General features: G+C 43.3%; 8 protein-coding genes and 1 pseudogene across 30 annotated transcripts in view; 6 read left to right on the forward strand and 3 right to left on the reverse strand.

Annotated features, from left to right (window-relative positions):
- The window catches only part of LOC110526588 (glucose-6-phosphate isomerase), a 16,589-nt gene extending 2,853 nt beyond the window's left edge, over positions 1–13,736 (forward strand). The window contains exons 2-18 of the mRNA XM_021607687.3: positions 10–100; positions 290–358; positions 556–675; positions 889–972; positions 1,129–1,275; positions 1,750–1,821; positions 1,926–1,970; positions 2,086–2,139; positions 4,854–4,914; positions 5,076–5,119; positions 5,216–5,368; positions 5,726–5,855; positions 6,065–6,141; positions 11,661–11,789; positions 12,080–12,155; positions 12,274–12,340; positions 12,503–13,736. Coding sequence (XP_021463362.3) covers positions 10–100; positions 290–358; positions 556–675; positions 889–972; positions 1,129–1,275; positions 1,750–1,821; positions 1,926–1,970; positions 2,086–2,139; positions 4,854–4,914; positions 5,076–5,119; positions 5,216–5,368; positions 5,726–5,855; positions 6,065–6,141; positions 11,661–11,789; positions 12,080–12,155; positions 12,274–12,340; positions 12,503–12,626 — 1,543 coding nt within the window. The 3' untranslated portion in view covers positions 12,627–13,736. The remainder of the gene's footprint in view (positions 1–9; positions 101–289; positions 359–555; positions 676–888; positions 973–1,128; positions 1,276–1,749; positions 1,822–1,925; positions 1,971–2,085; positions 2,140–4,853; positions 4,915–5,075; positions 5,120–5,215; positions 5,369–5,725; positions 5,856–6,064; positions 6,142–11,660; positions 11,790–12,079; positions 12,156–12,273; positions 12,341–12,502) is intronic.
- Positions 13,737–23,995: 10,259 nt separating this feature from the next.
- On the reverse strand, positions 23,996–55,033 carry LOC110526587 (Wilms tumor protein 1-interacting protein homolog). The gene is made up of 8 exons (XM_021607685.3): positions 52,243–55,033; positions 39,731–39,832; positions 34,876–34,943; positions 32,948–33,010; positions 32,550–32,680; positions 32,078–32,129; positions 31,473–31,541; positions 23,996–27,716 (listed from the first exon to the last, which is right to left on the reverse strand). The coding sequence occupies exons 1-8, from the start codon at positions 53,756–53,758 to the stop codon at positions 27,564–27,566; spliced, it is 2,154 nt and encodes a 717-aa protein (XP_021463360.2). The 5' UTR covers positions 53,759–55,033; the 3' UTR covers positions 23,996–27,563.
- An 817-nt stretch (positions 55,034–55,850) lies between these two features.
- Positions 55,851–58,587, reverse strand: LOC110526589 (short-chain dehydrogenase/reductase family 42E member 1-like; annotated as a pseudogene). Its single transcript, XR_016496874.1, has 3 exons — positions 58,479–58,587; positions 58,023–58,088; positions 55,851–57,064 (listed from the first exon to the last, which is right to left on the reverse strand). The product of XR_016496874.1 is annotated as a short-chain dehydrogenase/reductase family 42E member 1-like (transcript).
- A 1,041-nt stretch (positions 58,588–59,628) lies between these two features.
- On the forward strand, positions 59,629–61,174 carry LOC110526592 (arylamine N-acetyltransferase, pineal gland isozyme NAT-10). The gene is made up of 2 exons (XM_021607689.3): positions 59,629–59,807; positions 60,080–61,174. Exon 2 carries the CDS (start codon positions 60,086–60,088, stop codon positions 60,956–60,958), a length of 873 nt encoding a protein of 290 aa, XP_021463364.1. The 5' UTR covers positions 59,629–59,807; positions 60,080–60,085; the 3' UTR covers positions 60,959–61,174.
- A 40-nt stretch (positions 61,175–61,214) lies between these two features.
- On the forward strand, positions 61,215–64,035 carry LOC110526593 (nuclear envelope phosphatase-regulatory subunit 1). Of its 2 annotated transcripts, none has more exons than XM_021607690.3 (6): positions 61,215–61,425; positions 62,069–62,140; positions 62,339–62,412; positions 62,555–62,664; positions 63,376–63,430; positions 63,595–64,035. In XM_021607690.3, exons 1-6 carry the CDS (start codon positions 61,389–61,391, stop codon positions 63,634–63,636), a joined length of 390 nt encoding a protein of 129 aa, XP_021463365.1. In that variant the 5' UTR covers positions 61,215–61,388; the 3' UTR covers positions 63,637–64,035. The 2 variants fall into 2 exon arrangements, with proteins under 2 accessions (XP_021463365.1, XP_021463366.1); XM_021607691.3 differs by having other exon boundaries at positions 61,306–61,413.
- Positions 64,036–64,317: 282 nt separating this feature from the next.
- On the forward strand, positions 64,318–73,136 carry heatr3 (HEAT repeat containing 3). Its single transcript, XM_021607688.3, has 15 exons — positions 64,318–64,629; positions 65,735–65,907; positions 66,249–66,336; positions 66,845–66,948; positions 67,158–67,267; positions 67,378–67,518; positions 69,141–69,430; positions 69,776–69,866; positions 70,092–70,246; positions 70,451–70,533; positions 71,138–71,274; positions 71,416–71,504; positions 71,662–71,805; positions 71,979–72,155; positions 72,270–73,136. The coding sequence occupies exons 1-15, from the start codon at positions 64,486–64,488 to the stop codon at positions 72,381–72,383; spliced, it is 2,040 nt and encodes a 679-aa protein (XP_021463363.2). The 5' UTR covers positions 64,318–64,485; the 3' UTR covers positions 72,384–73,136.
- A 4,998-nt stretch (positions 73,137–78,134) lies between these two features.
- Positions 78,135–103,327, forward strand: tent4b (terminal nucleotidyltransferase 4B). Its single transcript, XM_021607692.3, has 12 exons — positions 78,135–79,417; positions 89,378–89,501; positions 91,668–91,714; positions 95,763–95,883; positions 97,044–97,151; positions 97,442–97,570; positions 97,761–97,971; positions 98,235–98,361; positions 98,517–98,620; positions 98,859–99,010; positions 99,137–99,277; positions 99,485–103,327. Exons 1-12 carry the CDS (start codon positions 78,912–78,914, stop codon positions 99,644–99,646), a joined length of 1,932 nt encoding a protein of 643 aa, XP_021463367.1. The 5' UTR covers positions 78,135–78,911; the 3' UTR covers positions 99,647–103,327.
- Positions 103,328–103,493: 166 nt separating this feature from the next.
- Positions 103,494–187,753, forward strand: LOC110526596 (adenylate cyclase type 2). Of its 21 annotated transcripts, none has more exons than XR_016496875.1 (28): positions 103,494–104,162; positions 145,359–146,211; positions 155,099–155,296; positions 157,111–157,278; positions 157,580–157,729; positions 159,155–159,315; positions 162,728–162,839; positions 163,230–163,357; positions 165,286–165,444; positions 165,582–165,714; positions 165,823–166,011; positions 166,259–166,299; positions 167,076–167,135; positions 172,972–173,049; positions 173,356–173,425; positions 175,298–175,395; positions 175,550–175,634; positions 176,189–176,326; positions 177,999–178,103; positions 178,392–178,576; positions 178,840–178,954; positions 179,088–179,246; positions 180,933–181,079; positions 181,192–181,299; positions 182,599–182,894; positions 183,283–183,397; positions 185,963–186,087; positions 186,220–187,753. XR_016496875.1 is itself a non-coding variant. In XM_090238869.1 (28 exons), the coding sequence occupies exons 3-28, from the start codon at positions 146,047–146,049 to the stop codon at positions 186,364–186,366; spliced, it is 3,381 nt and encodes a 1,126-aa protein (XP_090094995.1). In that variant the 5' UTR covers positions 114,477–114,852; positions 114,969–115,493; positions 145,359–146,046; the 3' UTR covers positions 186,367–187,753. The 21 variants fall into 21 exon arrangements, 15 of the variants coding, with proteins under 15 accessions (XP_021463368.2, XP_021463369.2, XP_021463371.2 ...); XM_090238869.1 differs by lacking the exons at positions 103,494–104,162; positions 182,599–182,894 and adding exons at positions 114,477–114,852; positions 114,969–115,493 and having other exon boundaries at positions 179,088–179,288; XR_016496876.1 differs by lacking the exon at positions 167,076–167,135.
- Positions 187,754–187,946: 193 nt separating this feature from the next.
- On the reverse strand, positions 187,947–198,554 carry brd7 (bromodomain containing 7). The gene is made up of 17 exons (XM_021607698.3): positions 198,395–198,554; positions 196,511–196,698; positions 194,554–194,662; positions 194,346–194,403; positions 193,629–193,773; positions 193,335–193,445; positions 192,843–193,015; positions 191,633–191,759; positions 191,399–191,474; positions 191,113–191,220; positions 190,639–190,774; positions 190,199–190,301; positions 190,041–190,100; positions 189,307–189,409; positions 188,867–189,010; positions 188,372–188,512; positions 187,947–188,126 (listed from the first exon to the last, which is right to left on the reverse strand). The coding sequence occupies exons 1-17, from the start codon at positions 198,435–198,437 to the stop codon at positions 188,065–188,067; spliced, it is 1,887 nt and encodes a 628-aa protein (XP_021463373.1). The 5' UTR covers positions 198,438–198,554; the 3' UTR covers positions 187,947–188,064.
- Positions 198,555–284,711: the final 86,157 nt, after the last annotated feature.

Genomic DNA, 284,711 nt, shown 5'->3' on the forward strand with positions numbered 1-284,711 from the left:
TCTGAATAGCACAACGCTGAAGACAGATCATGGAGACATTCTGATTGATTACTCTAAGAATCTCATCACTGAGGATGTCATGAAGATGTTGGTCGAACTGGTAAATCGTTGCTTCTCTATCATTATGATTCAAATAACACAACAATTACAAATAGCCATACTGTATTTGGCATTTACCTACAGTCATTATAAAAACAGTCTTCTTCTGCTGTGCGTCCAGTACCCCGTCAACCTTTCTGACATGGAAGGCCCATTTGCCCACCAATAGATGTATATATGTTTACTCTAGGGCAAGTCGAGGGGGATTGAGGCCACCAGGGACAAGATGTTCCATGGAGACAAGATCAACTTCACTGAGGTGCGTATCTGAGCTTTAGCCTGAGCGTGGTTTATTATCAATGTTATTATCATTGTGATAATGAATGGCCAAATGTAACACACCTGACACCTCCTCAGAAATAGGCTTGAAACAAATCAATGGCACTACATACATTTGCTGTAATTCTTATATCAGTGTGTGTGTCCTTACTGTATCTTCTCCACCTGTTTGGTTAGGGTCGTGCTGTGCTCCACGTGGCTCTGAGGAACCGCTCCAACCATCCCATCATGGTTGACGGACATGATGTGATGCCTGAGGTCAACAAAGTCCTGGAGAAGATGAAGGGCTTCTGCCACGTGAGTGGGAGCTGACCCAAGGGTCTCAATTTCGTAATAATCCCCCAAATCGCTTAGTGAGACCGTTTGTATTTCCAATTTGAATAGTTACAGTATCGTTTATACATAGATTTGCTAGCTATCTCCCTGTGGCATTCAAGGCATAACAAATTAAATTTGACTGAACTGTGTAGGCACTTTATTCAATGGTCTACTCGTTTGTGTCTGGTGTAGAAAGTTCGCAGTGGCGAGTGGAAGGGCTGGACTGGAAAGTCCATCACAGACGTTGTCAACGTCGGCATTGGTGGATCGGACCTGGTAAGTAAAATTTTCAACGTATCATTTGTTAAAGTGTCAATATTTTATTTATATTTTTTATTTAACCTTTATTTAACTAGGCAATATGATGTTTCACTATTAGGTGTGAAAGCTACCTCTGCCATCACTGTGTATTTGTTGTGTCTTCTTTGCCAGGGTCCTCTAATGGTGACTGAGGCTCTGAAGAACTACTCCAAGGGAGGTCCCCGTGTGCATTTTGTCTCCAACATTGACGGCACACACATCGCCAAAACCCTTGCTGAGCTCAATGCTGAGACCACCCTGTTCATCGTGGCCTCCAAGGTGCCTGCTTTTAATTGTCTTTACCATACCAGTGCATTCACTGGTTTTATTGTTTTGTCTGAACACTTGAGAGAGAGATATTCTTCTTCAATATTGGTCAAAAAAAATGACAAGAAAGACATACAAAAAGACATTGACAAAGAGCAAAGAAACTGCATCTGATAATATGGAAACTCATAAAGTTCCACTCAGCTTTAGGAGCAACAGTTGTTTGATACAATGGACGTTTCCATTGAAACAAAGGTATCAGTTGGTGCTGCATGCCATGTTGTACCTTCTCTCCTATGCCTCTGTAGAGTGGTAGCCAAAATTATGTCTGAATGGCTTTCCTATTGTCACCCAGCCCTGAGAATTGATGAAGAGATTAGCATGAACTGTTAGTGGTTTAGTACAGTACACAGTAGCCTAAACACACATTAGAAATGCAATGTCTTTGGTGTTACTGTAGTGATCTAACTGTCTGTCCCTTTTCAGACTTTCACCACCCAAGAGACCATCACCAACGCAGAGTCTGCGAAGGAATGGTTCATTGAGCACGCTAAAGATGTGGGTAGCCTTTTTACCTTCATAAAAATACAGGGAAAGGAGTTGAATTCTATTACCGAAGATGAATGCAAAGTATGTTAAATTAAACCTTGTCTTCTTTACAGAAATCTGCTGTTGCCAAGCACTTTGTGGCGCTCTCCACTGCCGGCGTAAGTTCTTATTTTTGCAATACACCATCATAAATGCAGTGATATGCTCTGCATGTGTTTCTGTAAAATAAAATAACATTCTAATTCTGTTCTTTCTATCTCCTCTCTTCTGCAGCCTTTAGTGAAGGCCTTTGGCATTGATCCTGACAACATGTTTGGCTTCTGGGATGTGAGTGCATGTTATCGGATGATGCAGAATATGTCATGTGTGCAGTGCATTTGGGGTAGTACAGTGCTCTTCCTGCAATCACCGGCTTTTGACGGGGGACTTAGGCAACGACTATAAATAGCATAGACTTCTGACCTGTGAAGTAGGTGCCTGGGCTCACAGGCTGGCAGCTGTGGGGTAATCAGAAGCCGCACTCTCCAGCTCTGCCCTCAAAGAGTATTATATTATTGGTAGCGACCTTCTCCCTTGGAGAGGTTACTGTAAAGGCTGGGTCACATCAAAGGTCAGAAAGCTACATTTAGTTACATTGTTGGTATTTAAAGGGTAACGGCTCTAACATGCCGTGCCCTTTCACGTCTGAGTAAAGATAGCTGCTTGCTCTCAGAAGTAATATGTATAAAAGGCAGTGGTGTGTATTCATGGATACCAAGGGAAGCCAGGCTTCCCCAAAAATGGACCAAGAAAAAATATTTACTCTACTCTGTGTTTCATAAATTTCCTTCAATTTGCAAGAGGCTGAGAAAGCATCCGAGTGAACGAAACAGCGCCCCCTCTGTCTCAGCATGTGTAGCATATATCTGAAAAGCCTTGAATTGTGGCATCTCATTGTCCTGTTGTCCTCTGGTGGCTAGATAGCTAGGTAAAATCATCCCTTTCCTAAATTAGCCATCGATGGAAATAGGGATTTGGACTTGTGGTTTTACTTAATTTTCCGTTCTGGTCAGTGACTATAACAGCGATTCTGACCTAATCATAAATTCATACATTGTTCCCATGGCCTGAGAGGATGGAAGTTCAACATGTAGCTAGATGTAGTATGGTAATGTTAACTAGCTGGCCTGGCATATCGTTGCCCATGAAAGGAAGTTAGGCTAGCGAGCAAGTATGTTAGCTAGGTGGCCTAGGACAACAAAACTAAAAGTGTGTACTGTCATAGACCGTTTAGGCAACATAAAAGAGGAGGATGGCATTAGCGTTTCTCAACACGTAGGGTGAGTCAACATGTTTTTTATACTCACACACACACACCAGTGGCGATTCTAGACCATTTCAACTGGGGGGGGGCCAAGCTGGGGCCAGTTGTACTGTTAGAGGGGCCAATTACATTAGACGTTATTGTTGTCATATCGTTTTCTTCACTGCATTGCAGGCATAAGCAGGCAAAAGACCATGTTCATAATCATCATCGTTGCCACTGTCTAATAACGGATGTAAAAAAACAACGATAGCAAAAATTAGTTATGTAAAAATTATATCATACTCCACATTTAGGGGGGCCACAAGGGGGTCCAAAATTCACAGGGGCACTGCCCCCCCCCCCCCCCCCACACACACACACACAGACAGAGAGAGAGATAAATCATCACCATGGACAGCCACATCATATTTAACTTACGTTGAATGGACTAATCGTTTCTTGTATCTTTTAGTTGTCAATGTATTATACTAAGAATAGGTGATTCGATGATGTTGAAATGTTGAAGTTGAAATGGTGCTGGAATAGTGGAGGCAGCTCCTGTTTTCTTTGCGACTTGCAGTAACTCTGTGTTCTAAATCAATAGTTTAGTAGTTCGAAAATGTTTGAACTACCAGATTATAGAGCAAAAAACGCAATTATCACAACACATAGATTGTAATATGGCTTTTTTTCTGGATTGGCTTCCCCGGGGATTTTACCCACACACCACTACTGATTATAGGTGGTATTCACATTGAAAATAATTATGAGAAGTGAGAATATTTAGAAGTTGGGGTCTGCCTTTTCATATATAGGCCTACCCGGCTATTTGTGACTTATTACACACTGTTTATTATATTATTAACCAAATGAAGTGCTGTGTAATATGGGTGTCACTTTCGTTATAGCAATGAGACCAAGGCGCCGCGTGATGTGAATACATCTTCTATTTTAATGAAACGAAGAACACTTCAACAAACTTACAAAAACGCAAAGCTATATAGAATAAGTGCAGACACAGGCAACTAATACATAGACAATCACCCACACATTACCCAAGGATTATGGCTGCCTAAATATGGTTCCCAATAAGAGACAACGATAAACAGCCGCCTCTAATTGAGAACCAATCTAGGCAACCATAGACATACAAAACACCTAGACTAGTAAACAACCCCATAAACATACAAAAACCCTAGACAGGACAAAAACACAACAAACCACCCCTTGTCAAACCCTGACCTAACCAAAATAATAAAGAAAACAAAGATAACTAAGGTCAGGGCGTGACAATGGGGGATTCATTCTCTGCAGTGGGCTGAAATGTGTCACCACAGATAGATAAGGGTTAATGGTAAGGAATTTCAAGACAATGGTATGGAATTTTTAGAGGCTTGGGGCCTCTTTCTGGGGCAAGCTGTAGGGCCAAGTGAGAATGGGCACAGTTCCCCGTATCTGTGTCACATTCAATTACGTAAGCTTCAGAGTGCTCTGAGGTTTCTGAATCTTCTCAGGACACCACCAGACACCAATGAATATAAAATACATAGACCAGAATGCACAGCACTGAAATAGTAAAGTAATTTCACTAAGAGTCACGTTTCTGAGTTACATAACATTGGTGTTAGGGTCACTACATTTTGGGGGGGGGGAAATACATGTTGCATATTCAAAGATTTACTGTGAAAATGATTAAGCTCAAGAAATGTTTGTTGATATTGTGCACATTTCTAACCAGATTGTTGCTGTGTTTTAGTGGGTTGGTGGACGTTATTCCCTGTGGTCTTGTATTGGATTGTCCATTGCTCTGCACATCGGTATGTACATTATGTTGTAGGTTTATTCTCCCAGTTTAGATATTCAAATGCTCTGATCAGCTGCCTGTACTCTACCTGAGTAGAATAACCTTTGTAATCAGTTGGTAAAAGGAGATATTTGAAGTATAACTCAAAGTCTCTGTTATTTTCTTTCTTCCCAGGCTATGACAACTTTGAGAAGCTTCTAGAAGGGGCTCACTGGATGGTAAGTACAGCCAATTATTCTCACTGTCCAAAGACTTGGAAACTTTTCTATTGGTCAGATGAATACGTGTGAGTTGACCCCCTCTTGTTCCTGTAGGACAACCATTTCAAAACAGCCCCTGTGGAGAAGAACGCTCCCATGCTCCTGGCTCTGCTGGGTGTCTGGTACATCAACTTCTTCCAGGCCGAGACCCACGCCATGCTGCCTTATGACCAGTACATGCACCGATTCGCTGCCTACTTCCAGCAGGTCCGTCAGTCACTACCTGGGTTAAGAGCCTTTACCAGGGTTAAGAGTCATTTCCACAGTTAAGACATGACTGAGTGTAACATAAGTAAACAGCCAAAGCAAAACACAGTGAAGAATGTGTCAGTCTACTTTGGCAATTTACTATAAATACTATTAAAATGTATACACCCACTCCTTGTCCTGAAGGTAGGCTGTGGTCAGATATATTGTCAGATTTGTATTGATCAAATGAAAATGTGTTTTACTGTGCATACTAAGTCAAGGTTAAATAGCCTGATGATAATGTTGTTTTAGTATTAGTTTAAATTGGAACTGAAACGGAACACCGAAGATGTTCAATTCATGTGATGTCTATAGGGTGACATGGAGTCCAATGGAAAGTACATCACTATCCATGGCAAACGTGTCAACTACCATACTGGCCCCATCGTATGGGGAGAGCCTGGCACCAACGGACAGCACGCCTTCTACCAGCTCATTCACCAAGGTACTGCCTCCTTAAAGGAACTGTCCAGTTAAAATCTGACTTTTAAAAGTTCATATTCTCTTAACTCATACCCAAATAATGTTGCTGACTGGTCCATAAGCTCTTCAACATATTGATTAATGGTCAGCTGAAATGGATGAGTATGTATGTTATGGAAGAGTAATATGTTATTAGTCACAGATGCAGTGTTACTGCTGTGTCCTCCACAGGAACTCGCATGGTCCCCGCTGACTTCCTCATCCCTGCCCAGACACAGCACCCCATCAGGGAAAGTAAGCACCATAAGGTAGGCTACCCCTACAGGACACATCTTCCAGCACTACCAACCCACTGGGAACCAACTGGTTAAATCAACATTGTTTCAATGTAATTTGTCAATTTGTCAAGGTATTGTAATGTGTATTCTACGTGTAAAACATACTGGATCTAAAATATGTTGAATTTGTACCTTTTTAAAACAACGTCAGATCTTCTTCAAAACAATAGGCTGGGCAGCCCCTCCTACTGGAGAATGTATCTATCAACCCTTTGACCTCCCATCCAGGGTTTTAACCAAACCCAGCACTGCTTAGCTATGATATTTGTTACGGACAATTACCAATATGCTATTGTGAGAATGATTGTTGAGAGATCTCCTCTTAAAAACTAATTAGATTTACTGTTGCTGTCAAGTCATTCCAAAGGGAAGGTTTAAGAAAGCAAATAAACAACAAAAAAATTCACCTTTATTTAACAAGGTAGGCTAGTTGAGAACAAGTTCTCATTTACTGCAACCTGGCCAAGATAAAGCAAAGCAGTGCGACACAAACAACAACACAGAGTTACACATGGAATAAACAAGCATACAGTCAATAATACAATAGAGAAAGTCTATATACAGTGTGTGCAAATGATGTAGGATAAGAGGGGTGAGGCAATAAATAGGCTATTGTGGTGAATTAAACACGGGTGATAGATGAGTGTGCATGTAGCAAAGATGATTGTGCAAGTAGCGGTACTGGGGTGCAAAGGAGCAAAATAAATAAAATGAATAACAATATGGTGATGAGGTAGTTGGATGGGCTATTTACAGATTGGCTATGTACAGGTGCAGTGATCTGTGAGCTGCTCTGACAGCTGGTGCTTAAAGCTAGAGAGGGAGGTGTGAGTCTCCAGTGATTTTTGCAGTTCGTTCCAGTCATTGGCAGCAGAGAACTGGAAGGAAAGCCGGCTGAAGGAGGAATTGGCTTTGGTGACCAGTGAAATGTACCTGCGGGTGGGTGCTGCTATGGTGACCAGTGAGCTGAGATAAGGCTGGGCTTTACCTAGCAACAACTTATAGATGACCTGGAGCAAGGGGGTTTGGCGACGAGTATGAAGCGAGGGCCAGCCAACGAGAGCATACAGGTCACAGTGGTGGGTAGTATATGGGGCTTTGGTGACAAAACAGATGGCACTGTGATAGACTGCATCCAATTTACTGAGTAGAGTGTTGGAGGCTATTTTGTAAATGACATCGCCAAAGTCAAGGATCGGTAGCATAGTCAGTTTTACTAGGGTATGTTTTTGCAGCATGAGTGAAGGATGCTTTGTTGCGAAATAGGAAGCCAATTCTAGATTTAATTTTGGATTGGAGATGCTTAATGTGAGTCTGGAAGGAGAGTTTACAGTCTAACCAGACACCTAGGTATTTGTAGTTGTCCACATATTCTAAGTCAGAACCGTCCAGAGTAGTGATGCTGGACGGGTGGGTAGGTGTGGGCATCGATCGGTTGAAGAGCATGCATTTAGTTTTGCTTGCATTTAAGAGCAGTTGGAGGCCACAGAAGGAGAGTTGTATGTCATTGAAGCTCGTCTGGAGGTTAGTTAACACAGTGTCAAAAGAAGGCCCAGAAGTATACAGAATGGTGTTATCTGCATAGAGGTGGATCAGAGAATCACCAGCAGCAAGAGCGATATCATTGATGTATACAGAGAAAATAGTCGGCCGAGGATTGAACCCTGTGGCTCCCCCATAGAGACTGCCAGAGGTCCGGACAACAGGCCCTCCGATTTGAAACACAACTCTGTCAGAGAAGTAGTTGGTGAACCAGGCGAGGCAGTCATTTGAGAAATCAAGGCTGTTGAGTCTGCCGATAAGAATGTGGTGATTAACAGAGTCGAAAACCTTGGCCAGGTCAATGAAGACAGCTGCACAGTATTGTCTTTTATCGATGGTGGTTATGATATCGTTTAGGACCATGAGCGTGGCTGAGGTGCACCCATGACCAGCTCGGAAACCAGATTGCATAGCGGAGAAGTTATGGTGGGATTCGAAATGGTTGGTGATCTGTTTGCTAACTTAGCTTTCGAAGACCTCAGAAAGGCAGGGTATGATAGTTAGAGGTCTGTAGCAGTTTGGGTCTAGAGTGTCTCCCTTTGAAGAGGGGGATGACCGCGGCAGCATTTCAATCTTTGGGGATCTCAGACAATACGAAAGAGTTTGAACAAGCTAGTAATAGGGGTTGCAACAATTTCAGCTTTTAATTTTAGGAAGAGAGAGTCCAGATTGTCTAGCCCTGCTCATTTGTAGGGGTCCAGATTTTGTAGCTCTTTCAGAACATCACCTATCTGGATTTGGGTGAAGGAGAATTGGGGAGGCAAGTTGCAGTGAGGGGTGCAGGGCTGTTGACCGGGGTAGGGGTAGCCAGGGGTAGCCTTATTTAAGATGGTGAGGAAAGCACTTTTAAAGAATAACCAGGCATCCTCTACTGATGGAATGAGGTCAATATCCTTCCAGGATACCCGGGCCAGGTCGATTAGAAAGGCCTGCTCGCTGAAGTGTTTTAGGGAAAGTTTGACAGTGATGAGGGGTGGTCGCTTGACCGCAGAGCCATTATGGACGGAGGAAATGAGGCAGTGATCGCTGAGAATCTAGTTGAAGACAGCAGAGGTGTATTTGGAGGGCAGGTTGGTTAGGATGATACCGATGAGGGTACCCGTGTTTACAGATTTAGGGTTGTACCTGGTGGGTTCATTGATAATTTGTGTGAGATTGAGAGAATCAAAATTAGATTGTAGGATGACCGGGGTGTTAAGCATGTCCCAGTTTAGGTCACCTAATAGCACGATCTCTGAAGATAGATGGGGGGCAATCAATTCGCATATGGTGTCCAGGGCACAGCTGGGGGAAGAAGGTGGTCTATAGCAACGGTAAGAGACTTGTAGAGACCTGGATAGTAAGACAGAACTCTGCAGGCTATCCCTGCAGTAACTCCGCCCCCTTTGGCAGTACTATCTTGTCGGAAAATGTTATAGTTAGGGATGGAAATTTCAAGGTTTTTGGTGGTCTTCCTAAACCAGGATTCAGACACAGCTAGGACATCCGGGTTGGCAGAGTGTGCTAGGACAGTGAATAAAAAAAACTTAGGGAGGAGGCTTCTAATGTTAACATGCATGAAACCAAGACTTTTACGGTTACAGAAGTCAACAAATGAGAGCGCCTGGGCAATGGGAGTGGAGGTAGGCACTGCAGGGTCTGGATTAACCTCCACATTACCAGAGAAATAGAGGAGGAGTAGGATAAGGGTACGGCTAAGGCTAAAAGAACTGGTCGTCTAGTACGTTCAGAACAGAGAGTAAAAGGAGCAGATTTCTGGGCACGGTAGAATAGATTCATGGCATAATATACAGACAGACAAAGGTATGGTAGGATGTGAATACAGTGGGGATAAACCTGTGGATAAACCTTCATAGTGATGATGAAAGAGATATTGTCTCTAGACAAGCTAGCGGGCCGGGGCTAGCAAGCTAGCAGAAGGGCCTTTGAGGGACGTCGTGACGGAAGATAGTCTGTTGTGGCCCCCTCATGCTGTTACGTCGGCAGACGGATCAGCAGGGCTCCGTGTGGTAAAACCAGGCCAATTGGCAAAATAGGTTTAGTGGCCAAAGAATTTGTCCAATGGGCCTCTTAAAGCTAACAGTCCGATGTGCTCTAGACAGCTAGCAGGCCGCGGATAGCAGATGGGCATTCAGGGGACGTCGCGACGGAGGAGCCAGTTGAGAGACCCCCTCGGGCGAATCACGTCGGTAGTCCAGTCGTGATGGGTCGGTGGGGGTCCATGCCAATCGGCAAAATAGGTATTGAAGCCCAAGGAGTGGCTGATGGACTTCTTCGGCTAGCCGGGAATTGGGCCTAGCAAGGCAAGCTCCAGGCTAATTGGTTCTTGCTTCGGGACAGAGGCGTATGAAATGTGACCATACTTTACCACTCATATATCATCAATGATGCTATTTAGGACTATATAGCATTCTCAAAATATTAAACAGCTATTGTTTTAATTCAAATCCAGAATTCAACTAAAAATAGACCATACAATAGGCCTTGGATTTCAAGCAGTGGTTGATTTCAAATGTAATGATATTTAGTGATATTGAATTGTGTTTGGTTGTCAACGCTTCCAACATTTTGAAGGAGATGTACCTTCTGCTTGGATAGTTCCACCTGTGCCATTGACATAGTCTGGCTTGTCTACAAATGAATAATTGATATATTGGATTCACATCTCCATCTCAACCAAAAATCTAAGTTAAAGAATAGGACTAAATCAAATCAAACTTTATTTCAAAGCATTAAAAGTTTGAATTTATTTGATTTAGTCCAATTCATTAATTTAGATTTTTGGTTGAGATGGAGATGTAATCCAGCATATCAATTATTAATTTGTAGACAAACAAAAATTAAAGCCAGACTAAGTAGTGGCAAAGATGGAACTATCTGCAATGAAGATAAGTCTCCTTCAAATGTTGATATCAGGCTGCATTGACAACCAAACACAATTCAACATCACTTTTCACATACAATAAATACTGTAGCCTATTATTAACTTGTTGACAAGTTAACAAATGATATGTTGCATTCACGTCTCCAACTCAGCCAAAAAGTTAAAGAATGGGATTAAGACAGTGGCTCAGATGGAGCTATCCAGGCAGTAGATACATCTCCTTTTAAATATTGATATTTGGTTGCATTGTCAACCAAACAAAATTCAATACTACTTTTGTAATATACTAAATAGCTTAAAGTTAAGGCTTTCTTACAAACTAAGGTAACATTAAACCTTAAAATGAGTAACACATCCAAGGCCACATTATGAAGTTACTGTCACCATACATTTCTTCTTACTGTATGTAATCATATAAAACATGCATGTTGCTGTAATAATCTATATAGAATCTCAAACTGCATTGTTCTCTTGCACCATGTACATTTAAAATAGTCTCAACTTCCATCCAGGCCATTTGGTTCAGCTATTAGATGAAGCACAGTAATAACACATTCATCTGTTGTATAAATAAACAAAATATATGTCAGTGTATTCCTAATTAGACATTTCCTGTGCTTTTAAATGGATGAAAGCGCAATGACAGACATTTGGGTGACGACTAAACCAAAAATCAGATATTGTTTTTCCATTGGAATTTGGTTAAGCTTTTATGTAGATGGTTGAAAGCAGAGTGATAACACTTTGGAAATTCAACAAACCTCTGATTGTCTTTTTGAGTGGGTGAATATAGGTTGTAATCTAATTGATCAACATCTCAACCAAATATTACCCAATTATCCACATTGAAATGACGTGGTGTCAGTGGGAATAATCTGGGAGTAAATACCTTCCCATTCAGTGACTGAACTAATCATTCAGTTATTCAAGTGATGCCTACTTTTACTGTTTATCTGACAAAATAACCTATGCAGTGTTCATGCTGTGTGATACTAGGGATAATGCACAGGGATAATGTCATAATGGGATAATGCCTTACCTGTTGTATCCTCTGTGTCTGTAGATCCTGATGGCCAACTTCCTGGCCCAGACTGAGGCTCTGATGAAAGGAAAGACCACAGAGGAGGCTAAGAAGGAACTGGAGGCCGGCGGCCTGACAGGAGAGGCCTTGGAAACCATTCTGCCACACAAAGTTAGTGAGAGCAGATCCCTCATGGCGCAAGTCCACTGCAGCCCCAGTCCGGCCTAAAACTTTATATGGGCTTAAACCCTGTTGTTATACTGGGGAGATTGTGTGTCTATTGCTAGGGCAGACACTGTCGCTCTGATAGGGATGTGCGTCCTCCTAGTGGACAAAATAAGTTTTGCATCAGGATGGAAGAAGCTTCAAACAGGGTGCAACACTGTATAATTACAAGTATGCAACAACTGTCTTACAACAGGTTGTGTGATATAAAATGTTTCCTCTTGTTCTGCTGTAAGGTATTCCAAGGAAACAAGCCAACCAACTCTATTGTCTTCAAGAAGCTGAACCCATTCACACTGGGAGCACTTATTGGTAAGAGCTGAATATGGACCTGTGAACCAACAACCAATGATATTTGAAATATTGATCAAAATAATGTATTTACTTGTTATGCTCCCAGTAACAATGTATGGTGTTGTTTGTTTCACAGCCATGTATGAACACAAGATCTTTGTCCAGGGTGTTATGTGGGAGATCAACAGTTTTGACCAGTGGGGGTAAGTGTGACTATTTGAAACCAAGCTCCTCGATAATGTGTAGTCTATGACAGATTACACACAGAGCCTTTATCCTATGAAATTGTACACAAAAATGTTTCACTGACATTCTATTCCGTCCATTATTATCTATCTCTCTCTCTCTCTCTCTATCTATCTCAGAGTTGAGCTGGGTAAGGCTTTGTGTAAGAAGATCGAGCCTGAGCTGCATGGCTCCAACGAGGTCCACTCTCACGACTCCTCCACCAACGGGCTCATTAACTTTATCAAGAAGAACCACGCCTAACCTGCCCACCACCGTCATCCATCCTCCCTGTCCTGCCCCCCTGCTGATGGGGGTGTCTGGGCTGTAGTGAAGGTAGACTCACTGCAGCATCAGTCACCATGCAGAGGAGTAGAAGCACTTTCTATGTCTGTAATCATCTGTCTGCGTCCTGTCTGTTTGTTGTGACATCGGACTGTATTTTACATACTGTTGTATGTTTAAGCAATAAGGCCCGAGTCGGTGTGGTATATGGCCAATATACCACGGCTAAGGGCTCTTAGGCGATACGCAACGCGGAGTGCCTGGACACAGCTCTTAGTCGTGGTATATTAGCCATATACCACAAATCCCTGAGGTGCCTTATTGCTATTATAAACTGGTTGCCAACGTAATTAGAAGGGTAAAAATAAATGTTTTGTCATACCTGTGGTATACTGTCTGATGTATCAGCCAATCAGCATTCAGGGTTTGAACCACCCAGTTTATAGTTATGGGTTTACCACTGTAAAGGGGAACGCTACTGTAGAGTGAGCCTGTGGAGGGGAGTGTAAACTACATCCCAGACTATCCCACTCCACTTATGGGGAGTAAAGCTTTTATTTAACATCTTTACACCAATCTATTGGCTGTGTCCTTAGTTGATTCTAGCCTGCATTCTGTTCAGAAGTTTGCAGTTGCAGACAATCCTAGAGGATAATGATGCATTTATGTATGAATAATGGAACCCACTTTCAAACCACACTCTCAATAAATCCAATGAGTTTTACTCATAGGGGAATGAAAGTGTTCCTTTATGTCCAAACCATCACTAGATGGCATTAGAGGACCCCAGATTTGGCCCAGTATAAACCAAACCAGCCTCAGATCAAATCACTGCTGTGCTTATTCTCTGGAACACAGGGTCAGAGGTCAATCTATCTCCTATATTTTCCATCCCCACAAATCCCCAGACATCACAGACTGTTAACTAGCATCCATACTCAGAGAAAAACAAACAGCAGGCAGAAATACATCTGGAAAACATCATGTGATATGCAGGCCCCTCAATGTGAGACAGTTTAATCATCATTAAGCTCTATGATATGTGACTAAAACTCCATTAAACAAAATACTCTGTGAATTTCAAACAAACCATGTCTCATCCTAATTTCTGCTTGAACATTACAGATTACTTTGCTGTGCAATGCACAAATATGTCTCATCATAAATACAGCAAGTACATTACCATGATGTTGTATGCAAGAATACACTGAGTGTACAAACGATTAAGAACACCTTCCTAATATTGAGTTTCACCCCCTTTAGCCCTCAGAACAGCCTCAATTCATCGGACATGGACTCTACAAGGTGTCGAAAGTGTCCCACACGGATGCTGGCCCATGTTGACTCAATTGCTTCCCACAGTTGTGTCAAGTTGGCTGGATGTCCTTTGGGTGGGGGACCATTTTTGATACACACAGGAAACTTATGTGTGAAAAACCCAGCAGTTTTACAGGTCTTGACACACTCAAATCGGTGTGCCTGGCACCTACTACCATACCCCGTTCAAAGGCACTTAAATATTTTGTCTTGCCAATTCACCCTCTGAATGGCACACATACATAATCCATGTCTCAATAGTCTCAAGGCTTAAAAATCATTCTTTAACCTGTCTCCTCCCCTTCATCTACACACTGATGGAAGGTGTGGAAGGTGACATCAATAAGAGATCATAGCTTTCACCTGGATTCACCTGATCAGTCTTTTGTCATGGAAGAGCAGGTGTCCCTAATGTTTTGAATGCCCAGTGTATGTCTCATCATAAGACCAGCAAGTACATTACAGATGACTTTGCTCCGCACATGCTTTTTCCATAATACTGTATGCAAGAATATGTGATGTTTGTTTCAACCAACCTAGAAGTACTATATTTCTCTGTTCCAAACTGCTCCTGGTTATAATTTATTGAGTGCCAAAGAGCACAAAGAGAAAAACCAAGGGACCCAAGACACTGTGATGGGCTCAGCAATCCTGTTGCTTGGCAACAACTCTATACTTCAATCATAACTTAGCCTGAGTTATTTCAGGCTCAGTGGCACAGAATATAACAAGCGAGTTTTGATATCATTTTGGAGCTTGAGAGAGAGAGAAAATGTTTCTTGATTTATATGTGCACCTGCTTGTTCAGGGAGAAAGTATTTGAGTAAGTAGTCTGCCGAATAGCCTACCAACCCATTCTAGGACACATGCACTTTTCAAGTTACATTCAGGAATGCAGCTCAAACTGTTCCATTGAAACCATGAATTTTGAACATGAATACGACTGCCAGTTCAGAGCATGTTCCTGAGATGTTTCAAGAACAATGTCTACTGCATTCCCCCACATTCCCCCTGCATGCTTTATTGGTTGACCTGTCAGTCATTCTCACTGAGGCCTGTTTAAGAGTTGCCCCTCAACCTCCAACACCACGGTCGCCAAGGCAACGTCACCCCTCCAGTCTGTACACACATTCCCAAGTTCACAGAGGTGACAGAAAGTAGGACCTGGGAGTGGATCTGTGTTAACTGGCTATTAGCCAGCTGGGGTTTGTGTTTGTCTATACCTCATCATCATTTGAGAGATGATTTGAATTCCTGTTGTTAAGCTATGTGCTTAACAATGAGGACTAGCACAAACCTCCTGGAATATTTTGAAGTCAATACTGTATGTACGACACATTTCTGCATGTGTAACACGTACCATGAAAACGTAATGCTGAGGAGAAGTTCACCCTGCAGTTCGACAGTTATGTTTGCTAGTCACTTGAACTTTGCAGGAATGCCATTGATCAAATATGATCTCATGTCTCAACACACTTTCCATGGGATATTTATTTTCTAAGGCAAATATTACTCCTGAAATACTTGCAAAGCAAACTCACAGATTCCTCTCTTATAACCCAGATGTTGTCCCTCTCATTTTCTCAGTTGGTCTCCAGTCTAAATCTGCTATTGACAACCCTCACATGGCGGACCCTCGGCCTACAGCTGTAAAAAGGGTCCATTTAGTCAGGTCCTGTTCCATATTTCCCATGGCTACTAGAGTTATATAAAGGTTAGTCTAAGTGCGTGGGCAGGCATTGCTCCTCGTCATCATATTGCTGACTAGTATAAAATATAGGGGGACAGTGGAAACAGTGGAGCTGTGGGCCTGAGGCTCTGGGTGGTCCCTGGCATTGTGGATCCCAGTCTACCAGGGGTGGCAGTGATATTGTCAGTCACATCTCTGAGACATACTGTACATGCCAGGTTTTTATGACCCCCATGACAATCAACTTTTTGACTTGATTTCTGCCAAACTACCAGATAGACAGCTGTGGCTTGTTTAGTCTCACAGGCCCGTGGCCGCCTCTCTGTCATTTATTCAAGCCATGTGATTTTGAAGTGAAGAGTAAATCGACTTGAGCCTTCAGTTGGCGTTCTATCGCTCCAGCACGGTGACGTTGTTGATGGTCATAGAGGACAGTAATGAAAATTGATATTAACATGTCAGAGGTCACACCCTGATGTTTAACTAAGTATTTAACATCTAACACATTTCATTGGTTAACTTTTAGATATAACACCACAGACTAACGTGTCTGTAACCATAGAATCATGTTGGGTATGATCATTCTGTTGTGTGCATATTTCAGCCTGGGCTCCTGGTGGTGGAGGGAAGGCTTCCTTTGTATGGTGTAACAGATCTCACCTCACAGTGGGTCCCTGGGGCTCCAGCTATACCGCACACACAGAGCTCCCTGAGTAACAGGGCGGTACCCTCACACACACACATAAAGAGTGCTTTGTGCCCAAACTCCTGGAGCTGTCAACCAACACCAGAGTTCTTCCTCACGAAGACTGAACTGAACATAACTGTTCAGAAGCGCTCAGCTCGGCTGATCAGTTGGGGACAGACTGTTCTGCTGTTTATGCCTACACATATTCAGTACAGTACATATCCATACTGAATTATACCTGAGCATGTCTCAGTCATAACAGATTACAATGACATTGAGTGTGATTTATCTGGATGGGTTGAGGTGTATTTTAGGAGACTTGGTAAGAACCTCACACGTCCTCCTCCGTGTCTGACCCTGGATGAGCTCTATTGTAAGTACATATTTTACCAGTGAAATCTACCTGCCCACTCATTCACCAATACAGTCTGAAAGAGAGATGGCGTGAGGGGATAACAGTAGTTAAATGATCTACTTCCAGTTCCTGTAATCCTGGCCAATGCAATGCCTATCCATTATCCATTACACAGAACAACCAAACGGCAGAAGTAAATACATTTTGGTGAGTATACATTTTTTAAATTATATTAAGGTGGTCTCTGCCACTGAACCTGTCCTTGGAACCATCCCAACACTCTAGTCCAGTGGGTCAGTTTGTATGCTTTCTATCTCAACCCTGTGCTGACCTTCATTTTCTGTACTGGCCCTGATAAACATTTTCCCAATCCATGTTAGCTCTAGGCTCTGTTCTGTCACAACCAACCGCTCCTGAATTCCAGGCCTGCTGACTGACCAACCTCAGGCCTTCACAGCCTTTGTTCTGGACTTCAGAGGGGGAATACCTCAAAATCAAAAGCAGCACATTTCCTGTTCAACAATGATTCTGTTCACTACTTTAAAAGCAAAGTCAGGCAATTCAGTTTGTATGACAAATATAAACCGCTCTACACTCAGAATAGCATTAATTGTGTATGCTGATGGTATTCTCTGTACACTTGACAGAGAATCAAGGCATTGTTGCCATGGCGCCTTTATGGCAGCCTAGGCTGATTGCGCTGCTATTTTCATTGTAATTTATTGGATGGAATCGTCCAGTAACCAAAAAAGTGTTAAACAAATCTAAATGTATTTTATATTTGAGATTCTTCAAAGTAGCCACCCTTTGCCTTGATGACAGTTTTGCACACTCTTGGCATTCTCTCAACCACCTTCATGAGGTAGTCACCTGGAATGCATTTCAATTAACAGGTGTGCCTTGTTAAAAGTTCATTTGTGTAATTTATTTAATGTGTTTGAGACAATCAGTTGTGTTGTGACAAGGTAGGGGTGGTATGCAGAAGATCGCCTTATTTGGTCAAATAAGCAAAGAGAAACGACAGTCCATCCTTACTTTAAGACATGAAGGTCAGTCAATGCGGAAAATTAAGACATTTTTACAGTTCTTCAAGTGCAGTCGTAAAAACCAAGCGCCATGATGAAACTGGCTCTCATGAGGACCATCACAGGAAAGGAAGACCCAGAGTTACCTCTGCTGCAGAGGATAAATTCATTAGAATAACTGTGCACCTCAGATTGCAGTACAAATAAATGCTTCACAGAGTTCAAGTTTCAAGCCCCCTTAAAACCAACACAGTCTCTTTTAAGACAGTTTTCTGAGCTGATCACCTCTCTGTGTTCTACCCTCTTCAATGTTGTTATCCAAGTTGATTTCAACATTCCTTTGATTCAAGAAAATGTTCCTATAGCACTGACATCCTGACTTCCTTGGAGCCAACAACTCCACACAATCGTGGACATACCCCAGACCTCGTTATCACTGGAGAAGTCCCTGCCTCAGACCTGGATATACATGAGGTAGGTGTATCTGATGATAGAGATGTGACAATGTCTGTGAGTACTCCTGCACTTCAGCTCCGGCCAAGCACACTATTAAATTCAGAAACATCAAATCCCTTGACACGTCCGTCTTCCAGGAGTCTGGTTTCCCTGCCCTACAAGCTGATGTCATGAGTCCACCCCTGATGAGATGGTTAACCTATATAATAGCGCTCTAAGGAACAAGTTAAACAGCCTAGCCCCTGAAAAAACATGTAAAGTCTTCCATCATCAGTCATCTCCTCCCCCCTACAGACTCTGGCCATCCCACAGCAACTACCGAACAACACAACATATTTACTGAGTTCTTCAAGGCTAAAATCAACACCATCCAAAAGAACATTGTATCCTCCAACCCTAATCTCACTCTGGCTCCTACCCCACCACCCATATCTGGTCATCCTCTTAGTGACTTTGCCTTGACTTTGCCACCCTTTGCCTTGATGACAGCTTTGCACACTCTCAACCAGCTTCACCTGGAATGCTTTTCCAACAGTCTTGAAGGAGTTGCCACATATTCTGAGTACTTGTTGGCTGCTTTTCATTCATTATGTGGTCCAACTCATCCCAAACCATCTCAATTTGGTTGAGCTTGGGTGATTGTGGAGGCCAGGTCATCTGATGCAGCACTCCATCACTTTCCTTCTTGGTCAAATAGCCCTTACACAGCCTGGAGGTGTGTTGGGTCATTGTGCTGTTGAAAAATAAATGATAGTCCAACTAAGCGCAAACCAGATGAGATGGTGTATCACTGCAGAATGCTGTGGTAGCCATGCTGGATAAGTGTGCCTTGAATTCTAAATAAATCACTGACAGTGTCACCAGCAAAGCACCCCCACGCCATCACACCTCCTCCTCCATGCTTCATGGTGGGAACCACACATGCGGAGATCTTTCACAAAGACACGCCGGTTGGAACCAAAAATCTCAAATTTGGACTCATCAGACCAAAGGACAGATTTCCACTTGTCTAATGTCCGTTGTACATATGTCCTGGCCCAAGCAAGTCTTTTATTCTTATTGGTGTCCTTTAGTAGTAGTTTCTTTGCAGCAATTCGAACACGAAGGCCTGATTCACTCAGTCTCAAAAGCATAATGAAGGAAAGAAATTCCACAAATAAACTTTTAACAAGGTACACCTGTTAATTGAAATGCATTTCAGGTGACTACCTCATGAAGCTGGTTGAGAGAATGCCAAGAGTGTGCAAAGCTGTCATCAAGGCAAAGGGAAGAATTCTGGCCCTACATGATTCCATATGTGTTATTTACTAGTTTTGATGTCTTCACTATTATTCTGCAATGTAGAAAATAGTACAAATAAAGAGAAACCCTTGAATGAATAGTGGTGTCCAAACTTTTGACTGGTACAGTAAGTGCTGCTTTCAACACTGTAGATCATACCATTCTACTGCAGAGCCTCAGAAAGGCATCTGTGGGACTGCCCTAAACTGGTTCACCTCCTACTTCTCTAACCACAAGCAGTACTTCCCCCTTGGTGAGGAAAGATCAGGAGTCCACCATAACCTGCGGTGTCCAACAAGGGTCGGTGCTAGGACCCATTCTCTTCCTGCTCTCACTTGGCCAGATCTTCAGACAACACAGTGTCCAATTTCACTACGCAGACGACACACGTTTACATTAAAACACTGACACAACATCTGCTCTGTCAACCTTGTCCAACTGTCTGGAAGAGATTAAATACTGGATGCAGAATAACTTCCTCCAACTCAACAACAGTAAGACAGAGGTAATGCTGATAGGCACCCCACAGCAGATCACCAACTCCTGCAGCATCTTCCCTGCCGTATATGGCCACATCATTCACCTCTCCTCAGTCATCATCAACCTGGGTGTGAAATTCGACCCTGCTCTCTCCTTCAATGCCCACATTAGTCCACCTAAGACCCTATCTCACCACTTCTGATGCAGAAAAGCTTATCCATGCATTTGTTTTCTCCAGAATTGATTATGGGAATGCAGTATTTGGGGGCTTGCCTTTACACTCAATTCATACATTACAGCTCATTCAAAACAGTGCTGCATGGCTTCTGACACAAACAAAAAGTCTGCCCACATCACCCCATCCTTGCTGACCTCCATTGGCTGCCTGTCCCTCAAATAATTGACTTTAAAATTAAATTATCCTCCTGTTCTACAAAGCCCTAAATGGGGTATGTACTCTCCCCCTATGAACCTCCATACACCCTATGGTCAGGGCAAGCCAAAATGCTTCATGCGCCCAGGACCCGGCTCCGGACAATGGAAGACTGTGCCTTTTCCTCCCACGCACCATGCCTTTGGAACTCCCTTCCTGACAATCTCAGGGCTGATCAGACATCTGAGGCTTTTAAAGAAGGGCTTAAGACACATTTTCATTGGCTGGCCTACCCTTCTTCCTAGACTTTGATTGTTGCTTTTATGATTTGGCTATATACAGTGCATTGGGAAAGAAATTCCACATTTTTTTACATTACAGCTTTATTCTAAAATGTATTAAATTGTTTATTTCCCTCATCAATCTACACACAATAACCCATCCCTACGGTGAAGCAGGGTAGTGGCAGCATCATGTTGTGGGGATATTTGCAGGGACTGGGAGACTAGTCAGGATCAAGGAAAAGATGAACAGAGCAAAGTACAGAGAGATCCTTGATGGAAACTCAGGACCTCAGACTGAGCACTCAGGACCTCAGACTGAGGTGATGTTCATCTTCCAACAAGAAAACGATCTTAAGCACACAGCCAAGACAACGTAAGAGTGGCTTCGGGACAAGTCTCTGAATGTCCTTGGGTGACCCAGCCAGAGGCTGAACCCGATTTAACATCTCTGGAGAGACCTGAAAATACCTGTGCAGAGACGCTCCCCATACAACCTGACAGAGCTTGAGAGGAGCTGCAGAGAAGAATGGGAGAAACTATACAAATACAGGTGTGCCAAGCTTGTAGCGTAATACCCAAGGAGACTCAAGGCTGTAATCGCTGCCAAAGGTGCTTCAACAAAGTACTGAGTAAAGGGTCTGAATACTTATGTAAATGTCATATTTCAGTTTTTGTATGTTTTTTGCCAAAATTTCTAAAAAACTGTTTTTGCTTTGACATTATGGGGTATTGTGTGTAGATTGATGAGGAAAATAAACAATTTAATCAATTTTAGAATAAAGCTGTAAAGTAACAAAATGTGAAAAAAGTCAAGGGGCCTGAATACTTTCCGAATGCACTGTACATTGAGCTCTAAAAGTATTGGGACAGTGAAACGTTTTTGTTTTGGCTCTGTACTCTGTACTCCAGCACTTTGGGTTTGAAATTATAGTAATAATAATCCTTTATTACATTTGAAAAGCACTTTTCATTACAGAAGAAAAATCTCAAAGTACATAAAATAAAAGATAAAATAGAAATCTAAAATCGGGTGAACCGTTTAGAAATTACAGCACTTTTTGTACATTGTCCCCCCCATTTTAGGGGACCATATTCCTAGAACAAAATGACTCTTAAAAACTTGTTTGCTGTTTGTTTTGGTTGTGTTTCAGATTATTTTGTGCCCAATAGAAATTAATGGTAAATAATGTGTTGTGTCATTTTGGAGTCACTTTTATTGTAAATAAGAATATAATATGTTTCTAAACACTATTACATTAATGCGGATGCTACCATAATTACAGATAGTCCTGAATGAATCTGAATAATTATGAGTGAAGAAAGTTGAAGACACACAAATATCATACCACCAAGACATGCTAACCTCCCCCCATTACATTTTTGGAGGATGATATTTATGCCTCTGTAACTTTCATTTCATCATTATTCACGATTATCTGTAATTATGGTAGCATCCACATTAATATAGAAGTGTTTGGAAACATATTATATTCTTATTTACAATAAAAGTGACTCCAAAATGACAATACATTATTTACCATTAATTTCTATTGGGCACAAAATAATCTGAAACACAACCAAAACAAACAGGAAATGAATCCAACAAATTTGTTGTCACAAGGTTGATGTAGTCAATGTCTGCTAGGAATATGGGACCAAATACTAAACTTTTGACTTCTTCAATACACATACTGTATAAGTGAATTTGTCCCAATACATTTGGTCCCATTAAATAGGGGGACTATGTACAAAAGGACTGTAATTTCTAAACGGTTCACCTGGTATGGAAGAAAATACCTTTAAATTAAAGCTGACAGTCTGCACTTAAACCCCATAGTCATTGTATTATTTATATTTTATTTTATGCACTTTGAGATTTTTCATCTATAATGAAAAGTTCTTTACATATATAAAAGTAATATTCCTTCTCTATAAACATCTAAATCATGAGCATGACATGACCCAAATGAAGGAATACAAATCATCTCAGAGAATCTCATGCTGCAATCACAGCAAATAGTGAATATTTATTTTAATTTTAAAATATCTGATTATGTGATTATTTCTGACCTAATGTGATGCCAAAAGATCAATGATAAATTGTCAAGTGGGATGACACACACTTAACAACCTCAGAGACTGTCACAAAGAAAAATATATCAACCACCACTTCTTTGCAAGCCAAATCTCCATAGGCCCAATGTGTGACTGTGAGGTATTTGTAGTGTACTTGAGGTGGCTCCTCCAGGCGTGTGGTTATTGTGAGGTATTATAGAGTTGGGGGATTCACTTAATAGTTTAAGAGGAGCATTACAGTAACCATCCTACTTTATGCTCCAATTGGCACAAATGTAGTCCGTCTTAAATCCTCTCACTTGTACAATAGGAAACCGCGGGGGTGCCATCTTCTTGTTCATCTCGACAGTTTGCTAATTTGATTCAGTTTATAATCCCTGTAGTGTTATTTAAACCTGATTATAGACAGAAAACAAAGGGTAAATGTGCAGAAACAGACCCGGAGCAGATTGTCTGTGTGTGTGTTAGATGCTTCTATCTCATTTTAAGATTCAGAACTTGTTGAGTGAATTGATGGTCAACTCCAACTCATCTTAACTAAAATTTAGTAACCATAAGAAGCCCAGTAGTGAGGGTCTTGGGCTGTAAGTATCAAGCGTGTCAGAATGGGAGTGCTGATTTAGGATCAGTTGTGCCTTATAGATCACAATGGGCAAAAGGGAAAACGATGTCAGCAATTGCAGTCTGAGATGCTTGATACATATGGCCTCTGATTCCAGTAAAGTGCAGATGGACTGTTTACTTCCAGAGCCAACAACACCCCAGAGAATACCCTATCAGTGATGACTGTCAGGACCAGAGCTATCATACTGTACATACCACGGTGGGGGCTGCCCTCTGCTCTACTCTCTGAGGGATCCTCCATCACACGACTTGCTGGAGAGACTTGCGTGCGAGTATGTAATTACACACCACAATTACAGTAGCTCTGATCTGACGATGATATCTTTCTAGAACAAACATCTGAGTACACAGAGGTAACTGGAAGGCATGAACAGCAGCATGGGACTTTCATCCAGAGCTGGGATTTTTCATCTTTGTAAGCATCCATCTTCTCCACAGGGAGACAAGGCAAGGCCATGGGAAAGTCAGTTGTCCATATCACTATCAAGTTCAGGCTAAATCCTTCCCACATCCTTCCCAAGTTTACCACATTTCGTTGTTGATTTATGTCCAATGGCAGCACTACATTACAGCATGCAATAAAATGGTAATAACATGGTAATAGTATGGTAACAAGGTATTTGTGTTGTAGTTCAACAAAATGCCATCATTTGGATAGAAATGATCATGACTTCACATACAACAAAAAAGACATCATCATTTGGTTTAAGTTAGCTACAAAACCACTTTATTTAAAAAGCAGATTATATAATCTACAGTTAAATGATACGTCCCGATTTTTAATACATTAAATAACTTTAGACTTTTTCATGTTTAGATAAATAAATCTAGTTTCCTTTTTTATGAACCATCTAGGTAATCAAACACTTATACAAAAGCGATACAAAAGTGATGTGACAGAGGTGTCATATGTGCTTATTGAAAACTACTGATAGGAGAGAGAGGTCTTCACTTTCAGAGTGATTTATGAGGATGAAAGAAAAACTAGCCTCTATGCACAGGTCTGGGGAAACTAGCTGTGTGCTATGCAATAGAAATGGAACTGAAGTAGTATTTTTTAAAAGAGGTGTATTAAGACAACATTAAAGGGGATCAACTCTTGTCAAGTCTAAACATTTTCTGCTTTAATGAAAAATGATTTGAGATTGATGAGTGGGTCTTATTGTACTATTCAAACTACAGTTCAGAAAATGCCATTGCCTCATTCTTCAAGTGTATTACACATTCCTTGACTAGGAGTCTCATCATACTATGCTGAGATTCAGTTTATCTACCATCAAAGGGAATTTCCCAGCAAAAACATGTACTCCAGGGATACTAGCCTTTTCACTTCTGTAAATGTACAACTGGGAGCAGAGCAAAAATTAAACAACAGTTTGCCAAACATACACTAATAATTACATTCCAAAGAATCTCATCGAGGGATACATCAGAAAGCACATGATGCCTGTGTCGGCCACGCCTCTCCGTAATCTCTACGTCAGCCTCCTTGTCTGTTAGATTCAGTAGTATGAGAGGACAGTTCCTCTGACTAGGCTACTGTGAGCAGGTACTGGGTAGGCCTGAGTCAGAGCCTTAACCCATCCTTTCTGTTGGAGAGAGATTGAGAGAGCATGGGTCGTTTTGTGGAGCTGGATGGCCGTTGTCCTGCTCACTCAACAAGGTACATGCACCATGGCACTGCCACTGGTGCACACACACACACACACACACACACACACACACACACACTGAGTATACCAAACATTAAGAACACCTTCCTAATATTGAGTTACACCACGTTTGCACTCAGAACAGCCTCAATTCATCGGACATGGACTCTACAAGGTGTCGAAGGTGTTCCATAGGGATGCTGGCCCATGTTGACTCCAACAGTTCCCACGGTTGTGTGAAGTTGGCTGGATGTCCTTTGGCTGGTGGACCATTCTTGATACACACGGGAAAAACCCAGCACCGTTACAGTCTTTGACACAAACCGGTGCGCCTGACACCTACACCATAACCCGTTCAAAGGCACTTCAATATTTTGTCTTGCCCATTCACCCTCTGAATGACACACATACACAATACATGTCTCAATTGTCTCAAGGCTTAAAAATCAGGTTGAACCTGTCTTCAACTACACTGATTGAAGTGGATTTAACAAGTGACATCACCTGGATTCATCTGGTCAGTCTATGCCATGGAAAGAGCAGTTCTTAATGTTTAGTACACTCAGTGTCTATAGACCAACAGACTAACACACACACACACACACACAGATGCACACAACGGCACAACCAGCGAGGGAAAACACGGGGGATGGATTCCCCAGAGACATGGGTTGGACCAGCAACTCCCACAACCAACCAGACAATCAGATCAACCAGTAGGTATGACACTGTTACGTGTGCATGAGGAGGATATGTGGGGACTCTCGATGGTCAGACACTCACTTACTCAGTGCTGCCATATGGGTCAAATAACCAGTGTGTGGAACTGTACATGTTAACAGGTCTGTGGATCGCATGACCAAGCAGAGTGACAACACAGAGGCCTCTAGGACATGTGTCCTTGAGGAGAAATTAAACAACGGACCAACACCCTTCAGAGGACCGTTAAGACGGTGACAGCTCGCTTGGCCTCCGATTCCATTTGATAATAATAACGCAGCAAAAAAATACACTACACTTCTAGAATCTTGTCTGCAAAATATATAGGCATGTATAAAAGACAATCTACGTTCTTCTAACTTTTTATCTTGTTATATAATCGTTGAGACACTGCTTGTGAATCTCTCGAGGTCACGTCTTCTAAGACTGCTAAGTGGAATGAGTGCCAGCCCAGGCTAGTGCTGTGGCTACTGGCTACTGACAGCGCATTTGGTGCCACAAACATCCGCTATGCCAAGTAGTACTGGCGCAAAGAGATGGTACAGGAGACTATGTCACAGAGTCACATGAAGGGATGGTACAGGAGACTGTGTCACAGAGTCACATGAAGGGATGGTACAGGAGACTGTGTCACAGAGTCACATGAAGGGATGGTACAGGAGACTGTCACAGAGTCACATGAAGGGATGTTACAGGAGACTGTCACAGAGTCACATGAAGGGATGTTACAGGAGACTGTGTCACAGAGTCACATGAAGGGATGTTACAGGAGACTGTGTCACAGAGTCACATGAAGGGATGGTACAGGAGACTGTGTCACAGAGTCACATGAAGGGATGTTACAGGAGACTGTGTCACAGAGTCACATGAAGGGATGGTACAGGAGGGTGTGTCACAGAGTCACATGAAGGGATGGTACAGGAGGGTGTGTCACAGAGTCACATGAAGGGATGGTACAGGAGACTGTGTCACAGAGTCACATGAAGGGATGGTACAGGAGACTGTGTCACAGAGTCACATGAAGGGATGGTACAGGAGACTGTGTCACAGAGTCACATGAAGGGATGGTACAGGAGACTGTGTCACAGAGTCACATGAAGGAGCGCGGTTGTTGCTGGTAGACTCGGTACCCTTGCATAGCCAAAAGGAGCCGTAGCTAGCTGGATTGTGCCATTGTCACTGTCACCATGCGGTAAGGTTTCTCAGTGGAAGGCCACTCTGAAGGCACAGCATGTCCAACCCTCTAACCCTGCCAGACAGTGCTGGAATGTTATGTAGCAGCCTGCTTCATGGCCTCCCAGCCTCCTGGCAGAGACGCTGTCCAGCTCTCTCTCTGACAGAGGAGCAGTAAATGCATCATGGCATAGGGCTTCAGCTCGAAGGAATGAAGAAAACAGAAAGGCAGTAAAAAAGAGAGCGATGGAGAGAGGGATAGAGAGAGAGTGGCCCCCTCCCTCCATCCAGGCCAGTCCCCACTGTGATGAATGTGCAGGGGTCATTGTGCTGACGTCAGCCAGGGTATCTGGGTGGGCTGGGGCCTCAGCCTGCTTCACTGTTCACAGACCGAAAGGAGGGAGAAAAAAAACTGATGAGAGAGAGAGAGAGAGAGAGAGAGAGAGAGAGAGAGAGAGAGAGAGAGAGAGAGAGAGAGAGGTGGAATATCTCCCAGCCCGGTCTTGTGACTTGTCCATGGCCCTGTATCAATCTCCTCTCCCCAGGGCACGGCCGGCAAGTAGAGAGCGAAGTCTCCCAGGGTCTCTCTGTTCTGTTCTGTCATGCAAGAAGAGGTTCTGAAGTTCCCGGGATTCCGTGGGCGGGGGATTCCTTCTTCTTTCTGCTATGTTGTCTCAGGTCACCTGGGAGGCGGGTCAGCGGTGGGTTGGGGTTGGTTCCTCTCACAGCTCAGTGACGTGTAGTGGGTAGCTGGGGGGCGGGTGGGCGGGCACCGGGACCTTTAGCCTGCGGATGTGGCAGCCGTGACAGAGCAGGTGGCAATCCAGGGGGTAACAGCGGTGACCCTCCTCGTCATTTAGCTGGAGGCCACAGTCCTACAACACCGAGGGAGAGAGATAGACTCAGTGAACTGCAGTAGCTGGACATTTGTGAAGGAAAATATTATATACACCCATCTAGGGTTGGGCGATATGACGATATATATCGTGTGACGATAGAAAAATGTCTATCGCTTCATATTATGCTCGTTTATTTCGTTGTGTCGCAAATCACACTCTTTACGGCAATATCTTTTGTCAATTGGACAACACTGTGTTCTTCCACACGGAAATTTGTAACACAAACAAACATGGAGGAGAGTGAACGTGACACAGAGCACAGAGACACAGAGCTCGTACCTAAAAGAGGGGCTACTACGGTCACGTGGACGTGGTTTGGGTATGAAAAGTCTGACACAGACCAGCAAACCGTCCTCTGCAAAAATATGCCGCAGGCCGGTCCCGACAACAGGCTCAAACACCACTAACCTCTTTTACCACCTACGCAAGAATCATGTGAAACAGTATGGAGAGAGTCTACAGATGAGACCCAAACAAGTACAGTCGAGTGCTCAAAACAACCCCCCCCCGACTCAGGCGTTGCAAGAGGCTTTTGCCCGCGGCACAGCATATGGCAAAGAATCACGAAGAGGGAAAGAGATAACAGCTGCCATTACAACTTACATCTGCAAAGACATGGCCCAAATTTACACGGTCGAGAAACAGGAGTTTCGTGTGCTAACACTCGACCCAAGGTACCAAATACATATTGATATGTAACATGTATTAATGCCAAAATAACATGCAAAACAGGCAAGCCCCCCCAATATATACAGTGCATTGCGAAAGTATTCGGCCCCCTTGAACTTTGTGACCTTTTGCCACATTTCAGGCTTCAAACATAAAGATATAAAACTGTATTTTTTTGTGAAGAATCAACAACAAGTGGGACACAATCATGAAGTGGAACGACATTTATTGGATATTTCAAACTTTTTTAACAAATCAAAAACTGAAAAATTGGGGGTGCAAAATGATTCAGACCCTTTACTTTCAGTGCAGCAAACTCTCTCCAGAAGTTCAGTGAGGATCTCTGAATGATCCAATGTTGATAAATACAATCCACCTGTGCGTAATCAAGTCTCCGTATAAATGCACCCGCACTGTGAAAGTCTCAGAGGTCCGTTAAAAGCGCAGAGAGCATCATGAAGAACAAGGAACACACCAGGCAGGTCCGAGATACTGTTGTGAAGAAGTTAAAAGCCGGATTTGGATACAAAAAGATTTCCCAAGCTTTAAACATCCCAAGGAGCACTGTGCAAGCGATAATATTGAAATGGAAGGAGTATCAGACCACTGCAAATCTACCAAGACCTGGCCGTCCCTTTAAACTTTCAGCTCATACAAGGAGAAGACTGATCAGAGATGCAGCCAAGAGGCCCATGATCACTCTGGATGAACTGCAGAGATCTACAGCTGAGGTGGGAGACTCTGTCCATAGGACAACAATCAGTCGTATATTGCACAAATCTGGCCTTTATGGAAGAGTGGCAAGAAGAAAGCCATTTCTTAAAGATATCCATAAAAAGTGTTGTTTAAAGTTTGCCACAAGCCACCTGGGAGACACACCAAACATGTGGAAGAAGGTGCTCTGGTCAAATGAAACCAAAAGTTAACTTTTTGGCAACAATGCAAGACGTTATGTTTGGCGTAAAAGCAACACAGCTCATCACCCTGAACACACCATCCCCACTGTCAAACATGGTGGTGGCAGCATCATGGTTTGGGCCTGCTTTTCTTCAGCAGGGACAGGGAAGATGGTTAAAATTAATGGGAAGATGGATGGAGCCAAATACAGGACCATTCTGGAAGAAAACCTGATGGAGTCTGCAAAAGACCTGAGACTGGGACGGAGATTTGTCTTCCAACAAGACAATGATCCAAAACATAAAGCAAAATCTACAATGGAATGGTTCAAAAATAAACATATCCAGGTGTTAGAATGGCCAAGTCAAAGTCCAGACCTGAATCCAATCGAGAATCTGTGGAAAGAACTGAAAACTGCTGTTCACAAATGCTCTCCATCCAACCTCACTGAGCTCGAGCTGTTTTGCAAGGAGGAATGGGAAAAAATGTCAGTCTCTCGATGTGCAAAACTGATAGAGACATACCCCAAGCGACTTACAGCTGTAATCGCAGCAAAAGGTGGCGCTACAAAGTATTAACTTAAGGGGGCTGAATAATTTTGCACCCCCAATTTTTCAGTTTTTGATTTATTAAAAAAGTTTGAAATATCCAATAAATGTCGTTCCACTTCATGATTGTGTCCCACTTGTTGTTGATTCTTCACAAAAAAATACAGTTTTATATCTTTATGTTTGAAGCCTGAAATGTGGCAAAAGGTCGCAAAGTTCAAGGGGGCCGAATACTTTCGCAAGGCACTGTATATACATTTTAGGCCTATTTTTATTTGGTTTGCAACTATAGTTGAAGTGTATTCTATTGACCTTTTAAGATTTTATACATTCATATTTTAGTGGAAACTTTGCACAAAGGTTCTAAATAAAAGGAGAAATAATCAAACATGAGTAAGTACCTTTTATTTGTTGAGTATAATTCAAAATGTAATAAGAAATAGGCCTTTACATGTGGTCATTTAATATAAGCTATTTATTTATTACAGAAAATGTGCTATATCATGATGTGTATCGTTATCGGGATATGAAATGACCTATATTGGCCATATTGCCCAGCCCTACACCCATCCAATGCCTTTGAGCAGGTGCTGGATATCAAAACGATCCATATTTCAAATATTTACTGTACCTTTTATACGTCTCGACTGATATGAGAGGCCGCTGATGAAGTTAGAGCGTTGGGCCAGTAACTGAAAGGTTGCTAGATCGAATCCCCGAGCTGACAAGGTAAAAATCTGTCGTTCTGCCCCTGAACAAGGCAGTTAACCCACTGTTCCTAGGCCGTCATCGTAAATAAGAATTTGTTCTTAACCGACTTGCCTGGTTAAATTTAAACAAAAATAATTACATACGGGGCTCTTAACCATTTTTAAAAAATATGTGATGAATTTTCCATCCCCTGCCGACCTGGACTTTAGACCCGGACTTTAGACCCCTGTAATGACTGTCAACCCCACAGAGGCTGCTGAATGATTACCTATTGTCTACATAATACCTTTATCACTCACCTAGACGGGATACGAGCTATTCCCTGAAACGTGTGATAATGAAATGAGTCAACCAGCTTTTGCCATTAAACATGGAATTCTTGATCAAACTCACACACACTTTATTTGAGCCCTGGTTACAATGACTCACACTTGACACAGCTATCATTAAACTGCTGTGTTAATGAATGCACTGTCAGGAATTCAATTTGGCTGACTTCACTAATTACTTTGATTACACTGAGGTTTGTAGGTCACGTGGGATGATTTCCTGTACATGTGTCTGAGTGAGTAAGTGGTCTGAGCGGTCTCTCAGAGTGCTGAGATTCCAGGGTAGTCCAACAACGACCCCTGGTCTGATGTCCAGCTGAGTCCAGCGCTATCAGCCCTACCCTCTCCTCTCCCACAGGTCAACTCTGGAATGTGCCTGGACAATGAGTCATCACATTGGGTTGCCCCTCACTCAGGATCAGCTTGTGTGTGTAGTGCACATACTCACAGAAACATACACCCACACTGCCGTAGCATTTACACTAAAATGGATTAATGATCATAGCCAATGTGCTGGTTACGTTCAACACATAAATAAGACAAGAAACACAAACAGTGTGGTAATGACATTGTCTCACCTCACAGTGATAGCACTCCACATGGTAGTCCTTGTCCATGGACACCACCCGGATGGTCTCCTCAGAGCCCTGTCAGGAAACACACACAGTCAGTCAGACCCTCCCGTCTCCACTGGCACCAACAACCAGAGCTGTATATTAAGAGAGTTGGGTCAAAACGGACGCCATTGGTTTTAGAAGGGACACCATGTTAGTGCCTTTATTCTCAAAATGTAGGAGTTGTAACAATACGAGAGCGTCTCCGACAATTCCCTATGAAATGACCCGCTGTAAACAAGCAAAACAGAGCAGCGAATTTAACGTTTTTATTGATTAGCATTCGGGATAAAGTGTATCCATGTAGGTACTGTGTTGTGGTGTCAACTAATTGCTCATCTGCCTTCACTGGAAATCTTTATAGATTTTGAAAACTATCAGAAATAAACAGCACAGCGCGGAAGCGTCAATTATCACTTAGCAACGGCTATGGAGGAGAAAATGTCAATCTCGGGAAGGTTCAGACAGAAACCGCATTGGCCCAACCCTCGACAGTATATATTATATATGACTCTGACAACTAGTGACAGGAGCTAAGAGGATACAAGCAGTCATTGGCACATCATTACCTGAGCAGGGAGGATGGGCTGGTTGCATGAGGCACATTTAGGGGCAAAGACCCTGTGGGGGAAACAGAGTAGAAGCCAAGTCTTGGTACATGCTGTATAATTTATATCAGTTTCAGCACAAACCAGGATTTAAAAAGTACTGTGGAATGAAGAAACTCTTGCATGCTGACTTCATCACATGTTGGCATTATCTATGAGAGACACGTTGGCATTATCTATGAGAGACACATGTTGGCATTATCTATGAGAGACACATGTTAGCATTATCTATGAGAGACACATGTTGGCATTATCTATGAGAGACACATGTTGGCATTATCTATGAGAGACACATGTTGGCATTATCTATGAGAGACACATGTTGGCATTATCTATGAGAGACACATGTTGGCATTATCTATGAGAGACACATGTTGGCATTATCTATGAGAGACACATGTTGGCATTATCTATGAGAGACACATGTCCTTACGTGTGGTAGTCTTTAACACAGTAGATGTTGTTCTCCACGTCCACAGTGAAAGGCACTCCGTCCAGACCCTCTGTGCAGACCACACAGCGGAAGCAGCCAGGGTGGTAGGACTTGCCTAGTGCCTGCAGGATCTACACACACACACGCACACACACACACACACACACACACAGATAACAGTAAGGCTAGAGATTGAGGCCTCAGTAGGAGTCAATCACACCAGCCCGTTGGCATTCAGATACAGAAACAAAACTAAACTAGGAGGTATGATGCCACATGTCAAGCAGAGATACAGTACTGCTAAAGAGAAATCCCAGAGAGGGACAGGCATACTGTTCTGCTGATTGTCTCCTATCACTATCTAGCAGGCCCTCCTACAGTATTAGGTTATTTCTTACCATTTCCATGATGAGGTGACCACATACAAAGCACTTCTCTGCCGTCTGCTGAAAGCCAGAGTACTGTGGGAGATTTAAAAAAAAATACTTATCACGGGGTTTGTTTTGATTCTAACATGTAGAAATGGAAACTGTTACATGGTGAATGTTAACTGTGTATGGTTGAGACTTGGGAGTGCAGCATTACAAAATAGAGGATGGCTAAATGTGACACCTTTAAGTGTTTGAGACAGGGTTGGGGTTAATTCCACAAACTAAATTCAAATTTCCTTCTCCCTGTAAATTCCATTTAATTCAGATTTAATTGTATGTCAGTCTTTGAATTCAGAGATAATTCAATTCCTCTCAATTCCAATGTTAAGTTAATTCCAATAATTAAATTCCCAATTCAATATTTTCCTGAACAATTCCACAAATATTCGATTCCATTTCAATTCAAACAGTCCAAATAGTCTAATTCCAAGTCAATTCCAATTGAATTAGAATTGTTTTCAATGTAAATTCTCCACTTCTTAAATGATTTCAAGAATGTAATTGGAATTTCAAATTCAATTGGAATTGACCCCAACCCTGGTTTGAGAACCCCTAACAATATGACCTAAATGTAAATGTAGGGACCCAGAGTACAGCCTAAATGACACCATCTATAGGGGGTGCTGCTGGTCTCTTTATATTGATGTGAAAGGAGTTGGTCCTTTTTCCTTTGTCTCCTCTCTTGGTTGAGATGTATATGAGAGACCAGCGGCATTGCTGTAACGATACCTGTCCTAAACCAAACCCATCAGAGCACTCTACTAACAGAAGGGGTACAGCACACATCCAGTCCTCAGCTCTCTACTATTGGTGGTCTCCAAAAGTCTGCACCACAGTCACACAAACACAAGGAGATGTACCCGAACTCGAGGTAAGACATGTGTAACTTGAACATAAGATATCACATTGAAGACAATGAGGGATTTAAATGTGAGTTATACATGCATTACCCATCGTTATGTTTGTCCCATAGTGACCATCTGCAAAGCACATGACCCTGAGGTCATGGCCTGATGAGAGGAGGGGGAGGGTAATGGTGGGACAGGGGCAGCAGGTGGAGATGCGGTGGTGAGGGGTGCATGGGGAGGGTGACTCCAGATTTCCACTTTAACCCACCAAGACAGACCATCGGGGCAGAGCTGGTGGTCAATACTCTGAGGAAGCTAGGGACTTTATCACATCCACCATCTGATCCCTTTAGGATATATTCTTTACATCTATAGTATGAGGAAACCCAATACCAGTCTTAGCACTCATCCTCTGAACCAATTGAACGTCTGTTTTAGGGGCCAATGGGCAATGTCTATGTGTAATGGAGTGATTCATTTACATTAAGTAAGTAAATGGCAACCTAACAACCTAATTCAGTAGTAATAAACAATAAGTCTGTATCTTTTTGGAAGACAAAAACGACTGCTATAAAACACCTGGTTCCCATTGATTATAGATTGACGGACATCTATAAGAGATCAATACATACTAATAACTTGTGTCTGTTTCCCATTGTGTCCAACCTGGGCAGATGGATACATCATACAGGAGGCCGTCTGAGACCTGCAGCTGCCCACAGCCACTCCGCCTCCCTCTATAATTCTAAGTGCTGGGGAGTAATGGGATGAGAGCAGTGGGGTAATTGTGCTCCTTGGGGAAATTTGGGGGAAATTAGTGGGAATTGGAGGGGTGGTGCTTAACTTTAATTGTAGCAGTGAAAGTCTGTTTCCTCTGGAGGGTTTTAGAATATGCAAACGCTCCTCTCCCAAGCCTGTCATCGAGGGGTGAGTGTGTATGAAGGACATGGAGAACTCAACCTCTGAACATATGCATAATGAACATAACATAAACATAAATGCATGTGCATAAGGAGGAATGCGGGGACAACATATGTTGTAACTCACCAGGAAGTCCTCTTCACAGTAGACCTTGCCATTGACGTTGTAGAAAGCTTTCCCTCTCAGCCTCCTCCCTGAAGAAGAGAAGTAAGTGTGTGAGCTGGGGTATAGAAGTGTTCCTGTATCAGACCCTGTCAAAGTGAAGACTGTAAAAATGTTGCTATGTGATTTTACCCAACCCGTAGGCTATAAGAAAGTTAATACATCAAGGAAATAGTGTTTCCAGCCTTTTGAGCAATGCTGAAATGCTCCAGGGGTTCTCCTGATTATATTTTAAATACATTTTACAAAACTGTATTGTTGAGAATAAACAGAAATGGGAGTTGACTTTTTGCCTCCTACTCCCCTGACTCCTCTCTGTTCCATTAAAGCCACAACGATAACAGATGTCAACAGGAAACACCAGTGACTAAAGCAGATGATAGTAGCATAATGTAGGTTTGCTCGTTTGAGGTCCACACTACTGTTTCAATACTCTGGTCATCCATTGATCCCCATGGGACTCCTTATACTTAGAACCAGCAAGCAATCAATAGAGCCCCACCATCCAGACCAGGCCCAAATTGCTTTACAAACTCCCCCTCCTCCTCACCCTCACCCCTGCCATTGTGTACAGCTCACACACACTCACCACCACAGCCCAAATATAGGAGCCTGAGCAAAGGATTTCCCCATGTCTGGTATAGGCAGGATCATACTAACAGTCAGTCCCTCCCCAAAGTCACCATTTTGGGGCTCCATGAACACAGTAGCAGTAAATTCCACAGGATAAAAGGGAATTTCTCCTCACTGCTCACTCCCACTGGCCCTGGCCTTTGCGCCCCCTGCGATGCTTCTCTTAATGCATGCCCATTCAAATGCACTAAATGGCAGCAGCAGTCTCTTCTCTTTCTGGCAGCGCAGTGACTTCAGCCTGGCAGACAGAGCGCATGGAGCTCATAAATCTGCAGGATTAGTCAGATTTAATTGCCGTCCTGAGCTGCCATTGATTTTATGCGTGTCCCGGCTTGGGAAAGACATGTCCCCCTTTTTACACCCAAATGAATGCAATCACTTTATTTCACACACAGTGTCACATTGCTGGGAGATAGCAATACATTTAACACCCACATAAATGGCTATAGCAGCCGAAGAATGCTGGTCACACAATAGGTGAGACTTAAGACTGAAAGCGAGGAACTATTAGCATTTAGAGTTGGAGGCTGGAGGCTGGACAAGAGAGAAAAAACATATTTCCTGTTGACTACAGAGGAGGAGCTCTTTTAATTCAGAGTGACTAAACTTATAAAAACCATTACATTCAAATCAACAACACACCAGTGAGCCAGAGCTGGGGCATGTTGCTGTGTGTCTGTCTGGTGACCTTTGCTCTGGCGAGTGCATCTGGAAGGTGAAACACAAAGCCCTCGGCGCTCGCTGACTGTGGTGCTCTGCTAAGGGAGCGGGCCGCCTGAGCAAACGGGCACATTCTTTCTGCCTGAGGTCACTAGTTGGTCCCATTCAACTCCCCTCCACCACCCTCCCTCCCTCGTTCCCTCATAGAGAGGGGGAGGGCTCCCTGCCTCCCTCTCTCTCCCTCTAGCCTTTGTCACAGGAGAGGAAAGTGCTGGGCTGGCTGTAGTGGGCTGGGGCTCAGGGCTCCTCTCCTCTTCTCCTCAGCTCACAGCCCCTGAGCACGGTGGGACATGTGGCATTTTCCATGGAGTTCAGGACCAAATGGCTCCCTGATTGGGATTTTACACTCAAGATACTGTACTTAGTTTTTACAGCTCCAACATTGGTTTCCCATGACTCAGTGCTGCGTTTCACAGACATGCACATAAAGGGCCGTGAATCTTGAAATAATTGGAGCCATTCTCTCAGCTAGATATTTAACCCATCAGAAATAATTTTAGAGAACTACAACAAACTGCAGTGAACTGGTCAAATAAAATAATTCTCTGAGTTAAAATAAAATCCTTAAGGAGTCATACTCCAGCAATCAAAGTCTAGTGATCATGTGGTCAGTGTGGTAGATTGTGGACCAGTCATGGATGCCTGGTGGCGGTACTGTAGCACTGCTGACTGCCACTCCTGGTGCCAACCAGCCCGGCATCTGGACATGTAATTTTACCTGTGTCATTTATAAAATCCCTATGCTACTATGTTGACTTTTAATGACCTGGCTGTTGGCCATAGCCAACTTTTTTTTTTTTTTTTTAAACTATAGTTGCCAAGACATGAGATCACAATAAATACTGAATGAATATCTCCTTATGTAAATAATCTGAATAATGCCCTAGATTACCATATTTTAAATGTTCAGTATCCCCATATTCTTCCTGTAGGAGGGAAACATCAAGCATGTTGCACCCTCTCAGTTTCTATCCCTCTCCTCTCCTCTCCTCTCCTCTCCTCTCCTCTCCTCTCCTCTCCTCTCCTCTCCTCTCTCAGAACAAGTGGGCCTTTATCACCTGCAGGCAGGCAGCGTGGATCTGAGGGGGAGGAGGCAGAGAGGGAGAGGCGGAGGGAGGGCCTGCCCACTACTGTGGTAAGTAAAAGAAGGATGCTGGAGGTAGTGACTCACTCAGATTGCTCGGGACTTCAGACAGGAATGTTTCGATCCCGGCAACGTGAGCATGTGCTGACCTGCTGCTGTTTCCAAATTGTTTTTAAGTAAGTCTCTCTTTAAAGAGAACAGCCAAGTTAAGACACCAACAGAGCCACAAGAACATCTCTCAAATAGAAAACCCAGAAGCTACGGAATCTCCCAGTCTCTCTAATATCATTAAGAGCTAGGATAAAACCATGACCCACTCAGTCTCTCTTAGAAACTCCCCCACAACTAAATCACAGCGAAAGTCATGATCAAGTAGTCGAACCATTGCCAAAGGCAGCACGGGTTACACTACCAAGCTGTTGTACATCATTTAAAACCTTGGCCAGATCCCACAATTTACACTCAGATGAGGGAGTAGCATAGAAATAGAATGACTAGATTATATTTATATGGGGAGTAGCCAGGCTAACTCTACTTAGTGCAGCCATCTACCATACCTCAGACAGATCCCCATAGCAGACAGCAGAACATTGAGATGTGTGCCCTGTGCCAGCCAGCCAGTGTGTGCCCTGTGCAGCTGGTGAGTGACTGAGGAAACCACAATGCATCATAAACGGGTTTCAGAAATACAAGGCCCTTGGCTGTTTTCTCCTGGCTGGTGTGAGAGGCACAAGCAGGATGTGTTACAGTAACACAGATGTAACTAGTTAATCACTAGCGTACCCCATTATAGGCATGGATACATGTGAGCTAGCAGACAAAAGGTATGTGGAAGGAGGAAGTGGGTGGTGATCCAGTCAGGAGCTGGGCATCAACACCAGTACAGGAAATAAACAGGAGACTGGTCACAGAGGTATGTCTTATGACTGTATAGTTGAGACTAGTAAATAATGAGGAGTGTGTGTGGGTATGTTTGGGCAGGTGGGGGGTGTTTGTGTGTGTGCGTGCGTGATGTGTGAGCGTATAATTACTCGCGTACACATTTTTCTGTGTGTGTGTGTGCGCGTTTATCGGTGTGTGTGTGTGTGTTTATGTGTGTGTTGTTTGCTCAGAGCCCATGCCAGGCCGACCCCCTCTGATAAGCAGGCCTGGTACACTTTGTGACTGTCTGATTGAGGTCCTCATGGGAAGGCCGGCTGAAGTGGAGGGGGGTAGTTTGCATTCCTGGCCATTTCATGAAAAAAGGGTGCAACCATAGGAGCAAGCCAAGAGGAGGGCTCAATTATGCATGGTTAAACAAAGCCCAAGGCTACCAGCCAGTAATGTCTCAGAGAACTGAACTCTCTCTGCTATGGAGCTCCTGACTCTTACAGAGTAATGTTTGTGGACTTTTAGTCAAAAAGTAAAACAAAAACAGTTTGTCAACAAATAAGTTGATACATCATTAGGTGTGTTTAGAGATCTGCAGGCACTTCAAAACTAAACTTCTCACAGGGGTTGAAAACACTCTAAAAATCAAACATTCCCATTCATAAGAGACCCAATAATACATCACAGGGTTTACGTTAGGAATAAACCACCGCAAGAGTCAAGATGGGCCTGTTGTCATCTATATACAGAGACCACTAGAATAAGAAGGGGAAGACTTGCTTCACTTCTGGATAGATTTCACCAAACGTATTTCATTCTGAATAACAGAGAAGTATAGATGATCTTTTTCTGTACTGTTTAAACCATCATAGATGGGCAATAATGTCTGACCAATAGAAACAGACTACAGTATATCTCTCTGGTCTGACTCAAGTACACTTTTCAAAGCAGGTCAAAAGGAATCTGTAGAGAAACCTCGGGATTAGAGACACTGCCCCTCATTCTTCAACCACACAATACACCTGATAGTATATGTATTCAATTACATGTCAATTATAAGCATTTCTTCCAAAGCTAAGGGATCAGCATCCATGTACATCAGCGCATGAATGAAAGCAACCTTGCTCCAAACTCTCTCTGACTTCACCCTCGTCTCCACTTGAAACAAGAGAGGACAATTGGAGTCAGGTGACAGGGCAGCACTACACACACAAATATACACACGCGCAAGCACACGCACGTACACACACATACACACAACATGCATAAACACATTTTTTCAGGTTGACTGCAGATGAATCATCCGTCTCTACAACCCGTCTCTACAGTTCCCATATATAATCTGTGTTCCTGTCAAATAGAGAATAGAGCATTCTGCTGATAACTCCCAAAGACACTCTGGCAACCAACATCAATGTTGTGCTAAGAAATGAAAATACAGGACATCTGTGATGCCAGCCAATGATGCAGCTGCTGAGTAGGAGTAGAGGACAGAGGGATATATACACCTACCACAGGAGTAACAGGTGAAGCAGTTGGTATGGTACAGATTCCCCATGGCCTGACAGGCTTGGCTGGCTCCATACACACCCTTTCCACACTTGATACAGATACCTGGAGGAGGGAAGAGACACAGGTTAACATCTAGACATAATCATCATTATTTTACATTGACATTGTAGTCATTAGGCAGAGCGACTTACAGGATGACCACACCTCTTGCATCGCAAAATACATTTAGAAATCTATGTTATTCAATTATTGCACCCAAACTGCTCGCGCATGCCAACGAGCGTCTGCGTTGCCAAGGGCTAAAATAGAAATTGGTTCTATTTCTAACGCAGATCGTGCTGAAAGTCCTGCCTCTCCCATCTCCTCATTGGTTTATAGAAGCAGGTACCCACGTGCCATCTCCTCATTGGTTATACCCACGTGGGTGACAAAGACGAACGAGGTCAGTGGCGGTAATGCACCTAATTTATGAAAGTTGCCAATCGCAATATAAAGTCAAGAGAAGAACATGCCTGGAAGGAGGAGAGATGACTAGAAATGATTCGGTTGACCGTTTTATGTGTGGATTAATTGCCGGAGTAGAGGACCTTGTGCATTTCAGGTAAAATAACAACTCAATGTTTATATCCCAGGACAAATTATCTAGCAACCTCAAGCTAACCAAATAGGACAAATTAGCTAGCAAGTGCAAGCTAACTAGCTAAATTGACATAAATGTTTAATGCTTTTTGACCTGTCCCCAAATTAATATAATTGGTTCAGAGTTTGTTTTGATATTTTAACCTGCGTGTCGTGATTGCGTTTGGTGTGGGGGGACAAAATACATCTATGCACGATAGCGCACGTGCGCTGCCGGTTTGGGTTCTGTGTTACAGGAAAAATTAGGGTTAAGTGCCTTGCTGAAGGACACATTGACAGATGTTTCACCTAGTCGGCACGGGGATTCGAACCAGCAACTTTTCGGTTACTGGCCTAACATTCTTAACCGCTAGGCTACCTGCCAACCATTATGATCAACATATTCATCATGAATCCTACTTTCATACAGCAGTAAAGTACACGTCATTGTAACTGCTTTAGCTAGTAACTTCCATGTTCCATCAATGATCTATAAAGGGTGTATATACAGTACTTGGACCAAACTAATGTGTCTCTGTGAGGTTCATTGATCTATGTTGTATCTAAATTAAAAATAGATTAACCAGAGGTGTTAGGAGTTGGCAGGAAGCATTCTCTTAATGTGGCACAACAACAAAGTGACTCAGCAAAAGTTAGTGGGCTATGTCCCAACGGACGACCACTGACCTGGAAACACTAGACAATTTAGTGGAAAAAAAGGTGAATTAACCACAGGTGTGGACTACAAACTTTCCTCTATGTGGTTCTTTTTAGGTTAATAGTAAACCCTTACTAAGGAAGGAGATAAGGAAGCCACCCAGCCGGTGACAACTATTTGGACATAGCATTGGACTAATGATTCCCTTGCTTTCCTCTCACGCACAAGATGGCCTCCGCAGTGGTCACATTCAACAACGAGTGCAGAGTCAAAGCCTGAGTAGGGTGAGTCCAGGGTCACTACGCCTACAGGACACAACATCCCTACAGGGGACTGATCCCCCCCCCCCCAACTTCCTCCCATGATGACAGTAATGAAGAAAGTGAGTGTCATCATCTAGTCCTCTCTAACAATTTATTCTGACAGTATTTCAAGGCAATGATACTTTCTAGAGCCAGGCCAATTTAAAATATGTGCTGGACTTATACTGCTATAGATGCAGGATGTCTCTTTGACAGGTCTTAACCCCTTAGACTCATAAATGGCCTATATGGATAAGGCTAAATGTAAATGTTTCTTACAGAACAAATATGGAAAGCATATGCGCAACCATGGTAGCAATTAAAAGGGAACATTTAGGAGATTATGGTAAAATTATTATACTAAAGATGAGGACATGCCAGCTGACAAGACTGAATCCAAACATCACACTGTTGACAATGTAAATTACATTAGTTTTATCAGGGGCGTAACTTTCACTGGGGACAGGTGGGACATGTCCCCCCCATTCTAAAATTTAACCCCCCCAGTTGTATTATTGGAATGTGATATAAAACGAGGCAACTGTGTGACGTTAGCTAATGTTTCATCCCCTCTCGACTGAGGTGAATGAAAAAGCTATGCTAGTGAGTAGCTACTACAGCCAGGCCAGCTCTAGCCTCTAGTTATCTGTCAGATAGTAATAATAGCCACCTCACATCACTATCTAACAGCAGTTGTATGTATAGAAATGTTTTGTAGCCTTTGTTTTGTGATGTTGTAAAATTGAATTACATTTGCTATTATTTTTGCCTCAATCAAACTATACCTCAATCAAATGATGAAACCATCGGCCAAGCAATTGAAGATTGATATTCTGACGTCTTTTCAGTGCAATGTGAGTTCTATTAGTCAGTTATCAATGTAACGTAATCTGTCAGTTTCTCAAGCTAATTCTCAATTTTTCACACTGACACAGTAATAAACAGCTCTAAAGTTACAGGCTTCACTGTCATGGTGCACAGTAGAGGCCTGCGTGGGACCGATCGTTATCATCTCACTTCAACTCGCACTCGCTGGCTTTCTGTCCGGCTCCAACCCGCTACAGCAAGAACTGGTCCCAAACCCAACCGCAGTCCCGCAATGTTATTTTAGGCGTATGTGACACAAATCACTTGCCAGGAATGGTCCCAGCAATTTTGTGCCCTATAGCCTATATCAGACTGAGAAATATGGGTGATAAATATGTAGCCCTATTCTAGGCAATGTAGCAAACTATAGCCTAATCATAGACCTATTTAGGAAGTACATTTCCTTGCAAAAATAACTGCTCAGTGCTTCTCCGCCCATGTACACATAGGCCTACTCTATTTAATTGAGACCACACAGGCACCTGATCTCGCTGGTTTGGCTACTGAACTAGAAGCAGCAAGAATGATGACAGTCACACTTGCTACATTTTGAATAGTCCTGTTGTATATCGCCTACCTTTTAGGAGGACGATTTGCAGGCAGAGACAAATGAATGAGTAATCCTTTACAATGATGATTACATTTTTTGATTATCAATATTTATTTACATATTTAAGTTTTAAGGACCATATCAAAATAATCTGTGGGACAACAAAAATATTTTTTTAAATGAAGGACTATGGTACCCTAAGGCTATCCAAAGGTTAGGCCCACATGTTTCCTGTCAACAAGAGTCACCCAGCTGGACCAAAGTCAAATATTGGTATTTCCTATTCCAACTTAAACTCATGACACTGTTCCTGCACTCAGAAAAGATAAGAGGAAAAATTAGGGCTATTCTCTCTGATAAGGTTAAAGAGCCAAAGTATGAATCATCTTAATCACAATAGCTTGGCCAAAATAAATATCTAGAATAGCCATTGGCAAGAAAATAAAATATTACTGTCCAGCGTTGGTAGATCCCATATGACCTCTATATTCCCTTTGACGAGACACCCAGAAGACTGGAAAGTGTAGTTACGTAACCATCTAAAAGTCAACATGAAAAAGATGCCTGTGGTGTCGAAATGTTGTCTGTTTTGTGCGTCTCAAACTACTGTGGGAGTTGAAGACTTTTTTATTTGTATCTGTCCAGCACCTGAACAAGTTAGATTTACTAAAAGTGATCAAGATATCAGATTGGATTGGAGTGTTCCATGGTGTTTCTGAAGACTACGGATCTTGAACTGCAAGCACTCTGACAATGTCAACGTGCACACAGTATTCTGGATAATTGCTCATATCCTGGTCTTATTTTTCTTATATTTATTAATCTCTTGTTTGTTCTTTTCTTTTTTTCTTGGGATTATTTGTGTATCAGTATTGTACACTGCACTGCTGGAGCTAGGAACACAAGTATTTCGCTGCACCTGCTTCAACATCTGCTCATCTATGTACGCGAAAAATAAACTTTTGATTTATTCAGGATAAGCTTTACATGCACCGTTGATTTACCACCCATGAGTGTCTATGTATCCATAAATAAACAGAATATTGCTAATTTACCCAAGGACGGTGAAAATATTTTTTGAAATGGGGAGCGGAAAGAAAAGTTTGTACACCTAATTTATATATATATATATATATATATATATATATATATATATATATATATATATATATATATATATATTTTTTTTTTCTGCTTATAATTTCCGACATTAGGAAGGATATTTGTTTGTCAACTTTGTTAGTCTATAATTATATACAGACAGCTTCTCTTCCGTCATTCCTTGTTGCTCTAGAACACTAAATAAAGCCTTGCTCACCAGAATGTCATTCATCAATAGAATGAAAGCATTATCAATAATGTAGTTGACATTGGTAGCGTTCTCTTTAATTTCTGCTTCTCTCACGCAGCGAAGACATTTAGGGACTGGGGAGATTTTCCGTTCAAAATTGACATCAGTTTGTTGACCGGTTTTAACTTGTTAGGGCTAGGGTCCTTTTTCTAGATTTTCAGATTCCTATCTTGGCATGTTGAACAAGTGGATTACTCAAATCGATGGCGCCAACTAAACAGACCTTTTGGGATATGAAGAAGGATTTTATCTAACAAAATGACACTACATGTTATAGCTAGAACCCTTTGGATGACAAATCAGAGGAAGATTTTCAAAAAGTAAGGGAATTTTTAATTATTTGTGAATTAATGAAACCTGTGCCGGTGGAAAAATATTTTGATGTGGGGCGCCGTCCTCAAACAATCGCATGGCATGCTTTCACTGTAAAGCCTACTGTAAATCGGACAGTGCAGTTAGATTAACAAGAACTTAAGCTTTCAACCGATATATGACACTTGTATGTACATAAATGTTTAATATCCATCATTTTTATAATTATTTATTTGAATTGCGTGCCCTCCGGTTTCGGGATGCTAGCGGGACGCCTAGCCCAAAGAGTTTTTTTAAGGAAATGAAAATCTGTGAAAACAATCCAACATGTTTCTGACAGTAATTCAGTTTGCCTTGGAAGCATATTTTATGACTGAAAGTGAAATACTGTCAGCTTTTTATGTCGCAGAAAAGAAATGCACGTTTAGGCTGCACAACAGGTCCCAAAGCGCGCAGTCGCATTTTCTCAAGATGAAAGAAAGATATCATATTTCTCCACTCCTATTCCCAAGACAAAATTAACATTTGGTCTATCATTTTACTGCAAGAAACAATTAATTATGCATGAGTTAATGTTATAATAGCCTACATGTGAGGCCTACAGTCAGAGTCCAGACTTCAGTTACTATTCCAACTATTACTTTTCCCATCTGAACTTCAAAGTTGATACTATGTGAAACTGAGTCTGCGCAGACCGTTTAACAACAGTAAATGGGATAAGATGTAAACATGCCACAGTATCCCGTCTAAGATCAGCATATCCCAGGCATCTTATCTGGGTTTTTTAAAACCAGGATAGGAGCTTATTTGGGTTATTGTAAACTCAAAAACAGGGATATTGGTGTGCATGTAGGGCTGCAGGTAGCCTAGCGGTTAGAGCATTGGGCCAGTAGCCTTCAGCAAGGATCTTAACCGTACTACTATGTGTATGTGACAATAAAACATATATAGCGTATTTATGTGTAAATATGGTCATTGATTATAATCTGCCTTGCTTCAGCTGACAGCAGTTAGACTCTCTTGATTACGCCAAGGCTGCTGGTCGATCTGTACTACCTCCAAACTCCAAGCCCAGCATACTACTCTAGTCTGGTCTGGTCTGCTAATGTTCCTGGTCTGCCAATCTCACTGCTAATGGTCTTTAAATACTCCCCCACTGTTCCAGAACTTCCAGGAATATTTCTGAACATGTTTTAGTTTTTTTCCATAATTGGGGCATTGGCATCGAAGAATTCCATGAACAGTGTGGACAAACTGTTGGCTGCCATACAATTTAAACACATGAATCTGCACTGATAATGGCAGGTCCTGAAAATGTAATGCACCTCTATTATACCATCTGTACCACACTTGTACCTCTTCTGCTCCGCTTTGAAAAGATGGCTGTTCCTAGGAGATACAGGCTGGAGAAATGTGAAGCTAGCAGTGACAAGTCTTCACAAGGTTTACAAGGCAAAGGCTATCTGTGGTCTCTGATCTTGGAGTGTCTGAACTTTGAGTGCAAGGCCCAAGTGCTCCCAGGGAGTAGAGCTGAAGTGTGTTATATTAGGGTGGGGAAGGTAGGGGGGAGTCTGCACTCCAGGGTGGTTGATTTTTGGAGGGAATGTGGACTCCAACCACTTGACGATATCTCTGCTAAGCAGGTCATTATCACAACACCCCCACACACACACACAGTTTATTGTGCATTCTCCAGACCAAGGTCTCCTCCGGCTATCTCAGTCCCATTCTGCTGCATTCCAGACGCATGCACTTGCCTGAAGCCTCCTCTGTCTACAACGGTATCTGACTACGAGACAGATAGCGGTGCTGAGATGTTTGCAGGGAAATATGCTGACAATGAGGTGGGGTAGAGCAACATTCTTATAGGCTTTGTTGAGCTGATATCTTCTGAATACTCATAGGAGCAACTGCCCCAATCCTGTCCTCTCTCTGTGCCTTTGTTTATTTTCCACTATACTTTATTTCCACTGTAGTTTAAGGCTTTGCTTATTTCCACTGTACAATCCTGCTGGAGCTTCAGTCAGAATTGTAAACAAAACAATGGACCATGTCAATGTGCACACTCCCAGGTACATGTCCATGTGCACACCGCCAGGTACATGTCCATGTGCACATCGCCAGGTACATGTCCATGTGCACACCGCCAGGTACATGTCCATGTGCACACCGCCAGGTACATGTCCATGTGCACACCGCCAGGTACATGTCCATGTGCACACCGCCAGGTACATGTCCATGTGCACACCGCCAGGTACATGTCCAGGTGCACACCTCCAGGTACATGTCCATGTGCACACCTCCAGGTACATGTCCATGTGCAGACCGCCAGGTACATGTCCATTTAATCTCCCAAGGTGGAAGCCTTGCCGTGAGGAAGGAAAGCTTGACAGGAAAAACTGAACAGAATAGGGAACTTGCTTCTAAGGAAAAGTTCATGACATTTTGAGCAAAGTTGACTTGAGATGATTTCCCATAAATGTTGCTGTAAAGCGTAAAAGGCCCTCTCAAACGGATGTGGACAGTGTTTAACATGAATGAAGGGACTAGGGAGGGAGAGGGTGAGAGAGGGAGAGGGACTAAGCACGAAAAGTCTAATTTGTTCTTAATTGAAATCATTATGTCCAGTGTGATCTGGACAGGACAACACCACTGGACACATCTGGAGAAGAAAGAACATCGCCCTTCATCGTTAGTAGCACACTCAGTGATGTTGCCCATAACTCAGAGAGTTCCACACCTTTGGGGACCAGGGGTGTAGTGCTGCCGGAGCATGAAGGAGTGACGCTCCCTCAGTTTTTTCAATTTGAGAATACACGCAGCTGGTGTAACTATTTCTGGAAAATTAATTCTGATAAATTTGAAATAAATTATATTTAATTACCACTAAAATTCTATGAAAAACGATAGAATGACAAACCAAATAAATATGTATAGCAGCCTAGAGGTAGGTAAATGGTGGTTTGTTCCCTTTCTTCTCTCTGGTGGTGAGAATGATGAAGAACTATAAGCTGTGTGTGTGCACTGTGGAAGCCCGTCGGAGGATGGACCACAATGGCCAATGAAAACGTTGAAAAACAACATTTCCCTGTGTGTGTCTGCCTTGATGTTCATAAAACTCCACGGACCCCCTTTGCACAGTGGAACCCAGAACGAAATGTGACAACTTGGTTAGAGCAACATCGGTCTGCCAAGGACACCCAAACCAGTGGCCACCGCAAAGCCTGAGAGTCTGACCTTCCATGGAAGTTGCTGTAGCCCTGCTTGGGATACTTAGCCTACATTGGCTATTAGTTGAGACGCAGGGCTCGTTCTAGCTTGGTATGTTAGGATGGGCAATTGGAACTGTGAATTGGGCCAAGTTTGAGGTAATAATGCATTTAGGTTATAGTTTATTGTGATGCATGAATACATCACACTAAAAGCTTAATTTTATGGTGGTTTAAAAAATTCTACATAGTAATGATTTATGTTCACTACTTGGTCAATTGATATGAATATGTTCAATCTATGCAAATAAATTACATTAATTGATAGTTCACCTCTCTGTTTTATTTTATTCTGTTATAGCGTATATTGTATTGTGTTCAAGCAAATCAAATCAACGTTTATAATAGAGCCTGTAAGCTACACAATACAATGAAATGCCTACTCGCAATAAAGCTCTCCTCGCAAGCAGTGCAATGATGTTAAGCTAAATATTTATTTTTTACATTAGGCTATAACCAAATAGCTACACCACGTAGTATTGTTCCTGAACTGGCCAAATGGAGGAGCTATCCTTCAGCACCACAAGTTGGTTTAACTACTTTAAGATCATTGTGTGCTCCTGGCGTTTTCCTTTCAACACTACGAAGAGCACTCCAATTGCTTAAAATGAAATCTCATCAAGATCCGTTGCCTACACCGAATAGTCATTACTTATTACTATTATTACAAATAGAACACTATCACTTCACACAACAAGTAAAAAATAATCCACATGTGCCAACTCAACAGTGCGCGCCACTAGGCAGGATATACCCTTTGATTGAAACAAAATACAAGGCTAATAGTTTGTTAACACAATCTACTCTAATTGGCTCATAAAACAGTAGGCTAATAGTTTGTTAACACAATCTACTCTAATTGGCTCATAAAACAGTAGGCTAATAGTTTGTTAACACAATATACTCTAATTGGCTCATAAAACAGTAGGCTAATAGTTTGTTAACACAATCTACTCTAATTGGCTCATAAAACAGTAGGCTAATAGTTTGTTAACACAATCTACTCTAATTGGCTCATAAAACAGTAGGCTAATAGTTTGTTAACACATTCTACTCTAATTGGCTCATAAAACAGTAGGCTAATAGTTTGTTAACACAATCTACTCTAATTGGCTCATAAAACAGTAGGCTAGTTTGTTACCACAATCGACTCTAATTGGCTCATAAAACAGTAGGCTAATAGTTTGTTACCACAATCTACTCTACTTGGCTCAAAAAACAGTAGGCTAATTCAATAAGTTCTAATACCATATTCCCATGAAACTGATTGAGATGCAGTTCGGACGTTTCAGCTGTAAAATGTGAAGAATAATCATTCACGATGGACAGAGATGATGGCCTATTTGAAATGAGGTAGCCTATGCCTAACTTTGTGTTTGAGGGTATTAAAAATAGAACATTTTATTTTGCACAATATGGTTAGGCAAAGGCAGATGTTGCAATTGGAGAATGCATTTTATGCATATTCTATAATGATAGGCCATTAAATTGGCTACATCTGTGGGTACAAACTTTGATTGAGTAAATAATGTAATTTACATGATTTTTTTGCGCTCCCTCACCTAAAAGAATAGCAGTACACCACTGTTGGGGACATATGAAATACACTATTAGGCTACATAAGCAAGAATGGAATTAATAAGAAATAGTTACATTCAATTTGTTTGTGTACTTGAAATCATTATGTTGATGTACAGCTGCCTGCAATGTTTGTCCAAAACCTTGATGTTTGAGAAATGGCATGAAACTGGAAATGAGGCTGTCTGAAAATCTCTCACAATATTTAAGTGATTATGCTGTGTTCTGTTGTTGTTCAGGCAGGCTAGGGACAGTGTTTTTGTTCTCTCTACTCATGGTCTATTGTTGGAAGGGTAATGGCAGCACTCTAAACACTTCCCATATTCACGATAGGGAGCTAAAATACTCATACTTCACTAATGAGAGTGAATTTGTGATTAAGCTAATGCATCATGAACATGCATCATTAATGTGAGCTATGTTCACGTATCAACTGACACAAGAGTTACCAATGACCCTAAAACATTTAGCTGCCTATGTGTTTTGTGTATTCATAAGCGTATTTGTCAAAAGAGCAACTGTATCTGCTCCATTTAGCTCCAAGCCATACATTGTAGCTCAGACTTCCCTCCAGAGCGGCTGCAGCGAGAGTTGAGAGTTGGGGTGACTGACACCACCACCAACACAGTAAAAGTTGACCAAACCCTTTCTGAGTCAACCATGTAGCATTACTATACCGTCATTATTATTCTGAGCAGGTGATCAGACTTGACCCCCGACCGCCATGTCTGGCCAGCGAGCCAAGATCGTGTGCCAAGTGTCTGGTGCTGCCCGACTCCCCACTGGCTGGTTAATGAAGGGCTTCGCGGGTGGGGGGGGTCTGGGCGGGGGGCGAGCTGGGGGCGGGGCCGCTCTGCTCTGGAAGCCTCAATGCTGGTCTGTCCCGGGCCAGCTGTTGATTCACAGCTCCTTCGCCACCACAACAAACAGAGGCCACACAGGGGCTTGCAGCGAGGCAGAGCACAGAGCAGAGCAACGCAGTGTGACAGCACAGACCTCAAAGCCCCGGCGATCAATTTCTCCACTGTCGCCACGGAAACAGAGCTGTGTGTGTGTGTGTGTGTGTGTGTGTGTGTGTGTCTCTCTCTCTCTCTCTCTCTCTCTCTCTGCCCAGCGTACTGTGAGGGGCTTCTGTCTGCTACATTCTACAGCTCTCACCTGCTCCTCTGTGAAAAATGAACAGCCGTCTCAACGTCACTCTGAGCCAGCCAGCGCACTGGAGGAAAACAAAATCAAACCCCTGTTCTGTTCTCAGACCCGCAGCCATTTGTCCATCAGCACATTCAATAGGTGAATAGATTCTCCCTTCTTTTCCTGTGGGAGGAGAGAGTTTACCCCTTCAAAAACAATGATTTCAAGTCTCAGGGAGGGAATATGTTGCAAAAAAGTTCCAGCTCAGAGCACTCATGGAGAAAAAAATGCATCTTGAGGAAAACACAGAGAGAAACGGCAGAGAGAGAAGTCTTTCAGAGAATGCCCGCTGCATTGGCCGTATGGCTGGGCGTTTTCACCAAGCAGCAAGACCACTGAATCACTGAAGGGTATCTACTCCGCTCCCTGGGACAGAACAGAAGGTTCCATTCAGTCCTACTCAGCGCTGTGTAAACGTTAGCTCTGCCAAAACAGAAATGTGTATTTTCCTGCAAAAGCCACTCTTATCTGCCACAGAGGGAGTCGTTGTTGGCATTATAGAATACATGTTAGTTGTTAAGGTTGCAACCAGCCACTAGATGAGATGACAACAAAGCTCAGTGAAGCTAGGCTGAAGTCGTGTTCAACGCCCCCTTTTAACTACAGCATAATGATTAATAGACAAAATGTACAAGCTCCACAACTACAATGGAATTGTAAATAATGGAATTACTTAGCACTACAAAATAGCTGCTTTGTAGTAACATGAGTAACAACAATTAATAACACCTGACTTGTTACACATTCGAAAATCCCTCAGTTATGTCAATATGTAATGTAGTTAGGCTGTTATTACTATGTTCTTACACTATTGTTATTACACTTGCTGTGCAAGGTATGGAGATGATGATCAGGACTGTGATTTTATAATGAAAAGGATCCCCAGTAGCTCTCGGGACAACATTCCCCCAACCCACCTCACAAAACACCCAAGGACTTGAGGCAAAGGGCTACCTCAGGCGTCACCAGCCAGTTCTGACTGATCCGTGGCAGGGCTGCTGTGACCAGGCCACAACACTGTTTGACCAATCAGTGGTCAGCTGGCTCCATGGACAAAATGGGCCTAATCACTCAGTTAATGCTCCAGTTAGCCTTATGCCGCCTCAGCCTCCCACGATACCAAACACACCAAATATTATGACAACACAAAATGTAATGTGAAGGTAATATTCTTAAACTTGAAAAATGTATGTTAGTTTTTGCACTACTCTCAGTAAAACCCATGCTTCAAATAAACTCAAATTATCCCCAGTGTAAACACATTATCACAGGGAAAATATTTATTAGGTAAATCAACTAGAACAGGTGATGAGATGTTTTTGTCTAGCAATAAAATGAGAGGCGTTATGATTGAAAATGTTTCCAAATCTCCATGGCCTGACCTGCGTTGTGCCAATGAACATGTGCTCAGCTATAATGAGGTTAGTGACCCAGCTGAAGATGAAGTAACCCAGTGAAGCCCATCAATTGACTTATCTTCCACATGTGTATGGGACCACAGGGCACCAGAGTTCAAGTTCATAACCATGAGGGTTATTATCAGACCACCAAACACATGGAACGTGGAGGATGTTGTCTGGCCCTTTTACATTTTTACCTGACTAATTCATTTGACTTTGTGTAAGAATAGCCTAATTCTTATTGAGACATGTTTAGGAAGCTGTCATAAGTTTACAAGTTGTCTAAAAAAAGATATGCCAAGATCAAAATATTGTTTCATTTCATTTTTTTTTCTACTTTAAAGCTTTATTCTCACTTCATTGCACTCTCATATTGTTCCTTATAATCAAGTGTTCATAGGAGGAGTTACACTTACCAAAGTATTCTTTTTTCATGTGCATTTCTAACTCCTTCTCCAGCTCCAAGGTGAGTGCTTCCAGACTCCTTTCTGCTTGGCTTGGGCCACTTTCCTGGCATGGGGTCACCTGGTAAGGTAGTTTAAACCTCTGCCCTGAGGCTGGAGTTTTCGTATGGAGCCCATAAGAAGATGATGGTGATCCAGCGGTCACCTCTGTGTTCATCCCTGCCTGGGTTGACTGTTGTGGTGCATGCTGTGGCAGGGCCTCTGGCATCCCAGAGAGCGCTTGGAGATGGATACGACTATGAACACCGTTGGTATCGCCACAATCTTGTGTTAGTATGTCCTCCTGCAAACCAGTCCCCAGCATTGAGGACCTGGGTGAAGGCAGTTGGAGATCTGGGTAGGTGCTCATAGATCCCCTGGAGCTCCGGGAACTTCTGGAACTGTGACTGGAGATACTGGACCGGGGACTAACGACGCAGTTAGCTATTGTCCCGGGTCTTGCACACCCTTCCTGGCTGCAGATGCTTGACCGGGGACTGGCCACCGGCATGCCATGCAAAACTGCACCCTCCAGATCATGGTTCCCCACAGGCATGTAACGCGAATCTGAATAGCTAGAGCGTGGACTGGTGGTACAAGAATACTGGCTCGCTGTGCTGGACCTGGGGCTGATGTGCCTTTGGTCGTAGCCCATACTGATGCCGCTGGTGCGGTTACTGCTGGGCTTACTGCAGCAGTCATAGCTGTTCAGACTGGTCCTTGGGCTGGAATGTTTACTTGTGTCGCTGGCTGTACTTGCATAGCTAGACCGGGGGCTGTGGGCACTGCTCCCTTCGCAGTGTACCAGACTGGACCTGGGACTCGTATACTTGTCTTGCCCGGGTACCACCAGACTTGTGCGCGGGCTACTGATGCTCGACCTCGGGCTTGCATGTTTGCTTTGCTCCTGGGAGGAGAGGGAGGATACGAAACTGGACCGCGGGCTGGTTGCATTGTATCTGCCGTCGTGGTTGGTGGTAATACAAATACTGTTGCATCTGTTGCCAGGTGAGGGTACTGGCTTGTTCAAAACCACTCCATCGTAGGCGCTACCAGTGCTGTACCTATGCCCCTGCACCTCCAAGGAGTACCTCCTGTGCCGCTCTGACGCGCCGCTATAACACGGCAAAGCAATTTCGGATTTGGTGCAATAGCTGTCTTCATTAGGATAAACTGTGTCTCTTTGAGGGGTGCAATAATCCACAGGAACGGCTCTGTTGCCATTCACGGGGCGCACGGGAGCCGCAGTGTACACTTTATTCCCAGACATGTAATTCTCAACGCTGTGTATCTGTTGGTGAGGCGCAGAGCTGCCATTCATTGTCTTACTTTTCTGTTCGGGTATCGTTGGAGACGAAAAATCCAAATCGGGGTTGATAACCATGTCTCCCCTTGAACTGTACATTCTATCCTTGTATGCTTCATATAAGGAAAGGTCCTCCATTAATTTACTCGCCCGGAGTCCCAAATCTTCCTCATAGTGATCCATGGTTTGCTCCGGAGGCGACGAACAAGTTCAGAGAAAACGCGCACTAGTCCACAAACCGACTACCGAGTGAGAGATAGCAGTAATTGCATTTCACTTGGAAATCATAACAAAACGCAGGCTCAATCCAGGCATCCTCGCCTGTTTGCTGAACGGCCAGTGTGCTTGGAAATCTCGGAGCAGTGCATGATCTTTTTCTTCGAAAATATAAACCCTTACAACAAACTTTCAACGTTACGTTTGTCAACTTCAGTTTTTGTTAAGTTGAAAGGTCTTTACAGTCAATGGCGCGCTGCGCGGAGGAATTTTCCCTTGTCAGTTTTTCTCCAGTTTTCCAAAAGAGTCTCAAATGTAAATTTGAGGTTGAGAAAATATTGCAATACACCACTAACAGCCACATCTTACACATTAAAAGACACAGAGTGCGCCAAAACACGTTTTAAACACAATTTAGCGCAAGGGACTCGTTTGTGGAGAAGGAATGCGAGGAAGTGGACGGGGTGCACTCCGCCTCTCTGGAATGTGGTTAATGCTGGAGCGAAACAATGATTGCGACCAACTCAGCAAGGGGGTGCCTGAGTTTGAAAAAGAGTAGTCCCTAGAGAGTACGGCTGTATTCATCTCCGCCTTAAAAAAAATTGCACAAAGGACCAGTCTCACCTGGCCCAATTTCATTTGCCCTTTTCGGTTTCGGGACAGAAACAGCTTCACTGAATTTAGAATGGATTGTTTCTAGAGGATGCTGAACACAATGTATTACAGTTTAGATGCCGAATGCAGGGAAGGCTTCTCTTCTATCTGTCTGTTGATAGGGCTTTTGCCACCAAGATCATGCAGCTCTCACTTGTCGCATGACTCGCATCTAGGATTTTAATTCTTGACAGAAAACTATTGCATTGTCTCAAAAACATTGATGTTTTATAACATACAAAAACGTTTATATAATATGTGATGATTAAGCTAAGACTTGTCACAAATGTATAATGAAGTTAGCTTATTACTTTGTGCAACTCATTAGCAACACAAATCACAGGCTGGTCAGTCATGTAATTTTATTCTATAATATGAGAACATTATCCAACTTTAAAAAAATATATATCCCTTATAGAAAATGTTATTATAAATACCACCAAATTATTGATTCCCATTAGGATTTGGTCTCAAACCAACCAGAAAGGTTAGGAATTCAGCAGCACGTCTGATAAAAGATATCACACATTGACATCATGAAACATTTCAAAGTTACACAGTATAAAATAAACATAAAATCTTATCTGTTAAACATTACAATATATTGTTCGTCATATTTCTTATTACCATCTTCAATTGAGATGTAAAAACAAAACCAATGTAAATGTCGGGTCCCACTTTAAATGAAGTACAACTTATAAAGGGTTTTATATAGCATACATAAAGGCTTCATAAGCACTACATAAATGCGTCATAAATCATCTATAAGCGTATGTCATCAGGGCGGTTAGAGAGTTGAGCCAGTAACTGAAAGGTTTCTTGGAGCAGACAAGGTAAAAATCGTTCTGCCCCTGAACAAAACAGTTAACCCATTGTTCCTTGATAGGCAGTCATTGTCAATAATAATTTGTTCTTAACTGACCTGCCTAGTTAAATAAAGCTTAAATAAAAAAAGACTGATTAAATGGTGTATAAACATAATTCACCCTACAGTGGGAATTATGTCACCCTTTATGACATATGCTTATAGACGATTTTTGAAGCATTTATGTAGTGCTTATGAAGTCTTTACGTATGCTTTAAAAAGCCTTTATAAGTTGTACTTAATTTAAAGTGGGACCAAATTTTGTTTGTACCAACAGACATCTGCACCAAGAGATGTCTCTTATACATAATCAAGTTTAGAGAATCCTTATGTAAATACTGCATTTGACTAGTGGACTATGGTCAGGTACTTCCATGGACAGGCACAAATTAAAACAAACATTCCATTCTGGCTTTAAAAACCCTGCCAAAAACAAAATGCATTGTGTCCAATAATTGTCAATATAAGACAAAAGTTAGCTATACTATATCTAACTAAGTACATCTATTGTTGGAATTTACACAAAACACATTCATGGACATTTATTAAGGGAATGTGGTCTTTATTTTGAACAGGTCTAATTCTGGTTAATAATATTACTTTTATTTTATTACAAACTGTACATTGTAATTAATAAAATGAGAACCAAACAATCCATCACCTCTAGTATATAACAAGTTTCAACATTTAAATGTGCCATTGAGATTTATCACTTTATTACTGCCTGCTGATTAACTGCCAACCACTGGGAGGTATGAGAGGGCCAGAGCTACTAATAGAAGAACATCTAGCATCAGTCGCTGGAGAGTGAACCCCTAGGTTTACTCTTGAACCACTGCACAACCTCCTCCAGGTTATACTCCTAGGGCTCATAACCCAGCTTGGCCTTGGGCTTTATCATGCGGCACGACGGTCTTATACACCTCTGTGCGTGTGAGCAGAGGCTGGAAGTTATAGATTGGGCCGAAGAGATGGTGAATCATCTCAGTGAGGAATGCAACAAAGTAAATGAGAGAGAGGGCTAGACGTAATTTCGGGAAAGAGTAACTCAAATCCTCTACCAGAGGTCTGAAGAACTCAAAGTTGTTGACAGGTCTTCCATCTGAGATGAAGTATGCCTGTCCAGCAGAGCGGTGCTGGTGCTCTGACATCAGAGCCTCTGCAGCCAGTTCGTGTGGAGACACCAAGATGTCTACATGGACAAACTCTACTAAACTTCTTGGATCTCCATATACAAAACGGAATATCCCCTTCTCTATGTACCCAACGATCCTGGGCAGGTGCCTCTGCTCGCCAGGCCCGTATATACCGGCTGGATGCAGAGCACAGGCCCTCAACACACCTGTCCCGTCCTTCAGCACACCTGTCCCGTCCTTCAGCTCTGTACCACTGGCTTTCATCACGGCCATCTCAGCTACCGACTTGGTTCTGGAGTAGTGGTTAGGGTGGAGATGGAGAGGTAGGTAGGGGAGGCTTTCGCCTGGAGACTCCAGCCTCTACACAGGCCCTGAGGACATGCTCTGTGCCCTGGACATTCACCTCTTCAATCAGCTTCCTGATCAGCTGGTCCCTGACAGACATGACGTAGGAGCTGTGAAAAACACAGTCCATGCCAGTGACCGCCATTCTCCACCTGAGCATATTCACGAATCTCTCCCTTCAGGAACACAATGCCCTCTGGAACCTCTAGGCTGGGTGGGCTCATATCAAACAGAATGACTTCAGCTTCCTTTTTATGTAGTGAGCAGGAAAGGCTGTAAGAAATGAATAATAGAGTGGTCCTGTTTTTTTAATTTTTATTTCACCTTTATTTAACAAGGTAGGCTAGTTGAGAACAAGTTCTCATTTACAACTGCGACCTGGCCAAGATAAAGCAAAGCAGTGTGACACAAACAACTACACAGAGATACACATGGAATAAACAAGCGTACAGTCAATAACACAATAGAAAAAAAGAAAGTCTATATACAGTGTGTGCAAATGGCATGAGGAGGTAAGGCAATAAATAAGCCACAGTAGCAAAGTAAATACAATTTAGCAAATTAACACTGGAGTGAGATGTGCAGATGAAGATGTGCAAGTAGAAATACTGGTGTGCAAATGCTAATCTGGAATATTGGATATAGGAAAGCCTTACACATGTAGTGAGGGATATTCTAGGAATGTTCAGTTGAACACTAAAAAATGAAATAGGAAAGTCATTAGCCTACTTATGAACAGTGCTTGATTTGCACTGAAATAGGTGCAGGTACTCATTTTGGGTGCCAATACTGTTTATATTTAGGTGCAGGAGCTCCACAATACTTTTTTAGCAAATATTCTATAAGAGGAACAGGAGCTTAAGCAGTAGAACATTTGAGGTGCCGGTACTCAGCTCCGGTGAGCTCCTGTCCAAGTTAAGCACTGCTTATGATGCTACCATTAGTAAGTCACAACAATTTGTTGTAATCAGGGATTGATGGGGTGATCAATCAATTGATGGGGTGATAAGGTTCTGCCACTTTGGTATGTAACACAGAATAAATAGCCTACAGTGAATAACAGCATTAGAATAACTGGTATGATAACTCCCCCTAGTGGGGTTTAGGACTATCGTTACATAATTATTTTTAAATTTAATTGGTAATGTACAAGTTCTCTTCTGTATTGATAAGATGAAGACTATGTACAGACAACAAATAATGTAAAATATTTATATTTTGATGGGCTTACCGGAAACCAAAGTATCCACTGCCACCGGTCATCAAAAACGTGCATATTCGCGCCTTCACCATTTCACTGAAAAGAAAACTTGAAGTTCAATATGCTTGAAATAACACCACACAGTACCATCAGCGAGAGCATTAATTAAAGTATTGAATTTGTAAAAGAGACACGTGCCGAAATGTATAACAACCAACAACCTGCAACCTCATCACGTCTACTGTAGCCATACTTGTAAGATTGTGGCCTATTACTTAATAATGCTACGTTGACGTTTGGCTACATTTGGGTCATGAACGCAACATTTGATGCAAACTAGTTTAGCTACATAAGAGTACGACAATGACAGTTGTGTAAACCTGTACTGTATCAATCAGGTCGCTGCCATATTCTACTAGTATACAGGCTGTTATCCAGGCTTTTGAACAGCAAACACTTTAATTTAAATTGAAAATAGGATTTTACCTTGACGTTTTAACTTAGCAACCTTATCGTTTGTCCAGCATCAATGCTTGAATGAATTAATCGGTGTGACAGGCTGTTACTATTTTACAAACAACTTCCTTGGGCGGAGCTAGTGAAATTCTTGAAGGGAACTGCGAGCGGTTTCATGACTTGTCAGTGGATGGGCTACTCGAACTTCCTACTTTACACTTTTGACGTAGTAGGTAACTCCTCCTCTTTATTGACAGGGTAGAGAATGTTTTTAAAAAAATGTATTTGACCTTTATTTAACTAGGCAAGTCAGTTAAGAACAAATTATTATTCACAATGAAAATTGGATGCAGTCTATCACAGTGCCATCTGTTCTGCCACCAAAGCCCCATATACTACCCACCACTGCGACCTGTATGCTCTCGTTGACTGGCCCTCGCTTTATATTCGTCGCCAAACCCAATGGCTCCGGGTCATCTATAAGTCTTTACTTGGTAAAGCCCGCCTTATCTCAGCTCCCTGGTCACCATAGCAGCACCCACCCATAGCACGCATCCAGCAGGTAAATTTCACTGGTCACTCCCAAAGCCAACTCCTCATTTGGCCACCTTTCCTTCCAGTTCTCTGCTGCCAATGACTTGAACGAATTGCAAAAATCACTGAAGCTGGAGACTTACTCACTAACTTTAAGCATCAGCTGTCAGAGCAGCTTACAGATCATTGCACCTGTACATAGCCCACCCAAATACCACATCCCCATATTGTTATATTTATTTTTTGCTCCTTTGTACCCCAGTATCTCTACTTGCACATTCATCTTCTGCACATCTATCACTCCAGTGTTTAATTGCTCAATTGTAATTATTTCGCTACTATGGCCTATTTATTGCCTTACCTCCCTAATCTTACCTAATTTGCACACACTGTATGTAGACTTTTCTAATGTGTTATTGACTGTATGTTTGTTTATTCCATGTGTAACTCTGTGTTGTTGTTTGTGTCGCACTGCTTTGCTTTATCTTGGCCAGGTTGCAGTTGTAAATGAGAACTTGTTCTCAACTGGCCTACCTGGTTAAATAAAGGTGAAATAAAAATGTAATTATTTCTGAAATGTACAACACTTCCCATACACATCACAAGGCTACAGTGTTTTACAAGTGAGGTCCCTTATGCAAGGCTCACTCGTGAACTTTAGTTTTGCTTTCCAGTACATGAGCAAAGTCTAGGGTGCTCTGTTTTTTTGTCATGCAAGAGCCATTCTTATCTCTTTTAATGCTCAACTGCTTTGCCCTACTTGCCCCGAAGAACTCTGAACAGCAAGCAATACTTTGAGAAGCTACTTTTTCACTGCCTTTGAAAGTAAGTAATCATCAAATGGAAAGGAAATATAGCTACCCGTGCCTCCATGTAGTATCCTTGTGTATCACAAGTTTTTGTCTATTCTTTAATATTGTATCTTTCAATTCAAGGATAATGCCTATATGGTGGTGTTTCAATTGCAAAGAGGATCTTACTCTATGTGAAAAACAAATTGTGAATGAGACATTAGCGGATGTCAGTTTCTGTATATGTAGTCGTGAATCCTCCAAAAGCAGATCCTCATGCAGTGTCTTTGTTTTGTTAACTCTTAGGACAAAATGAATCTGGAAGAGTACTTCAAGAGGATCGGGTTCAACGGCCCATTTTCTAAACCAGACCTTGAAACACTGAACCAAGTCCACAAACACCATGTGATGTCAATACCATTTGAAAACCTCAGCATTCACTGTGGTGAGAAGATCACTATGGACCATGAGTTGATTTTCAATAAGATTGTGAGGAGCAATCGGGGGGGTTGGTGTTGTGAGAATAACCTCCTCTTTGCTTGGGTACTAAAAGAGATGGGTTATAATCCAGTAACACTGGGTTCAAGAGTCTACAACAACACCATAAACCAGTTCGGGCCAACAGACTCTCACCTCATCAACAAGGTGGTCATTGATGGGACTGCTTACATTGCAGACGTGAGCTTTGGGGTATCCTCCCAAATATGGCACCCTCTTGAGCTCGTCTCCGGGAAGGACCAGCCACAATCCCCTGGTGTCTTCCGTCTCATACAAGATGGAGACCTGTGGACCTTGGAGAAGACTGGTCGAAAGCCTCTCGTTCTCAATGAGGCCTTTGCCAACTCACCTCTGGTAGACAAGAGCCCAACCAAGAAGATCTACGGCTTCACCCTGGTTCCCCGTGGGTTTGATCATTTCCTAGAGACTTCCCACTGCCTTCAGACAGATCCAAAGTCTCTATTCACCAACAAGTCCATCTGCTCACTGCAGACGGCTACAGGATTCAGAGCTCTAATTGGCTGGACCTTCAGTGAGGTCACCTACAACAACCAGGATGGTTTTGATGTTTTGGATATGAAAGACATATCTGATGATGATGTGGATAAAGTGCTGAAGGAAATGTTTAATGTGTTGTTGGCAAACAAGTTGGTTCCCATAAACAACAAAGCTGGCTACACTATTTAAGAACTTGATTGCCTGTAACATGTAATATTTAATGTGGTGTAATTGTAATGTAGCCTTGGCAAATCTAGGTTCTGCTACATTGACCAAAGATTCCTCACAACGAGATCAGTGAGATATACAAAACACATTTCGTATTTTCTCTCAATATAAAAAATTAATTTCACCAGAGCTGATTGTGCGGTCTTTGAATACTCAATAAACATTATTTTAAACAAATATATATTCAATGGTTATTTGGTCTCTGCGACCTACTTTTAGATCATATCTGAAGAGTGGATGAGTAGGTGCTAGGGGTTGCGCCGTAACAGTTACTTGTTTAAACCAATCACCGTACATTTTCCGAAATCGTCCAATCCACGTTAAGGTTTTCGCCTGTTCCCAATTGCCCAGGAGAACTAGCTAGCACGTCCACCAGCCGGAGAGAAGAGCAATGAATTCCTTGGAACAGGCCGAAGGTAGTCAACATGGCAAGCAAATTCCATTTTTTTTCTCACAAATCATGATGCATAAGTGAAGTTTCACTTTGAAGTAAAACACACGGTGACAAACGTTCCTTTGCAATTCACTTGAGTCGCTTGTTAGCTTGATTAGCCAGCCGCGGTGACCTAGCTAGCTAGCTAGGCTAACCTTTTCTCTTAAAGGACATTTAATGGGTAAATTCGTCAAAATACCAAACTCAAGCTAATTACATTTTTGCTGATTTCCCTACTCGGGGGTTCAACATTAACTTGTACAAAAAAAATCCACACAAAGGCTTGTTAGCTACACTAATTAGCCGGCTAGCTAGCTATGCTGTAAATAGTTAGCACACTGGTAGTTGTTAGCCCCAGAAGACCACCGCTGCACGCTCACCAGAACTGTTAACCAATGCAAACGTATACACACACTTTAGACCATTTGATTGATTCTATTCATAACCTGGATATCTCAGAAGGTCGTTAACTATAGGCTTGTTTTGCCAGTCCAAACTAAACATAATTCAGTCGTTTATTTACTTTTAGATTACTCCCATCGGTTCCAAACCAATCAAGCACAGCACAAAAAAAGCATATTGTATGTTCCTTCTGTGTGGTTTTGATCAAGAACATCAAAAACTGCTTGTTTTTGCAGACCTGAAAGCTTTTGAGAGAAGATTGACAGAATACGTCTCCTGTTTGCAACCTGCAACCGGGAGGTGGCGAAGTAAGTATTTGTAGTTCCAACTCTGTCTAACCATAATCAATGACTACATTGCTACTGTCAAACCATAATCATTAACATTTCAAGAGTAAATGGCCTCCCAGCCTGAGTATTTTGAATTTGATTGTAAAGGATTCAGGCCTACATTATTCTGCCACTTGTTTTCAGGGGATATACATCAATATCTCACATTTGTTTCAGTGATTCTAATAGTGGTCTCAGTTTGTACGGCGACTGGAGCCTGGAACTGGTTGATAGACCCTGACACACAGAAGGTCAGTGTGTTTGTGATGTCAGCTTGATTGTGTATGTGACAAAGTAGGATACCTTTCACACAGATCAGTGTGTCTGTGATTTTAGTTTGGTTGCGTGTGTTTGCCTGTCTAATCTCTCTGTACCTCTGGCTGTCTTTCTCAGGTGTCTTTCTTCTCATCGTTGTGGAACCATCCGTTCTTCACCATCAGCTGCATCACTTTGATCGCTCTGTTCTTTGCTGGAATACACAAACGAGTCGTTGCACCATCAATGTATCCTTCCTCTTGTTTAAAGTTCCACACTTAATTTACTCAGTGGGACTATGAAGAAGGCCACCAGGTCCAAAGCTGTCATTTACAATCCAAACAGTGTCACTACTTCCTTAAAGGAGAATTTTCAGTATAGTGATGCAGGTCTTTAGATATTGTACACTTGCAATTGTGTCATTCCAAACTTGAGCCGCCGCAACGTGATATTCCATTTTGTGCAACTCGAGATGTTTCTTCTACCAGTAATGCCTGTGTACTCCCTCGGCCTGCACAGCTGCGTGGGGGAAACAGCGCTACTTGACTAAAATGGATTGTAACGTTGCGGATAAAGTTTGAAATTACACAATTTCATGTGTACAACATCTAAAGACCTACATCATTGTACTGAAAATCATCCATTAAGGAAGTAGTGATACTGTTTGGATGGTAAATGACAGCTATGTACCTGGTGGCCATAATAATCCTATACATCGCTATACTGAGAGTGTGTTTGTTTCCAAAAGGATGTTTTAAAAAATATATTTTGTTCATGTCTGCCCTGATACTGCACAACAAGCAATGAGAAATCGCTATTGTGGTTTGTTTTTCTCAAAAACAAGCCAAATCACAAGAAAAGTGTCTGGACCCTTCTATAACATTCCATTTACATTTTTTTTTTAAATGGAGGTTTACTTCAGTAATAGGACAATTCTCCTTTAACTCACTCTCTTCAAGTATTGCAGCTCGCTGTCGGACAGTTTTAGCTGAATACAACATGTCCTGCGATGATGTAAGTTGCATAAGTCATCTTCTTTGAGGTTAACTTAATTCATTATCAATTCAATCCAGCTGTCACATTTTTGGCCATCCCTTACATAATTTAAAAGTATGATTTTGAATTATTGCCTGTACATCTGCATTGTATTGACTTTGATGTTTTTGTCCCTTTTACAGACGGGGAAACTAATTCTCAAACCACGGCCACACATCCAATAACCACAAACTCTTGGGGGGGTGGGAAATAAAATGTTCTTAATGACTATGTTGGTTGCCAGTAAACGACAGACTGACACAAGGACCAGAATCCTGTTTGGAGGATCTGAAACAACGTAAGAAGGAAGGAGATAGGGGAAATACTGAGGGGTGTTTATGTTGATGTGCTCCATTATGTATTAATGAAGGATTGTGAGGGGAGAGGACATCAACTGCCTTTTTAACAGCATCTCAGTCAGTGTTACGGTCGCCCTTAAAGCTGCTTCTGGACTCACACACCCTTTGACATAACTCATTCGCCATGAGTTCAGATGTTCATTTCTAATGATGACATGCATTTTGTTTTAGAGATCTTTCTATTTTTAAACTAATTGTTATATACCTAATAAATACTTGTATGAAGATGTTTCCTGTGATTTACTGTAGTATATGGTTGCAACCTGTAGACAGCTATGCCTTTGCTCCAGATTGTGAATGTCTATACAACTTGTTTGAAAGTAAATCTCAATGTGTGATTTGGTCTTTACAGTTTTTATTGTATTCATACGTTTAAGCATTGGTAACACTATTCACTGAAAATTCGTTTGTGGTTTTCCAGCCATGTTAGACCCATAGTTATTTCAAAGAAGGGAGTATAATTATTAATCTATGAAGCGGAAAACGGGGCCCTGGTCTCGTCTTTGCGACATAAATACGACACCCCTTATGCATTGCGAGAGTAAGGACCATTTTACGGCACCCCGACGAATCTCCACCGATGTTCCACATGGCTTAAAATGATGCGAAACGTGAGAGTGTGACAGCCTACTACATGATAGATTAAGTGAGAAACGATATTGATCGAAATAAACTATGGGTAAAAGTAAGACTAACAAATTTAGACGTCCACAGTTCAACGCAGAGGGACTGTCTGTAACTGCTGTAAAGGAAGTGGAAGAGGACCACGATGAAGTCTGTGATGGAGTCGACTCTCCAGCTGGGGAGTTACTGGAGAAAGTAAGAGCACCAAGATCTGACCACAGTACTTTTATTTCGGTCTAATGGATTTTGCACTCTATTTTAGAAAAGCTTGCTGCTTTTCATAAGCATGTCAATGTTTCCAAATGACAAATTAAATGTCTTCCTAAGGACCTTCCCGCAAATGCAAAAAAAAAACCAGGCAAACACGTGGTATTACATTTTTATAATCATGCTCAAATGTGCCCCCCCCCAAAAATGCATTAATATTTCACAGAACTCTACTGAACAAAAATATAAACACAACATGTAAAGTGTTGGTCCCATGTTTCATGAGCTGATACAAACGATCCCAGAAGTTTTGCATATGCACAAAAGTGTATTTCTCATTGTGTGCACAAATTGTTTAAACCCATGTTAGTGAGCATTTCTCATTTGCCAAAATAACTCATAATCCATCCACAAGTGTGGCATATCAAGAAGATTAAACAGGTGCACCTTGTGCTGGGGACAATAAAAGGCCACTCTAAAATGTGCAGTTTTGTCACAGCACAATGCCACAGATATATAAAGTTTTGAGGAAGCGTGCAAGTGGCATGCTGCCTGCAAGAATGTCCACCAGAACTGTTGCCAGAGCATTGAATGTTAATTTCTCTACCGTAAGCCGCCTCCAACATCGTTTTTAGAGATTTTGGCAGAACATTAAACCGGCCTCAACCGCAGACGACCTGAAACCACACCAGCCCAGGACCTCCACATCCAGCTTCTAAACCTGCGGGATCGTCTGAGACCAGCCACTCGGACAGCAGATGAAACTGAGGAGTATTTCTGTCTCAAATAAAACCCTTTTGTGGAGAAAAACTCATTTTCCCAGGCCAACCCATGGCTGCTCCCCTGCCCAGTCATGTGAAATCCATAGATTAGGCCGGGCCTAATGAATTTATTTCAGTTGACTGATTTTCTTATATGAACTGTAACTCAGTAAACTTGTTGCATTTTATATTTTTGTTCAGTATGTTGTAAAATCTAGTTCAGTGCCACTTAACAGTGTTTCCCACATATACAACTGGAAGGTAAAAGAACACAGAGATGGTATGGAAAAGTGAATATCCAAATAACCCCTATTTATACTGAATGTGTTTAGTTGCAGAGTCCCAGTGCAGATGTGCGTGAGTTTGCTTGTGCCAGCATATCACGCCTCGTGCAGCAGAGCCAGACCATCCCAGGCTTCCTCCAGCGGGATGCGGTGAGACGTCTCGGGCCCTTACTGCTGGACCGCAGCCTGGCCGTCAGGGAGACTGCCACAGGGGCACTCAGGTGAGCCCTCAGCCTCCCATAGGGAGGTTCTCTACCCAGTACTAGCCACTTAACAGAACCACTTTGAGATGTGAGAGGGATGGTGTGGAGTCTGGACTGAGAATCAAGCCTATCAGATATTGCTAGATTGTTCAGAGAGTGTGGTAAACGTTAGATGTGAATGTAGATGGTTGTTGAAGCCATTATGTGCTGTACGACAGAAGTTGGTTAGTGAAGGATGCTTTGGCTTGCTAAACAGACATTGAGAGAGTCCTCTTGAAATACCACACCCTTAATTAACTGTTAGTACTGATGTGATAATTATCGTTCAACGACTGAGTGATGTGTTCTTCTCACATCAGGAACCTGAGTGCCTGTGGGGGTCATGAGGTGTGTGAGGACATGGTGAAACAGGACGTCATGACTCCTCTGACTGCTCTGCTTCGAGAGGTGAGGCCGTGCCTCATTAATCATTCCCATGATTGACACCTTAAAGTTGATGTATTTATGGGTGTGGCCCTGCTGCGCAAAGGTTATGTTTTTTCACATTTTGAACAACATGTTTCATGGTGTGCATGTGTGAAAAGTGAAGCACCTACATACCTCCATTCCTTGATGGTTAGTTGCATCAATGCATAGCTATTTTATAGGGCTGTATGTTTTCCAGACCTGGGTTCAAATACTACTTCAAATATCTGAATGACTTTGACATACATTCAAAGTAAGTATTAAGATGGCTGGACCTATATTTTATTTGAAAAGACACATATTTGAATATGCACTTGGAAACAGTATTTGAAATAAATATTTGAAAATACTCAAATAAAGGAACTTGTTCTGGGCTGTGTATTTGAAAATACTCACTGAAAAAAGTATATTGGATACTCAAATACACATGTATTTGAACCTAGGTCTGGTGTTTTCATAGTGTCTGAACCCCAGTACTGTTTCTCCACAGTGCTGTGCTGTGTTTGAGACCAATGATGCCCTCTCGTTAAAAGGGCAGAAAAACACAGTGGAAGATGTAGCCAATGAAGCAGTTAACTTGCTGTGGAATCTCTGGTAAGAAAAAAGCAGTAAATGTCACAGTAGTAGTAACACAAATGTCAGCTGGTCGGTCAACCTACTTTCATAGTTCCACCTTGTGATCTGGACATGCATCAGGAAGCCTTCCCATAACCCAAAACTCAATTCAATTCTGTTAGCTTGCCAATGTTTCTATGGTTCTTTCACACCATACTCTCCTGTTGTATCATCACCCTGTCTGTCAGTGAGAGCAGTAGCCAGGCACTCTCTGTGTTCAACAAAGCAGGCATTCTGGATGTTATCCTACAGTGTCTGGAGCGACACACTCACAACATCAAGCTGGCTTTGTCTGCAGGTTAGTCTCATCAAACCAATTTTCACACAACTTTAATGAGCATTTTCACCATTTAGATATTTGACTTGATTATGTATTTTGTAGTAAGTCCCTGCTCCCTCTGTCTTTAGCCCACTGTTTGCACACAGTGACTGAGGACAACGCAGAGTTGCTGTGTAGTATGAACAATGCTGTATTGGGGACTCTAGAGAGTGTGCTGCTATCCTCACAGGCGGACATGGCTCACACACTGCTCAGAACACTGGCTGCAGGTATGGCTACAACATCTTTGTTGTCACATTATTAGAGGTCGACCGATTATTATTTTTCAACGCCAATACCGATTAATCAGCCGATTTTAAAATAAAAACGTTTTTATTTTTTAAAATTATATTTTTATTATATTTATGTATTTGTAATAATGACAATTACAACAATACTGAATTAACACTTATTTTAATTTAATATGATACAATAAAATATCAATAAAATCAATTTAGTCTCAAATAAATAATGAAACATGTTCAATTTGGTTTAAATAATGCAAAAACAAAGTGTTGGAGAAGAAAGTAAAAGTGCAATATGTGCCATGTAAAAAAGATAACGTTTATGTTCCTTGCTCAGAACATATAAAAGCTGGTGGTTCCTTTTAACATGAGTCTTCAATATTCCCAGGTAATATGTTTTAGGTTGTAGTTATTATAGGACTATTTCTCTCTATACCATTTGTATTTCATTAACCTTTGACTATTGGATGTTCTAATAGGTACTTTAGTATTGCCAGCCTAATCTCGGGAGTTGATAGGCTTGAAGTCATAAACAGCGCAATGCTTGAAGCACAGCGAAGAGCTGCTGGCAAAACGCACGAAAGTGCTGTTTGAATGAATGCTTACGAGCCTGCTGCTGCCTACCACTGCTCAGTCAGACTGCTCTATCAAATATCAAATCATAGATTTAATTATAATATAATAACACACAGAAATACAAGTTTTAGGTCATTAATATGGTAAAATCCGGAAACTATCATTTCGAAAACAAAACATTTATTCTTTCAGTGAAATACGGAACCATTCCGTATTTTATCTAACGGGTGGCATCCCTAAGTCTAAATATTGCTGTTACATTGCACAAACTTCAATGTTATGTCATAATTATGTATAATACTGGCAAATTAATTACGGTCTTTGTTAAGAAGAAATGGTCTTCACACAGTTCCCAACGAGCCAGGCAGCCCAAACTGCTGCATATCTCCTGACTCTGCTTGCACAGAACGCAAGAGAAGTGACACAATTTCCCTAGTTAAAATAATTTCATGTTAGCAGGCAATATTAACTAAATATGCATGTTTAAAAATATATACTTGTGTATTGATTTTAACAAAGGCATTGATGTTTATGGTTAAGTACACATTGGTGCAACGACAGAGTTTTTTCACGAATGCGCTTGTTAAATTACCCGATTGGCGAAGTAGGCTGTGGTTCAATGATAAATTAACAGGCACCGCATCGATTATATGCACCACAGGACAAGCTAGATAAACTAGTAATATCATCAACCACGTGTAGTTAACTAGTGATTATGTTAAGATTGATTGTTTTTTATAAGATAAGTTTAATGCTAGCCTAGCACCTTACCTTGGCTCCTTGCTGCACTCGCATAACAGGTAGTCAGCCTGCCACGCAGTCTCCTCGTGGAGTGCAATGTAATCGGCCATAATCGCTGTCCAAAAATGCCGATTAGCGATTGTTATGAAAACTTGATCTCGGCCCTAATTAATCGGCCATTCCGATTAATCGGTCAACCTCTAGTTTGGAAGAGGTTTGTTAATAGCCTAACTAAATAACTAGTCTGATTCCAGTGCTCATTGTGTGCTTTGTGCTCCGTCCATTGACAGGGTCAGTGTGGAACCTGAAGAGCAGCCTGCCCACGGCCCGCCAGGCCCAGACCCTCAACGCCCTGATGGCCACCCTGTCCCAGTGCTTGGAGCTGGATGCTGGCACGCTGATACCCCAGCTCCGCCAGGCTGAGGTGGCCCGCAGTGCCACTGCCTCAGAGGCAGGGAACATGGAGGACCACCAGGCAGCTGCAGGGAATATGGCTGTAGAGGAGATGGAGGAGGGGGTTGGACCGAGGACAAATGGAAAGGCAAACAAGATAGATAAAGACTTCTCTGACCTCCTGCCTGTAAGTCCTGTCCTTTTTCACTCAAAAGAGTTTGATGGGTTTGTTTCTGAGTTATGGTTATAGAGATCCAAAGTGACAGGGTTGAGTAAAGAGTATTGCATTTTCAGTTTTTAATATTCAGTGTACGTACCTGACTCCTCATTGTTGAATGCTATGAAACAGTTGAATATTGATAAAGTAGCACAGAGTATTGCAGTTGGTATTCAGAGCTGTAGTGGCCCTCTCCTCAGGGAGATACCGCTTTGTTCAGCAGACAGGAAAAGAGGGACACACAGCAGGGTTTACTCAGGGACGTAAGAGGTGGCTGTGTCCCTGCTGCAGTGTCAATAGTCTGCTTTTCTTTAGAGGGGCAAGGAGGAGCTGAGGGAGGCGACGGCCTTGCTGACAGCCCAGCAGACGTCCTTGGAGATCATCGTCAACATGTGCTGCTCTGATGGTGAGTGCTGTGGGCAGCAGTGTTTGGGCAGCAGAGCAGTACTGACCTGGGGAGCTTTGTTTTCATTACTGTTTGACACAGCTGTCTGGTGCATGTTCATAGATAAGAGGACAGCATTTTTACTGTTGTCTGATGCTCAAATGCATATTTAGGATTTAAAATGAGCTTTTGTTGCTTTTGAGGTGTACTTCGGCTGTTGTGGCTCATGGTGTGTTTATTTTGTAGACCCGTCAGACGATGAGTGGGAGGAGGCGTCGAGCAGCGACGAGAGTGAGATGTGTCCTGACGGCCTCTCTGAAGGGAACACCAGCCTCCTGTCCCCACTGTGTCTGTCTGCTGAGGTCCACGCGGCTCTGATCAACCACAACATCCCAGAGAAGGTGTGGGGGATTTCTTTCCTCACCTAGCATAATTGTTTTACTTCATTTCTCATGTTTGTCTTTTTTGATGTTCCCTCTGTTTTCACATGCAAAATATAAAATAAGTAATGTCATGGTACTAGACTAATGTGTGTTCCTACTATCTCTGTTATAGCCACTACACTGTATGAAGGTGATAACCATCCATGTCTCTATATGTTCAAGGTTCTCAAGAAGACCCAGTTCCCCAGCAGCGAGGCGATGGACGTATGTCGTCATAATCCCACCTGGAAAATGTTGATGAAAAAGTAATTATCTGTCAAGCATGGTGTCATTTTCTTTGCCTTTAATGAATGAGACACTAGATATTCTGTGATATAGTAGATCACAAGATCATTTGAGAGGTTTGTCATGATCCTAGTAACCCTGAACCGATATGCATTAGTGTACACTAATTTGATTGAGGTACTCTATTTTTCTTGCTTCATTTTTTATTTTATTTCACCTTTATTTAACCAGGTAGGCTAGTTGAGAACACCTTTATTTAACCAGGTAGGCTAGTTGAGAACACCTTTATTTAACCAGGTAGGCTAGTTGAGAACACCTTTATTTAACTAGGTAGGCTAGTTGAGAACACCTTTATTTAACCAGGTAGGCTAGTTGAGAACAAGTTCTCATTTACAACTGCGACCTGGCCAAGATAAAGCAAAGCAGTTTGACACAAACAACAACAGAGTTACACATGGAGTAAAACAAACATACAGTAGAAAAATAAGTCTATATACAATGTGAGCAAATGAGGTGAGATAAGGGATGTAAAAGCTATAATATAATGGCATTACTGGGTGTACACTTTGTTTACCACATCGCTACCTGCCTTTAGGAGTTGAATAAAATCAATTTCCCCCCCAGGATGCATCGGGTGCAGTACAGGGCCCTGACGTGCCTTCACAACATGCTGTCTACTATGGACGCTGAGTCCCTAGGGGGAGCAGCCGCTCTTCAGGCTGTCGCACAACACCTGTCCACGCTGGTCTTCAGTCCTCCAGGTTAGATCTACATGTCGTACCATCTCTTCATTATTTGTATTAAATCCTACATTTCCTAGATAGGTTGATTCACTTTTACAACAATGAAAGGAGAGTAATTGTCTCTTTCATAATTTATTTTTGGTTAATTTGCTTACTCAGAGATCCCTAAGGAGGAGGAATTCCTTGAGGCAGTTACCAGTGCCATGCGATCCCTCTTACAGATCATAGCCTATATGAAAATCCCACAGGTAAGACAGCTGACTCAAGCAGAGTAGAGTTTCCCTCTGAAGTACATTTTACCTAGCCATACTGTCACCTATCTGTTAGTTTATACAATACCATAGCACTATCCCGATGTGTCTCTTGGATGACTCATTGTTTATGTTTGTGTGTGTGTGTTGCCAGTGTATGACACCCCAGCAGCTGATGAGCCTGAGCGAGGCGGCGACCTGCTGTGACGTGGTCAGTGTGAGAGTGAACGCTCTGGCCATCCTAGGCATCACAGGAAGCACACTGGCTAAAGAGAAGAGGACAGCTGAAACTCTGCAGGTAAATTATTATTTTCATGCCTAGTTTTTGATTCGTATGAAATGTATTTTAGATTATGATTTCTTCTGAATTAACTATTTTTGTTCCTCTTTTCTTTCTTTTTTAAAATGTTTTATTAACCCATATTGGCTTTGTGACCATGATGTAAAAACACTGCAATATATTTTGTATAGATGATTGGCAATGCCTTACTCCAAGTTGCTACAAAGGATGCCGACCTTGTGGTTTGTGGAGAGGCCCTGGATGCTCTGTTTGATGTTTTTGCGGATGGAGACGAGGCAGAGAGAGCAGCTAAAAACATCAACTTACTGGCGGCTCTGAAGGCACTTCAACCTGTCTTCAAGGCTAAGGTAATAGAGCTGCAGCCCATCACTAGGAACAGTTTGTATGTATTCTTTATGCAAATCACTGTTGTCATCTGTTTAATTGCTGTTTCCTGTCCTCTATATGTACTCTGTCTACAGATTCGTAAAGAGGGGAAGGGAAAGTACAGCCCTGAGCAGCTGTGTGTGCTGGACAACATCAAAGTCAACCTAAGAAGGTTTATTGGCTACCTGGAGACTGTGGTAAAAAAATGACAGCGGCCTGACTACGACACCATCTGACTGACTGGCTGACATAAGATGAAATGACTCATAATTTACAATACAATGGACCCAGAGTTGCCCATAGAGCCTTTGGACAGAACAGAGGGAATGGGGTTGAGGGGAATTCCCTAATAGACCCTCATTAAAGGGACAGTTCATTCCAAAATCATTGTTTTTGAGTGAACTATTCCTTTAACATCTATATAACTGATTTTGATGTTGGGTATCTTTTTGTTTTAATGTTCTGACTGAAATGCTTAACTATTTTCCTTGGTAGGTGAGTGTTTACATAATTATTTGTCCAAATTTTTTTTTAACGTGCGTTATTTTGAATTACTGTTGCAGTACATAGTGACGCATTGTTTTACTTTATGTATAAAAGTACATTTCAATGTGCTGTATTTTAAAGGTATTGACAGAACATTGTATGGTTTATTTTACACATCTTTATCAACCAACTCTCACGTCACACACTCATAGTGTAGCCCTCCGTGTTAGGAATGACCAGTTGTAGTATTCATGTGCTTCTCACCCAAGAATCCGCTATCTGACCCCATTTAATGACTCTGTCATGTTGTGCTGTCATGGAAAATGAGATGGACAGGCCTAGTGTTTCCTGACCTTTGGTTTGCTATGGCTCTACTGCCTGCAGGCATTTACCATTGTATGACAAGGCCATCTGTTTACCCCCCAGTGTCTACTGACCATGTGAGATGTCATGAATAAAGCAGAACACACCATCCATTTACAAGGTGATTTATTTAACATGATTTGGGTTGCTGAAAGTACATTGATTACCTTGTTCTGATACTGGGGAGGATATAATACATTTTATTTGATGTGTTTTTCACGACACGCAAAGTCACTTTATATACAATAGAATCAGCAGGATAAAATGCAACAAAATCACAAAAATAATGTAAAAGTACCGTTACACTAAACATAAGGACAGACTAACCATGGAGAACACTAAACATGATGACAGATTAACCATGGAGAACACTAAACATAAGGACAGACTAACCATGGAGAACACTAAACATGATGACAGATTAACCATGGAGAACACTAAACATGATGACAGATTAACCATGGAGAACACTAAACATAAGGACAGACTAACCATGGAGAACACTAAACATGATGACAGATTAACCATGGAGAACACTAAACATAAAGACAGACTAACCATGGAGAACACTAAACATGATGACAGATTAACCATGGAGAACACTAAACATAAGGACAGACTAACCATGGAGAACACTAAACATGATGACAGATTAACCATGGAGAACACTAAACATAAAGACAGACTAACCATGGAGAACACTAAACATGATGACAGATTAACCATGGAGAACACTAAACATAAGGACAGACTAACCATGGAGAACACTAAACATGATGACAGATTAACCATGGAGAACACTAAACATGATGACAGATTAACCATGGAGAACACTAAACATAAGGACAGACTAACCATGGAGAACACTAAACATAAGGACAGACTAACCATGGAGAACACTAAACATAAAGACAGATTAACCATGGAGAACACTAAACATAAGGACAGACTAACCATGGAGAACACTAAACATGATGACAGATTAACCATGGAGAACACTAAACATGATGACAGATTAACCATGGAGAACACTAAACATGATGACAGATTAACCATGGAGAACACTAAACATAAGGACAGACTAACCATGGAGAACACTAAACATAAAGACAGATTAACCATGGAGAACACTAAACATGATGACAGATTAACCATGGAGAACACTAAACATAAGGACAGACTAACCATGGAGAACACTAAACATGATGACAGATTAACCATGGAGAACACTAAACATGATGACAGACTAACCATGGAGAACACTAAACATGATGACAGATTAACCATGGAGAACACTAAACATGATGACAGATTAACCATGGAGAACACTAAACATGATGACAGACTAACCATGGAGAACACTAAACATGATGACAGATTAACCATGGAGAACACTAAACATGATGACAGATTAACCATGGAGAACACTAAACATGATGACAGATTAACCATGGACAACACTAAACATAAGGACAGACTAACCATGGAGAACACTAAACATAAGGACAGACTAACCATGGAGAACACTAAACATAAGGACAGACTAACCATGGAGAACACTAAACATGATGACAGATTAACCATGGACAACACTAAACATAAGGACAGACTAACCATGGAGAACACTAAACATAAGGACAGACTAACCATGGAGAACACTAAACATAAGGACAGACTAACCATGGAGAACACTAAACATAAAGACAGATTAACCATGGAGAACACTAAACATAAGGACAGACTAACCATGGAGAACACTAAACATGATGACAGATTAACCATGGAGAACACTAAACATAAGGACAGACTAACCATGGAGAACACTAAACATGATGACAGATTAACCATGGAGAACACTAAACATGATGACAGATTAACCATGGAGAACACTAAACATGATGACAGACTAACCATGGAGAACACTAAACATGATGACAGATTAACCATGGAGAACACTAAACATGATGACAGATTAACCATGGAGAACACTAAACATGATGACAGACTAACCATGGAGAACACTAAACATAAGGACAGACTAACCATGGAGAACACTAAACATAAAGACAGATTAACCATGGAGAACACTAAACATAAGGACAGACTAACCATGGAGAACACTAAACATGATGACAGATTAACCATGGAGAACACTAAACATGATGACAGACTAACCATGGAGAACACTAAACATGATGACAGATTAACCATGGAGAACACTAAACATGATGACAGATTAACCATGGAGAACACTAAACATGATGACAGATTAACCATGGACAACACTAAACATAAAGACAGACTAACCATGGAGAACACTAAACATGATGACAGATTAACCACGGAGAACACCTAACATAAGGACAGACTAACCATGGAGAACACTAAACATGATGACAGATTAACCATGGAGAACACTAAACATAAGGACAGACTAACGATGGAGAACACTAAACATGATGACAGATTAACCACGGAGAACACTAAACATAAGGACAGACTAACCATGGAGAACACTAAACATGATGACAGATTAACCATGGAGAACACTAAACATAAGGACAGATTAACCACGGAGAACACTAAACATAAGGACAGACTAACCATGGAGAACACTAAACATGATGACAGATTAACCATGGAGAACACTAAACATAAGGACAGACTAACGATGGAGAACACTGAACATGGCAGACTAGCCATGGAGAACACTGAACATGATGACTGACTAGCCATGGAGAACACTAAACATGATGACAGACTAGCCATGGAGAACACTGAACATGATGACTGACTAGCCATGGAGAACACTAAACATGATGACAGACTAGCCATGGAGAACACTAAACATGATGACAGATTAACCATGGAGAACACTAAACATAAGGACAGACTAACGATGGAGAACACTGAACATGGCAGATTAACCATGGAGAACACTGAACATGATGACTGACTAGCCATGGAGAACACTAAACATGATGACAGATTAACCATGGAGAACACTAAACATGATGACAGATTAACCATGGAGAACACTAAACATGATGACAGATTAACCATGGAGAACACTGAACATGATGACTGACTAGCCATGGAGAACACTAAACATGATGACAGATTAACCATGGAGAACACTAAACATGATGACAGATTAACCATGGAGAACACTAAACATAAAGACAGATTAACCATGGAGAACACTAAACATGATGACAGATTAACCATGGAGAACACTAAACATGATGACAGATTAACCATGGAGAACACTAAACATGACAGACCAATCAAGGAAGTGAGCTAGAAAATATAAAAACTAAAACAACAGCGACTACGGGTAAGCCTGTGTGAAGAGGTCTGTATAGTGTGGACTTGAATATGTGTATGCATTGTGAATTGCTGACATGGAGTGGAGAGAGTTCCAGAGTTGGGGACCTGCACTGCTAAAATCCTCGTCTTCAATGGAGCGGAGCCTGGTGTGAGGGATTGTGAGCAGGCCGAGGAACGCAGTGAACAGGTAGGGGTGCAGGAGGTCAGTAAGTTATGTGGGTGCCAGTAGGTCAGTAAGTTATGTGGGTGCCAGTCCAGTGTGTGTGTTATTGATCTGGGAGCTGGTGGAGTTTGAGTATGGGGGTGATGTGGTCCCAAGGTCTGGTGTGTGTGTATGAGGACTTGTGCAGCGGAATTTTTTGATATGTTGAAGTCTGTCCAGTGTTTTGGCGGGGAGACTAGAGAATGGTGTTGCAGTAGTCCAGGCTTGATAAAACAAAGGCATGAATGAGGTTTTCAGCATTGGGGTCAGTGAGAGTAGGTCTGAGTTGTGAGATGTTTTTGAGGTGGAAGAAGGCTGACTTGATGTTTCGGATGTGGGGTTCAACGACAGAGTGGGGTCAAATGTAACACCAAGGTTCCTGACTGTGGAGTTGGAGTGGATGGTGCAGCTGTAGATTTTCATGTTGAGTTGACCCAGCTTATTGATGAGGGATATTGGGCCCATGATCTCTGTTTTGTCATCGTTTAGTAGAAAAAATGTATTGCTCATCCAAGTTTTCAGTTCACGGACACAGGCAATGACAGAGTGGGGTGGCAGAGTGGAGTTGGGTTTTGTGTGGATGTACACTATTGTTCAAAAGTTTGGGGTCACTAAGAAATGTCCTTGTTTTGAAAGAAAAGTAAAAAATTTGTCCATTAAAATAACATAAAATTGATTAGATATACAGTGTAGACACTTAATGTTGTAAATTACTTTTGTTTCTGGAAACGGCTGATTTTTTTTATGGGATATCTACATAGGCGTACAGAGGACCATTATCAGCAACCATCACTCCTGTGTTCCAATGGCATTTAGTGTTAGCTAATTCAAGTTTATCATTTTAAAAGGCTAATTGATCATTAGAAAACCCTTTTGCAATTATGTTAGCACAGCTGAAAACTGTTGTCCTGATTAAAGAAGCAATTAAACTGGCCTTCTTTAGACTATTTAAGTATCTGGAGCATCAGCATTTGTGAGTTTGATTACAGGTTCAAAATGGCCAGAAACAAAGTACTTTCCTCTGAAACTCGTCAGTCTGTTCTTGTTCTGAGAAATGAAGGATATTCCATGTGAGAAATTGCCAAAAAACTTTAGATCTAGTACAACGCTGTGTACTACTCCCTTCACAGAACAGTGCAAACTGGCTCTAACCAGAATAGAAAAAGGAGTGGGAGGCCCCAGTGCACAACTGAGCAAGAGGACAAGTACATTAGTGTCTAGTTTGAGAAACAGACGCCTCACAAGTCCTCAACTGGCAGCTTCATTAAATAGTGCCTGCTAAACACCAGTCTCAAATTTAAACAGTGAAGAGGTGACTCCGGGATGCTGGCCTTCTAGGCAGAGTGGCAAAGAAAAAGCCATATCTCAGACTGGCCAATACAAATAAAATATTAAGATGGGCAAAATAACACAGACACTGGACAGAGGAACTATGCCTAGATGGCCAGCATCCCGGAGTCGCCTCTTCACTGTTGACGTTGAGACTGTTTTTTTGCGGGTACTATTTAATGAAGCTGCCAGTTGAGGACTTGTGATTCGTCTGTTTCTCAAATGCATGCATTTACAATCTTGACCACCAGGAGGCAGAACAGGCCTTAACTAAGGCAGTGGTCATAGGGCCAAGGGAGCAAGTTGTGGTTTTGGATTTAGAAAATAGTTCAGCAATGGTGGTTTCATTGAAGGGAGAAGACACAGCTGTTGGTATATATCCTCCACTTTGATATGCTGCTTTCATACTTTGAAATAATGGAAATATAATTTATCAGCCTGATGGATAGAATATCCTGTCATGACATGAAGTAACCATTTAAGTTCGGGCTGTCTTGGCATTTTTTTAATTGTATTACAAACCTCCCACCGATTTATTTCAGTGTGTGTCCCTCATGTTCTCATGTGAAAATAATTAATCTGTCGCCCATTGTTACGCAACAGGTAACATGTTCTCTTGCTCTTGCGTAAGAACGACACTTTCTCCGCCCTTTTCGAATCACCATTTCACTCTGCGCGAATCTGCGGCTGCGCAGTGTCCGCCATTGAGGACCCACAATCAGAAGGAAAGGGTCAGAAATCGCTTCGATAGGCAATGGTTGCACGTTTCCTTAATTCTTGAATCCAAACTTTGACAACATTCTTTCATTAAACACGACGCCTACTGTCTAATAATAATAGTATCTAATAGTCGTTTTAATTCATGGATAGCAGATTTAGATATTTTATAGCAATTTGAAGTAACCTTCATATCTAACGTTAGTCAGCTGTAAAGCTTAAGAGTGAGGTTAGCTAGCTAGCTACCTGGCTAGCTTTAGCTACACGAACTGAGCCTTGCTCTGGGGCAGTGTGCCTGCACTGTCGTTTGATGGATCCAAGAATCGCTTGGTTTCAGCCAGAACAACGTGGGCCAGCCAACAGCCTGTGGATGCAGATTTGGGAAACAACACAAGGTTTGGGGAATCTGTACTTCAATAACAACTGTAACACGGGTAGTTTGTCTAGCACGTCAAGCCTCAGTCAGAAATCGAACATCAACGGGACATTGGGTAACGTAATATCGAGCAAGAACGGAGCTGTCACTAACAGCGAACCCAGGTACAAGGGAATGTCCAACTCAACGAAAGACAGAGATGTAGTCGAACAACGAGACTTTATTCCGTTGGAAGCTAATAACAACCACAACAACCGTTCATCGCTGGGGAGGGGCAGCGGAGGGGTGCAAGTGGGCTCTGGGGTCTCAGGACACCCCAACAAAAGGAAAAGAGACAACAAGGCTAGCACCTATGGATTCAACAGTAGCCTCGAGACCGGAGGCTGTGGTTACACGGGAACACCATGGAAAGTCAAGAACTACTCTGAAGGAATCTTGGGGTAAGAAACAAAATGACATTCATCAAAACTAGCTCGTTGCTCTTATAACGTTACAAGTTAATCATAAATCACGCGTTATTTAGCTAACGTTATATATCTCTGCCACACTAACGTTAGTTGGTTAGAAAACTAGCCAGCCAGCTAAGTTGGCTGGTGAAGTGAGCGCACATATTCATATGGTTAGACATCATAGCCATATTTAGGCGTGCCGATTTGACCGTCACGAGTCATTATCTGTTATGTTAGGGGACGTTCCTAACCAGCTACGGTCAGTCGAAAGTAATGGGACAGTCAACGTTAACTAGCTAGTTAGTTAGCTACATCCAGCAATTTGTTTTATGACCTTGGTAGCTAGCTACCTCGTGGTTGCCAACATCTGCATGTGGTCACTACACTGACGAGCTAAGCAAAAAAAATCTAATCCGAATGACATTTAGCTAAAAGCACGAGTACTGAGCAGTAACCATTGTCAAGTCAATGCAGAACTATTTTCTTGATAGTTGACATGTGACTGACTGACTCAGGCTAAGCCTACCTAACTAATGCCGGTATTTCTCGTCTGTTTCACTGTTGCCTATTTGCAGCAATTAAAACCGAAATTCTTACTTCTCTGGTGGATATAATAGTCAGAAGCATCTATTCTAATTCCAAAATGTACTAAAAGATGTAAATGGGATACTTTTGGTCATAGTCAGTATTTTCCAAAATTGAGATTTGCGAGATTGAAGAAACCCATCATTCTTTAGACAGCAGATCTACCCATTAGCATGCATCGCCTCCGACTTATTTTATGTGAGACAACACTACTACATCGTAGCCAATGTTATGTTGAAGGAACAATACTTGTTCTTTATTAAACAGCGTGTTTTTTTTCTTCCAAATCACACATCCTCAGAGCTAACTTTGGCATCATAAACACAATTTATTCCTTTAGCCAAAGTCATAATAGGGTGGCTGTTTAGGGATATCTTAGCTATTGTGAGTGAATAGGAACCAACAATGATAACTGTCAGAGTACATATAGCAAACATAACAGGCCCACATCAAACCACAAACCCAAGTTGCAATTCGGAAATGGTATCTATTTCTTAATGACTTCGGCTTGTGGCCGTGTAGCTACAGGGCAAGTATACCCTCCCAGCCGTAAAGGTCCAGACCTCTTAGTAGAGTCTCTTAGTATAGTATTTTTATGTAACCCATATTTCACTAGGTGAGTCAGTTAAGAACAAATTCTTATTTACAATGACGGCCTACCCCGGTCAAACCCTAACCTGGAGGACACTGGGCCAATTTTGCACCGCCCTATGGGACTCCGAATCATGGCCGGTTGTGATTCAGCCTAGAATCGAACCAGGGTCTGTAGTGATGCCTCTAGCACTGAGATGCAGTGCCTTAGACCTCTGCGCCACTCGGGAGCCCTGAGCACACTGTCTTTAATATAGGTTGGCTATACTAGCTTACTGATTATGATCAATATGTCAGGTTGGTACAAAGCAGTTAGAGGTTAGGTTACTGTAACCATTTTCTCTGTAATGACAGAGGGTATTTCCCCAGACGTGATGCTGAAATGAAATGTGCTTTACAACCATCCAAATGCCTTCCTTATCTTATCACTGTTGTTTTGCCTGATTCCCCCCTCTGTTTATTCGTCCAGGTATAAAGGACCAGGTCTGCCTTGAAAAAAACATATTGACCAATTAGTTTATATAATCTTAGTGTGACAGAAATTTAATGAGACAGCTATTTCAGAAAGGCAGTTCTTACTAGTTTAAACTAGAGAAAAGTCCTGAGGTGGGTGGGGTATTGTTTTAAAGGCTGAGGTGTGGAGGCGTTTTTTCCCCCCTCTTCTACGTGCCTGACAAGCGTAGGCTAGCAACATGCAAGAGCCCAGAGCAAAGTCTTAGCTAAGCTGATCCTCATTTATAGTAATATAAAGTACACTGTTTGCATAAGGACATTCCTTGGTGATTACTCTAATACCCCAACCTTTACTATACAGCCTGGATCACAGTCACAACCAGGCTCTGTCTCCCACACTTCTGGTTCTTATTCTGCTCACAGTGCTTAGTTACTGAGTTGCATAATGAACATATATTTCACAATATATACATGTAATGCCTAAATATCTGCCAATTGATAGTGTCTCTTTCAGAAAGTGTTTTTCAGGCTTGTAATCTCTGGTTGTGGAAACGTTTCATTAGCTTTCTTCCCCAAGTCCCTGACTGGAGAGGGCAAAATTTGAAAGTGATTCACATCAAGGTGCATTTTCCTGTGCAATACCTGAGGGATTGCCTATTCAGGCTCGCATTAGTCAAGGGGTTGATTTTGCATTAGTTTGACTGACCACTGTGGCATACACAATATGATGGGGAGGGGAAAGAAAAGGGTGGGGGAAGATGAACAATTTTCCTTGGACGAGTAAGGCACTGTTGTTGGTTGCGAGGGTGGGGATAGGGTGGATAGGGGTGGAGGTGTGTGAATGCGTGCAGAGTTGTTGGACTGCATGATTGAGCCCAGAAGGTCCAGCCGCTCTGTATAAGGGGTGCTGTGTTTACATGCAGCACACGCTGAGCATGTCCTGGCTTCGCTCTCCCAAAACAAACCCGCCCCTCCAGGAGAGAAACCTGAGCTCTTTCTCTGATGTCACAGAGCCCTCCATCCAATGAGCTCTGGAGCAGCAATGGCGTTCTGCCACCTCTGATTCACTGAAACAAAAGCTGTTGTGAAAGACCCAGAAATGTTATTGGTGTGTGAGTGGAGTGGACTGCCTAAAATAGTATTTGTATGGCTGCACTGTGCTGTCACACACAACTAGCTGTGGAAAAACCTGGGTTGTGTTCACTAGGCACAAAACAGAAGAAAACTTCTCAAAAATGGATTGAAACAGTGAGAGACTGTCTGAACTTGTCCAATAAGAAATGTTTGTTTCATTACCTTTTGCTACAGTGTGCCCTACGTGTGTGCTATTTAACACAACCCAGGCCTTGGTCCTATGTGTTGAGGACAGGGGTCACACAGTGCCAGATTAGTTTTGTACAATGTTTACCCCATGGGCCATCTAAATGTGCTGTTAATTGCTCGGTGACTATCAGTATCGGCACATTATTGTTTTTATAACCATCTCTGAGATTTATGATCTAAGTCCCACAGCTCCAGCTTCCAGATATCACCTCTTGTTACCCCAACACAGCACCACTCATAGAGCTATGGCTCGGTCTGTGCTGGCTGTTAGAGATATCAATGGAGTTTGGGCAAATGTCCGTCCTCCATCTTTTCTCCTCCGTGACCCGGAAACCGGTAAGCAGTCGTTGAGTTTGTCATTTCGTTAGTAGGCAAACGGAAGATGGTCCTCCTCGATAGCCTCCTTTAGGCGAGGAAACAAACACAAGTGTATCCTACCTGAGTCCTTCACGGAAGAGTTTTGAAATCTGCCACACCCCCTTTGAATCAGCTTGCACATGTCTTGCAAATCTAATTGAGAAAAGGCATTTGCCCCCCCCCCCCACCCTCTTTCTAGCATACAGCCAGGTGGTGAGGCGAGGACTTGCAGCTGGTCCTTTGGACTGTGGGTAATATACCCTTTCCTCTACCAGCACGTGTGGGGATCCCTCTATCTCGGCGATCCCATGTGCTCAAAGAGGAATGTTTTTTGATTGATATGTTCTCCCCATCTGGTCGATTTGAAAGCCGTTGAGTTAATGTAGTCTGAACAGCATATCAAATTTCAATCAAATTAATTTTTTTATATATAGCCCTTTGTACATCAGCTGATATCTCAAAGTGCTGTACAGACACCCAGCCTAAAACCCCAAACAGCAAGCAATGCAGGTGAAGAAGCACGGTGGCTAGGAAAAACTCCCTAGAAAGGCCAAAACCTAGGAAGAAACCTAGAGAGGAACCAGGCTATGTGGGGTGGCCAGTCCTCTTCTGGCTGTGCCGGGTGGAGATTATAACAAAACATGGTCAAGATGTTCAAATGTTCATAAATGACCAGCATGGTCGAATAATAATAAGGCAGAATAGTTGAAACTGGAGCAGCAGCACAGTCAGGTGGACTGGGGACAGCAAGGAGTCATCATGTCAGGTATTCCTGGGGCATGGTCCTAGGGCTCAGGTCCTCCGAGAGAGAGAAAGAAAGAGAGAATTAGAGAGAGCATATGTGGGATGGCCAGTCCTCTTCTGGCTGTGCCGGGTGGAGATTATAACAGAACATGGCCAAGATGTTCAAATGTTCATAAATGATCAGCATGGTTGAATAATAATAAGGCAGAACAGTTGAAACTGGAGCAGCAGCACAGCCAGGTGGACTGGGGACAGGGGACAGCATAGGGGGTAGCAAGTTGTTTCTTGTTTTGTTACAGCCCAGACAAATTCAATACTGAAAGACAATCATATTTATTTTGTGAATGTCGTACTGTTTGACAATAAGTTTAAATTATTGGAGACTGCTGTGTGTTTTTGGTGGCCGTTTCTGTTCAAATTATGGTAATTGTTAAAGTATTGGATGTTTGAAATCTCTTTTCACGGTCAGTATTTAAACAATTGCATTTTCATAAGCCTGTATAAATGCCTTTCAACCAGGCAGGTTAAGAGAAACCTATCAAGGTACAGGTGTCACTTCATGCCATGTGACTAATGATGAAAAGCACACCTTGTGCTCTCTTCTCCACTCCAGTCTTGATGAACTCAATATGCAACCTGTGTACCACAGATCTCTATGCTTGTCTGATAGGTGAGCTCAGAGATGGAGTGGAACTTGTCATGGAGATCAGAGGACATGACATGCAGTACGTTTACACCAAACACACAAGTTTGAGTAGACGAGACTCTTGTTGCTAATGTTTAGATTAGTGCTAATGGCTCAAATCTGTTAGCATTGTGTCTGCAGATTGTATTTGGGGTAGCCCAAGATCTAGCAGCCCAATTAATAAAGATCAGATTGTTCTTTTGATGTCTGTGTCTCTCCATGGGTCTCTGTACTTCTGAATATAGGCCTAGATGTTATGGTGGATCGAGCCTTAGGGCTTTAATTGAAGAGGATGGTGTAATATAAGAGTAGTCTAGTGTTTATGGCTGGACTTCCAGCACGCCAGATGTTTTGGAGCCTGTGGAGCCGGGAGCGTTTTTTGCAGCACTAAACACATGGTTTCAACCGCAGCTAGTGTGTGCCGGATAACTCCACTGAGGCCAAGCAGGTCACTAACGATCAGGGACAACTGGGGTCCTCGTAGCCCTCGCTTGTCTTTAACCCAAATCCTCTGGTTATGGTAGCCAGTCTGAGCCACCGTAGTGCTGCTGGAGGATAAGTCAGGCATTGATGAAAGCTTAATGAATTGGACACCTTATGTTCATTGTGTGGTTTGGGTTGATATCCTTTCCTGTGTGTGACTGTGTGTATTGCTGGCCCTGTCACTCATAGGCTAGCCTACTCATGTTTTTGTGTGAGAGGCATATTTACACATGTAGCACTACCAACAGAGGTACTGCCTAATACGCAGTGAATGAGGAAAGTTTTTGCAGGTTCACGTCAAGAGAATGCCTGCTGGATGACATGTCTCTCACTGTTTCTGGCAGCGCTATGAAACATGGGCATGGTACAGTACCCTGTTATTTCTGTCCCTGGTCCTTCTGCAGTATTTATAGCTGGTTGTTCTAATGCTGTTCGGTGGAGGCCGTTCTAAACCGGGGGGGGCTGGCCTTGCACATTCGAAAAGTCATCTGCCAGCGAACCCTCTCCTTCTCAAAGGTACTTTGGCAGCCAGTTTGATTTCCCTCTGTCTTTTACTGCCTGTGTCTGAACTGAGATGTCACGGACATGCCATGCCCTCTGACTCTCACACACCTTTATACTGTTAGTCCATCTGAGCAGCTGGTCAATAAGCAGTACCAGTCTGCCACTGCAACTGTAAACTTTCAGATGAGATCCTGATGTTATGCTTCTCCCCCTCTTTCATATGAAGACATATTCCTTCCACCACACCTACTCTGCTGCCTCAGAAACCTACTGGCACTTGCTGCTCAGTTGTACACTACAGTATCTATATCTTGGAAAAGATGTTGCCTGTTTCAGTTGCAAAGCCATTCCTCCAAACCCAGGGCTCCCAAATGCGTTTGCCTAGTCCTTCTCTTTGCTTGTCACATGCTCCAGAGGCACTGGGCTGCTCCCCCTGGTCTAAGCCGGTTCCCTGGGTGACGAGGCGATGTGGCTTAACCCTGAAACGAAACCCATTCTCTCTCACACGGACAGCCAGTCAAACACTGCTGCTGTGAAATGAAACTTAGCAGCACCACTAGTCTGAGCTGGATTAGAGAGCCTATGCTTAGGCTGACTCTCTGAAATGAAACTGACTCTTGCACAGTTTTTTGCTTGTTATAAGCATAATGTAGGAGGCTGGCAGTGTGAAAACTACATTTGCTAGGAGACTGGCAGGCACACACACTACATTTCTATTGCCATTGACTCCAAATTGGTGGGAGATTTGTTTGATCTCCCCCGATAACAGTGTATATCAGTCATTGTGTGGTACGTGTGACAGAAGTTTGACTATGGACTTTCTGTGGGAGTGTATGTATGTGAGAGTGTGTGTGTGTTCGCATCATATCAATATGTGACGTGTGTCAGTCAGTTGAATTGAATGTGTCCAAGTTAATGGCTATATGTGAATTCAATATGAATGGCTTGCTGATGGCTGTATCTCCTGACCCAGTGCCAGACTGCTTCCCTCCTGTGCCGTATGTCTGAGGACGGCCCCCTCCCGTGCCGTATGTCTGAGGACGGCCCCCTCCCGTGCCGTATGTCTGAGGACGGCCCCCTCCCGTGCCGTATGTCTGAGGACGGCCCCCTCCCGTGCCGTATGTCTGAGGACGGCCCCCTCCCCTGCCGTATGTCTGAGGACGGCCCCCTCCCCTGTCCTCTTGTTACTGGTGGCTCTAGATGGAGTGACTTAAGGCATCAGCATGCTTCAGTTCAGCTGGCGGCAAACCGAACGAATGTGCTTACATCTTCTCTTTAAAAAAAAAAGCAACCGGCAATAGTACTGTTTGGCCATGTTGAGACACTAGCCAGTATACACTTCCTCAAAATAGTCAGAATTAAATCTGTCATTAATTTAGACGCTTTTGTATCGATTCTCCCCCCCCATCACTAGTTCTCACTAGTCATACCTTGCTATGTTGACTCTAGGTGTGTTCACGGTGCAGTCTTTGTTGCAGTGACTGACTGGGCGTGATGAATGCTGTCAGCCAGGTTGCCTCTGCAGAGCGTATCTGTGGGCCTGTTGCTGCCTGTGTGTGTTAAGTGTTGAAGTTACTTAACTCCTGTTCCCATGTCAGTCTGACCAACACCAGAAATGAAGAGATTCAATAGAACGAGAAGGAAGGAATCCCCTGCATAGTGCTCCGCTTCAGTCACCTCAGAATACACTGTAATGTGAGGCCCTGTCCTGTCCAGAAAAACAGCTCATGGTACCTCAGGACAGGGAACCTCATGGTGAGTGTCTTCACACACGATTACCGGTCCTGCCCTGAGGAGTTAGCTTGGCCTACTAAAAATGGGAGAGGCTGGTGCTTGGGTGAGGAAAGGTGTAGAAGTTAGATTAGTTTAGCAGCCTATTGTTTATATTACAAGCTGTGTGATACACCCCTCTGTGTGAATATAAAGGGATCATTGTTTGAGGATGAACACCTGCAGTGATGTAGCTGGAAAGGCCTGGTATCATCACATCAGGGAGGAGTACTTCTACCCAGGGACTGATGGCATTGAACTGGCATGACTGTCTGGCTGGCTGGACTGCTGTGTAGATTGGGCCAACAGACAGGCTGGTGATTGGGGCTGCTGTCGACTGGGGTCTAACCGGGTCAGGGCCCTTCAATAGGACTCCTGGCTGCTACACCAGGAATGTTTGTCTGGGTGTCGATGAGGATTAGGTGAAACACAGACTACTGTAAGCGCCAGGGAAGACTGTTATCTAAAACGCAGCGCTCCACAGAGCGCTACCCAAATGACAAGCAGGCTGATTCCTCTACAGTAGCTACTAGTGTTTCTCACAGCTGAGCCCTCTCGGGTACACAAGCTCAGAAGTAGCTACCATTTCTTTCCCACTCTCTTTGATTTTCCTGCCAAAGGAAGCTGTGCTGCAGGCCTGTCATTGGCTGGGTGCTGTGTTGTGTTTACATGGCCCTGTGGGTAACTGGGATTGTGTGTGTAAAGGGGCAGCCAGGGCAGAGTGACCTGCTCCACTGCCAGTCCACGACAGCCCCAGCCCAGCCCTCTGGTGTCCTGGCCTCTAGTACACCCCCTCCAGTATGTGGTGTTCACTCACATTACAGCAGCTCACACAACAGGACTGCTGCCTCTGCTCTACTCACAATCATAATGCTGGATGTGCAGCTTGCTATTCAACTCAAGCTGTTAGTTTCCTTTGTAAGATTAGGAAAGAGAATAAGTATTTTATCCTCCGATGACTGAGTTTCCCTACGGCCTTACTGTGTTGGTTGGTCACTGAGTGTTAGACCTCGTGTCCACGTGTTGTCTGCTCCAATCCCCTTTGACTGGCTTGATTCTCTCCATTCTGTTTTTGCTCCGCTTCCTGTCCCCACACTAAGCACTGGCCAGAACATACAAGAGCTAATCAGTAGAGTTTGGAACAACAAGGACGTGTGTTGGTTGGGTCAAAGTTTGAGGTGGCAGCTGGTTTAGGCCGCACCGTGTGTGTGTGTGTGGGCGGCAATCAGTACCGCGTGTGAATGTTTGTGTGACCCAGTCTTTAGTGTTATTGATATAGGCTCTGGTCTAGGCCCTGTGGGTAGGTGTGTTGGTCAATCTGCAGCTTTAATAATAGACAGACAGCAGGGTGAATTGCAGGCAGAAATAACCCCAGTCAGTCAATTACTGGCCCAGTCACGGTCTTGTCTCTGTGCCATTGTGTAATGTATCTGACAGTTGGCACAGTCCCTGGTCTCCCTAAACGAGCCATGGCATTCATACCCACCAAGTTTACCTGACTGACTTATTGGGGGGGAAGGGAAACAGCCCTGTTGATCGTTTAGTAAAGTCGATTTGTTGATTTAAGCACCCATTTTTAACTCAAGGACAGCAACACTTGTACTTATCAGCATTGTCCTCCCAAACTATTTAATCAGGCAAGGGACATTACATTTATGCCAACTGCTTTGGGTTCCATAGCCCTAACAGTGGGAATATGCCCTATGATTTGTACCAAAGGTGTAGATGTATTGCATTATTGTGGCCTTGATCTTTTCTCACACACGTCAGCCTGTCTGTCATCATCCTGTAGTTAATGCATTTCTTCCAGTCTTCAGTAGATGCTACTTGATTACAGTTTGTTGGCACACAGGTGTTGGCAGTTAGCCTTTTAACATAACACGCCTCCAGTAAAGAAGCCAGTTAATGTAATAATGATGCTTTGCAATTAACTCCTCACGAACGCCTAGTGTGTTTGAGGAAATGTCATTTCGATTTTCACTTTCATTAGATTGTAGGGCAGGATAATTGTCTCTGTTTTCACCATTTCCATTACATGGTAGGGCAGGATAATTGTCTCTGTTTTCACCATTTCCATTACATGGTAGGGCGGGGTAATTGTCTCTGTTTTCACCATTTCCATTACATGGTAGGGCGGGGTAATTGTCTCTGGTGGCTGTTCAGTGAGCTACCTGTGAACGTTGTTAACAAATTGCATTGACTGGCATAATAAAATATGTATTGTAGACCCCATCAATTGTATTGTAGACTTGTTATTTAGATTTTTCTCTTATAATATATTCTGCCTTCAATCAATATATTCTGCCTTCAATCTTTGTCAGTGTATTTTGATCTGTTTCAGACTCTATCCTACTATCCCCATGACCATGCTACTTTCTCCCTTTATTATTTTTCTCGCTCAGTCTTTGTCTCCCTCCCTAACCCTGATCATGCTGTTTTCATTCTGTGTTCTGCAGGCTCCATGAGGAGATCAATGACTTCTACAAGCACATGTCTCCTCGGGAAGAGGAGGAGAGGATGAGGATGGAGGTGGTGGACAGGATCGAGAGGGTCATCAAAGACCTGTGGCCCACTGCTGACGTAAGAGATCACTCGCATCGCTACAGTTCCAGTCCTAAGCCCATACAGGTTTAGCCAGGTCCCAGATCTGTTTGACCATTATTGGTGTACAGCGAACTCCTCTGGTTGTTGAAACTTTAACATAGTTGAAAAGCTCTGGGCCCAGGCTAATACGGGTCGTCGTTCAAATAAATATTGTAACCATGTAGAGTTCATGCTTACATAAAAGCCAACACCAACTACTAGAAGTGACAGGCAGAGCAAAGGTTTGGAATGGAAGTGGTTTCTAGCTACACAGACAGGTCTCACCCACACGGCAAGCTGCTTGAGATTCTCACAATCTCCTGTTCCCTCATTTTACAAATTCCCTTCATTGCTAGAGACAGCATGAGAACTTGCTGCTCTATGTAGAATTGCTGTCTTTACATCTTTCTCTGGCTGGCTCTATAGCTGTCTGAAAGGAGTCGTGACTCTGTAGGAGAGTTATTTTCTCTCCCTATAGGCTGAGCTGTAATGAAGAGGAAAGACAGGCCGTATATGGTGGGGCGTGTGACCAGCAACCATTTGTGAAAGTGCCTGGTCGGTCCGCTCTTATCTCCCTGCTGTGTTATATTTTGGCCTGTAATCTACAGGGCTTCAGGTGTCCTTATTCCTGCTGACTTGGAGCCTGATGATAGAGCTGTGTGTGTCTGCTCTCAGCTGTACAAGCTGTACCAGGGATGGACAACTGCCGTCTTGTAGGCCCGCGGATCACTTTTTTTTGTTTATGAACTCCGTCTGGGTCTCAATTTACTGTTGAGTTGGAATAGTAGAATACACAAGGTGCAATTTCTAAATGAGGTTGTACATCAGCAGTTCTCTTATGTCAGTCACTGACAGTAACTCGATTAGCCCATGTCAGCTAAAATGTCTAGTGGCCAGCTATCTTGTAGTAATCATGGTCGAATTACCAACCGGGGGGCCCCTATGGATTTTGTTAGTCCCTCTTACTCAGACATATAAAGACGTTTCATTTCTTCACCCTATGGCAAAATATGTAGAATTTACAGGGAAGTCGCTGTGAAACTGCACATTTTTCTCTGTCCCACGGCAAATTGTGTAGTATCACAGGAATTGATCAAAAAAAATGTAAAACAGTTGCACATCCCTGAGCTAAACAGAAAAGTCCACTGCTGTTCCTGGTACTGCTCCTACCTCTTACTCTATCCACTGAGGCAGGAGAGCAGTTTATATCCTGTCCACAACAAGAACAGGACTAAGACTCCCAGCAATCCCCTGACCTTTTACACACACACTCAATACGAGACCTGTCTGTGACTGGGTAAACTGAACTACTGTGAACCCACCAGATAGCTGAATAATTAGTCTAGGAGGCGGCCACCATGTCTTTCTCTCCCTCTCTAACTGCACCCCGTCTCTCAATAATTTAAGTGATGACCACTAGCTCTTTATACAGTAGAGAGCCGAGCCATGAGTTAAGTTTACCTTTTGGACACAGTGGCAATCCATCACCTCTCTCATTTCCACCCACATCACAATCACATGCCCTGCCTCTAGTAAGCAGATTGGAGCCCAGGCTTTAACCCCCTTGGTCGGTTCAGGCAGGAGCTCAGCCCAGGAGGGAATAATGGCTGGTTTAAGGCTTAAGCAAAGGCTATTTTTGAGCCCTCAGAACCAATGTGAAATACTGTTATGTGATGTGACATTGGTTAATGCCCACAAAGCTCAGATAAAGCGGGATATTTGTCTGGAATCTGGACGCATTAAATAAAATGCTTATTTAATTTATTTTTTGTCCAAACCGTTGGGGTTTAAAGCATTTTATCATTGTTCTCATAACTACAGTAATGGTTTGTTCAGATCCCATTTTTTGCCCCCAAGAACATTGCATGGTTGTCAGATAATGACTGGTTGTCAGTGCACTGACTTGCATAAAAGGTGAAATAAGTTGATGCATGTTAGACTCTCTCCCCACTTAGCATAAATATTATATTTGTATTGCTTTAGTTGACACCTGTCTCCAAGTATCAGACTGTTGTCACGTGACATGACAGAAGTCAAAACAAATCATTTGTCTTTATTTTCTAACAAATGACCTGCCATTGTATCAGTTCAAAGCTAGTGCATAGCTTGGCTTATCTGATTGATAAGTGAAATCAATGAATAACACATTTGACTTTGTTACAGGTTCAAGTGTTTGGGAGTTTCAGCACGGGCCTCTATCTGCCAACCAGGTAAGCTGTTTGATCCAGGTAATGGAGTACATAATGGCCTTCCTATCATAATCTCTCTTATAGTGTGTTGGTGATATGCGTGTTGACTCATAACCTGCAGACCCTGCGGATATAACCGCGGGGCGGTCGGGTTTAAATATTGTGTGGATGAAGGGTGGGTGGATGGCGGGTTGAATAAAAAGAAAACAACACCTTTAAAAAATCTGGGTTAGGGCCAGTTGCGGGCCTCAGATTCACTTTTTCACATACTTGGGCGGTTGTGGATGGGTTATTAGCAATAGCGGGCGGGTGAACAAGCAGCTGACCCGCGCACCATTAGTAAGTGTAAACGGACCCTTAACCCAATGAGTCCCACCTTATCGCTGGTGTGTTTTGGACTTCTAACCACTTTTAAACAGTGTTTGTTTGAGCTACGGACTTCTGGGTTGAACCATTTGATTTAGTCTGTTCTACCAAAATGTCTTGAGTTACAGTTTGAGCTACAAACTATTTAAAAGCCATCTGTTTTTCTCTGATGCTCATAAGTGTCGTTAGAAGGTAAGGGGTTCTTCTGCATAGAAGATCATGGGAAATCCCAGGACATAGTTTCTATAATACTGTAATAAACTCAGTTGCCGTCACAAACTCCACACAGTTGTCACTGACTAGTTAGATATTCATTTCCCAGTAAAAAAACTATTTCTGTACTTACTGCATTCATATCATTTTTTAAAATCGGGTTTTTACTTTGGCAGACTTAAAAAAAAAAAAATTTAAACTCAGATGCAACTGTTTTGTCATTGTTTTATCCTCACAATAAAACACTTAATTGTGAGGCTAAATACAGTGCCTTCGGGAAAGTATTGAGACCACTTGACTTATTCCACATTTTGTTAGGTCGCAGCCTTATTCTAAAATTGATTCAATTGTTTTTTTTTTTCCTCAATCGACACACTATCCCATAATGACAAGGCAGAAACAGGTTTTTTACATTTTTTTACATCAGGTTCTTGGTCACCTCCCCGACTAAGGCCCTTCTCCCCCGATTGCTCAGTTTGGCCGGGCAGCCAGCTCTAGGAAGAGTCTTGGTGGTTCCAAACTTCTTCCGTTTAAGAATGATGGAGGCCGCTGTGTTCTTGGGGACCTTCAATGCTGCAGAAATGTTTTGGTACCCTTCCCCAGATCTGTGCCTAGACACAATCCTGTCTCGGAGCTCTACGTACTATTCATTCAACCTCGTTGTTTGGTTTTTGCTCTGACATGCACTGTCAACTGTGGGACCATATATATATATATACAGTGCCTTGCGAAAGTATTCGGCCCCCTTGAACTTTGCGACCTTTTGCCACATTTCAGGCTTCAAACATAAAGATATAAAACTGTATTTTTTTGTGAAGAATCAACAAGTGGGACACAATCATGAAGTGGAACGACATTTATTGGATATTTCAAACTTTTTTAACAAATCAAAAACTGAAAAATTGGGCGTGCAAAATTATTCAGCCCCCTTAAGTTAATACTTTGTAGCGCCACCTTTTGCTGCGATTACAGCTGTAAGTCGCTTGGGGTATGTCTCTATCGGTTTTGCACATCGAGAGATTTTTTCCCATTCCTCCTTGCAAAACAGCTCGAGCTCAGTGAGGTTGGATGGAGAGCATTTGTGAACAGCAGTTTTCAGTTCTTTCCACAGATTCTCGATTGGATTCAGGTCTGGACTTTGACTTGGCCATTCTAACACCTGGATATGTCTATTTTTGAACCATTCCATTGTAGATTTTGCTTTGTTTTGGATCATTGTCTTGTTGGAAGACAAATCTCCGTCCCAGTCTCAGGTCTTTTGCAGACTCCATCAGGTTTTCTTCCAGAATGGTCCTGTATTTGGCTCCATCCATCTTCCCATCAATTTTAACCATCTTCCCTGTCCCTGCTGAAGAAAAGCAGGCCCAAACCATGATGCTGCCACCACCATGTTTGACAGTGGGGATGGTGTGTTCAGGGTGATGAGCTGTGTTGCTTTTACGCCAAACATAACGTTTTGCATTGTTGCCAAAAAGTTCAATTTTGGTTTCATCTGACCAGAGCACCTTCTTCCACATGTTTGGTGTGTCTCCCAGGTGGCTTGTGGCAAACTTTAAACAACACTTTTTATGGATATCTTTAAGAAATGGCTTTCTTCTTGCCACTCTTCCATAAAGGCCAGATTTGTGCAATGTACGACTGATTGTTGTCCTATGGACAGAGTCTCCCACCTCAGCTGTAGATCTCTGCAGTTCATCCAGAGTTATCATGGGCCTCTTGGCTGGGCCTCTTGGCTGCATCTCTGAGCAGTCTTCTCCTTGTATGAGCTGAAAGTTTAGAGGGACGGCCAGGTCTTGGTAGATTTGCAGTGGTCTGATACTCCTTCCATTTCATTATTATCGCTTGCACAGTGCTCCTTGGGATGTTTAAAGCTTGGGAAATCTTTTTGTATCCAAATCCGGCTTTAAACTTCTTCACAACAGTATCTCGGACCTGCCTGGTGTGTTCCTTGTTCTTCATGATGCTCTCTGCGCTTTTAACGGACCTCTGAGACTTATCACAGTGCAGGTGCATTTATACGGAGACTTGATTACACACAGGTGGATTGTATTTATCATCATTAGTCATTTAGGTCAACATTGGATCATTCAGAGATCCTCACTGAACTTCTGGAGAGAGTTTGCTGCACTGAAAGTAAAGGGGCTGAGTAATTTTGCACGCCCAATTTTTCAGTTTTTGATTTGTTAAAAAAGTTTGAAATATCCAATAAACGTCGTTCCACTTCATGATTGTGTCCACTTGTTGTTGATTCTTCACACAAAAATAGTTTTATATCTTTATGTTTGAAGCCTGAAATGTGGCAAAAGGTCGCAAAGTTCAAGGGGGCCGAATACTTTCGCAAGGCACTGTATATATAGACAGGTGTGCCTTTCCAAATCATGTCCAATCAATTGAATTTACCACAGGTGGACTCTGAGTTGTAGAAACATCTCAAATATGAATAATGGAAACAGGATGCACCTGAATTCAATTCCAAGTCTCATAGCCTTTCGAAAGGCATTGTATAAGGGCTGGACATGCGGATAAATGAAAAGCAGATATTTGCTGGGTTCTCGGGTCTGATGGGGTTAAACTACAAAAACTACCCACTGGGCAAAAACGGGTTTAATCAACATTGTTTCACATAACTTTAAAAAAAAAACATTTAATTTGATTTTGAAAAAGCAATCAACGTAAAGGAATTTATTTTTTAACCTAAATCCAATGACAGGTGATTGTTTTTGTTCATTTCACTTATTTAATTTATGCTAGGTGACAACTCAACCACATGTAAATCCAAACCAGATGTTTAACTGACATCTGTTCCAAGTGGGTAAGCTCTTAGGCCTTTCCTACACACTAATCAGTATTTGGTATTCAGACATGCCTTATTCAGTTGCGTAACGTCAATATGACACATTTTGCATCATATGATGCTGTGTTTTGCATCATTTAAGGCAAAATGCATCATACTGGCTGTATTTTTGTATTTTTAAAGTTATACATCTTAAACTTGATTGCTGACATGCTAAACATTTTGGGACTATAACCGCAATGGACTAATGAAACAAATACCAAAATATCGTTTTTGGGTGGAGTTTTCTTTTAAGTTCAAGGTACGAATACATACGTATTGAGAGAAGTGCATAAAAAGGGATTAATTTTACACACATTTAACTGTGTTCAGAATCCACCCCTTTGAGTGGTTATATGGAGAAAGATGTGGCTGGCCATTGTGTAATTATTTGCCTTTGTTTTTTGGGATTAAGGCTGTGGTCATTTTAGCGCTGCTGATCCAAAGCCTTTTTAACCTGGTTTCTTGACGAGCCAGACTGCTCTCCGCTCTGACATCACACACACACACACACACACACACACACACACACACACACTGTAACTGGGGACTCTGGATTAGTGACAATAAGCCGTGTGTGAAAGTGAACTGGAGAGTCCTCTCTTCAGATCCGAATGTGATGTTGCTCTGACCTCTACTACTTACTCCACTTCCTAGTGACATCGATCTGGTGGTGTTTGGGAACTGGGAAAACCTGCCCCTTTGGACCCTGGAAGAGGCCCTGCGGAAGAAAAACGTGACTGACGAGAACTCCATCAAAGTGCTGGACAAGGCCACGGTATGTTTGTATGTATTATGGCAGCAGCTACTCTTTCTGGAGTCCATGCAAAATTAAGGCAGTTATACTTTTTTTATTTTTTTATATTACAATACATTTACAACAGATTTCACAACATTAAGTGTGTGCCCTCAGGCCCCTACTCTACCACATATCTACAACACAAAATCCTTGTGTAAGTGTGTGTATAGTGTGTACGTTGTCGTGTGTTTGTGTGCATGTGTCTGTGCCTTTTGTTTGTGTTGCTTCAGTCCCCGCTCTTCCATAAGGTGTATTTTTATGTTTTTTTTTAAGTGTAATTTTACTGCTTGCATAAGTTACTTGATGTGGAATAGAGTACTGTGTAGTTATGACTCTATGTAGTACTGTGTGCCTCCCATAGTCTGTTCTGGACTTGGGGACTGTAAGGAGACCTCTTGTGGCATGTCTTGTGGGGCATGCTTGGGTATCCGAGCTGTGTGCCAGTAGTTTAGACAGACGGCTCCGTCCATTCAACATGTCAATACTTATCACCAAATACAAGCAGTGATGAAGTCAATCTCTCCTCCACTTTGAGCCAGGAGAGATTGACATGCATATTATTAATATTAGCTCTCTGTGTACATCCAAGGGCCAGCCGTCCTGCCCTGTTCTGAGCCAATTGCAATTTTCCTAAGTCCCTCTTTGTAGTACCTGACCACACGACTGAACAGTAGTCCAGGTGTGACCAAACTAGGACCTGTATGACCTGCCTTTTTGATAGTGTTGTTAAGAAGGCAGAGCATCGCTTTATGGACAGACTTCTCCCCATCCTAGCTACTGCTGTGTCAATATGTTTTGACCATGACAGTTTACAGTCCAGAGTTACTCCAAGCAAGTTGCTTATTACCATATTATTCATTACAAGATTTAGTTGAGGTATAGGGTTTAAAGAATGATTTGTCCCAAATACAATGCTTTTAGTTTTGGAAATATTTAGGACTAACTTATTCATTACCACCCATTATGAAACTAACTGCAGCTCTTTGTTAAGTGTTGCAGTCATTTCAGTTGCTGTGGTAGCTGACGTGTATAGTGTTGAGTCATCTGCATGTTGTGCATGCATACTAACTGTGCAGTGTGTCATTGCCTCCAGTGACTATGTGTAAATCCATCCTCATCACTGTGTTCCATTGTTCCAGGTACCCATCATCAAGCTGACAGACTTCCGCACAGAGGTGAAGGTGGACATCAGCTTCAATGTGAAGAACGGAGTTAAAGCTGCCCTTCTCATCAAAGACTACAAAAAGGTAAGTGAAGCAGGCATCTCTTTTTCAGGGTACATTGCTTTTACCTAATGCAGTCCGGTAAGACCTAGCTGATGAAACAGGCTTGACAGTTAGCATGCATAGATTGTTGTATATTTGTCAGGTTCTTTGGGTTCTGACGTAGGTGTTGATAGCTAATACACTTAACTATGTCTCCTCAGTCCCTCAATCCAGCCATACCCAATGTCCTAGTCTGAGACATTCCCCTCTAGAGGGCACTATAACCATAACCACAGATTTAACCATAACCACGTGTTTCTTTTATCCATAAGAAATACCCAGTGCTTCCAAAGTTGGTTCTGGTGCTGAAGCAGTTCCTGCTCCAGAGGGATCTGAATGAGGTTTTCACTGGAGGGATCGGCTCCTACAGCCTTTTCCTTATGGCTGTCAGCTTCCTGCAGGTGAGAGACTTCTGCTATTCTCTCAAGTAGCCCACACACACAGTGCAGGATAGATCGCATCTAACATTACTAATTTACTGTCTATAACAGACTTTTGACACATTTTAAGTCTTTCTCATTCAGTGAACTAAAATGATTTGGCTTGTTCCTCTATGCAATTGACCTCTTATCCTCTGCCCTTGTATTTCAGCTTCACTACAGAGAAGATGCCTGTAGCCCTAATGCCAACGTGGGCGTTCTCCTTATAGAGTTCTTTGAGCTCTATGGGCGCCACTTCAACTACCTGAAGACGGGCATCCGAATCAAAGATGGCGGCAGCTATGTGGCCAAAGACGAGGTTCAGAAGAGCACTGACCTCTACAGGCCCTCCATGCTCTTCATTGAGGACCCCCTAGCACCAGGTAACATGGCCTTCCATTCAGCATGGGTGCACTTGCACAGGTGATACCTCTTTTTAGCACTGTGACGCTCAAGAGCCGTAACATCCGTCAACTACTGATACCACTAAACCTAAGAATCATACACTTTAACGGGCATGAATAAGACGGCTAGAGGTCCCAGGTGCCCATACAAAGGCTAAAAAGTCAGCTCAATATCAGACAATGTCTGAAATCTGTCACTCTTCCCAAATAGATGATCTAAGCATGCATCTTGCCTCCTGCAGATAACGACGTTGGCCGCAGCTCATACGGTGTGTTGCAGGTGAAGCAGGCCTTTGACTATGCTTACATAGTGCTCAACCACGCCGTATCGCCCATCGCCAAGTACTACCCAAACAACGAGTCTGAGAGGTGAGGAGATGGTGAGCTAGGGCTCGCTTTAACCAACGACAGCTCTCACATTCCTTGGCTGCTATCTTTAAAAAATCTTATTTATTAAATACTCTTCTTTGAACTACTGCAAACAAGTTCTTCTAATCTGATATGTCCTATTTTCTTTCCTCCAGTATACTTGGCAGAATAATCCGGGTGACCCAGGAAGTGGCTGAATACAGGGACTGGATCACCAAGCTCTGGGGACCACAGTCTCAGAATGAACCTGCCCTGAATGGTATGTTTTCACAGTACTACTGTGAGTCTTGACACTGTCTCAGATCTATCGAGTTGATAGTGTGTTTGAGGGGATCAGTTTCAGTAAGACAAGGTGCAAAATTGGTCATCTTAATTACGTTTGAAGTTGTTTGGGATCCAAGGTGATTTGTAGATCAGTGAAGTCCGACTGCTATTTAGTCAATCTAAAACACACACACATTGTCTTACCACTGTTTGTCCATGTGCTGTTGTTGTAGGAAATGATGTCACACTGTTAGTGAAGCCTCAGCAGCTGGATGAGTGCAACAACAACCTGACGGAGGAGGTGACTGCATCTCACAGCAAGACCTCCTCCAACTCCTCATTAGTGTCATCCTCATCCTCCACGGTATCCAGTTCCAGCGACGTTGTGAGTTTTGTTACACTCAAATAAACCGTGTGCACACTAAAACCACAATACCTGAGGAAATCAACTCTTAACACGACATTTAATGTGATGCACCCATTGCTTGCTGACCTGATTGGTTGTCCCCAGGATTCTGACGGGACGCCCTGTAAGACAGTGAAGCAACAGCCTGGGCGGGGCTCCAGCGCCCACAGAGAATCCTCAGGTGGCGTGACCAATCACAGAACACAGAGGCACACCACCAGCACTCCTACTGACAAGGGGGGCAAGGTAGGGTCAGCTTGACGAAGCCTAAGTCAACCACTGAAAAACTCTGTTACTGTACCTACAAATGCCTTGAACTTTTATGACCTGAGCGTTACAACACACTGTCGGTACATAGATAACCATTTACATTTTACATTTCAATGGCACACACAGGCCTACCAGTGATCTGTTTACTGATCTAACTAGTTGTGTGTCTGTCTTGTTTCCCAGGCCAGGTTGATCCGCTCGTCCAGTAAAAACACCCACCACCTCCAGCAGAACTCGTCCTCATCCAACATCAAGAGCCACCCGAGCAGCAAGCCACACTACCAGGGCAACTTCAAGAAGAGGAAACCTCAGCAGCACTCAGAGGCCCAGGACCTCTGCAGATAGGGCTGTCTGGGTCTGCTCTGCAACAGACTGACAGACTGACTGCTGCCAGACTCCACACTGACTGAGGAGTAGTATTAAGGATCTTCCTTCTCTCAAGCGACACGCATCTTTTTATAGCTGAAAAATATCCCAAAAAAAGAAATAGGAAATGCTGGGGCTTAGTTCTTGAAAGAAATGCTAATTTTCTTCCTTGACATTAACCTGTTCTACAGTGGAGCTACACACCACATCCAGTACCTACAAATCTTGCCTTTTACCATAGCGCCATCTGGTGTTTTGGAGGAATAAGTGTCTGGAAAGTAATGTAGATTTGGACAAGCAATACCTGGAACTTGGCTGGCGAACGAACTTCAGCAAGAAAAGTTTAAAAAAAAGAATAAAATACACAAAAACAAAAATTTACAAAATGTTATATTGAAGAAAGAAGGGGGGGAAAAGTACACAGATTGAAAGACTAAACCCCAAAATGCAATCTGTAAGTGGAGACAATTTTTTTTGATGGGCGGTTATTTTTTGGTTGTAATCAGATTATACAAAGATTTGTACAAAAAAAGACAAACATGCAGAAATGTTTTGAGAAAAAATTATCACAAGAATGGTTTGACTTTTTACAGGATACTACGGATTCAAGGCAAATATATATGTGCACATTTGCCTGCTAATCTGAGTAGTGGCAGGTTAGGGTTTCATTGCCAACATAAATCATCAGCATTCTATTTCTACTTGGCTGCTCTCTCAATGTGTTGACAGGCTTCTTTCCAAATTATACCCATTTCTCAAATTAGTACACTACTTTCACTAAATAGGGAATAGGGTGCCATTTGGGATGCACTAACAGTGTTAGCAGTATGCCTTAGTCAGGTAACGTGCACACACAGCCCTATAGATTACTGGCTGGCTGGGGACACATCACTCATTCATACACACAGCCCTATACAACAACAGTGACGGTTTTTAGAGGTTCTCCCAGACTCATAGAATTACAGTTAGAGGACATAATGATTTTAGAAAGATTCTCCACTTGAAATATGTCTAAGATCCATAGGTGTGGGAGGTATTATTTTCCCTTTGGTAATTTACCCATTATGAAAATGTGTATTTGTTCATGTATTTTTCTATTAATGATATGAAAATATAGTACTATACATGTTATACGTATTAACAGGAGAGACCATATTCTTGTATCTTATATTTGGATAGTGGGATATTGGGGAAGTATAATTGGTCAGGTACAGTACCAATGTTGCTGTTTTGTGGCATTTTGTTTTAATATGTGGCTGGTCTACTTTAAAAGGGAGCCGAGTTTTTGGTCAGAATATAATGCAAACAAACACCTCTTTGTTAATGTGTCAACAACCCCTCGCTGAAATGTCTGGTATGTCAACATCTGATTGCAGTTCCACAACTAACCTGTAGATGGTGGCATTACTCGACTCTTCACAGCTGGCACCTTCATACTGCATTTAGACCTTTTCTTCAGTGTCAGTCAATGTAGTCAGACCCCTTGACTTTATCCACATTGTTACATTACAGCCTGATTCTAAAATTAATTAAATTGCCCCCCCCCCCCTCAATCTACACACAATACCCCAAAATGACAAAGCAAAAACTGAAATGACATTTACATAAGTAATCAGACCCTTTACTCAGTACTTTGTTGATGCACCTTTGGCTGTGATTTACAGCCTCGAGTCTGCTTGGGTATGACGCTACAAGCTTAGCACACCTGTATTTGGGTAATTTCTCCCATATTCTCTGCAGATCCTCTCAAGCTCTGTCAAGTTGGATGGGGAGAGTCTTGCACAGCTATTTTCAGGTCTGTGCAAAGTTTTTTTTGATTGGGTTCAAGTCTGGGCTCTGGCTGGGCCACTTAAGGACATTGAGACTTGTCCCGAAGCCACTTCTATGTTGTTTTGGCTGTGTGCTTAGGGACTTTGTCCTGTTGGTAGGAACCTTTGCCCCAGTCTGAGGTTCTGAGCGTTCTGGAGCAGGTTTTCATCAAGGATCTTTGTTCTTTGCTCTTCATCTTTCCCTCGATCCTGAGTAGTATCCCAGTCCCTGCCGCTGAAAAACATCCCCACAACATGATGCTGCCACCACCATGCTTCCCCGTAGGGAGGGTGCCAGGTTTCCTCCAGACGTGATGCTTGGTATTCAGGCCAAAGAGTTCAGTCTTGGTTTCATCAGACCAGAGAATCTTGTTTCTCATGGTCAGAGTACTTTAGGTGCCTTTTGACAGCCCGCTTGGAGATTGCCATGTGCCTTTTACTGAGTGGCTTCTGTCTGGCCACTACCATGAAGGCCTGATTTGGTGGAGTGCTGCGGAGATGGTTTTCCTTGTGGAAGGTTTTCCCATCTCCACACAGGAACTCTGGAGCTCTGTCAGAGAGACTTGGGTTCTTGGTCACCTCCCTGACCAAGGCCCTTCTCCCCTGCTTGCTCTGTTTGGTTGGAAGAGACTTCTTCCATATAATGGAGACCACTGTGTTCTTGGGGACATTCAAAATGTTTTTGTAACCTTCCCCAGATCTGTGCCTGGACACAATCCTGTCTTGGAGCTCGACGGACAATTCCTTCGACCTCATGGCTTGGTTTTCGCTCTGACTTCCACTGTCAAACGTTATATAGACAGGTGTGCCTTTCCAATCATTTTAATTTATCTCAGGTGGACTCCCAAGTTGTAGAAACATGAAGGGTGATCAATGGAAACAGGATGCACTGGAGCTCAATTTTGAGTCTCATAGCGAAGGGTCTGAATAATTATGTAAATAAGGTATGTTTTATTTTTTATAAATTTGCAAAAATGTCTAAACCTTTTTTGCTTTGATATTAAGGGGTATTTTGTGTTGATTTTCTTTTTAAACATCCATTTTAGAATAAGTCTGACTTTAGAAAATGTGGATAAAGTCATTTCCGAATGCACTGTCTGTGCACTAGATAACCTCTGTTTCCATAACCACAACAGGTTTGTTGTTGCCCTTGACAACTCATTGAGGGTTTGATGGGAATGGGGGATACCGAGTCAGTTGTACAACAATGCATTTAACCCAACCCTTCTGAATCAGAGAGGTGCGGGGCCTGCCATAATCGACATCCACGTCTTCGGCACCCGGGGAACAGTGGGTTAACTGCCTTGCTCAGGGGCAGATTGGCAGATGTTTACATTGTCAGCTCGGGGATTCAATCCACCAACCTTTCGGTTACTGGCCCAAAGCTCTAACCACTAGGCTACCTGCCTGATGATCAGTTGAATCAGGTGTGCTTGTCCAGGGTTACAATAAAAAGGGTTACTGTTGGGGCTACTGGAGAACCAGGGTTGTGAAACACAAGATGATCCACTGGCTGTAATTACATTTATACACATAGTAGGAATGTCTAATTTTAGCTACAATTACTATTTTAGCAAATATGTCAGACAACATATTTGGGCGTTTTTAGATGGTTAAAAATATTGTCTTGGAAAAGTACAGTTTGGACCTAAATGCAGTATATATCTGTGAATTTGATTTGACACTTAGGAAACAAGTCAGGGAACACCCAATGACTTATCTGTGCCGTCACAATCTGTAATCATATCTTCTCACTGCAAGTACTTCAACAAAACTGTATCGACTCATCCAAATTGTAGTTTCTACAGCTATTCAAACCCATGCAATAAAACCCACAGTACAATAATTGAAACTCCTGGACGTCCTAAGGTATATTGCTGCTCCCCTAACAGGAAGGAAGCGGTAACAGAAGGTAAGTAATACCTCCATTAGTAGGAAAATTTGCAAAACCACTGGGGGAACAGACAAATGTACTTAAACCAATAGATGTAAAGACAATCATGCAAGCAACACTAATCTGGGGAGTCACGTGGGCTGCGTTTATACAGGCAGCATAATTCTGATAGTTTGTGCACTAATCTAATCGTCATTGAAAAATATATTGATGTGATTTTTCAAAATACCAATGAGTGGAAAAATAAACTGGGCTGCGTGTATAAACACAGCACATGTCTTCCCTGACAGGTGTTGCTTGCTTTATCTAGTCAGTGGTTTAAGTATATTTTTTTATTTTATTGGAAAAGTGTTCACGCACCACAGAAGACAAAGTGCAATGCTGCTATGTAGACTGGCAGTAGATGTCCCTCACTACCACGATGAGCTGTATTTCACACAGTGAGACGCATTTGATTGATATTCCCCCAGTTGTTACATAATTGTGCAACTCATAAGCGCCTAACAATCAGTTGATCCATGAGAGGGGGAATGGCTGGGGCAAAACCGATATAACTATATTCTGTTCGCTCTTCATGTGGGTGTGAGTACACCGTAGCATCTTGATGAACATCTTTTCCGCATTCAAAAGCAAGCCCTCAAGAGCGCACGGTGACCCAGAGAACATTTCGCTCGCAGTGGAATTACAATTTAACTGCAGTGGACAAGAGAAGAATTTGTCCACTACGAAGTCGTCTCTAGAATACGTTCATTCTATATTTCGAGTCTACTGGTATACGTTTTCCTACAAACAGGTAAGACGCATTCTTAATTTGGGTTTGCCCAAGTGATAATAAGATGTAAACTACTGAGAGGAATGTTCTCTTTGTGGTAGGCTACCCCAGTGTAAAAAAGTCACATTTTCTGAGCATACATTTAGGTGGCGCATTTCAAATTATATTTTTCTATGTTGTCTATCCGTGTTACAATGTTGGTTTTAATGTGGCCTACAAATCCCACCACATATCGCAGTCTCACCTTCGCTTTACGTAAGTACTATATAGAGAGGTAGTACATTGTGGGAGGCAACCAGTCGTTCTAGTGCAGGGCTTCCCAATTCCGGCCCTAATGGGCCTGAACATTCTGGTTTTCATCCTCCAAATCAGGGACTCATTCAGACCTGAGACACCAGGTGAGTGCAATTAACAACCAGGTAGAAACAAACATCAGAAGTGTTTCGGCCCTCCAGGACCGGAATTGGGCAGCCGTGGTCTGAAGAGCAGAGACTAGTAAAATCGCATCCCTTTTGAAGACGGTTGAATCAACTTTCCCTTGTCATCTTTTTAAACATATTTGCGCAAGTACACATCTAACAATCTATTCAACCTAAAATAATTTTTGGATTTGCCAAATGGTAGCCTTAATTATTATGATAGACATATTTATCAAAATATAGGGGACCAGATCTGTAGTGTCTGACTACATGTCCATCTAAAAACGATCCCATTAATTAGGAAATAATAAAGGCTGTTTTTATAGATATGCAGCAGTATCTCTTTTAAGAATGGGGTTTCTAGGGTTTTCCCCCTAATATTTACCCTTTCAGCTCATCAGGTTTCCTTTGCTTCTCAGTGGCCTGCCCATGGGAGATAAGCAGGATAAATCTTCCCCTTATTCCCTACAAAAACAGGAAATCTGAAAGCCTCCAATGTGTTTCGTCACATAATAATACCATATTATGTTACAATTAGAAATAGTGAGTGGTGTGCCTTGATTTGCCCATATGGTGAGTGGTGTGCATTGATTTGCCCCTTATGGTGAGTGGTGTGCATTGATTTGCCCATATGGATTTGACTCATAAGATGTTTAAATTGTTGGAAGAATGAAAAAGAACATCTGAGGTTCTCCCTCTTAGTAGGCTACCAAGCAGTGTAATCATGAGGTTTATTTTTATGGAAAAGAGCCTAGCTTAAAAAATATTCAATTTACTGGGGGTGTAAGTAGGGCATTCCCTAACCCAAGTTTCTAGACCAAGTATTTATCTCAGACTAGCAGTAGAACATATTATATGCAATTCACCACACAAGGGAAATGATCCGGACTGAGGATGGTTCTGTTCTGGTTGTGCCAATGCCCCATTCTGACCTAAGTTGAAGGCACTACAGTCTGCAGTGGCCTGCTGTTACACCCAGCTGTGCGGCAAAGGATGAGACAAGATATTGCCGTCTTATTTGTCATGTTCACTGTAACTTGCAAACGCCTGTTTAAATCCACCTTCATGCATAGCCATGATTGTTTTCCCCCAATTGAATTACATGGAAAAAAGATAACATGTCAGCCCTGCTTATTGTTTACCAAATTTAATTAGTTTGTAGATGTAAACGGTGCATTCCGAATCAAAACTATCCGACCAAAGCATTGCCGAACAGGCACATGTCGGTAATTGCGTTGTACGGTGGGATAATAAAGCTGCTTGTAGACTACTAAGCCCAAGGTATTGAAGCAATTTCAATGACTCTTATGTCAAACAGCTCCGTCTGCGCTAGCAAAGAAGAACCATCTGCATATAGATGTCACCAGCGCATACATTGGGGTTTGTATATGCTATGTGTATCATTTGGCTGATTACATCACTAACCCATTGTCATTTTGACTCAGTGGAGAAATTTATGCACCTGCCAGCACTAAATACATACAGACAGACACATTGAGGCAGGGGCCTGCTGCTCATGGGTCAGTGTTTAGTGTCCTCGTAGTAGAGCAGTCAGATCAGTCTAAACAGTGAGAAGTGTTTTAACATTTTCCATTGATGATGTAATTATCTATTGTGTTCTCTCCGGAATGTGTTGTCTACTGCTCTGCGGTAGTTATGGAAAGGCTGGTACTTTGATAGATTTGACAGTTTGACGAGTTGGGAAGGAGCAGAGCAGGCCTCAGTACTACACTGAGGAACACGTCTACACTGGCTGGACAGATGCCAGGTTTTCCATCCTCATTGAGAGTTTTGTGTTGAATCTCTAATCATTGTTTTGCCTGAGTTGTTTTTCCTACATCGTGGGGTGTTTGTCCTGTATGGCTCTGTCTGACCCTGTTTGTTTGCGTGCCGGACCATATTGCAGACAAATATTCTGATTTGTCAGCAATTATTAACCTCCCTAAAATCCTTAACTTTTAGGGGCCTGATTTTAAAGGGGAATAAATATATTCAACAGTTTAGCCGTTGAATCCACTGGATCGGAGGAAGAAATATATTCAACTGGGTCATGGAACCTACAGTATGGATGAAGACACGATGAGGAACATGCTGTATGCAGCGCCATGTTGAATTCAACACCTTTCCATTGGTGGTAAAGACAGTACAGACAGTGAAGATATACAGGCAGTTACAACAGGAAGTGAAAGTGTCTGTTTGCAGGTTCTCTTGAGAACGGGGATCACCACAATCTGTCAGAGCCACCCCCGCGTAGTGGAACATGTACACACACTCTCCCCTACTAGCTCTCCTGTGTGGACGACTAGTGCCACTCCTCCACCTCCTGGAACCCCTGAGTGTTTCAAATGCTCCATTTGCTTTTAGTGCTCCCTCTGCTTCCGTACATCAGTGTTTCACAGAGAGTTTACTTTGTGTGTTTCAATTAATAAAATAATGAAAGTTCAGCCTCCGAGCAGATACTGGCATGATGATGATTTGGCCGGCCCCAGCCTGATCCTCTCTCTTATCGCTTTTGGGTGGGGTCCAGACATATCTACCTCTCCCTAGTGCTAAATACTTCCTTCCTGTATCTCCTGGGGAAGAATTTGTGCCCCCCTACCAACGCCCCCTAGCTGGAGCACTGTTTACACAAACAATCAGACCGAAACACACACAATTGATAAAGGTCTCTTGTCCTCCGTCTCAATATGCCCATCTCCTTCGATTGCCCCCCCCCCCTCTCTTGGTTGACATGAGGAGACTTCAGTGTGGCCAGTGTGCTAATCCCTGGGAACACACAATAAGGACTAATCTGACTCATTAACTCTGCAGGGCCTCCAGCCAAGGCCTTCTACTAATCCTGCTGCACCACAGCCCTCACCCCAACCACCCATCCATCATGATCATACTGTGCGCATGCAACACAGACTGGCAGAATGTTATGCACTCTCAGTGAGATATGAAAATGGACTAAAAACAATGGGTTTATTCGTTCAAAACAAAGTTTCTAGGTAAGTAATGACATTTATGTAGCAGACGTATTGTTGTTTTGGTAGAGGATTTATTCCTCTATGTTATGTCTGGTTGTAAAAAATGATTTAGGAGAGGGTTGGATGTAGGCTATGACTGTGCATTTAGCTTTCCATTGCTGTTGAATGCTTTAACGCAGAACGTGTTTGATCTATTTGCTGTGTGCCGCTTGGCAAGTCATGTTCACCATACCTGTTCCCTTCAACATAGCTGTGAGGTCAAAGGAGCATTGGGTGGACATGACCTTTTGGGTGAAGTCCCCCTGTTGTCACTCCCAGGATATCCGCCTCTTTTGTGTTCTGTAAGCATAGGAAGTTTACCCCCTGAAAAAGATGGGCATGAGGACGACATTATTGCGAGCAAAGTTCCTCCGAAGCAGCTAAGGGATAAAAGAGACCATTCTATATGATCATCTACATACTAACCTTAGGCTGTTCTTAACTCCTCTGTTATAAGAGGCCCAACTTGACAATTTACCTTCGTCACAGACATGCACTAATATAATGTGTTCTGTGGGAGGATTGACTTTGTTTCCATTAAATCAATCACATTACCTGTAGGTCACAACACGTCACTGTTGACCTGTTGAAGTTCTAGTTTCATTATGTACATCAAGTGTTATTTGTTTTATTTAAATTTGAAGGTATGCCCTTTTTATATACGAATGAGTCCAGCTAACAGTAATACTGTACATTATGAAAAATGTTGGTCATTTTACCAGACACTCTTATCCAGAGGAACTTACAGTAAGTAGTTAGTACATCCATTCTTTGTACTGGTCCCCTGTGGGAATCAAACCCACAACACTGGCTTTGCAAGCGCAATGCTCTACCAACTGAGCCACATTGCAAACATTTGTATCATTACTGGCATACTGTGAGCTGGCACACTGACTAGGATATAGCTCATTGCTCAGCCAGGAGTCAGGACACTACAGACAGTTGGCCGTCTGTCTGACTCAGCCTGTCTGTCTGACTCAGCCTGCCATTATCACCACTGTTGTTGCATCAGGACAGACTGAGCCTCTAGTCTGCTACTCTATAGTCTTACTACCTCTATTCCTCAGTCAGCTACTCTACAGTCAATGACACTCTTATTACAGCCCAGAACACCTGCAGTCAGACTGTGCTTTGTGTGCTGTACCACTACCTACCCAGCATGTGCATTAGTTGCTAGCCAGGCAGTCTTCACACCTCATTTAAATGATGATTATCAGACCACTGGATTTGATTCTTTTTTCAATTGAACCTTTATTTAACTAGGCAAGTGACTTAAGAGCAAATTCTTATTTACAATGACGGTCTACAGGGGAACAGTGGGTTAACTGCCTTGTTCAGGGGCAGAACAACAGATTTTTTTTACCTTGTCAGCTCGGGGATTCGATCTAGTAACCTTATCGGTTTCTGGCCCAATGCTCTAACCACCACCTCAAACATAGAGATGGGAAACTAGATGGAAGGATTGACCTCCTTCATCTATTCCCAGTATATGCCTTGGTTGTGCAGTACGGGGGTATGGTAGCTGAGTTTGGTTGTCATATGATTTTGGGCTGTGACTCCAGTAGTCAACTTGGATAATCGTTGAGTGCACTAATCACCACCACACCAAACCCAAATCAAACAGGCTAATTTCCCCCGTGTCACATAAAAAGTTGACAACATCTCTTGAGATGTGAACAAAAGAGACTTCAGTACAGACCCTAGGACACAGACGTGACCAGGTGGTCTGGCTAATTGCCTGGATCCATACGAGAAGTCTGTATATAAGGAGTTGCTGAGTGTTATGTATTGAAGGAATGCCAGGCACCGGCCTTAAGATCTCTGGCTCACTCTGAATGTCATTGCTGTGCTCTCACACGCTGATGGACAAGTCTGAGGGAGCTGTGACTCATTAGTTTACCTCAGGACAGACTTGTCATGTGGTCTTTTTAACTGTCAGAAATGGTTCAACTTTCATAGTCTGTCAATAATATCGAGTTAGATTTCCTCAAAAGGCCATCGGCTGTACACTGAACTAAAATATAAACGCAACATGTAAAGTGCTGGTCCCATGTTTCACGAGCTGACATAAAAGATCCCAGAAATTTTCCATATGCACAAAAGCTTATTTTTCATTTTGTGCAAACATTTGTTTACATCCCTGTTAGTGAGCATTTCTCCTTTGCTAGATAATCCACCTGATGAATCCACCGGTGTGGCATATCAAGAAGCTGATTAAACTGCATGATCATTACACAGGTGCACATTGTGCTGGGGACAATTAAAGGCCACTCTATTTTTGTCATGCAACACAATACCACAGATGTCTCAAGTTTTGAGAGAGCATGCAATTGGCATGCTGACTGCAGGAATGTCCACCAGAGATGTTTCCAGAGAATTTAATGTTAATTTGTCTACGATGGTGTATTTCCCTTTTGTGCGAAAAAACTCATTCTGATTAGCTGGGCCTATGCCCACCACTGGCTGTGCCCCTGCCCAGTCATGTGAAATCCATAGATTTGGGCCTAATTCATATTTTTCAATTGACTGATTTCCTTCTATGAACTGTAACTCAGCAAAATCTCTGAAATCATGTGCGTGTTGCGTTTGTAGTTTGTATACAGTGCCTTTGGAAAGTATTTAAACCCCTTGACCTTTTCCACATTTTAAGTTACAGCCTTATTCTAAAATTGATTAAATAAATAAAAATCCTTATCAATCTACACAGAATACCCCATAATGACAAAGTGAAAACAGGTTTTTAGACATTTTTGCAAATGTATTAAAAATAAAAACAGATACCTTATTTACATAAGTATTCAGACCCTTTGCTATGAGACTTGAAATCGAGCTCAGGTGCATCCTGTTTCCAATGATCATCCTTAAGATGTTTCTACAACTCGATTGGAGTCCACCTGCAGTAAAGTCTATTGATTGGACATTATTTGGAAAGGCACACACCTGTCTATATAAGGTCCCACAGTTGACAGAGCAAAAACCAAGCCACGAGGTCGAAGGAATTGTCCATAGAGATCCGAGACAGGATTGTGTAGAGGCACAGATCTGGGGAAGGGTACCAAACATTTTCTGTAGAATTGAAGTTCCCTAGGAACACAGTAGCCTCCATCATTCTTAAACGGAAGAAGTTTGGAACCACCAAGACTCTTCCTAGAGCTAGCTGCCCGGCCAAACTGAGCAATCGGGGGAGAAGGGCTTTAGTCGGGGAGGTGACCAAGAACCCGATGGTCCCTTTAACAGAGCTTTAGAGTTTCTCTGTGGAGATGGGAGAACCTTCCAGAAGGACAACCATTTCTGCAGCACTCTACCAATCAGGCCTTTATGGTAGTGGCAAGATGGAAGCCACTCCTCAGTAAAAGGCACATGACAGCCCGCTTAGAGTTTGCCAAAAGGCACCTAAATACTCTCTGACTATGAGAAACAAGATTCTCTGGTCTGATGAAACTAAGATTAAACTCTTTGTCCCAAATGCCAAGCGTCACGTCTGGAGGAAATCTGGCACCATCCCTACAGTGAAGAATGGTGGTGGCAGCATCATGCTGTGGGGATGTTATTCAGCAGCAGGGACTGGGAGAATAGTCAGGATCGAGGGAAAGATGATCGGAGCAAAGTACAGAGAGATCCTTGATGAATACCTGCTCCAGAGTGCTCAGGACCTCAGACTGGGGTGAAGGTTCACCTTCCAACAGGGCAATGACCCTAAGCACACAGCTAAGACAATGCAGGAGTGGCTTCAGGACAAGTCTCTGAATGTCCTTGAGTGGCCCAGCCAGAGCCCAGACTTGAACAAGATCAAACATCACTGGAGAGACTTGGAAATAGCTGTGCAGCATGCTTCCCATCCAACCTGAGAGATTGAGAGGATCTGCAGAGAAGAATGGGAGAAACTCTCCAAATACAGATGTGCTAAGCTTGTAGCGTCATACCCAAGAAGACTCAACGCTGTAATCGCTGCCAAAGGTGCTTCAACAAAGGACTGAATACTTAGTTATTTAAAAAAATATGTTTTTATTGAATATCCAAAACATACAATATATTTGCAGTGAAGCCGCTCAACAACTACATCATACCAGTCATCCAACAGACTGCCATTCAGAGTGACACACAGAAGCATCCAGGGTCAATACTCTGCTCGAGCACACGTTGACAGATCTCCCACCAGGCCAAAAAACGTCAACCCGAATACCCCCCCCCCCCCCCCCTCAATGCACCAACAACAAAGAGAATGAACTAAAGAGAACAAGAAAACACTAAATAACAATGCAAAAACTGTTATTTAAAAAATCAATACATTTAGAACAAAGGACAACTAAAATGATAACAGCAATGCCAACTGTATGTGTTTGGGTGCATGTCTGGCACTATTACATGTACAGTTGAAGTCTGTAGTTTACATACACCTTAGCCAAATACATTTAAACTCAGTTTTTCACAATTGCTGACATTTAATCAGAGTAAAAATCCCCTGTCTTACGTCAGTTAGGATCATCACTTTATTTTAAGAATGTGAAATGTCAGAATAATAGCAAAGAATGATTGAAATAAATCAGTTTTTATTTCTTTCATAACATTCCCAGTGGGTCAGAAGTTTACATACACTCAATTAGAATTTGGTAGCATTGCCTTTAAATTGTTTAACTTGGGTCAAACATTGTGGGTAGCCTTCTACAAGCTTCCCACAATAAGTTGGGTGCATTTTGGCCCATTCCTCCTGACAGAGCTGGTTTAACTGAGTCAGGTTTATAGGCCTCCTTCCTCGCACACGCTTTTTCACAAATTTTCTATAGGATTGAGGTCAGGGCTTTATGATGGCCACTCCAATAACTTGACTTTGTTGTCCTTAAGCTATTTCGCCACAACTTTGGAAGTATGCTTGGGGTCATTGTCCATTAGAAGACCCATTTGCGACCAAACTCTAACTTCCTGACTGATATGTTGCTTCAATATATCCACATCATTTTCCGCCCTCATGATGCCATCTATTTTGTGAAGTACACCAGTCCCTCCTAAAGCAATACACCCCCACAACATGCTGCTGCCACCCCCATGCTTCACGTTTGGGATGGTATTCTTCGGCTTGCAAGCCTCCCCATTTTTCCTTCAAACATAATGATGGTTCTTATGGCCAAACAGTTCTACTTTTGTTTCATCAGACCAGAGGACATTTCTCCAAAAAGTACGTTCTTTGTCCCCATGTAGGATATAGGACTCGTTTTACTGTGGATATAGATACTTTTGTATCTGTTTCCTCCAGCATCTTTACAAGGTCCTTTGCTGCTGTTCTGGGATTGATTTGCACTTTTCGCACCAAAGTACGTTCATCTCTAGGAGACAGAACACGTTTCCTTCCTGAGCGGTTTTACAGCTGCGTGGTCCCATGGTTTTTATACTTGCGTGCTATTGTTTGTACAGATGAACTTGGTACCTTCAGGTGTTTTGGAAATTGCTCCCAAGGATGAACCAGACTTGTGGAGGTCTACAATTTTTTTTTCTGAGGTCTTGGCTGATTTTCCTTTGATTTTCCCATGATGTCAAGCAAAGAGGCACTGAGTTTGAAGGTAGGCCTTGAAATACATCCACAGGTACACCTCCAATTGACAAATTATGTCAATTAGCCTGTCAGAAGTTCCTGAAGTCATGACATAATTTACTGGAATTTTCTAAGCTGTTTAATGGAGAAAAAAAAGTAATATAAACAACACACAGAGTGTAGTCCATACAATGTTCTGTTGCACCCTGCACCCTGATGACGTACTGCTCGGACGGAATACTTATGTAAATGTCATATTTCAGTTTTTTAGCAAAAATGTCTAAACCCGTTTTTGCTTTGTCATTATGGGGTTATTGTGTGTAGACTGATGAGGAGGTGGGGGGGGGGGGGCAATTTTAATACATTTTAGAATATGGCTGTAACGTAACAAAATGTGGAAAAAGTCAAGGAGTCTGAATACTTTCTGACGGCACTGTAAATTAGTTAAATTCCCCTAAAGCAGACCCACAGTTGGTGTGCTTTCTTTTCAACACTTTCAAACAAGTCGTGACCAGATTAGTTTGCATGTGCCAGTTTTTCTTTTCCAAAAGGCTTTATATTTAAATGTTTTACAAAAAGATCAAATCAAAGTTTATTTGTCGCGTACACAGATTTGCAGATGCAGCGAAATGCTTGTTTTTAGCCCCACATCTTTGCATGTAAAAGTGTGTAGCATTGAAATATGCAGTGTAGCAGCTGTTACATACAGATTTCATCCAGCTAGCATTACCCTGAGCCCCTCTCCCAGGCTGCAGTTCTGAGCACCGGCAGTCTCTTTTGAAGAGCAGCGGACACTCCCACTCAGGCCTATACGCCCCCAAGGCAGTTTCACTATTTGAATCCTATAGACTAAAAACCATATGTGCTTTTCAGAAAAAAAATTGATAGACTTGATGAATCGTTATAAGAAGTATGGCAAGGAGGTATGAAATTAAAAACTTGCATGCATAATTGTGTCGTCACACTTCTCTTTCAATCTTTCAATAATTAGACTTGATGTGGTATACACATTCCAAAAATGATAAATATTTGACTGTATCATAATTTTTGTAAAGTAACATAAATGGGTCTTTGTTGCAAGGGCTCATTTGTTTCTCCTGTTTAAAATGGATGGGTGTTATAGTGATGTGGTGCTTAGAGTACTCCATCCCATCAGTGGAGAAAGTGCTCTTCACGTTATTGTTCAGTTAATTGTTCCATTTCCAGGAAACCACTGGTAGCCCTTGTGAAACCACTCATCAGAATCCACTGTCATGCGGCTGGGCGATTAAAACATTCCAACGTGAACTCACACTCCCTAAATGTTGGGATGGATTAAATTCCACAGTCCGTGTGCAATTGGCTACAAATACTTCTACATATGCTCTAGAGATGACAACTCAATGCATGTGTGTAAGTAGTCTGAGTCACTGTGTGCGTGCTTCTGCCTAGCGTATGATTGTGGGTGTGTGTCTCTGTGTGTGGGGGTTATTCTCTTTTTCGATCCCATTATTTTTTTGCGTTCTTTATGCTTGCGGCTCAAGGACATTGTGTTATGCCTATGACAGCACCCTAACTGGATAAGTGCCATTTGACGATTCCAAGCTGTTCACAGCTCACCTAGCTACAGTATTTTAGCTGGGTATCCTTTTTATCAAAGACAATGCCATTTGGGGATTAGTCAGAGTTGGAACAAATAAGTATGAATAAGTGTAGTGACTTCATCGGCATTACTGTCCTATTGGAACAGAGGGTTAGAGGGTGCGGCCCTTGGTTTGGTGAGTGTTTATCTGAATACTTTGCTAACATGGAAGTACAATGCATTGCTAATGTAAAAGATGCTAACTCTCATTATTACAAGGTGATTCTAATGATGCAATATTATGTCTTACAGGTTGTGTCGTGGACCTGGACTGTAATGTATGATTTGTTCTTATTGTTCGGGTGTACTGTATGCTCTCTCTCGGATGGTTATTTCTTGCATGCCGCAGCGAGGTTTGCAGTAGCTGGAGGGATGGTTACAGACTAGAAACATGTTCAACAGACCCTCATTGTGCTTGGTTAGTTAGTGACTGATTTTTCATGATTGGGTCTCTGTTTGAAGAGAGGTTGTTGAGGACCTGTTTGGCTGAATAGTGAGGAACACAGTGACCCTAAACTGGAGGAGGCAGGAAGGGATGCAGGGTTTGGATGGACTTTGGCTGGTCTATTGTTTTGAGAAGACCGCACCACAGTGAGCGAATGGATGCTTTTGTGTTTTGCCCTGCGAGCAACTGGATCCTCTAGATGTGGCCGCCACCCCACATATCATCCTTTTATCATGCTGTCAGTCACACAAGGACCAGGACTGTCATCAATTGTATGTGATGCACTGGCCTCTACCTGTGGAGAGATGAGAAGAGCATTGATTTCAGATAAGGTCAGTGGTGAATTGGACATCTTAATTTAATACATTACTCATCAAGCCAACTAAGTATGTTCTGTCTTCCAGCTCAGGGATTCCCAAACTCGGTCCTGGGGCCCACCCTGGGTGCACTTTCTGTTTTTTTGCTCTAGCACTACATAGATGATTCAAATAATCAAAGCTTGATGATGAGTTGGTTATTTGAATCAGCTGTGTAGTGCTAGGGCAAAAACCAAAATGTGCACCTGGGGGGCCCCAGGACTGAATTTGGGGAAACCCTGTTCCAGCTGACAAAGCACAACCTTTAGCTATAAAAATGCCCTTGCTATTTTGAATCCCCTGGCCTATGGTCGATCCCCTTTTCAAGGTATGAGTGATCTAGGTTCCTTGACCTGGAGTCCCAAGCTTATTGTAAACCTCTGGAGTTCTAAGCTTATTATAAACCTCTGGAGTTCTAAGCTTATTATAAACCTCTGGAGTTCTAAGCTTATTATAAACCTCTGGAGTTCTAAGCTTATTGTAAACCTCTGGAGTTCTAAGCCTATTGCAACATAGTTGACCTTGGTGGACTGAACTGAAAATGACATCAAATCAAACTTTTATTTGTCACATGCGCCGAATACAAGTGTAGACTACCGTGAAATGCTTGCTTACAAGCAGTGCAGTTCAAGAAGAAGAAAATATTTACCAAGTAGGCTAAAATAAAAAGTAACACAATAATAATAACAATAACGAGGCTATATACAGGGGGCACCGGTACAGAGTCAGTGTGCAGGGGTACAGGCTAGTTGAGGTAATCTGTACATGTAGGTGGGGGCGAAGTGCCTATGCATAGGTAACAAACAAACAGCGAGTACAGCAGTGTTCGGGGGGTGGGTGTCAATGTAAATTTCCTCTGACACCGCCTATTATATAGGTCCTGGATGGCAGGTAGCTTGGCCCCAGTGATGTACTAGGCCGTTTGTACTACCCTCTGTAGCGCCTTACGGTCAGATGCCGAGCAGTTGTCATACCAGGCGGTGATGCAACCGGTCAGGATGCTCTCGATGGTGCCGCTATAGAACCTTTTTAGGATCTGGGGACCCATGCCAAATCTTTTCAGTCTCCTAAGAGGGAAAAGGTTTTGCTGTGCCCTCTTCACGACTGTCTTGGTATGTTTGGACCATGATAGTTCGTTGGTGATGTGGACACCAAGGAACTTGAAACTCTCAACCCGCTCCACTACAGCCCCGTTGATGTTAATGGGGGGCTGTTTGGCCCGCCTTTTCCTGTAGTCCACGTTCAGCTCCTATGGTCCTTGTTGGATACAAAACCATAGCCTGCTTCTAACAGAGTTATCCAGAAAACAGATTAATTTATATATTTTGTGCTCCGGTAATGACATCAATCATTGCTTTCAATGACAATTTGTCAAAGACTGAGGCTGACTGACGCTTCCCTTCTTGAAGATGTCCTTGCCCTGTTGTCAGGGAAATGAATCACGGTTGCCAAGGAAATGAGACTGTGTGTGGTTGACTACGGTGTTGACTAAGGTTCGCCTTGGCAAGACTATTTTGATGCGAAAGTAGACCCACATGCTTGGATGCAGTGTGCAAAAGCCATCAGGATTAATTTGGAGATCCATTTGTCCCATTGTTAGCTGATTTATGCATGTGAATTAGTGGCTTTATTGACACTTCCACTCTGTAATACACTTAACCATGTCTCTGTTTGCTTCTGAATGCAAGAATAAGTGGGGTTAATCAGTTCTCTGTGTGTGTGAGGAAAAAGAGTGGGAATGAGAGACCGAGAAAGGGGGAATTAAGTTTGCTCTACCTTGGTTGCCTTTGCTGTTGTCTGGTTTTCTATGTTCTTATATTAGAGGCATTTAAAGGCTGTCAGAACCACTGCCGGGTAATCCACAGGTGGTTGAGAGACGGGGGTGCGCGCATGTTATTACGACTCATACAGTACCAGCATAGCTCAGAATCTTTCCATGACATCACTCCTACTGTAGGCATGGTTTTCATTCCAAACAAGTCATTCTTGTGAGAGGTGATACAATTAGGAAAGAGGACTATAACAACTGTATCGAGAGTAATGTATGCTTCTGCTCTGGTGTGTAAATTAATGCCATGAGAAGGATAATACCTTCTTTCTAAAAAAGGAGAAACTGCTAAATGGCATAGAACCCTCAAATTAAAATCTGAACTTCGAAGCTTGTTCCACTGCTTCCCCCCCCCCCCCATTCTTCCCTTCTAATCAGGCACTGGGACACCAGGTGCATGCAATTAATTATCAGATAGAATAGAAAACCAGCAGGCTCCGGACCTCGTAGGGTAAGAGTTGTGTACTCCTGGCATAGAATAATGGCTCTTTGTGTGCAGTTTTCAAGTCAGTGTCCTGTTTTTAATTAGACACATCTGTGTAGTGAAAGAGTAAGTGAGCATGTGTGTTGTTTTCTAACACCAGCCGGTAAGTGAACCAGTGAAGGTTCTGGACAATGGAGCTGTGGAATCCAGTGAAAGGAGGAAATTCCTGTGGCGTTCAGGCTGAACGATCTTCCATCCTCTGAGACTTAGCTGCTTTTAAAGTCAGCTCGGTTGCTCATTGATATGCTGTTGCCTATTTCCTGGAAACATGTTTCATTGGTGTCCTAGCCTCTAGGGATTTAACAGCACCCAGTCAAGATCATACAACTGAAATGAGTCATTACCATGTTGATATGGTACACTACTAGAAGTAACACTTGGCGTGTACACTTCACACTTGTATGATTTTGGCTGAGAAACACTGAGTAAGGGCATGTGGCAATGACTCGTTTTGAGGCAGAGGAGTAGGCTGCCATCTCCATTCTCCAGCCCCACAACAGTCTCTAGTACACCAGACACCCAGCTATAGACATTAGCCTCTCCTTTAGCTCAACTCTCTACCACAGTAGGAAACTCTCCACCAGGAAGGGTGCTGGTTGCTTCAGACATTCCTGACTGTGTGGTTGTCCTTTTTGGTCACATTCCTTGGTGAATACAGGAGGAGATTTAAAAAAAAAAAACTGTAACCCTAGCTCTGCACATATGGGTTGCCCGGTGGCACAGACCAAGGGTGCGTTGAGAGCTGTGCGAGTCTCTGTGGCGACAGGACACATAAAGTAGTATACGGCTCAAGACCTGAGAGGAAATCTGGATATATTAGTGTAGATACGAAACTCCATCCTAGGATCAGGATGTTTAGTGATAATTCACTGGGGAGGCCTCAACGAAGGACACAGATACAGACAAAGAGGCTGTGCCCTAATCAACAATGATGACAGGACTCGTGCACATTGGGGATGGGGAGGAAAGGGGGATGCATTAGGCATTAGTCTTCTCCTGGCTCCATCCACATCCACTCCAGTGGTCCTCAGAGGAGGCATTGAGTGTAATGAGAGCTCCCTGTGGTCCCTGAGCTGCTCCTGCGTCACTCCTGCTGTCTGGTTGGTTGTTCTCCGCAGCACAGCTGTAATTGAGAGCTTAACAGTGTGTACTCTCTGCTACACTCAAGGTGCATACAGAGTTGCCCTCTCCAACGTCATCTTTTGGAGCTATTGTCATCAGCAGGGGATAACAATAACTGGGTGAGGCTTAACCGTTGCTCTGTGGCCCTGCTCTCTGTGGCCCTGCTCTCTGTGGCCCTGCTCTCTGTGGCCCTGCACTCTGTGGCCCTGCTCTCTGTGGCCCTGTCTGGAGGGTGTGTGTTGGAGTAGACTCTCTAGTCTGGTACTCAATGGCTGAGTCTGGAGGACTGGAGTTGAGCCAAGCAGCTGCTGCTAGCTTTGAGTGTTCTGGCTCTCTGGCAGACGGGGGTGACTGACGATCACTCCCTGCTGTCAAATCCCCACTACACACCCACGTCACTAAGTTTTTAAAGTCTCCCATGCTGCATACACACATAAGCTGCCATTTACACACACTCCTTTCAAACACACACACACACACACACACACATCAATGCACTGACATGTTTGGCATCAACTGGAAGTAAAGCTTCTAAGCACTGCCTCAGGCCTTCACGGAATGCTCAGAATTTTCCGATAGTGTTCTGATTTACAACACCGCATAGATTCCTCTATTTGTGCAAACAGGCAGTCTGCACCACCATTTAAGACTTGTTCACCTCTAAGTGGTTTCTACATCTTCAACATCTCTAAGTGGTTTCTACATCTTCAACATCTCTTAAGTGGTTTCAACATCTTAAAGAGGACACATTTTACGCCCTATGAGATCAACTTAAAGGCCACCGTGCCTGAATGACATTACTGTCTGTCTCCTTTCTGTAATAAGTCACCAGTGTCACTGCCTCGACTGCTACTGAGGTTACAAGTCAGAAATCACAATCTTTGCTCAATCCTACATCCTATCCTTTAGGTGCTGCTGTGCTTTCCTGTGACCCCTAACCCCCTGTCCCTTTAACAGACCTGGGTTCAGATTAATTATATGTATTAACCCTAGATGACTTACAGGGGGGTGCTGTTTTGAAGAAACAATGCAGCCATTTTGGTACTCCTCCATTGTTAAAAAAAATATTTGGGAAGCTATAGAAATGCATTTATTAATGTCTATAGACACCTTAAATACTTTTAAATTATATTAAGTGCCATGAACATGACAATAACAAAAACTACATATTCCTTAATATATGTTTTAGGGGTACTAATGTTATTGACCCCACTACAACAAAGAAATTCTTTAAAAATATGTAATTTATTGAATTGCTTTAGAATTCCATTAATTCCTATGGAGGACTGCTCCTTCTGGGGAGTGCCAATATGGTGGCCGGAGGCCTCAAAGCCTCTCATTGGCTATTACATATTATCCACAGTCCTGGATTTCTACACATCATTGGTTCAAATACTAAACTCAGCAAAAAAAGTAACGCCCTCTCACTGTCAACTGCGTTTATTTTCAGCAAACTTAACGTGTAAATATTTGTATGAACATAAGATTCAACAACTGAGACATAAACTGAACAAGTTCCACAGACATGACTAACATATATGGAATAATGTGTCTCTGAACAAGGGGGAGGGGTGGGGGGTAAAAAGTAACAGTCAGTATCTGGTGTGGCCACCAGCTGCATTAAGTACTACTGTGCATCTCCTCCTCATGGACTGCACCAGATTTGCCAGTTCTTGCTGTGAGATGTTACCCCACTCTTCCACCAAGACACCTGCAAGTTCCCGGACATTTCTGGGGGGGAAGGACCCTAGTCCTCACCCTCTGATCCAACAGGTCCCAGACGTGCTCAATGGGATTGCGAGCCGGGCTCTTCTCTGGCCATGGCAGAGCACTGACATTCCTGCCTTGCAGGAAATCACGCACAGAACGAGCAGTATGGCTGGTGGTATTGTTATGCTGGAGGGTCATGTCAGGATGAGCCTGCAGGAAGGGTACCATATGAGGGAGGAGGATGTCTTCCCTGTAACGCACAGCGTTGAGATTGCCTGCAATGACAACAAGCTCAGTCCGATAATGCTGTGACAAACCGCCCCAGACCATGACGGACCCTCCACCTCCAAATCGATCCCGCTCCAGAGTACAGGCCTTCGTGTAACGCTTATTCCATCGACATTAAACGCAAATCTGACCATCACCCCTGGTGAGACAAAACCGTGACTCATCAGTGAAGAGCACTTTTTGCCAGTCCTGTCTGGTCCAGCGACGGTGGGTTTGTGCCCATAGGCGATGTTGTTGTCAGTGATGTCTGGTGAGGACCTGCCTTACAACAGGCCTACAAGCCCTGAGTCCAGCCTCTCTCAGCCTATTGCGGACAGTCTGAGCCCTGATGGATATATTGTGCGTTCCTAGTGTAACTCGGGCAGTTGTTGTTGCCATGCTGTACCTGTCCCGAAGGTGTGATGTTCCGATCCTGTGCAGATGTTGTTACACGTGGTCATGCCACTGCGAGGACGATCAGCTGTCCGTCTTGTCTCCCTGTAGCGCTGTCTTAGGCGTCTCATAGTACGGGCATTGCAATTTCTTGCTCTGGCCACATCTGCAGTCCTCATGCCTCCTTGCAGCATGCCTAAGGCACGTTCACGCAGATGAGTAGGGACCCTGGGCATCTTTCTTTTGGTATTTTTCAGAGTCCGTAGAAAGGCCTCTTTAGTGTCCTAGGTTTTTAAAACTGTGACCTTAATTGCCTACCTTAATTGTAAGCTGTTAGTGTCTAAATGATCGTTCCACAGGTGAATGTTCATTAATTGTTTATGGTTCATTGAACAAGCATGGGAAACAATGTTTAAACCCTTTACAATGAAGATCTGTTAGTTGGATTTGTACAAATGAATTTTTCAGACAGGGTCCTGAAAAAGGGACGTTTCTTTTTTTGCTGAGTTTATTTAGGATATTTCAATTACTTCCAAAAACCTTTCGAAGTAAGTATTTGATTATGTTTTCTTAGAAAATATAAGTAGTTGAATATTGGCATGTATTTGAAAATACTGAAATACACAGACAAGTGTATTTTCAAGTACAAATATTTAAATTCATGCATTTAAACATGCATTATGCAGAAATCGCTCCGCCATTTATTGGTTGCTGAAATTCTAATAGCCTAATTTCAGTTTGACAAAACAATCAGTCGTTGTGTAGAGAATCATTGTACCATCTAAACCTCTGAAATATATTTTCCATAAACAATAATATAGTATTGTCAGCTGTTTGAAGCTGTTGAACAAACCCGAAAGTAAAAGATGCAAAAACAGAACTTAAGAACGGGAAGCATAGAAATAACACTGGTCTGTTTGGTCCTAGAGTCATTTCAAATAATGTATTTGAAAATGGTTTCAAATAGTAGGCTAAAAATTCTAAAATACACCAAAAATAAGTATTACAAATACTCAAATGCATATTTATTTGAACCCAGCTCTGCCTGGTGATAAAACATGTTTTATTCCTAGTGCTTTTCAAGCACCGAAAGACACTTGTACGATAAGCCCATCTCTCCTCACGACAAGGCACCATTTAACTGATGTGAACTGTCTGTATATGTTAAGCCCCAGAATGAGGACAGATGTGGCCATCAGACCTACCCGCAGGCAGCGTCTGCCTGACCCAGAGCCCTAAGACCCTCAGCTGCTGCTGCTCTGGAGGAATTACTGGAGGATTACATTTTTTGATTTGTGGTGAAGCTGTAATCCACTAGCCTGGCTAAACCAGACTGAAAACTACAGCGCCTGAGTGTAGCGGCGTCATAGACCTTAGGAATTGGAACACTATATTAATTTAATAGGATCTCTATGAGCGGCGTTCAGTCTATTTTAACCAGGCTAGTAGGCCTAATCCACATGCCATCTCTATTAGAGACTAAACCTCAGGACCGCCTGTGGAGAGACTGTGGGGTGGCGGGGCAATGAGAAGATGAACTGTGTGTGGAACCAGATTAAATGATGGGCCTTGTACACTAGTACTAGGAATTAAATAGTATGGTGGGATGGATGAAGTCAGTCTGTGACTCACAGGGGGAATTTTAATCCTCTGATCTTAAAGCTTTAGTCTAGTGCTACAGTAATGAACTGTTGCATCTGAACATTAGATTGATGGCAGCATTCGCAAAAAACTGGAAGTGCGAACCACTGCTTTTAATCATGGCAAGGCGACAGGAAACATTACTGAATACAAACAGTATAGCTATTCCCTCCGCAAAGCTTCAGTACAGAGACAAAGTAGAGTCACAATTCAACGGCTCAAACACGAGACGTATGTGGCAGGGTCTACAGTCAATCACGGATTACAAATAGAAAACCAGCCCTGTCGCGGACATCGACGTCTTGCTCCCAGGCAAATTAAACAACTTCTTTGCTCGCCTGGTACGGCAACTGCTCCGCCCACAACCGCAAGGCTCTCCAGAGGGTTGTGCGGTCTGCACAACGCAGACCGCACAACCCTTTGTGCGGTCGGCAAACTACCTGCCCTCCAGGACACCTACATCACCCGATGTCACAGGAAGGCCAAAAAGATCATCAAGGACAACACCCACCTGAGCCACTGCCTGTTCACCCCGCTATCATCCAGAAGGTGAGGTCAGTACAGGTGCATCCAAAGCTGGGACCGAGAGATTCTATCTCCAGGCCATCAGACCTGTTAAACAGCCATCACTAAGAACAGAGTGGCTGCTGCCAACATACAGACTCAAATCGCTGGCCACTTTAATGAATGTAATAAATTGATTTAATAAAAGATATCACTAGTCACTTTAAATAAGGTCTACATATCCTACATTACTCATTTCATATGTACAGTTGAAGTCGGAAGTTTACATACATCTTAGCCAAATATATTTCAACTTTTCACAATTCCTGACATTTAATCCTAGTAAAAAATTCCCTGTCTTTGGTCAGTTAGGATCAGCACTTTATTTTAAGAATGTGAAATGTCAGAATAATAGTAGAGTGATTTATTTCAGCTTTTATTTCTTTCATCACATTCCCAGAGGGTCAGAAGTTTACATACACTCAATTAGTATTTGGTAGCATTGCCTTTAAATTGTTTAACTTGGGTCAAACATTGTGGGTAGCCTTCCACAAGCTTTCCACAATAAATTGGGTGCACTTTGGCCCATTCCTCCTGACAGAGCTGGTGTAACTGAGTCAGGTTTGTAGGCCTCCTTGCTCACACACACTTTTTCATTTCTTTCCACACATTTTCTATGGGATTGAGGTCAGGGCTTTGGGATGGCCACTCCAATACCTTGACTTTGTTGTCCTTAAGCCATTTCACCACAACTTTGGAAGTATGCTTGGGGTCATTGTCCATTGGGAAGACCCATTTGTGACCATGCTTTAACTTCCTGACTGATGTCTTGAGATGTTACTTCAATATATCCACATAATTTTCCTACCTCATGATGCCATCTATTTTGTGAAGTGCACCAGTTCCTCCTGCTGCAAAACACCCCCACAACATGATGATGCCACCCCCAGTGCTTCACGGTTGGTATGGTGTTCTTCGGCTTGCAAGCCTCCCCCTTTTTCCTCCAATCATAATGATGGTAATTATGGCCAAACAGTTCTATTTTTGTTTTGTCAGACCACAGGACATTTCTCTAAAAAGTACGATCTTTGTCCCCATGTGCAGTTGCAAACCATAGTCTGGCTTTTTTATGGCGGTTTTGGAGCAGTGGCTTCTTCCTTGCTGAGCGGCTTTTCAGATTATGTCGATTATAGGACTCATTTTACTGTGGATATAGATACCTTTGTACCTGTTTCCTCCAGCATCTTCACAAGGTCCTCTGCTGCTGTTCTGGGATTGATTTGCACTTTTCGCACCAAAGTACGTTCATCTCAAACTATAGTTTGTTAACAAGAAATTTGTGGAGGGGTTGAAAAACAAGTTAATGACTCCAACCTAAGTGTATGTAAACTTCCGACTTCCGACACTTACTGCATCGTGCCTATGTCACACGGCCATCGATCATCCATATATTTATATGTACTTATTCTTATTCATCCCTTTACATTTGTGTGTATAAGGTAGTCGTTGTGAATTTGTTAGATTACTTGTTAGATATTACTGCATTGTCGGAACTAGAAGCACAAGCATTCCGCTACACTCACATTAACATCTGCTGACCAATAAAATTTGATTTGATTTGGTCAGTCTTTACTGATTTTGATAATGGTGAGGGTCAATGGATGCTTTGTGTTAACTGTGTGTGGGTGTGTTACAAAGTGTTGCAATAGTAATCAAGGGCTCTTCAATTATTGCGTAACAAACCCTTTGTTAATGTGATAAAGAAATCACATCTGTGAAAGACTGCTGGCCTTAATTTGATATTGATTACAAACAGTCTCACCACCCTGCTCTACAAACACTATATCTAGGAGTGAGGTTATATAAAGAAATATAAATGGCCGCGGGAAGATGTGAATTTTTCTCCCAGCGCTGCTGACTGCTCTTTTGGTTCACTCTTACAGAAATAATGAAGTCTCAGAGATTTATTTTTTTAAATACATGTTTTATTTAATTCTGATTTGTTGGGGTGCTGAGGCTACTTCCCACAGCTATGGCCGTTTTATTTCCGGCTGTGGGTTTTAGTAGAGCTGGGAAATGTGGACAAAAATCCATATCCAGATAATTCAGTAAATTTATCATAATGGTAAATTAAACAATACGTTTATAACATTAATGTGCATCAGTTTTTTTTATAGTAGTAGTTATTGCAACATTATTAGTAGTAGTAGTAGAAATTTCATCTATCAATTGTCCCATTAACAGTCACTCATGTTAGGAAACTTATTTAATTTTAAATCACATCAAATTTTATTTGTCACACACACATGGTTAGCAGATGTTAATGCAAGTGTAGCGAAATGCTTGTGCTTCTAGTTCCGACCATTCAGTAATGTCTAACAATTTCACAACAACTACCTAATACACACAAGTGTAAAGGAATGAATAAGAATATGTACATTAAAATATATATGGAGGAGCGATGGCCGAACGGCAGAGGCAAGATGCAGTAGATGGTATAGAGTACAGTATATACATTTGAGATGATTAGTGTAGGGTATGTAAACCATTATATAAAGTGGTATAGTTTAAAGTGACTAGTGATACATTTATTACATCCTATTTTTTTTTTTTTTTTAAAGAGGCCAGAGATTGAGTCAGTATGTTGGCAGCAGCCACTCAATGTTAGTGATGATAGCGGGGTGAACAGGCAGTGGCTCGGGTGGTTGTTGTCCTTGATGATCTTTTTGGCCTTCCTGTGACATCGGGAGGTGTAGGTGTCCTAGAGGGCAGGTAGTTTGCCCCCAGTGATGTGTTGTGCAGATCTCACTACCCTCTGGAGAGCCTTGCGGTTGTGGGTGAGCAGTTGCCGAATCAGGCGGTGATACAGCCCGACAGGATGCCCTCGATTGTGCATCTGTAAAAGTTTGAGTGTTTTTGGTGACAAGCCAAATTTCTTCAGCCTCCTGAGGTTGAAGAGGCGCTGCTGCTCCTTCTTTACCACGGTATCTGTGTGGGTGGACCATTTCAGTTTGTCTGTGATGTGTACGCGAAGGAACTTAAAACTTTTCACCTTCTCCACTACTGTCCCGTCGATGTGGACACCCTCTGCTGTTTCCTGAAGTCCACGATCATCTCCTTAGTTTTGTTGACGTTGAGTGTGAGGTTATTTTCCTGACACCACACTCCGAGGGCCCTCACCTCCTCCCTGTAGGCCGTCTCATCGTTGTTGGTAATCAAGCCTACCACTGTAGTGTCGTCTGCAAACTTGATGATTTGAGTTGGAGGCCTGCATGGCCACGCAGTCATGGGTGAACAGGGAGTACAGGAGAGGGCTGAGAATGCATCCTTGTGGGGCCCCAGTGTTGAGGATCAGCGGGGTGGAGATGTTGTTTCCTACCCTCACCATCTGGGGGTGGCGAGTCAGGAAGTCCAGGACCCAGTTGCACAGGGCGGGGTCCAGACTCTGGGTCTCAAGCTTAATGACGAGTTTGGAGGGTACTATGGTGTTGAATGCTGAGCTATTGTCAATGAACAGCATTCTTACATAGGTATGTCTCTTGTCCAGGTGGGATAGGGCAGTAGTGCAGTGTGATTGCGATTGTGTCGTCTGTGGACATATTGGGGCGGTAAGCAAATTGGAGTGGGTCTAGGGTGTCAGGTAGGGTGGAGGTGATATGATCCTTGACTAGTCTCTCAAAGCACTTCATGATGACTGAGGTGAGTGCTACATAGTCATTTATCTCAGTTACCTTAGCTTTCTTGGGAACTGGAACAATGGTGGCACTCACCCCCACTCACCCTCTTAAAACATGTGGAAACAGCAGACAGGGATAAGGATTGATTGAATATGTTTGTAAACACACCAGCCAGCTGGTCTGCGCATGCTCTGAGGACACGGCTAGGGATGCCGTCTGGGCTGGCAGCCTTGCGAGGGTTAACACGTTTAAATGCTTTACTCACGTTGGCTGCGGTGAAGCAGAGCTCGCAGGTTTTGGTAGCGGGCCATGTCGTTGGCACTGTATTAACTTCAAAGTGAGCAAAGAAGTTGTTTAGTTTGTCTGGGAGCAGGACATTGTGGTCCGCGACGGGGCTGGTTTTCTTTTTGTTGTCCGTGATTGACTGTAGACCCTGCCACATACCTCTCGTGTCTGAGCCATTGAATTGTGACTCTACTTTGTCTTTATACTGACGCTTAGCTTGTTTGATTGCCTTGCGGAGGGAATAGCTACACTGTTTTTTTTCGGTCATGTTACCGGTCGCCTTGCCCTGATTTAAAAGCAGTGGATCGCACTTTCAGTTTTGCACGAATGCTGCCATCAATCCACTGTTTCTGGTTGGGGAAGGTTTTAATAGTTGCTGTGGGTACAACATCACCGATGCACTTGCTAATAAACTTGCTCACCGACTCAGCGTATTCATCAATGTCCACGTGATCGAAGCAATCTTGAAGCATGGAATCAGATTAGTCGGACCAGTGTTGAATAGACCTGAGCATGGGCGTTTCCTGTTTTAGTTTCTCTCTATAGGCTGGGAGCAACAAAATGGAGTCGTGGTCAAATTTTCCGAAGGGAGGGCGGGGCAGGGCTTTGTATGCGTTGCGGAAGTTAGAGTAACAATGGTCCAGGATTTTTTCTGTCCGGGTAGCGCTTTCGATATGCTGATAAAATTTAGGGAGTCTTGTTTTCAGATTAGCCTTGTTAAAATCCCCAGCTACAATGAATGCAGCCTCAGGATATGTGGTTTTCAGTTTACATAGAGTCCAATGAAGTTCATTCAGGGCCATCGATGTGTCTGCTTGGGGGGGGATATATACGGCTGTGATTTATAGTCGAAGTGAATTCTCTTTGGCAGATAATGCGGTCGACATTTGATTGTAAGGAATTCTAGGTCAGGTGAGCAAAAGGACTTGAGTTCCTGTATGTTGTTATGATCACACCACGTCTCGTTAATCATAAGGCATACCCACCCGCCCTTCTTATTACCAGAGAGATGTTTGTTTCTGTTGGCGCGATGTGTGAAGAAACCAGGTGCCTGTACCGACTCTGATAGCGTGTCTCGAGTGAGCCATGTTTCTGTGAAACAAAGAACTTTACAGTCTCTGATGTCTCTCTGGAAGGCAACCCTTGCTCGGATTTCGTCTACCTTGTTGTCAAGAGACTGGACGTTGGCGAGTAGTAAACTCGGGAGCAGTGCTCGATGTGCCTGTCTACAGAGCCTGACCAGAAGACCACTTCTTCTGCCCCCGCCGTTGTTTTGGGTCGCCAGCTGGGATCCGATCCATTGTCCTGGGTGGTGGTCCAAACTGAGGATCCGCTTCGGGAAAGTCATATTCCTCGTTGGTATGTTGACGTTGCTCTTATATCCAATAGTTCCTCCTGGCTGTATGTGATGAAACTTAAGATTTCCTGGGTTAACAATGTAAGAAATAATACATTAAAAAACATAATACTGCATAGTTTCCTGAGAATACGAAGCAACCATTTCTGTCGGCGCCGGATGCACTAAACCTCACATTTCTCTAGTAGGACCCTATAGGTTATTTATCATAATGAACAATATCAGCCAAATGCCCATGATACGTGGACGGTGCTGCTGCTATAGTATGCAGTGGACTCCTATATGCTTATGGAAAGTCATGTCTGCCCAGTTTGCAGCTGTGTAAAAACAGTCTATACAGTAGAAAACACATACTGTATGCATAATATTGATGTCGGTATATTCATTCATGTACTCATAGTTAGATAATTTTATTTTGGAGGAAATAAATACAGCTCTGCTCTCTGGAAGCTCAGTTGTGACTAGTTCACTGACTTACTGACATATGTCATTCAACACTGTATAACAAAATGGTACAGTGCCTTGCAAAAGTATTCATCCCCCTTGGCGTTTTTCCTATTTTGTTGCATTACAACCTGTTAATTTAATTTGGATTTAATGTAATGGACATACACAAAATAGTCCAAATGAAAAAAAAATACTTGTCTGTTTTTTATTTTTTAGAATTTTTTTAAACAAGTGGTGCGTGCATGTGTATTCACCGCCTTTGCTATGAAGCCCCTAAATAAGATCTAGTGCAACCAATTACCTTCAGAAGTCAACTCTTTTAGTTTAACCTTTCTGATCTCCCCATCCCGGATCCGGGATCGTGAATACAGACTCAAGCTCATTACCATAACGCAACGTTAACTATTCATGAAAATCGCAAATGAAATGAAATAAATATGCTAGCTCTCAAGCTTAGCCTTTTGTTAACAACACTGTCATCTCAGATTTTCAAAATATGCTTCTCAACCATTGCAAAACAAGCATTTGTGTAACAGTATTGATGGCTAACGTAGCATTTAGCATTAGCATTCAGCTGGCAACATTTACACAAAAAAACAGAAAAGCATTCAAATAAAATAATTTACCTTTGAAGAACTTCAGATGTTTTCAATGAGGAGACTCTCAGATAGCAAATGTTCAGTTTTTCCTGAAAGATTATTTGTTTAGGACAAATCGCTCCGTTTTCTGCGTCACGTTTAGCTATGAAAAAACCCCTGTATCCAGGATTGTGTAAATCTATCAGCAAGCTCATTAGCATAACGCAACGTTAACTATTTATGAAAATCGCAAATGAAATGAAATAAATATGCCATCTCTCAAGCTTAGCCTTTTGTAAACAACACTGTCATCTCAGATTTTCAAAATATGCTTCTCAACCATAGGAAAACAATCATTTGTGTAAAAGTAGCTAGCTAGAGTTAGCATTTCGCGTTAGCATTTAGCGTTAGCATTAGCGTTAGCATCCAGCACGCAACATTAACAAAAACATAAAAGCCTTCAAATAAAATCATTTACCTTTGAAGAACTTCTGATGTTTTCAATGAGGATACTCTCAGTTAGATAGCAGATGCTCAGTTTTTCCAAAAAGATTCCTTGTGTATTAGAAATAGCTCCGTTTTATACATCACATTTGGCTACCAAAAAAAATCTGAAAATTCAGTCCTCAAAACGCGAACTTTTTTCCAAATTAACTCCATAATATCGACTGAAAACATGGCAAACGTTGTTTAGAATCAATCATCAAGGTGTTTTTCACATATCTCTTCATTGATACATCGTTCTTGGACACATGCTTTCTCCCCTGAATCAAATGGTAAAGTAGAAGCAGCTGGCAATTGCGCACCGAATTCGACGCAGGACACCAGGCGGACACTTGGAAAATGTAGTCTCTTATGGTCAATCTTCCAATGATATGCCTACAAATACGTCACAATGCTGCTAAGACCTTGGGCGAACGACAGAAAGTGTAGGCTCATTCGTTGCGCAATCACAGCCATATAAGGAGAGAATGGAAAACAGAGCTTCAGAAATTCTGCTAATTCCTGGGTGATGCATCATCTTGGTTTCGCCTGTAGAATGAGTTCTGGGGCACTTACAGACAAAATCTTTGCAGATTCTGAAACTTCAGAGTGTTTTCTTTCCAAAACTGTCAAGAATATGCATAGTCGAGCATCTTTTCGTGACAAAATATCGCGCTTAAAACGGGAACGTTTTTTATCCAAAAATGAAATAGCGCCCCTAGAGCTCTAACTGGTTAAGTGTCACATGATCTGTCACATGATCTCAGCATATCCGGCATCCGGCGTCGACAGAAATGGTCGCTTCGTATTCTCAGGAAACTATACACACCTGTTCTGAAGGCCCCAGAGTCTGCAACACCACAGAGCAAGCGGCACCATGAAGACCAAGGAGCTCTCCAAACAGGTCAGGGACACATTTGTGGAGAAGTACAGATCAGGGTTGGGTTATAAAAAAAATATCAGAAACTTTGAACATCCCACGGAGCCACATTAAATCCATCATAAAAGAATGGAAAGAATATGGCACCACAACAAACCTGCCATGAGAAGGCTGCCCACCAAAACGGACCAGGCAAGGAGGGCATTAATCAGAGAGGCAACAAAGAGACCGAAGATAACCCTGAAGGAGCTACAAAGCTCCACAGTGGAGATGGTAGCATCTGTCCATAGGACCACTTTAAGCCGTACACTCCACAGAGCTGGGTTTCACAGAAGAGTGGCCAGAAAAAAGCCATTGCTTAAAGAAAAAAATAAGCAAACACGTTTGGTGTTCACCAAAGGGCATGTTGGAGACTCTCCAAACATATGGAAGAAAGTACTCTGGTTAGATGAGACAAAAATGTTGCTTTTTGGCCATCAAGGAAAACGCTATTTCTGGTGCAAACCCAACACCTCTCATCACCCCGAGAACACCATCCCATGTTTTTCATCGGCAGGGACTGGGAAACTGGTCAGAATTGAAGGAATGATGGCTGGCGCTAAATACAGGGAAATTTGAGGGAAACCTGTTTCAGTCTTCCAGAGATTTGAGACTGGGACTGAAGTTCACCTTCCAGCAGGACAATGACCATAAGCATACTGCTAAAGCAACACTCAAGTGGTTTAAGGGGAAACATTTAAATGTCTTGGAATGGCCTATGTTGTTTGTTTCTGTTGGCGCGATGTGTGAAGATGTGTGAAGAAACCAGGTGCCTGTACCGACTCTGATAGCGTGTCTCGAGTGAGCCATGTTTCTGTGAAACAAAGAACTTTACAGTCTCTGATGTCTCTCTGGAAGGCAACCCTTGCTCGGATTTCGTCTACCTTGTTGTCAAGAGACTGGACGTTGGCGAGTAGTAAACTCGGGAGCAGTGCTCGATGTGCCTGTCTACAGAGCCTGACCAGAAGACCACTTCTTCTGCCCCCGCCGTTGTTTTGGGTCGCCAGCTGGGATCCGATCCATTGTCCTGGGTGGTGGTCCAAACTGAGGATCCGCTTCGGGAAAGTCATATTCCTCGTTGGTATGTTGACGTTGCTCTTATATCCAATAGTTCCTCCTGGCTGTATGTGATGAAACTTAAGATTTCCTGGGTTAACAATGTAAGAAATAATACATTAAAAAACATAATACTGCATAGTTTCCTGAGAATACGAAGCAACCATTTCTGTCGGCGCCGGATGCACTAAACCTCACATTTCTCTAGTAGGACCCTATAGGTTATTTATCATAATGAACAATATCAGCCAAATGCCCATGATACGTGGACGGTGCTGCTGCTATAGTATGCAGTGGACTCCTATATGCTTATGGAAAGTCATGTCTGCCCAGTTTGCAGCTGTGTAAAAACAGTCTATACAGTAGAAAACACATACTGTATGCATAATATTGATGTCGGTATATTCATTCATGTACTCATAGTTAGATAATTTTATTTTGGAGGAAATAAATACAGCTCTGCTCTCTGGAAGCTCAGTTGTGACTAGTTCACTGACTTACTGACATATGTCATTCAACACTGTATAACAAAATGGTACAGTGCCTTGCAAAAGTATTCATCCCCCCTTGGCGTTTTTCCTATTTTGTTGCATTTCAACCTGTTAATTTAATTTTGGATTTAATGTAATGGACATACACAAAATAGTCCAAATGAAAAAAAAATACTTGTCTGTTTTTTATTTTTTAGAATTTTTTTAAACAAGTGGTGCGTGCATGTGTATTCACCGCCTTTGCTATGAAGCCCCTAAATAAGATCTAGTGCAACCAATTACCTTCAGAAGTCAACTCTTTTAGTTTAAGTGTCACATGATCTGTCACATGATCTCAGCATATCTTGCATCCGGCGTCGACAGAAATGGTCGCTTCGTATTCTCAGGAAACTATACACACCTGTTCTGAAGGCCCCAGAGTCTGCAACACCACAGAGCAAGCGGCACCATGAAGACCAAGGAGCTCTCCAAACAGGTCAGGGACAAATTTGTGGAGAAGTACAGATCAGGGTTGGGTTATAAAAAAAATATCAGAAACTTTGAACATCCCACGGAGCCACATTAAATCCATCATAAAAGAATGGAAAGAATATGGCACCACAACAAACCTGCCATGAGAAGGCTGCCCACCAAAACTCACGGACCAGGCAAGGAGGGCATTAATCAGAGAGGCAACAAAGAGACCGAAGATAACCCTGAAGGAGCTACAAAGCTCCACAGTGGAGATGGTAGCATCTGTCCATAGGACCACTTTAAGCCGTACACTCCACAGAGCTGGGTTTCACAGAAGAGTGGCCAGAAAAAAGCCATTGCTTAAAGAAAAAAATAAGCAAACACGTTTGGTGTTCACCAAAGGGCATGTTGGAGACTCTCCAAACATATGGAAGAAAGTACTCTGGTTAGATGAGACAAAAATGTTGCTTTTTGGCCATCAAGGAAAACGCTATTTCTGGTGCAAACCCAACACCTCTCATCACCCCGAGAACACCATCCCATGTTTTTCATCGGCAGGGACTGGGAAACTGGTCAGAATTGAAGGAATGATGGCTGGCGCTAAATACAGGGAAATTTGAGGGAAACCTGTTTCAGTCTTCCAGAGATTTGAGACTGGGACTGAAGTTCACCTTCCAGCAGGACAATGACCATAAGCATACTGCTAAAGCAACACTCAAGTGGTTTAAGGGGAAACATTTAAATGTCTTGGAATGGCCTATGTTGTTTGTTTCTGTTGGCGCGATGTGTGAAGATGTGTGAAGAAACCAGGTGCCTGTACCGACTCTGATAGCGTGTCTCGAGTGAGCCATGTTTCTGTGAAACAAAGAACTTTACAGTCTCTGATGTCTCTCTGGAAGGCAACCCTTGCTCGGATTTCGTCTACCTTGTTGTCAAGAGACTGGACGTTGGCGAGTAGTAAACTCGGGAGCAGTGCTCGATGTGCCTGTCTACAGAGCCTGACCAGAAGACCACTTCTTCTGCCCCCGCCGTTGTTTTGGGTCGCCAGCTGGGATCCGATCCATTGTCCTGGGTGGTGGTCCAAACTGAGGATCCGCTTCGGGAAAGTCATATTCCTCGTTGGTATGTTGACGTTGCTCTTATATCCAATAGTTCCTCCTGGCTGTATGTGATGAAACTTAAGATTTCCTGGGTTAACAATGTAAGAAATAATACATTAAAAAACATAATACTGCATAGTTTCCTGAGAATACGAAGCAACCATTTCTGTCGGCGCCGGATGCACTAAACCTCACATTTCTCTAGTAGGACCCTATAGGTTATTTATCATAATGAACAATATCAGCCAAATGCCCATGATACGTGGACGGTGCTGCTGCTATAGTATGCAGTGGACTCCTATATGCTTATGGAAAGTCATGTCTGCCCAGTTTGCAGCTGTGTAAAAACAGTCTATACAGTAGAAAACACATACTGTATGCATAATATTGATGTCGGTATATTCATTCATGTACTCATAGTTAGATAATTTTATTTTGGAGGAAATAAATACAGCTCTGCTCTCTGGAAGCTCAGTTGTGACTAGTTCACTGACTTACTGACATATGTCATTCAACACTGTATAACAAAATGGTACAGTGCCTTGCAAAAGTATTCATCCCCCTTGGCGTTTTTCCTATTTTGTTGCATTTCAACCTGTTAATTTAATTTTGGATTTAATGTAATGGACATACACAAAATAGTCCAAATGAAAAAAAAATACTTGTCTGTTTTTTATTTTTTAGAATTTTTTTAAACAAGTGGTGCGTGCATGTGTATTCACCGCCTTTGCTATGAAGCCCCTAAATAAGATCTAGTGCAACCAATTACCTTCAGAAGTCAACTCTTTTAGTTTAAGTGTCACATGATCTGTCACATGATCTCAGCATATCTTGCATCCGGCGTCGACAGAAATGGTCGCTTCGTATTCTCAGGAAACTATACACACCTGTTCTGAAGGCCCCAGAGTCTGCAACACCACAGAGCAAGCGGCACCATGAAGACCAAGGAGCTCTCCAAACAGGTCAGGGACAAATTTGTGGAGAAGTACAGATCAGGGTTGGGTTATAAAAAAAATATCAGAAACTTTGAACATCCCACGGAGCCACATTAAATCCATCATAAAAGAATGGAAAGAATATGGCACCACAACAAACCTGCCATGAGAAGGCTGCCCACCAAAACTCACGGACCAGGCAAGGAGGGCATTAATCAGAGAGGCAACAAAGAGACCGAAGATAACCCTGAAGGAGCTACAAAGCTCCACAGTGGAGATGGTAGCATCTGTCCATAGGACCACTTTAAGCCGTACACTCCACAGAGCTGGGTTTCACAGAAGAGTGGCCAGAAAAAAGCCATTGCTTAAAGAAAAAAATAAGCAAACACGTTTGGTGTTCACCAAAGGGCATGTTGGAGACTCTCCAAACATATGGAAGAAAGTACTCTGGTTAGATGAGACAAAAATGTTGCTTTTTGGCCATCAAGGAAAACGCTATTTCTGGTGCAAACCCAACACCTCTCATCACCCCGAGAACACCATCCCATGTTTTTCATCGGCAGGGACTGGGAAACTGGTCAGAATTGAAGGAATGATGGCTGGCGCTAAATACAGGGAAATTTGAGGGAAACCTGTTTCAGTCTTCCAGAGATTTGAGACTGGGACTGAAGTTCACCTTCCAGCAGGACAATGACCATAAGCATACTGCTAAAGCAACACTCAAGTGGTTTAAGGGGAAACATTTAAATGTCTTGGAATGGCCTAGTCAAAGCCCAGACCTCAATCCAATTGAGAATCTGTGGTATGACTTAAAGATTGCTGTACACCAGCGGAACCCATCCATCTTGAAGGAGCTGGAGCAGTTTTGCCTTGAAGAATGGGCAGAAACCCCAGTGGCTAGATATGTGCCAAGCTTATAGAGACACCCCGAGAGACTTACAGCTGTAATTGCTGTGAAAGGTACCCATAAAAAGTATTATGCTGATTCATGATTTCGAATGGCTGAGAAAAGCTGCCTGTCTGTCTTGTCCCGACTCCGGACATGTTCATTACCATAGGACAGCTGGAGATCGAATTTCAATGTTGAAACAATGTTGCGAATGTTGGAGAGACAGACCAAGGTTATTACTATTCTCCGCTGTTGAAACCCCAATGCTAGTCTAAAAGAAATGGAAGATAATGTCTAGATGCTTTTTTACAGTGTATATGTTGTATATATAAATTGCTTGGCTGGGTTGATGAGACACTGGATTGCACAGTCAGATGGAACAGAGTAAATAGGCACTTCAGCGTCATATATTTAGCCAGTGGTATTTTGTGGAATAGACACCGTCTGGAATGTGATTTCTAACCAATCAGCATCTAGTATTAGACCTACCTGTTGTATAATCTACTGTATTGTACTGCGCTGCACTCTTGGGATTATTTAAGGGTTTTGAGTGTGTAGATCATAATATTTCTATGATGTACTTGCTGAGATTTCTATGAGTCTTTGTCAGTAGTTCATTGGCTAGCGTACAGAGTGATCATTATGGCTCCATGATCAGTGCCGTGGTGGTGGTCGCAGGGCCAGGGAGGGCCGTGAGAGGGGTCCAGAGCCAGACCCTAGCAGGCTGCTGTGGGTTGAGAGGTCCTGGGCTGGGGCACTTAGCCAGCTCGCCTCAGCCTGGCCTGGCTCTGCTAACAGAGGGGTTATGAAACCAGAAATAGGGATGTGGTTGGCTGCACTGACTGGAAACAATGCTCTCTTCTTTCTTTCCTTTTAATTTTCTTTCCTCCTCCAGTGTTTTCTTTTTGTCTCCATTTTAGAAAAATGCTTTACTCGCATGCACAGGGAGCTATTGATTATTCAGTATGGGAAGGAAGGAACACTTATGATATTGAATGTGCAAACAGTGGTTCTCATCATGACCATAATTAGCTACATCTTGAGAGAACAGAACATTACCCAGTCTGATTGATTCAACCTAGATATTGACTTTTAATTATGAATTTTCCATGAATATCACTGTCCAGGGACCATTCATTGTGTGTGTGTGTGTCATGTAACAAAATGGATGGCTCCACTTGTGTGTATGTGACACAGCATTTGTGGAAGTGAATGTGAAACACTTGTATGTGACAAGGGCCTGGCTTCCGACCCACGCTTTCGCTCTCGCCTACACTTCCTGTGTTTATCATAAACAAGCTATGATAAAGTAAAGAGCTGAAAACAGCCTGAGATAACATCCTGTAAATGTCATTATCTTTCGACAGCTCTCCCTGCTGCACAAAGCTAATCCAATACCACTGGATGATGCTACTGGGGTTGAGGGAGGAGGGGGAGATGGGAGGCAGATCTAATTTGACGACAGTGCATTACTGTACATATATGTCAGCTATGAGGAAGTGCAGACATGGTTCTGTTGTGTGGTGAGTTGGTTGACTCTGGTAGCCTGGTTAAACGAGACTGAATGCAGCGCCCTGAGTGAAATGCACTTATTTGCTTGATATACAGTGCCTTCAGAAAGTTTTTACACCCCTTGATTTATTCCACATTTTGTTGTGTTAATCTGAATGTAAAATGGATTACAGTGAGATTTTGTGTCACTAGGCTACACATAATTCCACTGACATTATGGGGTATTATCTTTTTCAGACATTTTCACAAATGAATAAAAAATGTAAAGCTGAAATGTTTTGACTCTAAGTGTTCAACCATTTGTTATGGTAAGCCTAAATAGGTTAAGAATTAAAAATGTGCTGAACAATTCACATAATAAGTTGCATGGACTCCTTCAGTGTGCAATAATAGTGTTTAGCATAATTTTTGAAATACTACCTCATATCTGTACCCCAAGCATACAATTATAGGTCCCTCATTCGAGCAATGAATTTCAAACACAGATTCAACCACAAAGACCAGGGAGGTTTTCCAATGCCTCGCAAAGAAGGGAACCTTTTGGTAGATGGGTATTTGTATTTATTATGGATCCCCATTAGCTGCTGCTAAGGCAGTTATACAATTTTTGGAACATTACAATACTTTTATTACAGAATTCACAACACACTAAGTGTGTGCCCTCAGCCCCATACTACAAATCTACAACGCAAAATCTATGTGTATGTGTGTGCATTGTGTGTTTGTCTTACTTCATAGTCACCGCTGTTCCATAAGGTGTATTTTTACCTACTTGCATCAGTTACCTGATGTGGAATAGAGTTCCATGTAGTCATGGCTCTATGTAGTACTGTGCGCCTCCCATAGTCTGTTCTGTACTTGGACTGTGAAGAGACCTCTGGTGGCATGTCTTGTGGGGTATGCATGGGTGTTTGAGCTGTGTGCTAGTATTTTAAACAGACAGCTCGGTACCTTCAGCTTCTCAACACCTTTTACAAAAACAAGTAATGATGAAGTCAATCTATCTTCCACTTTGAGCCGTGAGAGATTGACATGCCTGTAATTAATGTTAGCTCTCCGTGTACTTTTAAGGGCCAGCTGTCCTGTTCTTAGCCAACTGCAATTTTCCCAAGTCCGTCTTTGTGGCACCTGACCACACTACTGAACAGTAGTCCAGGTGCGACAAAACCAGGGCCTGTAGGACCTGCCCTGTTGATAGTGTTGTTAAGAAGGCAGAGCAGCACTTTATTATGGACAGACTTGTCCCCATCTTAGCTACTGTTGTATCAATATGTTTTGATCCACAGTTATTCCAAGCAGTTTAGTCACCTCAACTTGCTCAACTTCCACATTATTCATTACGAGATGTAGTTGCGGTTTAGGGTTTAGTGAATGATATGCCCCAAATACAGTGCTTTTAGTTTTGGAAATATTTAGGATTAACATATTCCTTGCTACCCATTCTGAAACTAACTGCAGCTCTTTGTTAAGTGTTGCAGTCATTTCAGTCGTTGTAGTAGCTGACGTGTATAGTGTTGAGTCATCCGCATACGTAGACACACTAGCCTTACTCAAAGCCAGTGGCATGTCGTTAATAAAGATTGAAAAAAGGAAGGGGCCTAAACGGCTACCCTGGGGAGTTCCTGCTTCTACCTGGATTATGTTTGAGAGGCTTCAATTAAAGAACACCCTCTGTGTTCTGTTAGACAAGTAACTCTTGATCCACATTATTGCAGGAGGTGTAAAGCCATAACACATACACTACCATTTAAAAGTTTGAAGTCATTTAGAAATGTCCTTGTTTTTGAAAGAAAAGCAACAAAATGTTGTCATTAAAATAACATCAAATTGATCAGAATTACAGTGTAGACATTGTTAATGTTGTAAATGACTATTGTAGCTGGAAACTGCTTTTTTTTTATTCAATTTTTTGTTAAAAAAATTTTATGCAATATTTACATAGGCGTACAAGTCCTCAACTGACAGCTTCATTAAATAGTACCTGCAAAACACCCGTCTCAACGTCAACAGTGAAGAGGCGACTCCGGGATGCTGGCCTTGTAGGCAGAGTTCCTCTGTCCAGTGTCCGTGTTCTTTTGCCCATCTTAAACTTGTATTTTTATTGGCCAGTCTGTTTTTTTTCTTAGCAACTCTGCCTAGAAGGCCAGCATCCCAGAGTTGCCTCTTCACTGACGTTGAGACTGGTGTTTTGCAGGTACTATTTAATGAAGCTGCCAGTTGCGTCTGTTTCTCAAACTAGACAATCTAATGTACTAGTCCTCTTGCTCAGTTGTGCACTGAGGCCTCCCGCTCCTCTTTCTATTCTATTTATAGCCAGTTTGTGCTGCTCTGTGAAGGGAGTTGTACACTGCGTTGTGCGAGATCTTCAGTTTCTTGGCAATTTCTCGCATGGAATAGCCTTAATTTCTCAGAACAAGAATAGACTGACAGGTTTCAGAAGAAAGTTCTTTGTTTCTGGCCATTTTGAGCCTGTAATCGAACTCACAAATGCTGATGCTCCAGATACTCAACTAGTCTAAAGAAGGCCAGTTTTATTGCTTCTTTAAAACGTCTTAGGGCTAGAAGCCCAACTTCCGGGGGGAAATTGGAGGGCATGCAATTCAAATAAATAATCATACAAACTATGGATATTACACATTTAGGTACATACAAGTGTCTTATCAGTTAAAAGCTTAAAGTCTTGTTCATCTAACTGCATTGTCCGATTTACAATATGCTTTGCAGCGAAAGCATGCCATGCGATTGTTTGAGGACGGCGCCCCACATCAAAATATTTTTTCAACCAGCACAAGCTTCATAAAATCGCAAATGCCGATTTTTAAATATTCACTTTTTGAAAATGTTCCTCTGATTTGCAATCCAAAGGGACCCAGCTAAAATATGCATGGTCGTTTTGTTAGATAAAATCCTTCTTTATATCCCAAAATGTCTGTTTAGTTGGCGCCATCGATTTGAGTAATCCACTCATTCAACATGCAGAGAAATAAATCCAAAAAGCTACCGCAAAACTTTGTTAAAACAAGTCAAAATACATTACTATTTAATCCCAATAAAACTACATTTCATACGGAAAGAAGTATGTTCAATAGAAAAGCAAAATTAGCAGTTGTGCGTCTTCTTCGTTGCGCGCGCACAGACTGATTTCCAACTCTGACTCCCATTACTAAAACTCAAAATTCTTCCATGTTTGGGAAGAAACAAGCCTGAAACAAAGACTGGAGACATCTAGTGGAAGCCATTGGAATTGCAATCTGGGAGCTGGATTTGGATATGACCCTATACGTTTCGTTGGAAGAGAAGGGCTCTCAAAAACCGGTTGGTTTTTCTTTGGATTTTCTCCTACCATATTCAAACTCAATTGTGTTATAGTCTCATACATGACTAACATTTCTACAAACTGAGTAACAGGCAGTTTACTTTTGGCACGTCAGTCAGACAGGAAGTGGAGAAAAATAGACCCTAGCCTGAATAAGTTTTTAATCAGAATAACAGTTTTCAGCTGTGCTAATATAATTGCAAAAGGGTTTTCTAATGATCAATTAGCCTTTTTAAAATTATAAACTTGGATTAGTTAACACAACGTGCCATTGGAACACAGGAGTGATGGTTTCTGATAATGGGCCTTTGTACTAGAGGTCGACCGATTATGATTTTTCAACGGCGATAACGATTTTATTGGAGGACCAAAAAAAACGATACCGATTTAATGGGCCGATTTAAAAAATAAAAAAAAAAATAAAAAAAAAAATATTTATTTATTTATTTGTAATAATGACAATTTACAACAATACTGAATGAACACTTATTTTAACTTCATATAATACATCAATAAAATCAATTTAGCCTCAAGTAAATAATGAAACATGTTCAATTTGGTTTAAATAATGCAAAAACAAAGTGTTGGAGAAGAAAATAAAAGTGCAATATGCGCTTTGTAAGAAAGCTAACGTTTCAGTTCCTTGCTCAGAACATGAGAACATATGAAAGTTGGTGGTTCCTTTTAACATGAGTCTTCAATATTCCCAGGTAAGAAGTTTTAGGTTGTAGTTATTATGGGAATTATAGGACTATTTCCCTCCTATACCATTTGTATTTCATTAACCTTTGACTATTGGATGTTCTTATAGGCACTTTAGTATTGCCAGTGTAACAGTATGGCTTCCGTCCCTCTCTTCGCTCCTCCCTGGGCTCGAACCAGCAACACAACGACAACAGCCACCATCAAAGCATCGTTACCCATGCAGAGCAAGGGGAACAACTACTAGAAGGCCCAGAGCGAGTGACGTTTGAAACGCTATTAGCGCGCTAACTAGCTAGCCATTTCAGTTCGGTTACACCAGCCTCATCTCGGGAGTTGATAGGCTTGAAGTCTTAAACAGCGCAATGCTAGACGCACAACGAAGAGCTGCTGGCAAAACGCACAAAAGTGCTGTTTGAATGAATGTTTACGCGCCTGCTTCTGCCTACCACCACTCAGTTAGATAATTGTATGCTTGTATGCTCAGTCAGATTATATGCAACACAGGACATGCTAGATAATATCTAGTAATATCATCAACCATGTGTAGTTAACTAGTGATCATGATTGATTGTTTTTTATAAGATAAGTTTAATGCTAACTAGCAATTTACCTTGGCTTACTGCATTCGCGTAACAGGCAGTCTCCTTGTGGAGTGCAACGAGAGAGAGGCAGGTCGTTATTGCGTTGGACTAGTTAACTGTAAGGTTGCAAGATTGGATCCCCTGAGCTGACAAGGTGAAAATCTGTCATTCTGCCCCTGAACGAGGCAGTTAACCCACCGTTCCTAGGCCGTCATTGAAAATAACAATGTGTTCTTAACTGACTTGCCTAGTTAAATAAAGGTATACTTTTTTTTTTTAAATTATTTTTATCTGCAAATCGGCGCCAAAAGATACCGATTTCTGATTGTTATGAAAACTTGAAATCTGCCCTAATTAATCAGCCATTCCGATTAATCGGTCGACCTCTACTCTGTTAACCTATGTAGATATTCCATAAGAAATATGCTGTTTCCAGTTACAATAGTCATTTACAACATTAACAATGTCTACACTGTATTTCTGATCAATTTGATGCTATTTTAATGGACAAAAATGTTGCTTTTCTTTTAAAAAACAAAGACCTTTCTAAGTTACCCCAAACCTTTGAACGATAGTGTACATTTAAAAGTGAAAAATAATGGAATTGCCCAGCTGTGGCTTACTCTGCCACATAAAAATGTAGTATGAAAGGTGGTCTTCTGCACCACAATCCCACCAGCTCAAATATAGTTTGCTCCCCTTCAAATGTTGTGGCAACTTTTTTCATTTCCTAGCCCTCACATGTTGCGAGGCCGAAGAGAAGACAACATCCAGTCCCTTGAACATCACGTCCTCTATTATCTTGTGTTAATGCACGTTTCCAGTTTGCGACAGCAACCATGTGCGTTCCCAATCTCGGTGGCTGGGCTCTGGGTTGGTGATGACGTCTGTGGTTTTGTGCTGCTCCAGGAGTCAAATGACACCAGTTTGCGAGACCTCTGTGAGAATGCCTCGATTTGCCTCAGCTCTTTCAGAGAAAGGCCTCCCCGACAATGCAGTGCAGTTACTGCTATTCATCCTGTTCTTGAGAGACTCCAGCCTATTCAAGCCAGGCCGCTATTCCAGCACTGCTCCGCACGACTCCACTCAGCGGCGGAGACAGACAGAGATCCGCTGCATCTGTCCTTTGCCATGACAACTTTTGAATTGAAACATAAAGCGGTTGTTGGGCTGGGAGCTGTAATATCAAGCCGTATCAAGCGCTCTATGGTGGTGTTAAATGGCTGCCTCTGGACAAAACATCCTGGAATGATCAGTACTAGTATCCTACTGTCCGACTGAGACGGACCTATTCACTGATCGTTAACATCGTGGGGAACTGGGCCATCTGCCCCAGTACGAGGCTGCTCTCCAAATGTCTTCATTATTTCCTCACTGTCCTGACCTCCTAACATTGAAATGCACACAATGAAAGTGATCCCAGTTTAACCAACACAATAAATTGCTGACCGGACCTCCATCAACACACGTCCTGTTGTGACAGAGCAGGTTGTCACTCTGACTGGAGCATCCTGAGTGGTTGGCTGGCTGGGATATCCATTCACACAGCCCAACAGGTGTTTCTCCCTCTCTGGCCTTTAGGTACATAACCTCATCCACCTCAGCCTTTGCTATTTTATGGCACATGGCAACTGTTGCAGCAACAATGCTTCATACTGTTAGGACAGGTCCAGAAGTCAAGACTATTAGCAACTGCTGAGATGAGGTTTATATTAACTAACTTTATGCAAGCTTAATTTCATATCGTTTCAACCCAGCAACATCTTGCGCCTCCCAAACACACCAGCCTGTTTATGAAGCCAAGAATGTAATCCCTTCTACAAAATGAGAAGTGATATCATTATCAGTCTCTGAGCCCAATGGTTTACGGTCACGCCCATATTGTAGCTGTGCTGTTGTGTTCTGTGATTTTATTACCAGGTGAGACAAAGACCAGCCGCTGGGCCCTCTTTAAACCAACCAGATAAGGATGCCTAGTACGTCCTACTGCGTGCTTGAGACAAGAGCCTCCTGAATGTATTTTTCATTCAGCCTTTTTGTAAATACCACGTAGCCTCTGATTCACTGAGCAAACTTCCTGCGTGACAGGGAGCCAGCGAGGGCAGACCGACTAAGGCAAATCAGACTCCTCATATACTGACTGGCTTTAGTGGCCTCTGCTCTGTGCTCATTAAGACTGGAGCAAAGTACATACTCTGCCCAGCCAATAGATCCTAACAAAACATGGACTGTAGGAAAATAAACAGGTCTATCTTTTAAATGTGTTGTGTATTAAAGTGATAATCTCCTTAAACTCTTGTGAATAATGGATTGCTAAGGTACAATTCTTGGCAGACATAGACTGAGACTCTTGGCTAGCGTTTAAACTCCACAATGCTGAATGTGTTTTGTCAGAGTAAAATTAATAAGATATAAATAAATTAAGTCGAGACCAGTGTATTGTTTCATGATGCAAGAGTTCTTCCCTTGACGCTGTATTCTCGAGTAAAGTTCTCCATGGAGAGCTTATTCATTAGAAGGTCTAGGTGTCATCATGCCAGTTCTCTATGGAGAGCTTATTCATTAGAAGGTCTAGGTGTCATCATGCCAGTTCTCTATGGAGAGCTTATTCATTAGAAGGTCTAGGTGTCATCATGGCAGTTCTCTATGGAGCTGTGGCCAAACCGGGACAGAGACTGAGGACTGGGACTGAATACAGACAAACCAGGCTTTCTTGATCGTGGGAACAACTGCAGGGCTTTGGTTGAATGAGGATTGAAGATTCACTCACTTGTGATAATTTACACCCTTGGCTAAACAACAGTCAGTCATATGAAGGGACTCACTGTACTCTAACTGTGTACAGTTTGGCAGACAGTAATGTAGTTTGAAATCATATCGCTAAACTGTTTTTTTTAAATTCTCACTGCCAGATAAAAATGTAATCTGTTTATTGAAACATAACAAGCTTAGTGAGTGTGCATCAACATTTTCTGACATGTCAACAAGAGAAAGTGCTTTGAAGAGCCATGCCCCTCAAGTGTTGTGGATTGCTATTTCATTCTACTTCTGTCTTGATAAGTGGTTCCAGTAAACTCACCCAGTCTCTCTCTGTTGTCTAATCCCCAGGCCTCTGACAGCTCCAGTGGGTGGAGCTACATTGGGCCCCTCTCTCTACCCGCTCAGCACTGATGGGACAGAATCCTGAATCCTGGAAGAATCCTTGACGACCCCTCTTTCCTTCTCCACCCTCCCAGGCTCCACCCTCTTTCTCCTCCTCTCCTCTTTCCTTAGACTCTCCTCCTCCCCCGGTCTCTTCTCTCAGCGCTGGGATCATTACTCAACCCCACTGAAGAATGGACCACAGTAGCTGGCAAGGATGAACTGGGTCTGCCTGCCAATGCAGAAAGGGAGATAAAAGAGGGAGAAAGAGAGAGCAAGTTCAAAACCTGTGAGTGAAAGAAGAGAGGAACATATTAAAAATGCCCATGAGGGATAACATCGACAACTGCACTTGAGTAGTATGAGCTAGAAAGCCTCAGCAAACCTGCCCACCTGGATGTGTGGATCTGTAGACACACACACACACACACACGTCTGTCTCAGTCACAGCAGAAGACGGCTCCTACCCTGCCCTACCCTGTGGGGTGGTGTTTTCAGCATTATTCCCTGCCTACCATACCTGTGTAAGGAGTGGTGGAGAGGAAATTTAGCAACTCTTAGAGGACAGTGGAAGCTGACAAAAATGCTTCTATGTTAAAACCAGCAGCCCGTAACCTTTTATCAGGGTTTTAGTAGTGAACAGGTCACCACCACCATGCCGGCTAAAGGGAAGTACCTGTTAAATGACCAGGAGCTGAAACATGAGGCCCTGTACAGGAAGTTCTCCTGTATCAGCCAGTACCAGCCTCTAGTGCTGCTACTGGGCCTCTCCATGCTGTCCTGTGGAGTCCTCATCATCCTCTTCTTCGCCCTGCACCTGGTGAGTTCGTGTGTGTGTTGTGGAATCGCTAGCTAGCGGCCGTTGTGTAAGTGACGTTATCTACCGAGACCTAGAAGTGTGTGTGCACCTACCCATGTATGAAGTGACAGTATGCTACACATCAGAGCCCAGCTTTTTTGAATGACTTAGTAATATCCCCTGTGGGGGTGTGATGTCCTCTCTGGATGAGTTGACCGATAATGGATGAAGATTAGCACATTAAAGACACCATTGTGTGGTGGCAGATAGCCTAGTGGTTAGAGCGTTGGGCCAGTTGAAAGGTTGCTGGATCGAATCCCCGAGCTGTCGTTCTGCACCTGAACAAGGCAGTTAATCCTGGTAGGCCGTCATTGTAACTAAGAATTTGTTCAGAAGTAGTATGTTATTTTTCTGTAGTACATTGAATAATTGTGTCTAGATATTAGAGGTCGTTGTTTTATGTCTCCTCGAAACAACAGTCAAGGCAATACACGAGAGATGATGCTGTTGTTCAAAAGCTTGGGGTCATATTTTTATTTTTGAAAGAAAGGTTTAAAAATAACATCAAATTGATCAGAAATACAGTGTAGACATTATTAATGTTGTAAAGGACTATTTTAGCTGGAAACGGCTGATTTTTAATGGAATATCTACATACAGTGGTTGCTCCACTAAAAGTTTTGTGATTATGCTGTGGGATTTAGAGGTAATTTGTGGTTTAGTAAGGTACCCTGCATCACCCCTTCATTGCTCCGGACCAGCTCAAGGGGGAGTTGGAGCACTGATTATGCTTTTGGGTCCTACTATGTCTCTGATAATGAATGGGCGGCATAAACCTAAATAGAAACTGATAATTGTGCACGATCAGTATAACTTACTAAAACTATTGTTAAACTAAAGTTTTTAAAATATATTTTTAGGATTATTTTGCTCTTACTGTAGTACTGTAGCCCACTCCCAACTGGTCATGTGGTACAATGCTTGAGTTGTGCAGTGGTCTAAGACACTGCATAGCTGTGAAAGCTGTGTTGCTACAGATGCTGGTTCGATACCTTGACTGGGAGACCCATGAGATGACTGTAGGTTTTTGGTTTCTCTCCCTCTAAAAACAGAAATAAATAATTCAAAATAACAAACTGGCTTTATTTACAAATTAGTAACAATGTTCAAGAATGGCTTTTTTCTCACACATTTTACGTTATTTGAAAATTAAATCATCTCCAAAATATTGTTATTTTTAAAATAAATTAAACGATTAGTATTATTAATTTAGAATTATATAAATGTCACTTTGGATATTCTCACAGATATATTATTAGCCCTGTTATTAGCAGGACTATATATATTGGTCACGGCTCCCGAGTGGCGCACAATGGGATTGCCTTGCACTTCTCCAGCTGTATCCACTGAAACAGCAGTGGGCGCATGAGGTTCAAAGAACGAGGGCAGGGGGCACGGGATGGGCCGCAGACCGCGCACAGAAGATTGATCTAGCCCATGAGGAAGGGGGTTGGGGGGGGGTGGACCCCCACACCGCCCCACTGGGTTGCACAGAGCAACACTTTAAGGGGCATTGCACTAATAATGGTGCTGACTAGGGAAACGTTCCCCCTGTTCTTAGTGCCAGTCTGCACATTCAAACTAAAACAATGTAATGACTAATGGCGTGAAAAATGCCCCTTAGATATGAATTCGGAGAGCAGATATGATTAAATATTAAGGCATTAGACCTCTCACTAAAGGCGTCACTCAAAAGTTATACTTAAATCCGAACTGGATTTTTTTTAAATGACATGAAAAGCACACATTTGTAAATCCCAAACTCTAAAAGTAATTGGAAAGGTAGATACAAATGATTTGTGACATTGTGGTTATAATAAAGAATGTAAACAAGATGCTGTTTTTATTTACAGTAGTGATGAACAGCTGGTGGCATTTTTGAAAACAGGTTTTCAAACACTTGTAGACTGATTAGCAGGACAATAGACTCTTTATAGCCTGGCTACTGTAGGTGTGAACATCCCCCTACCTGCAAAAATGACATTGTGACCAAAGAGAACAGACGATATGGACAATGTTTTCATCAAGCCTGCTTCTTTCTATGGTGCTACCTGTTCTAGTGTTAGGACCGTAACCATGAGAGGACTTTAAAAATTAGCCGGAGTTGAGAGGATCACCAAAACTAAAGGTATTTTGGTTTCAGTGCGTTTTCTTTAAAAATATATATTTTGTAGCCGATCAATGTGTAGGCATACTGTGTAATAAAATCGCTAATCAATTAAATAACGGTTAAATAAAGAAATCAAAAATATTGTGTACTAAAAACATGAATGTGTTTTTGCAGAGCATCTGCAAGACTGTAATTGCTGCAAATGGAGGATTCTTTGACGAAAGCAAAGGACACAATTATTTAAATAAAAAATAATTATCTGGTCAACTTGACTATATTTCCTATTCATTTTGAAACTCATTTCATGTATGTTTTCATGGACATTTCATGGACATGTACAGTGGGGCAAAAAAGTATTTAGTCAGCCACCAATTGTGCAAGTTCTCCCACTTAAAAAGATGAGAGAGGCCTGTAATTTTCATCATAGGTACACTTCAACTATGACAGACAAAATGAGAAAAAAAATCCAGAAAATCACATTGTAGGATTTTTAATGAATTTATTTGCAAATTATGGTGGAAAATAAGTATTTGGTCACCTACAAACAAGCAAGATTTCTGGCTCTCACAGACCTGTAACTTCTTCTTTGAGGTTCCTCTGTCCTCCACTCGTTACCTGTATTACTGGCACCTGTTTGAACTTGTTATCAGTATATAAGACACCTGTCCACAACCTCAAACAGTCACACTCCAAACCACTATGGCCAAGACCAAAGAGCTGTCAAAGGACACCAGAAACAAAATTGTAGACCTGCACCAGGCTGGGAAGACTGAATCTGCAATAGGTAAGCAGCTTGGTTTGAAGAAATCAACTGTGGGAGCAATTATTAGGAAATGGAAGACATACAAGACCACTGATAATCTCCCTCGATCTGGGGCTCCACACAAGATCTCACTCCGTGGGGTCAAAATGATCACAAGACCGGTGAGCAAAAATCCCAGAACCACACGGGGGGACCTAGTGAATGACCTGCAGAGAGCTGGGACCAAAGTAACAAAGCCTACCATCAGTAACACACTACGCCGCCAGGGACTCAAATCCTGCAGTGCCAGACGTGTCCCCCTGCTTAAGCCAGTACATTTCCAGGCCCGTCTGAAGTTTGCTAGAGAGCATTTGGATGATCCAGAAGAAGATTGGGAGAATGTCATATGGTCAGATGAAACCAAAATATAACTTTTTGGTAAAAACTCAACTCGTTGTGTTTGGAGGACAAAGAATGCTGAGTTGCAACCAAAGAACACCATACCTACTGTGAAGCATGGGGGTGGAAACATCATGCTTTGGGGCTGTTTTTCTGCAAAGGGACCAGGACGACTGATCCGTGTAAAGGAAAGAATGAATGGAGCCATGTATCGTGAGATTTTGAGTGAAAACCTCCTTCCATCAGCAAGGGCATTGAAGATGAAACGTGGCTGGGTCTTTCAGCATGACAATGATCCCAAACACACCGCCCGGGCAACGAAGGGGTGGCTTCGTAAGAAGCATTTCAAGGTCCTGGAGTGGCCTAGCCAGTCTCCAGATCTCAACCCTATAGAAAATCTTTGGAGGGAGTTGAAAGTCCGTGTTGCCCAGCAACAGCCCCAAAACATCACTGCTCTAGAGGAGATCTGCATGGAGGAATGGGCCAAAATACCAGCAACAGTGTGTGTGAAAACGTTGTGAAGACTTACAGAAAACGTTTGACCTCTGTCATTGCCAACAAAGGGTATTTAACAAAGTATTGAGATAAACTTTTGTTATTTACCAAATACTTATTTTCCACCATAATTTGCAAATAAATTCATTAAAAATCCTACAATGTGATTTTCTTTTTAAGTGGGAGAACTTGCACAATTGGTGGCTGACTAAATACTTTTTTGCCCCACTGTATGTCTTCATGGACATTTCTAAGTGACCCCAAACTTTTGAACTGTAGTCTAGGTTCCCTCAGCGTAATAAATAGGAGTGTTATGAGTGTTATTGCAGGTCTGAGCTGAGGGGGAAGTACATTAAAAAAAATCTATAAATGCAACAATTTCAAAGATTTTGCTGAGTTGCAGTTCATATAAGGAAATCAGTCAATTGAAATATATTCATTAGACACTAATCTATGGATTTCACATGGCTGGGCAGGGGTGCAGCCATGGGTGGGCCTCGAAGGGCATAGGCCCACCCACTTGGGAACCAGGGCCAGCCAACCAGAATTTTTTTTCCCACAAAAGGGCTTTATTACCGACAGAAATACTCCTCAGCATCCCGCCCTCCCCCCTCTGATGATCCCGCAGGTGAAGATGCCGGATGTGGCGGTCCTGAGTTAGCGTGGTTACACGTGGTCTGTGGATGTGAGGCCAGTTGGATGCCATTATTTGCCTGTTTGTGGACCGCCTGTTAGCTTGCATGATCCTTGCCATTCTCCTTTGACCTCTCTCATCAACGAGCTGTTTTTGCCCCCAGGACTGCTGATTGGCTGGATGTTTTTTGTTTGTCCCACCATTCTCGGTAAACCCTAGACACTGCCGTGTGTGAAAAGCCCAGAAGGTCGCCTGGCACTGATCATACCACGCTCAGTCGCATAGGTCACTAGCTGTTCAATCGAATGCCTCGATGCCTACTTTACATAGTAATGCCACAGCCACGTAGGAGCAATCCATTTTTGTGAACAAGGTGGTGTACCTAATAAACTGACAGGTTGTCAGGTTGTCAAACTGCCTTATTGTCACAAACACGGGATAGGTGCAGTGAAATGTGTTGTTTTACAGGGCTTCAGTCAGTCAGCCGGTGAACAAAGACGTGGTTGCTTCTTAAAATGGCACCCTATTCCCTAAATTGTGCACTTCTTTTGACAAGGGCTCTGGTCAAAAGTTGTGCACTGTAGAAGTGAAAGGGTGTCATTTGGGACACACTCATGCTGTTGACATTGGCAGGGCCTGAGGCACTGTAGCACTTTTCTCATTCAGGTGTTGATGCCAAATTAGGTCCATCATCAGGTCTCATTACTGCTCTCTCCTAAAGGAAAACAAGGGGCTTTATTGGCATTGGAAACATGTTTACATTTGCAAATGTAAGTGGAATAGATATTAAACAAAAGTGAAATAAATAATCTGAAATTAACATTTCAAATGTTATATTGCTGACTATGTATAGTGTTGTAACTATGCAAATAGTTGAATTACAAAAGGGAAAATAAATAGACAGATCAATATAAACTGATTGTTGCATGTTGTGTTTTTTAAACATTTTTGTTGAAAGTTACAGTTCGTATAAGGAAATCAGTCAATTGAAATAAATTAATTAGGCCCTAATCTATGGATTTCACATGACTGGGAATACAGATATGCATCTGTTGGTCACTGATACCTTAAAAAAAGTAGGGACGTGGGTCAGAAAACCAGTCACCATTAGCCTCTGCAATGCGGCACATCTCGCGCTGCATGAGAGTTGATCAGGCTGTTGATTGTGGCTTTTGGAATGTTTTCCCACTTCTTCAATGGCTGTGCAAAGTTAATGGATATTGGCGGGAATAGGAACATGCTGTCGTACATGTCGATCCAGAGAAACCAAAACATGCTCAATGGATGACATGTCTTGTGAGTATGCAGGCCATGGAAGAACGGGGACATTTTCAGATTTGTATACAGATCCTTGCAACGTGGGGCTGTGCATTATCATGCTGAAACATGAGGTGATGGCAGCAGATGAATGGCACGATAATGGGCTGCAGGATCTCGTCACAGTATCTCGATAAAATTCAATTGGGTTTGTTGTCCGTAGCTTATACCTGCCTACCTGCCTAGTCAGGTCAAGACCCTGGTGAGGACGACGAGCACGCCGATGAGCTTTCCTTAGACGGTTCCTGACAGTTTGTGCAGATATTCTTCAGTTGTGCAAACCCACAGTTTTATCAGCTGTCCGGGTGGCTGGTCTCAGACAATCCTGCAGGTGAAGAAGCTGGATGTGGAGGTCCTGGGCTGGAGTGGTTACACATGTGAGGCCAGTTGGAAGTACTGCCAAATTCTCTAAAACGACAGAGGCGGCTTATGGTAGAGAAATAAACATTAAATTCAGTGGCAACAGCTCTGGTGGACATTCGTGCAGTCAGCATGTCAATTGCACGCTCCCTCAACTTGAGACATCTGCAGTGTTGTGACACAACTGCACATTTTAGAGACCTTTTATTGTTCCCAGCACAAGGTGCACCTGTGTGAGGATCATGCTGTTTAATCATCTTCTTGATTATGCCACACCTGTCAGGTGGATGGATTATCTCGGCAAAGGAGAAATGCTCACTAACAGGGATGTTAACATATTTGTGCACAAAATTTGAGAAATACGCTTTTTGTGCACCTGGAACATTTCTGGGATCTTTTATTTCAGCTCATGAAAAAAGGGACCAACACTTTACATGTTGTGTTCATAGTTTTGTTCAGTGTAGTTTGCATTGACAATGGTGTTTGCTTCACTGACTGTCCTTTTCATGTGGAAACAGGTCACAAATATTGCTGCTGTGTTGGCACACTGTGGTATTCACGTGATAGATATGGGAGTTTATCAAAATTGGATTTGTTTTCAAATTCTTTGTGGGTCTGTGTAATCTGAAGAAAATATGTGTCTAATATGGTCATACATTTGGCAGGACGTAAGGACGTGCAGCTCAGTTTCCACATTTTGTGGGCAGAGAGAGAGAGAGAGCGAGAGAGGGCTATGCCTACGGCGGCCTCTCTCAATAGCAAGGCTCTGCTGATTTCCTTACTTTTGGGTCAGTCACAGTGTTCAGGTATTCTGCCACTGTAGTCTCTGTTTAGGGCCAAATAGCAGTCCAGTATGCTTAGTTTTTTGGCTAGTTCTTTCCAATGTGTCAAGTAATTGTCTTTTTGTTTTCTCATGATTTGGTTGGGTCTAATTGTGTTGCTGTCCTGGGGTCTGTTTGTGTTTGTGAACAGAATGCCAGGACCAGCTTGCTGAGGAGACTGTTCTCTAGGTTAATCTCTCTGTAGATGATTGCTTTCTTATGGAAGGTTTGGGAATCACTTATTTTTAAGTGGTTGTAGAATTTAACGTCTCTTTTCTGGATTTTGATAATGATCAGATATTGTCTGAATTCTGCTCTACATGCATTATTTGGTGTTTTATGTTGTGCACAGAGGATGTTTTTGGAAAATGATGCATGCAATATTAATTATTGGTTTGTGAGTGGACCCTAGACCTCACAAACATAGAGGGCAATAACTGATTCAAGTATTATTTGCAAGGTCCTAATTGGGATGTTGAATGTTATGTTCCTTTTGATGGCGTAAAACCCACCACTAAGGTTTTCGTGACAGGTTAGTTAGCATGTGTAGGCTAATGCCTATCGTTAAGTGCACAGGCCTGTGAGTACAAATGTGATATAGTCACTGTGTTCAACTTGTAGAACTTCCCTCTCCACTGTGGATAGATAGACTACCTGTTAGAGACCATGAGCCCACCAGTGAGCGAGAGGAGGGCATTCCAACATATATATTTATTTCTAAGTGGTACTTAAACAGGATAGTTGAGGCTCAGATTGAACAAAGGGCCTATTGAGAGCCCTGTTGTTTTTAGGTGAGTAAAGTCCTCTAGATTCTAACGGAGTACAGGGAGTGTAAGAGAGTCAAAGAGAGCACGGAGAGGATGCTTTTACAGTGGTCCTCATTTTACATAAGTTAACTTAACCCGCCAACAGACACTAGAGAGAGTGTATGTGGGTTTACTTTCGTCATTATTGCAGAATTATGTTTTGCACGGTCTAATTTAAGATCTACACCACAGAGCACGCAATCTTCACCATGTGATAACTAACAAAACCTGGTGTGAATTTCAATGCCCAACAGATGAAAACATTAACTTATGGCAGGCTGAGACTGAGCAGATCCCACCTGGGTCATTGCTTTTCAGATGAGATTTTAAGAGGAGAGGAGAAGTAATCTGTTCTCTAATTGTATAGATGTTTACTACTTCCTTCCATCTGAAAATAAATAAGAAAAGGAAATGAACAAGTCTCCTATAGGTTGATTTAGTGGGTGTAGCCGTAGTTAAACGTGCTAGTAAAAGCCTTCACTTCTGCTACCATGGAAACCAGCATGCTCAATATACAATGCCGAGATGGCCTTCTGCTCAGGGACCTTTACGCAGTCATTCCCGCTCTCCTTGTCATCTAACTCTTTCCCATTCTCTCTTTCTCTCGCTCGCTTTTTCGCTAACTGGCATGCACGCAAGTTGACGCAAGTGTATACACACACATACACAACAGAAATCTATATCTGAGCCTTCCTCTTCCCTCTCAGTGTAATTCAATCAGGAAGATGCTGTGGCCTCTAGCAACAGGACATGACGCAGAGACAGATGTGCAATAAGCCTGAATAAGCCACGATGCTGAATTAGATATGGGCCGCTCTCATGACTAGACCGTACATAGGCATAATAAAGGGACTTGAATGATGTTGAAGGGAAGTTGAGTGAATGTTGTGAATGTTTCGACATATCATTGTACCTGACCTATATAACACTTCAAACCTGTCCTCAGACAGAATGTATATTATAGCCTGTTTTTTAATCCTTGTCTTTTCATTAGAGGAGTAGAGCATTGTGTGTCTGTATGGCTGTGTGTAGATTGATATGTCGTCCATGTCTATGAATGTGTGTATATCTCAATATACTGAATATACTCAATATACTCAAGAGTATAATGTAAATTCCATGATTGTGATTCAGTGTGCGTTATGTTCTCCATCTCCGTTTCAGAGTGCGGAGGAGCACTGTGCATTTGTCAGCGTGGTGAGCTGCAGCCTGTGTGTGTTCCTGGCTGTGTTTGTGCTGGTGTGTACAGAGACCCTGACCCAGCGCTGGAGGAGACTGCTGGCTCTGGTGGTCTGGGCCACTCACCTCACCATGGGATTCACCTTCATCTTCAGCGGACCCCTCATCCTGCCCTGGGACCAGGTATACACTCTCGCTCTAAATAAAGGTTGCACGACAAAGCCTGTTGGCTTTCAAAATAAATGTTTGAAGCCCATGTCATGGTAATTATTCTAATCAAAGGAGAGACTTTTAGATTTCTTCAAAACCATCAAACTTTATTAATAATTACTGCAGTAATAGTGTTAATGGTCACCCAATGGTGTGGAGTTAAAGCCCAAAGAAACAGGATTCGTTTACAACTTTTCATAGTCTTCCTGAGTCCTTGTGACGAAGAACAGATACGTGAAATTATACAAAGGTACATTGCGCTCTCATTCAACAGATATCTGTCTCTAGTTCATTTACTGCTTGTTTATACAGAAATACTAATGCAACATAGGATTCTAAGCCCTTCCCACAGAATGATGGAGTCCAGTATTCATCTGCTGTATGGGATAAATAAACTGGAGATTGGGTCCCCCTGGCACCGACCGACAGGCACACAGACACTAATCATGGAATGGAATGCAGTCTTTAGGTTATCACCAAGCCATGGTAAATCTGCTGTCAGCGTTAACACAGACACATGAGAGTTCAAAGAACCCTATTCTGTTGCCTCTAAGAAAAACAGTATGAATGTACTAATATAAGAATACATTCTAATATAAAAGTAATGTGATTAACATAATGTTGTATTTCTATGACACCCTCTTCCTTTGTCCTCTTACTCTTTTCCTCCATCTTCGCACCAGACAGTTTATTAGGTACACCCATCTAGTACCGGGTCGGACCCCCCTTTACCTCCAGAACAGCCTGAATTCTTCAGGCATGGATTCTACAAGGTGTAGCGTTCAAGCGTTGTGCAAATTATATCAAGGGACCTAACGTGTACCAGGAAAACATTAGCCACACCATTACACCACCGCCACCAGCCTGTACTGTTGACACCAGGCAGGATGGGGCCATGGACTCATGTTGCTTGCGCCAAATCCTTACTCTGGTCATTATTGCAGAATTATGTTTCACACAGTTTCTGTTTCCTTCCCTGAAGAAGTTATCTGATTTAAGATCTACCCCACAGAGCACGCAATCTTCTCCATGTGATAACAAACAAAACACTCAGTGGCCAGTTTATTAGGTAGGCCACCCCATTCACGAAAATGGTTCACTCCTACAGATAGTGAGTCATGTAGCCGTGGCTTACTATATAAAGAAGGCAGACAGACATCAAGGCATTCAGTTACTGTTTGATTGAACGTTAGAATGGGCAAAATACACCATTACAGCACTGCCAACTGATGTGAATTCTGATATGAATTGAAATTCACATCAGTTGGCAGTGGTGTAATGGTATAGGGAATGTTTTTCTGGCACACGTTAGATCCCTTGATACCAATTGAGCAACTTTTGAATGCCATACCTTGTAGAATCCATGCCCTGATGAATTCAGGCTGTTCTGCAGGCCAAGGGGCTCTCTGTTGCTTAGGTCACTTATTTAGCCCATTCTAACGTTCAATCGAATAGTAACTGAATGCCTTGATGCCTGTCTGCCTGCTTTATATAGCAAGCGACGACTACATGACTCACTGTAAGAGCGAACCATTTTTGAGAACGGGGTGGCCTACCTAGTAAACTGGCCACTGAGTGTACATATATGATATACACACATGAACAGAAGCATCAAAAAGTTATATTTGTCTAGTTATAGCATATCTTGCCAGTACACTGAGGTGACAGTTGTCCAGTAAAACCACTTGTTCTTTGGATAGTGCTGCCGATCCGAGACTCTTTCCCCACACAGTGTTTCATGTCACATCAGTCTGACCCATCTCTCTCTCTCTCCTTTTCTCCTGTAGGTTCCCTTCTTCCTGTTCATCATCTTCACAGTGTACACCATGCTGCCTTTCCAGATGTGCTATGCTGTGGTGCTCAGTGTGATCTCCTCACTCTCTCACATCATGGTCCTCACTCTACGCCTCACTGTCTTCAGCACCCAAGATCCCAGCCCCTTTCTGGCCAATCAGGTGTGTCATTTGTTATGCTGTTAGTAACAATTATACATGTGTTATGTGATCTCCTGGTGATGCATAACGTTATGTATGCTCACAATGTTGTGCTTTAAATAGTTTTCTATAAACAGGAAGTATCACTGTGTATGTGTTTTAATAACTCATGTGTCATGTTTGTTTCAACGAGATAGTGTGCTATAGTGTTGTTTTTGATGTCCTGTAAGGAGTTTTTAAGGTCGTAAGACACATTTCTGTGAAAACAGACAATGCTTATGCTGTGCAGATAGGTTGTAATGTCTGTCCCTCTGTCCCTCAGCTGCTGTCCAATGCGGTGGTGTTTCTGTGTGGCAGTGTGGTGGGGGCCTTCCATAAGGTCCTGATGGAGAGAGCACTAAGACAGACCTTCCAGGATACACTCAGATGTCTTGGCATCCGCATGAAGCTGGAGATAGAAAAGAGACAACAGGTGAGAACATCTTATCAGACACTCTGCTATCTTCTTGATTTAGTTATTTAACCTTTAAGGAAATACCCTTGAGAATAGAAATCTACTTGGCAAGGGCGATCTCCCAGGGGTGTCTCTTTCTGAACAGAGGCACACCCGACTGAATACAGGAAGTATGAAAGACTAATAAAAGTGAATAGTGTTAGGCTAAAATATTTGTTGTCATAATAGCACTGGCTAATTTTTACTTAATTTAAGACCAGCAGCCTTGTTGTTTTCTAGCTTGTATTTTTCATTACAATGATCAAATCCCCTTCAAATAAAATGTAATTAATGATTTTTTAAAGTAGATGTCTATGTGTGCTCCGTTAGTAAAAACGGGTGTCTGTTTCAAATGGAATTTTAACCATAATTGTTTTTCGTTTAGAATAATAGTTGCTTAGGAAGTGACACCACACACCATGAGAGAGAGGAGGCTGCTGGCTGCTCTGTTGTCTAGCAGGACAGAATGGAATGATACAATCGTTAACATTTGAACCGGCTCTGTTCTACTCTGTTGTATTGAGCCCGAAAAAAGGAGCAGTGCCACAGGGGTTAGCCAAAGAGCACAGGCACCATAAATAAAGAGAAGAGGGAAGGGAGGGTTTGAAATGGGTCTCAACGCTGAGGTGAACAGTATTCCCTCCGTATCTCCCTCCCTCCCACAGAGCACTAAGCCATTGTTCTCTAGACCCAGTCAGATAGAATCTGCCAGATCAATTACAGCACAGAGCTGAGCTGACTGAACCAAATCAAGGCCACTTTGTGCAGAATGATTTTCCATGCTTTACGGTTTTTTCTGGAAAACCTGCTCCAGTCATTTGAACCAGGAGGTGGTAATCTATCTGGGAGAGTATGTAGGCCTAACCAGTTGCCCTGTGACACTGGTCTTGGGTCAGTTTTACATTTCTTCCACTAATGGTTAAAGTTAGGATTTGATCCTAGATCTGTACCCAGGGGCAACCCCCCCCCCCTCCCCCCCCCATGGATGCAGCCAAACCAGAGAGGAAAGAGAGTAGTCCGGTGCCTCAGTATTGCATCATACGGGTGAACAGGAATTATGATGGGGTCAATGGGGATTGAAGAATGATTTCCTGATCTCCTTATTCCCATCTCACCTGACTCTATTCCATCCAGAGGCTCTCAATGCAATGTTATATATTTTTGTTGACTGGCTGTACAACCAGACTGGCAGCACAATGATTATAAAGCTTTTAACAGTTATCTGAATGAATGGGGCCCTTGTTAGTGGAGTTACTAGATCAGCAAGACACTCTGACAGCTGGTTGATACTCAGATTGGGTTTCTCCCAGATTGGATGGGTTCATGACCCTTTGTCTATCGGACAGTGTGTATGGTTGGGTGGGTGTGGTGTGTTGATGCTAACGTGTGTGTGTGTGCGCGTAGGAGAACCTGCTGCAGTCTGTGCTGCCGGTCTACATCTCCATGAAGATGAAGCTGGCCATCATGGAGCGTCTGCAAGACTGCAAGGACAAAGAAGAGCGGCAACGACTTGTCAAAGACAACAACTTCCACAGTCTCTACGTCAAGAGACACGAGAACGTCAGGTACAGTACAACAATAGCCTGTCAAGGACTAAGAATATGACTGAGAAGCATACAGCATGTTGAAATAACCTGTTATGTTCTAAGAAAATGACTAAGAAACATACAGTGGAATCCTATCCTTTGTCTGTCACTCATTGCCTGTCAAACTAAGCACGGTTTTCAGTCTACCAAATAACACACATGGAAAATATTTACCCAACCCAAATGTTCTCTTGAACGAAACTCCACTTTTGGCTTTAGCTTTTACATTTTGGCTCTTTTTCTGCTTCTGGAATGGCCTCTTACATCACCGGGGCCAAGCATTCTTCCATCCAAGACCTCTATACTAGGTGGTGTCAGAGGAAGGCCCTAGAAATTGTCAGACTCCATCCACCCTAGTCATAGACTGTTCTCTCTGCTACCGCACTGCAAGTGGTACCGGAGCGCCAAGTCTAGGTCCAATAGGCTTCTAAACAGCTTCTACACCCAAGCCATAAGACTCCTGAACAGCTAATCAAATGGCTACCCAGACTTTTTGCATTGCCCCTCCGCCCTTCTACGCTGCTGCTATTCTCTATTATCTCTGCATAGTCACTTTCATAACTCTACCTACATGTACATATTACCTGGACACCGGTGCCCCCGTACTTTCACTCTGTATATAGTCCCGTTATTGTTATTTACTGCTGCTCTTTAATTATTTGTTATTCTTATCTCTTACTTAGATTTTTTTTCTTAAATCTGCATTGTTGGTTAAGGGCTACACCTGTTTATTCGGTGCATGTGACAAATACGATTTGATTTGGTTTTGAAATTGTGTTTCCATAGCTAGGGACTTGAGAAGAGCAGAATCAGTTGCTTTGTGAGAAAGTGTTAAGGTTCACAGTTAGCCATTGTTATGTAAATGCAAGCTGAAAAGTACCAGTGGCCTGGCTTCGGCCCCAAGTGAGAGCAGGTCCGCCGGATTCATGGCCCAGTGAGACCCGGTGCCGGCCCGCAAAGATGGAAACAATAGTCTGAACACTGGGTTAAATCATATTGTCACGATCTTCGTTGGAAGCATACTCGGACCAACGTGCACCGTGATCTGGGTTCCACATCTTATTTATTGAAGTAAGTGAACCGCACAACAAAACAATAAAGAAACAACGAAACGTGACTACGTGGTGCACATGCACAAAACACAAAATAATATCCCACAAACACAGGTGGGAAAAACAACTACTTAAATAATATCCCCAATTAGAGACAACGATTACCAGCTGCCTCTAATTGGGAATCATACAAATCACCAACATAGAAAAATTGAACTAGACCCCACATAGAAATATTAAACTAGACTACCCCCTAGTCACGGCCTGACCAACTCCACCACAGAGAAACATGTTCAGGACGTGACACACATGTTGCATGTGTGCTTTGAATAGTTAGTTTGTGTTCTCTAAATGTATTAATTGAATTTCCCCTGACATCCTCTGACCCCGAGGACTGGAGTTGCCCATCACTGCTCTGGGCAGTCTATTTACACTCACAATGCCCAGTCAGTTCTCATGGAATTTAGCATGACAGTGTTAGCTGAGCATTGACCCAAATGAGGCCTTTTGTTTTATGGGCATTCATTTAGAAAGTGCTGACAGACATTGGCTTTGTAGCCTATCCAGTGAACCTTGGCAGATGGCTCAATAGATTCCCTAAGTTTTAGACTCTGTAATTGCTTACAGACTGTACTGTACCTTCTACCTTCCTGGATTTTTAATTTTACCTTTATTTAACTAGACAAGTCAGTAAAGAACAAATTCTTATTTTCAATGACGGCCTAGGAACAGTGGGTTAACTGCCTGTTCAGGGGCAGAACGACAGATTTTACCTTGTCAGCTCGGGGGTTTGAACTTGCAAACTTCCGGTTACTAGTCCAACGCTCTAACCACTAGGCTACCCTGCCGATAGAGAGGGAGCCCATTTGTTGCCCAAATTAAGGTCAACACGGTAACAATCTTCGATCTTCTCAGTAGTCTAACAAACTGACATTTGTAACTACCTGGTTGATTTGATGATAAGTTTAGACCCATAATTAATATGATTTCATAGAAAAGGAGGGACATTAAAACTGTCTGATCTGAGAAGGCCTTGTGGAGATCAGACTGTATCATGTGCTGCTGTGGCTCGGCTAGTGATGAATCCTCATTTAAACCCTTTGGTGTTACTGTGAATTATAGCCCAACCACTTCCACATTTGATCCTTGTAATGACACAAGACATGCTTGTCATTAGACATGTTCTTTCCAAGAAAACACCTGGTTGTTGTCAGTCAGAGTTACTGGGCAGCCATGGTTCTCTGATCTGCTTGGCAAGCAACAGGCTAATGTTAGCTACTTTAATGAGGACTTAGCTTGGCAGCAGTTAGCCCTCTGAGCCCTGGTAATGAGCCAGTGATTAGGCTGTGGTGGCTGAATGTGTGGTGACCTGGGTTAGGTGCTCTGTGGAGGATAGGGTTAACAATAAGCTTATAGCACTTCCAATCAGTGTACAGTGCAGTGCTTCCCCCATTATTCTTTGTCAGCAGCTGTGGCAAAGTTAGCATTGTGGTGGTGGGGGGCGTGTTAGTGGACGTGGCCAATGGCAAACATTTTAGTGGCTGTTCTACACATTTTAGTGGCTGTTCTACACATTTTAGTGGCTGTTCTACACATTTTGCCATGGACGGAGAGAACATTTTACAGTTTTAAAGCTAGTTCTCTGCAATTTAAAACCTTTGGTTACTACATGATTCCATATGTGTTATTTTATAGTTTTTATGTCTTCACTCTTATTCTACGATGTAGAAAATAGTAAAAATAAAGAAACCCTGGACTGAGCAGGTGTATACAAACTTTTGACTGGTACTGTGTGTGTGTATGTATATATGTATGTATTTGTTTTAATCATATTTTGGAGTGGAGGCAACGGTGCTGCTAAATGAATATAGGAAAAATACTGCTGTAGTTTACGTCTTTGAGCCAAACCCCTTAGCACGATCTCCCGTCAACTCAGTCTTCACCTCCTCTCTAGCCCCATAGGATTACTGTTCACCCAGGATAGGACCTCCACCAGCTGTAATCAGTTATCCCCACTCCAATTTCAACACCCCAGGAGTTAACCGTTATCTGACAATGACACCCTTGTTTAGTGATACAACAACATGAGAGGGATTAATCAGTGTAGCGGCCAGCCCAGCCGTATCCATGCAGACAACAGGTTTCATTATGACACTGATGCCTTGACCCCATATGTCCTGAGTCGGTCGTGATCAGTAAGCATGAAACGCAAGAAAATGCTTGGAAACTATGTGCAACAGGGAGGGACCATCTAAACTTGTCCAATAATGAATACTTCTTGTTTTCTTTGGAAACCGTGTGTCTTAATGAACACACCCTTGGTTTTTCTCTTTTTGCAGTATTCTGTATGCTGACATTGTGGGCTTCACCCGATTGGCCAGCGACTGCTCTCCGAAGGAGCTGGTCATCATGCTCAACGAGCTGTTTGGGAAGTTTGACCAGATTGCAAAGGTGAGTTAATAATTTGTAAGATTTGCACCTTTAATTAAATTAACACTGACTTTTCACCTTTTATTTCATATTTAGCTACACTTTTACGCTAACACGACAGTGTAGTAATGCATAATCCACTTATTATCTGGCATTAATCAGTGCTTGCTTCATCATAATAATTCAAAAAATATATTTATTTTATAGAGTGCATTTCATGATACAAATAATCTCAGATAGTTAAAAACAAGTACATGTAGTTGTTGGGCTGGACACGTATGGATGTGTTGTGTGTTTGGTTCTTCAGGAGAACTTCTGATACCTTGTTTGTGTTAATGCTAAATCCAGTTGACATGTCTGCTTCTTAGATGGTCTTCATGGTCTGTGGTATTTTTCTATTTTATTCTTCAGGAGAACGAGTGCATGAGAATCAAGATTTTGGGAGACTGCTACTACTGTGTGTCTGGCCTGCCTGTCTCCCTGCCCATGCATGCCAAGAACTGTGTGAAGATGGGTCTGGACATGTGTGAGGCCATCAAGTGAGTTCAGAGAAGGCCTTCTGGGGGGAAAACAATTACTAAAACATGAGATCCTTCTGGTTAGTTCCAGGACTTTAGCAACATGTATTCTCATTAGATTGTGAGATAAATAGCGTATAGTAAATCAAATGTGTTAAAGTCGGGTAGGGAGGGTAGTGTTATTGTATAACGCAAGGGGGACTTTCTGGCCTAAGTATTATGTGTTAACATGAGTTGTCTGGGTCAATGATGGTTATGAGTGAGTTAGTTCTATAATCAGGTGTTGTGGAGGACTGGAGGGTCTGTCAAAGGAAGGCTTTATCATGGCTCCTCTCTGCCCTGTTGGACAATCAAATCACATTTAATTTGTTACACGCGTCGTAAACAACAGGTGTAGACTAATGCTTACTTAAGGGTAACAAAAATGCAGAGTTAAAGATAAATTAAATACAAAGTGACACAAAGAATAAATACACAGTCAGTAACAATAACGAATACAAATAAAATGGCTATATACAGGAAGTACCAGTACTGAGTCAATGTGCAGGGGTACGAGGTAATAACATGGCTATATATAGGAAGTACCAGTACTGAGTCAATGTGCAGGTGTACGAGGTAATAACATGGATATATACGGGAAGTACCAGTACTGAGTCGATGTGCAGGTGTACAAGGTAATAACATGGATATATACGGGAAGTACCAGTACTGAGTCGATGTGCAGGTGTACGAGGTAATAACATGGCTATATATAGGAAGTACCAGTACTGAGGCGATGTGCAGGGGTACAAGGTAATAACATGGATATATACAGGAAGTACCAGTACTGAGTCAATGTGCAGGGGTACGAGGTAATAACATGGCTATATATAGGAAGTACCAGTACTGAGTCGATGTGCAGGTGTACGAGGTAATAACATGGATATATACGGGAAGTACCAGTACTGAGGCGATGTGCAGGGGTACGAGGTAATCTAGGTAGTTATGTACTGTACATATAGGGAGGGGTAAAGTGACAAGGCAACAGTATAGATACTAGACCGTAGCAGCAGCGCATGTGGTGAGTAATGTGTGGCGTCAGAATGCATGTTTGCGCATGTGTTACGAATCCCTTTTGGCCCGACAGTCTAGGGGAGATGGTAACGAGACCCGTAACATAACTCATGCACATTATAATAGTGAAAAAGTAAAAGTGAGAACGAAATAACCACAGAAAACTAAATTACCGTCAAACACATGGTTTATTAGAAAACACACGGTAATGGGGGGGAGCAGGAAAAGGGGCTGAGCTGGACCCAAGGAAAGAAACAATAAGCATCCAAAACACCCCTAAGCTAGACTAGCCTATTTTAACAACAGCTAACTAACAGTTCTAACTAGTGTATTTAACAAAGTTTACCTACGGGTAGTGTATGCCCATGGGCGACTTGTCTTGGTTTCCCCTTTTCCCACCAGCAAACAAACACCATAACTAAAAACAATACTCACAGGTGAGGACAAAGTGATATGGAGGTGCTCAAACAAAAGATAGCTCAATACATAAGAGGGAGAGAGACATATGGGAGAGGGTGAAACAGAGCGATCTACAGACATAGGGCATTTACAGAGAGATTGAGCTCTAGAGCAAACAACTGACAGGGTTTTTAAACCAAGGGAAAGGAACTGTGATTGGGTAGGAAACAGGAGGAGGTGTGTCTTCTGATTGATGATTGATTGGTGACTGATTGGGGAGTGATGATTTTCACCTGTGAGGGGAGAAGGAGAGAAAAGAACACAGGATACATACACACACACCCACAGGATACCTGTATCCGTAACAGCATGTTATGACAACATGGAAATCGTTGATTTGTTCAGCTGGCTCTGATGTCAAAGCAATAAGAAGGAATCCCAGGGAAACCAAAATGAACACACACACACATCTGACATATTCTGATCCTGCCCCCCAGACGAGTGCGCGAGGCCACAGGTGTGGACATCAACATGAGAGTGGGCGTGCACTCCGGCAACGTGCTCTGCGGTGTGATTGGCCTCCGCAAGTGGCAGTTTGACGTTTGGTCACATGACGTCACCCTGGCCAATTATATGGAGTCTGGAGGCTTACCTGGGTATGTTAGTAGTTGAGTTAACCATGTATGGTAAATCTTTAATCCTAATGGTGGCATTCATTATTAAGTTACTAGTGGTAACCTAGTCCTAGTAAGTCCATTTTACTAATAGTAACCCCCATCTTTGTCTTGATCAGGCGTGTCCACATCACTGAGGCCACCCTGAAGCACCTGAACAAGGCCTATGAGGTGGAGGAGGGGAACGGCGGGCTAAGAGATGCCTACCTGAAGGAGCTCAACATACAGACATACCTTGTCATCGATCCTCGGGTGAGCTACCTCATTTAATGCATTACCTCCAGAATCCCTGACAAGGGCCTTATCTGTATATGTGAGACTGTACTCCTCGTTAACGTGTGTGTGTGTGTGTGTCATCAGTCTAAGAACCAGGCTCTGAACAGCCACAGCATGCCCAAGCCGCGTGTGAATGACGGGCTGAAGATGCGGGCGTCAGTGAGAATGACCCGTTACCTGGAGTCCTGGGGCGCCGTCAAACCCTTCGCCCACCTACAGAGCAGAGAGGGGTACACCCAAGACACCATGGTCAATGGAAAATCACGCTGCAAGGTGAGTGACGGCTGGGGGGCCACTGCATTATAACTGATGAAAAGATTACCAGACATACTTCCTCTAACAGAAATAGTCCACTTTACACATCAAATCAAGCACAACAGGTTGAAATGTATTGCTACAAGCATCACTATTTCCTGTGGAAGACTGTTGCGACTGTTGATGGAATATTTAAATGCTGCTTTACTTCTTGCTGTTTTACGCACGATGTGTCTAACAACAGTTGTTTAAAAAAAAAATCTAGGACATCCCTCTGCGCACAGCTCACTCGAAGATCACTGAGAGGTAAGGAAGGCCAAGTCTGAGAACACGGAGAGGATGAGTTCATTTGTTTATATGTTAACAAGAGCCCTGAACTGGCATCATGTCAGAGTGGTGACGTCAGACTCTCCTTACTGGATTGGTACTCCTGCTATGCATCAGTCTGTTGATACAGTGGGTGTTTATGGTTGTGGAGGTGTATTTAGGAAGCCAGTTCTTTTTTTTTGAATGACCAAATGCAAACAACAGATCAGTCACTGTACAATAAATGTTAAGCGATTTGTAAGTCCACTTAATGTTACACGTATTGTATATAAAAACACAAACACATTTACTTTTTATAAGGTCATCAAGTTTGGTCGCAAAGGGCTTAGAAGTTGTCTCTTTTTCCTCCTTACTGACAAAAGCAGAAGCACATGAGTGCAGTAGACAGGACAGGGAAATAAGAAAATAGCCCCGAAAGACCTTTTGTCTCAGCTGTGGTTCTAGTGGACACCGATACTGTGAATGGACACTTAACAGGAACCGGCTGTGTTGCTTCTGATGTGTTCGGTGGCCCTTCCTATGTTCTTTCATTTGGTCAGGAACAGTCCCTCTTCATGTCATGTTTAATAAAAACAAAATAGTTTCTTTATTCAGTTACAATACAAGCTTTATTAATATTTGATCCATTCTACGGAGACAGACATTTGTTGTTTTAGCACACATGAATCCTCACATACAACACATAACAGTCCCATACAGCGACAGCGATGTCACCATGTTGAATGTGTCTATCTCTCACTGTTGGTCCCTGACAGCTTTGATGAGTCTGTAGAGGAGCCCTTCTCCTCGCCCGCCCCTCTGCTCAGCACCTATAAGTGAGTGGAGTCAGCATGGCTCACAACACAACTGCTCCCTTCTGAGTGGAGGAGGAGAATCTTGATGTTTCACAGCACCATTAACCTCCAACCCTTCTGGGTTAACACTCCTCCCTATCCCCCCCCCCCCCCCCCCCCCCATACTGCCTAGAGCAGACTCCCTCTTCTGTGTAACAGGGCATCACAGGGATTCCCACGGCTTTACAAAGCAAGCAGGGCATAGTAACCACTCTCTACTAAGTGTTTAAAGTGTCTTTTTGTTTTCCTACTGGAGTTATGTGCTGTTATAAATACCGTGTGTGTGTGTCTGTCTTTGTGTGTCTGTGTGTATGTTTCCTTCCTGGTGGGGCAGGGGGCACAGAGCAGGGGTACTGCTGGGAGACTCCTGTTCAGTCACCAGAGTTCAACTAACACACAACATCCTGCACACACACACATTATAGAATGAATGACACACACCCACCCCCCTTCTCTCTGTTTCCACTAATGCTGAGAATGGCCTAAACCAGTTGCCTCCCTGCACAGCACACTGGGACTGAATAACCTGCATGATCTTGGCTGGTTTACCAGCATCCATCTGTCTGTCTGCGTGTCAGTCTGTCTGCGTGTCAGTCTGTCTGCGTGTCAGTCGGTCGGTCTGTCTGTCTGCGTGTCGGTCGGTCTGTCTGTCTGCGTGTCGGTCGGTCTGTCTGTCTGCGTGTTGGTCGGTCTGTCTGTCTGCGTGTCGGTCGGTCTGTCTGTCTGCGTGTCGGTCGGTCTGTCTGCGTGTCAGTCGGTCGGTCTGTCTGTCTGCGTGTCGGTCGGCCGGTCTGTCTGCGTGTCGGTTGGCCGGTCTGTCTGTCTGCGTGTCGGTCGGTCTGTCTGTCTGCGTGTCGGTCGGTCTGCGTGTCGGTCGGTCTGTCTGCGTGTCGGTCGGTTGGCCGGTCTGTCTGTCTGCGTGTCAGCCGGTCTGTCTGTCTGCGTGTCAGCCGGTCTGTCTGTCTGCGTGTCAGCCGGTCTGTCTGTCTGCATGTCAGCCGGTCTGTCTGTCTGCGTCTCTGTCTGTCAGTCGGTCTGCGTGTCGGTCTGCGTGTCGGTCTGCCTGCGTGTCGGTCCGTCTGCGAGTCGGTCCGTCTGCGTGTCGGTCGGTCCGTCTGCGTGTCGGTCGGTCCGTCTGCGTGTCGGTCGGTCCGTCTGCGTGTCGGTCGGTCCGTCTGCGTGTCGGGCGGTCTGCGTGTCGGTCTGCGTGTCGGTCGGTCGGTTTGCGTGTCGGTCTGCATGTCGGTCTGCGTGTCGGTCGGTCTGCGTGTCGGCCGGTCTGTCTGTGTGTCGGTCGGTCTGTCTGCGTGTCTGTCTGTCAGTCGGTCAGACACGACACGCAGACAGACCGACCGACACGCAGACAGACCAACCGACCGACACGCAGACAGACCAACCGACCGACACGCAGACGGACCGACAGACAGACCGGCTGACATGATTTAATCCATGATTTATGATTTCCATGAAATCCATGATTTCCTGCGTGTCGGTCCGTCTGCGTGTCAGCCGGTCTGTCTGTCTGCGTGTCTGTGTCTGTCTGTCTGTCTGCGTGTCTGTGTGTCTGTCTGCGTGTCTGTGTGTCTGTCTGTCTGTCTGCGTGTCTGTGTCTCTGTCTGTCTGTCTGCCTGCATGTCTCTGTCCGTCTGCGTGTCGGTCCGTCTGCGTGTCGGTCCGTCTGCGTGTCGGTCCGTCTGCGTGTCGGTCCGTCTGCGTGTCGGTCCGTCTGCGTGTCGGTCGGTCCGTCTGCGTGTCTGTCTGTCTGTGTGTCAGCCTGTCTGTCTGTCTGCGTGTCTGTGTCTGTCTGTCTGCGTGTCTCTGTCTGTCTGCGTGTCGGTCCGTCTGCGTGTCGGTCCGTTTGCGTGTCTGTCGGTCGGTCTGCGTGTCGGTTTGTCTGTCTGTGTGTCGGTCGATCGGTCTGTCTGAGTGTCGGTCGGGCTGTCTGCGTGTCGGTTGGTCTGTGTGTTGGTCGGTCTGTCTGCGTGTCGGTTGGTCTGCGTGTCGGTTGGTCAGTCTGCGTGTCGGTCTGTCTGCGTGTCGGTCTGTCTGCATGTCTCTGTCTGTCTGCGTGTCGGTCCGTCTGCGTGTCGGTCCGTCTGTGTGTCGGTCCGTCTGCGTGTCGGTCCGTCTGCATGTCGGTCCATCTGCGTGTCGGTCGGTCGGTTTGCGTGTCGGTCGGTCTGCGTGTCGGTCTGTCGGTCGGTCTGCGTGTCGGTCGGTCTGCGTGTCGGTTTGTCTGTCTGTGTGTCGGTCGATCGGTCTGTCTGAGTGTCGGTCGGGCTGTCTGTCTGCGTGTCGGTCTGTCTGCGTGTCGGTTGGTCAGTCTGCGTGTCGGTTGGTCAGTCTGCGTGTCGGTCTGTCTGCGTGTCGGTCTGTCTGCGTGTCGGTTGTGTCTGCGTGTTGGTCAGTCTGTCGGGTCTGCGTGTCGGTTGGTCGGTCTGTCTGTTTGTCTGTCTGCCTGTCGGTCGGTCAGTCTGCGTGTCTGTCGGTCTGCGTGTCGGCCGGTCTGCGTGGCGGTCGGTCGGTCTGCGTATCAGTCGGTCGGTCTGCATGTCAGTCGGTCGGTCTGCTGCGTGTCGGTCGGTCTGCGTGTCGGTCGGTCTGCGTGTCGGTCTGTCGGTCGGTCTGCGTGTCGGTCGGTCTGCGTGTCGGTTTGTCTGTCTGTGTGTCGGTCGATCGGTCTGTCTGAGTGTCGGTCGGGCTGTCTGTCTGCGTGTCGGTCTGTCTGCGTGTCGGTTGGTCAGTCTGCGTGTCGGTCTGTCTGCGTGTCGGTCTGTCTGCGTGTCGGTCAGTCTGCGTGTCGGTTGTGTCTGCGTGTTGGTCAGTCTGTCGGGTCTGCGTGTCGGTTGGTCGGTCTGTCTGTTTGTCTGTCTGCCTGTCGGTCGGTCAGTCTGCGTGTCTGTCGGTCTGCGTGTCGGTCGGTCTGCGTGTCGGCCGGTCTGCGTGGCGGTCGGTCGGTCTGCGTATCAGTCGGTTGGTCTGCATGTCAGTCGGTCGGTCTGCTGCGTGTCGGTCGGTCTGCGTGTCGGTCGGTCTGCGTGTCGGTCGGTCTGCGTGTCGGTCGGTCTGCGTGTCGGTCGGTCGGTCTGCCTGCGTGTCGGTCAGTCTGTCTGTCTGCCTGCGTGTCGGTCGGTCGGTCTGTCTGCCTGCGTGTCGGTCAGTCTGTCTGACTGCGTGTCGGTCTGTTTGCGTCTGTCTGTTGGCCTCTGTGTGTCTGCTAGTCTACCTCTTCCTTATTGTCTGAGTGTTTTACAGGAACTGTCTGTCTGCGTGTCTGTGTCTCTCTCTGTCTGCATCAGTCGGTCGGTCTGCATGTCAGTCGGTCGGTCTGCTGCGTCTCGGTCCGTCTGCGTGTCGGTCCGTCTGCGTGTGTGTCGGTCGATCGGTCTGTCTGAGTGTCGGTCGGGCTGTCTGCGTGTCGGTTGGTCTGTGTGTTGGTCGGTCTGTCTGCGTGTCGGTTGGTCTGCGTGTCGGTTGGTCAGTCTGCGTGTCGGTCTGTCTGCGTGTCGGTCTGTCTGCATGTCTCTGTCTGTCTGCGTGTCGGTCCGTCTGCGTGTCGGTCCGTCTGTGTGTCGGTCCGTCTGCGTGTCGGTCCGTCTGCATGTCGGTCCATCTGCGTGTCGGTCGGTCGGTTTGCGTGTCGGTCGGTCTGCGTGTCGGTCTGTCGGTCGGTCTGCGTGTCGGTCGGTCTGCGTGTCGGTTTGTCTGTCTGTGTGTCGGTCGATCGGTCTGTCTGAGTGTCGGTCGGGCTGTCTGTCTGCGTGTCGGTCTGTCTGCGTGTCGGTTGGTCAGTCTGCGTGTCGGTTGGTCAGTCTGCGTGTCGGTCTGTCTGCGTGTCGGTCTGTCTGCGTGTCGGTTGTGTCTGCGTGTTGGTCAGTCTGTCGGGTCTGCGTGTCGGTTGGTCGGTCTGTCTGTTTGTCTGTCTGCCTGTCGGTCGGTCAGTCTGCGTGTCTGTCGGTCTGCGTGTCGGCCGGTCTGCGTGGCGGTCGGTCGGTCTGCGTATCAGTCGGTCGGTCTGCATGTCAGTCGGTCGGTCTGCTGCGTGTCGGTCGGTCTGCGTGTCGGTCGGTCTGCGTGTCGGTCTGTCGGTCGGTCTGCGTGTCGGTCGGTCTGCGTGTCGGTTTGTCTGTCTGTGTGTCGGTCGATCGGTCTGTCTGAGTGTCGGTCGGGCTGTCTGTCTGCGTGTCGGTCTGTCTGCGTGTCGGTTGGTCAGTCTGCGTGTCGGTCTGTCTGCGTGTCGGTCTGTCTGCGTGTCGGTCAGTCTGCGTGTCGGTTGTGTCTGCGTGTTGGTCAGTCTGTCGGGTCTGCGTGTCGGTTGGTCGGTCTGTCTGTTTGTCTGTCTGCCTGTCGGTCGGTCAGTCTGCGTGTCTGTCGGTCTGCGTGTCGGTCGGTCTGCGTGTCGGCCGGTCTGCGTGGCGGTCGGTCGGTCTGCGTATCAGTCGGTTGGTCTGCATGTCAGTCGGTCGGTCTGCTGCGTGTCGGTCGGTCTGCGTGTCGGTCGGTCTGCGTGTCGGTCGGTCTGCGTGTCGGTCGGTCTGCGTGTCGGTCGGTCGGTCTGCCTGCGTGTCGGTCAGTCTGTCTGTCTGCCTGCGTGTCGGTCGGTCGGTCTGTCTGCCTGCGTGTCGGTCAGTCTGTCTGACTGCGTGTCGGTCTGTTTGCGTCTGTCTGTTGGCCTCTGTGTGTCTGCTAGTCTACCTCTTCCTTATTGTCTGAGTGTTTTACAGGAACTGTCTGTCTGCGTGTCTGTGTCTCTCTCTGTCTGCATCAGTCGGTCGGTCTGCATGTCAGTCGGTCGGTCTGCTGCGTCTCGGTCCGTCTGCGTGTCGGTCCGTCTGCGTGTCGGTCCGTCTGCGTGTCGGTCCGTCTGCGTGTCGGTCGGTTGGTCTGCGTGTCGGTCGGTCGGTTTGCGTGTCTGTCGGTCGGTTTGCGTGTCTGTCGGTCGGTTTGCGTGTCTGTCTGTCGGTCGGTCGGTCTGCGTGTCGGTCGGTTTGCCTGTCTGTCGGTCGGTCGGTCTGCGTGTCGGTTTGTCTGTCTGTGTGTCGGTCGGGCTGTCTGTCTGCGTGTCGGTTGGTCTGCGTGTCGGTTGGTCTGTGTGTTAGTCGGTCTGTCTGCGTGTCGGTTGGTCTGCGTGTCGGTTGGTCAGTCTGCGTGTCGTTCTGTCTGCGTGTCGTTCTGTCTGCGTGTCGGTCTGTCTGTCTGCGTGTCGGTCTGTCTGTCTGCGTGTCGGTCAGTCTGCGTGTCGGTTGTGTCTGCGTGTTGGTCAGTCTGTCGGGTCTGCGTGTCGGTTGGTCGGTATGTCTGTCTGTCTGCCTGTCGGTCGGTCAGTCTGCATGTCTGTCGGTCTGCGTGTCGGCCGGTCTGCGTGGCGGTCGGTCGGTCTGCGTATCAGTTGGTCTGCATGTCAGTCGGTCGGTCTGCTGCGTGTCGGTCGGTCTGCGTGTCGGTCGGTCTGCGTGTCGGTCGGTCTGCGTGTCGGTCGGTCTGCGTGTCGGTCGGTCTGCGTGTCGGTCGGTCTGTCTGCCTGCGTGTCGGTCGGTCGGTCGGTCAGTCTGTCTGCCTGCGTGTCGGTCGGTCTGTCTGCCTGCGTGTCGGTCGGTCTGCGTGTAGGTCGGTCTGCGTGTCGGTCTGCCTGCGTGTCGGTCTGCGTGTCGGTCTGCCTGCGTGTCGGTCGGTCTGTCTGCCTGCGTGTCGGTCGGTCGGTCTGTCTGCCTGCGTGTCGGTCGGTCTGTCTGACTGCGTGTTGGTCTGTTTGCGTCTGTCTGTTGGCCTCTGTGTGTCTGCTAGTCTACCTCTTCCTTATTGTCTGAGTGTTTTACAGGAACAAGTCCCAGAAGAGCAAGTTTGATGAGGAGCTGCACAATGAGATGACCACCACCATCGATGAGCTCAGCAGCAAGTGAGTCTCTATAGTCACTAAATATTCAAGACATTCAGAGAATAGTCACTAGGTAGGACTACAAGTTTAAATCTAAACTCAGGATTAAGGGTCTAATGTTATCTAATCTTCCTAGCCACCAACATATCCCTTGAGAAAAGTCTTATATAGCCCATTGGGAATAATATTGACAAAGATGAGTCAAAGTTATCAGAAAATGTATTTTAGATATTGAGTTGTAAAAATAGAGAGCTTGCACTCACTCACACACACCCACTCACTCTTTCACACACTTTTCCTCACACTCTCTCCCCATGTGACCTCCAGGCAGTGGGTGAAGTCTGAGGAGATTAGCAGTCTGGCTGTGTGGTTCCCTAAGAAAGAGCTGGAGAAACAGGTGAGTCTGTCTCAGAGCTGTCTAGACACTGTTGAGAGGAGCATTGCTGTCCTAGTATACACTGTAGTAGGTACATCTCCACAATGAAAATCTCTAGAACCTTATAGATACAATATAAAGACATATCAGTTGCCTCTGGAATAACTACATGCAACTATCAATTGACAGACTCTATGGTCTTCATACACTGGAAAGGAACCTTTCTGTCCTAATATACAACATGTACAATGGCAATGTCAAGAGCCTTTATGTAAGATACAGTATAAAGAAAAATATTCATACATTACATTTTAGTTCCTAACCCTTACAACATGCTAAATGTTATATCGGAATCTATTTCTTTGGTTCAATCTCTTAATATCTCTGATTAGCCTACACAGACCGCACCTGTTCTTAGTGCTTTCAGAAAGTATTCAGACCCCTTTCCTTGTTTCCACATTTTGTTACGTTACAGCCTTATTTTAAATCGATTAAATCATTTTTTCCCCTCATCAATCTACAAACAATACTCCATAATGACAAAGCAAAAACAGGTTTTTAGAAATTTTAGCGTATTGTATGTATTAAAAATAAAAACAGATACCTTTTTTACATAAGTATTCAGACCTTTTTCTATGAGACTTCAAATGGAGCTTAGGTGCATCCTGTTTCCTTTGATCATCCTTGAGATGTTTCTACAAATGATTGGAATCCACCTGTGGTAAATTCAATTGATCCCACAGTTGACAGTGCATGTCAGAGCAAAAACCAAGCCATGAGGTTAAAGGAATTGTCCTAGGAGCTCCGAGACAGGATTGTGTAAAGGCACAGATCTGGGGAAGGGTATCAAAAATGTTTGCCGCATTGAGGGTCCCCAAGAACACAGTGGCCTCTATCATTCTTAAATGGAAGAAGTTCGTAACTACCAAGACTCTTCCTAGAGCTGGCCGCCCGGCCAAACTGAGCAATCGGGGGAGAAGGGCCTTGGTCCCTCTGACAGAGCTCCAGAGTTCCTCTGTGGAGATGGGAGAACCTTCCACAAGGACAACCATCTCTGCAGAACTCTACCAAATAGGCCTTTATGGTAGAGTGGCTAGACGGAAGCCACTCCTCAATAAAAGGCACATGATAGCCCGCTTGGAGTTTGCCTAAAGGACTCACAGACCATGAGAAACAAGATTCTCTGGTCTGATGAAACCAAGATTGAACTCTTTGACCCGAATACCAAGCGTCTCGTCTGGAGGAAACCTGGCACCATCCCTATGGTGAAGCATGGTGGTGGCAGCATCATGCTGTATGGATATTTTTCAGCTGCAAGGACTGTGAGACTAGTCAGGATCAAGGGAAAGATGAACAACCCTAAGCACCCAGCCAAAACAATGTAGGAGTGGCTTCGGGACAAGTCTCTGAATGCCCTTGAGTGGCCCAGCCAGAGCATGGACTTGAACCCGATCAAACATCTCTGGAGAGACCTGACAGTGCTTGAGAGGATCTGCAGAGAAGATTGGGAGAAACTCCCACAATACAGGTGTGCCAAGCTTTTAGCGTCATACCCAAGAAGACTGAAATCTGTAATCGCTGCCAATGGTGCTTCAACAAAGTACTGAGTAAAGGGTCTGAATACTTATGTAAATGCCATATTTTTATTTTGTTTTTAATAAACTTGCAAACATTTCTAAAAACCTGTTTTTGCTTTGTCATTATGGGGTATTGTGTGTCGATTGATAAGGAAATGCTTTTTTAAAATACATTTTAGAATAAGGCTGTAACGTAACAAAAAGTGGGAAAAGTCAAGGGGTCTGAATACTTTCCAAATGCACTATACATACTGTAAAAACTGTGTACTTTAGTATTTGTGAGAGGTTCAAACATGACTTCTTCTTTCCTCCCCAGTACCGAGCCATTGATCTGCCCATGTTCAAGCACTACATCGGCTGTGCCACCTTCATCTTCTTCTGCATCTTTGTGGTTCAGATGTTTGTGACAAAAGAGTGAGTGATTTTCCCTTGTGGCTATAAGAAACATATTTCTCAACCGGTAGTAATAATAGTTGTTCCTCTTAAACCATGGAAACAATAATGGCATGACAACCATTATTTAAACTTTTGGGATTCAGTGTTGGATCTTTCCTTTTTCATCCCTCAGTTCCAAAATGTTGGGAATGTCGTTTGGAGTGCTGGCCTGTGTCCTCCTGTTGACCCTGGGCATCTGTTTCGCAGGTCACCTGCAGGTCAGTGGGAGTTTTAGGCTTAGGTCACAACAAGCCCTATTTCTGGACAGGGCAAGGCTTAGTTGACTGTGTGGGGGTGGGGTACTGTGTGTGTACTGTGTGTTTCTTACTGTGACAGTGGAAACACGCTTTCTGGCTAGGATGCATAAGCAATTCCATCTATCCCCGGGTCTTTTCCTGTGAAGTTGTACGTTGACGTTATGTGGCCATTGACAGCTGGTGCATACCATCTCAATGCCATGGTGCAGACAGACAGGCAGTGTAGTTATTACATTCAGTAGTCAGAGATACACTGAGTGTACAAAACATTAGGAACACCTTCCTACTATCATACCCCATTCAAAGGCACTTAAATCATTTGTCTTGACCGTTCACCCTCGGAATGACACACATACACAATCCATATCTCAATTGTCTCAAGGCTTAAAAGTAAGTCACACATTGTCTCTTCCATGCATTTCACCCCCCATATACACACTCATCCCTTCCCCTCTCCCCCTCCTATCCACTCCTCCTCTCCCATGGCTGGATGCCTCACTCCTCCCACCGCTCAGCGCTTGTTTCCGGAGAAGTTGTCGTCCTGCCAGTGGCTGCCTGCTGTGTCCGAGGCAGTGGTCAAGAGGCCGTGTGTGCGCCTCCCTCTGGTCACTATCACCACTGCGGTCATCATCATCCTAGCAGTCTTCAACCTGGTAAGTTAACGCAACCAATGACTGCCTCGCCTGGTTCACCAACTACTTTGCAGACAGAGTTCAGTGTGTCAAGTCGGAGGTTATGTTGTCCGGACCTCTGGCAGTCTCTATGGGGGTACCACAGGGTTCAATTCTCGGGCCGACTATTTTCTCTGTATATATCAAGGATGTCGCTCTTGCTGCGGGTGATTCCCTGATCCACCTCTACGCAGACAATACCATTCTGTATACTTCTGGCCCTTCCTTGGACACTGTGCTAACTAACCTCCAAACGAGCTTCAATGCCATACAACCCTCCTTCCGTGGCCTCCAACTGCTCTTAAACGCTAGTAAAACCAAATGCATGCTTTTCAACTGTTCGCTGCCCTCACCCGCCCGCCCGACTAGCATCACCACCCTGGACGGTTTCGACCTAGAATATGTGGACAACTATAAATACCTAGATGTCTGGCTAGACTGTAAACTCTCCTTCCAGACTCATATTAAACATCTCCAATCAAAAATCTAATCTAGAATCGGCTTTCTATTTCGCAACAAGGCCTCCTTAACTCACGCTGCCAAACTTACCCTAGTAAAACTGACTATCCTACCGATCCTTGACTTCGGCGACGTCATCTACAAAATAGCTTCCAACACTCTACTCAACAAACTGGATGCAGGCTATCACAGTGCCATCCGTTTTGTTACCAAATCACCTTATACCACCCACCACTGCGACCTGTATGCTCTAGTCGGCTGGCCCTCGCTACATATTCGTCGCCAGACCCACTGGCTCCAGGTCATCTATAAGTCTATGCTAGGTAAAGCTCCGCCTTATCTCAGTTTACTGGTCACGATAACAACACCCACCCGTAGCACACGTTCCAGCAGGTTTATCTCACTGATCATCCCCAAAGCCAACACCTCATTTGGCCGCCTTTCCTTCCAATTCTCTGCTGCCAGTGACTGAAACGAATTGCAAAATCGCTGAAGTTAGAGACTTTCATTTCCCTCACCAACTTTAAACATCAGCTATTTGAGCAGCTAACCGATCGCTGCAGCTGTACATAGATTGGGTGGGCTATTTACAGAAGGACTATCTACCTCATCCCCATACTGTTTTTATTCTATTTACTTTTCTGCTCTTTTGCTCACCAGTATCTCTACTTGCACATCATCATCTGCTCATTTATCACTCCAGTGTTAATCTGCTAAATTGTAATTATTCGCTCCTATGGCCTATTTATTGTCTACCTCCTCACGCCTTTTGCACACACTGTATATAGACTTTCTTTTTTCTACTGTGTCATTGATTTGTTTATTGTGTTATTGGCTTGTTTATTGTTTACTCCATGTGTAACTCTGTTGTTGTCTGTGTCACAATACTTTGCTTTATCTTGGCCAGGTTGCAGTTGCAAATGAGAACTTGTTCTCAACTAGCCTACCTGGTGAAATAAAATAAAAAATAAAAACAACTCACTATCTCACTGATTAAACATAGAACAGAATGCCCTAATGTGTACATGCAATTACATCAACTTTTTATAGCAACAAGAACATTAGCTTCTTATTGTAAGAAGAACATCAAGTCACCAACAGACATGCCAATAACACATGCTTCACAGCCTTTTTGTTTTCGGAGTCAGACCCACTTAGCGGTTGACTGTCAATGAAATCTTCTTGTTCCCTCTAGTGCTTCATCCAGACAAAGTCACTGTGTGATATCAATGGTAACCCTGATCTGATTCCATCTGACAACTCCAGTGAGCAGCATCCAGGCAGCCTGTTCTACCTGCCGGTGAGTGATGCCTACAATATCCCTCACTAACAGGTCTTCTGTAGCTCAGTTGATAGAGCATGGCACGCTTGCAACACACACTTATGAAATTATACTTTCCATTTCGGTGTTTTTATTGTTTGCAAATATATACTCTGCCATTTCAAATAAATATAATCAATTACAAATAATAAACATTGAAATGAAGAACTGGCACTTTCCATTGATGGCTTTCATGGTCTCCTCACTCCATTATCTCTCTCTCGCTCGCTCTCTCTCTCGGTCTCTCTCTCCCCATCTTTCTCTCAGTACTCTGTGTTCAGCTGTATCCTGGCTCTCATAGCTTGTGGAGTGTTCCTGAGGGTGAGCTTTGAGCTTAAAGTGGTCTTCCTCACCCTGGCCTCCACAGCCTACTACATCATCATCCTCAGCGCCAAGGCTGGTCTCTTCAGCTGCTATGGACAAATGCTTTACAACCAACTCAATGAAAACAGGTACTATATCATGTGTTGTGTACCAGGCCTGGGGTAGATTCAGTTTTCAATTCAAGAAGTGATTCAGGAACATTTATATATTATTAAGTCATTTCTGATTTGTTTTCTATGAAGGTTGTTTCAATTAATTAATTGAATTTCAATCCACTTACTGAATTGACCCCAACACTGTTCTGTAATGTGCATCAAACACCTGGTACTATATCCTACCTGGTTTATGCTGAGCTTTAGATTACCTCTAACCCCTGAGCTATGTGTTCCAGAACTGAGGACTCTGGGACCATCCTGAGAGCATTGGGGCTGGTCAAACACCCTAAGGTGATGAGCTGCATATACATCACCTTGTTCCTGGTCACCATGCTCATCATCTCATTACAGGTCAGGACATGTTCCTCTTCTTTGTTGGCCTCTGTTCTCCTCTCATTGTCTTGACCCCTCTCTTCCCCTACCCCCCTCTTCCACTACCTCTTTCCTTTTACTACTAAATGACCACATCACTTCTGTCCCGTAGAATGAGTCATGCTTCCGCCAGGACTTCCTTCTGAAGAACAAGAACCGTACGGAGCAGGATGAGATCGAGACCAGGGAGAACCTGAACCGCCTGCTCCTGGAGAACGTGCTGCCGGCCCATGTCGCTGCGCTGTTTGTTGGGGAGAATAAAAAGAACGAGGTGGGATTCCTCACAAACACTTTACTTACTGAGAAGTACAAGGTAGGAGTCCAGGATGGATGACTGGTAGTCGACTGAGTCCAACTCATCCTCCCCTCCTCCTCCTATCTGCACTGGGGTCCCATCTCCACTGACCTGCACTCACTAAAGCTTAGTGGGAAACACTTAGTCGTGGAATTGTTTGGATTTACCCGTAAATGGTTTATTATGATTTCCAGTAGTGTGGCTAAGGGATGGAACCCCCAGGGTAAGGACGGTCCCACTTCTATGGATCATTGTACCGTATATCAGTGCCTGTCTCACCCCACCTACCAACCCACAGCTCCATGAATCAGCCCCTTCATCGGAATTGTGATTTGTGATGTCATCTTTGTGTCAGCATGGTAGAGACAGAGCCACTGCATTCTTACAGCAACATCCTCAACTCCTACTGCCCCTACTCACAGCCACTCTCAAATAGTCCACATTCAACGTCCTCAACTCCTACTGCCCCTACTCACAGCCACTCTCAAATAGTCCACATTCAACGTCCTCAACTCCTACTGCCCCTACTCAGTCACTCTCAAATAGTCCACATTCAACATCCTTAACTCCTACTGCCCCTACTCTGTCACTCTCAAATAGTCCACATCAATGTCCTCAACTCCTGCTACCCCTACTCTCAGCCACTCTCAAATAGTCCACATGATACAGACATAAACACACTAGAAAAACCACTGATAAGCATAGTCACTTAAGAAAAGTTAAAAGAAATGAACAATATTTATTCTGAACAAGTTTGACAATACTCTGTAATATATTTTTGTCTTACTTCATAAGATATGACAAACTTGCAGAAATTCAGAGCTTGGCCTACATTTACCGCTGAAGGCTATGGACATCCCCTCCTCTATGATGTCTCCCTCACTCCGGCCCTCCACAGCTCAGGCACAGTGTTATGACCAGCGTGTCACCTCTAAATCACCATGGACACTCTGACACACTTTGACTAAGGTCTTTAAGTCAGTGACGGAGAAAATAATTCAGCCTTTCTATAAATCTGGTTGAACTATTTACTCTTGACATGTTTTTCTGGAAGCACAAACACAACAGAACAGCTATTTGTGTTTGACATGTAGGTTACAGCCTGAGAAGTAGTCTACTGAAGCTGCTTCAGTTAAAGATGAGTGTTCATCAGCTTAGCTTGAACACTGCATATACCTGACAATAGTAATCCCAATTGATGACACATTGTCAAATCAAACAAACAACACAACAAAAAGCATGAGAAAAAAACCCAAGAATAAATATGCTTTGAAGTTTTCCTCAGAGATTTGACATCTAGGAGCAGAAGCATGGGACTTCGATGGCCTCACTCTCTACCAGAGAATGGGTTTTAGAGGCCCTGTTTAACATTGGCTCCTCTTGTACAGCCTAATCACTGGCTATTTCCTTGCCAGACGTCAACACAGTGAAAACAGTTAGGAACGTCTGGCACTGGAGGAACTGTTGTGGTGTCTGTCTCTCTCAGCATTCTGAATTAGCTTTCTCTTAAAGATGTGGCTCTGTGCTCTAATGTCTCCTAATATTTCTTGTGTGAACCTGAAACTTCCCTGTATCTCTGTTGTGAAGTGTATGTCTATGTTCTTCTACTTAGTGTTACTACATGGCATTGCCTCTTAAGTTGTACACCTCCTTCCTCCTCAGGACCTGTACTACAAGTCATATGACTGTGTGTGCGTGATGTTCGCCTCGGTACCGGACTTCAAAGAGTTCTACACGGAGTGTGACATCAACAAGGAAGGTCTGGAGTGTCTGAGGCTCCTCAACGAGATCATAGCAGATTTTGATGAGGTCAGAGAACCGCTGGCAGCCATCAACAAACAAAAATTGCACATGTCCCAGTAATAGAAATAAGTACACAGCTAACCCTGGCTCACTTATCCACTTGTTTACCCACACACAGCTGCTGTCCAAGCCCAAGTTCAGTGGAGTTGAGAAGATCAAGACCATCGGAAGCACTTATATGGCAGCCGCAGGGCTGAGTGGCACCCCAGGACAGGAGAATAACCAGGTAGCTACTAACTATTTGACCCAGGTCATGTGGCCGGGAGGGGGTTACACAGCATGCAACTGTGCATACCTTTTGATTTTCTATACTATAGAACTTTACCATAAAACCTGGTTAATGACGCAGTATAGATGAAGTTGGGTATGTACATTTGAAGTCAGAAGTTTACATACACCTTAGCCAAATACATTTAAACACAGTTTTTCACTATTCCTGACATTTAATCTTAGTAAAAATTCCCTGACTACCTGGCATGATGACTCCTAGCTGTCCCCAGTCCACCTGGCCGTGCTGCTGCTCCAGTTTCAACTGTTCTGCCTGTGATTATTATTATTTGACCATGCTGGTCATTAATGAACATTTGAACATCTTGGCCATGTTCTGTTATAATCTCCACCCGGCACAGCCAGAAGAGGACTGGCCACCCCTCATAGCCTGGTTCCTCTCTAGGTTTCTTCCTAGGTTTTGGCCTTTCTAGGGATTTTTTCCTAGCCACTGTGCTTCTACACCTGCATTGCTTGCTGTTTGGGGTTTTAGGCTGGGTTTCTGTACAGCACTTTGAGATATCAGCTGATGTACGAAGGGCTTTATAAATAAATTTGATTTGGTTTGGGTAGCCTTCCACAAGCTTCCCACAATAAGTTGGGTGAATTTTGGCCTATCCCTCCAGACAGAGCTGGTGTAACTGAGTCAGGTTTGTAGGCCTCTTTGCTCGCACACGCTTTTTCAGTTCTGCCCACAAATTTTCTATGGGATTGAGGTCAGGGCTTTGTGATGGCCACTCCAAAACCTTGACTTTGTTGTCCTTAAGCCATTTTGCCACAACTTTGGAAGTATGCTTGGGGTCTTTGTTCATTTGGAAGACACATTTGCGACCAAGCTTTGACTTCCTGACTAATGTCTTGAGCTGTTGCTTCAATATATCCACATAATTTTCCGCCCTCATGATGCCATCTATTTTGTGAAGTGCACCAGTCCCTCCTGCAGCAAAGCACCCCCACAACATGATGCCACCCCCATGCTTCACGGTTGGGATGGTGTTCTTCTGCTTGCAAGCCTACCCCTTTTTCCTCCAATCATAAAGATGGTCATTATGGCCAAACAGTTTTATTTTTGTTTCATCAGACCATTTTCCCAAAAAGTACGATCTTTGTCCCCATGTGCAGTTGCAAACCATAGTCTGGCTTTTTTATGGTGGTTTTGGAGCAGTGGCTTATTCCTTGCAGAGTGGCCTTTCAGGTTATGTCAATATAGGACTCATTTTACTGTTGATATAGATACTTTTGTACCTGTTTCCTCCAGCATCTTCACAAGGTCCTTCGCTGTTCTGGGATTGATTTGCACTTTTCGCACCAAAGTACGTTCATGTCTAGGAGACAGAACGCATCTCCTTCCTGAGCGGTATGACGGCTGCGTGGTCCCATGGTGTTTATACCTGCGTACTGTTGTTTGTACAGATGAACATGGTACTTTCAGGTGTTTGGAAATTACTCCCAAGCATGAACCAGACTTGTGGAGGTTTACAATGTTTTTTCTGAGGTCTTGGCTGATTTCTTTTGATTTTCCCATGATGTCACCAAGAGGCACTGAGTTTGAAGGTAGGCCTTGAAATACATCCACAGGTGCACCTCCAATTGACTCAAATTATGTCACTTAGCCTATCAGAAGCTTCTAAAGCCATGACATAATTTTCTGGAATTTTCCAAGCTGTTTAAAGGCACAGTCAACTTAGTGTATGTACATTTCTGACCCACTGGAATTGTGATACAGTGAATTATAAGTGTAATAATCTGTCCGTAAACAATTGTTAGGAAAATTGCTTGTCCTAACCGACGTGCCAAAACTATAGTTTGTTAACAAGACATTTGTGGAGTGGTTGAAAAACAAGTTTTAATGACTCCAACCTAAGTGTATGTAAACTTCTGACTTTAACTGTAAGTAGTAGTGTCCTGTGTGTGGACTTCATGATGAACTGTGTTGTTTCAGGACCGAGATAGGCAGCAGGCACAGATGGGGAACATGGTAGAGTTTGCCATTGCCCTCATTGGCAAGCTGGATGGCATCAACAGACACTCCTTCAACAGTTTTAGACTGCGTGTGGGTGAGTAAAGCTTGGGCACATGAACTATATTCATTAACTACCCATTACGTCTGCAATGCGTTCGGTTCCATCCATCTTTATTTGGGTTTCATTCTAGTGCTAAGAGTTTTTCCCTGAGCACCTGACCTGGTCAGGAGAAATTGTGAGCTCTAGTTATAGAACAAAACACTCCTGGCTCTGTGATACCCAGTCTATCTAACCACGTAGGACATTCTTTCTGTCCCCACAATAGCTAACATTGACTCCATGATTCCGCTGGTCTCCCTGTGTACTTTTGAGACAGTTCTCAGACAGCTTATTCTGAGCAGATCCCCCAGGCTTTAGGAAAACATTTTATAATACTTGAGAGATAAAAGCACACATTAGGGTTTTAATACAAACACAGAAAGCTGGCATGAAATACAAGAAAATAAAATTCAAAGGACTTATTCATGTGTCTCAAGAAAAATCTAAATAAAACATATGAAGTCCACATAATTCTCCCTGGAAGACTTTTTATTAAAACGCAGATTCCAACATGAACAACTGGCAGTGGTGGCAGGTAGCCTAGCGGTTAAGAGTTGGGCCAGTAACCAAAAGGTTGCTGGTTCGACTTATCGAGCTGACTAAGTGAAAATTCTGTCGATGTGCCCTTGCGATACCCCAATTGCTCATGTAAGTCGCTCTGGATAAAAGTGTCTGCTAAATGACTAAAACAGAATTGTAAAATGGCTTTGGCTCCCTGTGGTTGACTCAGCCAGACAAGCTGATGGCACTTGTTTGACCCTGTTAGTGCATATCACTGAATTGAGCATGTCATTTGTATTTTATTTCCAGTTCTGTGGCATAAAATCAGGTCAGTCTAGCTGATAGTCAGTGTCTTGGTCATCACATTCTAGTAGACTACTCTACAGTATGTGACTGGTTTATTCCCAGCAGGTATCTTGTTACAGTGCCTTGCGAAAGTATTCGGCCCCCTTGAACTTTGCGACCTTTTGCCACATTTCAGGCTTCAAACAAAGATAAAACTGTATTTTTTTGTGAAGAATCAACAACAAGTGGGACACAATCATGAAGTGGAACGACATTTCTTGGATATTTCAAACTTTTTTAACAAATCAAAAACTGAAAAATTGGGCGTGCAAAATTATTCAGCCCCTTTACTTTCAGTGCAGCAAACTCTCTCCAGAAGTTCAGTGAGGATCTCTGAATGATCAAATGTTGACCTAAATGACTAATGATGATAAATACAATCCACCTGTGTGTAATCAAGTCTCCGTATAAATGCACCTGCACTGTGATAGTCTCAGAGGTCCGTTTAACGCGCAGAGAGCATCATGAAGAACAAGGAACACACCAGGCAGGTCCGAGATACTGTTGTGAAGAAGTTAAAAGCCGGATTTGGATACAAAAAGATTTCCCAAGCTTTAAACAGCCCAAGGAGCACTGTGCAAGCGATAATATTGAAATGGAAGGAGTATCAGACCACTGCAAATCTACCAAGACCTGGCCGTCCCTCTAAACTTTCAGATCAAAAGGAGAAGACTGATCAGAGATGCAGCCAAGAGGCCCATGATCACTCTGGATGAAATGCAGAGATCTACAGCTGAGGTGGGAGACTCTGTCCATAGGACAACAATCAGTCCCGTATATTGCACAAATCTGGCCTTTATGGAAGAGTGGCAAGAAGAAAGCCATTTCTTAAAGATATCCATAAAAAGTGTTGTTTAAAGTTTGCCACAAGCCACCTGGGAGACACACCAAACATGTGGAAGAAGGTGCTCTGGTCAGATGAAACCAAAATTGAACTTTTTGGAAACAATGCAAAACGTTATGTTTGGCGTAAAAGCAACACAGCTGAACACACCATCCCCACTGTCAAACATGGTGGTGGCAGCATCATGGTTTGGGCCTGCTTTTCTTCAGCAGGGACAGGGAAGATGGTTAAAATTGATGGGAAGATGGATGGAGCCAAATACAGGACCATTCTGGAAGAAAACCTGATGTAGTCTGCAAAAGCCCTGAGACTGGGACGGAGATTTGTCTTCCTACAAGACAATGATCCAAAACATAAAGCAACATCTACAATGGAATGGTTCAAAGATAAACATATCCAGGTGTTAGAATGGCCAAGTCAAAGTCCAGACCTGAATCCAATCGAGAATCTGTGGAAAGAACTGAAAACTGCTGTTCACAAATGCTCTCCATCCAACCTCACTGAGCTCGAGCTGTTTTGCAAGGAGGAATGGGAAAAAATGTCAGTCTCTCGATGTGCAAAACTGATAGAGACATACCCCAAGCGACTTACAGCTGTAATCGCAGCAAAAGGTGGCGCTACAAAGTATTAACTTAAGGGGGCTGAATAATTTTGCACGCCCAATTTTTCAGTTTTTGATTTGTTAAAAAAGTTTGAAATATCCAATAAATGTTGTCCCACTTGATGTTGATTCTTCACAAAAAAATAGTTTTATATCTTTATGTTTGAAGCCTGAAATGTGGCAAAAGGTCGCAAAGTTCAAGGGGGCCGAATACTTTCGCAAGGCACTGTATGTGTGCCCTGTGTCACTGTCTGCCTGCCTTTCACAGGCATTAACCATGGGCCTGTTATTGCTGGGGTGATTGGAGCCAGAAAACCTCAGTATGACATCTGGGGCAACACCGTCAATGTGGCCAGTAGGATGGAGAGCACTGGAGAGCTGGGCAAGATTCAGGTTCAGTACAACAACCTAGTATTGTCCTTGCTAGTCTGGCTGGAGAGATGAACTATAACCACACAAAAACCATGGCTGCATGCATTCAGCAAAGTAATGTCTTGTTCCTTGCTTCGTCTGTTTCTGCTCCAGGTTACAGAGGAGACGTCGGACGTGCTCCAGAAGCTGGGCTACTCCTGTGAATGCCGAGGCCTCATCAACGTCAAGGGAAAAGGCGAGCTGACAACCTTCTTTGTGTGTACGGACATGAGCAAGCAGCAGGGAATGGGCCTGAGCTGAGGTCTACGGTGAGCACACTACTGTGTGTGTGGACTCTGGGCCTGGTAGCGCATACGTGTGCTGGGTCGGTTACAGGACACAGTCTAGCATTCAGCACAGACTAATTACATGAACGCACATAAGTTAACATGCTTAGACTAAACCTACTGGAGCACACAAATATAATCCATCCCAGTGCTTCAGTCAGCGACGATCCTGACCGGACCAGATCAAGACTTGAAGACGTGGTCCTAGAGGTTATATTTTGGATTATTCTTCATTGGAAATAAATGCTTAGTGCTGCTGATTTTTTTTTTGAGAGAGAGAGAGAGAGATATAGTTCTAATGTATGCATTCAATTAGACTGACATGGAGGTTACGTCAAGCACTGGCCGTCATCATACTGGATTCTATCACCTAATACTCCTAGAACCTTTCTGGAATCATGAGATGCACCAAAAACATCTTCAGTCTGCTCAAAACTGAGCTGTTTATCTGTTTATGCTGCATGTGGAGTGACAGTACATACTCGCTGCCATGGTTTTCTAGACCTTAAAAGGTAGACTAAGCAAAATGACATTGTCATGAGCTGCAAGACTTGTGCACGGGTTCCCTTCACGCTGTTACAGCGTGGTAGCAACAGAACCAAAACAGCAGAGAAGTTTAAACGCGCGGTTGTGGAAATTGACCCACTATGCTGTTTACTTTGGTCATATCGCTGAGTCTACCTTTAACAGTTTGTTTAGTGAACAGTCACCCTCTAATAATTTCTTATTTTTCTGTTTGGTTTCTACGACCATGGGACTAAATGTAAATATCGAAGCCAAATATCCTGCCTACTGAAACAGCTGAGACCGATGGACAGTTTATATGGTATGATGTCTTTCAAAAATAAATGATGAATAAGTGCTATATGCACAGTAAAACATTCTGGTCACTAATGAAAAGCTTAATTTGACTGAAACAAAATGATCCTCAGTGCTGTGCAGTATGCTTCAGCCATATTAGTTGTAAAGGTATAAATTGCATTGACTAGCCAACAAACTGCAGTGTCTTATATGCTGCCTGTGAATCGCTGGTCAAACTAATATTCTATTTGGTGTCCTTTGTGTACCTAAACACACAGGTTAGAATAATACTATGACAATGCCCTTTTAGTATAAGCGCCATTTAGAAAAGACCACCTGAAATCTCAGCCTGTTTGGTGGGATGGAGTTTTGGCCAGGCAGTAAATTAGTAAAGACCGATAAGAGTTCCAAACCTCTCGGCCAATAACAGCTTGTTTTCAGTTCTCCACTCCCCAATCACACCACTGACAGTCCTAGCAAAGAGCCAATTTAGCTAAGAAGCTGTTTGAGCATTGTTTAATTAAACAATCACAATAAAATACTTAACTGTTACCCATAAATGATTTGATAGGTCCAAGGCAGATGTTTAAGATATGGAACACTGACTTGTCCTGTGGCCTTACTCAACGTCTACCGTGTTGCTTTCATCTGGTCTGAGGACTAAATGGGAGTTTACATTTTGTACAGTTGCGATAAATTGTTTCGCAAGTTGATATTTTTAGAGGCTGAATCCCAACTTGATTTACGAAGACAAAAGGTGACAAATGGCTTTATATATAAAAAGGTTTAAAAGAAATGCAAACAAAGAACCTTTTTGAACACTACAACAGAGATTGGATGTTATCAGGAGGATGGTTGCTGTGAAATTCCATTATACTGCGATGACTGGAATCTGCTGAACTTCAGGCAAGGTATCCATTGGCTCAGCATCAACTGGAATCAAGATAACGGGAATAGCTTTGACATTTCAATTCATATGTAGCCATAACATTTTATACACCATAACACCATTCAATACAACTTTACTACCTCAGGGGCAATTAAGAAGGTAAGTCAGTTTTGCAAGTAGGCTTACTACTTCACTGAACACCTTAAAAATCAACCAGCATATGGTTAGAATGTTTACTACCCATGAACTAAATAACCAGGGAAACAGATGCCGGGTGGTTTAAGCCTACCTGTGGTGAGGTCTATGAGTGGTTCATCTGCCTCTAAGGGCAGAGCAATGCCCATGGCCCTCCTGATCCCGTACACACTGCTCACATCTCCTGGAGCCACCTGACTGGTCAGTTGGGCCAGGTTACCAGTCACCTTCTCAGCTACAGGGAGACAAATGGGAAATTATATTAGAGTCCAACTTCAAGCCAAAGGGTGGAGTCCAAATAAAGATCACTGGTAGTGGTGTAGCTGAAAAATGGATGGCCCAGGAATTTCTTCCACTGGAATTAACAGAGTCAAAAGGAAATAGCTTTGACAGAAATTAATGTTTAGTCGTTTCTGGTTGCACTATTTCTTTACATGGGAAAGGTGATACCTAGTCAGCTGCACAACAATGACTTCAACCGAAATGTGTCTTCCTCAACCCTTTGAATCAGAGCCCCCCCCCCCGCCCCGCCCCCAATAAAATACAGAGTGGAATTCCATTCTCCTTTAAAAAGAAAAGGAAGCGTTACCCAGTTGCAGCTCCTTGGTGGTTGGGGCTAGCAGGCAGATAATGTTGGGGGGCTGCTTGACACTCAAGCGTTCCCTCTGCGCTTCCTGCAGCTCGTGGAGGAGCTTTGTAGTCTCATCCAACTTCTGCTGGAAGTGTTGGGCCTCTGATGCACAGAGACATATACATACACTTAAATATCCTAAGGAAGCTTGCATTGACCTGTGCAGGATCATCTACAATGGATTCCATTTCTTGAATCCGCCCTCTTATCTTCATAGACTACATTCAACTGGGACTGCATAGGGCCTACAACAGCCCAGGGAGGCTGCAGGAGTCAGAAACGCCTCAATTACCTTGAGGAAAGGTTTAAGCCTAGGGGATTTAAAATGTAACGCTTGGGCTCTCAGTAGTTTGAGAACTGGCATGCTGTCGGTTTGCTCAGTTAGAGCTGATCTTTACCCTCAGAGAGGAGGTCCGGTGGAGTCTGGAGGTCCAGGCCGACCACAGAGCCCAGGGAGGCTAGTCTGCTTTCAGTCTGCTTGCTGGCCTCCGGATCAACCACCTGAGGGAAAAACAGAAGGATGAAAGAAAGGTTAGTAAAACGCATTTTTGTTTGGATTCCAAGTCACCCAGTGCTGCAGTCAGTGAATCTTTAAAATTGCATTCCTGAAAGGAGGCCCATCAGCCAGGCCAGCTCTTTTCTGGTAGCTCCAGTCGATACCTCTGCCAAGCTCTTTCCAATAAAATAAAGAGCAGCAGCAACACCCAACCAGGGAATGAGGATAAACTGGACACTGGCCAAGCACAGCAAACAGCCAGGTACAGAGAGTTGCAGTGTGCTTGAGACACCTGATTTTCTTTCCTCCAGCCTCTACACTGCTGTGACTGAGGAGCCATTCAGCCGCCCAACGAAGGAGGCGCAGAAATAAAACAGACATTTCCACATCCCTGACAGTGTGTGAACAGACCTGGTGTCAGGGGCTGGTGGAGAGAGGCAGTGTTTTGAAGGGGAAATGTTCTTTCCATGTGTTGGATCATGGCAGCTAGCTAACAAGCTATATGTCAAGGAGTTGGGTCGTGTGGGGGTGGAGCAGGATAGCTGGGGTTCACTTCAGGAGGGTGTAGTTGAGACCTAGGGTGTGGCGTCTCCTTTATCTGCTGAGGTTTAGTGTCCTAGTATATCTGAGACTTACCTCCATGTCCTTGTCTCCAGTCTCAGCGGTTTCTGTTGGCCCTTGCTCATCTGGACAGGTCTGACAGGCAAGAACACATCAAGTTTAGTATTGTCCAAAGAAATGTTAAAATAACTGTAGCCATAATTCCCATGCAGATACATGCTTAATGGTTCTACCTCTCTCAGGGTTTTGGAGTGCTCCCCGTTAGTCAACGCGTCCAGGAGGTTGTCTGCCAGTTTGTACATGTGCTCCTCCGATTTGGACAGGAACTCCGAGAGGCTGCAGACACAAAGACAAACACATTACATCAGTGTGTGTGTGTGTATGGTAGTCACATTTGGTCTCCTCTCAGAAGCAGCAGTATCAGGTTTACCATGTGGTTTTAGCCTCCACCACAGTGAATCTCATCCACGCCAACAGAACCATAAAATGCCTACTCTCATATACAAACCCAATGAAATACAGGGGCATCTGGACTGTTATGAGCATGCTGGAATGCTTAAAGCTTTGTTTGGAATTATTTACTGTAAAGTAGGCTCTTGTTATTGTAAATGTCAGATCCGGACCATAATATTACACCGTAATGTAGGGGGAGGATGAGGAGCAACATGCATACCTCTCAGATCCCTGGAGGCTGGCTTCCTCTCCATAGAAGGAGTAGATCAGGTCAGAGTCCTCTTTCCCGATGTTGGCGAAGCTCGAGTCGTAGGCGGGCGCGTAGGAGGTGTACGGCCCATAGTTCATGTACGATACTGTGAGAGTTGGGTTACATTACAGCTCGTAAACACTGATGGAGATACAGGACCACAGGCTGAGAGCTCAGCCTCTCACAGAGATACATTTATAGGACTATGAAAAACAGATTTTTATAGAATCACAATCTAACAAGGCTACATAACCTTAGGGAAAAACAATGTTGCCCATGAATGGATACATTAAGACTGGTATGTTGGTTGAACATTGGCTTTATACATGCGCTTCTATACAAGCTCTGGGTTCAGATGAAGAGGTTATTCAGCCCCTCTTGGGAGACGATATAAGAAATGCCTTTTGATTATTAAACCTTGTCACTAAGGCCCCTTCAGCTTACCTGGTGTGACCATGTTCCTCTTGTCCTCCTTAAAGCCCTGCAGGGTGTTGATGCCACTCTGCAGCCGGTTGGACATCATGCCCAGCTTCACAGGGCAGTAGCCCACATCTGTAGAGATAAGAGCAGATGGAGAAATAGAGGCTCATTTACAATTAAAATCTGATTTTATTACACTTGATATAGTTAACAGTTGGAATCAATCATGGATTCCTGTTTCCCCATGTTGCACAAATAGAAATGGATATAGAGCAACGAGCTAATTGCGGGCGTGACTGACTGGACCTACCTCCAGCCACAAGGTCGACTGGGTTCAGGATTGCCAGTGTGGTGGAACCATCAGACTTTCTCCTCTCAAAGTCCAGCTACATGACCAAATAAAACAATATTTGTATTATTACATTAGTGAACATAATGAATACATTCACTAAATTAGACCATACATTTCCTATATAGCAGATGGGGTAAGAGAGCTTGGTTGGCCTAAACAGTTTAAGCCAATTCCATAGCCCGTAGCTCTCACCTCACTCTCCAGCCCTCTATTGGACAGTTTGCCTCCTGAATCGTCAATGAGCTTACGGATCTCCTCAAGCTCCTTCTCTGCTTGACTGACGACCTTGGACACTTCGTCTTTGGAGTCGTTGTCTTTCCTGGAAGTATTGGAGAACATATTATAGAGGAGTAGGAGACTTTCAACTTAACTGATTCATAGGGTTTCATTGTTCAATACCAAAAAAAGGACCAGCAGAAAATATGAATTTATTTTGCTGGCAGCCATTAGTGATTACAATACATTTTGAAACAGTCATAACATCTAAATCTAATAAATACATTTCATGCTATAGCTACAGTACATGTTCCCAATGAATATGCTGCCAGTATACTTTCAATCAAACTTCACATCAAATCTTAAGTCCTCATGCTGTAGTCTTATTTGCGAAAGCATTTCAAATCAAATATTTGTTGCATGCGCCAAATACAACAGGTGTACCTCACAGTGAAATGCTAAATACAACAGGTGTACCTTACAGTGAAATGCTGAATACAACAGGTGTACCTTACAGTGAAATGCTAAATACAACAGGTGTACCTTACAGTGAAATGCTAAATACAACAGGTGTACCTTACAGTGAAATGCTTACTTACAACAGGTGTACCTTACAGTGAAATGCTAAATACAACAGGTGTACCTTACAGTGAAATGCTTACTTACAAGCCCTTAACCAACAATGCAGTTTACAAAAACACCTAAAAGTAAGAAGACATTTTCTACTCATTATACCTCAGTGGGGTTTACAAGGACAACAACTCGTAGGTTTCAGAGAGTGATTGGTGTGAAACGTGCTGCATAATGCTGACTGAACACAAGACCTGACACGCTCAGAGGCATTCCTTTCGTTATCGCTCACCCTCCAGCCAGATTCTGTAGAAAGAACTAATCCACCAAACACTTGGGAGAACAAGTCCACAGAACTTGGACACTATCCATGACTTAATAACATTAGTGTGTAATACTGATTGCTTGCTTCCTGGTTGGGATCTGTGTCTGGCAAATGGCCAGGAACAGCTTCTCACAGTCTAAGCTATGAACAAGCACCTTAACCCCTATCTGTAGTCTAAATATTAGTTTATGTAAATTGTGTCTGAGATCGAAATCCATATGTTGACTAAGCAATTAATACCTAAAAGCATATTGGTCAGTGTTCATGTGCAGGGTAAAGTTAACACGGTACCTGGGAGTGTTTGGTGCAGACTGGGTTGTCTCGCTAGGATCTGTGGGGCTAGGGCCGTCTTTACACTGGTCCATGCTTGAGTTCCCCACCTCTCCAGTCTTACTTGACCGGTTGGCTGGGTTCTCTAGGTCAGCCATGAACTCAATACTCTGCCTCAGGCTCTCAAGCCTCTCCTGTGGGACAGCGAGAGAGTTGACTTTGTTTCACCGCAATTTACGCCACAATCCATTGTTGTTCCAACCAAGGGGTGTTGTGATTACAGGGCACCAATTATAAAACAAAATAAACTTTGTGGTGAAGATTCATATCTAAACATTCAGGGGTATGGATATGGCGCCCTCTGCTGTTCATGTGGCAACTAGCGATTATTTCACTCAGGCACAAATATAGGGCCAGTTTCCTAGACACAGATTAAGCCCAATCCAGGACAAAATCCCATATGCATGTGTGATGTATGTGTCAAATTTCCTTCTGTAGGCGCACTCTCCTTACCGGGCGGAGGATCTTCATGCCAGAGTGGAGCAGCTTCCTGGCAGCTTTGTGGTAAATGGTCTCTGGCTTGTTGTAGATCATGGCATTCTCACACATGATTCTGAAGTCCACCTGTATCAATGGAGACACACGGCAGTCAGTCACTGGACTCTGTATATGTTTAACGTTGGGTTTCTATTTAAAGCAACACCTCAGGCTTGATTGTCAATCAACCCACTGCTTTAGAATGAGATGACAAAAGAAAGCTATTCTGAAAGTTATTTGTCAAGAAGGTAGAGCAGCTGACAGGTGTACCTTGAGCTCCTCTAGTGACTGGTAATACTCATTCTTGACTTTATCCTTCATTGCGCCAAAGTCCATGGGCCGCTTGATGATCGTGGAGTAGCCAGGAGCGATAAGGTCAGTCACAGGGAACGAGAAAAACGCACTTGGGTCTTTCCTACAGGAGAAAGTCAGTTATTGCTTTGTTAGGCCTCAATGCAACATTTATTTTACCAAGTAAGTTGACTGAACACATTCTCATTCACAGCAACAACCTGGGGAATAGTTACAAAGAAGAGGGGGGGAGGGGGGTGAATGAGCCAATTGGAAGCTAGGGTTTATTAGGTGTGAGGACCAGATTGGGAATTTAACTAGGACACCAGGTTTTTAAAAATGTTTTATTTAACTAGGCAAGTCGGTTAAGAACAAGTTCTTATTTACAATGACGGCCAAACCCGGACGACACTGGGCCAATTGTGAGCCGCCCTATGGGACTCCTAATCACGGCCAGTTGTGATACAGCCTGGAATTAAACCAGGGTCTGTAGTGACGCCTCTAGCACTGATATGCAGTGCCTTAAGAGTCTGGGTGCAGCAGTCTATGATAATTGCCATGGGATCTTTGACCACAGAGAGTCAGGTCACCCGGTTAAAAGCCCATCCGAAAGACAGCACCGGGATATTTTTTTATAGACCAGAGGAAACAGACTGCTAATCAATTCATTGTCAATGTCTTATTAACAAGCTTCACCTTTGGAGCTGTCTGATGAGCTGACTCAATGCTTCCTGCAGTGGGGTCAGTTCTTTCTCTGAGAATGAGAGAGGGAAAAAGCACACGAGCGAGAGGAAGAGTAAGAAAGATAAATAATGGTTCAAATGACTTCATATAGAAATGAAAGGCAAAGAAAGGATTATGATGGAAAAGTTGCAGTCATTGTAGAAAATGGCAAGTAACTTACCTTCCACTTTACTCAAAGAGGATGCCAGATCTGAACGGATAGGGGTCCTGCTCGCCTCCCTATCATCCCAGTCTGTATCAGCGTCCTGTCCCTTCTTCTTCTTCGTCATCTAAATGCACCATAAGCATGTTTGTTGACACTTCATTTTTGAAACATCACCTGTCCGTCAATCTATGGGCCAAATAAACTCCTATTTGAATTCCGAAAATCAAAAGCCTCTTAAGTTTAAGTATTGGGCTCTTGGGCAAATCCATGTGGTCAGAGCTGAATTCCTCTAAAAGATGGTCTCTGCTCCACTCAGTTGGTGGAGTTCATCAAACATATTGGCTTGTGAAAGTAAAAATGCCAAGGGGGTGAACACATTTGTTGCCTTACAACCTGGTATAAAAATATTTTTAGGGGTTTGTATCATTTGATTTTCACAACATGCCTACCACTTTGAAGATCCAAAATATTTTGTGAAGCAAACAAGACAAAAAAACAGAACTATTCACCCCTCCAAAGTCAATACTTTGTACAGCCACCTTTAGCAGCAATTACAGCTGCAAGTCTTTTGGGGTATGTCTCTATAAGCTTGGCACATCTGGCCACTGGGATTTCTGCCCATTCTTCAAGGCAAAACTGCTCCAGCTCCTTCAAGTTGAATGGGTTCCACTGGTGTACAGCAATCTAAGTCATACCACAGATTCTCAATTGGATTGAGGTCTGGGCTTTGTCTAGGCCATTCCAAGACATTTAAAGGTTTCCCTTAAACCACTCGAGTGTTACTTTAGCAGTATGTTAGGGTCATTGTCCTGCTGGAAGGTGAACCTCCGTCCCAGTCTCAAATCTCTGGAAGACAAACAGGTTTCCCTCAAATTTAGCGCCATCCATCATTCCTTCAATTCTGACTAGTTTCCCAGACCCTGACGATGAAAAACATCCACATAGCATGATGATGCCACCACCATGCTTCACTGTGGGGGATGGTGTTCTCAGGGTGATGAGGTGTTGTGTTTGTGCCAGACATAGCGTTTTCCTTGATGGCCAAAAAGCTACATTTTAGTCTCATCTGACCACAGTACCTGCTTCCATATGTTTGAAGAGTCTCCCACATCCCCTTTGGTGAACACCAATGTGTTAGCTTATTTTTTTCTTTAAGCAATGGCTTTTTTTCTGGCCACTCTTCCGTAAAGCCCAGCTCTGGAGTGTACAGCTTAAAGTGGTCCTATGGACAGATACTACAATCTTTGCAGTCTTTGCAGTCCTTCAGGGTGATCTTTGGTCTCTTTGTTGCCTCTCTGATTAATGCCCTCCTTGCCTGGACCGTGAGTTTTGGTGGGCGGCCCTCTCTTGGCAGGTTTGTTGTGGTGACATTCCTTTCAATTTCTTAATAATGGATTTAATGGTGCTCTGTGGGATGTTCAATATTTCAGATTTTTTTACCCAACCCTGATCTGTCCTTCGCCACAACTTTGTCCCTGACCTGTTTGGAGAGCTCCTTGGTCTTTATGGTGCCCCTTGCTTAGTGGCGTTGCAGACTCAGAACACACACACACAGAGATCATGTGACACTTAGTCCACCTGTGTGCAATTAACTAATTATGTGACTTCTGAAGGTAATTGGTTGCACCAGATCTTATTCAGGGGCTTCATAGCAAAGGGGGTGAATACATATGCACATACCACTTTTCCATTTTTTTAGAGTAAGTTTTTTTTTTTCATTTCACTTCACCAATTTGGACTATTTTGTGTATGTCCATTACATGCAATCCAAATAAATCCATTTAAAATTACAGGTTGTAATGCAACAAAATAGGAAAAACACCAAGGGGGATGAATACTTTTCCAAGGCACTGTAGGTGGAGCTTATTCAGCTAGCACCACCCATGCCATGGTCTCCCCTAGATATTTCCCTCAAAAAAACAGTACAAAGGTAAACAGGGGCTGTAATGAAAATATGGATTCCCAAACTCACCTTTTTCTTTTTATCAACTGGTGACATGGTATCGTTCCTTTCCTTATCCTTTTTCTTCTTCTTTTTCTTGTCCTTGTGTTTCTCTAAATCTGGATGTTCGTCAAATGTGTTTTCAAAGCTCGAGCTTCCAGTCGTCACCTCATTTCCAGCAACCTTCAGAACCAATTTAAGTGGTCTCTCCCCGTACTCTGTAGATGGGACACATTGGGTTAGCTTTAAGTACACTGCTCAAAAAAATAAAGGGAACACTTAAACACAATGTAACTCCAAGTCAATCACACTTCTGTGAAATCAAACTGTCCACTTAGGAAGAAACACTGATTGACAATAAATTTCACATGCCGTTGTGCAAATGGAATAGACAACAGGTGGAAATTATAGGCAATTAGAAAGACACCCCCAATAAAGGAGTGGTTCTGCAGGTGGTGACCACAGACCACTTCTCAGTTCCTAAACTTCCTGGCTGATGTTTTGGTCACTTTTGAATGTTGGGGGTGCTTTCACTCTAGTGGTAGCATGAAACGGAGTCTACAACCCACACAAGTGGCTCAGGTAGTGCAGCTCATCCAGGATGGCACATCAATGCGAGCTGTGGCAAGAAGGTTTGCTGTGTCTGTCAGCGTAGTGTCCAGAGCATGGAGGCGCTACCAGTAGACAGGCCAGTACATCAGGAGACGTGGAGGAAGCCGTAGGAGGGCAACAACCCAGCAGCAGGACCGCTACCTCCGCCTTTGTGCAAGGAGGAGCAGGAGGAGCACTGCCAGAGCCCTGCAAAATGACCTCCAGCAGGCCACAAATGTGCATGTGTCTGCTCAAACTGTCAGAAACAGACTCCATGAGGGTGGTATGAGGGCCCGACGTCCACAGGTGAGGGTTGTGCTTACAGCCCAACACAGTGCAGGACGTTTGGCATTTGCCAGAGAACACCAAGATTGGCCAATTCACCACTGGCGCCCTGTGCTCATCACAGATGAAAGCAGGTTCACACTGAGCACGTGACAGACGTGACAGTCTGGAGACGCCATGGAGAACGTTCTGCTGCCTGCAACATCCTCCAGCATGACCGGTTTGGCGGTGGGTCAGTCATGGTGTGGGGTGGCATTTCTTTGGGGGGCCGCGCAGCCCTCCATGTGCTCGCCAGAGGTAGCCTGACTGCCATTAGGTACCGAGATGAGATCCTCAGACCCCTTGTGAGACCATATGATGGTGCGGTTGGCCCTGGGTTCCTCCTAATGCAAGACAATGCTAGACCTCATGTTGCTGGAGTGTGTCAGCAGTTCCTGCAAGATGAAGGCATTGATGCTATGGACTGGCCCGCCCGTTCCCCAGATCTGAATCCAATTGAGCACATCTGGGACATCATGTCTCGCTCCATCCATTGTTTTTTTGAGCAGTGTATATTCCCAAATATTTGATTGTAACCAACGCAAGTTGCTACTGACAGTTCGCTAGCCGGCTAGCTCAACTGTGAGGTAGCCAACTAGTTAGCCAACATAACTAGCTATGTTGCAAACAGATCACCAACATGGCGAGTTGGCTAACGTTACCTCTCCACCGGCTAAAATATGTAAATGAGTAAACTATGTAAATAACTTGCTAGCCATTTCAAAGTTCAATCTTTGGTTCAATGCATATAGGATACATGATAAGGCGATCAGCAATAATCGAATTAGCTATCTATTAATTTTAACATCTGTTAATGAGCTCGGTACAGATGGCTAAGCTAGCTGGATAAGTTAGCTAGCTAACTTGCTGTGAATTCAAATGGGTGATTATGCGTTAGCTAACCAAAGCTCGCGCGAAAACAGCTATGAAGCGCAAGCCTTTTAGTGGCCCAAGGAATTCAACCAATGCCAGCGCATTGGATATCTAAATGTGTCTTACCTTCATATTTTTCAGACTTGTGCTTTTTATGCTTCTTGCCCATTATTTATATGTTTTGAATCTTTACGCTAGCTGACAGCCAAGTTCTTTGTTTTCTCTCCTGGAAGGGATAGCAATCGATTGCAGAGTGCTTTGTTTGGTGCAGCGCCGCATGTCGGCTGGAGTTTGAATCACATTATTTTATAACCATGTGCAATGTTTATTTGTACTTAAGCCAGACCTACATAACATGTCCAGTGTCCATGTTGTATGTTTTTACTGTAGTTAATATTTTTTTTTAAACTGTTTTTATTGTGTCAGAAATGGTCCCAGGCTGTATCACATCCGACCGTGATTGGATCTTCCAAATTGGCCCAGCGTCGTCCGGGTCGGCCGGTAGGCCGTTATTGTGAATAAGAATTTGTTGTGAACTGACTTGCCTAGTTAAATAAAGGTTAAATATATATTTTTTAAATGACATAAGAATGTATCAACTTTGGTCACCTGTAGGGGGCGTGATTAACACAGTATTAGTCTCAAGGTTTTCCTAGATTTAAAAAAACTGGACAGCAGATTCAGAAGCAGTGTAGGCCTATAGTACATAATGATGTGATTGTCCTATCTCCCTCTGACGTCATCACATCCTCCTACTGAGTAATTGTGTATAGTAATAAATGGGAACTTGCTTTAGAAGGTGAAGCACCCCAAGGTTATCAGATGCCCCTGGCCCGAATAGTCAGGCAGACTGGTTAAAACAGACAGCACCCCAAGGTTATCAGATGCCCCTGGCCCGAATAGTCAGGTAGACTGGTTAAAACAGACAGTGCCGAGAGGGTACCCAAACAGAGAGGAACGGAGGGTGAATGCAGCCTCTGATGTGTGAGTAACAGGCTTCCCCTCCGTGCCCTCTCTGGAGCCAACTAGGATAGACAGCTAGACCACTGTTTCTCACCTATTTGTTTATGGAGCCTCACTTTGGAGACACGATAGGGAGTGAATAAGTTAATTTACTCTGAGAAAATGTATAGAAATAAATTAGGTCCAGAGACAGTAACTTTGACCCACTAACTTCCTCATGGCGGTTGCCTGTCCCACTTTCCATTCCCCTTCTCTGTGACTTTTCACTTTGACCAGCACGAAAGGCCAACCGATCCAGGACACATTTTTACTGTATGTTTAGATTTCCCTGAGGCAGCCCACCAAGGCCATTCACTGCATAGTTTAGTTTACATTTCCACCAGTCCAGTCTGCTTTTAGTCCTCTGTCGGACTGTCTTAGTGTGGATGCCCACACTCTACAACAGATAGATGATAATACTCTAACATGAACCTGCTTTGAAACACTGGATTGTTTCTCTATCATGTAATAACTCCTATTGTCATTATGGATCACAAATAGGAGTTTTACTTGCCATGGCCTGGGCCCAAGACCAGTAAACTGTGAACTGTCCAAAGGGAGAGATAGCCTAAGCTAACTCTTGTACATGGCTTATTATTAGGACACTGCACAGGCTTCTGCTCTGCCTCCTCTATCCCCTTCAGAGCTGTTATGCTCTGTTAAATCGCCACATATTTTACAGGCCGATGAATGACAGATGTTTTATTCATGGAGGGAAGATAGTGTGCATTCTTTGAAGCACATTCCAGGTTTTAGAGGATGGGGGCCGAGAATCCAGTTGCTCATATTCAGAATTGGTGGAAAATCGAGAAATTGAGAATCGGCCATTCCGACCATACCTTCCTTTCAGATGGAAAGGAGATTCTGAGGCTCTGATGAATGTATAATTTTTCATCAATGGCTAGGCAAAATAATCCTCAACGAATTATAATTGATCTGAATATCAACTCCTCTACATTTTTGTGAAGTGATCATATTTTTACATTTCAAGTTGATCATTGAGGATTTTAGTTGTATTCTATCTGTACAGCTGTACAGTTTAGCGTTATCATTGCCTGGCCCACGCAAGCAAATACCATTTTTCTTTTGCCCTTAAGGATAATCATTTTAAGCAGTGAGGTAAATCATGTCAGTTGATTTAAAAACCCATCACTCTGGTTCAGCTCAGGCTTAATACTGTCACTGTCTGGTGAGTTCTGATACAGAAGCCTAAAAGAGGAGCAGTGTCGCAGCTTCTTTATCAATAGTGTTGACTATTATCTGCCTGTGTTGTCACTCTCTATCCCTCACAAGCCTTGGGGAGAGAGAATCACTGTCCAGTACTCTGTGTCCCTTGAAACTGAGATAAGGCTCAAACCATTCAACACTGACATGTCAAATCTTCACTTTTCTTGAAGCAAGAGCTTGAATCAGCTAACATTACGGCTGAAAATCACTACCACTACACTGAATACCTATAAACATATGACAGAGGTCCTATACTTTCAGTGCATTTGAAGGGATGTACTGTAACTCAATAGAAAGCTGTATAGAGTGTGTCCTAGCCTGTACTCCTACTCCCCAGCCCGAGCCCTTATTCCCAGCCCCATCCTCTGCCTGTTTGCCTGTCTGTACTCTGTACTCCTACTCCCCAGCCCCAGCTCTTATTCCCAGCCCCATCCTCTGCCTGCTTGCCTGTCGGTACTCTGTACCCCTACTCCCAGCCCCCTCCTCTGCCTGTTTGCCTGTCTGTACTCTGTACCCCTACTCCCAGCCCCAGCCCTTATTCCCAGCCCCATCCTCTGCCTGCTTGCCTGTCGGTACTCTGTACTCCTACTGCCAGCCCCAGCCCTTATTCCCAGCCCCATCCTCTGCCTGCTTGCCTGTCGGTACTCTGTACTCCTACTGCCAGCCCAGAGAGGCCATGGGATCCATCTGTTTCATTTAATCTGTGGCTCTTTACACGCTTTGGAAGTCCATGAACGTCTCAGGATTAAAAGGAGATTGGTTACACCGAACAGGGCTAACAAATGGCAGATGTTGTGAAATTCATTATCCCCTGTCACAACAGAGGGGCTGAGGGGACCCAGAGATTCTTTTCCACATGAAAGCATGCAGCATCCTAACGGAACCATGGGAAACCGCTTCCCACTCTGTGGCCTGTATGGAATGAACATGTTTGGTCTCCATACATTCACAACAAAAACACAAACAAGGGGACACAAAAAAGGGTTTCAAATGGTTTATCTGTCTTGCACATGGTTTGGGTTTGACCAACCAATCAGCACTCAAGATATGCACAGTGTTTATATGCCATTGTAGGGCCAAAATACTATCATAATTTGAAATTTAAACCAGTGGAACAATCCAGTTTCTACAGTTTTAGAATACCAGAGAACCGTGTTGTAACATTTTTGTACAGACATTGGTAGTGCTTTTTTATGACCTTGGACAACCCAGTTTTCTGCTATTGTCCATTGAAAATGGTCATATTATGTTATTCTCTATAAGCTTTTGCAATGCACTATCATCCAGGATCTCCAGCACATAATAATTATTTCTAAATGACTTGAAACCATGTAATCAAATCAAAGAAAATGTTATTGGTTGTGTACACAGAATGAATGGCACATCAGTTGTTCCCTGACAGAGATAAACACTGCGAAGCAGATTAACGTTTTCTTCTTTAAACTCAAAGGGAAGCAAGCTGAATCTTATTCAGATGTGACAGAGATGATGGTTTAGGGTCCTCATGCCTGTCAACAACGAACAGGGTTTGAAGATGTATAACCAGCAATCAGATAAAAGAGATATAAACATCAAAGATTTGAGGCCAATCATTCTTTCTCTCCTGCCTGTCTGTCCTGATTGCTGCCAATCTGTCATTGTGATGGCTGCTTTGAGACTCAATCACTCAATCACAGAATGACGTTTAACTCTCCTCCTATCTACGGCCTTCACGGTGTCTGTGTGTAGCTTTGGTTTTCTGTTAGACTGTTATAAGACTGTATTACTCCCAACGTTCACCATGGCAGATGTCCCAATATCTCTAATACAGTCATGAGCCACTGGATATGACCTGGCTCTGTGTTGGAAGTTCCAACTTGGAGCAAAGCACTGTACATCACTATGGTGATGAAATCATCATCTACTGTAGTCTGTACTGTATTGATTTCGTGATTATTCGCTCAAACATATTGTAAAACTAGTTTCAATAGCCAGGGTACCATGTGCTGCTACAGATAGAGGAGAATCAATGCAGAGCCACGTTTGAAGTGCTGCATGAGGTCATTTTATGTGCTGTCATTAGCATCTCCCGCTTCCCATCGTCAGACCTAGTCTTCTCTGATCCAATTACTGTAATGTATATTTTATTGGGCTTTACTTCATGTTTTTATAGTTTAACGTCTTGTGCTTTAAGGTGCTTTAATGTATTATTCTGTTTTTGAAAGCTCCATTTCAATGGATGTGGAAGTTATTTTTTGTTTGAGTGGAGAGTACTCTGATGTGTGACTGTGGGGGAGTCTTGTTGGGGGTTGACAGTGTCTGCGTGTTGTATGACAAAGAGAAGGAGGGGGAGGAGGTGTGTGTGTGTGCGTTCAAGAAGGGGGGGGGGGCAACCAGTGATTTATGTCACTCTTGGACTTTTTTCTCCATAAGCCTCTGAAGACAGTGGTCCTGCGGTGGGGAGAATACAGGGGACCAGTGTTCAAAGCCTGGTGATGGTCCTCTTTCAGATCCTAAGCTGTATGAAAAGTTCATATAAACTGTGTAGCAGCCATTAGGAAATGGTCTCGAAGTCTGCAAACCCAATGAGAGTTTACCATCCAGACACACTAATTTGTACTGTATGAGGGGGTAACACTGTCTGTGCACTCATTGATGTTCCACATTTTATGGGGAAAGAACTTCCAACTTGGGTGGTAACCTGACATTCCAACCAAAGGTTGTGACTCCCAATTTGACACCCAATAATGAGAGGCGGTATGGACTCATCCCAAATTGTAACAAAACAACCTGTAAGGCCTATTTTATCAGAGTGAACAATTAACTGCCCCAGGGCAGCAACTTTAACAGTATCTTTCCATCTGCTATACTAACTGCCCTAAGGGTAGTAACATCTATACCTTTCTGTAGCATACATACACCGGGACTGTTAGAAAATGAGCCTGCATGCTGTCCTCTAATGCTCTTACGGTGTTATAAAATTCAATCTGCCGGTAAGGGATAAATAGCCCACATGAATGTGATTTCCAAGGCCTTGGCAGAGAGGGAGGGAGAATACCATGTGGGGAAGACCGCAGTAATTGTCTCATTTCTAGACAGATGCCCACAGGTAAGAGTAATTACAGAGGCCCATTACTCCCCATCCCGTCCGTGCATCTGGTCTATATGCGTTTGTGTGCTGGTCTCTCGGGCAGGCGGGCCCCGCTGCAGATTCAGATTGCATAGGTGTGGCTTTGGTGCAACATCCGAATGTGACACATGAAAGACAAAAGAGGCCTAGATCAACAGAGGGCGTCTCTGCCCCATTCTGCTGCTTCGGCGTCAATCTGGCAGATGGCATGGGTCTGTCTGAGGCCCCGGCATCGAGGAGTGCAGCGGCTTCAAAGCGCCTCTGTAATCTGCAGGAACATCACAGGCTGGGAGAAAGTGACTGTCTCTCCCAGACACCCGCTCTGCTAAGAGGGCGAGTGAGACCGTAATGAAAGGCAGATAAAGGGATTGTTGGGATCGCTAGGCGCAGGCAGCCAGGGCCGACTAAGCCTCACACACAAAAAGAACATCAGGTAGAGAGGTAAGATAGTCTTTCTTCTTCTTTCACGCTTTTCTTTTTCTTTTAAGAATCTGCAGATAAATGATCAAGTCAGATATTTTACACCCCAAAAAACATGAACACAGCGAACAACAAATAATTACTTGATTCAGTCGAAAAAATGGAAACACTGTGATAGGTAAGGTAGGGGGGTATGGGGTAAACTCAGTGGTGGAAGGAAGCATGATGAATATCACAAGTTACTTACAAGTGTTGCAGTTTCTTTTGATGTGCCAGTTAAGCCTGATGCCTGCTGTCAACCACAGTATTAATCAGACAGGAACTCAGGTCTTTGTCACCTCCATGCTGTATTCATATGCCACCTGCTGACTGCTGTGTGGATCCCTCACTTCATTTGGACTAATTACATCTGACTTTAAAGTGACTTCCCAGTTCACTGCAGGTTTATGTCTTATTCCAGGGACACATTGATGCCTGATGATACCAGCAATATCAAAGGCGTAGCGTAGTATAATTTAGTTTCCTTCTCCCCAGTTGTACCATGATTTTATAAGGGAACAATGTCAAATGTAGACCTACTTTATCTTCCCCTAGTCTCTCCCCACAGCCGCTGTGGAGCGCCATGAGTCTTACAAGCAAGACTACCTTCCTCCTAATTTGGAAGGGGACGAAATTCTTGGAGAATATTTAATGATTATAACAACTGTATGGATGGTGCATTCATTTAGGCATTGCTATAGATACACATTGGCGCTAATAGTCTTTGTGTGAGACTAGCTACACTGTATATCTCATTGGTTTATACAGGAACAAGGATCCTCTCCACCTCTCTCTGAAACTCTTTTTGATCCCTAATGTTCCACATGTTTGACGTGGTGTGATGGGGGATATAGTAGACAGCTCTGTCCCAGGAGACCAGCTCTAGACTGGGGGTAACAGCTAGCCTATGAAGCTGGAGCTGCTCAGGGGGGCTAGATTCGCATGGATGGATCCGTCATTGTCTGCAGCCTCCCACTCTGCTCCAGAGCCTGGGGAGTTGTTAGCTTAGCTACCATTTGTCTGGGCAGCTATTCTCCACTCCTATGGTAGGCCTACAGTGCAGATTTCCCTATCGTCTTGACAAGCAACTGGACTGTACCAGCCTGTCAAAGCTCTTAATGGTTCCAGCTATCAAAACATAGATTTTTCAGGTTTTATTCCCAATCCTTCCAGGGGTTATCCACTTATTTAGGGTGGTAGTGCAGATAGGCTTCAGTATAATGTACACCTTAAGATGAATAATGGAAGATGGAGCTGGTTCCAAACCATAAACCCTTGCAGCCCAATGTATTTGAAGGATTTTGGGGGCTATTTGGCCTAACGAGTGTCAAAAGTCGAGCAGTACTTCATACAGTACAACTTCCCGCATGATGGAGATTACTACTCTTGGCAGCACTGGATCCATCCTTTCACTTTCTCAGTTTAACATCAGTCACATACAGTACATCATTCTTGCATTAAGAAATCCCGCTATGCCCTCAGACGAACCATCAAACAGGCAAAGCATCAAATCAAATCAAATCAAATGTTATTGGTCACATACACATGGTCAGCAGTGTGGCGAAATGCTTGTGCTTCTAGTTCCGACAGTGCAGCAATATCTAACATGTAATCTAACAATTCCCTAATACACACAAATCTAAGTAAAGGAATGGAATAAGAATATATACAATACTGTTCAAAAGTTTGGGGTCACATAAAAATGTCCTTGTTTTTGAAAGAAAATAACATTTGTTGTCCATTAAAATAACATCAAATTGATCAGACATACAGTGCAGATATTGTTAATGTTGTAAATTACTATTGTAGCTGGAATAAGGAATATCTACATAGGTTTACAGAGGCCCAATTTCACAACCATCACTCCTGTGTTCCAATGGCACTTAGTGTTAGCTAATTCAAGTTTATAATTTTTAAAGGCTAATTGATCATTAGAAAACCCTTTTGCAATTATGTTAGCACAGCTGAAAACTGTTGTTCTAATTAAAGAAGCAATAAAACTAGCCTTCTTTAGACTAGTTGAGTATCTGGAGCATCAGCATTTGTTGGTTTGATTACAGTCTCAAAATGGCCAAAAACAAATAACTTTCTTCTGGAACTCGTCAGTCTATTCTTGTTCTGAGAAATGAAGGCTATTCCATGAGAGAAATTGCCAAGAAACTTTAGATCTGGTACAGCGCTGTGTACTACTCCCTTCACAGAACAGCACAAACTGGCACTAACCAGAATAGAAAGAGGAGTGGGAGGCCCCAGTGCACAACTGAGCAAGAGGACAAGTACATTAGAGTGTCTAGTTTGAGAAACAAGTCCTCAAGTCCTCAACTGGCAGCTTCATGAAATAGTACCCGCAAAACACCAGTCTCAACGTCAACAGTGAAGAGGCGACTCCGGGATGCTGGCCTTCTAGGCAGAGTTCCTCTGTCCAGTGTCTGTGTTATTTTGCCCTTGTAAATCTTTTCTTTTTACTGGCCAGTCTGAGATATGGCTTTTTCTTTGCAACTCTGCCTAAAAGTCCAGCCATTGGAACACAGGAGTGATGGTTGCTGATAATGGGCCTCTGTATGTCTACGTTGAATAGACATTAGTTGACAAATGTAAATCAAAACTATATGTTGAACTGACGTCTGTGCCCATTGGGATGCTTTAATGCTTAAAGCAGTCATCCACCATCTGTGGTTGGTCCTCAGCCACCTTCCCCTGTTTATATTCTGGCCCTTCTTTGGACACTATGTTAACAAATCTCCAGATGAGCTTCAAACACTCCTTCCGTGGCCTCCACCTGCTCTTAAATGCAAGTAAAACTAAATGCATGCTCTTCAACTGATCGCTGCCTGAACCCACACGCCCGTCTAGCATCACTACTCTGGACGGTTCTGACTTAGAATATATGGACAACTACAAATACCTAGGTGTCTGGTTAGAATGTAAACTCTCCTTCCAGACTCACATTAAGCATCTCCAAACCAAAATTAAATCTAGAATCAGCTTCCTATTTCACAACAAAGCGTACTTCACCAATTCTGCCAAACATACCCTCGTAAAACTGACCATCCTACCTACCGTTGGCTGGCCCTCGCTTCATATTCGTCGCCAAACCCACTGTCTCCAGGTCAACTATAAGTCTTTGCTAGGTAATGCACCGCCTTATCTCAGCTCAATGGTCACCATAGCAGCACCCACCCGTAGCATGCACTCTAGCAGGTATATTTCACGGGTCATCACCAAAGCCAACTCCTCATTTGGCCGCCTTTCCTTCCAGTTCTCTGCTGCCAATGACAGGAACGAATTGAAAAAATCACTGAAGCTGGAGTTATATCTCCCTCACTAACTTTAAGCATCAGCTATCAGAGCAGCTTACCGATCATTGCACCCGTACACAGCCCATCTGGAAATAGCCCATCCAACTACCTCATCCCCATATTGTTATTTATTTTTTGCTTCTTTGCACCCCAGTATCTCTACTTGCACATTCATCTTCTGCACATCTATCACTCCAGTGTCTAATTGCTAAATTGTAATTATTTCGCTACTATGGCCTATTTATTGCCTTACCTCCCTAATCTTACTACATTTGCACACACTGTATATTGTCTTTTCTATTGTGTTTTTGACTGTACGTTTGTTTATCCCATGTGTAACTCTGTGTTGTTGATTGTGTCGCACTGCTTTGCTTTATCTTGGCCAGGTCGCAGTTGTAAATGAGAACTTGTTCTCAACTGGCCTACCTGGTTAAATAAAGGTGAAGAAATGTGACAATTTGTCATGACTTCCGCCGAAGTTGGTCCCTCTCCTTGTTCGTTCGGCGGTCGAAGTCACCGACCTTCTAGCCATCGCTGATCCTCTTTTCATTTTCCTTTGGTTTTGTCTTGTCTTCCATCACACCTGGTTCAATTACATGTTGTGTATTTAACCCTCTGTTCCCCCTCATGTCCTTGTGGGTGATTGTTTGTTGTAAGTACTTGTGCACGTCTGTCCTGGTGTGTATTTAACCCTCTGTTCCCCCTCATGTCCTTGTGGGTGATTGTTTATTGTAAGTGTTTGTGCTCGTCTGTCCTGGTGTGTGTTGGTATTATGTACCCATTTATTTTATTATTCTGTTTCCCAGTGGGTTTTGTTAATAAACTGCGCCGTTGGAAACACAGTTATTTCTCTCCTGCGTCTGACTTCTCTGCCGCCAGTTAAACACCCCTTACATATATATTATTATGAAGATACAATAATGGCAACAGTGTCTTCCTTGTGGGTTTAGATATAATTACATTTTAACATAGTATCACCTGAAATTGACAGTATAGTCCTACTGTACCACACTAGTACCACTTTGGGAATTTGCTTACTATATAAACTACACATGATGTTGTAAAATGTCATAAAGTGAAGACCAGAGTTCATCCCATATTCACAAATCTGTTTTCCATCTATATTTTTGAGGCTGTGTCTCAAATGGCAACCAGTTCCCTCTATATGGGCCCAGGACTCTGGTCAAAAGTAGTGCACTATACACTGAGTGTACAAAACATTTAGAACACCTGCTCTTTCCATGAGACTGACCAGATGAATCCAGGTGAAAGCTATGATCCCATGTTGATATCACTTGTTAAATTCACTTCAAATAGTGTAGATGAAGGGGAGGAGACCGGTTAAATAATAATTTGTAAATCTTGAGACAATTGAGTGGGAATGGGCAAGACAAAATATTTAAGTACCTTTGAATGGGGTATGGTAGTAAGTGCCAGGTCAGGCCAAGAACTGCAATGATGTTGGGTTTTTCACTCTCAACAATTTCTGTGTGTATCAAGAATGGTCCACCACCCAAAGGACATCCAGCCAACTTGATAGAACTGTGGGAAGCATTGGAGTCAACATGGGCCAGCATCCCTGTGGAGCGCTTTTGACGCCTTGTATAGTCCATCCATGCCCGATGAATTGAGGCTGTTCTGAGGGCAGGGGGGGGGGCATTTGGGAGGCACACTTGTAGTAGCTTTCAGCAACAACACATACAGGCCCAGGCCCTCCCTACATACTTTCCTTTGAAAGATTCAAGAGGTGTGTAATTAGCTAGAGTTTAATTAAAGACCAATTTGAAATGGGCAGACTGAAAGGCAAATTAAAAAGGCTTATAAAATAGAATAACAAGCTCAATATCGCTCTTCAGCAACGTTATTTAAATGCCAGTTTTTACAGTTAGAATGTTTACAGTTTTGTGGGTTCCATGTTACTACACTGTTATAAAACTGATGCTATATTTATAATATGAGACCAAAAATATTTTATAACTTGTCAAAAGCTTTCTTTCTCCTACTTTGAGAATAATTTTGACACAGAAGTCAAATACTACAACAAATTGAATCGAAGCAAATGTAAAAAAAAAGATAAAAATTGACTTAGGCAATGCAATTTGTTTTTACGAGACACTGTATCCTTACATTAACTCATGAATAGCCCACTCCAGCAAGCATCCATTCAGAAAAAAAGTCACATGAGTGCAGGTTCACATCCACTATGGAATGCTGGAGCAGGCATGTAGCCTGCTCCAGCATCAGACACTGTACATGTTCCCAATGAGTCTCTATCCTCACTATGGCTGTTAGGTATTTATAATATTGAGCTATATTAATAGGGGTGGAAGTAGAATTCATTTATTTGCGATATGGGAGCTCCTAAATGTGCACGCATGGACCATTTTTTTTATCAGCCTAATCATAGAATTATATACAGTGTAGAATCTCTATTAATTCAATATTATCTCCTTGGGCCTAGTCGTAATTTGTCATTTAACTTTTAAATTGTACTACCTTTTATTGTGGCATAAACAAAACCAGTAATGATGTTTTCATCTGATTGTCAAACAATCACATCTAAGGGCTCCTTTACAAGGCTACCTGCGCATGTTCATCCACTCACAACATATTACCAGCCTCCAAACAGTGGTGAATGGAAAGAGACTTCTGTTACACAAAACACCAACAAGTGTAATGACATTTGGCGATAGTCATTAAGCCAGAATTTATGCATCCACTGCTGTCAGCACTTTGGCCACTCATCTCTGCCTTGGCAAAATGTCAGTGTTCTTGTGAAACCACATCGCATTTTGGAGCGTAGACTATACCACCTGTTTTCTAAGTCCATTTGCACATTTTACATGCCTCTGACTTGCAATAATGATAAAAAGTGATCTAATTGCCTACAGTTTTCTTGACATTGTTTTAATTATTGCGATAGGCTCATGTTTTACCGGTACGGCATACCCCCACTATTTATTTTGCCAGGACGCCATACCCGACTGTACCGCCTTACTTTCACCCTGGGTATAAAAGAACTAGAGACTGCGTCCAAGATGGCCGACCGTTGTTTTCAACGTAATCTATTCACGTTCGCATACGCCATTTCGAGGTTCCTGCAATTGTTCTCACTGGGATTACTATGTCTGCACACTAGCTCTCAGTGCTCACTGGACAAACAGCAGTGTTGCATGAACATGCTCCGGGAACTCACTTGAGAGAGGCCAGCAGGCCCGGTTCCTGTCAAAGATATAGTGGGCCTGTCATCACTCCATGTACTGGGCAGGCTCTGAGCTGGGCGCCACTGGGGAGCATACGTTCAGAGATATGTAGCGATTGGTTTTTAGTGTCCTGAGACAGGGCAAGTCTGCCCAAATCTCTTGAAATTAATAATTTGACAAAAGAAAATAGATATTGGACCTAAAATTATGAATTAATTCTGAGGAATGGCAGCCCGTTCAATAGAGAGATGTACAGTTCTGCAACACAGAGCCAGTCAATGTGCAGATCTTGGCCGTTTCCCCTCAGTTTTAGATCAGAATTGAATCTAATCTCTCAACTAATTAAAAGTGGTGTAAATGTGAAACCGATCCACCCAACCATGTGTCACATTCGTCGTAAGAATTATCGGACCAAGGTGCAGCGTGATATGGTTTCCACATGTTCATTAACTGAAACGCACAAAAACAATAAAGCATGAACAAACCGGAACGACAATGGCGTGCTCACAGGCATCTACACATAAACAAGAACCTACAAACACAGGTGGGAAAAATAACTACTTAAATATGATCCCCAATTAGAGACAACGATTACCAGCTGCTTCTAATTGGGATTCATACAAAACACCGACATAGAAAAATAAACTAGAACACGACATAGACATAAATATACTAGATCACCCCCTAGTCACGCCCTAACCTACTACACCAGAGAGAAACAATGGCTCTCTATGGTCAGGGTGTGACACCATGAAAATATGTGCCATATGGATATCAGTCTAAATGTGAGATTATTGAATTATGTTTCTTCCTGGCATAATAAAATCTGACCTGAAAAACTATGTTTGATAAACAGTTGTTAAGGTTTGAATTGTGTAGTGCCTAACTAAAGACAAATTATATTTAGTGTATCACAACTTTCAGCAAATGATAAAAACATGATTACCATCTGTTTTTTGAAGAGGTCGTTGCTAAACCTTTTGATGAGGCAGCAGAGCCATTTAATACCTCTAGCAGATGTTGTGGTATACTCAACTGGGAAGACTTTGGCAAAGGCAAATCTAAGAACTTTTTATCCTCTTGGAAAAACAGCTTTCTTTTACACCTGGGTGACAGATCCATTGTTAAAGCCAATATGTATACAAACTCTCCCTCTGTGCACTTTTGTCATAAGGGCTGGGAATTGCCAGGGACCTCACGATATTGTCATGATACTTAAGTGCCAATACGTTATGTTTTGGGATTCTCACGATTCTATATGTATTGTGATTCAATGCTGCGATTCAGAGAGATGAGAAAGCATGAGAAAACAAGTTTTGATCTGTCAGGGAAATAAATAGGCTCACTATTTACAAAGAATATGGAGAACAAGCTATAGGATGAAGCTATGCCGAAGTTTTGGCAGAGGTACAACTGGCTAGCGCTAGATAACGCTACCTACAGTAGCATATATACACTACATGACCAAAAGGGGAGGTACAACTGGCTAGCGCTAGATAACGCTACCTACAGTAGCATATATACACTACATGACCAAAAGGGGAGGTACAACTGGCTAGCGCTAGATAACGCTACCTACAGTAGCATAAATACACTACATGACCAAAAGTATGTCCAATGGCGACGAGCTTTATATCACTCCAGCCAACACTTAGCATTGCGCATGGTGATCTTAGGCTTGTGTGTGGCTGATCGGCCATGGAAACCAATTTCATGAAGCTCCCGACTAACAGTTATTTTGCTGACGTTGCTTCCAGAGGTAGTTTTTACGCATTACGCACTTCAGCACTCAGCGGTCCCGGTCTGTTAGCTTGTGTGGCCTACCATTTCATGGCTGAGCTGTTGTTGCTCTTATACATGTCCACTTCACAATAACAGCACTTACAGTTGACTGGGGCAGCATTAGCAGGGCAGAAACTTGCCAAACCGACTTGTTGGAAAGATGGCATCCTATTTTGATACCACGTTGAAAGTCAATGAGCTCTTCAGTAAGGCCATTCTACTGCCAATTTTCAAATCAAATCAAATTTATTTATATAGCCCTTCGTACATCAGCTGATATCTCAAAGTGCTGTACAGAAACCCAGCCTAAAACCCCAAACAGCAAGCAATGCAGGTGTTGAAGCACGTTGGCTAGGAAAAACTCCCTAGAAAGGCCAAAACCTAGGAAGAAACCTAGAGAGGAACCAGGCTATGAGGGGTGGCCAGTCCTCTTCTGGCTGTGCCGCTTGGAGATTATAACAGAACATGGCCAAGATGTTCAAATGTTCATAAATGACCAGCATGGTGAAATAATAGGTCTGGGACAGGTAGCACGTCCGGTGAACAGGTCAGGATTCCATGGCCGCAGGCAGAACAGTTGAAACTGGAGCAACAGCATGGCAGCTCTTTCAGTAGTTTAGTTGGAATAGGGTCCAGTATGCAGCTTGAAGGTTTAGAGGCCATGATTATTTTCATCATTGTGTCAAGAGATATAGTACTAAAACACTTGAGTGTCTCTCTTGATCCTAGGTCCTGGCAGAGTTGTGCAGACTCAGGACAACTGAGCTTTGAAGGAATACCTAGATTTAAAGAGGAGTCCGTAATTAGCTTTCTAATAATCATGATCTTTTCCTCAAAGAAGTTCATGAATTTATTACTGCTGAAGTGAAAGCCATCCTCACTTGGAGAATGCTGCTTTTTAGTTAGCTTTGCGACAGTATCAAAAATACATTTTGGATTGTTCTTATTTTCTTCAATTAAGTTGGAAAAATAGGACGATCGAGCAGCAGTAAGGGCTCTTCGATACTACACGGTACTGTCTTTCCAAGCTAGTCGGAAGACTTCCAGTTTGGTGTGGCACCATTTCTAGGTCCAATTTACTGGAAGCTTGCTTCAGAGCTCGGGTATTTTCTGTATACCAGGGAGCTAGTTTCTTATGAGAAATGTTTTTAGTTTTTAGGGGTGCAACTGCATCTAGGGTATTGCGCAAGGTTAAATTAAGTTCCTCAGTTAGGTGGTTAACTGATTTTTGTCCTCTGACGTCCTTGGGTAGGCAGAGGGAGTCTGCAAGGGCATCAAGGAATCTTTGTGTTGTCTGAGAATTTATAGCATGACTTTGATGGTCCTTGGTTGGGATCTGTGCAGATTATTGTTGCAATTGCAAACGTAATAAAATGGTGGTCCGATAGTCCTGGATTATGAGGAAAAACATTAAGATCCACAACATTTATTCCACGGGACAAAACTAGGTCCAGAGAATGACTGTGACAGTGAGTAGGTCCAGAGACATGTTGGACAAAACCCACTGAGTCGATGATGGCTCCGAAAGCCTTTTGGAGTGGGTCTGTGGACTTTTCCATGTGAATATTAAAGTCACCAAAAATTAGAATATTATCTGCTATGACTACAAGGTCCGATAGGAATTCAGATAACTCAATGAGGAATGCTGTATATGGCCAAGGAGGCCTGTAAACAGTAGCTAAAAAAAGTGATTGAGTATTTTATACACCTGTAAGCAACGGGTGTGGCTGAAATAGCCAAATCCACATACTTTTGTATATATAGTGTTATATATAGTGTGTATATACATTTGAAGTCGGAAGTATACATACACTTGGGGTTGGAGTCATTAAAACTTATTTTTCAACCACTCCACAAATTTATTGTGAACAAACTGTAGTTTTGGCAAGTCGGTTAGGACATTGACTTTGTGCATGACACAAGTAATTTTCCCAACAGTTGTTTACAGACAGATTATTTCACTTATAATTCACTGTATCACAACTCCAGTGGGTCAGAAGTTTACATACACAAAGTTGACTGTGCCTTGAAACAGCTTGGAAAATTCCAGAAAATTATGTCATGGCTTTAGAAGCTTCTGATAGGCTAATTGACATAATTTGAGTCAATTGGAGGTGTACTTGTGGATGTATTTCAAGGCCTACCTTCAAACCCAGTGCCTCTTTTCTTGACATCATGGGAAAATCAAAAGAAATCAGCCAAGACCTCAGAAAATAATTGTAGACCTCCACAAGTCCATCCTCCATTTCCAAACGCCTGAAGGTACCACGTTCATCTGTGCAAACAACAGTACGCAACTATAAACACCATGGAACCACACAGCCACCATACTGCTCAGGAAGGTGACGCATTCTGTCTCCTAGAGATGAACGTACTTTGGTGTGAAAAGTGCAAATCAATCCCAGAACAACAGCAAAGGACCTTGTATCTAAATCCACAGTAAAACGAGTCCTATATTGACATAACCTGAAAGGTCGCTCAGCAAAGAAGAAGCCACTGCTCCAAAACCGATGTTAAAAAAAGCCAGACTACGGTTTGCCACTGCACATGGGGACAAAGATCGTACCTTTGGGATTAAGAATAGAATAGAACTGTTTGGCCATAATGACCATCGTTATGTTTGGAGGAAAAAGGGGGAGGCTTGCAAGCCGAAGAACACCATTGCAACCGTGAAGCACGGGGGTGGCAGCATCATGCTATGGGGGTGCTTTGCTGCAGGAGGGACTGGTGCACTTCACAAAATAGATGGCATCATGAGGACGGAAAATTATATGGATATATTGAAGCAACATCTCAAGACATCAGTCAGGAAGTTACATCTTGGTTGCAAATGGGTCTTCCAAGTAGACAATGACCCCAAGCATACTTCCAAAGTTGTGGAAAATTGGCTTAAGGACAACAAAGTCAAGGTATTGGAGTGGCCATCCCAAAGCCCTGACCTCAATCCTATAGAAAATTTGTGAAAAAGTGTGTGCGAGCAAGGAGGCCTACAAACCTGACTCAGTTACACCAGGTCTGTCAGGAGGAATGGGCCAAAATTCACCGAACTTATTGTGGGAAGCTTGTGGAAGGCTACCTGGAACATTTGACCCAAGTTAAACAATTTAAAGGCAATGCTACCAAATACTAATTGAGTGTATGTAAACTTCTGTCCCAATGTGATGAAAGAAATAAAAGCTGAAATGAATCACTCTACTATTATTCTGACATTTCACATTCTTAAAATAAAGTGGTGATCCTAACTGACCTAAGACAGGGAATTTTTACTAGGATTAAATTTCATGAATTGTGAAAAAGTTTAATTGTATTTGGCTAAGGTGTATATAAACTTCTGACCTCAACTGTAAAACAATATATACACTGAGTGGACAAAACATTATGACATAGATTGACCAGATAAATCCAGGTGAAAGCTATGATCCCTTGTGTCACTTGTTAAATCAACTTCAGAGTAAATGAAGGAGAGGAGACAGGTAAAAAATAAAATGAAGCCTTGAGATAATTGAGGCATGGACTGTGTGTGTGTGCCATTCAGAGTGTGAATGGGCAAGATCAAATATTTAAATGCATTTGAATGGGTTATGGTAGTAGGTGTATCAAGAACTGCAACGCTGCTAGGTTTTTCACACTAAACAGTTTCCTGTGTGTATCAAGAATGGTCCATCACCCAAAGGACATCCAGCCAACTTGACGCAACATGGGCCAGCATTCCTGTGGAACACTTTCGACATCTTGTGGTGTCCATGCCCCGGGTGCAACTCAAAATTAGGAATGTGTTCTTAATGTTTTGTACAATCAGTGTGTATCTACTAATATCGTGATATGTAACTGTATACATTTTTTTCCCCATCACTTTTTGTCATACTATGTACAACTGTCACGTTCTTTCAAAATCGAACCCAGAAGCAGACCAGGACAAGGAGAGTAGGAAGAAGGTGAGTATTTATTTACAAGTGAATGTGAATGGGTAGATATATCCATTTGGCGTAGCGGGCAGCGGTGGTGAGTTGATGGGAGTAAATAGGTGGATCCAGTGGGGTAGCGGAATCCTCCGACGACCAGGCGGGAATGGGGTAAATGATCCGGGAGAGTAACTGAAGACAGAACAAACGGAGGTAAGTTTAAGGCAAGCAATACGTAAAAAACAACAAAACAAATTCTATCCAACTTGAGGCTGATACTATGGCACAACATACTGTTCATGGCTAACGATCCAGCAGGGAATGGATGTCAGGTCAGAGCTTTTGAAGGGGAGAGGTGATGATCAGGACAGGTGTGCAGATTACTGATGGGATACAGGTGCGGGTGAACATCGATCTCCCAACAAGCTAATTCGCCCGGCAACCAGACAGGGTGCGTTCCAGGACACCGGAAACACACTCCAGGACAGAAACACAGGCAAACACAGACTCAGGAAGCGGGATTCGTGACAACAACTATGTAATAAAAAGGTCAATTGTTTGCAATTCCTTTTACTCCTATCTTTTGTTTGTTTATTGATGTCATCACTATCAGGTGGCGTTACTGTTGGTTTGGTTGAAGCTTTGAGCCATAACTGGGTCCCTCTTTTCCTGCACACTTTTACACAATTACACCCCCAGGCATGCACATCCATAGAAGCATATCAACCCCCCCCCCCCCAAAAAAAAAACACACACGCACCCCAGCAGCATCTGTCTGACTGTCTCTAGTCTTTCTCTGCAGGATGTGTGCAGACGACAGCCTGAATAAAGCAGTCCATCAGCCTGCTTCATACCCCATTACAAGGAAGAGCATTGCACAGAAACATGTTTTCTCTAATTGAACTGGATCGAACAAGAAAGCTGCTCTTTCCATGAAGAGATGTGTGGGTGGATGATAATTCCTGACTTTCTACCTATTTAAAAAGAAGCAGAAGCCTCCTCCTTTCTCTTGAGAAGCTTTCTGTGTGACCTTGTTTCCTTGGAGTCAAAAAACAGGAGAGAGAGAGCAGAGAGGAGGAGGGTAAAGAGAGAGAGGAGGGGAGCAGACTCGGTAGGGGTAGGGAGGAGGGGAGATGGGGTAACTTCAAAAACCCACATCAAAAGGAATAAATAATTGTTTCTGCTGGTTTTGTTGTTGTGATACAGATCGGCAAAGCAGCGAGTGGCGAGCAGGAAGCTTTGATTTGAGGCAGCCTTCCTGGAGAGGGGTTTCTTCTGTTGGCGGCTGAGTGGAGGAGAGAGTGGGGGCCCTACTGATTAAACTCCTGTTTGTTTTAATCTTCCCTCTGCCCCAGGGGAGGCCCACAGAGAGGCAGAGAGTCTGCTGGGGGGAGACGCAGCACAACGCTGGGCTCCGGAGGCCCACGCCCTCTCCTCTCCACCAGCGTCCTGGAAGAGGGAGAGAGCTAGGCGACGTGTGCTGCATCACAGTGTAAAGAGGGAAAAGGGGGTTGGTGGATGACTAGGAATAGGGTGTTCACAATGGGGGGGTTGAGTGGGTTTGGGGTTAGAGAGAGAGTGCAACAGTGAAAGCTTATGAGCTTGTTTTCAACTGTAATTTCATTGCTTGATTGTCAGATGGTGGGTCTACAGTATAATGTTGCCCAAACATCTGTCTGGTTGTGTATTGACTGATCTTTTCCAGGCCTCTGGTCTATCATGTTTGTAGACTGTCTTTGTTTCCCCACTTCCATATGTACAGCCAGGTACATTCCTCTTTAAACTGGCCTAGGCTCTGAGGTCTCCAAATAGCATTGCACAGTAGGCCTATAAATGTTTTGCTAAACATTGATGACAAGATGGCTCTGACAGACAAGGTTGCCCTGTTCCTAGACAACATTGCAGTCTTGTTAATTTTAGTGTTATTTTTACTTTATTTGCTTTGACTCATATTATTGATATTGATCAGTTGCGGCCGCTGGTTGGCTGAATACGCAGGGCGTGAGGTGGTTGGAGTTGTCAACAAAGCAGCATGACAGAAATATGATGCCAGGTTTTCGAACTACCGGAAGTGTCTTTGAGAATATACACTACCGTTTGGAGTTGGGGTTGCTTAGAAATGTCCTTGTTGACTGACGAGTTTCAGAAGAAAGTTATTTGTTTCTGGCCATTTTGAGCCTGTAATCAAACCCACAAATGCTGATGCTCCAGATACTCAACTAGTCTAAAGAAGGACATTTTTATTGCTTCTTTAATCAGGACAACAGTTTCAGCTGTGCTAAAATAATTGCAAAAGGGTTTCTAATGATCAATTAACCTTTTAAAATGATAAACTTGGATTAGCAAACACAAAGTGCCATTGGAACACAGGATTGATGGTTGCTGATAGTGGGCCTCTGTACGCCTATGTAGATATTCCATAACAAATCAGCCGTTTCCAGATTTAATAGTCATTTACAACATTAACAATGTCTACACTGTATTTCTGATCAATTTGATGTTATTTTAATGGATGAAAAATGGCCACACATATCTTGATGCCATACTTTGCTGGTTTGCCGAGCATATACTGCCGGAAAGGACAGCGACCTTTTGACAAAAGAGTCACATAAATCAATGATATTACAGCAATACATAATAAAATCAAAATTATAATAAAATATACATTATTTACCTCTGAATGGAACCAGTTGCTCATCCACTGTTACTTCAGGCCCAGGGTTGTAGAGGTACGGCAGATGCTCCACCCACTTCTCCCAGACCTCTCTTATGGCTCCACCCACTTCTCCCAGACCTCTCTTATGGCTCCACCCACTTCTCCCAGACCTCTCTTATGGCCGCCAGTTTGTCTCTCACACGTCCTGCAGGTCTTGACTCACGGTTATCAAATCGTGGCATTCTTGAGAAAGTGTGAAAGACTTTCTGTGGCATCGTGGCACGGAAAATCACCCTTCCACTCTCTACATCCCAGAGACTACATGTAGCCTCGCCTCAGGACCTATACACACCCGCTAAGATTAGCAGCCCTATGTAGGCACGCAGGTCAATCTCATCCATTCTTTTCCAGTTGTCAAACTCTACAAATTTGTCATCTCCAGGATGATTTGTTCGATGGCTGGTGTGATTAACATGTAGAATGTTAAGGCGATGTCCTGGGCATGGGCAACTGCATGCCTTGTGGGCCCTGGGGTAATCTTTATGACATTTTGTGCTGCCGTCCTGCCCTGGTTGTCATATGTTGACAAGGACCATGTTATTTTGCTGTTGTTTGACAAAAATGTCTCTTGTTCAGCTTGGGGGATTTGTTCTTCATCTGAAGATGATGCATCGTGCTCTGGGTTGTATTCTTCCCCATCTTCTTCTTCAGATACCTCCTCTTCTAAATTATTGTTCTCTTGTTCCTCCTGGATATCTGAAAAAATCTGATCTACGACCTGTTGGGCACTGAAACGTGTCCTCATGGCTTCAGCAAAGAGAGACTGTCATCTTCAGCACAGTTATGGCCTTTGACTGCATTCCCCAGTAGTAAACAATGCTTTCAAATGTATTTATTTTGTCTGAAATATTGTTCATTTTGTCTGTGAACTTGAGTCATGTGTGGGGTTGTGGAGGGGAAATGCTGCACATGCAGAAGAACGTTTTAGTTTTGTCTGAGTACAATCAGTAGCACACATAATCTACATTTCTCATTGTGTTGTGTGTGTCTTTGTGATTTTTGTGCTGTGTAAATTATTTTCGAACTGCTGGGTCAAAAATGAACCTAAGACAATCTTTGTACCCTGGTTGTGTACAGCTTTCATGGAAATATGAACAAAGGCGATGTTTCAGTTTTTCTAATGTTGGAGTCACTCTAGGAAAAGTCATCAAATTTCAAGTTGAAAAAAGATAATTTAGGGGGTTTTCTCTGCTGTTAAACATAGTTTGACTTAAGACAACACAAAGGTTAAGAAATGTTTTTCAACAGAATCGGCAGAATGAATACTCATAGCAGCCATATAAAAACAGCATGATCACTTTGCTCCTTGTATATATAATTCCTTCTCACAACTACTGTATCTACGCGCTCTCCTCCTCTCATATTTTCCCTTCACTTGTGGACAAATCAGCTGTCTGTGACCAGGCGAAAAAACCTTTCCAAGCCAAACCTTAATGTCATGACTGCTAGGCCGTCATTGTGAATAAGAATCTGTTCTGAAGCTAACTAAGTGAAAGTGAAAGTTTTAAAAATCCAACCAAATATATACGGTCATGTGAAAAGTTCACCCTCTGGATTCTTTTTATATATTTTTTACATATTTGGACACATGGATATTTGAGCTAAATTCCCACCACATTCATTGATAAAGGTAACCCAATTAACAAATCACACACACAAAAACGTTTACTTTGAAAACGTTATCAAATTAAAATAAACAAAAATCTGTTTTCCTTATGCGGAAAAAGTTAGCACACCCGTACCTTAACCATCACATAAAATGGCTACAATTAGAATCAGGTGCACCAAAACAGGTGCAAATGATTAGAAAATCATAAGTGAGAAATTTAGGAGGGTCAAGCCTTCCATAGATTAGAAACTATAAATGGTTTGGTCTTAACCCTATGGGTGTGTGATAACACATCATGCCAAGATCAAAAGACCTTCAAGGCCCCCAGAAGTAAGATTATTGATGCCCATGAGTCTGGGAGGGGTTACCAATCCATTTCCAAGCAATTCAAAGTACATCATTCCACTGTCTGACGGCTCATCTACAAATGGAGAAAATTCCAGACCACTGGCAATCTACCTAGGACAGATCGTCCCACCAAATTCAACTCTCTTGCCACAATAAATGTTGAAGTGCGTGAGTCAACTGTCAGAAAGAGACTGCACAAACTTGGCCTACATGGGAGGTCAGGATGGAAGAAAATAATCAGAAAATAATATCAATACTGACGTTTGTCAGACAACACCTAGGTAAAGACCAAAGCTACTGTGACAATGTGCCTGGACAGATGAGTCAAAGGTGGAGTTGTTTGGCCGCAATGCCAGAAGCCATGTTAGGCGAAAACTTAACACTGCCTTTGAACAGAAGAACCTCATACCAACCGTAAAGCATGTGGCAATATGGTTTGGGGCTGCTTTGCTGCCTCAGGGCCAGGCCAACTTGCCATTATTGAGTCAACCATGAATTCTATATGGTACCAGAGAATTCTTGAGGAGAATGTGAGGTCATTTATCAAAAAGCTGAAGCTGAACCGAACATGGATCTTGCAACAGGACAATGATCCAAAGCATAAAAGCAATGTTACAACAGAATGTCTCAAAAAGAAGAAATGGAGGGTTATGAAATGACCGAGTCAAAGCCCAGATCTCAATCCTTTCGAAATGCTGTCGGGGGACTTGAAGCGGGTCGTGCATGCAAGACAGCCCTCAAACATGACACAATTGAAGCAGTACTGTAAAGAAGAGTGGGCAAAAATTCCTCCCAGTAAATGTAAGAGACTGATAGACAGTTTCAATTTCAGACAAAGGGGCCAACACAAGCTATTGAAGCTAGGGGTGCACTTATTTTTTCCGCATTATGGAATTACATTTCTGTTGATTTTTAATGAATAAATGATTGCAAAGTATAATCTTTCAGTGTCATTCGTTAAATTATGTTACCTTTATCTGTCAATTGTGTTGAAGTGAAGATTACATGTCCATCTGTACAAATCTGTTTTAAAAAACCTTCCAGGGGGTGTACTTACTTTTTCACGACTGTGTCTCTCTCACTCTCTCTTGCTTCTCCTTAATTTTGGAAGAAATTGATTTGTTCAAAACTGTTCAACTATTGTCTTTCTTTTTGAGTCAACTACCTACCACATTTTATGCACTGCAGTGCTAGCTAGCTGTAGCTTATGCTTTCAGTACTATATTAATTATCTGATCCTTTGATTGGGTGGACAACATGTAAGTTCATGTTGCAAGAGCTCTGATAGTTTGGAGGACGTCCTCTGGAAATTGTCATAATTACTGTGTAAGTCTCTGGAACGGGGTAAGAACCAAGAGCCTCCCAGGTTTTGTATTGAAGTCAATGTACCCGGAGGAGGACAGATGCTAGCTGTCCTCTGTCTACACCATGGTGCTAACCTACAGAGTGCTGCTGAGGCTACTGTAGACCTTTATTGCAAAACAATGTGTTTTAATCAATTATTTGGTGACATGAATATATTTTGTATTGTTTTATCTAAAAATGATAGCTTTTTTACTGTTTCACTATTTACATTTTTATGAAATTCATTGAGGTTGAGGTGGTCCTCCACTTCCTCCACTTCCTCCACTGCGGAGCATCCACTGGTACACGGGGGGCTAGACGTGCACTCTACCGACCGTCTCTCTGTGTAAAATGGCAGTTTTAGGGGCTAAGTTGCCAGAGGTGAGGGGTCATGCTATGTAAAACAGCATAGCTGCAGGGGGCTGCATGTTGAATGTGTGCATTTGGGGGAATGGGGCTCTCACATGCTAATCCCATCAGTTGGCCCCATTGTGCACACGCTACCATGCACATGACACTTCTAGCTAGAGTCACTCTGCCCCATGTAGCCCCCTCCTATTCAATGAGGGTTCATGACTCCAAAACAGGAGGCAGAAGAGTGCACACTGTTAAAGATTTAAGGATAAGAACATGGTTCAAAGGGCTATAAACTATGTGCATTTATAGATAATCTGCTTATCTTAGCAATACCAGCAGTTGCCCCCCGAGTGGTGCAGCGGTCTAAGTCACTGCATCGCGGTGCTAGAGGAGTCACTACAGATCTGGGTTCAGTCCCGGGCTGTGTAGCAGCCGGCTGCGACTCGGGAGACCCTTGAGGTGGCGCATAATTGGCCAAGCGTCATCCAGGTTAAGGGAGGGTTTGGCCGGCTGGGATGCACTTGTCCCATTGCGCTCTAGCGACTCCTTGTGGCGGCTGGGCGCATACACGCTGACTTCAGTTGCCAGCTGTACGGTGTTCCCTCCGATACATTGGTGAGGTTGGCTTCCGGGTTAAGCAAGCAGTGTGTCAAGAAGCAGTGCTGCTTGGCAGGGTCATGCTTCGAAGGGCGCATGGCTCTCGACCTTCGCCTCTCCCGAGTCCACACAGGACTTGCAGCGATCCGACAAGACTGTAACTACCAATTGAATACCACGAAATTGGGGAGAAAAAGGGGTAAAAAGTTGTTTTTTTTTACTTTACATAACAATGCAGTTACCTGCAGTTACCTGTGGAGTTTTTCCAAGTTTTTAACTCATGTAAGGTTCTAGACTGATGACAAACTTATCTTTTGAACACGACCATGCCAACAGTAGATACTGTATGCATGCATGCACGTCATATTTCTTCTCTGATTCCAGTGGAAATTCTTTATAGTATGAGGAAAAAAGTACTGAAGTAGTGCGCTGAAGTTGCTGAACGGCACATTTTGTTGAAGTCCTTTTGTGGTAGTTGTTCAAACATAATCGTCTCATCAGACGATTTTCAACTGTTTTCATTCTCTGAGTGTAAACAATCCCTCTGTCCATCCACCTCTCCACCAGGCAGCATGAACTACAGAGCTCGTTATAAAGCTCACATCAAACGCCCCATCACCACCAACTGATGTTTTAAATTTGGAATTGATCGTTCAAAACCTGCAGGCGTATGCACGCATTGGATTTGAGGAGAGCTTGGTATGTGCTGACATGAAGACAGATGTATATTTTAGAAGCCATTTCCCTGCTAAACTGTGTAGTGGCTGTGGGGATGACACAGATGAAATGAGAGCTGAGCTACAAATCTGTTGGATATGTCTCTGGGGCTGCTGCTGTAAGTGGCGTGGACCCCTTCCCCCCGTCATCCCCCCATCCCTCCCCTCATCCTTCCTCTCGGCACTCGCTCCATCTCAGCAGAGGTTCTCTGAGCAGAACAGAGGCCCCACGCCAGGCCTCTGGGCAGGCAGCAGGGACACTAACGAGCTGTAATGATCCACAGCCCCGACTATCTCCTGTTCTGTGCTCCTCCAACTCACTCACACCAATACTCACTTACACCAAGACCTACTCAATACTTACACCAAGGCAAACAGAGCAGGCATCAACACAGGGAGCCCACAGAATTCACAGCTTGTATCGGTAGGTCTGTCCATCTCACAGGATTTTTTGGTGTAAGGATCGCTGCCAGATTTAAACATGAGTCTTATCTCACACATGAAGGAGAAAGGGATTAATGGAAAAGGAGTTACTGTAAATTGGGTATTGAGGAAGATGGTAAGAATGTATCGATTTATCTTTTTATACTGCTTCTGGAATAACATTGGAGAATGTCTGCTTTGATATGATCAAGGTGTACTGCTGCCATGCTTCTCTCCCCCTCTCTCTCTGCCAACGCCCCCTATTCCATTACTTTGTGCCCCCATGCTTTTATTGGCCTGTCCATCCTCATAGAGCTGAAGCCAGATGTGAGAGGGAGGGCGGCTGGAGAGAGAGATTGAAAGCCTGGGTAATTATCTCGATGGGCCAGAGTTGATGTTACCTAAGGAGAAAGAGAGACGAGCCTGACCCCCTACACACCACAACACGCCACAAGGACCTGGAGGCCTGGGATGTCTGACTGTGTGAAGAGCCTGAGACTGTACTGTCTGCATATAACCCCCTCTCTCTGTGAAGTGCAGATCACTAGCCTTTCAACCATGAATGATGTGCAGTGGCCCAGCGTCAAAACCGTCAACAGGAAAATCCTTTAAATAACCAGTCAGGTCATCCATTCTTCAGGGTATTGCACTGTGTGTTGTTGCCGTTGACAACGCCATAGCTGAGGACGCCCCTGAGAGCTTTTCATTTAAGCCCCGTCTTCAACATACAGATGTAGAATCTTAATTTGAGCAATTTTGCTACAGCAGGAAAATTACCCTGCAGCAACATGAAATGTGAATTATTAGGTGGATTATAATTAATGGACATTTTTGTAGGGGCTGATACATTTTTCATTAGGGCACATTAAGTCTGAAATGTCAAAGTGGAAATTACAATCTTTAGAAGCCTTTTTAAAACTCAAATACACTACAAGTATGCATTTCCTGCTGTGCAGGAAAATTCTCAGCAACAAAATAGTGATACAATTAAGATCCTACATCTGCTAACACACAGCTTTTCTCAGGCCCTTCCAATCAGTTGCTTATAGCATTGTACATACTGTGGCCTACAGCTCAAATGTGCCATTTCGTGGGGAAATGGCAGAGGGAATCAGAGTGACATCCAGCCCTGAATGCCTCAGCATGACTCACCTTAAGAACAGCACAGCTGTCACATCAGCACTAAATGATTCTGAGGGTCACATACTAGTGAGTGGCACCAGCATCCCCTACAGCTGACAACAGGGGTTCTGCTGATGCTAGTCTACCTCAATTCAAGAGACTCAGACCAACACTAGGTTTCATAGAAAAATAATACGAACAAAACTCAAGTATTATCTCTGAAGTAGGTTTCTTTATAGACATAGCCTGTTATAGTAGTTGTCTTGATTGTTCAAACTGAACAGCTCCTCTGGGCATTGATTTCAATAGCCTGCCTACTTGAATACTGGCCATCTTCAGGGAGTCTTTCACGCCTGCTATTTTGAGTATGGCAGGAAGTGCCTGTTGTGTTAACAAGCAGGATATCCTTTTAACTTTCAAAGTTAGTTACATAAACCTAGGATTGACCAGCATCCAACAACCTCCCAGGGTTGGCTTATTTATTTCACTGGGCCCTGTGTCTCATAGTGTCTGTGCTGCTGGCTTTTGAAGGATGAGGGCTTGTTGATGTCACCAGCGAGGCTCTACAGAAGTCATCAAACAGGCCATTTTCAGAGGAGGTTCAAGCCTTGGCAAGCGGCCGTTGTAACAGATTAAAAGATGTCTTCATCAAAGTTGTAGCAACACATTGTTTAGATGGCAATGCTGTTTGCCGTCGGTTCCAGCTAGGTCTTCTTCCTGGAAATTAAGTTTGAGGCTGAGGGGCAGACTACACTGTAATGTCGTTGGTTTGAAAACTCTGTAGTCACCCCTAGTTGGCCTCAGTGAGAGACAGAGACTCACTGTCTGCCACAAAAGTCAGTGTCCCCTTTTTGTTGTTGTGGAGCTGGAGCATATTTCCCTGGTGGAATAATGAGCATGAGGCCGTCAGACAGACTGCAAAGCTGGATTTGCTCTGTGAAGTGAGTGCCAGGAACGCACATCCATCCTAGTTAGAGTGGCCCGCAGCCCCTGAGAACAAAAAGTTCCCGTCTCTCAGCACTTTGAAAGTCATTGTGTTTGTGTCAGTCCCCCATCAAGTGTGTAATTGAGTGCTTACTGGATCTTTTAATTAACTCACAATTTGGATAGACTACCGCAAGTGACTAGTCCAACTATGGCATAGCATGGTTCAGGTTCACTTTCAACCCAGTTTTCCTTTAAACTCATGTTTCTATGTTCTATGTTTATTAAAATGTGTCTTGAAGTGCGTGAAATTAACAGTGAACCGGCTTAAAGATCTTCAAGGTTCCTTCTTTGAAATACATCAGTAGCCACTTGCTGCCTTGCCTCGCTCCTCGCTCTGGATATATGAGAGAGAGGTGTGGACGTAAATTTCACATTGGACATTCAATGGAAATTAAAATGAAGTTTTGGTTATTTTGATCCAAGTATTGAAAGTAGATAAAAAGCATTGGTCTAAAAAGCGTATATAAAGGGCTTACATTTTCTATAATATTAAACCAAGTCCGGCCTTTGATCTTTTAATCCTGTGCTCATAAGGTTGTGAGATAAGCAGGCATTACTAACTTCTCTTTCTTAGCCAATCTAATAGTCAAGGAAGAGCAGAGCCTACATAATGAGCTCCTTTACCCTCTTTTGAAGACAAATTGGAATGAAAGTCCATGTTTAATGGATCTTCCTTTCAACAGAACTCTGTTTAAAGTGGACACCGAGATAGGAAGTGACATTAGGAGTTCCCCAAACCCCAAACAGAGTGGAGAGTACTGGAGTCTTTCCTCCCAGCTCCAGATCTTTATCTCATCCTGGCTGTCTGCCCTTCTTTCTCATGTCTTCATGGTATCATCTTGATATTATATCTTTATTTAGCCCTACACTGTCACCCAGAATGACTTGCAGAGCTTAGGTAAATATAAGAGAGGACAGTCGTCCTACCCATCATATAGAGTCCCGGACCAGCCCAGGGCTCATTGTCTCTCTGTGTCTGTCGGCCTTGTCATCATCATCTTCAGATCTGCCAATGCCAGCTGTGTACACCTCTCCCTTCTGAGTCTATTTGGGATGACCTGTCCGAATGCCTGCCTGTCCGTCTGTGTGTGTGCGTGTGTGTGCCTGTCCCGCCATCCTGTCCTGCCAAGTATATCCATTTACTTACAGACAGATTAGAGCTGTCTGTCCCTCACCTGATGGTTATATTTTGACAATGGGCTCTGTCTGGCTGTCTCTCTCTGTCTCTGTCTCTCTCTCTGTCTCTCTCTCGCTGTCTCTCTCTCTCTCTCTGTCTCTCTCTCTCTCTGTCTCTCTCTCTCTCTCTCTGACTGTCTCTCTCTCTGTCTCTCTCTCTCTGACTGTCTCTCTCTCTGACTGTCTCTCACAGACTGCATTGGACCTTTAATTGGACTACTCTCTGTCTCTCTCTCTCTGTCTCTCTCTGTCTCTGTCTCTCTCTCTCTCTCTCTCTCTGTCTCTCTCTCTGTCTCTCTCTCTCTCCCTGTCTCTCTCTCTCTCTGTCTCTCTCTCTCTCTCTCTCTCTCTGTCTCTCTCTCTCTGTCTCTCTCTCTCTCCCTGTCTCTCTCTCTCTGTCTCTCTCTCTCTCTGTCTCTCTCTTTCTCTCTCTCTCTTTCTCTCTGTCTCTCTGTCTCTCTGTCTGTCTGTCTGTCTGTCTGTCTCTCTCTGTCTCTCTCTCTGTCTCTCTCTGTCTCTCTCTCTGTCTCTCTCTCTCTCTCTGTCTCTCTCTCTCTCTGTCTCTCACTCTCTCTCTCACTCTCTCTCTCTCTCTCTGTCTCTCTCTCTGTCTGTCTCTCTCTCTATCTCTCTCTGTCTCTCTCTCAATCTCTGTCTCTGTCTCTGTCTCTTTCTCTCTCTCTCTCTCTCTCTCTCTCTCTCTCTCTCACTAGCAGAATAGTTATTTACATCGCTAATGCTTTCATCTGATATTCCCTTTGTGCTATTGTTGTGCAACTGCAAGGGGTTCTCGGTTCAGATCTAAAAGACATCACTTGCAGTACAAAGGAAAAAAAAATGTTTTGATTTTATTAATATGTTATTTTTCTCTTATCTTGCATTCTCTGTAGACAAATTATGCCACTGAAATGATTAGGGTTCTGTTTGGCGGGGTAAGACAAGGCCAGCTTGTACTGTATGAACTAGAGAATAACGTCCAGGGCTGGAGCACACCACAGGGACATAATTCAGATATTACGTTTGTATTTTATACTTTTGAGGGCCCCTTGATCATGTGGCTGCATTCATCTGTTCTTTTGATGCCGGCTAAAGGAGAAGGCAGCCATTGTCCCCAATAGCCTGCAGGAATGTTGCAGGCTATGCAGAGTGAGTCAATGGGGAGCGAGAGAGTCGGGGGCTGGTTAAATGTCACCCTCACATGGCTGCCTACTCGGAACGCTCCGCTCACACATGTGTCTGGGCCTGAGCTCTGGCCCTCTCTTTCCCCCACTACTCTCTCTGTCTCCTTGTCCCCTCATCCATCTCCGTGTCTCTTTATCCCTCTGTCTCCAGTGTCTCCGCGGTCTGCTCTGTCTCAGATGTACATGCCATCTGGTCTGGCTCCACATCTGTGGATATCCTGTCTACAAAGCCCAGACAGAGACAGCAGCGCTCTTTGTGCAGTGACTCGGCTGTGCTCTCTGTGCTCTGGGGCACCTGCTATAGCTTAAATCAGTTTACTGATGCAAAAGAGGGCTAGACCATTTATAGTGTCCCCCAACACATCGTAAAGCATTTGTTGGGAATATCATTTATAGCCACAGGTTTAGTCTTTGGGACACTCTGGGAATACATGCATGCGGGCGGCAGTACAAAGGGGGAATGTTTTGCCATGCAGAGCTGTCTGTCTGTGGATGAGGCTACAGTGCACATTTGCACAATCATCAATGTCATCCCTTTGCTAACGAGATAATCATAGTAAGAACATTGGACACAACAAAATAGCTTGAAAGAAGGAAACATTCCTGAGCACCTATCTACATGATACATGATTGTATCAATATAGCAAAAGGACCTAAATCTGCTTTATTTTATCTTTTGTCCTTTGTTCACTTTTTTGGTTGAGGGGGTTTTGTTTTTGTCTCTGGCTTCAAACAATGACATCAATGCGTAGAAGACTAGTTGTTGTTCATTCTGTTTGGCCTTGGCAGCGCTCTGCTCTCCAGATGTATTCAATATGTGAAAAGCCAGAGAGAACAGCAATGTGCATACGAGGAATGAGGGGCCATGTGTCATTAACAGTTCCCATAGGGATGAGTGCTTGTAGACATTTGATTCATTATACAAAGTTACAATACCTAGAATGGACTTTGTTGTATAACTCCTTGAAAAGGGAAGTCTAGCCTCCTTGTGTAAATATATAATTATAAAGCACATGAGTATATGTATTGGCACAACTTTTTCAAAAAAATGCTATTATGCCTGTGTAACTGCATTGTAATTATCCTAAGCGTTATATTAACAGTCATTTACTGCTTTTATATTACAATGCAGTTACAACGCATCGGAGTGCTTGAGGCGTCTTTACAGACCCTGGTTTGATTCCAGGCTGTATAACCACCCGGCCGTGATTGGGAGTCTCACAGGGTGGCACACAATTGGCCCAGCGTCGTCCAGGTTAGGGTTTGGCTGGGGTAGGCCATCACTGTAAATACAAATGTGTTCTTAACTGACTTGCCTAGTTAAATAAAGGCTAAATAAATTTACAGACATACTTTAGGGCAGTGGTAATCAAAGTCAGGGTCGTGACCCTAGCGCAAGGGAACTGCAGTGGGAGGGAGGGATTATTGTATGGAACAATATACAAACGTTTTTGAGAAAGATAGTTTGAAAGATAGAATTTTATTGAGTAAATGTATTGATTGGTTAATTTTTTTATTTTGATGAGACGAATGTAATTAGATTGAGGGTGGGGTCAGGTCACAAGAAATCCATGGGAAAACAATGGGGTCCCCAGAAATTCTGTCCGAAAAAAGGTGGTCCTGGCTGAAAAAGTTTGAATAACACTGCTAAACAAAATCACATTGAGTGAAGAGCAAATTAGGCTAATCCACTTGTTAAGCTATTTATTTGTACTTTTTTATTGAACCCTAATTTAACCAACTATGTAACATGCTGGCAATATGTTCTGGTCAGTGCTTTTAAATGAGCCAACTAGACTAGATGATCATGAGAAGCACTCACCTCAATATAGCTAACATTTCCACAGTGTAATTGCAGCCTAACCAGTGACGTGTATTCATGGCTGCCAACCGAAGCCAGACCAATAATAAAAGAAACAAACATAAATGCATTGGTCTTTTGTCTCGCTGTGCTCATAATTTTCCTTCATTTCACAAGAAGGTGAATGTATCTCACCAGAGAAAGCATCTGAGCGAGAGAAACAGCGCCCCTCTGTCTCTGTATGTGTAGTCCATCTATGTGATGCTGTCTGGTCAAAAAGACAATTATATTGTTGCTGCACGTAGCGTTGAATGCAATGCAAGCCAGTGAGCCTTTGGCCGACCTTGATAAAAAATTATACAATAATAGCCAATCAGCACTGAGCTAAACTGAGTGAGCTCAACTGTGAATGGTCCTGGTGCACCAAAAAAAGTGTAAAGGGAAGCCAGTTTGGATTTGGCTTCAGACCAATCACATCAAATCAAGCCAAATGTCATTGACTGAAGAAAATTTGAATTGTTGCATCTCGTTGTGTTGTTGTCCTCTGGTGGCTAGCTAGCGAACTAAAATTTTTCCTTTCCTAAATTAGCCATGGACGGAGATATGGATTCAGACATATGGTTTTACTTAATTATCCGTACTGGCCTACAGGGAGGAGGTGAGGGCCCTCGGAGTTTGGTGTCAGGAATATAACCTCACACTCAACGTCAACAAAACAAAGGAGATGATTGTGGACTTCAGGAAACAGCAGAGGGAGCAGCCCCCTATCCACATCGAAGGGACAGCAGTGGAGAAGGTGGAAAGTTTTAAGTTCCTACGTGTACACATCACGGACAAACTGAATTGGTCCACCCACACAGACAGCGTTGTGAAGAAGGAGCAGCAGCGCCTCTTCAACCTCAGGAGGCTGAAGAAATTTGGCTTGTCACCAAAAGCACTCACAAACTTCTACAGATGCACAATCGAGAGCATCCTGTCGGGCTGTATCACCGCCTTGTACGGCAACTGCTCCGCCCACAACCGTAAGGCTGTCCAGAGGGTAGTGAGGTCTGCACAACGCATCACCGGGGGCAAACTACCTGCCCTCCAGGACACCTACACCACCCGATGTCACAGGAAGGCCATAAAGATCATCAAGGACAGCAACCACCCGAGCCACTGCCTGTTCACCCCGCTATCATCCAGAAGGCGAGGTCAGTACAGGTGCATGAAAGCAGGGACCGAGAGACTGAAAAACAGCTTCTATCTCAAGGCCATCAGACTGTTAAACAGCCACCACTAACATTGAGTGGCTGCTGCCAACATACCGACTCAACTCCAGCCACTTTAATAATGGAAATTGATGGAAATTGATGGAAAAATGTATCACTAGCCACTTTAAACAATGCCACTTAATATAATGTTTACATACCCTACATTACTCATCTCATATGTATATGTATATACTGTACTCTATATTATCTACTGCATCTTGCCATCTTTATGTAATACATGTATCACTAGCCACTTTAAACTATGCCACTTTATGTTAATATACCCTACATTACTCATCTCATATGTATATGTATATACTGTACTCTATACCATCTACTGCATCTTGCCTATGCCGTTCTGTACCATCACTCATTCATATATCTTTATGTACATATTCTTTATCCCTTTCCACTTGTGTTTATAAGGTAGTAGTTGTGGAATTGTTAGGTTAGATTACTCGTTGGTTATTACTGCATTGTCGGAACTAGAAGCACAAGCATTTTGCTACACTCGCATTAACATCTACTAACCATGTGTATGTGACAAATAAAATTTGATTTGATTTGATTACAACAATGATTCTGATTCAACCATGAATTCATGCATTGTGCCTCAGGTCTGAGAGGATGGATGTTCAATATTTAGCTAGATGACGTAGGCTAATGTTAACTAGCTGGCTAATCGTTGCCCATGAAAGGAATTTAGGCTAGTGAGCAAGCATTTTAGGCAGGTTGTGTAGGACAAAATAAACGAAAAGCGTATACTGTACATGACAGTCAGACTGTTTCGGCAACATAAAGGAGAGGATGGCATTGGCGTTTCTCTTCAAGTAGGTTGAGTCAACATGTTTTTCTACGCACGCGCACACACACACACAGACAGACAGACAGACAGACAGACAGACAGACAGAGACAGACAGACAGACAGAGACAGACAGACAGACAGAGACAGAAATCAGTACCATGGACAGTGACAGCATGGTATTTATCTTATATTGATTGAACTAAATTGTTTTGGAATATTTTATCTGTAAGACTATGCATAGGTGATTTGATGATGTTGAAATTGAAATGGTGCTGGAATATTGGATCCAGCTCCTGTTTTCTTTGTGACTTGCGGTAACTCTTCTGTATTCTAAAGCAATAGTAGTTTATTAGTAAAAAATAATGGAAACATTAACTTGACTGACCATGCTGTATGTAACTGTTTGTTGCATGCAATATGCTTTGTGGACTCCACTGGGCAGATGATGCGCTCTGGTTTTGTGATGAAACAAAGTTGTGTTTGAATTTATTCTGCCACTGTGCTTCTTATTGGCTCAACCTTAGGCCTATATATCACAGTGTCAAGGCATATGAGGCAAACTACGCAATTATCACATAGGTTGTAATATGGCTTTTTTTCTGACTTGGCTTCCCCAGTGATTTTACCTAGGCTCCGCTACTTAGCCCAACCAATATCCAAACAAAGATTCACAGAAAAAAAAAATCCGATATTGATTGATTTATCCAGAGCCCACTGTTGTCTCAAAGCAGCACGAAACAGTTGACCACACACGGGTAGGTTATTGCTTTAAATGGGGAAGGGAATGGAAGGGAAATACTTAGTCAGTTGCATTGAATGAATCAGAGAGGTGCGGGTGGCTGCCTCTATCGACATCCATGTCATCAGCACCTGGGGAGCAGTTGTTGGGGGTTAACTGCAGATTCTTCCTCCTTGCCGGCTCGGGGATTCGAACCATTGATATTTCGGTTGCTAGCCCAACGCTCTTAATCGATAGGTTACCTGCCACACATGTAGGCCAATTATAACAATTGGATGACTTTGGGAGTTTCAGTAAGCAACAATTTGATGACTTCAATTGCATTAGCCTACTTTATTCCAATATTTTCATCATTCAGTGATATTTATTCCCACAGTAATTCTTTATGGCTCCATCCAGTTGTGGTTAAGAAAACAGTGCCTGTGGTGGGCTATGCGAAGAGATGGGTGAAGTGGCATGTCTCGCAAAGTTTAGAACTGCCAGGTGGATAGTAGTAACGGGAGCTGCCTAGCAACTCTCAAGAGTTTAAGAGCGTAGTGCCAATGCCACATCAGCATTACGGCAACATTACATACTAAGCCGTAGGCAGAACTCTAGTGCAATCTTGACTAGGTTTGGCGGAAATAAAGGTAGAGGCTTTGTCGCCGAAAATACCTTATCATATATAAAGAAAGGTCGACAAAAGTTTGGTGGGATGCTAAATTTGGCGAAAAAACGTCTTGGTTTGAAAGGTGTAGCCTAATAGTTTGAGGTTTTCCGTTATTAGACAAATCAAATCAAATTGTATTAGTCACATGCGCCGACTACAACAGGTGTAGGTAGACCTTACAGTGAAATGCTTGCTTACGAGCCCCTAACCAACAGTGCAGTTTCAGAAAATACAGATAAGCATAAGAGATAAAAGTAACAAGTAATTAAAGAGCAGCAGTAAAAAATTTCAATATATACAGGGGGCGGGGGCACCAGCTAACCATGTGCGGGGGCACCAGTTAGTTTGAGGTAATATGTACATGTAGGTAGAGTTATTAAAGTAACTGTAACTAGATGACAACAGTGAGTGGCAGTGGTGTGGAGAGGGGGTGGGGGCAATGCAAATAGTCTGGGTAGCCATTTGACTAGATGTTCAGGAGTCTTATAGCTTGGGGGTAGAAACTGACCATTTTTAGGGCCTTCCTCTGACACTGCCAGGTATAGAGGTCCTGGATGGCAGGAAGCTTGGCCCAAGTGATGTACTGGGCCGTTCGCACTACCCTCTGTAGTGCCTTGTACTCTCGATGGTGCAACTGTAGAACCTGTTGAGGATCTGAGGACCCATGACAAATATGTTCAGTCTCCTGAGGGGACAAGGTTTTGTCGTGCCCGCTTCACGACTGTCTTGGTGTGCTTGGACCATGTTAGTTTGTTGGTGATGTGGACATCAAGGAATTTGAAGCTCTCAACCTGCTCCACTGCAGCCCCGTCGATGAGAATGGGGGCACGCTCGGTCCTCTTTTTCCTGTAGTCCACAATCATCTCCTTTTTCTTGATCATGTTGAGGGAGAGGTTGTTGTCCTGGCACCACACGGCCAGGTCTTTGACCTTCTCCTTATAGGCTGTCTCGTTGTTGTGTCATCTGCAAATTTAATGATGATGTGGGAGTCGTGTCTGGCTGTGCAGTCATGACAGTTCCAGTTCTGACATGGCGTGGAGCAGGACAGGCAGCAGGAGACCATGGAGGGGGTGAGTAATTCTTGTAACCCATTTCACATCTCCTAAAAGCATGTAGTGGGCAGAACAACAGCTAGGCCAAGCACAGAGGGAGAGAGAGCGGTTGAACCACCCATCAACCAGCCAAGCAAGCACTTTAAAACTGCAGGGTAGTCACCCTGAACAGACAACAATGAGTCATAGCAGCCCTGTCTCTCCTGTAAAAACAACAGACAAGAGCAGGGCTGCTGGAGCGTGTCTGGCTGGGTGGGTGGGTAGGTTGAGATCTCATCTGCCCTCAGTCAACTCCCAGTAGGATGGTCCCTGGAGGTCTCTGGTTTGATTGATTTGATGGACTTTATTTGGGAGGGGGGGGACATGGACCAAACACATGGTTAAATAATTTGCTTAATATATTTCTGCTCTTTCTACTGTACCTTTTCATGTTGTGGCAGTGCGCCTTAGCACTCCATGTATGCACCACGTGACAGAGCTGGCCAATGTCCTGTGCAAATAGGCAGATAAAAACACAAGTTATCACAAATACTGTAGATTTTAACACACTACCACCACCGTCATTGTATACGATAAATCCATTGTACTTAATTTCAGAACCTTGGCCCATCCTTCTCTACCATCCTCTCTACCATACACTCTTAGCAAAGAAGGTGGTATCTAGAACCTTAACGGGTTCTTTGGCTGTCCCCATAGGGGAACCTTTTGAAGAACCCTTTTGGTTCCAGGTAAAACCCTTTTGGTTTCCATGTAAAAACCCTACATGGAACCCAAAATGGTTCTACCTGGGACCAAAAAGGGTTCACCTATGGGGACAGCTGAAGAACCCTTTAAGAAACCTTTTTATAAGAGTGTAAAACAGAACAATGTGGTGCTTGGATAATGGACTGGGAAAACTTCCTCCCCATGCAGTTCCTTAGTAAAGTGATTCAGTAATCAATAATCAGCTCCCCCATGCATTTTCTCAGCGATCACCTTAAGTCCTAGCTCTTACATACTGCACCCAGAGTTCCAGACAAAAGACCACATCTATCCTCTGGGATCAAATATACAGTGGGGTCCGTAATTATTAGAACCCTTGTAAAGATTAGCAAAAAATGTTGTATAAAATAAATAATAAACACACTGAGCTATATTATATGCAAATGTTTATTTTATACTAATACAATTGCTCAGAGAAAGAGATTTTGTTTAACAAGTAATAAATATTGGATCCCCTGTTTTCAATACTCCAGAACCCTCCCTTTGCCAGGATAACCATACTGATCCTTTTTCTAAAATGTTTCATGAGATTGGAGAACAAATAAAATAAAATGTTATTTAACACATGCTTCTTAAACAACAGGTGTAGACTAACAGTGAAATGCTTACTTATGGGCCGTTCCAACAATGTAGAGAAATAATAGAAAAATAATAACACAAGGAATGGGTAACAATAACTTGGCTATATACATGGAGTACCAGTACCGAGTCAGGATGTGCAGGGTTACGAGGTCATTGAGGTAGATATGTAATAGGGCTTTCAGAAAGTATTGAGACCGCTTGACTTTTTCCACATTTTGTTAGGTTACAGCCTTATTTTAAAATGGATTAAATTAGTGTTTTTCCTCATCAATTTACACACAATACCCCAGAATGACAAAGCGACATACCTTATTTACATAAGTATTAAGACCCTTTGCTATGAGACTCGAAATCGAGCTCAGGTGCATCCTGTTTCCAATGATCATCCTTGAGATGTTTCTACAACTCGATTGGAGTCCACCTGCAGTAAATTCTATTGATTGGACATTATTTGGAAAGGCACACACCTGTCTATATAAGGTCCCACAGTTGACAGAGCAAAAACCAAGCCATGAGGTCGAAGGAATTGTCCATAGAGATCCGAGACAGGATTGTGTAGAGGCACAGATCTGGGGAAGGGTACCAAACATTTTCTGTAGAATTGAAGTTCCCTAGGAACACAGTAGCCTCCATCATTCTTAAACGGAAGAAGTTTGGAACCACCAAGACTCTTCCTAGAGCTGGCTGCCCGGCCAAACTGAGCAATCGGGGGAGAAGGGCTTTAGTCGAGGAGGTGACCAAGAACCCGATGGTCCCTTTAACAGAGCTTTAGAGTTTCTCTGTGGAGATGGGAGAACCTTCCAGAAGGACAACCATTTCTGCAGCACTCTACCAATCAGGCCTTTATGGTAGTGGCAAGATGGAAGCCACTCCTCAGTAAAAGGCACATGACAGCCTGCTTGGAGTTTGCCAAAAGGCACCTAAAGACTCTCAAACCATGAGAAACAAGATTCCCTGGTCTGATGAAACCAAGATGAAACTCTTTGGCCCGAATGCCAACCGTCACGTCTGGAGGAAACCTGGCACCATCCCTACGGTGAAGCATGGCGGTAGCAGCATCATGCTGTGGGGATGTTTTTCAGCGGCAGGGATTGGGAGACTAGTCAGTATCGAGGCAAAGATGAATGGCGCAAAGTACAGAGAGATCCTTAAAGAAAACCTGCTCCAGAGCACTCAGGACCTCAGACTGGGGTGACGGTTCACCTTCCAACAGGGCAACGGCCCTAAGCACACAGCCAAGACAACACAGGAATGGCTTCAAGACAAGTCACTGAATATCCTTGAGTGGCCCAAGGAGCTTGAGAGGATCTGCAGAGAAGAATGGGAGAAACTCCCCAAATACAGGTGTGGCAAGCTTGTAGCGTCATTTTAATGGTAGGTTTATTTGAACAGTGAGAGACAGAATAACAACAAAATAATCCAGAAAACCCATGTCAAAAATGTTATAAATTGATTTGCATTTTAATGAGGGAAATAAGTATTTGACCCCCTCTCAATCAGAAAGATTTCTGGCTCCCAGGTGTCTTTTATACAGGTAATGAGCTGAGATTAGGAGCACACTCTTAGAGGGAGTGCTCCGAATCTCAGTTTGTTACCTGTATAAAAGACACCCGTTTAATTAGATATATTCTGAACAATAAATGATCAACATTTGATCAAATCTGGCAGCCTTTCCTCTCCTACTTGGACGAGTCGGCGCTGTGAATTTGTACTTATTAACTCATTCTCAATTGTAATATTTTAATCTACCTTTGGGCAGCATGTGCTGGCCCTGTCACCCGAGCAGTTGGGGGGGGGGGGGGGGGAACGACATCTACCCTCTTTCTTTCTACGTCCTTGTTTTGTATGTCGTGTTTTGTATTATTTGTTTTGCACCCAGAACTCTGGGTCTTGTATGCTCTTTAATGTTTAGATAAGAAGTGTATACCTGTTTTGTATACCTATACACCATTCTTGTGTGTGTTTAATAAAAATATTTGAAACAAAAGACTCCTGTCCACAGAAGTAATCAATCAATCAGATTCCAAACTCTCCACCATGGCCAAGACCAAGAGCTCTCCAAGGATGTCAGGGACAAGATTGTAGACCTACACAAGGTTGGAATTGGCTACAAGACCATCGCAAAGCAGCTTGGTGAGAAGGTGACAACATTTGGTGCGATTATTCGCAAATGGAAGAAACACAAAAGAACTGTCAATCTCCCTCGGCCTGGGGCTCCATGCAAGATCTCACCTCGTGGAGTTTCAATGATCATGAGAACGGAGGAATCAGCCCAGAACTACACGGGAGGATCTTGTCAATGAACTCAAGGCAGCTGGGACCATAGTCACCTAGAAAACAATTGGTAACACACTACGCCGTGAAGGACTGAAATCCTGCAGCGCCCGCAAGGTCCCCCTGCTCAAGAAAGCACATATACATGCCCGTCTGAAGTTTTCCAATGAACATCTGAATGATTCAGAGGACAACTGGGTGAAAGTGTCGTGGTCAGATGAGACCAAAATGGAGCTGTTACGGTGCGTGAATGAGGACCCAAAAGCGAATCAACTTAAACAGAGCTTCTTTAATTACCAAACATAGGTAGGCTCAGATGGACCGGCAGATTCCGACAGGACAGGACAAGGTTACAGCAAACATGACGACAGTCTGGTTCAGGCATGAATGACACAAACAAACAAGAATCCGACAAGGACAGGAGCAGAAACAGAGAGAGATATTGGGACCTAATCAGAGGGAAAAAAGGGAACAGGTGGGGAACGGGGTGAATGGGTAGTTAGAGGAGACAAGGGACAGCTGGGGGAAAGCGGGGGAGAAAAGGTAACCTAACACGACCAGCAGAGGGAGACAGGGTGAAGGGAAAGGACAGAGACAAGACAACATGACAGTACATGACAGTACCCCCCCACTCACCGAGCGCCTCCTGGCGCACTCGAGGAGGAAACCTGGCGGCAACGGAGGAAATCATCAATCAGCGCACGGTCCAGCACGTCCCGAGAGGGAACCCAACTCCTCTCCTCAGGACCGTACCCCTCCCAGTCAACTAGGTACTGATGACCACGGCCCCGAGGACGCATGTCCAAGATTTTACGGACCCTGTAGATAGGTGCGCCCTCGACAAGGATGGGGGGGGGGGGGGGGAAGACGAGCGGGGGCGCGAAGAACGGGCTTAACACAGGAGACATGGAAGACCGGGTGGACGCGACGAAGATATCGCGGAAGAAGAAGTCGCACTGCGACAGGATTAATGACCTGAGAGATACGGAATGGACCAATGAACCGCGGGGTCAACTTGCGAGAAGCCGTCTTAAGGGGAAGGTTCTGAGTGGAGAGCCAAACTCTCTGACCGCGACAATATCTAGGGCTCTTAGTTCTACGCTTATTAGCAGCTCTCACAGTCTGCGCCCTATAACGGCAAAGTGCAGACCTGACCCTCTTCCAGGTGCGCTCGCAACGTTGGACAAAAGCCTGAGCGGAGGGGACGCTGGACTCGGCGAACTGAGATGAGAACAACGGAGGCTGGTACCCGAGGCTACTCTGAAAAGGAGATAGCCCGGTCGCAGACGAAGGAAGCGAGTTGTGGGCGTATTCTGCCCAGGGGAGCTGTTCTGACCAAGACGCAGGGTTGCGAAAAGAAAGACTGCGTAAGATGCGACCAATAGTCTGATTGGCCCGTTCTGCTTGACCGTTAGACTGGGGGTGAAAACCGGAAGAGAGACTGACGGAAGCCCCAATCAAACGGCAAAACTCCCTCCAAAATTGAGACGTGAATTGCGGACCTCTGTCCGAAACGACGTCTGACGGAAGGCCATGAATTCTGAAAACATTCTCGATGATGATTTGTGCCGTCTCTTTAGCAGAAGGAAGCTTAGCAAGGGGAATGAAATGAGCCGCCTTAGAGAACCTATCGACAACCGTAAGAATAACAGTCTTCCCCGCTGACGAAGGCAGTCCGGTGACAAAATCTAAGGCGATGTGAGACCACGGTCGAGAGGGAATAGGAAGCGGCCTGAGACGGCCGGCAGGAGGAGAGTTACCGGACTTAGTCTGCGCGCAGACCGAACAAGCAGCCACGAAACGACGCGTGTCATGCTCCCGGGTGGGCCACCAGAAACGCTGGCGAATGGAAGCAAGCGTACCCCGAACGCCAGGGTGGCCGGCTAACTTGGCAGAGTGAGCCCACTGAAGAACGGCCAGACGAGTAGGAACGGGAACGAAAAGAAGGTTCCTAGGACAAGCGCGCGGCGACGGAGTTTGAGTGAGTGCTTGCTTTACCTGCCTCTCAATTCCCCAGACAGTCAACCCGACAACACGCCCCTCAGGGAGAATCCCCTCGGGGTCAGTGGAGGCTACTGAAGAACTGAAGAGACGAGACAAAGCATCAGGCTTGGTGTTCTTAAAGCCCGGACGATAAGAAATCACAAACTCGAAACGAGCGAAAAACAGCGCCCAACGCGCCTGACGCGCATTAAGTCGTTTGGCAGAACGGATGTACTCAAGGTTCCTATGGTCAGTCCAAACGACAAAAGGAACGGTCGCCCCCTCCAACCACTGTCGCCATTCGCCTAGGGCTAACCGGATGGCGAGCAGTTCGCGGTTACCCACATCATAGTTACGTTCCGACGGCGACAGGCGATGAGAAAAATACGCGCATGGGTGGACCTTGTCGTCAGAGAGGGAGCGCTGAGAAAGGATGGCTCCCACTCCCACCTCTGACGCGTCAACCTCGACAACGAACTGTCTAGAGACGTCAGGTGTAACAAGGATAGGAGCGGATGTAAAACGATTCTTGAGGAGATCAAAAGCTCCCTGGGCGGAAACGGACCACTTAAAGCACGTCTTGACAGAAGTAAGGGCTGTGAGAGGAGCTGCCACCTGACCGAAATTACGGATGAAACGACGATAGAAGTTCGCGAAGCCGAGAAAGCGCTGCAGCTCGACGCGTGACTTAGGGACGGGCCAATCAATGACAGCTTGGACCTTAGCGGGATCCATCTTAATGCCTTCAGCGGAAATAACAGAACCGAGAAATGTGACGGAGGAGGCATGAAAAGTGCACTTCTCAGCCTTCACAAAAAGACAATTTTCTAAAAGGCGCTGGAGGACACGTCGAACGTGCTGAACATGAATCTGGAGTGACGGTGAAAAAATCAGGATATCGTCAAGGTAAACGAAAACAAAGATGTTCAGCATGTCTCTCAGGACATCATTGACTAATGCCTGAAAGACAGCTGGAGCGTTAGCGAGGCCGAAAGGAAGAACCCGGTATTCAAAGTGCCCTAACGGAGTGTTAAACGCCGTCTTCCACTCGTCCCCCTCCCTGATGCGCACGAGATGGTAAGCGTTACGAAGGTCCAACTTAGTGAAAAACCTGGCTCCCTGCAGGATCTCGAAGGCTGAAGACATAAGAGGAAGCGGATAACGATTCTTCACTGTTATGTCATTCAGCCCTCGATAATCTATGCAGGGGCGCAGAGACCCGTCCTTCTTCTTGACAAAAAAAACCCCCGCTCCGGCGGGAGAGGAGGAGGGGACTATGGTACCGGCGTCAAGAGCTACAGACAAATAATCTTCGAGAGCCTTACGTTCGGGAGCCGACAGAGAGTATAGTCTACCCCGGGGGGGGGTGGTTCCCGGAAGGAGATCAATACTACAATCATACGACCGGTGTGGAGGAAGAGAGGTGGCCCTGGACCGACTGAACACCGTGCGCAGATCGTGATATTCCTCCGGCACCCCTGTCAAATCACCAGGCTCCTCCTGTGAAGAAGAGACAGAGGAAACAGGAGGGATAGCAGACATTAAACATTTCACATGACAAGAGACGTTCCAGGAGAGGATAGAATTACTAGACCAATTAATGGAAGGATTATGACAAACTAGCCAGGGATGGCCCAAAACAACAGGTGTAAAAGGTGAACGAAAAATTAAAAAAGAAATGGTTTCACTATGATTACCAGAAACAGTGAGGGTTAAAGGTAGCGTCTCACGCTGAATCCTGGGGAGAGGACTACCATCCAGGGCGAACAAGGCCGTGGGCTCCTTTAACTGTCTGAGAGGAATGTCATGTTCCCGAGCCCAGGTCTCGTCCATAAAACAGCCCTCCGCCCCAGAGTCTATTAAGGCACTGCAGGAAGCTGACGAACCGGTCCAGCGTAGATGGACCGACAAGGTAGTGCAGGATCTTGAAGGAGAGACAGGAGTAGTAGCGCTCACCAGTAGCCCTCCGCTTACTGACGAGCTCTGGCCTTTTACTGGACATGAAGTGACAAAATGACCAGCGGAACCGCAATAGAGACAGAGGCGGTTGGTGATTCTCCGTTCCCTCTCCTCAGTCGAGATGCGGATACCTCCCAGCTGCATGGGCTCAGCACCCGAGCCGGCAGAGGAAGATGGTAGTGATGCGGAGAGGGAGGCGACGGAGAGCGCGAGCTCCTTTCCACGAGCTCGGTGACGAAGATCAACCCGTCGCTCAATGCGAATAGCGAGTTCAATCAAGGAATCCACGCTGGAAGGAACCTCCCGGGAGAGAATCTCATCCTTTACCTCTGCGCGGAAACCCTCCAGAAGACGAGCGAGCAAGGCCGGCTCGTTCCAGCCACTGGAGACAGCAAGAGTGCGAAACTCAATAGAGTAGTCTGTTATGGATCGATTGCCTTGACATAGGGAAGACAGGGCCCTGGAAGCCTCCTCCCCAAAAACAGATCGATCAAAAACCCGTATCATCTCCTCCTTAAAGTCTTGATACTGGTTAGTACACTCAGCCCTTGCCTCCCAGATTGCCGTGCCCCACTCACGAGCCCGTCCAATAAGGAGAGATATGACGTAGGCGACACGAGCAGTGCTCCTGGAGTAAGTGTTGGGCTGGAGAGAAAACACAATATCACACTGGGTGAGGAACGAGCGGCATTCAGTGGGCTCCCCAGAGTAACACGGCGGGTTATTGATTCTGGGCTCCGGAGATTCGAAAGCCCTGGAAGTGGCCGGTGGATCGAGGCGGAGATGGTGAACCTGTTCTGTGAGGTTGGAGACTTGGGTGGCCAGGGTCTCAACGGCATGTCGAGCAGCAGACAATTCCTGCTCGTGTCTGCCTAGCATCGCTCCCTGGATCTCGACGGCTGAGTGGAGAGGATCCGAAGTCGCTGGGTCCATTCTTGTTCGGATTCTTCTGTTACGGTGCGTGAATGAGGACCCAAAAGCGAATCAACTTAAACAGAGCTTCTTTAATTACCAAACATAGGTAGGCTCAGATGGACCGGCAGATTCCGACAGGACAGGACAAGGTTACAGCAAACATGACGACAGTCTGGTTCAGGCATGAATGACACAAACAAACAAGAATCCGACAAGGACAGGAGCAGAAACAGAGAGAGATATTGGGACCTAATCAGAGGGAAAAAAGGGAACAGGTGGGGAACGGGGTGAATGGGTAGTTAGAGGAGACAAGGGACAGCTGGGGGAAAGCGGGGGAGAAAAGGTAACCTAACACGACCAGCAGAGGGAGACAGGGTGAAGGGAAAGGACAGAGACAAGACAACATGACAGTACATGACAGGAGCTCTTTGGCATCAACTCAACTCGCCGTGTTTGGAGGAGGAGGAATGCTGCCTATGACACCAAGAACACCATCCCCACCGTCAAACATGGAGGTGGAAACATTATGCTTTGAGGGTGTTTTTCTGCTAAGGAGACAGGACAACTTCACCACATTAAAGGGATGGTGGACGTCAAATCTTGGGTGAGAACCTCCTTCCCTCAGCCAGGGCATTGAAAATGGGTCTTGGACGGGTATTCCAGCATGACAATGACCCAAAACACACGGCCAAGGCAACAAAGGAGTGGCTCAAGAAGAAGCACATTAAGGCCCTGGAGTGGCTTAGCCAGTCTCCAGACCTTAATCACATAGAAAATCTGTGGAGGGAGCTGAAGGTTTGAGTTACCAAACGTCAGCCTCGAAACCTTAATGACTTCGAGAAGATCTGCAAAGAGGAGTGGGACAAAATCCCTCCTGAGATGTGTGCAAACCTGGTGGCCAACTACAAGAAACATCTGACCTCTGTGATTGCCAACAAGGTTTTTGCCACCAAGTACTAAGTCATGTTTTGCAGAGGGGTCAAATACTTATTTCCCTCATTAAAATGCATATACATTTTTAACATTTTTGACATGCGTTTTTCTGGATTTTTTGTTGTTATTCTGTCTGTCACTGTTCAAATAAACCTACCATTAAAATTATAGACTGATCATTTCTTTGTCAGTGGGCAAACGTGCAAAATCAGCAGGGAATCAAATACTTTTTCCCCTCACTGTAGGTTGAAGAGAAGAAAAAAACGATTTAATCCATTTTAGAATAAGGCTGTAACGTAACAAAATGTGGAAAAAGTGAAGGGGTCTGAATACTTTCCGAATGCACTGTATAGGAGGGATCTTAGACCAATCCTCCATACAGAATCTTTTCAGATCCTTGATATCCTTCATCTGCGCGTATGGACTGCCCTCTTCAATTCAAACAACAGATTTTCAATAGGGTTAAAGTCCGGAGACTTTAACCCTATGGCCATTGCAAACATTTTATTTTGTTTTGCACATAGAAAGATAAAAACACAAATACTGTAGATCTTAACACACTACCACCACCATCATTAGATACAATAAATACATTATTCCTAACTTCCTAACTTTGGCCCATCCTTCTTTCTGCCATAGAAAACAAAACCATGTGGTGCACACCATGTGGTAGGTTACTTTGTAAATGTAGTCTGTTACAATTGTAATCAGTAACTTAACTTTTGTATTACCCAAACTCAGTAACGTAATCTGATTCAATTCAGCTCCTTTTAGATTACTTTCCCCTGAAGAGGCATTAGAAGAAGTCAAAAATGTATGTTACCAATTTAACGACTATTATCTATTGTAGGATAAATCAATGTTAAAGTTTACATAGCTGGCCGTACATGGATGTTACATTTGACTTTATGTGTTGGTTATGTAGGCTTCTTCTAACCCATCGCTTTCTACTACATATAATAATAATATGATTAAATTATATCTTTATATTAATATATACAATTTATAAGCCCAAAATGTAGCAACTACAGATTGCCCCTTTAAGTCTATTAAAATAGCGCAAGTTTGAGCATGTGTACATTAGGCCTATGGATTTTTTATCAGCATTAATTAGATTGAGCAATGAAAGCCCCACTTTTATTCCATAGGCTGGGCTCCGCTCTATGCAGCTGTTGCAAGAGCACATTTTTCACTGGCTGTCCACTGGTTTCAAAAACAATGATTGATATGCAGCTTAAACTTCTTGAATTCAACTGTTATTGGGTTCAAATACACATATAGATTTGTAAACAGCCATCCACAACAACCACAATCCATAAGGCACAAATAGCTAAATGAGAGAGCAGCAGTGTGATTCACATCAATGCACCATGTAGATATCAATAACAAGTGATGTCCGTATCTCCGTAGAGTACGCAACTGCTGTCATCTTACCTCTAAGCGTTTATTCAAGTTGGATAATCTTTGGATGCCGACAACAGTCGCACCATTGGAAGACATAGCTTGGACTGTAGCCTACAAAACCCTATTCCTGCTCTTTTTCCGTGATCTGTCCATCATAGTGATCTCTGACCTGTGGTCAGACTCGCTCAGCTGGAACAAACTTAAACTTCCGCCTTTTTTCATTGCTGATTTGAATGTCATGGAGAAAACAGAGAAGTGTCAAAGATGTTTTACGCAAACATCCTTTCTGAATTCAAAAGTAATCCTAATTTCACCTTGGTTTAACCAGGTAGGCCAGTTGAGAACAAGTTCTCATTTACAACTGTGACCTGGCCAAGATAAAGCAAAGCAGTGCGACACAAACAGCATACAGAGTTACACATAAACAAACTTACTAGTAATCATCTAGTTTTTCAAAAGTATCTGTAATCTGATTACAATATTTTTTCTAGTACCGTAACAGATTACAGTTAGTTTTTTTTATAATCCCTTACATGTAATGGGTTACTCCCCAGCCCTGGTGGTGCATGCAGGACTGTGACAACTTCCTCCCCATAGAGTTCAGCCACTGTTCCTGAGTAAAGTGCTTCAGTAATCAGCTCCCCCCATGCATTCTGCCACATTGGTAGCCTGTCTGTCAGAACGCTTCCAGATGTCCCTTTTCTCAGCCATCACCTTGATTAAGTCCCAGATCTGTTTCAGCTCTCTTAGCACAAACGTGTGGCTCTAAACTGCCTGGTGCTGCTGGGTGCTGGGTGCGCTGTAATAGAACATGCAACGCTGCAGTCTCTACTGACTGAGTTGAGCCCAGGGGTGGTGGAGGTGAATAGGAAGGCCATCAACACTGTACCTCTTCTGTCAACATGTTCCAGGAAGGAACTCCAAGCTCGCACAGTGATAGAGACAACTTCAAATGGGATTGTGTAACACCATATTTCACAGATTAAAGAGGGAAGAGAGATATCAGCAATCTGCAGCATCATTTTATATTATAGTAAAAGGATGGCAGAGTGTCTGCTTGAAGAGGTACTGTATGTCCTTGGATTGGGTGACACCCAGTGCAGAGAGTGAGCCCAGGAGAGGAGGTAGTTCACCAGTGCCATTAACTGCTGTTCCCATGCAGTGTTGGATCCTGAGTAAGGATAGACAGCAGTTGAGCCCTGTCGAGGAGTAACTTCCTCATGTTAAAACACCACAGGACACTCCCAACCCCTTCCGTGACTTTCAAGATTCACGCCAACGTTTCAACACAACCTTTCCGGGGAGGAAAAGGGGTGACAGATGACTATGCAGAACAACACACTGTAGCCTAACTTCCCCATTCCTTCAACACTGACACTGTCTCCTATAATTCTTGGTTCCTCCCAGATTTGGTGCCTGTTTTGTTTTGGGAACAGAAGGCATCTGGGGATTGATCCAGTTTATAGTTAACAACATCACGACTTTGAACTCTGAACAGATCTATTGTGAAACCGGTCTCGGTCTCCTTAGGGACGGAGTTTGTAATTCCACACAACTACAAAGCCAACCTGGCGAAAGACGTCTCTAAGTGATTGCCTGGTTAATTAGCTCTGTGAAAAAGCGTATGTTGTGTTGGAGAGTGCCGGCCCGGAAGCTCAAAGGCCACGTTGCTGTAATCTTACCCCCTGCCTTCTCAGCAGACGGCCTGAGTCTGGGGGTGCTCTGATCACAGGGAAGCTGTGTACTCTCTGATAATGGAGCTTAAGACATTCTACAGAATCACAGCACACGCCTTTCAAATGTGTTGTTTATGTCATTATTATACTCTTGAATCGGCTGATTGTCAAGGGTAGTTTGAAGATGAAACACTGTCAATTAAAGTGATCTGCATTTGAAGTACGGCTGAAATAAACCGCAACAATCACAATTACAGGGTTTTCTGATGTGTAGACATGAACACAAGCATGTGATTAAAATGTTGTTTCCTACTATTGTTTATTTGGAAATGTCTAAGAAGTTATTTCACACAAGTATAAAAGAGACCCTCTCATCACCATGGAAATACTTTGAGATATACATCAGAAAGACTGTACAATAGAAGCTCATGGTTTCAGTTTTTTGTGGAAAAGTTATTTGACAGATTAATTTCAAACAGATACTGTGTCAAACTGATCTAAAGCTTTGGAATTTTAGAAATGTGAGATTTCTCCCAGAGCCAGTCTTTGCAAAATGTTCTCTCAAACGCAGGCTACAGTCCCTCTTTACAAAATGTCCCTCTGTACACATGCACTACCTTTTCTTGCAGATCATTAATATGGCTCTCACATTTCACATAACATCAGTTTGTACAGCTGGCTAACCTAATCATTAAAGATCTCTGGGGAACCTTTAGCAATATCCATCATCTGCAGACTGAGTTCTACAATCCAACTGCTACATATTCTACAATACTGTCTGTAGGCTAATTTACAGGTGACCTCACTTTACCACAAGAATAGAGGAACACTTTCTCTTCTATGCGGCTCCTGAGTTGCTATGACGGTAACCAAAATGAGAATTTGGTAGGGACACACAAGGGATGCCAGGAGAGGCTCAGTCGGTCCTCTATTGTCTCTCACCAGTTGGTAGAGTGGGATACACAACATAACAATTGTTTAGTGTGGGCTCTTCTATTCTCCCTCCAAAAATATATTATCACATTCAGATGCACATGGAGGAGAGGATTGTGGTGTTTACAGTTTTTAGGGCGCTTGTTGATCAAGTGTTCCAACAAAGCGAGGCTTCTCTGTCATCATCCCCCTTTCGCCTGGTCTCAAACAGCTCAGCGAACACAATGGCGGCCCCAGCTCTGAGCTCTGAATCACAGCAAGCTAAAGTAATTAACATTGTACAAATTCTCTTGGCTCGCTTCGCTTCTAATGGTGGGGAACTTCAAAAAGCATCTCTGAGGTTTTTCAGAAAACAAACTTTGCCAGGCATTCTTTAGACGTCGCAGCGCCTTAGCCTGGAATCAAAAGGAGCCCTGGCGTCCTCAGCCAGCGGACAATCTCCCCTTTCATCTCCCTGAAGCTGTGAAGGAATGGACTGTGTCCTGCTATGGCCGTGAACTTGCACAGCTTAAAACTGGTGAGGGCCACGTTTTTTCAGAGGGTTTCAATGTTTTTTTCTCCAACCTTTTGATCTAAATCTTCTTAACTTTAAATGAAGTCCTTCAGCCTCTTGAAGATTCTGGAGCTTTCAAGTCACTATTCGTCTAGAGACGGACGGAAAATAGATCATTTGATCAAGCACAGTGGAGAACATAAATGTGGACGTTCAATCTCTCTGTCATCAGCATATTGAACTATTAGCCATGACCTCGTCTTTTTAAATGAAGGAAGAAGTCACTTATAAGTTTATCTCCCTGCGACAACTTTGACATTGGGAAGTGATAGGGGAAGATAATGTTTGACTAACTCACTCTACTTAACCATACACAACACTTCTGTAACTATTAAGTTAAACAATCACCTACTGAGGAAAATATTAGTCAACACAATTCAGCTAACAACCCAATCACTTGGGTGCTTTCTTTCTCCCCACTCATATACAGTTGAAGTCGGAAGTTTACATACACTTAGGTTGGAGTCATTAAAACTAATTTTTCAACAACTCCACAAATTACTTGTTAACAAATTATAGTTTTGGAAAGTCTGTTAGGACAAGTAATTTCCAACATTTTTTTACAGACAGATTATTTCACTTCTAATTCATTGTATCACAATTCCAGTGGGTCAGAAGTTTACATACACTAAGTTGACTGTGCCTTGAAACAGCCTGGAAAATTCCAGAAAAAGTGGTCATGGCTTTAGAAGCTTCTGATAGGCTAATTGGCATAATTTGAGTCAATTGGAGGTGTACCTGTGGATATATTTCAAGGCCTACCTTGAAACTCAGTGCCTCTTTACTTGACATCATGGGAAAATCAAAAGAAATCAGCCAAGACCTCAGAAAAACAATTGTAGACCTCCACACGTCTGATTCATCCTTGGGAGCAATTTCCAAACGCCTGAAGGTACCACGTTCATCTGTACAAACAATAGTACGCAAGTATAAACACCATGGGACCACACAGCGGTCATACCGCTCAGGAAGGAGACGAGTTCTGTCTCCTAGAGATGAACGTTCTTTGGTGCGAAAAGTGCAAATCAATCCCAGAACAACAGCAAAGGACCATGTGAAGATGCTGGAGGGAACAGGTACAAAAGTATCTAAATCCACAGTAAAACGAGTCCTATATCGACATAACCTGAAAGGTCGCTCAGCAAGGAAGAAGCCATTGTTCAAAAACCGCCATAAAAAAAGCCAGACTATGGTTTGCAACTGCACATGGGGACAAAGATCATACTTTTTGGAGAAATGTCGTCTGGTCTGATGAAATAAAAACAGAACAGTTTGGCCATAATGACCATCGTTATGATTGGAGGAAAAAGGGGGATGCTTGCAAGCCGAAGAACACCATCCCAACCTTGAAGCACGGGGGTGGCAGCATTATATTGTTGGGGTGCTTTGCTGCAGGAGGGACTGGTGCACTTCCCAAAATAGATGGCATCTTGAGGATTTAAAATGATGTGGATATATTGAAGCAAGACATCTCAAGACATCAGTCAGGAAGGTAAAGCTTGGTCACAAATGTGTCTTCCAAATGGACAAAGACCCCAAGCATACTTCCAAAGTTGTGGCAAAATGGCTTAAGGACAACAAAGTCAAGGTATTGGAGTGGCCATCACAAAGCCCTGACCTCAATCCTATAGAACAGGGGTGTCAAAGTCAAATGGACGGAGGGCCAAATAAAAAAATCAGCTACAAGACGAGGGCCGGACTGTTCGAATGTTCATTGAAAATTTTTTAAATGACGCATATAGTCTAGTGAACCTAATTGAACCTACTGAAAACCTAACAAATATATTACAATATGATCAGATAAATAAAGCAATATTTTCTTATGGCTCTGTCAGTAATCTTTAATTTTCAACAGACACAAAAGACAAATTTCCTTTATATAAATATCCCCATAACATGAACATTAAATGAAAGAAACCGGTATTCAAGGCACCATCAGTAGACTATATTTTCTATTTTAGCAAAAGTGGGCTAAATTTACTTCAAAGAAAAAACAATAATAGCAATTTTCTATCATCCACTCAACTGAAATATTTTTAAAATATAATTGGATTGAAATACAAAAAAATAAAGTGCAAAAATCTATTAATCAAAAACAACACTTTGTTTAAGGAGAAGTAACATGCAGTGAAAACAAATATTACATTTTAACTTTTAAACTTGAACTGAGTAAAAACTCTAAATATGTGATTGCACAGTAATGTTCACTTGTTTGAGGTTGAGGGTGATACTTGGTGGTGTCCCATCTTTTCCACAAGTTCATCAATGTTCGGGGTAAGGCTCTGAGCTGAAGAAATCCTCAGAATTGAGTGGAGGTGTTCAGCAGTAAGTCGACTTCTGTGTGATGTTTTGTTCAGGTTCATCAAAGAAAACAGTTGTTCACACAGGTATGTGCTGCCAAACATAGACAACGTTTGAGCAGCCTGGATGCGCAGCTGGGGCATTGTGCCGGGGAGGAAACGGGCGAACTCCGCAGCACCCACTGCCGCATATTTTGCCCTCAGTGCATCATTGCATTGGAGGTCAATCAACTCCATTTGGAGGTTTGGTGGTGAGCTTTCCACGTCAACAGCAAATGGGTTACCGAGCAGTTCCAACCTGCTTTTTTGTGCTTCAAAGTCAGCAAATCGGCGTCGAAAGTCAGCGGCAAGCATACCTATTTTATCAGCCAACTGTGTGCTCGGGAACGCACTGGTAGAGAGCTTCTCTTTCATGGTCTGGCAGCTGGGAAAGTGGCTCAAATTTTCTTTCCGCATCTGCGTCTCCCACAGAGTCAGTTTGGTTTTAAATGCCTTCACTGTACTGTACATATCAGAGATGACACGATCCCGACCCTGCAGCTGCAAGTTTATTGCATTCAGATGACTCGTAATGTCACACAGAAAAGCCATTTCACACAGAAACATTTCGTCTCGGAGTTGTGTTGTGTCTTTCCCTTTGCTGTCCAAGAACAGACAAATCTCCTCACGAAGCTCGAAACATCTTTGAAGCACCTTTCCCTGGCTTAGCCATCGCACCTCTGTGTGATAAGGCAAATCACCATGCTCCGTTTCTAACTCCGTCAGAAATGCCTTGAACTGGCGGTGATTCAAACCTTTGGCTCTGATAAAGTTAACTGTGCGCGTGATGATGCTCATTACATGCTCCATTTTCAAGGCTTTACCGCACAACGCTTCCTGGTGTATGATACAATGATAAGCTGTCAGCTCACCTGTCGCGTTTTCCTCTTGCATCTTTTCCCGTATCTTCGCCACCAGTCCGCTCCTGTGTCCACACATCGCAGGTGCTCCGTCGGTTGTCAAACCCACGAGTTTTTCCCAAGGCAGCTCCATCTCATTTACACATCTTGACACCTCTTCATACAAATCATGCCCCGTAGTTGTGCCATGCATAGGACGTAAAGCCAAAAACTCCTGTCACGCTTAGGTTGGAGTCCACTCCGCGGATGAAAATTGACAACTGGGCAATGTCAGAAATGTCGGTGCTCTCATCCACAGCCAAGGAATATGCAATAAAATCTTTTCCCTTTTTCACAAGCTGCTCTTTTAGATTGATGGACAACTGGTCTACTCTCTCGGCAATGGTGTTTCTGCTCAGACTCACATTTAAAAAGAGTTGCCTTTTTTCTGGGCAAACTTCGTCACAAACTTTAATCATGCAGTTTTTGATGAAATCCCCCTCCGTAAATGGCCGGGCTGATTTAGCGATCTCTTCTGCCAAAATAAAACTGGCCTTGACAGTTGCGTCCGCGTGTGTGTCCGCGTGTTTCGTTTCATAATGTCGTCTCAGATTATACTCTTTCAGTACCGCCACACTTTCTCCACACAGAAGACACACAGGTTTTCCAGCTACCTTCGTGAACATATACTCCGACTCCCACCTTGTTTGAAACCCCCGGTTCTCAGTATCCACCTTCCGTTTTGCCATTTTTGATGGGTATCTGAAAGTTAATTTTACTGTGATGCTGACGACTGCTGTGCCAATAAATATTGAAATGAAGCAGCCTACTGCTCGGTGCGTCACCTTTGCATTGTGGGAAATGTAGTATTGGTGCGTGTAAAAGATCTGCGGGCTGCCGGCTTGCTGCGGGCCGGTTCTAATAATAAATCAAGATCATCCCAGGGGCCGTAAAAAACCTTCTTGCGGGCCGGATGTGGCCCGCGGGCCTTGACTCTGACATATGTGCTATAGAACATGTGTGTGCGAGCAAGGAGGCCTACAAACCTGACTCAGTTACATCAGCTCTGTCAGGAGGAATGGGCCAAAATTCACCCAACTTATTGTGGGAAGCTTGTGGAAGGCTACCCAAAACGTTTGACCCAAGTTAAAAAATGTTAAAGGCAATGCTACCAAATACTATTTGAGTGAATGTAAACTTCTGGGAGTGGATGTAAACCCACTGGGAATATGATGAAAGAAATAAAAGCTGAAATAAATCATTCTCTCTACTATTATTCTGACATTTCACATTCTTAAAATAAGGTGGTGATCCTAACTGACCTAAGACAGGGAATTTTTACTGGGATTAAATGTCAGGAATTGTGAAAAACAGAGTTTAAATGTATTTGGCTAAGGTATATGTAAACTTCCGACTTCAACTGTACTTGCCTGTTTGCTATTATCTTGCCGAAATTAGCATGGAGGTGGTATTGTGGTGGCCTAAGTGTTAAAGCCACCAAAGTTCTGAGGAACCTGAATACCACAGGGATTTTTGTCTCTTGAGTACACACCCTGATAGGGTAACGCAATATCACGCCCCATGACATCAGCACTCACAGCTTAATCTGAAGAGTATTGGAATACATGCTAGGACACCAGACCTGGGTTCAAATACCATTTGAAATATTTCAAAAACTTGTAGGTTTTGACCTATACTGCCTGGAGTGAAAGATGTTCAGGGTTTTCTTTCTTGCGACTGTTCTATTGGTTCCATTGAGCCAGGGAAGCTCAGTGAAGCCCAGATAACAACATATTTGAAATAATTTTGAGTAGTATTTGAACCCAGGTCTGTTCAACACTGATGGATGTCTTTCCTCTGCATGTTCACACCAGGATCCAGGAGCACCTCAAAGCCTCAGATAAGGTTTGAATGGCCCTGTGTGTGAATGTGGAGATATGGGTCTCTGGATTATACCCAACAGCTGGTGTGTGTGTGTGCATGTAGTGTGTTCCTCCAGGCATGAGAGCTGCTACAGTACGCATCTCTGTTGATCACACTCAACTGGACCAAAGCCATGCAGGTAATTCAGAGGTATTCACGCATTCCTCTCTAGTATGTGCTGTTTTAATGATAGGCCTACTGTAAATGTGTTGCATTTAGTAGATGTACCCTGTTTTCCAATGGCTGAATGCCCAGATATTCATAATTGAAGTAACTGTGGTGGGAATAAGCATAACATGTTGTCCACTACGTAGGCTACTACTAAACTCAGCAAAAAAGAAATGTCCTCTCACTGTCAACTGCGTTTATTTTCAGCGTGTAAATATTTGTATGAACATAACAAGATTCAACAACTGAGACATAAACTGAACAAGTTCCACAGACATGTGACTGACTAACAGAAATTGAATAATGTGTCCCTGAACAAGGGGGGGTCAAAATCAAAAGTAACAGTCAGTATCTGGTGTGGCCACTAGCTGCATTAAGTACTGCTGTGCATCTCCTCCTCATGGACTGCACCAGATTTACCAGTTCTTGCTGTGAGATGTTACCCCACTCTTCCACCAAGACACCTGCAAGTTCCTGAACATTTCTGGGGGGAATGGCCCTAGGCCTCACCCTCCGAACCAACAGGTCCCAGACGTGCTCAATGGGATTGGGATCCGGGATCTTCTCTGCACATGGCAGAACACTGACATTCCGGTCTTGCAGGAAATCATGCACAGAACAAGCAGTATGGCTGGTGGCATTGTCACGCTGGAGGGTCATGTCAGGATTAGCCTGCAGGGAGGGTACCATATGAGGGAGGAGGATGTCTTCCCTATAACGCTCAGCGTTGAATTTGCCTGAAATTACAACAATCTCAGTCTGATGACACACCGCCCCAGACCATGACAGACCCTCCACCTCCAAATCGATCCCGCTCCAGAGTACAGGCCTCGGTGTTACGCTCATTCCTTCGACGATAAACGCGAATCCGACCATCACCCTGGTGAGTCAAAACCGTGACTCGTCAGTGAAGAGCACTTTTTGCCAGTCCTGTCTGGTCCAGCGACGGTGGGTTTGTGCCCATAGGCGACATTGTTGCCGGTGATGTCTGGTGAGGACCTGCCTTACAACAGGCCTACAAGCTCTCAGTCCAGCCTCTCTCAGCATATTGTGGACAGTCTGAGCACTGATGGAGGGATTGTGCGTTCCTGGTGTAACTTGGGCAGTTGTTGTTGCCATCCTATACGTGTCCCACAGGTGTGATGTTCGGATGCACTGATCCTGTTTAGGTGTTGTTAGACGTGGTCTGCCACTGCGAGGACGATCAGCTGTCTGTCCTGTCTCCCTGTAGCGCTGTCTTAGGCGTCTCACAGTGTGGATATTGCAATTTATTGCCTGGCCACATCTGCAGTCCTTATGCCTCCTTGCAGCATGCCTAAGGCATGTTCGCGCCGATGAGCAGGGACCCTGCACATCTTCTTTTGGTGTTTTTCAGAGTCAGTAGACAGGCCTCTTTAGTGTCCTAAGTTTTCAAAACTGTGACCTTAATTGCCTACCGTCTGTAAGCTGTTAGTGTCTTAACGACCGTTCCACAGGTGCATATTAATTCATTGTTAATGGTTCATAGAACAAGCATGGGAAACAGTGTTTAAACCTTTTACAATGAAGATCTGTGAAGTTATTTGGATTTTTATGAATTATCTTTGAAAGACAGGGTAAAGAAAAAGGGATGTTTATTTTTTTGCTGAATTTACATTGACAACATGCCACTGGCATAACCAGGTCTGTCCCGCCGTGCTTGGACCACTGACCTCAGCAATCAGGGGTATCCCTCACAGGTCCCGCAGTGGTGCTAAACTGGGCTTTGTGTGGTGCTACGCTCCATCACTGGGCTTGGACAGACAGAACAGGACGATGGGCCGGCTCTCTTTGTTGCTCAGGGAACTCCAGACCAAACCGTTCTTCTTTTCATATGCTAAGCCACTTGGCCCATGGATGAAGGGATGGAGTGGGAGAGGGAGTGAGAGGTAGAGAAAGGGATAGAGCAGACGGGGAATAAAGGGACAGAAAGAGAGGATTCCTGCCCGCTCTTCTCCTGCATTTGTCCTCGGCACCCTTGGTCCTGATTCACCATGAATTCTTTGGCACGCTTTGGTACTGCTTAATTTACATGTATGCCAACAGGCTTTTAATGTATTTAAAACTTGGAAGATGTTCAAAGGAAACCATAATTCCTCTGAAATGGGCCTTTTGAAGGCTTTATCTTGTTCTTTCTCTTCTGGCTAATCTTACAGCCCCTCAGCATGCCAGAGCAATTTTTCTAATGCCAATTAAGCTAGACATTAGCATTAACGTTAAAAAATATATATTTTTTCCCGAAACTAAGGAAAGAGAACAATGTTGAATGGACACTTATTTACACTCCAAACAAATGTCTAAGGAGTTTTACCATTAACAACTTAAGTGAAAGAAAGTGGCCTGTCTTTTGTCTTCATTGTTGTTATTCAGGCGAATGAGGGAAATTAGGGCCGGAAATGTGCCATAATTAATAACAACTCGACACATTTTCTGCTAATGAGAAGTCTCTATGGTGAGACATCACAAATTCAGCATTCTGTTCAAATGAAGGTTATGCTATAAATGCAGAACATGTTGGCTGCCTCGTTCATTCAATTCTCCCCAGAAGTGTTTTAATTGCCATACAGTTGTGTTAGGAATCAATTAATTACCATTAGGGCTGCACTCCAAAGACCAAGCGAAAAGCACGGTTGAAAATGGTTTCATTAGCCAGAAATGTGCAAATGTGACCCAGAGGACAATCATGAATTCTTTGCAGATTTCTTTCATATTTGTGTGGAAGTTGAAAGCAGTTGAATGCATGGTGCTTCCTTCAGTGAGGAGCTGGGAACATTCCTCTCTCAGGGATAGACAGACGTGGTCCAGGGTAGAGGCAAGGCAACACTGTGGGAACTGACCCTGCTGCCTTACTGGGCTCTTTCTTGTCAAATAAGCTGCCAAACTGGGGGCCCAAAGAATTTGAAGTCTACAGAATTGTCCGTGCAACAGCTGTTGAATGAATCAATTAACTAACAGCACTTAGGCTATGGTGTGTGGGTTATTTAGATGATGACAAATGGCTTCATTAAAGCAACACTTTCCCAGTACGATAGATCCCTTTTGGATAACTTACTTTGCTATTGTTTATTTAGTCAGGAGTTGAATATAGAGAAAATAAACTGGACAACCTTACCAGAGTAAGTTGTCACAGATACCAAGGTGAAATGGACTGAGTGAGAACAGAACAGTTTTCTCCGGTTAGGTTTTCAATCAGTTGAGAGGGCTTTAAGTTAACTGAGGCAGGGTGGGAACAATTTCCTGAATTAAGTCGACAGTGTTGTTAGCAAATTTTTAAGTGAAGCACGATGACAGGGAGCAGGTTTCTGAAAAGAGAAGTGGTGGGTTTGAGATTGTTTTTGAGATGCATAGACAGCCTAGTCTTTACTCTCTATATTGTGGTTTAGTCTTGTTATCCAGTTCTTCAATCACCATCCCTCCCTATGCCATCGCTCAATTAGAGTGACTACTCTGCGTTGCTTTGTTGCTGTCCAATAGTTGCGTTAGTCATTGGCTACAGAGCTACTGAAAAGCACTGTTGTTGTGAGTCCTCCTGCATAAAAGTGGCTGTCATCCTGTCTGAGAGAAAGCCAAAGGAATACAAGAACAAACAAGATAATTTGCAAACTTCATAATTTTCTTGAAAGGAAATAAAGTACTCCTCCTATCCTAGAGAGAGAGAGAGAGAGATGGGGAGAGAGAGAGAGAGACAGAGAGAGAGAGAGAGAGACAGAGAGACAGAGAGAGAGAGAGAGAGAGAGAGAGAGAGAGAGAGAGAGAGAGACAGAGGGACAGAGAGACAGAGAGACAGAGAGACAGAGAGAGACAGAGAGAGAGAGAGAGATGGGGAGAGAGAGAGAGAGAGAGAGAGAGAGAGAGAGAGAGAGAGAAAAGGTGTGAGTGCAACCCATTAGCGGCTCGTCATCCACACTGATCGTCAGTATTAGAAAGTGCTTTTAACTCTGCTGGCTCTCAGCAGCTTTGGCAGCTTGGAAGAGCTTAGCTTCTAGTCTGAATCTTAGTGAGAGGGAGGGCTGTGGTCGGCAATGATAAAATCAGTTTGAACTCTTGTGTGGAGGATCTGTGAAAAGAGGTTTTGGATCAAAGCTGCCTAAGTGGGCCAGAATTACCTTGACCATCTGAGAACAGTCACATTTTGAAGAGAGGGGAAGCTAATCTGCAATATGGAGGGTAGATTAACATTTGCAGAGAAGATCCCTCCCAAAGAACACCAGCTTCAAAGCAGAAAGTCTGGAGTATTTCGCCCCCTTCTTCTTACACTTTCTACTGACAGTGTTAATTTGATAATTTAGTTGGTGATCTCCCTTGTGTCTAGCGAGGCAAGAAATGTGTTTACCTTCCAGTGTTTGGAGAAAGACTCCAGGGCCCAGTCTGCTTTACTTTTCCAAATGAAATACAGCGACAAAACCAATGTTTATTTTGGTCTTTTGAATATGAATGTACTCAACACCACTGATGGTGTGTGTGTGTTAATGTGTGAAAGGAAGGACCAGACTGAGAGAGGTATGCTGCCTGCTCTCAGAGAGCTGATATGGTGGTCAGTTCAGGGCCCTGATGTTTTACTCTTCTGTTGATGCATCACATCCTGAGCACCCTTGAACAGAAGATACTTTGAGCTCAGTTGACATATGCAATAAGCCATAGTCTGTGTTATTTTGTGCGAACATATTTACAGCTCATCTTCGTAATTGATCCTTTGTAATTGATTGGACTGAACCATAGGCGGACATTTTTGATATATCAGATACCGGATAACGTTGTCAAATGAAATCTGACTAGATCCTGCTAATTATGTACAGTGACCAACAGTCTAATTTCTTGACACTTTCTCCTTCCCTCCCTCTTTCTGTCTGCTCTCTCTCATGACGTCCTTGTAGAAACACAACTCTCCTGTACTTATTCCATTCCCTCCTCGGTCACCTTCTTTATGTATAATGTGAAATATGAACAGTGTATCAGCCTAATTCTGAACTGGCTGCAGCAGTAACGAGACAGGGCAGATGGGAGCACTGTTTGGGCACTGCTTTAGCAAATTAGGAAAGGAAAGAAGACATAATGGATTACTATCAGACCCCAAAAACACTATTGACCAGTGGTTCAACTTCAGACTCTGTTCTCTAGGGGGATAAAACTTGAGAGAGAAAATACATATTTCCTTTAATTTGCTTTGAGGGAAGTTTCTGCTCCTAGTTGCATTGACGTGTGAAATCTAGACCAGTTAGCACATCAGTTATTTACACTAAATCTCCATTAGCTAGCCATATGTCCTTCTTTGTTAATTATGTTTCTTAAGAAATGTACAAGTTGTCGTATCACAAACAAGGTGATCTGTCGCTATAAGGAAGGATTTGCAGTTGGAGTTTGTTGAATTTTCCATGGTGTCTGAGTTCATTTGCAGGGGGGATTTTCGCTCTAACCTATGCTGGTCTAATTTCAGCCAGGCCTTTGGTATATGTGAAATAGTCCTTTAAAGGCGGCCTGCGTTTGAAGCCCGCTGCTCTGGGGTGTTCAAAGCTGCAGCTGTTTTGGTGGTGGATGACAGCTATAATTGATGTTTATTTTGGCATCGAGTTCCACAGTCCTTTCATGCAAATGTCCTGCATGCAGTGAAATGGGCCAGGGCAGCGCTGGGTGGTACAGAGCAGTTTGTGTTTTACCAGGATGGAGCAAAGCGCTTAATGAGGAGCATTTACATTTTAAATCGTAGAGACCTCAAAAACAAAACACAACACAAAAGGCAGCCTTGTTATTACTTAGTGCTCAAAGGGCTTCCACAAAGGCTAAACACAACTGACTTGGCTTTGATGAGATAAATAGAACGATGGATAATTAGCTGTCACATTGACATATAACATAAATTAATAGAGAGCCTGGTATAATCATCCTCTATTTAACTGAATCAGCAGGAAGAGAGGATATTTCATCATGAGAATGAGGCAGGCCTGACCCAATGACCTTGTGAGCAGCAGTATAATCATAATATTGACTTGCACTGTAATTACCTTTGATACACATCTGCAGTTCCCCTTTATGAGTTCTGAACGAGGGACGTTTTTTTATTTTCTCGCTGTAGGTATCTGACGTGATAGTGTTTGTGTGTGTGTGTCAGTGTGTGTGTGTGTGTTTCCCCCTTTTGCTGTCGTTTCCACAGCTCTCTGAGGGGAGGTTGTGCTGCTACGTCTGCTGTGGCTGTCGCCTACTAGAGACCTGCTGCAGCCTTTCAGACATTCCGTCTCACCGCACGTTTCCCCCGCCACGCCCCTCTATCCTCCCCTTCATCCCTCCATCCTCTTTCCACGGCAGAGCCAACACTGACATCACAGGGGAGGCACGTTGGCTGGGGCTGGGGCCCATTGGGTCTGCTTCCAATTATGACCCTGCACTAGGACTACCTCCTCGACCCCTTGACGGGAAAAACTTCAAACTGTTATGAAACCAGGAGGAAAAACCTGAGACCAAGAGAAAACAAACCGCCGACGAGCCCCACCAGCAGGTTCAGGTCTGAGTCCGACAGGCAGACAGGCAGGCTGAGAGAAATTCATGTGGTCCTCTATCAACTCTCAATGACTCTCAAATATACGACATCTACAATATACAGAGCCAGGCATTACAGAATATTGTCTGTAGCGTGCAGTGGTGTTAGGGAGTTATGGTTAGATATGGGGAAAGTAGGATGAGCTGAAATAGGACAGGTCAGGATTGAGCAGCAGTACAGTAAGACCATGGGATTCATGCCCTTCACATGTGTTATCTCTGCTCTCAGTCTCCATGACTGTGTTCCAAATGACACACTATTCCATATGTCATGCACTACTTTAGATGGGGGCCCATAGGGCTTGGATCAAAAGTAGTGCATTATACTGGGAATAGGATGCGTAAGAATCATAGGGCAGGCCTGTCTGTCTGTTTGTTCTGTACTTGAAACCTGGGAAGTTCTGGTTGTCCTGTGTAATGAAATACACCATGAGAAGCCATCAAAATACAATGGTCAAAACAAAACCATTAAAAAAGACACTGGCATTCTTGCATTTTTGTCTCCCCCCATTTTGTTTTCCGAGTCCGTTATAGTGTATACATTACATTCTTCGTCTTGGCTGAATTCTTTCGTCTCATTTTATTTTTGGAGCTCTGCAATGTTTTAAAAAGCATTCCTCAGATTTCAGATAGGGGGAAATTTGTACTGAGGGCAGAGAACATTCTTAATCATGGATTAAGCTCCACTAACATTGGGAGGTCATGGTTCTTTCAGTTTATACAGGACATCAAGCATACATGTTGATAGGGTAGATAAAACATACTACAGATGAAATGAAACGCCTGTAAATACCTGGCTGTCAAGAATATCAGATATCAAACCAACAGTTTCCAACAGCTAGTGATGATGTGGTGGATATAAACACATTTTGACATTGTCATTAAGATGAACACTTCTTGCACAGACAGAGCAAATTGGTTTACAGTACAAAGAGAAAGGAATACCAGAGTTGAGATTGAAAACCATTGTTGAATCTATTTAGACCAGAGCTTCCCGCAAATCACTGTAGGTGGTGTAAAGCTACATTTCTTTAGTATTGTTGTGGCAGAATTGGGGTGAGCTGTATGCTCTGCTCTGTGTTGAACTGTGACGTTATGCATGTCATAGACTCCTGGTGTGTCTGCACTCTAACACAAGGCCATTGTGTTCTGGAACTGATGCTTGTATAACATAACTGTTCTGTAACAATGTGATTGTATTGTTACCTCCCACTATATAAGGGACATGTAACCGTTTATTCTTTGTGCTCCTTCCCTGACTGCGATCAGAGGGATCTACCTTGCAGCTGATTGTGTGTATTAAAGATTCACTATTATAATTATAAATGAGTCTCTGACTAGTCTTTAGATAGAGTTTTCCACAACAGTACGCAGCATGACAATACGTCAATGTAACAGCAAGTTACTTAGAAACAGGGCTTTAGTAAAGAGGCCATCCAACAGCTTGCCTGTATAATCCTGGTCCACAGGCATGGCGATGCCTTCACTCTGATAAGACTAAGTGGGTGAAGTAACTGTAGTGTGAAGTAAGTAGCTGGCACACACAGTGTTTTCACAGGTGATTGTAAAGGCTGTTGAGTTAAAGCATGGAGGGTGGTGTTGAGACCCATACGCTGTCCAGATGTCTCTCAACATGCCGGGGAGACTGGCAGGGTTAGAGGCCCCTGGTACGGCCTTGACCCGGCGTGCCTCTCCTCAGCTGGGAGGAGCTGGACAGCATCACTGCGTCAGAGAGAACCAGGCGGACTCCATTAAGATCTACTTTAGAATATCCTTGTAGATTTCCAGTCTTTTGAGATGGGCGATCTCCATGTCTGGAATGAGTCCAATAAGCATGAGGTTTTAGAAATGTCCTTGACATTGTGAATCTATTAATGTCATATTACCATGTCAGGTAAAAGCTACAGTGCCTTGCGAAAGTTTTCGGCCCCCTTGAACTTTGCGACCTTTTGCCACATTTCAGGCTTCAAACATAAAGATATAAAACTGTATTTTTTTGTGAAGAATCATGAACAAGTGGGACACAATCATGAAGTGGAACGACATTTATTGGATATTTCAAACTTTTTTAACAAATCAAAAACTGAAAAATTGGGCGTGCAAAATTATTCAGCCACTTTACTTTCAGTGCAGCAAACTCTCTCCAGAAGTTCAGTGAGGATCTCTGAATGATCCAATGTTGACCTAAATGACTAATGATGATAAATACAATCCACCTGTGTGTAATCAAGTCTCCGTATAAATGCACCTGCACTGTGACAGTCTCAGAGGTCCGTTAAAAGCGCAGAGAGCATCATGAAGAACAAGGAACACACCAGGCAGGTCCGAGATACTGTTGTGAAGAAGTTTAAAGCCGGATTTGGATACAAAAAGATTTCCCAAGCTTTAAACATCCCAAGGAGCACTGTAAAAGCGATAATATTGAAATGGAAGGAGTATCAGACCACTGCAAATCTACAAAGACCTGGCCGTCCCTCTAAACTTTCAGCTCATACAAGGAGAAGACTGATCAGAGATGCAGCCAAGAGGCCCATGATCACTCTGGATGAACTGCAGAGATATACAGCTGAGGTGGGAGACTCTGTCCATAGGACAACAATCAGTCGTATATTGCACAAATCAGGCCTTTATGGAAGAGTGGCAAGAAGAAAGCCATTTCTTAAAGATATCCATAAAAAGTGTCGTTTAAAGTTTGCCACAAGCCACCTGGGAGACACACCAAACATGTGGAAGAAGGTGCTCTGGTCAGATGAAACCAAAATTGAACTTTTTGGCAACAATGCAAAACGTTATGTTTGGCGTAAAAGCAACACAGCTCATCACCCTAAACACACCATGCCCACTGTCAAACATGGTGGTGGCAGCATCATGGTTTGGGCCTGCTTTTCTTCAGCAGGGACAGGGAAGATGGTTAAAATTGATGGGAAGATGGATGGAGCCAAATACAGGACCATTCTAGAAGAAAACCTGATGGAGTCTGCAAAAGACCTGAGACTGGGACGGAGATTTGTCTTCCAACAAGACAATGATCCAAAACATAAAGCAAAATCTACAATGGAATGGTTCAAAAATAAACATATCCAGGTGTTAGAATGGCCAAGTCAAAGTCCAGACCTGAATCCAATCGAGAATCTGTGGAAAGAACTGAAAACTGCTGTTCACAAATGCTCTCCATCCAACCTCACTGAGCTCGAGCTGTTTTGCAAGGAGGGATGGGAAAAAATGTCAGTCTCTCGATGTGCAAAACTGATAGAGACATACCCCAAGCGACTTAAAGCTGTAATCGCAGCAAAAGGTGGCGCTACAAAGTATTAACTTAAGGGGGCTGAATAATTTTGCACGCCCAATTTTTCAGTTTTTGATTTGTTAAAAAAGTTTGAAATATCCAATAAATGTCGTTCCACTTCATGATTGTGTCCCACTTGTTGTTGATTCTTCACAAAAAAATACAGTTTTATATCTTTACGTTTGAAGCCTGAAATGTGGCAAAAGGTCGCAAAGTTCAAGGGGGCCGAATACTTTCGCAAGGCACTGTAACTGAGGATTGTGCAGAGTCCAGAGAGAACTATATCTGCCACTTTCATTTCCCCACCCCTTTTCCTTTCCCTGTCTCGGCCCCCTTCTCTTCCCTCTTAGTCTCCTCCCACCTCTCCCCTAATCTCCCGCCCGCCACATGTCAAACATCATTATATCTATATACAGTGTTATAACAATGTGTAAATAGTTCAAGTAAAACAGGGTAAATAAAGAAACATAAATATGGGTTTTATTTACAATGGTGTTTCTTCTTCACTGGATTCCCTTGTCTCGTGGCAACAGGTTACAAATCTTGCTGCTGTGATGTCACACTGTAGTATTTCACCCAATAGATATGGGAGTTTATCAAAATTGGATTTGTTTTCTAATTCTTTGTGGGTCTGTGCAATCTCAGGGAAATATGTGTCTCTATTATGGTCATACATTTGGCAGTGTGCACATAGCCTGTCTTCTCTTGAGAGCCAGGTCTGCCTACGGACACCTTTCTCAATAGCAAGGCTATGCTCACTGAGTCTGTACATAGTTAAAGCTTTCCTTCATTTTGGGTCAGTCACAGTGCTCAGGTATTCTGCCACTGTGTACTCTCTGTTTTGGGCCAAATAGCATTCTAGTTTGCTCTGATATTTTGTTAGTTCTTTCCAATGTGTCAAGTAATTGTTTTGGGTCTCTCTCTCCCTCTCTCTTTCCTCCACTTCTACTCTCACTTCCCATCTCTCTCCCTTCACTGTCTTGGAGCAGAGAACAGACGCCACCTCCCCTTCGGCAGCAGCATTTCATATGGGATCGTTCCATTCCAATCAACTGATATCCACCAGTGTGCTCTGCTCTCCGCAGTGTGCAACATTTTCCCAGAGCACAACAAAAAGCCTAGCTGGCGGTGAGTAAGATGACATCATTGGCCTCACAGACTGGACCCCCATCCCCCATTCATTGTCCATACCCAAACTCCCAACCTCAGCCCCTTCTTCATTTAAGGCCTGGACAAAGGAGACCCAGCACAGCTGAGACAGGGGCCAGGGCTGCCCCCCCCCCCCCCCCCCCCCCCTCAACAGCTTTACCCATAACTTCATTAGGGAGATGAATTGTCTTATTGTGTGGATCCAACTGCCCGTCTCACAGGAGAAGAGAGGGTGGAACAGTGTGGGGCCATGCTCGCTGGACATCAGGGAATCATGCAGTGACCCTGCTTCAGGGGTCAGTTCACACAGTGTTTAAAAAACATCTCATGTAACGGATCACTGGATCACCCGCTTCTTTCATTAGGACTCAGAGGGATCCTCTCTCTACAATATCTTGAGGAGCCTGAGTTCCATAATAATGGTTGATATTTGGTAAGTGTAGCTAAATAGATGTTTTTTACAATAATGATAATTGTCAAATCACATTCACTTCCAAATAATGGAAAGTGCAGTGATACTTGTCTTGGTAAGGGAATTGCTCCGTCCATGACCGCAAAGCCCACCAGCGGCTGGTGAAGACAGTCTAGTACACCTTACCATCAGGGGGGGGGGGGGGGGTATCGGAACATGAGGTCTGATATCAACATGCTCAAAGACAGTTTCTATCTACCAGCCACCAGACTGCTGAACACTTGAACTGGACTGACCACCTGCTCTGATACACACACACAGATACATTCATGCTACACACATCACAACTGCTGCTGCCAGACTCTTATTATACTGCTCAGTTTATACACTGCCCCTTCCCCAATACATGTAAAAATTGGACTATAATTGTGCCTTCCTGAATTATATTTGTATACCATGCGTATCCGTACATATGACTAATACAATTTGGTTACCAAAAGTAACCGTGTAAACAGTTCAGAGTTAGTGGTGCCATTTTACCATCTAATCAACTGGGTATTGTAGCCAGTCCTGCTCACAACTACACTACTAGCTTCGATGCTTGACTTGAACAGTTGAGGGCCTGAAGTGCTAAGCTGGTGGTATTTGGATTCCCTGGAGGACACACTAAACAATATGAACAAAGGTGAAGAGTGAAAGTCATAAATAGTCTGAATGTTTGTTTAATGACTTAGATCTGTGTTTTTCCTTCCCTATACAGCGGCAGTGTGCTCTGAACGGTTTGCTTTCTGTCTGAAAGTTTGACTTGTCTTTGTCAACAATATCCTGCAGCAGATAAAGTTCCTGCTGTCTCCTAAGGGGTATGGCCGACAGGGGAGGCCTTAAGGTCTTTGATGATGGGTAGCGAGGGTATTTTGGGGTCCAGAGGCTAACTGACCTTGTGTGCCATTGTGTGTGTTTACCTGTGTGTGTACTTGTGTGTATGTGTACTTGTGTGTGTGTGTGCTTTATTCAGGTGCCTGCGATGAAAGACGAGAGACAGTCAAACAGATGCTGCTGGTGTGTGTGTGTGTGTGTGTGTGTGTGTGTGTGTGTGTGTGTGTGTGTGTGTGTGTGTGTGTGTGTGTGTGTGTGTGTGTGTGTGTGTGTGTGTGTGTGTGTGTGTGTGTGTGTGCGCGCGCGCATGTGTGTTACAGGATGTTTTCTGCTCATTGTTCAGGTCTAGCCAGCAACATGTCCTTGTATGTAGTTGTAAACTCAGCACTGCTGCATTGTGGAAAGAAAAGTAGGCAGTGAGCACGCCAACTCAGGGAGGTGGAGTGGCAGACATCTGTGGAACGTTTCAGGAGTGCAGGGCCACAGGGCTGGGACGGACAGGAACAGAGACAGAGGAGAACTGAGAGGGAAATGGACAGGGAGGAACTGGGGGAGAGTGTTTGATCGGCTCCAGGAGGAAGCAGAGATATCCTCCTGGCTGCACAGGACAAAGTCCCAGTCCTGCCCTGTTCTAGACGCAGCATAGACCCTTACACCTGCCCCTGGTCAGTGCTCACACATATCACAATTCAGCCAATTTACAGTTGAAGTCGGAAGTTTACATACACTTAGGTTGGAGTCATTAAAACTTGTTTTTCAACCTCTCCACGCATTTCGTGTTAACAAACCATAGTTTTGGCAAGTCGGTTAGGATCTACTTTGTGCATGATACAAGTCATTTTTCCAACAATTGTTTACAGACAGATTATTTCACTAATTCCCTGTATCAGAATTCCAGTGGGTCAGAAGTTTACATACACAAAGTTGACTGTGCCTTTAAACAGCTTGGGAAATTGCAGAAAATTATGTCATGGCTTTAGAAGTTTCTTATAGGCCAAATTACATAATTTGAGTCAGTTGGAGGTGTACCTGTGGATATATTTCAAGGCCTACCTTCAAACTTCTGCCTATTTGCTTGACATCATGGGAAAATCAAAATAAATCAGCCAATACTTCAGAAAAATAATTGTAGAGCTCCACAAAATTCTGGTTCATCCTTGGGAGCAATTTCTAAACGCCTGAAGGTACCACGTTCATCTGTACAAACAATAGTACGCAAGTATAAACACCATTGGACCACACAGCTGTCATACCGCTCAGGAAGGAGACGAGTTCTGTCTCCTAGAGATGAACGTACTTTGGTGCGAAAAGTGCAAATCAATCCCAGAACAACTGCAAAGGACCTTGTGAAGATGCTGAAGGAAACGGGTACAAAAGTATCTATATCTACAGTAAAACTAGTCCTATATTGACATAACCTGAAAGGCCAATCAGCAAGGAAGAAGCCACTGCTCCACAACCGCCATAAAAGAGCCAGACTACGGTTCGCAATTGCACATGGGGACAAAGATCGTACTTTTTGGAGAAATGTCCTCTGGTCTGATGAAACAAAAATAGAACTGTTTGGCCATAATGACCATGGTTATGTTTGGAGGAAAAAGGGGGAGGCTTGCAAGCCGAAGAACACCATCCCAACCGTGAAGCACGGGGGTGGCAGCATCATGTTGTTGGGGTGCTTTGCTGCAGGAGGGACTGATGCACTTCACAAAATAGATGGCATCATGAGGAGGACAATTATGTGGATATATTGAAGCAAGATCTCAAGACATCAGTCAGGAAGTTAAAGCTTGGTCGCAAATGGGTCTTCCAAATGGACAATGACCCCAAGCATACTTCCAAAGTTGTGGCAAAATGGATTAAGGACAACAAAGTCAAGGTATTGGAGTGTCCATCACAAAGCCCTGACCTCAATCCTATAGAAAAGGTGTGGGCAGAACTGAAAAAGCGTGTGTGAGCAAGGAGGCCTACAAACCTGACTCAGTTACACCAGCTCTGTCAGGAGGAATGGGCCAAAATTCACCCAATTTATTGTGGGAAGCTTGTGGAAGGCCAACTTATTGTGGGAAGATGGTGGAAAACGTTTGACCAAAATTAAACAATTTAAAGGCAATGCTACCAAATTCTAATTGAGTGTATGTAAACGTCTGACCCACTGGGAATGTGATGAAAGAAATAAAAGCTGAAATAAATAATTCTCTCTACTATTATTCTGACATTTCACATTCTCAAAATAAAGTGGTGATCCCAACTGACCTAAGACAGGGAATTTTTACTAGGATTAAATGTCAGGAATTGTGAAAAACTGAGTTTAAATGTATTTGGCTGAGGTGTACGTAAACTTTCAACTTCAACTGTATGTTCCATTCATATTATTGAACATACTGTATACGCAGTTTGTAGGTTACATTGTGTAGTGAAAGGAGACTGCTTGGAGATAAAGATTTATAATGGATGGATTGAGTCTTGACCACAGTCATCTGCCTTTGTCTTCATTACTTCATTACTGTAGAGAGTCATTCAAGCATTTCAACTGGCTCATATACTGTACACTTTGAGTCAGAAAGAGTGCTATAAAAGGAATTAAATCTGTTTTAATATTTGTTCATTGTAACATGCTGTCATTTAAACATTTTATGGGGGTAGAAATCAGCCTATAAATATGTATTTTATTGTTTTTCTTCTACAATGTCCTTGTTCCGGCTTCTCTAGCTCAGTAACCATAGGCAGAATTCTGGTGGGATGGCTACGAGCCAACCCAGAAATGTTTTATTGTTGTGGGAAAATTATTTTAAGTGCTTGTTTTACAATGCTGCTTGGGGCATGCCTATTTCTGCTGACAGTACTGCGTGAGCAGCAGCATTTGTATGGCAAAACTATACGTTTTAAAAAACTGTTTAAGTAAACAACTAAAATAGAACAATGTCAAACCGCTCTGCTGCATAGAATATTTCTGCAGTAGGCCGTTAGCCAGACCCATTTTAAAAAGTATAGGTCTGCTATGTTAGTGCGGTGTGTTGGCATTCGGGCTCTTTGGCCTGAATTCCAAGCATCACGTCTGGAGGAAACCTGGCACCATCCCTATTGTGAAGCATGGTGGTGGCAGCATCATGCTGTGGGGATGTTTTTCAGTGGCATGGACTGGGAGAGTAGTCAGGATCGAGGTAAAGATGAACAGAGCAAAGTACAGAGAGATCCTTGATGAAAACCTGCTCCAGAGTACTTAGGACCTCAGACTGAGACGAAGGTTCCTCTAACAACATGACAAAAACCTTAAGTACTCAGCCAAGACAACGCAGGAGTGGCTTCGGGACAAGTCTCTGAATGTCTTTGAGTGGCCCAGCCAGAGCACGGATTTGAACCCGATCGAACATCTCTGGAGAGACCTGAAAATAGCTGTGCAGTGACACTCCCCATCCAACCTGACAGAGCTTGATAGGATCTGCAGAGACAAATGAGAGAAACTTCCCAAATAAGCTTTTATCGTCATACTCAAGAAGACTGTAATCTGTAATCAAGAAGACTGAGGCTGTAATCTCTGCCAAAGGTGCTTCAACAAAGTATTGAGTAAAGGGTCTGAATACTTACAGTATGTAAAAGTGATACTTCCGTTTTTTATTTTAATACATTTGCAAAAATGTCTAGAAAACAGTTTTTGCTTTGTCATTATTGGGTATTGTGTGTAGATTGATGAGGGGAAAAAACAATAGAATACATTTTAGAAGATGGCTTTAACGTAACAAAATGTGGGAAAATCAAGGGGTCTGAATACTTTCATGTAATATTGGTGTTAAAGATTTCTAGTTTAAAAGTCAAGTGAGAAAGACAAGCTTTTGTAACTAAAAAAATAATACTTCTGTAGAATCTTTTTTGTAACTAGGTACAAAAAGAAGTACCTAGTTATTTAGATTTGAGTAATTTAGCAGACACTCATATCCAGAGCGACTTACAATTAGTGGAATCATTAGTGCATTAAGACAGCTGGATGAGACAACCACATATCATAGTTGTAACACACACACACACACACACACACACACACACACACACACACACACACACACACACACACACACACACACACACACACTGTTTAGGTCTGGTGTGGGTTGAAGACCACTTAAATTAAGTAGTGAAGTAGTGGATATGTTCAGGAAGGCAGAATGTTGTGGAACATTCAGACAGAAATATGTAGAACAAACATGCCTAGAATAAGGAATAGAATAAGGAATTGTGTTAGCTCTATTCATGGCGTTTCTATCTGCTGCAACGTTCCAGGGGTATTAGAACATTGTCCCGAGGGGTATTAAACGAATCTAGCTAGATGTACTCAGGCTTTTTTTTTATTTCAATAGCTGCTTCAGTTAGCTTCACATTCCAGCTCGGACTTTATCCATGTTACGAATGTAGATATTAATTGTGCACACACTGCTTACTGCTCGAGCTTGTAACTGCCCATGTATGTAGCACGTGGTTCGTTAAACCCCAAACTCTTCATTTTGAAACATCAATCCATGGGAGAGTTAGTGCCACATCATTTTTTTTGCCGAAATAAAAATAAAATAAAAGTTATTCTAGTGACCGAAAAGTTGCTTGTTCGAATGTTGAGCAGAAACGGTGAAAAATATGTCGATGTGCCCTTGAGGAAAGCCTAATTCCTCCAGGGCATTCGCCAAATAAATATATGATTCACATTTTTTTGTATTTTACCCCTTTTTCTCCCCAATTTCATGGTATCCAATTGCTTAGTAGCTACAACTCCTGCACGGGCTCAGGAGAAACGCAGGTTGAAGGTCACGCATCCTCTGATACACAACCCAACCAAGCTGCATTGCTTCTTAACACAGCGCACATCCAACCCGGAAGCCAGCCGCACCAATGTGTCGGAGGAAACACTATGCACCTGGCAACCTTGGTTAGCGTGCACTGCGCCTGGCCCGCCACAGGAGTCGCTGGTGCGCGATGAGTCAAGGATATCCCTACCTGCCAAGCTCTCCCTAACCCAGACAACGATAGGCCAATTGTGCGTCTCCCCACGGACCTCCCGGTTGCGGCCGGTCACAACAGTGCGTGGGCGTGAACCCAGAGTCTCTGGTGGTACAGCTGGCACTGTACAGCGCCCTTGACCACTGCGCCACCGGGAGGCCCTGATTCACGTTTTTAAAATAAATGTAAAATATAAAATTCTTCACATTTTCAAACAGTCCATTTACATTTTCCAACGCGGCTATACATTTGGGTGAGTTTTTTTTCTTGCCTAAGTTGCCTCGTTTCACTGCCAAAATTAAAATTAAACCATCTAGTGTTCAGTGAAATAACAACACAATGTAAAATACAGATAGCCTAGTCAAATAATTAACATCCAATCACATTAACCATTACTCACCTTACGGAATTCCACTAACAGTCTTTATGTAGCCAAACGTAGCTGCTGCTCATGTTGGTATCTGTACTGTTGGCGCAAAAGCCATGACAGGGAGCCATAGTGGAGTGGTAACGCTAGTGGAGTGGTAACGTGTGCAAGCAGTTGCTCCCGAAGCCACTTGGGTACACTGCAGCATCCACGTCTTGGACACTACAGTGAAAATGGTTAACTTTGTTAAAGCGAGGCCCCTGAACTCTCCTGTATTTTCTGCACTATGCAATGATATGTGCAGCGACCGTGTAATGCCTTTACAACATACAGAAGTGCGCTGGTTTTCAAGGGGCAAAGTATTGACAAGTTTTTTTTAAATTGAGAGACAATATTCATTTTCACTTGTCTGACCGCTTGCATGATGATGAGTTTCTCACACAACTGGTGATGTTTTTTCTGGCCTGAATGATCTGAATCTAGGATTACAGGGACTCTCCACAACTATATTCAATGTCTGTGACAAAATTGAGGCTATGACTAAGAAATTTAAGCTCTTCTCTCTCTGCATTAACAAGGACAACACACAGGTCTTTCCATCATTGTATGATATTTTTGTGTGCAAATGAACTCAAGCTTACAGACAATCTCAAATGTGATATAGTAATACGCCCTTTGCAATCACGTACCTATGTGAGAGTGGATTCTCGGCCCTCACTAGCATGAAATCTAAATACAGGCACAGACTGTGTGTAGAAAAGGATTTAAGTCTCCAATACAACCCAGTTATGTGTTGTGAGTTATGTGTATCCTTTCAAGCACACCCTTCTCATTAACCTGTGGTGAGTTATTCACAATTTTCAATTAACAAAGAAGGTTTTATATGTGTGTAACCTTTATTTAACTGGGCAAGTCAGTTAGGAACAAAATCCTATTTACAATGACGACCTACCCCGGACGACACTGGGCCAATTGTGCTCCACCCTATGGGACACCCAATCACAGCCGGATGTGATGCAGCCTGGATTCAAACCAGGTACTGCAGTGATGCCTCTTGCATTGAGATGTATTGGCTTGGACCACTGCGCCACTCGGGAGGCCTGTAAGATGGTGAAATAAAGAGCAAAATTATTGATTATTATTATATTATTATTTGTGCCCTGGTCCTATAAGAGCTCTTTGTCACTTCCCACAAGCCTGGTTGTGACAAAGACACTCATTCTTATGTTTAATAAATGTATCATATGGTGTGTTTGTGGCAGGCTTACAATGATGGGAAAAAAGATTTGAGAGTGCACTGACCCTGGTTCTAGAGGGGGTATGCAGCTGGAGGTTGAATGTTTGAAGGGGTACGGGACTATAAAAAGTTTGGGAACCACTGCTCCAGGGTCACCGTTTAATGGTGGCAGACCTTGGCCATGACCCCACTCTCCGAGGGTGTCTCATGGGGAGTTGTGAGTACAAAGAAACATTTCCAATTCACACATACATCGGAATACACACTTGTACTTGTGGGAAATGGGACAAATATAAGCACCCACCAAATTATTATTATAATTACAACCTGAAAATTCACCAGGCTATGGTGTGAAATGGGATATTAAATGTGCCGTCTTGTGGTATATTTTTTGAATATTACTATTTTTAACACACAAGAACATATGATTAATCAAATATTTAATCAGTTATCTTCCTCAAATATGGTCCGGAGAATGAAGGGATGATGACGCACTCTTTGCGAGAGAGAGGGCATCTAATTTGATTTCTCCTCAACTCATGGCTCAAACACTTAATTCATGAAAAGTGGAGTTAGCCCTGAGTTAGCCTGCCCCAAAGCAGGTGAGTTCTGAAGGATTTGTTGCAATAGAAATGTACTCAGCTAAAAGGCCCTTTTGTGTCACCATTACCCCGAGTTGAACTTAGAGTTGACCAAAGTTAGCTCGCTAACTCCTCTATCTAGATTTGTAGCATACCACTCTGGAGTCAACATTGAATCCAGCACCACCACCCATCTTCCTTGGCTCTTCTCCCCCCGACCCAGCCCAGTCAAGACAGGCTCCTCCCTTCACCTCTGCTGCAGGCTCAGGCCCTAGAGGTGTCTGGGAGATTTAGTGCTGTTCTTCACTGGTTGCCCTTTTCTTGTGGCAACAGGTAACAAATGTTGCTGCTGTGATTGAACACTGTGTTATTTCACCCAATAGACATGTGAGTTTATCAATATTGGATTTGTTTTCTAATTCTTTGTGGGTCTGTGTAATCTCAGTGAAATATGTGTCTCTAATATGGTCATACATTTGGCACGAGGTTGGGAAGTGCAGCTCAGTTTCCACCTCATTTTGTGGGCAGTGTGCAAATAGCCTGTCTTCTCTTGAGAGACAGGTTTGCCTCTCTCTCTCTCTCTATCTCTCTCTCTCTCTTCCACCCTTCTCCCCCCTCTACATAGTTCTATCAGACTTACATCTCCCTCCAATGGTCCCTTTTTCCTTGTTCTCCATACTATCGTCGTGTAAGAAATAAAAACATTCTCCTGGCTTCCCGTGTGTCTGTGTGTGAAAGGTTGTAAGCTCAGGGGCCCGTGGAGAGGAAGTCTCTCTGCAACCAGAGCCTGCGGGCCCACCCCACCAAACCCTGTCAAACCCTGGGCCATGTTATTCCAAACAGCCCTCTTTGCTGTGGATAAGCGGCAGTAAATATTTAGGTATTAGCCGCCCATTGTTTTTCTGTGTGGGCTACAGCCATGGCTGCATAGCAGTTCACGGCGAATACCTTGAAGATGATATAACACTGCGCCACAATCCGATCGTGGTCCTCTAGCGATTGAACCTGAGCAGAGAAAGAGAGATAGAGAAAGAGACAGAGAGAAAAAGAGAGAGTGCACTTTCAAAGCGTGATGAAACTATTCAAAACACAGGCTGCTCATTTCCAGGGCCTGGGATAATTAATTCCATGGCCATCTGGGCCTCTATGTGTAGGAGACTCAGAGTTTAGCTAAATTAACCAACCAGTCTGGTGGATGGTGGAGTGAGTAGCGCTGCTGATGTCCAGCCCTGCAGGGAGGAGAGAGAAGCCATGGCCTAGGCCCAGTCATTGCTACTGACAGGCTCACAATGCCAACAAGATCTCATAGTTTCCCTTCGAAATTCAACGTATTATGAATTAGGGGTTAACATGGGTAACCTTGATCCCAGGACTGTCCCAGGAACACTCTTCACATTTCCCCCAAAAATAAAATGGCAAGACCAGGGAAATGACAAAATTATTCCCTAATGCAATTCCACAAAATAGGCTTATTTTGGTGAAAATATCACATTGTCCAAACAGGTTGTAGCATGGAAGCCTTTAGCCTAGCATATTTACTTCACACAAAATCAACATAAATTCAAAGCACAATGCATAATTGACACTGTCGGACTGCACACGCAACCCGAGAATAGTTAATAAACCCTACAGGAAACCCCTACAGTATAGCCTATAAAATAATGTGTGCCTCTTTGAGCTGTAATTGTGACTCTTCAGACAGTCACAAATGAGATAGGCCTATGCACAATTCACTACATACGCATATCTGTCACAGACATGAAGTCTGTTGACAATCCAGAGACATAAGGGGAAATGATATCTTCTCCTGTCCTAGAGCCTCCGAGGCTATTTTCCTTTCCAGTCCCAATCCCACTGAAACCAAATCCTAACTTCTGTCTCGCATGAAAATTCATAACTATTCTGTAATTCATAGGTTGTATTATCAAAACATGTCAACTATGCATGTCAAAATACCCCTAGTATTACATCTCGTACTTGCCGTCCATATGAGAGCGTTTGTGTGATCAACAAACGGTATGAAAGTAGATATGGATATTTTTTAAATAGAGTTGGTCCCCGTGAAGATACTTTGATATTTAAACAATTTCCACTCTTCACCCCATTATTCATGAGCTGATCCTCTGTCTGTATAATCATCAACCCGATTTTGTCATTTGTCATTTGTGGAACGAGGTTATCTAGCAAATTTAGCAACTTTGGTCATTTGACTTTTGTTTGACTGCTGTTACAAAGCTTGTATGATTCTACAATGATATACTCGGGGTCCTCTCTGTGTCGAGATAGCCTACTGCTGAAATGCTCTGAATTAAATGAAGAAAATAATGCTCAGAACTTATGAACAGCCTGTTTTGCAATTCACAACAATGTAATTGGCGATCAAAGATAGCCTACTCTATCATTACTAAATATCAGTTTAATTTGCTCTGAAATCTTTACATAGTGGCGCAACCAAGCCGAGAAGCGCCCCTCTCAACCCTTTAAATGGGCACTTCCTATTTTTGTAGTATTTCCCAGGACTCTCGGGATAATTATGAATTACTCACTGTATTGAAACTTGGTAGATTTCCGGGAAAATATGAATCCTTATTACGGACGAACTTCTATATTTTACGCATTCATTTTACTTGGTAACAGGGTTAATTCCACATGGTTACAGGGTTAAAACAAAAACAACTCAAAAGGTTAACAGTTTAGGTATTAATTCAGAGTGGTTAAGGTTAGGGCTATGGTTTAGGGAAGGCTTAAAATAAAATAATAATAAATGACATGCTATTACCATGAAGTATCATCAAGTATTCTCACGGATAGAATAGGTTTCCGTTAGTAGGACAAGGGCTATTGTTAATGCCACAGTTTGAGATGACAAATCAACGTCTATAGAGACAGGGTTTGTGTGAGGTGAATTGGTGCTGGTTCGAGGTGATATGAGAGATATTTCTGTATTTTTCTCCCACTGACTAGTAGGTGTGGCAGAGCGCTGCTCTGATGTTTTTTTTGTGCTTCTCATTAACCATTCACATTTGTACCTTGTGTGCAGATCACCATCGCTGCTCAACGTGGGGCCAAGGCAGTTCAAAGGGAAGCGTTTCTTTGGAAGTGTGCGAGCCACCCCAGGAGGTGCCGAGCCTCGGACGCCTGCAGAGTCGTGGGTGCTGAGAGCCAGGGCGTGTTTGGATCAGGGACTGAATTTCCCTCTGAAGATGTGGAAAGGTTTACGGCGCGCTCCCACGAGAGTGGCTCTCTGCTCTTTGAAGCTCCTGTCTTGGTGGCTTCTCTTATCTCAGGAAAGGATTATTTTATCTCCTCCCTTTTTACTTCTCTCCCTTTATTTCTCCATTCAGCTTTCTTCTTCTACTCTCTCTCTGTTCCTCTCTCTCTTACTTTCTGATTCTCTCTCTTTCTCAGATTTTGCCCCAGCACTCTTTCACTCCAAGACCATTACAGACCATCCCGCCTGTTCTGTCTGTTTCTCTCCCTCTGTCCCCAATTTTCCTCTCACTCTTTCTACACTCATCTCCCATTCCCAATTTTCTCTTTCACAAATTAGTACACCCAGCCTCTTTCCTCACCTCCTCCCCACTCTCTCTGTGTCTTCATCCCCTTCCCCTTCCTCCATTGCGTCCCACTCCCTTTCTTTTCCTATCCACTTTTCTCCCTTTCCAGCACATGACAGGCCATGTAATTAATGAGCATCATAAACCTCTCTTTCTATTAGCTACCCATTAGTAAACCTGGCAAGCCTGTCATTTTGGACAAAAACACACAGCTCCTTCATTTGATCCCCACATCAAAGGAGGATCCCCACTGTTTTCGGCTGAATACACTAATTGTGTCCTCGTTCTGGATGGGGCTACATCCCCACCGCTTCAAAAAGGAACCAGAGTCAGTGCCGGGTGGAGCAAATTGTGAAAAAGAAGAGGTATTGATTATAGTAGAGCTAAATTTGGGACAAGATTTTGTATCAGAGAGGAAAAATTAATACAACCATCTGGAACTGTGACTGAAAGTCTGTGGCAGACAGTGTACGTTAACTTCGTTATTACACACTACAAATAATTTACTCCATTACTGTCTTCTATACTGTAGACACATTTAGCAGAAAAAAGCTTAGTGGGCTTAAGGCCCTATTAAGAGTGTTTTTACATGCCACCTTCATTAGATAAAAAGGAATATTTAAGTGGGACACCAGAGTTTCCCCTCTTTTACACTACAAGCCAATAACATAAAGTACTAGATCAGCAGCTAATTAAGATAAGTCTCTTAAAAGAAATAAGCCGGACGATTCTTTATTTGTAAGGTATGCATATATTCCAGTTTAGCAGCACCTTCAGTTTTAATTTTGCCTTCTACTTTCATTAAGTCTTTATTGATATCGCGAAAACTGCATTTAAGCATAAAAGTGTCAGAGTTGGATATATGGTCTGCAGCTGGTCACTTCACACACCCTAAAAACTCTCCTTCAAGAGTTCAATCAAACATATACAGTATACAGTTGTAACGGCTTTCATCGGAAGAAGAGGAATCGTCAGACCAAAATGCAGCGGGATACGTGCTCATCTTTATTTTAAGAAACTGAACACTGAATACAAAAATAACAAAAGGAAAACCAGAAACAGTCCTGCAAGGTGAAACCAACACTAAACAGAAATACAACTACCCACACCTAAAAGTGGAAAACCTGGCTACCTAAGTATGATTCCCAATCAGAGACAACGATAGACAGCTGTCCCCGATTGAGAACCATACCCGGCCGAAACATAGAAATACAAAAACCTAGACATACAACATAGAATGCCCACCCAAATCACACCCTGGCCCCCAAAAATAGAAACATACAAAGCAATCTACGGTCAGGGCGTGACAACAGTACATGTCTAAAAACACAAATGACTTGAAAAGATGATAGGTTTATCAGTTTAGACTTAAACTTAAACTTAAACATATGGAATACACATTTAATTAGGTATGCGTATTACTATGTTTGGTCAGCCATAGTGGGACTTTGTATATAATACTTGACGATGCATTATATGATCCTCAGTCACTTTAATCTAACACAATTATAATTGCATATTAAATTGATATTTCAAACATAGTGTGAGCCAATCCTCCATGTCCATCCTCTGTCAGCCCCATAGCCATTGATCAGCCCCTCCATCTCCACTTGACAGGCTCGTTAACTCCACGATCTCATCTGGATACTGTAGCACACCACACCAGGTCTGCAAAGACCGTGCAAGAGGGTGTGAGCCTCCTCGTAGCCTGCCGGTCTGTGATTGGTCTCTGTCAGAATGGATAACTACTTAATGAAATATCTTGATTTGTAGCAAACTTAAAAAGAATTCACAGTGGGGACCGAACTTGATCATTATAAACACATTTTATAACCCAAAACTGCCATATAAAAAAATGTTTTGCTGTTCTGGCAATCGTAATTTACATTTCTAGGGCAGACCAGGGCTTTTGGCACCACTGGGTTGCTACCAGCAGAGCTCGTGACTTCACACTCCAGACCGGACACTGGGGGCCAGGTTACAGTACACTGAGTCCATACATTTTTTGTAGATTAATTCAGCACTGGATGACTATAGGCGGCGTTCTCTATTCTCCATATGGAATGGCATACACACGACAGGCCAGAGCTCCCTTCCTGAAGACCCCTCGCCTGACACATCACACGCTGAGCTCACCACAATCAGCTGAGTCACCACCGCTCCAGGAACCAACACTGCACCTCAATCACGATTGTCTTCTGCCCTTTACAACATCCCCCTCCTTTTGTCCCGCTACAAAATGGCAACAGTCACATGTTTGTCCTCTAAGCGCCCAGCAGCTGCTCAGCTAGACGCTAGGCCCTTTCTCTATATGCTCCCTCCGCACCCCCTCCTCACTGAAGCGGCATCCAGTGTGCAGCCCAGGCAGCCTCCCTAACATTGTTACAAGGACATAAACACAGACAAAGCATTAGATCCCCCCCCCCCCCCCCCCGAATCCAGGGAGTGTCTCCTATTATGTTCCCTATGATTTCTGTTGCCATGGAGAGGACAAGGTGGAATCAACTGGGCTTGGCCACCAAGGTGGTCGGTAAATAGGTTGACAGCCAGGCAGGTGTCCATCTTAAGACCTCAGTCTACACTCCTCTTCCGCTGTGTACTTATACCTCAAAGAGCACCTTCCTTTCACCTCTATGTGACTGTTGTTATCTTGTTTACTCTCTGAAGTCCAAGCCAGACAGATAATACTGCACTGCTCTGTACATGGCATATCAAGTTTGTAATTAGAGACACATGAATAAGAAGATGACCCCTTTGAAATATATTTTTGGTCCATTCCATAGCGGGATGATGGGTAATGGAGCTGAAAGTAGCCCAGTGCACAATAACAAAATCAATGGGTGTGAGTGGTTGGAGTTTGATTCAGATCCATCCGTGCGATGGAATTCTGGCTTGAAACCCCCTCCACCTCCTCTCCCAGGCATCAAAGCGCCAGACTCGGAAATAGGGACGCAAAGCCATCTCTCCGTTGGCCTCTTCAAAGAACAGGAAGTGTGTCATAGGGACAGGCCTTGGTTCCCAGCGAACACAAGCGAGCCTAGCGGCTATAATAACAAGCTCATCTGCGTGTCTTTGGCAGAGGAGTTCAAAGAGAGTGGCCTGATTCCTCTGGTACAATGTGATGATAGACTCAGGATGCAGAAAACCTCTGTTCAGTGGAAATGCACTTGGATGGGGTCTGTTGTGGCTGGTGTCAAGTACAAGTTTGCTGCTTCCACTGTATGTACATTTGAATCCTCCAAGAAGCGAAAATCCCCTAGAAAAGTGGGAGGAGATTAGATTATTGAGCATGACCTCCCCTTCAATAAACATCCCACTTGCTTTAATTTAAATGAAACCACAGTAAAGTTTCTCTTAGTGCACTACTTTAGCAGACTTCCTGTGCAGGTAGCTGGTATAGTGCTTAGAGTGCCATACCGCCACCACACCACACACTCTGAGACCAGACCTCCCACATGGACCTGCTCCCACGAGTGTCTTCAGGCTCGACTGCAGCTGAATACAGTTAGAGGGGGAGGGGTAGAGACAAAAAGAGAGACAGACAGAGAGACAGACAGAGAGAGAAAGAGAGAGACAAAAAGAGAGACAGAGTGAGAGACAGACAGAGAGAGAAAGAGAGATAGAGACCACAGAGCAAGAGAGACCACAGGTTTCCAGTGAAGGAGAGACAGAAGGCCCCCTTCCTCTAACATGTACTCCACAGTGTCATAACTCACTCTACCAACTCTTATCCAGCCAGATCTACAGACTCCGGTCTGGCTGACTTAGAAACTACACTCTTCGGTCTTGCTGAACCATGTCTAAGAGGCAGGCAGGCAGGTAGTCGACTGGAGTGGTTTTGGACTGGAGTGGTTTTGCGGCTACTGCCAGCAGTTAAGATTTCGGTGGAGGCCCCAGTGCCAGTGATTTTACCTGCTTTAGCAGGGCCCAGGGCCTGTCAGAGGCAGACACTGCTAATGGAGCATTGCCTGGAGCCTTTGGGGCGGGAGGTAGGCTAGTGGTTAGATCGTTGGGCCAGTAACCAAATGGATGCTGGATCAAATCCCAGAGTTGAAAAAAAAATCTGTAATTCTGCCTCTGAACAAGGCAATAACCCACTGTTCCCCGATAGGCTATCATTGTAAATAATATTTTGTTCTTAACTGACTTGCCTAGTTAAATAAATGTAAAGAATTGAGGGTAGGATCAGCAGAGTGCAAGCCAGGCCTGGAGTCTTGAGCCCCAGGGAAGGACTAGCAGAGAGCAGGCCGTGGAGCTGCACACCCAGGCACAGAGTGAGAATTATACTGTGACATTTGGCGGTCTCTTTTTTTTTCAAGGGACTTCCTATTGTGCCGTGCACTAAAAATGTAATGGGCCTAATAGAAAATACATGTATTTTAACAGTAAACATGTATTATCTTTTAATGTGGCATGAACAAAAACCAGTCATGAGGTTTTCATCTGATTGTTAAACAAATGACTTCAAAAAGAAGACTACCTGTGCATATTCGTCCACTCCAAAATATTCCAGCTTCCAAACAGTGTACTGTGGGTACACCAGCCATTGGGTTAATGTATTTTTTAATTTTTTTATTTCACCTTTATTTAACCAGGTAGGCCAGTTGAGAACAAGTTTTCATTTACAACTGCGACCTGGCCAAGATAAAGCAAAGCAGTGCAACAAAAACAATAACAAGGAGTTACACATAAACAAATGTACAGTCAATTACACAATACAAAAATCTATGTACAGCATGTGCAATGTAGAAGAGTAGGGAGGTAAGGCAATAAATAGGCCATAGAGGAGAAATAATTGCAATTTAGCATTAACACTGGAGTGATAGATGTGTAGATTAAGATGTGCAAGTAGAGATAGTGGGGTGCAAAAGAGCAAGAGGATATAAAACAATATGGGGATGAGGTAGTTGGGTGTGCTATTTACAGACTCGGCTGTGTACAGGTACAGTGATCGGTAAGCTGCTCTGACAGCTGATGCTTAAAGTTAGAGAGGGAGATATAAGACTCCAGCTTCAGTGATTTTTTGCAACTTGTTCCAGTCTTTGGCAGCAGAGAACTGTAAGGAAAGCCGGCCAAAGGAAGTGTTGGCTTTGGGGATGACCAGTGAAATATACCTGCTGGAGTGCGTGCTATGGGTGGGTGTTGCTATGGTGACCAGTGAGCTGAGTTGGGCAAGTTGCTGCAGGGGGTACTGAGATGTTGGCCGGGGTAGGGGTAGCCAGTTGGAAAGCATGGCCAGCCGTAGAAAAATGCTTATTGAAATGATCAATTATCGTAGATTTATCGGTGGTGACAATGTTTCCAATCCTCAGTGCAGTGGGCAGCTGGGAGGACGTGCTCTTATTCTCCTGCCTTTATAAGGTCTTTGAAAGCCAAGTTAACAAACAGATTACCGACCATTTAGACTCTGGCTTCCGACTCTGTCAATCACTACATTCTTATCGGCAGACTCATCAGCCTTGGTTTCTCAAATGACTGCCTCGCCTGGTTCACCAACTACTTCTCAGATAGAGTTCAGTGTGTCAAATCGGAGGGCCTGTTGTCCGGACCTCTGGCAGTCTCTATGGGGGTGCCGCAGGGTTCAATTCCCGGGCAGACTCTCTTCTCTGTATACATCTATGATGTCGCTCTTGCTGCTGGTGATTCTCTGATCCACCTCTACGCAGACGACACCATTCTGTATACTTCTGGCCCTTCTTTGGACACTGTGTTAAGAAACCTCCAGACGAGCTTCAATGGCATACAACTCTCCTTCTGTGGCCTCCAACTGCTCTTAAATGCAAGTAAAACTAAATGCATGCTCTTCAACCAATCACTGCCCGCACCTGTTCGCCCGACCAGCATCACTACTCTGGACGGCTCTGACTTAGAATATGTGGACAACTACAAATACCTAGGTGTCTGGTTAGACTGTAAACTCTCCTTCCAGACTCACATTAAGCATCTCCAATACAAAATCTAGAATCGGCTTTCTATTTCGCAACAAAGCATCCTTCACTCATGCTGCCAAACTTACCCTTGTAAAACTGAATATCCTAAGGATCCTCGATTTCGGCGATGTGATTTACAAAATAGCCTCCAACACTCAACAAATTGGATACATTATATGATAGTGTCATCCGTTTTGTCACCAAAGCCCCATATACTACCCACCACTCCGACCTGTAAGCTCTCGTTGGCTGGCCCTCGCTTCATACTCGTCGCCAAACCCACTGGCTCCAGGTCATCTACAAGTCTTTGCTTGGTAAAGCTCCGCCCTATCTCAGCTCACTGGTCACCATAGCAGCACCCACCCATTGCACGCGCTTCAGCAGATATATTTCACTGGTCACCCCCAAAGCCAATTCCTCCTTTGGCCGCCTTTCCTTACAGTTCTCTGCTGCCAATGACTGGAATGAACTGCAAAAATCACTGAAGCTGGAGACTCATATCTCCCTCACTAACTTTAAGCACCAGCTGTCAGAGCAGCTCACAGATCACTGCACCTGTCCATAGCCCATCTGTAAATAGCCCATCCAAATACCTCATCCCCATACTGTATTTATTAATTTATCTTGCTCCTTTGCACACCAGTATCTCTACTTGCACATTCATCTTCTGCACATCTATCAATCCAGTGTTTAATTGCTATACTGTAATTACTTCGCCACCGTGGCCTATATATTGCCTTACCTCCCTTATCTTACCTCATTTGCACACACTGTATATAGACTTTTTCTACTCTATTATTGATTGTATGTTTGTTTACTCCATGTGTAACTCTGTGTTGTTGTATGTTTCGAACTGCTTTGCTTTTTCTTGGCCAGGTTGCAGTTGTAAATGAGAACTTGTTCTCAACTAGCCTACCTGGTTAAAAAAAGGTGAAATAAAAAAACATAAGTCAACAAATGAGAGGGCTGGGGAATGGGAGTGGAGCTAGGGGCTGCAGGGCCTGGGTTAACCTCTACATCACCAGAGGAATAGAGGAGGAGTAAGATAAGTGTAAGGCTAAAGGCTATAAGAACTGGCTGTCTAGTGCGTTCGGGAAACCGACATATGTTCCAAAACACCATAAAGTGTAGCATGATGACCAACAGGGATTGTCATTAGATCTACACTCTTGTAGCCTGAATTAATTGATGTGTCTTGCTGACAAATGCATATTTTTTGTGAAAACATAAGTTGGGAGTCCTGAAAAGGGGCTGAAATACGGGACTCAAATACAGCTGTATCTGTCCCGAGCTCATCTGCTGAAATACGGGACTCAAATACAGCTGTGTCTGTCCCGAGCTCATCTGCTGAAATACGGGACTCAAATACAGCTGTATCTGTCCCGAGCTCATCTGCTGAAATACGGGACTCAAA

This window comes from Oncorhynchus mykiss, chromosome 6, assembly GCF_057628025.1.
Source record: "Oncorhynchus mykiss isolate SJ-2025 chromosome 6, ASM5762802v1, whole genome shotgun sequence".
Lineage (NCBI taxonomy): Eukaryota > Metazoa > Chordata > Actinopteri > Salmoniformes > Salmonidae > Oncorhynchus > Oncorhynchus mykiss.

Excerpts from the sequence above, each read along its gene's own strand:
- LOC110526596 (XM_021607693.3), top strand. The coding sequence starts at position 146,047 with ATGCCGGCTAAAGGGAAGTACCTGTTAAATGACCAGGAGCTGAAACAT. Across the intron at positions 166,300-167,075 it reads CACTCGAAGATCACTGAGAG|CTTTGATGAGTCTGTAGAGG; the intron begins GTAAGGAAGGCC and ends GGTCCCTGACAG. Across the intron at positions 181,300-183,282 it reads CAGGACAGGAGAATAACCAG|GACCGAGATAGGCAGCAGGC; the intron begins GTAGCTACTAAC and ends GTGTTGTTTCAG.
- heatr3 (XM_021607688.3), top strand. The coding sequence starts at position 64,486 with ATGGGTAAAAGTAAGACTAACAAATTTAGACGTCCACAGTTCAACGCA. Across the intron at positions 65,908-66,248 it reads ACTGCCACAGGGGCACTCAG|GAACCTGAGTGCCTGTGGGG; the intron begins GTGAGCCCTCAG and ends TTCTCACATCAG. Across the intron at positions 69,867-70,091 it reads CAACATGTGCTGCTCTGATG|ACCCGTCAGACGATGAGTGG; the intron begins GTGAGTGCTGTG and ends TTTATTTTGTAG.
- LOC110526593 (XM_021607690.3), top strand. The coding sequence starts at position 61,389 with ATGAATTCCTTGGAACAGGCCGAAGGTAGTCAACATG. Across the intron at positions 62,665-63,375 it reads CGAGTCGTTGCACCATCAAT|TATTGCAGCTCGCTGTCGGA; the intron begins GTATCCTTCCTC and ends ACTCTCTTCAAG. Across the intron at positions 63,431-63,594 it reads ACAACATGTCCTGCGATGAT|ACGGGGAAACTAATTCTCAA; the intron begins GTAAGTTGCATA and ends TCCCTTTTACAG.
- brd7 (XM_021607698.3), bottom strand. The coding sequence starts at position 198,437 with ATGGGCAAGAAGCATAAAAAGCACAAGTCTGAAAAATATGAAG. Across the intron at positions 194,404-194,553 it reads CTCTTTGAGTAAAGTGGAAG|AGAAAGAACTGACCCCACTG; the intron begins GTAAGTTACTTG and ends TCTCATTCTCAG. Across the intron at positions 190,302-190,638 it reads AGCCTCCAGGGATCTGAGAG|CCTCTCGGAGTTCCTGTCCA; the intron begins GTATGCATGTTG and ends TTGTGTCTGCAG.
- LOC110526587 (XM_021607685.3), bottom strand. The coding sequence starts at position 53,758 with ATGGATCACTATGAGGAAGATTTGGGACTCCGGGCGAGTAAATTAATG. Across the intron at positions 32,681-32,947 it reads GTCACCTCATCATGGAAATG|ATCCTGCAGGCACTAGGCAA; the intron begins GTAAGAAATAAC and ends GTGTGTGTGTAG. Across the intron at positions 31,542-32,077 it reads AGCCCATCCTCCCTGCTCAG|GGCTCTGAGGAGACCATCCG; the intron begins GTAATGATGTGC and ends GTTTCCTGACAG.
- tent4b (XM_021607692.3), top strand. The coding sequence starts at position 78,912 with ATGGATCCAAGAATCGCTTGGTTTCAGCCAGAACAACGTGGGCCAGCC. Across the intron at positions 97,152-97,441 it reads TCATCAAAGACTACAAAAAG|AAATACCCAGTGCTTCCAAA; the intron begins GTAAGTGAAGCA and ends TTTATCCATAAG. Across the intron at positions 97,972-98,234 it reads TGAGGACCCCCTAGCACCAG|ATAACGACGTTGGCCGCAGC; the intron begins GTAACATGGCCT and ends TGCCTCCTGCAG.
- LOC110526592 (XM_021607689.3), top strand. The coding sequence starts at position 60,086 with ATGAATCTGGAAGAGTACTTCAAGAGGATCGGGTTCAACGGCCCATTT.